At 35.8% G+C, this 269,749-nt stretch overlaps 17 protein-coding genes and 2 long non-coding RNA genes across 21 annotated transcripts; 15 read left to right on the top strand and 4 right to left on the bottom strand.

The window, feature by feature from the left end:
* Positions 1-7,865: 7,865 nt before the first annotated feature.
* Positions 7,866-20,491, top strand: LOC100366522 (uncharacterized). Its single transcript, XM_085493029.1, has 18 exons — positions 7,866-8,031; positions 10,268-10,298; positions 12,096-12,242; positions 12,470-12,643; positions 13,385-13,546; positions 14,326-14,493; positions 14,728-14,904; positions 15,033-15,196; positions 15,285-15,341; positions 15,472-15,576; positions 15,914-15,982; positions 16,486-16,584; positions 17,162-17,447; positions 17,726-17,892; positions 18,165-18,281; positions 18,960-19,065; positions 19,183-19,279; positions 19,512-20,491. Exons 1-18 carry the CDS (start codon positions 7,993-7,995, stop codon positions 19,663-19,665), a joined length of 2,319 nt encoding a protein of 772 aa, XP_085349155.1. The 5' UTR covers positions 7,866-7,992; the 3' UTR covers positions 19,666-20,491.
* Positions 20,492-21,307: 816 nt separating this feature from the next.
* LOC102803816 (ankyrin repeat domain-containing protein 61-like) lies at positions 21,308-23,942 on the top strand. The gene is made up of 3 exons (XM_006820161.1): positions 21,308-21,974; positions 22,781-22,905; positions 23,403-23,942. The coding sequence occupies exons 1-3, from the start codon at positions 21,308-21,310 to the stop codon at positions 23,940-23,942; spliced, it is 1,332 nt and encodes a 443-aa protein (XP_006820224.1).
* Positions 23,943-26,206: 2,264 nt separating this feature from the next.
* On the top strand, positions 26,207-44,762 carry LOC100366673 (regulator of MON1-CCZ1 complex-like). Its single transcript, XM_002737749.3, has 18 exons — positions 26,207-26,314; positions 26,976-27,052; positions 27,602-27,743; positions 28,279-28,365; positions 28,540-28,611; positions 29,159-29,227; positions 29,625-29,728; positions 31,111-31,200; positions 31,548-31,617; positions 32,182-32,217; positions 33,327-33,495; positions 34,408-34,520; positions 36,642-36,818; positions 37,000-37,104; positions 37,475-37,552; positions 38,913-39,086; positions 40,149-40,374; positions 41,631-44,762. The coding sequence occupies exons 1-18, from the start codon at positions 26,210-26,212 to the stop codon at positions 41,711-41,713; spliced, it is 1,977 nt and encodes a 658-aa protein (XP_002737795.1). The 5' UTR covers positions 26,207-26,209; the 3' UTR covers positions 41,714-44,762.
* A 2,594-nt stretch (positions 44,763-47,356) lies between these two features.
* LOC100366823 (brefeldin A-inhibited guanine nucleotide-exchange protein 1-like) lies at positions 47,357-117,676 on the top strand. Of its 3 annotated transcripts, none has more exons than XM_085492693.1 (36): positions 47,357-47,606; positions 57,742-57,772; positions 64,434-64,578; positions 65,824-65,970; positions 72,945-73,124; positions 74,312-74,459; positions 74,810-74,902; positions 76,826-77,042; positions 78,072-78,306; positions 79,382-79,481; positions 80,104-80,352; positions 81,211-81,521; positions 84,739-84,773; positions 85,030-85,285; positions 85,490-85,652; positions 91,453-91,604; positions 91,891-92,019; positions 92,663-92,821; positions 93,483-93,633; positions 94,541-94,675; positions 96,008-96,177; positions 97,124-97,275; positions 97,774-97,946; positions 98,239-98,399; positions 98,797-98,927; positions 99,607-99,736; positions 100,355-100,429; positions 102,068-102,203; positions 102,825-102,963; positions 103,210-103,279; positions 103,774-103,915; positions 104,538-104,680; positions 111,728-111,908; positions 112,779-112,917; positions 113,751-113,868; positions 114,220-117,676. In XM_085492693.1, the coding sequence occupies exons 1-36, from the start codon at positions 47,483-47,485 to the stop codon at positions 114,355-114,357; spliced, it is 5,358 nt and encodes a 1,785-aa protein (XP_085348819.1). In that variant the 5' UTR covers positions 47,357-47,482; the 3' UTR covers positions 114,358-117,676. The 3 variants fall into 3 exon arrangements, with proteins under 3 accessions (XP_085348819.1, XP_085348818.1, XP_085348820.1); XM_085492692.1 differs by having other exon boundaries at positions 103,210-103,318; XM_085492694.1 differs by lacking the exon at positions 100,355-100,429 and having other exon boundaries at positions 103,210-103,318.
* A 1,514-nt stretch (positions 117,677-119,190) lies between these two features.
* On the top strand, positions 119,191-121,777 carry LOC144357786 (uncharacterized). Its single transcript, XM_085493100.1, has 2 exons — positions 119,191-119,250; positions 120,378-121,777. Exons 1-2 carry the CDS (start codon positions 119,195-119,197, stop codon positions 121,189-121,191), a joined length of 870 nt encoding a protein of 289 aa, XP_085349226.1. The 5' UTR covers positions 119,191-119,194; the 3' UTR covers positions 121,192-121,777.
* Positions 121,778-127,603: 5,826 nt separating this feature from the next.
* Positions 127,604-132,198, top strand: LOC100366976 (neo-calmodulin-like). Its single transcript, XM_006820132.3, has 5 exons — positions 127,604-127,770; positions 129,562-129,592; positions 130,875-131,015; positions 131,198-131,455; positions 131,782-132,198. The coding sequence occupies exons 1-5, from the start codon at positions 127,738-127,740 to the stop codon at positions 131,802-131,804; spliced, it is 486 nt and encodes a 161-aa protein (XP_006820195.1). The 5' UTR covers positions 127,604-127,737; the 3' UTR covers positions 131,805-132,198.
* Positions 131,867-136,529, bottom strand: LOC102809843 (uncharacterized). The gene is made up of 4 exons (XM_085492776.1): positions 136,383-136,529; positions 134,593-134,678; positions 133,982-134,075; positions 131,867-133,650 (listed from the first exon to the last, which is right to left on the bottom strand). The coding sequence occupies exons 2-4, from the start codon at positions 134,606-134,608 to the stop codon at positions 132,975-132,977; spliced, it is 786 nt and encodes a 261-aa protein (XP_085348902.1). The 5' UTR covers positions 134,609-134,678; positions 136,383-136,529; the 3' UTR covers positions 131,867-132,974.
* A 9,148-nt stretch (positions 136,530-145,677) lies between these two features.
* LOC146731974 (uncharacterized) lies at positions 145,678-149,042 on the bottom strand. Its single transcript, XM_085492685.1, has 2 exons — positions 148,963-149,042; positions 145,678-148,224 (listed from the first exon to the last, which is right to left on the bottom strand). The coding sequence occupies exons 1-2, from the start codon at positions 148,983-148,985 to the stop codon at positions 147,492-147,494; spliced, it is 756 nt and encodes a 251-aa protein (XP_085348811.1). The 5' UTR covers positions 148,986-149,042; the 3' UTR covers positions 145,678-147,491.
* A 131-nt stretch (positions 149,043-149,173) lies between these two features.
* On the bottom strand, positions 149,174-152,127 carry LOC102804294 (uncharacterized). Its single transcript, XM_006820163.3, has 4 exons — positions 151,852-152,127; positions 150,631-150,912; positions 149,448-150,056; positions 149,174-149,289 (listed from the first exon to the last, which is right to left on the bottom strand). The coding sequence occupies exons 1-4, from the start codon at positions 151,916-151,918 to the stop codon at positions 149,174-149,176; spliced, it is 1,074 nt and encodes a 357-aa protein (XP_006820226.2). The 5' UTR covers positions 151,919-152,127.
* A 28,457-nt stretch (positions 152,128-180,584) lies between these two features.
* Positions 180,585-184,323, top strand: LOC102804419 (solute carrier family 35 member G1-like). Its single transcript, XM_006820164.2, has 2 exons — positions 180,585-180,631; positions 183,087-184,323. Exon 2 carries the CDS (start codon positions 183,128-183,130, stop codon positions 184,118-184,120), a length of 993 nt encoding a protein of 330 aa, XP_006820227.1. The 5' UTR covers positions 180,585-180,631; positions 183,087-183,127; the 3' UTR covers positions 184,121-184,323.
* Positions 184,324-187,217: 2,894 nt separating this feature from the next.
* Positions 187,218-189,564, top strand: LOC146731973 (uncharacterized). Its single transcript, XR_014927090.1, has 2 exons — positions 187,218-187,389; positions 189,423-189,564. It is a non-coding gene; the product is annotated as an uncharacterized LOC146731973 (long non-coding RNA).
* Positions 189,565-189,829: 265 nt separating this feature from the next.
* On the top strand, positions 189,830-190,474 carry LOC102804526 (solute carrier family 35 member G1-like). Its single transcript, XM_006820165.2, has one exon. It carries the CDS (start codon positions 189,830-189,832, stop codon positions 190,472-190,474), a length of 645 nt encoding a protein of 214 aa, XP_006820228.2.
* A 4,006-nt stretch (positions 190,475-194,480) lies between these two features.
* On the top strand, positions 194,481-194,960 carry LOC144357802 (uncharacterized). Its single transcript, XM_078011816.1, has one exon. The coding sequence runs from the start codon at positions 194,481-194,483 to the stop codon at positions 194,958-194,960; it is 480 nt and encodes a 159-aa protein (XP_077867942.1).
* A 4,104-nt stretch (positions 194,961-199,064) lies between these two features.
* On the top strand, positions 199,065-202,383 carry LOC102804635 (solute carrier family 35 member G1-like). The gene is made up of 2 exons (XM_006820166.2): positions 199,065-199,200; positions 201,169-202,383. Exon 2 carries the CDS (start codon positions 201,201-201,203, stop codon positions 202,212-202,214), a length of 1,014 nt encoding a protein of 337 aa, XP_006820229.2. The 5' UTR covers positions 199,065-199,200; positions 201,169-201,200; the 3' UTR covers positions 202,215-202,383.
* Positions 202,384-216,502: 14,119 nt separating this feature from the next.
* LOC146731972 (N-acetyltransferase 8F1-like) lies at positions 216,503-218,323 on the top strand. Its single transcript, XM_085493103.1, has 2 exons — positions 216,503-216,605; positions 217,490-218,323. The coding sequence occupies exon 2, from the start codon at positions 217,543-217,545 to the stop codon at positions 218,269-218,271; it is 729 nt and encodes a 242-aa protein (XP_085349229.1). The 5' UTR covers positions 216,503-216,605; positions 217,490-217,542; the 3' UTR covers positions 218,272-218,323.
* A 12,053-nt stretch (positions 218,324-230,376) lies between these two features.
* LOC146731971 (N-acetyltransferase 8-like) lies at positions 230,377-236,957 on the top strand. The gene is made up of 2 exons (XM_085492795.1): positions 230,377-230,455; positions 235,573-236,957. The coding sequence occupies exons 1-2, from the start codon at positions 230,377-230,379 to the stop codon at positions 236,352-236,354; spliced, it is 861 nt and encodes a 286-aa protein (XP_085348921.1). The 3' UTR covers positions 236,355-236,957.
* A 14,901-nt stretch (positions 236,958-251,858) lies between these two features.
* On the top strand, positions 251,859-256,734 carry LOC144356591 (uncharacterized). Its single transcript, XM_078011292.2, has 11 exons — positions 251,859-251,964; positions 252,345-252,497; positions 252,626-252,738; positions 253,347-253,440; positions 253,831-253,856; positions 254,038-254,129; positions 254,720-254,849; positions 255,037-255,114; positions 255,343-255,455; positions 256,027-256,274; positions 256,643-256,734. The coding sequence occupies exons 1-11, from the start codon at positions 251,859-251,861 to the stop codon at positions 256,732-256,734; spliced, it is 1,245 nt and encodes a 414-aa protein (XP_077867418.2).
* A 2,304-nt stretch (positions 256,735-259,038) lies between these two features.
* On the top strand, positions 259,039-260,163 carry LOC144356590 (uncharacterized). The gene is made up of 2 exons (XR_013421469.1): positions 259,039-259,155; positions 260,072-260,163. It is a non-coding gene; the product is annotated as an uncharacterized LOC144356590 (long non-coding RNA).
* Positions 260,164-265,771: 5,608 nt separating this feature from the next.
* LOC146731970 (uncharacterized) lies at positions 265,772-268,450 on the bottom strand. The gene is made up of 5 exons (XM_085493120.1): positions 268,358-268,450; positions 267,790-267,905; positions 266,570-266,765; positions 266,226-266,302; positions 265,772-266,077 (listed from the first exon to the last, which is right to left on the bottom strand). The coding sequence occupies exons 1-5, from the start codon at positions 268,448-268,450 to the stop codon at positions 266,017-266,019; spliced, it is 543 nt and encodes a 180-aa protein (XP_085349246.1). The 3' UTR covers positions 265,772-266,016.
* Between the last annotated feature and the right edge of the window lie 1,299 nt (positions 268,451-269,749).

The raw sequence follows: 269,749 nt of genomic DNA, 5'->3' as shown, positions 1-269,749 counted from the left end.
TTTTGCTGTCTCGTTTTCTTTTTTCCAATCCTTGGCGCCGTGTCGTTCTACGGGCTAAGTCTAAATATGGTAATTACGATATACACGCACATTTCTACATTCGCTTGGACTGTCTGGTTTCAATTTAACAGTCATTCAATTCGATGATTAACGAGCATCTTTGTACACAGTAATATAATTTATAATGTCTGTATATCCATATTTGCACCGTATTGCGTTCATATTATTTGCTCTTACCAATCCCATGATGGCATATTTTGTAATGTTAGGGGAACTGAAACCCATTTTGATTGAAGTAATGGTTAGATCATATTTTCACCAAATTATGGGGGCTAGAATCCCATTCGACACAACAGTGTATATCATCGCGTTTTGGGAACCAACCTATACTAAATTACCTTCTTTGTATTCATTATTCCGAAAATTGCGCACTTATCGTCTGTCGGGATTTCTGAAGTTGAGAAACAAAACGCGACAACTGTCAGTTTTCAGGCAGACCGGCACAGAAGACAAACATTGTATTCGTTTAGTTATCAGAAATGTCGGAAATATGTTGTACGCTACATGACAATATAATGTACTACTTATGTTACATAACGTTGACAGCGCTCTATTTACTTTCCAATTGTACGCAAAATACAGTGTACGGCTACATTCATAACTGAATTTAAAATTTCGATAAGAATATTGTTATCTTGTAGTTAGATTTGTCGTTAGCGCATTACAAAAACAATTACAAACGAACGAGAGTATGAAAAGAACACGTCTTTATTTTGAGTATAAATAGTATAAAAAGTCATAAAAGCTACTGACGTCTCAAATATATCTTTAAAGTAATTAGTCCCGTGTTATTTATATGTGGGTATGCGAGGCACTAACGTTTAATGAAAATCACGATCCGAAAGTCCAAATTCCTCAAAACCCCATCGCTTGAAACAAATTTTCTGGAAAACCCAATCCTTTATTACACATCATGATGGATTGGACCTATCTTTGCCGCATACCTCACATAATTTCAACATGGCAAAAAATGGAGACCTCTTGATCATTGAAAATGTCGAAAACGACTCCTTGCCCATTCTGAAACATAATTTATAGACTCCTTAGATGCCTTGCATACCCCGGCGCCGTTGGTAAGTTTCTACTAGTGAACCCCCGGGGTTACAAGTAAAGCTCGGTGACGTAAACTTAAGACGCCAATGGGGATCCGTGTTCAAATCTAATAACTAAATCTCGCTGCAAATACAACTTCTGAACTGCCCAATTCAATATACTGATCTTAGCGCACATTGTCGTCCACACTGAATGATTTGGTCAGTTTACCTTATTAGATAGCAATGCGTCAATTTTGTATGCAAGTCACGTATATACAACGTGTTGGTACCTCGTTAGATTTTACTGATAACACCACGCAATCATGTCATCTCCACAGATTGCCATGAGCTGATTACGTTACAGGTATACTGTCACTAGGTTCCATGATTTCGTTTTGGAGCGTCCACTTTTTCACACACCTTCCCCCATCCTCACTCTTCTTTCTACAGCGAAGGTTCGAAGCGTGCTCAAATTTTCTAATCGTTCATTTGTTTCCCAAAATCTTATCTGTTTACTTACCTGAAATATTTTTGTTAATACCCACATTGGCCCATAGCGGTGCTGGAGAGCGTCAAAGTCAAAATCTACTGTCAGTAAACTTGAAGTCACCTTCTCGTGCGGCATTATCAACAAACTTTTTTTTATGCGTTACTGTCGACTTTTACGAAAATTGTACATAATGGTACAATTATGTTTTAGTATGTTGTATGCAGGAAAACGTCAACGTTAAGATTCATTAATGGAAATCCACGTGAGTTGTCCGTTTCACGTCAACATATTACGGTTCACAGGGCTGAAGGCGCAAAATAGTCATGGCTACTCTGATCACCGCGATTGAGTCTTCGCTTGGTCTGATCGACTATAACACATGTACGGTTGATCTAAAATATAAATTTGACTAATGCATCAGTGCCCAGATGGGATTCCGAACTATAATTTACGATCGCATCATGTCAAAACAAAGAAATGGCGATTTACCTGGTGGGTGATCGCCGCGCCCGTCCTATTCGAATGATAACGATTCATATAACAACGCGTGTATAATATTTTGTTTTGTTTATATGAAATTGGAACACGAGCTGCACCCTTTAAAAACGGTGATTACTAGTAGTTTCTTCATTCATGGTAGACTAAATTGTCTTACCTGTAATATTTCAGCCACTTTCATTTCTAGTGTTTATCAAGTATCTTTTAAGTCGACAATGTCGGTTGACGCAGTGAGAAGAGCATAGTTGTCGTCGACTCGCCTGTCGAGTATGCATGTGCACGGTTTTGCGGATCCGTGGCGAACATCACACAAAGCCCTCAACGTTCAAAAGTATGCACTATTTGTGTTTAGGTGTTTTCAACTAAATAAAAAACATTAGTAACTAATTGTTCTAACAAATCCTATTGTCTTCATGCCATGAAACACGATGGGGATAACATTGTTATCGACACGTGCAATTTTATTATAATTCCCCGCATCCACAAGTGTAAGAGTTACATTTTAAAGCGCGGTAGTCGTCGCGCTACGCATGTGCGAGATATGTGGGTCTCATATAAACAAAGATGGCGACTTTGACTGTTGCGTAGATCAACGAGTACGAACTGACACGTTTCCAAGCTTTAATTAGGTAATTTTCATGTGATTGGAAGGTATCGAAGGAGTCACTGGCGGTAATCAGTGCAAGTCGCGCCCAGGTCAAACCTCATACTTGTGATTTTCATTTGAAGAGCGCATTGATTGTGAGAAAATCAATGTTTATCAACACAAATGTCGAACATGCGCAGCGCGACGACTACCGCGCTTTAAGCTAACGAGATCACCCAAGGCATGTACACTGTGACATGTGGATTAGATGAAGTTGCGTTTAAAAAGTTCCACGTTGTGTGTGCCAGATTGGTTTTCCGGTTCAACAACGGATTATCGTCAATGTTAAGTTTATACTCTGGTTATAAGTTGGGATGTTGTACGTTCTTTAGATGAATCTCATTGCGTCAGATTAGTAAATTTCCCAAATTATACAATTTTGTCATTTAGAGCGAACGTTAAAACACGTGGAACTGTGTTAAACGACTTGTTCCTGCCAACCAGTCACTGCACACGTCCACGAGCGCAAAACGTGAACAACTGCGACGGCATATTCTCAGAAATGACAGGCGCACTATACAGGGTTTTGCTCGCGGTTAAGATCGCTTGTGAGCTCGGTACGCCGGGCTGCTGTGAAACGCCAGTCGAAGAGCCGGCGAAAACAGCTAAAGTCGAGAAAATAAAACAAATTCAACTTTCAAGCAATCCTGAAAAAAAAACAAATTGATTTATGTTGTAGGGGTAGTTTTGTTCTGTCGAATCTCAACATCTAGTATAAAGTGCGGTTTTTGAGGGTTTTCTGCCGTTGTTTTCACCGGTGATGATTTTCAGGTGGTAAAAAAAGCCCGGATGTTTGCGTCCATGAATAGGAAACAATTAAAGCGCTCCCGATCGAACAATAACGATCGTTTTCCTGCGTATTATCTGTTGTAACTATAGCAACGAGCATCCATTGAAATATAACTTTCTGAACAAATCGTAACAAAACAGCATAGAAACTTGATTCATAAAATCGCTTTAACATTAATTTTATGTATTGTTACCACTGCCACACAGGGATTGACAATGGACTTTGAAGCGTAAAAATAGCGTTGAAGTTTATGAATTGATTCTGGTAAAAAAAACCCGGAAAGAATGGATTTTCAAAACTCAATTAAAGTGGAATGTATGGATAAATCAATGTAGTTTCAATTCTCATTCATTTCATGTGCTTCCTCGTTTTCTCACGTGATGCTGTGGGTGTATTTCGTAGCGGTATCAAGTTAGATTAAAATAAACAGTACAAACATTTGTTGGCGAGTTATTGGTTTATATTCCTTTGTTCTAAACAGGGCGGTTCTTACACGGACGTACTGTCACAGTGACAGATTATTTTGATGGTCATAGACATTACCTGTGTTGGCGTGAGTTGGTGACATTGTTTGCCTTCAGCATCTAACGCGATTAATTGAGTCGTACGGAACTAAACGAGTGTAACTATTTGTGCAACCGCCATTATTTTTATTTTCAATTTGAATTATGGTTATGAACATTTAATAAAACCTTTGAACATACAAATAAACATAGGTTTGTAATATGGTGTATATGACTAAATATGATAAGTATGTATATGAAAATGATAAACAATACAAAAATAAAAACATCCCCAAAAAGCAAAATGGCTTCCAGTCGGCCATTTTGATCCGACCATGAAAAATAATCATGAACATGTATCTCAACATAATATACGTGCCAAATTTGATTGAAAACCGACAAAGAATGATCGAGATACCACATTTTCAAAAAACAAAATGACTACTAGTCGGCCATCTTTGATCTGATTATGACAAACTAACATGTATTCCAACATGTATCATGTGTACGTGTGCCAAATATGAATGGAAATGGTTTATAATTCGTGGATATAAAGTAGTATGGTCAAAAGGCAAGATGACAACTAGTCGGCCATCTTTGATCTGATTGTAAAACATGTATAATATATGTATTAACTTAAAAATGACAAAGCATGGCATTATCCACTATGCTAAATTTTCAAAAAACAAAATCACTGCCAATGGCTGATCCGAACGTGAAACGAATCGTCATGGAAATGTATAACATGTATCATGTATGTACTAAATTTGAACAGAAACCAACGAAGCATGTCTAAGACATTTTCAAAAAAACTAAATGGCTTCCAGTCAGTCATCGGATACGGTTCAGAGTATTCTTAAATACGACTCCGAACGGGTGGACGTACAGACTTCGTTCGAACGGGGACTAATGAAGATGGAGTCGGTGACGTGACGTGTGTGATGGGAATTTCGGCTCCTATCTCTGCCCGGAGTAGAAACGGAACCTATTGAGTTGAGTGTAGTTACCCGAATAAGCTAACAGAAAAAACAAATTTAACGTCATGGTACCACGTGACGTATTTCGATTGTCCCACCACTACTACAAAAATCCCTATACCTCACTTACCCCCATCCACTACGGTATGAGTATTCGTTAAGCTGGCATCGGCGTACAGGATGTAACCAATGAGAAAGGTCAATAAGCGGTATTTAATCAGACATATTGCAAGATGCGCATTCCATAAAAAACAGCCCTATGACATATGATGTAACAGTTATAGCGTAACTTCTAAGAGGTTGCGTGATAGATAATCCTATTAGATAAGGCATGTGTAGCCTCGAAGCAAAATCACGAAATAGTAAGCTTATTCAGTAATCAATTGACATTATTTTACAAGTTTGCTGACTTTCGATAGTTGCACTTCAAAGCTTTGCGAGACCTAGGAACATAATTGCATCAAGTTTATCAACTTCTATGACTTCCGTTAAATGTTACAATTGTTTTGTGATTTGATAGCATTAATTGATAAATTGGTGAAGATGTAGACTACGAGTAAATTGATTATAGGTGGCAATGGACTAAATTTCTGCAGCAAAAAAAAAGTTCACCACACTCTGTGTAGATCGTTTGAATGGGATGTCGTGAGAGATTCAATTGGTTATTGTTTCAGGGTATTTGTGTAAATTGTCAAAAGTTTCCCTTTTCATTGTATAGCCCTGTACACACAGGCTTTCAACACGTGCTGAATTATGCAGGTAAAATAATTATGTAACCTGGACCAACTCGGCTCGAGCCGAAATTACGTTTTCAGTCGACGACCTTTTAATAATTATTATCTAAAATTCGTGTAAATAACTGCATTTTGTTCATTTAATTGAAATATGTCTTAGTTTTGAAATACAAATAGTATGCAGTTCCGGGAATCAATGTAAACTTTTTATGCTTCAAATTTACGTTCTGAAAAGAATCTTCCGAAATAATCCGCCCTAACGAGACGTACATTAACGGAAACCACAATGCATTCAATTTTATTGAATGTACATGAACACTAAATTATTGCGTAATAATATTTGTTGAAAGAATTACACAGAGATTTGTGGAAAAATTATACAGCATATCAAAACCGTTGCTGATGGTACGATATGGTATTTTGTGAAATTCAAGAAACAATACAAGAAAATATAGCATGTTCTCGCATAATTCGTCATTAAGGTAGAAGCCATGATTTTTGACAAAATTAAATGTCGCATGACAATGTTCGTTAGTTTATTATGTACAATCATGAAGCTAATGTCCCATTGTATAATGAAATAGCATTATTTTGTGTGTTTGAGAAACGTAACCAAATATTTTCTTGAAAATCGCTATTTTTAGAACAATTCCATAGAACACAATGTTAAAGAAAAATTGCATTTTTTGACACTTTTTAAAACACACAGATTTTTTTAAATATTTAAGAACAACAAAAAGTACTCCATCATTAACAATATATGATTTTTTTTCAGCCTATGTCATCAGGTTAGATTTTGAGATATTGCATAATATCTCTACCATAGGAACCTGTGGTAAAAGTGTTATAATAGTGTCAAAATGGCGACTTTCTACTAAAATACAAGAAAAAAAGGCTGGTGACCTTCAGCTTTCTTTAGGTCAATATTCTTATATTGCCTTGGAGTACAGTTTATCGCAAAATTAATAAATTCTGGGTATTTTTATTTCTATCTTAATCTATAAAATTAAAAGGTACAGACCGCCATGAAACACTACTCCGGTGTCCTCTGAATTTGGTAGACCAAGGGGTCACAAATAAAACTTGTTATCGTTTCAGCATGGCGGTCGATCGAAACTTTTAAATACAGTCAGAATTGTTGTCAAGTTTATATGCAATCTTCTATTACTGTCTGTGTATTATTTCCTCCAACAACCGACCCGAACGAGGCTGAGCGTTCAGGTGGACATAACTCAAAAGGGTCTCTGTAGGCACGCGCAAGAACGTCCAGACGAGGAGCATCAATCTAAACTTGGCATATCTACGTATGAACTCATTAGCGTGTTGGAATTCTGTGGCGCTGTTATCTTCCACATAATTACTTATCTCGTTTGACCTTGTTGATTGTGATGTATAATTACAACATTAATTGAAAGCGGGATTTCCGGTGACAAGTGTTATCCGACACGGTATTCGAATAATTATCCGGCGTTGTAATTTTTGTACTTGAAATTCGCGACTTGTTTGACATATCATAGTCCTTAAAAAACAAGGTCTATGGACACAGTAACGATGACACACATGTTGTTAATAGTATTTCAAATCAATAAAATATCATGTGAAATACAACTTATGTTTAATAGTGATGATATCAATTTCTACATTAGCTTTCCCCATTGTAAGTGACAATTTCACATATAAGTAGTAAACTGACACTCCTGTTTTTGTTTGGCTATATGTAATAACTTTAACAGAACGGGACATATTTCCAAAAAAAACTTTAATGTTCTGTATTTATACTAAAGAAAATTCGAGCAAATTACATTATATCGAATATCAATTATCTGTCATTTATAACAGAAATTCAAATTGATTAATGAATTATTTAACTGATTGATTGGTTTAATACAATACAATACAATACAATACAAAAGTTGCTATTTATATATCGACTTCGGGTATTTATATGTAATGAGAACTTATGAACGAGAGTGGCTGTGAAGACTCCGGGTGTTCATGGATCGATTTAATTTAGTCTGAATTAAGAAAAGTAAACTCCGACTTTTATATATATTTTCATTAACTTTTGTCAACGAGAATCAATAGTTGACAGAGTGAGTTACTGCTGAATACGAAGGTGCAAGTTCTGGATTTTCTGGATACGTGTAGGACGTAAAACGTACGCATTTGGTGTGTTGCCATACATCACGTATTACGCATGTGTTTGAAAAAAACAGTCTGGGTGCCTTTGAACTGAAGTGCCAGCGGTGTCATTGACGGTATGGTGAATACAGTGGAGTTGGTGGTCCTGTTCTTGCACGTGAGTAATTAACTCAACTTCACCACCCATGGCATTTCACCGGAAAACATTTCTTATTTATAGAAAGTTTATCTTTAATTATGCTATTAACAGTTCGGGATTTCTTCTTTTTAACTAATACAAATGTAGTTGCAATTTCGTAGTACTTATTAAGGTTTAGACAAAAACAACTTTCAAAGTTAATAGGTACAAACTAAGTGGAATAGGTCAAGGTGTGAAACAGCTAAAAACCTGAGCTGCGAACAGTAAACTACAATAAAGCGCGTACGAAATACCACATTTTCAAAAAACAACATCAGGCATGTCGGCATCACTTGAGTCGGCCATCTCAAGTGCTAGTTGCTCGTCTGTCACCAACACTATATCAAAATTCGGCTTTCGACGTTTTCGTTGTTTTGAAGACTATGACCCGAATAAAAATACAATAATTTCTCGATATGAAAAGAATGCAGAAAATGTTGTCTCGGTCTAATTTTGACCAAACTGCGATTTACAAAAAAATTTGACACTCGTGGGGGCAACATATATTCGAGAGTAACGTGGTTTTATGTGACAAATTCTGCGATTTGTTGATGAAATTAAAGTTAGGTTGAAATGTAGTAAAAAAACAGAACATACAAAAAATTCATGGGACATCATGGGTGCGCACATATTTCGAAAAGGGAATGTTTTGCATGACTTGTCATCCTACGTCACACAGCAGCATTTTGAGATATGAAAAAGTAATCGCACCATAGAAACCAATGTAAACATGTCAATTTTGACTATTTTCTATAACATTTTGATCACTTGTATTTTAAGAAATTGTCCGGTGACCCCATTGTTTCATGTTTGGTATCTTAGTGGCGTGAACCCATGATAATGAAAGTAGGATCTTGTATTGCTTCTTAAACCTTATTTGAAAAGCGTCATAAATAAAACAAAACAGGAAGTGAAATGGGCATATCATAGTGACGAGCAATTTATTCTACAATTTTATCTATTTATTTCGAGAATCACACGTATGCATTATCGACTTCAACACGATTTTTTTTTTTTGCTCAAAAGTACGAATTGTAAAATTGCGAACTCATTTTATTGATACATGTACTTTTATTGGTAAAGAATTGCATCGCAGTGGGATTAGTTTATCATAGCCATCAATATGTTGAAATGAGTTTAAACTGATCCGGCTTAGGCTGATCCTACTCGCACATGTATTGCAATCAGACAACCAGTTAATAAGCATACTGACATGGGCTTCTCTAGCTTCCCTTGTGCTATACTGCACTGGATGTAGATAGAAGAACACTTAAAACAATGTTTATAATTTGATTTATCTGATTTTATAATACTAGTATTTAAATATATATTGCAAATTGATGTTTGTGTCACAGTTACATGAATGTCAAATGTATGTCAAACATTTGGATCTGCTGAAATGAAACAATAACACATTTTTGAGTACCGTTAGCTTTCAATTTCCCCAAAATATTATTTTAATGGTGAATGCGTTATTGTCTTGACTTTCGCATTGTACGTGTGACTCGACTATTTTGATCACAATTCATGCCAAAGAGGGTATTTAAAAAATATATACCAGAATAAATGTTAGTACAACAAGATCTTGTATTACTATTGCGAGATGTCGGATTGTTATCGCGATATTGTATATTATCATGATGGGGGAGTTTAAAATTTCCAAATGTTTTAGCGTAATTCATAGTTAAAACAAATTCTTTCCATGAATGATAGGTTTGTTCGAGTTTTTCTTTGGTTAACACAAAGGTTGAATATTTTTTGGAAAGATAGGCAGTTCAGCAAAGTTGAAAATATGTCTTTGTGGAAACTTTCATGTGGCATCTAGAACGTGTACTCGTGACTATGGAAACACTGTGCACTTTTTAAGAGAAGAAATTAATGAATAAAACTCTCGATTAAATCCTAGGATTGACTTACGATTCGGATTAACATCTAACTACTGAGATGACGTTTGCCTGATAGTAAACAAAATCGAATGACTTTAAATGTCATTACGGATATATGGAATGAGTAAACGCAGAACAGAGTACAGAAATGACATCTACAGCGTGCATCCCGCATTTCACATTTACAGTATTACAGTCTCAAAATTCTCTAAGAGTACGCGTTATTTTCAATCGTATTAAATTCGAAGTCATTTTCTTTTTCTTTTATTTATTTATTTTTTGATGTGCCGCTCTTGATCAACTTTTTCTATCCTATCTATTGCCTGTAGGTCGTCATCGTCTATGAAGCTAAATCCCAAGGTAAGCTTTGGCAACACTGAGCATATTATTATTCAGTAGAAATCGATATTTGGAATAATAAAGACCGCGAAATTCTATGATAGAACGGGGTTTTGTTGAGTATAACCTAGCGTTGTAGTCAAAAGTGTATATGCTTAACATGTCTTATTGTATAAATATATGTGTCTGTTGTCGTGAGTGTTGTACATTCACGGGTTTCATCGTTGCGTTCAGTGAGTTACTGCAAGGACATTTAAATTTATTTATTTATGGTTTCCCATTTGCGTTATTTCGCACTAAATTAACGACATCAAACTTTTTTTTAGGTTTTCATTTAATGCGGTTAGATTTGACTGGATTAGATTTCCATAGCAGAGCGTGATTACTTTTTCAGTTTTATCCCATTCTCTTCTCTCTGAACAAGCACTGGAGTTAACAATTCGATATTTCATTGTGCTCACTGCGCATGTGTATCTATATTTGTCCTATGGTTACTTGGATGCGTCCAATTTTTAAGGTCATGTGCATTGCATATTATCATAGAAGGTATAATTACCGGGGAGTGTTCTAATGCCTGTGCGATTCAGGTTGGAAATTGGAAAAGTACAATCTAACCAAATCTGAAATTCAATTAAAAAACAAGCTTGAAAACTAAATTACTGTGGCAACTACTGAATATTTCGCTACAGTAACCATGGCAACGCATTGTAACTATTTCAAAAGTGGCTCCATGAATTTAATGAAATGTCAATAAAAGTAACGCTTGTGTGAAATGAAATCGAAAAGCTACACGTGACCATTTGCCATATTTAGTATAACCCCCCTCCCTCCCTTCCCAATCAACATCGCCACCACACTAACAGCTGCTGGGACCAGAAATACTAGAAATATCCTCGCACATATGTCTCTGCGAAGCCTATCAAAGTTAGCTGGAGAGCTGTTTTTCTTATCAGAAATGCGGTTTTTTTTTCTCATATATGTAATTTAGTCGTTTTCCTGTTTTTTTTTTATTTCAAATATTGGGACAAAAAAATATACTAGTATTTGTTTAATATTTTTGTTTGATGACCCAATTACATTATGATTAATCATAAACTAAAACTGTCGCTTTTGTAATACATTCTTGCAAATTTTTATATTATTCAATGGATGAAAACACTAATACAATCAATGCGCATGCGTATTAGGTGGCATCATTGTCTCGTTAACCATCAACGAATGGTGTAAGCATATTACATGTTCTCATTCGTATTGTACACTTACAATTTTTAGTGAAAACTTTGTTAGATCGAATAAAAAGCGTCGACAAATGAGACCTCTTTAATTTCTTTTATTGCGGCGTAACCCGGGCTCGTTATTCTTAATAGAACTTAAATAGGTAATCATGCAGTCGAACATTTGTGATATTCTGGTGCACGTGATACTCAGTTCGATCACTTCATCAGCAAGTAGCCTCGTTCACAGTTCCCTGTCAACGGCTCGCAGCACGCAACTACAATTATATTTTACAATATATAATTTCACGCCACCCAGAGTTAAATCATATTAAATAAAAATGCGATTAATACATATTTGAAGGGCTGTTTTAATTAGACTATAACACGATTATCTACAAATGGGATTGGGTATACAATGGCGGAATTGCCATACTAGAACATGTAATTCCTCGTGAAACTGAAACCTGCAAATTGTATACACCTGCCTCACCTCGTTTACCCCAGACCATTCGTCCGGGTGTTATCGCTATCGCCACGATAGCGATAACACCGGGACGAATGGTCTGGGGTAAACCTCGTTCAAATATACTTTATTTGTCAGAGTGGAACAGTTGGGGATTGTGGGAAACGTGCACTCATAGCTGTGACGGCGGTATAAAGGTGCGGTGGCGAAGCTGTGGTGACACGAGCAACTGCCCCGATGAAGAGAGAGTTGACTCAGAGCCATGTAATACGCATGCGTGTCCAGGTAACTCAACGCCATCTCTATTTTTCGGGTCAGATATGGATACTATATAATGGAACCCAGTTTCAGTCCTAAATTATACAAACTAAGAATATGTCGGTAATGTGACTTTTTCAACAATTTTAGTGACCGTTTAGTTATTCATATCTGGAGCGTATCCTGGAAACGGTCCTCGCCGCTACATATGTGGTTACATTCTTACGAATATCATTTGTTTTCTGTGTGTACAGTTAATGGGGGCTGGTCGGATTGGAGCTCGTGGTCAGACTGTTCAGCAACCTGTGGCGGCGAAGGAAACCAAACACGAAGTCGCAGGTGTAGTAATCCTGCACCAAGTGCAGGCGGTACCGAATGTCTGGGCGATGTTATAGAGAGTATGTCTTGTAATGAAGAACCATGTCCAGGTATTGCTATTTACTAGTATATTCAAAGTATTATCTCTTAAGTATCGTTCAGCCTTTTTTCAAGGTACATCCCGCCACAGTCGTGCTGCTGTGTCACGTTGGACATAGATTCCAAGCGACTCGTGTAATATACACTGTTCTTTTACAACACTTCACAACATCTATTTTGGGTTTTCATTTCATTTGTAGATTTCTCTTAGTTTAAACGCTTTCCAGTCCAATAACTTTGGCTGCAAAATGTTATTAATGAAAAAAATTGCTGTTATATGGTTTCTAAATTCCATTTAAAAGACAATATTTACCAATGTTAAGATTGCACAATGCCAAAAATAAATGCTTTGTCTTTTACAAGAATTCCAACGCGCGCTGCGTAACGACTGTAGCGTTTTAAAAGGCGCTGGTCGTCGCGCCACGCAATTTGTGTTGATAAACATTAATTTTCCCACAATCCAATTCGTTTTTGTTTATGTGGACGTAATGTGCATTAGATAACGACTTTGACTTTTGAAATTTAGCCAATACGTATCAGTCATTCCTGAAATTATGTATTTGAGCCTTACTCATGGATCTGTTTGGAATAATAGCAATTATTAGTAATAGTAACTCTCGAGACGCGTGACACTAGTAATTTAGATGATCCGGGTTCGAGTCAAATAGTTTGTGTCTACTGTCAAATGAAACAAGTCGAAGCTGAGATTCGATATAATACTTTCATGTTCTTTGGGGTATTTTCTATTTCAGTTAATGGCGATTGGTCAGTTTGGTCTGAATGGACACGCTGCAACACGGCTTGTCGCCAGTATCGTTACCGCACGTGTAATAACCCGGTACCTGCGCATGGGGGCGTCCTTTGCTTTGGTAAAGACACAGAAGAGCTCGAATGTCTGATAACTGAATGCCCAGGTGAGGTGCACATCAGTATTTAGATGTAGTATTCGGGGGAGTAGGTGTACAGGAGTATCTGAGCGTTAATATGTTCCCGTATACCGAAGTTTTGTTGTTGAAGTGTTGTCATTACACCGTACCCCTAATTAAAATAAATAAGAATAAATATTATTATTATACATCTGTCACCGTAACGCCATGAGTTACAGCGTGCCGTAATTTTGCGGTATTTTACGTGGGTATTTTCATCCTACCATATAAGGAAATGCGAATTCGAAATATGAAATGATTACGTGCGTAAAAGTCCTCTAATAATAAAAACAAACTTGGCTGCCACCAGGGTTTGACCGGACTCTACACAAAGTAGTTCGCTGATTCTGTTCTAAACTTTTTAGATTTCGGCATTCCCATGATGTATCCTTGGAAGGAAATATTGTATGTATGATAATAAGGTTATTACGAGGATACCTCAAAGTATGCACTCAGACAGTACGCCGTCGCATCGACCTTCACTGCGCGTCGGTCGATAATTCCGCTGTACTGTCTTCGTGCATACTTTGATGTATCCTCGTAATAACCTCATATTATCACAAGAGCTTGTATCATTATCGCAAGATGTCGTATTGTTATCGCGATATCTCGTATTATTATCACGAGATCTGGTGTTGCTTTTAACAATGGGAATTTAGTCCGGTCGCTCCTAAATTCAGCCCGTATTGCTAAATAATCATCCTAGTTGTTCAAAAAAATATCGGTTCACTGCTTTCAATAAGAGAAACTTGAGAGTTTTGTTTCAGTCGATGGCCAATGGGGAGCGTGGACCACACTGTCCTGTTCCACCGATTGCTTAGGCCATAAAATCAGAACGTGTGATCACCCTCAACCGCTCCGTGGTGGTGCAGATTGCGATGGCAACAACGAAGTTCTTGGGGCACCGTGCACTGGTTTTAACTGCGTTACCAACGGTAGGTAGTATCATTCGTGAAATTCAGCTTTGGGTGAGGGCGCTGTGCATGTATAAATCGGTACTTCATAGTTCCGATGCAATTAAACTATTACTAAAAGTGATGCGGGAATAACCAATCTCCATGTTTTTGAGTGAAAGTTTATTGTTAATCGATTGATTTTTTGAATGGCCGTCACGAACAAATCTGTAATTAGTGGTCAGTGGTCAGTTTGTCGTTTTCAATTATTCATAGGGGCTTGGTCTCACTGGACCGAGTGGACTTATTGTTCGCAGACTTGTGGACGTGGCACAGAGACCAGGAGCCGAACTTGCTCCAATCCATCCCCTGCCAATGGTGGGCACCTTTGCCCAAATGACGGCGCTGCGGACGAAGTTCGTGATTGCGTGTTAATGTCCTGTCCACATATTAGTACGTATTTATTTAACTAATAATACATAAGTCGTGTTGATACACACTGAAATTAACAATGATCCTAGAAACTGTTCCTAACTGGCATTTTAACGATATTGTCATTCTTTATTTCCGATATTATTAAGGCAATGTCGGTCCACAGGAAGAAAAGCAGGACAATACTGACTCACCGGACTTCGTAGCTATTCTTGCCGGTGTTTTTGGTACAGCTGGACTTATTACCTTCTCGTTATGTCTGGGACTTTACATAAGACGATATCAGTTACGAGGACAACGAGACAGAGCTGTTGTAAGTTATTTTTTGCTTAATAGTTTTATTGGTTTATTGTGTTCATGTAAGTGAGAAAATAATAAATCATTTTCGTCTTTATTTACAGGAAGAACGAGAACGATCAGTAGTATATCAGGAGGCGATTGAGCTCAGCGTCATACCAGTACGTATTTGTTTGTTAATCCGTTTATTTCTTTGTTTGCCTGTTTGTTTGTTTGTTTGTTTGTTTGTTTGTTTGTTTGCTTATTGTAGTTGTCATTTTTGGTTACAAAATACTTTTTATGTTCTCACAGACTGGCAAGGTTTCTGGAGTTTCTGCAGTTGAACTGAGAAAACAAAGAGAGTTGAAGGCAAAACTGAAGAGTAAGAAACGTTATGGCGAGAAAACACCGTTAATGGTACGTGTGTGGGGAGGCCTTTGATTGGTCTGAACGTACAGTGTCATGGCACTCATCCGGGTTCATCCGATGGGCTATAAAAAGTTGACTTAATTTTATAAAATGAATTTAATGACAGTATATGGATCAGATTGTTACTATTCAATTACCTTCGTGAACAATTTCCGTCAGGCTTTTACATCGAAATGTGTAAGCTTAGATGTAGATAACAGAGTATCCCGCCAACATTACAGCATACTACGGGAACCCGGTTATCCATATGTTTATTCTCAGATCACAAATGAATTATTAGTGGTCTGAGGTTTATCTAACGTCTTTGTATGCCATTACATTTCAGTTTTCTTCGCGTTCAAGTTCAGCTTCTAGTAGTTTTACGTGCACTGTATCGTTTACGGACTTGTCGGAGGTAATCATTGAACTAATACGTACTACGATTTTGGGTGGAGCTCTCATATATATACGTTTTATCTCTGGTCTTGTATTAAAGACGGGTGTACAAGCCTTCTTGTATATTTTAAGTCTCATTTGTAACACATACCAGTACCCACCTACCTACCATTCGGCAGTAAATTCATTATACGTATCAGTATATCAAAGGTGTATGAGATAAAGGTATGCAACTGGTGTAATATGCGTCAAAGCTCATTCGAAATCACGCGATTTGAGAGATGATCACAAAATTGTTACATCAGACTTATACAAACGTACATTTCTATAAATACTAAATACAAGTGAGCCTGAGAAAGAAATGCGGGGAAGTTTTGTCCGGGGAACGTTTCCCCAGGACAGCGTTATGTCATCCGATTATCCATATAAACTAGTGCGGAATGAATTCTACATCACAGTTGCATACCCTTATTGTCGTTAATCCTCTCTGCATTACTAGTACATGTACTATGATATCTTTAGGTTGGAACCATGGGGTCGGCAGACTTTGGTTCGAGTACCAGCAGTGCGGCTTCCTGGAAAGATTCACACCTCGTGGTGGGACAGTCGCATCAGGTAAAGGTCAGTTTATATGGACTGTATAGGGGTTTATATGGTTGTATACGTCACTTTGAGTTCACGACTGTAGTCTAACTTTAACTCAACCTCGTTTGTGTACAGAAACGGTGTCATGCCACGAACCGAGCACTAAACGTTCTACGTTGATAAGACCCGCACCACTGTACCGTGTATTTATATGGGCTTTGCGCAAGCTGTTGTGGAACGTCGGTCGACAACAGCTAAAGTCGAGAAAACACCGCTAACTCAACAAGTAATCCTGAGCAACCAAGACATTTGGTGTCTCAAATAACATAAATAAAAGACAGTGATTTACAACCAAGCAACGATCAAATCACTAGCACAAGAATATTCTTTTTTAATCATTTCAACCACTACTGTTTTTTATTAATACTCTTGGAACTATGTTGAAGTAACACATTTTCAGTAACTAGACTAGCATATTTGTTTTCTTGTTTGTTTTTTTACTGCAAAAACGGTAACGTTTCATTGCAATGCATTATTCGTATTATTGCGAATCAATGCATGGGTGGGTGCCAATTAAATGGCAAGTGGTAATTTTTTGGTTCCATTTTTCTAGACAGCTCCAGGAAGTGTATCCAGAAAACGAGGTGGCGCTTTTGAAGTTTCACGAGACCGAGTGGTCTTGGTAAAACCCCTGTCTGATGGAAAATATGGGCAAGTATGGACGGCCAAGGTATGGGGTATATATGGAAACGACGGAGAGACCATGGTCGCTGCAAGGGTACTGCGGAAGGATACGCCACAACATGTCATACACGGTTTACTTCATCAGCTGATGTTGCTGTCACAGATAGATACTCATCCTAATATTGCTACGATGATTGGATGCTGCACTACATCCGGTGAGAATTGTGGGTAGCGTATTTGTATTAGTCCGGTTTGTTTTGTGATATTAATATCACATGCGTTATATATTTCTAGCCACCATGCCGTCTTAAAATATCACCTGCTTTGCGTACTTGTCTATGTCCTTGTAAATTGTAGGCATTCCAAACCAAATTCTATTAGTTAATATTCATTTAGATGTGTGAAAACGAAGATTTATTCATGTACGCTGTGTAAAACACGCGGGAGGAACACGTTTCCCCAAAAATGAATGTATCTGCGTGTTCGTTTTCAGAACCATATTACTTTATGACGGAGTACGTCAAAAATGGTGATTTGCAGTCCTTTTTAGAGAACAATTATCCTGGTGATACAAGTAACCAGAAAACGCTCAAGTCGCGTGATCTCATTACTATGGCACTCCAGATTGCCAGGGGAATGGCGTATCTTGCAAACAAAAGGGTGAGTCAACTCGTAGCTTTTATATCATCCTTGTTGTATTATAGTCTGACATGTCGGCGTACACGTAGTAGCGCCCTCGCCGGCCAAACGGGTTTGGAGCACCGTGGAGGCAACTCACGCGACTCGTCAGGCTACCTTTGTATAGACTGCATCTGACAAGCCGGGTGAACGGAGGTTACGCCATGACGGCTAAATAATGTGCAGCTCCCTCATGCTTTCCGACTATCACAAATTATTTTATTCTTGGACTACTTTTTTTAAATATTTTTCAGGTGATTCATGGTAATCTTACCACTAGCAACGTTCTTCTTGATGATGACATGGTGTGTAAATTAACCAACATTGGAAGAGTTGAGAATCCCGTGACACAGGCGCCAATGAAAACAGACGTACGTACAAACCTGCGCAAAATTGGTTGATAGAGGGCATAGTTTTCGTTTCACCAGTGCTGGAGTAGGCAGTAACGCAATTAGGATATGGATACAGTCGTTTCTGTTATTACAATTAGACTACGGAGAGGGCCAGTGTATTTCCGGGTGATAGGGCTAACCAAATACTAAGAAAATAGTAAATGATATTCGTGGAAAAAGACAATATCTACACTCACGGGAAAAACATGTAACGCAGTCATAATATTATCCCCTTATACTTGAACATTCCAGAGAATGTGAAGATAGGAGACTTAAATCCAACCGTCTAAAATGCTAACATATAAAGTGTCATGACAACACATTTTATTAAAGTCATTAAAGAGGGGAGTCGTCACCTGCGCATGCGTCAGATGGTCACAGCGTGTCATTGTTTACAAACAAGCGTCTACCCATAAGCATTTGCGTTTTTAGCTTGTGTTGTTATTGTCGCTTGGGACTCAATTCCCGCGCGTGCGCAGGTGACGACCCTGCCGCTTTAATTATTGTTTAAATGTGTGGACTGGGACAATGATTTGAGATGTGTCTTAGATTGATAGAAACTGTCACGTAACAGCAATGGCGCCAATAACGAATGATCTAACTGCAGATTGACTTCGTTTAATGTCAGCGTGTTTTTGTTTGTTTTTATTCCCGCAGGACAACCTACGCTGGATGTCACCTGAAACGATTCGGACTGCTCGCTACACGACGTACAGTGATGTGTGGTCATTTGGTATCGTGCTATGGGAGATTGTTAACTTCGGTTCGTATAGTACCATACATTGCCAAGTGTTGCTTGGTTAGTTTCGATGTTTGCGTGCATTTTTCCTCTTGATACTAACACATTTTGTTGATGTGTTCTTTTTTGGTATTGTCTTAGGTGCCACGCCGTACCCAGGTGACTCGAACAGTAAAGTTATAGCACGAGTGGAAAGAGGAGAGGTAATGGTAAAACCAAAACATTGTTCACAAGAACTGTAAGTATCACCAAACACATTATTCATGTTCTAGCTGTTAAATTTGCATGAAAACGTCAGAATATATCATTTTCGTTATTAAAATAATGGATCTGTGCATCATTGGCGTCAAGTCTGATATTAAAACACCGACTGCAAATCTCATACAAGATTATTCCCAGCACTGAAACACAGCTCATACAGTGCCCTTTGCGATACATTTTAATAAAACGTTTGTTTTTCTAACTGTCAGATACTACGTCATGACTCGGTGTTGGAACGATAGCCCCACACGACGACCAACATTCAATGATTTAATGAGGACATTGGATGATATGACAAACGACATTGAAAATACAGTAAGTAAAATTGATAAAAAAACAGGTGTGTTTTTGAAGAAATCTTAGTGACTTTGAAAATAAACGAAATAATAAGTACATGGTTTTCTTTCAGAATTATATAACAGTAGAAGACTTCGTCAAAGACGAAAGTAGCGGTATTGACTCACAGTCAAAATGCATACCATCAGTTGACGTATAGGTGCACTTCCCTGAACGTCAGTCGAAAAGCCTTTACCAACATCACGTGACTTCACGCTTTGCATGCTATGATATTGCTTGTATTCGTTTATTTCACAATTTACAATATTGCTGTAAGACAAAAAACGACTAAATAGTTGTATATATATACTCGACGTGGAAATATGAAAGTTATATTATAGATAAAGCTGCACGTGACAATGACATTGGGGTTTAAAAGGTGCTGGTCGTCGCTATCACATGTGTTCGAGTGCTCAAGTTTAAGTTAATTAGCAATGAATTTGACTCACATACGCATGTGTACGAGTTTCATGTAAAACGCACGCATGTGGGTCCCATACGACGCATGTAACATACTAGTGCATTGTTTTTTACAAGAAATTCAAGCGACTATAGCGCTATAATGATTATGGCACGACATAAACAGCATGTGTATAACATGACGGGGATTAAACCTTGTATCAACATGTCATCGCTCGAGTAGTTTAGCAGGAGACGAGTAAGTATATGTACTCTCAAATTATTGAAGTTTGTTTTCAGACGATTTTTTGTTATTCTCTGTTTTTTTTTTTTTCATTTTATTTGTTTTAAATTTTGACTGAATGAAGCTGAATAAAATTACAAAAAATGTAGTGTGTCCAACAACTCATGTTGAACAATAACTTTAACCAATATGATTTTACTTGGTGAAAAGACTGTATTTTTCTGCATAAAAACGAAAGAATTTCACAATGTCAAAATTGTCCTTTTCGTAGTGTTGAGAGGAACGATTGAATCGTATTGCTTCATATAGCTACTTGTAATGCATGATCAGTTACGATACAAGCTGTAATAATAGTGTTGATATTATAATAAATTGTTTGATGCTCAATTTACCGTTGTGTGTGTTTTTGTTTTTGTTTTGAATAAAATAGACAACACATGTAGTACCAGTAAATATAATACCGGAATTGGTAGCTAATAAAAATTAAGATGCAGTACTAACAAAGAAATACCGTTTTTATCCGTTGACTATTTTGAATAATTAATAGCACCCTCAATTGTGATTGGTAGTCGAGTCCACTGATTAACGAAGTGGTTGGCCCGAAGTTTGGAGCGTGATCACTGACATCACGTGACCGAGGAAAATGTTCGTAAGCAACTCATCTTTGTGGATGGTGGTCTCGTGCGCTTCGTACTACACACTGCACGCACGGACACGACTGTAAGTTTATACAAAACCCCAGACCCAACACACCCGGCCCCGTGCCTGGCTGACGTATGGCAGCAGTTTTCATAATGAAAAAAAAAGCAAATATGCCGGGAGTACTGAGTTGACAATTGGAATATGGAACGTTGCTTATGCCGGGCGCTTATGACGTGCGCAGCACAATAGCGACGCGCGCGTACAGATGCACTGAGAACCGCATTTGCAAGATGCGTACACGTGCAAGTTAACTGTATATAATTGGATTGGGGTTGGTGATAATGGCACATTTATGTAATTGAGTGCTATAATTCAATATACAGCATGGGACACTCTTGGTCGGACTTCGCGGGCAGCAGTCCTAACACGGCGTCTTCAGGCGGTGCCGATGGAATAGACGAGACGTTAGATCTCTCTCTGAATAGCAATGTCTTAACAGAGATTTACAAGTATACGATGGAGGGTAAAAGCGACGAAGTGAACGATCTGTTGAAGAAATGCCCGTATGTGGATCTTAATCAGGTTGCGTATGTCCACACCTTTTCACTCCACCCACTTCCCTTCTCTGGCCGCGTGGGGAGGACCCCCGTCTTTGTACTTCATGCCGCCGCGGCACTGAAACGCCGAGACATCATGCACCTTCTCTTACAACACGGCGCGGACCCCAATGTGACTGACATCGCGGGACAAACGGCGCTTCATCTGAGCACAATGCCGTGCCCGGGAAGTCAGTATTGTCTTTTACCGGCTTCGAATGAAAGCAAAGATTTGGTGTCTCTACTCTGTAGTAATGGCGCCAATGTTCACTCCAAAGACATTATGTTGAGATCTGCCGTCCACAAGACAGCGATGTACGGGTTATTATCATGTATGCTATTCCTCATCAACGAAGGCTCGGACGCTGATGCCCGGGACTGTGATGACGTCACTCCATTAATGCTCGCTGCTGAAAGCGGACAACTAAAAACTATGAGAGCACTTCTGAAGCGCGGTAAGAAATCTCCAAACCCTAACTCCTGAACAAATATTTTAAAAATACTACGTGTGGCGGTGACGCAATACTGTGTATGAATGTCAGTGTTGATGATCGGACAGAAACTGCGCAAGCAGTCGTTTGTCATATTGCACATAAATACTCCGGTCACGTGATGAATAGAAGATAGGAGATACTGTATAGCAATCCGTGTAGTGTCGAGAAGAATAACAATCACTCTGACTTACTTGAATTTGTTATTTGTTATGGCTGTCAATTATCAGTCGCCAATAGACCATTTTCAGGGGCGGGTCTAGGATTCTGGAATAGGGGAGCCGATAAGTTGGCCTAAGGCCAAGTTCGCGAGCGCCGATGGCGCGAAGCCCTGTTAGTTGTTAAAAATAGCTGAAATAGGGGGGGCGGCCCCCTCCTAAATCCGCCAATGATTTTCCGTTCACTACAAGATCCCGCGTTATGCGTGAAAATCGAATGTAAAACAGAACAAAGGTCGCAGTGGCGTCAAAACATCGCCAAATGCGAAACTATACATATTGATGTTGGTCAATTTTGATAAAGTAATGGCATCATATACACCTCCGAAAGATCGACATTCCGACAGTGAATTATAAAAAATACAAGTGCAAAATTAAATAGTTTGACTTTTGTGGCAGACTGTTTCCCGCCTCAAGTGTCACGGCGAACCAAGCAACAAGGGACGTCGCGAACCAGCGAAACGTCCAGTCCGCACATTTCACGCATTACGCGAGATCTCGCTTTGAACAGAAAATCACCTGTTGACTAATGATTTATTTTATGTTATTCAGGCGCTAATGTGAGAGCGAGAACGAAATCAAACCAAACTGTGCTGCATCATGCTGCCATGTTGTCGACGGGGTTGCGAAGATATCGCAGTAAGTTGTCGGCTGTGTCAATTTTAATGGAACATGACGTAAGTAAATGTTGCATAAACACTGAGTTGGGTGTATAGACACTGAGTTTTTTTTTTGGGGGGGGGTCTTTTTCGGCAGATGGCGCACTTGACTAAACTAAACAGCATGGTTCTCTTACCTAACGCATGTTAACCACGTGTGCCATAAACATTACCCAAATTCCGGGCAACTCTTTGACTGTCACATCACCTGGTTTAAACCCTGCGATACGAGAAAACGGAACGGAAACACTCCCAATTTATTTCTATTTGCAACGTTTCACCAGAATGTTTTCCAGGATAACGTCCCAAAATATAACACTTTTCTTCGGAAATCATCATGAACACTCGTTTGGCCACGATCCGAAATGGGCTTTGGGCGTCCGAACATTTAAGATTCGGCGGATCTCGTATATGATTTAATATACAGAATATGTAAGTCATTGTTAATACTCCTTAACCACAGACTGTACAGTGCATGTCTTAACTAACATCGGTATTTTATGTCTATCCACCAGGTTGACGTCAACGCGCAGGACGATGCAGGACAGACACCACTTCACATCGCGGCAAAGCGACGTGATTACTCCGTCATTCGATACTTGATTAAATACGGGGCTGATCTGGGAATCAGAACCAGACAAGGACGTACCCCTTTCTACGAATTCTTAGACGGACTTAATCTGAAGCTAACCAGCAACGCTGTTGACGTACACATGGCGCTGATACTCTTTCTGCAGGATACCGCTCGTCCTGGTCCATTCACTGACAGTGAGGGCGTCACACCAAGTTGTTTCGCTGAAGATGCTATTGTGTCTGAGTTCCAACAGAAAGTGATAGACATTCTTCTTGAATCGGAGAAGAGTACGTTTTCGCTTCAGTTCTTATGTAGGTTGACAATAAGGCGTGCCCTAACACAGCATCGTATGGACAGGGTCAACGACCTGCCGTTGCCCACGTCATTGAGAGAATACATCAATTCAACCACGGCAAGTTGGGTTACTGGAGACTTATTGGAATTATTTTCCGAAGAAGTCAGACAACAATTAAGGCTTTAAGATCAAGAACGACATATAAAGACAAATATTTTTCTATATTTTGTATGTATATTTTTTTAATAAAAGTGGGCATGACTCGTGTGAATGAATCATGTGAAAGTTCACGAGATATATTTATAGTCGTATGTATTTTCTACGATAAAGACTTTCCGTTCTCGACATAGGTAAATTCTCTCGTCTTTATGGAGGAAAAACAATATTTTTACCAAGTAAAATCATATTTATTCAAGTTATTGTTCATACATGAGTTTGTGAACACACTACATATTTTATAACTTCATTCAGCTTCTTTCAGTCTTAATTCAAGACAAATGAAATAACAAAAATATCGAAATATACTAAATTATGTTTGGTCTCTAATTAATATTCCCGCAAAACCAGTAATTATTAAAATTAATATTGGTATGCATATGGAGTACACTTTTTATGAAATATTTAAACATATTTCTGAATTCACTTTTCAAAATCAATTATTTGGGGTTTTGGGCCAAAAAACGAAAGAATTTCACATGTTGAAAACGGAAAGTCTTTATCGTAGTGTATTTCTTTATATAATATATATCCGCACACACAATTGTTCCCATAATTACTAAAAGTGGGCAAGGTTGCAACACTGTTAATTAGTTTATATATCCGTTGAAATAGGAAATTCACATACTAAATGGTTCTGATATTATGGTATGTGTAATGATTTGAGGCTATAACGTTTAGTTTAGTTATTTGCATAATGATATTGTACATTGTATGGAACATCTCGTGAGTATTTAGACTCAGTTCCAGGCCTAGCAGTTGAGCAATAAACACCTTGGCTACAGGTGCTTCTCTCCAGTGTGTTATTCTCTTCTCGGATTTGGTGACCAATACTCACTTGGTTCACTCTACCTTGAGAAGTCTGTTCTCAGTTTACAGTATGATATGTTATCATATGTTTATCTAATTGTTGTGAACATCGTGTTGTGTTCGAAGATCTTTGTCTCACTTGGCTGATATCACTTACACGTAGAGAAACCAGATTCGACCCAAATTATTTTCGTACCACTAAGTCCATGTTCACTACTGACACGGTCACTTTGTACCACATGTACGTCCCTACTTGCATAGAAGTGCAATACGGGTATGTGCCGCCCGACTGGGGTGCCATTTCACGTTATTTTGTTTAGAAGCACTTATTTACTTTTTCACGGGTCCTTATATTCAAAGCCAAATACCGGAAAAGGCTGAATAAAATGCATTGCCGGGTGCGCTCACTGGTTGCAAAAGTTGTGGGCTGGGTGTTTTTTTTTTGTCGCTGAAAACACTTGTGTTTAGAAGTGGGTATATAAATACAAAACAAAAATGGTTTTGAAGTGAGTATGGTTTACGAGAGGTGGGCTTCACACCCTTATCCACTTAATGTGGAAGTAGCCCCCCCCCCCCGGATGTACGCTTTGATTGTGACTATTTTGTATGTAGGTAATTTACACTTCAAAATGGTTAATTAAGTTCAAGTAGCATTGGCTTATCAAGTGTATCAAGAATATTTGACAACGCCAACTAACAGTTTACATTTGAATCTTATTTGATTCACCGATAATGTTTTCACCATGACCTGCTATTATTATGTATGACACTGGTTTATCGTTATAATTTGTACATTTAAAGTCCGCATGCAAATACCGTTCACACCCAATCAAGCATAATGGTCTACTGTGAAACATTGATTACGGCCATCACATCGTTTTGAGATTAAACTGTGTCTAGTGACAGGTTATTATAATCGCATCCTGTAAATGCCATTTTGTATGTAGATTTGTTTTGATGGACATTCTCGCATCCTTTTGTTTTTACCCTGGCGGCGCTACAAAACACGTTTTAAAATGTCTATTTTAGTGATAGTAGTGTTTAGATATATGCGTCAACAACAAATCTTCATTGGAATTATGAATAATTATCGTCCTTTAGCAAAATATCTTCAAAAATACTTTATCTGCAACGTTTTCACAAGTTTGAATTCCCGACGAGCACATGTCACGGACGCACGTCGATGTTAACAGCGCCCTCACGGGTTATTTTCGTGTTAATTTGTAAACGTTATAACTATGTGCCCGTTTATGTTCATTTTCATGTTTACCCCACTGCTGGTTTATTCTCGACTATGTTAACCAATTATTCATTAATCGTCAATTATCGTTATGTCATTTAGACAGGTTTTTGGCAGTTTACTAATACGAGTATCTTGTCGGACATAGTCGCGTTCTTTACGAGATTTATCTAGTTCGTGATCCAACATGGCGGAAGATGAAGGATTCTACATCGAACTCAGTCCACATCCCACTCGTTTCGAGCCTGTTAGTAAAGCTACCAACGTATTTTTTGATGAAGTAAACAAACAAGTGAGTACCGACGTAGATATGATAGTTGACGAGATATGTGCATGCTAAGAATAGGTACAAAGTAGAATTATAGGTGCCAGTCCATTGCTGTGTGCTCTTCTTCGGGTAGAGCAGTAATGACAGCTCCCTGGGCAGAGGGTCTGCATCCAGGCAAAGACTACAGTCTTTGATCCAGGCCACTGCACGGTACAGTGTGGGTAGTCAGATTACTTACTTGTTTTTGTTCCAACTTAGATACTACTAGTAGTATGTAGTTATTATGCGTTTCAAAAATTATTTACTTCACTGCTGTATGCTAACTGGGTCCTCTGTGTTGAGCTGTTTCATTTTGGTACCCCATGTGAGTTGGCGTATGTTCATTCCAGAAATGTACACATTTAGTACACACGCTCTCACACAGTATACATGTTGGAGAACTTTTTCAACTTCCGGGTGATTAATTTCAGACACTCAGTTGTCATTTTGTCAGTTTACAATTGTCTTTTTTTTTACACATTTCTTTGATATGACTACAAACAATTATACTTTCAAATTGGTTCACTCATTTATGTGTCAATAAAGTAAAATGAATTATGAGAGAAACAGACAGACAGACAGACAGACAGACACTTACTGTTTGTTGACTGTTTCACAATAATAATACATCTTGTTCACACAACAGGTGTTTGCTGTCCGGTCATGTGGTGCTACTGGTGTAGTGGTCAAAGGACCAGATGAAAAATATTGTACTAATTTCAGGTAATGAAAAGAATTGTAATTACCCTGTTCTGATAGAGATAAAGATTTTCCAGTCAGTGTCAGGACAGCCCGGCCCTGGTCGCTTGCAGCCCTGGTATATAATATATAGTGAATAAGATAGTCAAACATTCGTTGAACATTAAATATGAACACATATTGAATATAATTTATACCCAGGCTGGAATGACCAACCTGTTTTGGGGTCGTAACGTCCAAACCAGGACCGTATTGTCTTTTATTTACCAGGGCCGCAAGTGACCAGATCATCTAGAAATCTCCCAGTCTAATTTCCAAGAGGGAATTTATCAATTTTTAATTATGCAATAAAATTTAAAAAAAAAAAAAACTTTGTCAGTTATGTATAAATAGATGTGGTCTATTATAATAGTTTCTCTGTTGTCATAAATACTAGAGTGGCTATCAGTTTCTTTGAATTGACCAAATTCAGTTTAGATTGTTTTCACTATGGCTATAAATGTCACATCATATGTAATGTATCAGTGGAACATGTCAGGTTCATCACATTTTGAGTTTATCTGTGTCTTGTAGAATGGAAGACAAAGGGGAGGTCATCTCAATCAAGTTTTCATATGACATGAAAGTATTAGCTGTACAAAGGTCACAAAAAACAGTGGAATTTATTAACTTTATTCCTGGACTCGATGTGGTGGAATATTCACAGAGTTGTAAGGTACGTGTTTGACATTTCTGTATTTTTTCTATTATGAACTTGTGTGTGATTCTACTGTGAATTTGCGTATTTGACTTCGGTAAATATTTAGATTTTATTGGACATGCCTATAAAACATGTGCCCTATCCGAGTAGGCATAGTCATATGGCAATGAAAAAGAAACAAAATGGCGGGGGATGTCAAATTTCCAGAGAGGGCATACTTTGCAACACCCTCACTGAACAGGATCTACTGAGGTATAGAGGTGAAACAATGGCTGAATAAACAGACAGTGGTTAGCAAAGAGGGGTTGTCTTTGTAGAATAGTAACTTCTTTAATGTTCATATGGCTGATTACATTTATTCATACACAATGATGAAACAAGACAAATATCAGTACCTGGCATTTCATGAATTACAGCAGGCATGTGCTTAGTACATAGAACTCTGAACTATTTGAGTTAAACATTGCATCATTGTGACAATCATTACTACCTTATTATTATCACCACTGTATGAGTAACAAGCTACTGCTTAAATATTTATTTCTTCCAGGGCAAGACAACCAGGATTATTGGTTTTAATTGGACCAATATAAATGAGATCGTGTTTATAACAGACCATGGCATTGAGTTCTATCAGGTGAGATATATAAATATCCTGCCATGTTTCTTGTACAGTGTAACAACTGTTATCTCCAATGTTTGACCTGTTGAGCTCACATGTATAATCATGTATACATGTATAACCAGGTGGACTTTATGGATAACTTGATATTGTATGTTGATATACACCGTTTTATTTTATATTTGTCAGGTTATCCCTGAGAAGAAAACACTGAAATTATTAAAAAGTTTTAATGTCACAGTGAACTGGTTTGTTTTTCTGGTAAGTGGTGATGTATTATTAGTCTTTCAATTCACAGGGTTTCATGAAGGCATAAATTTGTTTTATGAGTTTTTATAAATATTTATAAAACATCTATTCTAAAAGATTTGGTAATGCCCATTACCCATCAGTCGTTGCAGGGTTTCTTCTATCGTTGACTGATTTCTTGCCATGAACGCAAAAAATAGATTCCATCAGTAATTTTTTCACTGAAATCAATTTAAAAAATAGTACTATTATCATTTAGCACCAAATGTTAAATTGTGAAGGCAAGCCAGTGTCAACTGAAAAGTTAATGGTTAACTAACCACAGTGGAGCTCTATACTCGGTATTCACTCCCTATTAAAGTCTTGTGATTGATCAAGTTGTTTTCAATCATCCTTTGATATTTTTATAAATATGTTATATAAAACAAATTAATGCCTTCATAAAACCTGTTGCATGTCAGAAACTTCAGTTGGGAAATGTGTTGTAAAGCAGTGTTTATGCTTATATTCATGGAAAATAATATTAGTGTTTTTTTTCGTTTGTTTTTTGTTATTTCAGCCTGATAGTTCTTTATTGCTGCTTTCAGCCTCATCACTGGGAAATGTCCTGCATCCATTCTATTTTAAGGTAATTTCCAATATGTGAATCTCTAATTGTGTTTTATCAAAATATTTTAAGTTAAAATGAAAAATTTAGAGGGTAAAAATGGGGAAAAACATATATTATGCGACTTTGCATTTTTTATTTATTATTGGTAGAAAGTAGAAAAGATTTGATTTGCATACGGATTGCAGCTATTTCAAAAATCAACACCAATCCTCAGTCAATAGATTCATGGTCATCTTTTCTTGGCTGGAAATTCAGATAAACCACCTCAGAATATGCAAGTGGCAAATTCTTAGTAAAATGTACATTTGTATGTGTTCATGTGAATACATATCACAAACTAACGATGAAGCTGTAGATTATTTACCTGTTGCTTTAGCTGATAGATTTTTTCTGTATCTACTGTGTTGTATTCCAGGGTGGCACTGTATTGAAGCTTCCTAAATTTGAAGTTGATTTACCAGTAATTCCTAAACCACCTAAGCTGTCTTTGTTGGAGAGAGATGTCACTATGTCCAATATGTAAGTATCTGTAGTCTTTTCTACTGAACGTAACAACTAACACTTTTTCCCTTTTCACCACCAGTTCCCTCTTTTCATTACAAATTCACAAAGCAGTCACATTTATAGTCTGCACTTTTCTTCAGAAGATTAAGACAAAAATAGCCAAATTTTTTGAGTAAAAACTAAAAAATTGACTCAAATTATTCTGTTGGCTAGGGTTTATTTCCAGAAACATTGAAGAATATAAAAAAAAAAGGTACAAAATAATTTGGGCAAGAATGTCTGGAGGTGAAAAGGATAAATCAAACCGTTTTCCAGTTGTTTGGTTCTGACAGTGTTCACTGTACTTCTATCCATGTGTTGTGTTGTATTTTCCTCAACATTTTATTTGAACCCTTTGACATGTCATGCAATATGTTTTGTTAATAAATGCAACAGGTATTACATTATTTATATTTGCGAGATATTTGCATCAGAAGCTTTTTGGTCAATAGGCGAACATCTGCCAGCGTGTCAAGTCAACGATTCACACACAGGATTCTCTGTCTGTCTGATGATTGGAGATGGACTGTAACACAAAATCAATATTTGTTGTGAAACATTTTTCATTAAGATTAATCTGAGATGCACACCACACCTTAAGCTGTTTACTGTAACACCATTGGATCTCCTATTTGCATTTTTATATATTATTATTATTTAGAGGACTTATCATGCGCATATTCTTCTAAAATGTGCTCTATGCGCATTACATAACGTAAAATTCTATCAATAAAAATCACAAGGAAAAACAAATTAAAACTAATAAAATTGACTACAGTGATATGTTTTTAGTGCCCTCTTTACAACGCATCATGCCTATTGTGGGACTTATAGCGACATACACAATGCATGTAAAAGGCATTGTTTGTTTACATGAAATTCAAACACGTGACCTCTTTAACTCAGCAAACTTTGATTGAGCAAACATACTTCCTGGATTTGTTGTGTTTATCACACCTGAAGCAGAATTCAACCAGCAATGCATGATGGGATATATTGTAGTGAAGACAATTAATAACCTATTTGATAAATCACATAATATACATTGGCTTCCAATCAGTATAACTCGCAATTGCAGTAACTTTCAGATTTGAGTTTTTACCAAGTACAAAATTGAAATTTTGGCAACAACTATAACGCAGTGACAGCCACACTGATGTTTTTACAACATACGTCAATGGATATCATGTTATATGGAGACACAATCTGATGTCACTCCATGTGTTCATATTTTAAGTGCTGCACATGATTTGTTTTCTGCCAGACGATTGGTTCATTTCTGTCATGTGATCTGTAAATCTAGTCAGCTTGAACATTAATGAATTAAATACTTAATTAATTTAACTGTTTTTGTACAGATATGGTCAGGTGTATATTATTGTGCTGAGACATCAACAAAGAGGCCCTGGTAACTTGGGTGCTGAAGTTGTTCTCTACCAATTACAAAAGTAAGTACCTACATTAATGATGTTATCAAACTGGTAAATTTCATCCAAACTCAAAAGGTATTTTATGTAGAATCATACACACACCCACCAACCCCTCGTGCATGAAAGTGGGATATTTTATCAACTACCAAATTAAAAGTTGAAGTTTGTCACCTAGAAAAAATAATGTTTAATAATATTTTTTTGCTTTTTGGCAAACTTTGATACCGTAATTTGAGAACACCCCCTAAGAATTCGCTGGTATTGCTACCGGTAGTTCAGCTAAATTTGTGACTTAATTAAGCTGCCTTATAGTTTAATTTGCTGCATTTCTCATCTTACTTTTTTTTTAATTTACAAATCTACAGAGAATCTCCTGCCAAGAAGACTGACGTACTAAGGCTGAATATGAGTGGACGTTTTGCTTTAAATGTCGTTGTGAGTACACTGCTTTCATTTTGACCAATATCACACATCAGGAAAAATCATAAAAATTATGTGAGGTCTTGAAAACGTGAGGTTGGTTATTGAATTAATTTTACTAGATAAAAAAAACAAACATGGAACACAATAGGTTAATTGTTGAACATCAAGAACAATAGTATCCCATGATTCCATGGTCCAATCCTGGGAATTGAGGCGGCCCAGTTTTAAAATGGGAAAGTACATTGTATCTGGTCACTTTAGTATTCACAATGTCAGGGTTTTAAATGATTCCAACATATAAAAAGTTTTTGTCATGAGTAACGTAATATTAAAAAATGGTTGTCCATAGAGATAACCATGTAAATAAATTCAGAAAAATTACCTATATTGTATATATATTTTTTACTGCCAAGAACTGAATTGTCTTTTAATCGACTCTCTTCCCTTTTTCAATGGCTTGGTAGCTGAGTAACTAGGGAAACAGAAACCTGATCTTGTAATATTAAGTTAATAATGTGTATATATAAAAATTAATGAAAAGATATTACATTATTAATCATTTATATTTATATGCAGGATAATCTTATAATTGTACATCACCAGGCTTCTAAGGTAAGTTTGTATAAAAAAGGTAGATCATGTGAATTTATATATTTTAATCTTAATTTTATACACAATTACTTACAATCATTGCTGTTCTTGATGCATACCTATTCCCAACAGCAGTAAATTTCTGCTGAATGGTCTTTAGAAAGAACAAGTGGTAATGCTGAGAAGGTGCACATTTTTTTAGTTGATTTTCTGTCCACTGCGCAGAATTAACTTCTGCTGCAAAAATCCAATAATTTGATTTTATTAATTTTTATTTTGCTATTTTTGGCAAATTTAGTTACCCTTATAATTTTGATAATTCACGATGTCGCTAAGTAAAAATAAAGTAAATTATCATAATGAGATAATTGATACTTTATCTAAATTAGAATTCTTAATTCATACATTGAGTCAAATCTGCTAAAATGGAATGTTGCTTTTAAAATTCAATTATTATGTGACTAGAACAAATGATGTGACTTTTGCCATTATTTTTAGTCATAAGTATCAGGCCATCATCCTCAGAAAGAAGTTTTCAATAACTATGTGTTAAATGATGAGTGGCATATTTCAAAAATGTTGCATGAATTTGTATTACTGTAAAAATGATAAAATTTCATCTACTGTACTCACGAAAAACTGGCCAACTAAATAAATAATTGGGGGAAATTTTGTTTCCAGGCAACAAATGATGCACCATGTATGCAACCTAATGTTTTTGTAATCACTGATTTTTACTTTAAAAATACTACAGCTCGAAATGTCAACATAATTGTGTAATATAAAAACTGTTTTTTTTTTTTCAAAACTACCGTAAAATCTGTATTAGAAGCCGCATCCCTAATAGAATTCGCACCCATTCTTTTTGAATAATTGAGAACCAAAAATTCATCATTTCTCATATGTGTAGATGCTCTAATAGAAGTCGCATCCCCTCTGTTCCATTGTACCATTTTAATAGAAGCCGCGGTTTCTAAAACAGATTTTACAGTAATTATTTAAAAATATGTTGACTTGTTCCTGTTTGTCAAATGACTAAATAAGTTAGTTAATGACAACATAAAATATTATTGTACAAGACAAAGTGGTTGTTTTGTGTAATTCTTATGATTTTGCTTTCTTTTTTCTAGACGACAATGATGTTTGATATCAAATTAGGCGGTGACTTTGATGGTTACATCAACTCACATTACCCAGTTCTTTCACCCTTACCAATTAAGCCATTTAAACTTAAAGTCACTGGTATAACATCGATGTCACAACCTGGTCCTGAAATCACGCATATAACCTGTGAACTCTGTATCCTTGTGTTTATCACATATTTACACTTTGTTATGAGTAGAGTTTCAGCTTTTCTCAATTGAAATTCTTGTGTGGAAAATACAGTTTATATTTCATTTAATATGGATGGCCAGCTTCAATTAGTCAACTTCGTAATATGAAAAGCACCATCTGTGACCATATACCATTTTACATACTTCTCTGGATCACAGTGTTTTTGTAGATGTAGTTTATCTGGGGTTGATACCTTAATTATCAAATCACAATAATTCAAGCCAATGAATTTACTTAGGCACAAACTATGCCGGACACAAGATCTTGTCAGCACCAATCAGAATGCAGAAGCTGTTGACATATTATCTGACAATATGCTAAACCATTCCCCCACTATTTACTGATCATTTGAAAAAGAGAAAACAAAAAACTTTGCTTGAGAAAAATTGTTGAATCTGCAAGTAGCAAAGGAAGCAGGATCCAACTTTAACTATTAAACTAAATGTCAATATGGAAGTAATTTGGTTATTGGTGAACTCAAAACAAAGCCACGTTTGACTCCCATGAAGTCTATCAGTACCAGCAAAACAACTTTTTTTTACTCCCTGCATTGTAAACTATTGTAATTAGATTTTAACTTGAGTGTCTTGATTAGTTAAATTAATCCTTGATTGACAAAGTTGCTATGGTTACTAAAATCAATATTCATTCACAAATTCTATAAAAGAACAACGTGGACATGATGTATAAACTACAGCACCTATTGCTGATCATGTCAAGCTAGAAAATTCTTAGTAGAGAAAACTGTAAACTTGCAGTGCAATACAGATTTACATTCACTGTTATTTAGGGATGATTTTAATGGAAATCTAAATATTTTGGAACTTTCCCTAAGCAAAGCATATCTTTTAGATTTCTTAACAAATTGTGCTTTAGATTCCCCTAACTGGATTGTATTTCAACCTAACATAATAATTGATGCTAAGCTAGGGTGTCTATGGCATGTGATGTTGAAACTGGAGCCATTGGTGACTATGATACCTGACAAGGTAAGTCAACATTTCGTCAGATGAAAAATTTGTTAGTCCGAAAACAGGGACTTGTGTTTTGACCTCTGTGTGTCTGTGCGTGTGTGCGTGCGTGCGTGCGTCCGGACCTGTATCTAAGAAATACCTGGACCAATCACAATCAAACTTCATAAATACATCATACATGATATTATTCATATGCTCATCAATTTGTTTCTTGATCTGATTCAAGATGGCCAAAATCAAGCATTTCTCGGCTGTTTACAGATGGATTTTGTTCAAACTTGATATATACATTAGACATTATAGGACCTTGATGCACATCATTTTGTTTCACAATCTGATTTAAGATAGCCGAATAGTGGCCATTTTTGTGCTAAAAAATCCTAAAAATCAAGCATTTCTCGGCTGTTTACAGATGGATTTTGTTCAAACTTGGTATATACATTAGGCATTATGGGACCTTGATGCAAATAATTTTGTTTTTCAGATAAGATTAAAAATGGCCGACTGGCGGCTATTATGTTTTAATGAATGTGGTTCCTCGTGCCATATCTCTGACTTGCTTTCACTGATTATGTTCAAATTTTAAATATTCATTATACATCATGTCATAGACAGATATATTAGATGACGATCCTATTCAAAATGGCCAAATGGAGGCCATTTTTGTGCTAAAAAATCATCAAATATCAAGCATTTATAGATGGATTTCATTCAAACTTGGTACATATATTAGACATTACAGGTTTCTGATGCACATCATTTATTTTTCAGATCGGATTCAAAATGGCTGTCTGGCGGCCATTTTGTTTTAATGAATGGGCTTCTGGATTCATATCTCTGACTTGTTTTGACTGATTATATTCAAATTTTAAATATTCATTACCGTATACATCATGTCATAGATAAACAGATATATTGGTTTGACGTTCCTATTCAAAATGGCCGAATGGTGGTCATTTTTGTGGTAAAAGATCATCAAATATCAAGCATTTCTGGCATTTATAGATGGATTTCGTTCAAACTTGGTACATGCATTAGACATTACAAGTTCCTGATGCACATCATTTTATTTTTCAGATTGGATTCAAAATGGTTGATTGGTGGCCATTTTGCTTTAATGATTGGGCTTCTAGAGCCATACCTCTTGAATGCTTTGACTGATTATATTCAAATTTTATATATTTGTTATATATCATGTTATATGTATACATGTATTCAAAATGGCTGATTTTGAATGCTGTTCCAGAGCAATATCTCTCAATATGGACAAGTACTTTTTTGACGATCAGATACAAATGTCAATCATTTTAATGTTGAAAAAATCATATTCCTGACATGGTTATTTTCCAGCTATATTACTATAAACAAAACTATATATCTTAAATTTGATAACTAACATTGACTGTGCCATGCATGGCTTGTTGATCTTGTTTTGAATGTTTTTGATGTAGAAACTTATTATGATTTTCTTCTCTCAAAGACCACAATGTTAGTAAGACAACGATGACTCCCCATCCTTAGTAAGACAAAGAGCACCTGGTGACCTCATGACCTCATGAGTGGTATAGTTGTATCATGTGACTACTTGTGACAATACAGCCTTAGTTCAAAACTCTCATTTTATAGAAATAATTCAGAGATATTTAATGTCCTTGCACCTGATTATTGTGAACAAATTATAATCTGCAAAGAAATCAACAGTTGTAACTTTAGTGGGCAGCTTGCTTTGACTCGCAATCCCATCGATTGCACCAGTGAGTTATGGAAAATATAATTTTGAATGGCCTGTCCATCATTTACTATCTATAGAAGTATTACTGGATGTTTATATCATGGATTCTCATCAACTTTTAGATGAGAATTATGCTCGACTCGCGTCCAACTAGTAAAATAACATCATAATTCTACAAATATTCATAATTGTATGTAAAAATACAGTATTCCAATACATTCTGATTATCGAAAGAGTGAGTACATTGTATGTGTTGCCATGGAGTTAATTTGCATACTGAATCTGGCCGCCATCTTTTCTTTTATATGCCTAGAACTGCAGTTTCACTCACAGTTCATCGCAATCAATTCATCTGCTGTATTTTACAATTCTGAGTTTAACTTTTTATCACTACTCTGTTCTAGGGTCGTCTAATGGACTTTCTACTTTTGAGAACCGAGTGTAAAATGGTGATACTATCTGTCTGTAAACAAGCGTTAGTGCCAGGTCACCAGTGTAATCTGCCAACTATATCTCGCATATTTGACAAACTCAACCAGGGCTATAGGAATTATCTTGAACAGGAACAACAAGGCACCCAGGTGAGTCTTGTAATTATGTCTGTAATGATAATGTTGTCATCAGCTTGTTGTTGTTGTAGTTATCATGTTGCTTTGTACAGTATATGTACAGAAATACCAAAGTTAAAACACTCTTGAAAGTGATATCAGAAAGTTACGCAAGTTTCTCACTGCTTCACTATGTTATACCTCTTTTGTGCAGGGTGTTGAAATGGGAATGGTGAAGTCTAATAGAAAGCGAAGTCAAGCAGTGGTGGACCAATCTGATATGTACACACATGTCTTCTCAGTGTTTGTAGATAACAGGGTGAGTATAGACAACTAATCAGAGGAAAACATAATAAACCAATTATGCATGCAGAACCAATTACAGGGTGATTAGTCTTAAACATGCTGAAATAAAATTGATCATGTTTAGAAATATTTGAAAATTGACAGTGTTTTTGACAGTGTTTTTAATCTATCGAAATTTGCATATAGTCTAAAAAATGCGTCCATGTATTAAACAAGCACATACATATACTCAATTTTAAATTAAAAACTATGATTTAATAGATCCTAAATGTACATCAACCTCTTCTAGCATTTGTATCCTCCCAACTCCTTGTATATCCTACTTGAATTGATTGTACATTGTGTTATTTACCTCAATATAAGTCTCTGTTGTTGTGTTACAGGACGTAAAGCATAAATTTATTGTAGCTGTACTGATGGAGTACATCAGATCTTTAAATCAATTCCAAATACCTGTACAGGTTAGTGTATTTACAATTATAGATATATACATGTACATTGTAAATCCTAAGATAGAATATCCTGTGAAATGTGGCTTAATTCTGAGATTGGTACCATGTAGTGTAATGGTTGTCACCATGTTGCAATCCTACTTAGAGTATAACACCAAAACAGGGTCGACAAGATATGCCATAGACAATTTAGAGGTCAGGTTTACTGGCTGAGATTCATTCTATAATAAATGTGACTTGGGGGGGGGGGGGTTAAGGTACACAGGTACTTGTGTTCGATTGGATCTAGTTGAAGGTGGATTACTGTAGAATACTTTATTTTCACTTGGAATTTTTTTTCGCTATTTTCGCTGAAGGGATGATTCTGTGAAAATAAAACCCACCGAATATACATTTATTTTCTATATTTTACATTATTTCATCAAAAATCAGTGAAAATAAATTCCAAGCCAAGCAAAACGCCCAAAAAACCTTTTCAGCGAAAATTAATTCCAGCGAAAATAAAGTATTCCACAGTATATTACAGGCGTCAAGTCAAGGACAGTTAACAACGCTGTGCTGTTTGATATCACACTGCATTTCATTTGAGTGTTCTAGTTAACTATGTTTCGTGAATGTCATTTTGACACTTAAAAAAAGAAAGTGACATTTTCTGTACTAATTCATGTTTACAGTTGAACATTTCTAAACTTTTATTGTGGTCTTGGGACTATCTGGTGAAATATTTTATAGTAATAATGTTCAAATATTGTAGGATATGCTCTTCAGGGCCGGGTTGAGATTGCTTCAGTTTACCATATTAAGACTCATGAACAGCATTGAATTCTAATGTGTTTCACAACAGTAATTCAGAATTAGGGCAAATTCTCAAATATTTCCACAGTTCATGAATATTCATGCAATTAAATGTTTCATGTAATATTCTCATGATCCTAAATAATGATGTATAAATGATGTAATAAAGTTCAACTTTATGCCTTGCAAAAAAAATATGTTTAAATTTTTTTTTCCAAAATTTGGGCTGTGAGGCGATTTCCGTTTTTCTGCTAATGTTATTTGAGGCAGCTCAAATTTTACTGGTTTTACCAATTCATCAACAGAGGGCGCTGTGTAGTGATGAAACAGGCAAAATAAAACCTTAGGTTTAGGCCCTAAAGGCAGAATGACAAGCCAAATAGCCATATACCATATTTGTGATCGCTGCATATCTGGTTATAGTAGTGTTATTATAGTTTTGTTTTTAAATTATGGCCAAATGCTCAAAAACTTGATAATAAAACCTTTGGTACTGGTTATAATGCTGCCAACTTCCTGTCACTTGTAACACATGCAAGGTTTCTATAGTTTACCTATGTTTTCTTTATTGCAGCATTATCTATATGAGCTGGTCATTAATACTCTGGTACAGAATAACTGCTTTTATCAACTGCATCAATTTCTACAGTATCACGTACTGAGTGATTCAAAACCGCTAGCGTGCTTGATGTTGTCGTTAGAAAGTGTTTATCCACCAGCACATCAGTTAGCCCTAGATATGCTCAAGGTAAGTTTGTCATGACGACCGTAATCACAACAAAGTGTACTACAATATGGTCCTAGAATTAATGCAACTTTGATTTCATGGATACTGTAAAAATCCTAATTGAGGCAGCGGCTTCAATTTAAATTAATTTTTTAATGGGTGACTTCAGATGCGTGAAGTCTTGGAGCGGCTTTAAGGCATTAATTTTGGTAACAGTGGGAAAATTTTTTCAGAAAACGAAGGCCTGAAAGGATAATGATATGCTAATGAGATGCACGACATATGCTGAAATATGTGGTGGCCCTAAAAAGGGCTGTTTGGTTTGTGTGGAACACGCATATGTGAACGTTTGGGGTGTGGCTTATATTGCATGGTTTCCCTGGGATCAAAACTTGTAAATTTTAACAAGAAACAATGTCTCAAGTTAGAGGTGCAGCTTATATTTGAGCTGTGGCGTCAATTATGATTATACGGTACTACATGTAGTTGAAAAGTGGGGTCATTTTTAGTTGTGTTTCTAAGACCACCAGCTATGCATAGTCTTACATTGTTACAAAAGCCATGTTTATTATAAAGCCATGTTATCACAACAGATCATTACAGGCAATTATTATACTGTGCATTCGTGATTATGGAAATGACGCATTCTCATAAGTAGGTACCCTGTGCACTTGGGCTATCCAATGATAACTGGGCAGTGATTTAGGTCAATGCACAAATAGATGAACCAAATAATGTGTGAACAATATCCAATGTTTCCCTACATGTGTGCAGATTGAACAAATAAATCATAATTATTTCACATTTAATATTTACATATTTATTTTATCTGGAAAATTGCCTATACGAAAAATGTAAGCATGTTTTAGCATGTTGGTCACGCATGAGCATTTGGTATTTTTTTTATTCTAAATTTCTGTCAAAATGCTGATTATTCAAGTTATGTGTTCAACATGAATATTTTTTTTTTTTGCTGGGCTTTACATGAAATGAAAAAGCACAAATTACCCACAACGAAAAAGACAAGGCTTTTAAAAACATGCTTTGATATATCTCTCTTTTTTTCTGTTTACTTTGTCTTAGAGGTTATCCACAGCCAATGAGGAGATAGTTGAAGTTCTTCTCTCAAAACATCAAATTTTAACTGCACTGAGGTTTATACGTAGTGTTGGTCAAGTAGATACCGTGTCAGCCAGGAAGTTTCTAGAAGCTGCTCTGAATACGGAAGATAAAATGCTCTTCTACACTGTTTTCAAGTTCTTTGAAGAACGAAATGCTAGACTCCGGGGACATGCAAGATTTGTGCCAGGTAAACTAAAAAATTATGACTGTCACATGATTGTCATGTGACTGCCACATGACTGTCACATGATAATGCACAACTGTCTGCAAGGTTATGTTGCACAGAAGCGAATAGACTTGCTTGCAGTCTGTTGCGATTCCCATGAAAAATTTGTAAAAACATAAAATTTGCGTAAAAGACGAGTGAACACGAAAGTCCTGTAATGCGCTATGTTTACCCTATTGTTGATGCCAACAAAATTGAGTAAAACAACCATCGTTTCTCTGAGAACATCAACAACATGGTAACATAGTGCGAGACAAGTAAACACAAGCTTGTGCAATGTCCACTTTATTGTTATGGTCCGTGGCGAGGCTGCTCCACCCACCGAATGACGTATATGCAAATATACAAGCCAAGTACTATGAGGGCGCTTACGCTGACAGCAAATCTGTTGGGAGTTCGTGGTCACAGGACATTCGCGTTCACCCCTCGTTTGTGCAATTTATATTTATTTTTCAAGAATTTTTCATCGGAATTGCAACAGACTGCAAGCAAGTCTAAGAAGCGATCTGCCCAGTGTTGGTATTTAAGAAATAGGCCATCAAACTGGTCTGGAATAGCATAGAAACATGCTCAAAGGGATTTGGACTATTTGTATCCAATATTTACTACCACAGGCCAACAAAAGTTTTTATTTAATACTAGTATTTATGACATTTTTTGTGACCTTCGCAAAAAAAACAAATTTTTGTATGTCAGTCGTAATTGTGAAATTTAGTAGCAGTGATTATTTCACTTGGACCCCACAGACACAAGTGTGACAAAAACTCCGCTAAATCACAAATATTTCTATCAGTGAAAATTGAATGGTTTACTGCTTATCTCGAGTATACATGCATTCAATGTATAGCTCATAAGTTACTGTTGAATTCTGGGAATTTATGTTTTCTCTATTGTCACTGAGGTTTAGAAATAGAAAACAAAATTCTGAAAATCCCCTCCATGGTTAGTACTGTAATAGCATTTTTTTTCACTGGCATTCAATTTCTCTATTTTGATGTTTTAGCAATTTCACTGGGTTTTAAGTTCATGAACTTGGCAGTTAAACAATGAGTTCACATGAATTTAAATTAGCAAATTTGGCTAATCTGCGACAATTGCGTGATTTAAAACTAGTTAATAATTAATGTGTTTACAGTATGTAATTTATGACAAATCTGAAAATAAATTACGTCAAATCAATTCCAGCTAAAATAATGTAATTATTTATTTTTTTCCAGGCGAGCACTGTGAGGAATATGTGAAGCAGTTCGAAGACATCTTTGGTTCGGAAAGTTTCATGATCGTCACAGCAGCATCCTGAAAATTAGCCGGCTGGGAGGAATTTATACACATGTAGTCTGTAGAAATCTCATCATTTCAAATTACCATTTTTTACATTGTATCAATACACAGCAGTTTAATGGTTGTTTCTTTGTTGCATTGTACACGGTTTCATTGAAGCCAACTTAAATACAAATACCATATTTGCTTAAATAGTAGCGCATTCACTTATGTATTGAATTACAGAGATGTGTCAAGGTACAAAGTAAGTAATATTTTATTATAACAAATGTAATTTTGAAATTCGAGATGCGCTTCCAATGAAGCCAATACGGTATTCCGAAAATAATATTCAATTCAATTATATGGTACTTTTGCACCACCAATTATACTGTATATGCTCTATTTGTAGTACAAGCGATTTATGCTGAGAAGTACGCCAATGTATTAAAGCGGGGGAGTCGTCACCCACGCATGCGCCAGATGGCCATAGCGTGTCATTGTTTACAAACAAGCGTCTACCCATGAGCCTTTGCATTTTAGCGTGTGTTATCGTCGCTTGGGACTCAATTCCCATGCGTGTGCAGGTGACAACCCTCTCGCTTTAAGTAATAATCTAATATTACAATTTTTGGTTTATGTGTTCTTCCTCCAGAGTTGCATTTCTACTAGAGCAAATATGGTATACTGTAGAATACTTAATTTTCACTTGGAATTAATTTTCGTTATTTTCGCTGAAGGAATGATTCAGTTTAAATAAAATCTAGCGAACATAACATTTTTTCCTATATTTTACATTAAATTTGTCAAAAATCTGAGAAAATAAATTCCATACAAAATACCCAGAAGTCTTTTCAGCGAAAATTAATTCCAGCTAAAATAAAGTATTTTACAGTACAACATGAATGGTTATATCTTATCAAAAGTGATAATATTTTACTAAATATATCTTTTATTCACACACCTAACCATCATTTTTTTAATCTCTCTGAATGGTAAATTTACAAATAATGCCTAATCTGCCAAGGTATTAGAAATGTTGAATGTCCAAATATTGCTATGTTTACACTCATCGGATTACAGTTAACAATCAAGATAACTGCCTTAACAAAGCTTCTTCAAATTCCTCCTCTGGCCATCCAATTAAATATATGAATATGTAATATATGAATTGGGTTTTGGAGTTCCATGAATGGGAACATAATATAGTGTAAATGAAGTACACTATGCATGTACTAGTATTTTGAGTGATTTCAGATTAGTAATGGTTTGCTGTTATAGGAAGTATGGATTTCTGTTTCAGGTCACACTATGATTTATTGGAGAAATGTCGCTAAATTATTTATTAAGGTTAATTGACCATTTTCCGTTCACTGCGAGAATCGCGCGTTATGCGTGAAATCGAACGTAAAAACAGGACAAACAAAGGTCATAGCGTCGTTCTGTCGTCAAACATCGCGTGGGATTCAACAAACGCGAAAATATTTTGGGGACATTTCCATGCTTAGTAATGTGCTGTACACATTTGATGATAGGCAATTTCGATTAAGTAAGGGTATTCAAAAGCAATATTCCTCTGTCGAAGATCGGCTGGTCGATGTGAGCTACGAAACAAAGAAACTCGAATTTCAAAATCAAATCGTTCGATTTTTGCGGCAGACGTTTGACGCGCGTCTTACATGCATCTCGTGAGATCTCGCAATTGTACGGAAAATCATCTATTATTAAAGCTAATAGTTTGCTATTTGTTTTGTTAAAAGTACATCTCCAATACAAGTGTAGACAGACTTGTGTTAAAGTAGCACTGTAGTCACAACTGCACTTTAATTGATAGGTCTCCCACAGCATGATTGTTTGCGTATTGATAGTGGCCAGTTTTCAGATTTGCTTTAAAGGGCGGTGGTCGTCGAGCTGCGCATGTGCGACATTTTGTTGATAAACATTGATTTTCCCACAATTCAATGTGCTCTTCTATTGGAAATCACAAGTATGAAGTTTGACCTGGGCGGGACTATAATAATATAATAATAATGAATTTATTGCATCCTTAGAAATAGTTTCCATTGGTTGACAACAATAACATATTAGTAATAATGTACAATACAGGTGTACATATAAAACTACTTGCACTAATTACCACTGGTGATTCCTTCGATACTTTCCAATAATAAAAAAAAAATACCTAATTATGATAGCTTTGTACCGTTTCAGTTTGTACTTGTTGATCTGCGCAACAGTCAAAGTCGCAATCTTTGTTTACCGGTGTATGAGACCCATATAATCTCGCGCATGCGTGGCACGACGACTACTGCCCCTTAAAGAGAGTTTCATATTTACATGCTAGTTTCAAACAGTTGTCAGAATTATGAATGCAGTATATGTATTAACATATAATATTGTTATGTAAATTAGCTGCAACATAACGCTATGTCCCCAGAAGAACCCATTGTACGATTTGCCTTTTACAGTCCAAAATGTATTGCAAATTTGTTTTCAATTTTTGGTTTTCGATTATTTTGTGATTTCTGAATTGAGTGACTAATATATAATATGAATATCACATAACTGTGCAATATTTGTGTGAATTTATTTATAAATTATTGTTTAATTTTTTTTTTTATTTATATCCTTTTTTGCTTCAACATTCTTCTAATCCTTTGTGATACTTGAAAGTTGTGGCAAGTTGTTCACCAGCTATTTTTGAAAACACTTTAAATCTCTGCACTGAAGTTCAGCAATATTGTAGCTGTCACTGGTATGACTGTCAGGGACCCTACAAAATATTGGTACATGTATCACCAGCCACGGTATGCTGAAATTTACCAATCAATAGATTGCAACTTTTTGATTGCGTAGAACATAAAGGAGTTAATTCAGATAATTCTGAGATAAAAATATGAATCTCAAAATATGGGACTTTTATTTCTGAAATTAGTAAGGCAGTTATGGTGGATTGTCAGATTCAGATTTCATCAACCGATTGTTGACCTCCACTCTGACATTGTAAATACTATAGTGTTCAATTTTGATTATTGAAATGTACATATCACATTGATATTTGTAAATAAAGATTATACTTATTAACTGTCTTTTAGCATTAACTGTCTGATTGTTTTTCAATGAAATTGAATGATTCTTGTTCATGTGACCTTTTTTTGCCTAGGTGAGGACAATCTGCTGTATTGTATGTATGCAAACTCATTTAATTTCATGTGTTTTTATTTAGATTATGACATTTCTCAGTATCATAATTGTCTTATGGAAAACACTGGTCACCTGTATCTTGCATCTTCTATCAAGCAGTGACAGATGCGACAAATTGTGCATAAAAACACCAGTTGTGGAACAATGTTATAATACTTCAATAGTTGTGGGCAGTGTTAACACTGGTGTGCCGAGCACAATTCCCTCTGCCTGGGGTTGTAAATGTTCTACTGATATCATTGGAATCACTTGATGAGAATTTTTGTGAGATTTGGTATGTACATAGGTGGTTGTCGTAATCCACATACCCAATAAGGGTTCGGCTGAAAGTATGTTTTTTTATATACAATCCATTAAAACCAATAGAGGTGCATGTGGCCACAGTTATTAGAAGAAAATGTTTACTGCTAAATGTAAATACAGTGTTATGTTAAACAAAAAACTTTCAACAAATTTATTGAGAACAATTTTGAGAATGTTAATGAAGCAATTAATATTCTAGTCAATACTGCAGACGATAGACAAGTTTCAAGTTGTGGTGCCATCAGTTGGTTTCCATGCAAGAAATGGGGGTTGATTTCTAACTTCTGTAATTGTTTTGTTTCCTAGGTTCCTGGCATTCTGATGAGCTATCAAACATTTATGCTACAAAATCACCCCCTTCCCTACGCAGACGGAAATGATTACGCATATTTCTAAGGACATGGCTGAGCTCACAACTTGTCAATTGTCTGAAAAAAAATTCACAAAAAAAAAATTATAAAAAGGTTCAGATATTATTTTTATACTATCGAAAATATTATAAAATTGCATTCGCAATAAGAAAAGGAATTTTAAGAGTTTGTTGATTAATCGATTGGAGTTGTTTGGCAAGGTACTGGTCATTGCGTAACAAATTACAAGCAAACTATGTTTCTCAGAACACAAACAAGCTCCAGTCGCTGCCAAAGTTCTACTTGGCTGAGCACTTTGAAAATTTTTATAACCATGGCAACATCATTAACAAAAAAATTTAGAAAGAATTTACTAATTCTTTAATGTGAACTGTTTTTAAATCAGACTTAATGCAATTGAAGAAATTATTGATGCTATTAAAAATCTGAAAAACACAAAATCTTCTGGTGATAGAATCACAAATGAAATGATAAAAGTTAGTAATGCCTTTTTAAATTTAAACTTTTGGCTAGTAGTATGTTCTTATCACAATAAAATATTATTTCTACTGCCTTGTATAAATGGAGTGATAAATTGGACTCTAGTGATTATAATTGCAGTTTTTTAATTCCTTATTTTTTAATTATTAACCAGCATTTTAAATAAAATCGTGTATAATACATCAAATTCTAAAAATGATTTAAAAAAAAAATGAATTCCTTTTGTAGTAAATTGTACTCCCATCCTTAATATTGACTTAAAAAAAGTTGGGGGTCACCAGCTTAATTTTTGTGAAAATGGTGGATGTATGCTTTTACCATATGGTTCTATGTCAGAGATAATATGCCATATCTTTAATTGTAGTCTGGTGACATGGGCTGAAAGCATCTCTAGTTAACGGCTGCATGTCATTTTACATAAAAAAGTGATGTTTTACTTTTATTTTTTTTTGTAATACACCTACACTGTAAAATGAAGTACAAATAGGCTTTTTTTTAGGTCTGTTTCATGAAAATTGTAAAAAATCTAAAAAAACAAAAAAATTTTTATTTTGGGTTTCAACCCTGAACCCCCTTCCATTGTGTTGTGGGTATAACAGCACATCACATCTTCAGGGCAATGTAACTTGAAGAGAATGTCACCATGTTTCAAAGAGTTTCATTTGCTTGATGAGCCATCATTGTCTTGTTCTTTGCAGACATCATCCCTTGTTGTCAATATGTGTATGTAAAATTAACTTAAACTTGTCAATAAAACATATTAATTCTGTAATAAAAAAAATATTGGACAGATTTTAGAGAAAACAAAAAAGTCACAATATTGAAAACAAATTTAGTTAATTAGTTTGTTAAGTGATTACTTCACTGGGATGGAGCAACTTGAAAGAGTAATGGTAAAAATGGTGAAGGAAATTTACTTTGGACTTATGTATTTTTCAAAAGTGTAATAAAGATATTATTAATTTACACTGGTACACGAGTTTTATCTAGTACTTTGGAGGGAAAACAACTCTTTAACTCAATACTGAGGATGCATGTTTTGTCCATTTTTGGTGTTCCACAAAATTGTCATCAAATTATATTATAGTTTGTCAGTTTTCTTTTTTTGCTTAGCTTCCGTGCGTACCAATGAGTCAAGAACTAAACTATAGTTTTTCTTAAGTCAACGGATTTTCTGGAATTATTTCGGCCACTTTAAATCAAAATACAAACACTTGACGTTTTTTCCCAATGGTAAAACTAATCTCTCGACAAAGCGCCACCCGAAGGTAAAAATGGGAAAACCCCCCTCTTCCACATCACGACGGGTCACGTGATGAATCCAAAATGGCGGATGCCAGGTTGGTTTGATGACACGGATACCTTTCGTTTGATTCTGTGATTTTCCCTGGCTTGTGACTTCGTTTTGGGAGTTCCCGCACCCAGGGCTCCAGTAATGTGTTGAAGACATTATGCGCAATACACATACAACAAGCGACATGTTTTTGAGACGGGCGCTGGAGAAAATTCTCGCCGACAAGGAAACTAAGAAATCGTACAACTCACAGCTGAGAAAGGCTTGTGAAAATGCACTGGGTTAGTATTTTTTAATACAATTATAACAATTTAATACATGTATGTCCTGTTGGTGGTGGGTCTATCATGTAAATGTAATCGGTAGTGTCACTTCAAGTCATTGCCGTGAAGTAGGTGTTACTATTACTACCGCGTACTCTTTACGATCGCTCCAGATTACAGACAAGCGCGGCATACGTAAGGTAAATAGTGCGATCGTTCCATTCATTTCGTATGTATACCGGGTCATCAACTCGAAGACATCGTTGTACGTATTGTTCATTTCAATGGGAAGGCGTAACTCGCAATTATAAATCGCGAGTCACAGATGTCAACGTAGGTGTACTGTTAAATACATAATACATTGACCAAATTATTACATTTACAATCCCGTGTAAATGAAAGAGGACACACCCGGTATGTGGCATTTTGTAATTCGAAATTTACCAACAATAAATTGAATAATATTTTGCTATCGATTATTAAAATATATTGTCTCAATATTTACTTGATGCGACAACTTAACATTTACTTTTAATACTGTATTTTGAATTTGACCTCTGCGCACAGTATAGTCCCATTTTGTTCGTGAATCATACTACACACCCGATACCGGTGACACGTGTAAATACTGCCAGTGAGTTGAGATGCAATCTATGAACTTCAGTCGACTTTGTATATCAAAATAACTTGTTACTAAATGCCTGTTATTCATATCCATCTATAGATAGTTGTCAACATTTGAATTCTCGATCATAACATTTCCATTAAACTACTTTTAAAATTTATTTCAATGAATTAAATTAAGTGGCTAATTTTATTTATATGACGCAGACAAGTAGTAATAAATAAGTTGAAGGGATTTATGTACATGTATTCATAAAAAAATAATAGTGAATAGGACAGTAGAACACAATGAATACAGTTGACTTTGTTGTTTCCAGTTGACATGTCCATATGTCTATTGACCTTTTGACCTGCATTCACCTGTTAACAAATTTGTTCAGGATTCAAACAGATAATTAAAAAAAAAGCTATGAATTATCAGACAGTATCTACAGTACATGTATCTTAATTATTGATTAACAAATTGATTTGTCATTGTATTCTTGTATTTTTAGTCATTATCTCTGTGATCTAGACTGTGTTACCCCATTTTCAAATATTAGTATTTTTCTGAGAGGTGATATTGATTGTCCCTGTTGTGTCTCCTGACGTTTTTTTGTGTGTCAAAATTGCAAAATTTGGGCTTGTGTTGACTGGAGATTACAGATACCATGCATTTTTGCCACAGAAACCATATTCCTCATCGAATCTGTGACACACCCACCCAAGATAGGAGCTGGCTCCTTTTTGTTGTTCACTCTAAAGTAGTGTATAAAATCATGATAATGATTACCTGCACAACAACCATTACGGTCTTTATTTGCTATAGTTTTCACTTACCTCAAAGCCCTTGAATCTCAGAGACAAGATTTAATTTTACGTAATTTGACTGATTTACTCAAAATATGGTTAATTAATATTGCATAGTGCATTTCTAAGTATATGTACTGCATTCATGTACTGGTTCACTTAATGCATCACCACCAGAGATGCGCCTTATTCTTCATGGCACATGTAACAACACAGTTCATCTAAGGGTCAATGTACACTCCATTCGCTAGTACTGTATTTGCTCTATTTTAGCCAGTGCGGAAATAAACTGATTATGAAAACCATCAGTACAATTGTATTTAACCTAATCTCTCTACCCTCTAAAAATGTTTTTTGGAATCATAAAATTACAAGCTAACACTTCACTCAATAAATTTTTGTTCTTCTCTTTGTTAATTTACGACCAACGAAACATATTTTCCAATTAGCTTGACCAAATTTAAAAAAAAAGTAAGGAAAAAATTGTTTATTTTGTGAGACAAAAAGATATTAGTATGTGGTTGAAAGTTTTGGGGCCCAAATTTGCTTTTAAAATTGTTGAGCCTTGATTCTTCAAAGTAGCTACAACAATGAGATATTAGTTTGGTTTCTAATCTCTTCATTTGTAAAGTTAACTCAGGATAAATATAACAAATTTGTAGATGATAATGAAATCAAGTTATAAATTTTGAATTATTTACAGATTTAGAATTATGTAACTAAAAGTAATGCAACAATCTTGAGTAACAATGGTTTTTTTTTTTTTTTTGGTTTCTGTTGAAGGTCATTTAAACACAAGTTTGTATTTGAACATGCAGCCATGTTGTCTTAGTATTGTTTCATTTGGATTTGTAGTATAACATGTCGGTGGAGATCATTGGGGTAGAACAAAGTACATTCTAACCAATATATACAAATCTCTTGATTTCATAACTCATAGTCATTGAAATAGCACCAGTATTCCCAGGGGGTGTTTTTCATTTATGGGGTATGTTTTATGACAACAAATAGCTTGACACTCGAGATTTAATGCCCTCCATGTAGTACTACCAATCTTGAATAACTTTAGCAAAATGTTCCAAATAAGTAAACAAAATGTATTATCCAGGCGAGTCAGTTACGAGAGTGAGCCACATGCTTCTGTATTTTTGAAGTTAGAAATAAACTACTGGTAAGTAGCCAGGAAGTAGTTGAACAATACCAACATTTTAGTTAAAAGTTGTAGTTTAATAAAAACTTCATTTTCTAGGGTGCATGGGGCACCCTAGCCCACCTGTCATTGTTGAAGTGAGTTAACCTCCCTCCCCTTCCTCTAGGTTGGTATATTTCTACTGTTGATTTTAGTACAGTGTTCACACGAGGAATTAAATGTGGAACTATAGAGACTCTAATAATATTTTATTCCCCTTATAGTCAAGACTCAAATGTTTATTATTGTTTTTCTTGTATTTTTGTGAGACAATTTCGTCTCATGAGAGTCAAAAAACCTGGAACAAAAATAAATCATTTGGCAAGTGTTTCATGTCTCATGTCTAGTGAGAACACTGGATTTAATTTGATACTGACCACTAAGACTTTTTTATCTGGTATTTTATCAACTGCCGTGTTTTTATCAGGAAATAATGAAAAAAATAATGGCAGTGCGAGTCAGAATTGTTCCTCACTTTAAAAAAAAAATATGAGAAAATTTCCCATCAATATTGGATTTGAGGCAGAGACATGGGACTGAAAACAAATCCCATTGGTCTGAACTGTGACCCTAAACCAAATGTCTGCTGGATATAATCTCTGAGAAATTCTCAGAATTGATATTTCCTTGAACACAAGGAAGGAAATAATACCCAACATGTGCATGCACACTATACCTATTACTCAGAAATAAAAAATACCCAGAAATAATCCAAATATTTAAATATTTTGCTGGTTCACTTCTCACATTTTAGAAATGTTGACATACTATGTTATATTTCAATGAATTTATCCCAAATACCTTCAAAACGAAACCTTAGTGATATAATGATGGAGCAAGAATAACATTTTTATTTCAAATAATATGATTTTATTTATCTTGCTAGGGACAGGTTCATCATCAATTACAACTTGGAATTTTATTCTCTAACCAGTCCGATAACTTTAATTTTTATTTGCAACCTCCATACATCATAGTTATTGTTAGTTTCTATGGTAACGATATTCCTATTACATGTATGTTTCCAAATAATGAATTATTTATTTTGAAAAACATGTTTTTTCATGCTGTCAGTATTCATTTTTGAAATCTGGGGTTTTGAAAATGTGCCTGGAAAATAAAATAATGAATGTTTTATATTGCTTTCCCAATGTCGTTTTGGGGAGTGGGAAGGTGTTTATTAAGTCAGCTTCCAATATAATAAGAAGTCGACTTTAGTCATTTTTGGTGTCTTTCTTGTAGTATGTCTTGATGTGGAAGATAAGTTCTAATTAGTATTCTGTGTACCATATTTAGTAGTACATGCACTTTTGTGGATGTTAGAGATATGTCTCTGGTCAAATCTTATCCAGTATAGAAATAAATGTTATTTTTGATTTGAGCTGCACTTTCAAAAATGTTTGCACTATTTTTTCCTTCAAAAGTTTCACCTAATTTTTCAGATTTTTTTTCCTAAGTCCTGAAAATTTGAGGTACATGATGAGAAATTTGTTACAATGGTAAATGACTTAAAATTACAATTTTCATGGAATTTTGATCTGTGTTTTGTCATTTTGTATGAAAAGTAGTTTTGTGACCAATATATTTTGACTTGCACAACAGAATATAATAAACACCATAGTGTAAACTTCAAGAAAATCTGATTATCTTTTAATGGGAGCAAGCTACCTTAATAATCTATCGTTATCACAAATAGGACGCCTGTTTGTCCCCCAAATAGATATATCAGAATATTCGGTTAATGCAGTCTCTGGCCGCATGATGATTTATTTGCACAGTGATATAGACAGTGTGGTTTTATAGCTATACATATGTATGTGAAGTCAGATGAGTTATATCTGATTACTGTAGAATACTTTATTTTTGCTTTGAATTAATTTTCGATATTTTCGCTTCTCAGGAATAAAATCCAGTCAATATACCTTTTTTCCGATAGTTTAAATTTAACTTGTCAAAAATCAGTGAAAATAAATTCCATACAAAACACCCAAAAAGTCTTTCCAGTGAAAATTAATTCTAGCTAAAATAAATTATTCTACAGTACTTTGGCTTCTGTACATACATGTATACCGCTGCTTTGCTTACATATAAATACACATATTGTGCTATTAGTATTACACTGACTGTGTACATATATGTTCATGTATTATGGTGTAATGCAGCCCTGCAGTTCAGGACTACATGTATGTTTGCAGGGAACATGATATCTCCCCCATGCAGGTCGATACGTACTTATAATGTATTCCAGCTTAGGGGGTCCATACTAACCTGCCAACTGTAACACTTTATTCATTAGATTAAATTGTGTCTGAGAATCTAACTATACACATATAGTATGTGCACTGCTGTGTATAATATTGTAAGTGGTAGTCACACCTGTTGCTGTGTTAGTCGGTACTGTCACATGAAAATATCTGTCAATTTGACATTTGCCTTTACTGTCAAACAAAACAGGCTCATAATTCATAATTTTAAAATAAAAGTGATTCTCTTTAGTCCAATTATTTGATGTTTCTGTTGTTTATTTTGATATTTTAGTGTTTGATCAAATTATTTGTTTGTATCAGCTTGTTACATTGTTTGTTGGTCACATGATCATCCCTGATGTCACATGATCATCCCTGATGTCACTCACATACATCCACTTTCATCATTTAAATACCAACGTCAACGTTTGGCACCTTTTCCCATTTTTTTTTGTTAAAGACATGTAGTGAATGTGAAATCATATCCATCTGTTCCAAAAATCACCCCAAAAATTCCGGAAAAATAATCTATTGTAAAACATGTCTTTTTAGCTAGCATGTTATTTTAGATAATTTAGCTAATCTGTAATTTCACTAATTCAAGATTTCACTAATTTAAAATAAAGTATATTCTCACAATGAGATTGTTGACACTTTAGCTAAATTAAGATTCAGTTAATTTATGCATTGAGTCAAATTCGCTAAAATGACATGTAGCTATTTAAGCATGATTTACAGTAAATTGTGCTAATTCTGGAGGGAAAATTTTATCAAAAAGGCAAAAGTTTACCAGTAATTCGGTTTCACCAGAAGAGGGTAATGTTTTACAGTGCCAGAAAATGTTTGAAAATTGTTTATTTAAGCCTTTGTTTCCATTTGCATAGGGGATGCATAATTGATCATAAATTTATAATCTAAAAAGTAGTGGATGTCCTTATATTATTTGTTTATTCTAATATTGATAGCAACACATATGTATGTTGGTACATGGTTTATTTACACACACTGGACGCAGCCACAAAGGCGACCACCACCAATTAATTATTTGTTTAGTCTCTGCCGTACGTCCGGAGCTATATCTCAGACACCCATTGACTGATTTCATTCAAACTTTACATGAAGACAATACATAATGTCTTACATATGCGTGTCAAGTTACTTTATTATTAGAGCAAAAATGGCCGACTTGTGGCCATTTTGGATGTAAAATTTGCTATTTCTGATACCTAAACGTGTTCGCAGCAGTTTCTCAGATGACTGGGCCAATTTAGATCAAAGTTGATATGTTGATCATACATATTGGGTTATAGGTGCACATCATATTTTTTTCGTGATTCGAACAAATATGGCCGACTCGTGGCCATTTTGTTTTTCATAATGCCCATGCTACTTTCTCTTGAATGCAATGAACATTTCTGTTTAAATTTTGTACGAAGGTAGTATGCCAAGATATACATCTGCACCAACATTATTTTTGTGATTCAATTCAATATGGCTGGCTGACACCCAATTTTTATGTAAAAGCACTATAAATCATCATTTTTACATGTCTGGAGCTGTTTCTCAGAGATGACTAATCCAATTTGGATCAAAGTTGGTATGATGATCATACATATTGGGTTATAGTTGCATGTCGTATTTTTTCTGTGATTCAAACTACATGTAATATGGCTGACTGGTGGCCATTTTGTTTTTCATGATACTCATGCCTACTTTCTCCTGAATTGCAATAAACATTTCTGTTTAAATTTTGTACAAAGACAGTATACCAATAGATACGTCAACATGAACATTATTTTTGCAATTTGATTCAATATGACTGCCCAATGTCTAATTCTTGTGTAAAAGCACTAAATCATACTTTTTTACAAATCCAGATCTCCTATTAATGGTTTTAATCTAATCTCAATGGCTTCATCAGCATCAAATTGATATGTCAGATCACAAAATTTTGGACAGGGACTGTGTCATTAACAATGACTCGTTTATTCTAATATTGATAGCAACACATGTATGTAGGTACATGGTATATTTTCACACACTGGACGTAGCCACAAAGGCGACTACCACCAATTAATTATTTGCTTCATACATGTAACTTTCTGAAAGCTGATTCAAGACTGTTGCAGTGTTTTTAGTCTGAGAAGTATTGTTCTACACCATTATCGAATAACCGCCATAAACAGTGCAAATGTCAGTAAAAACTGGACATCTACGCTAAATTGAATTTGTATGGCAGCTTCTGTGTATATGCTTTCAAAAAATTACCATAGTAATTTGTGATATCCTTCGTGTAGTCTTCTTATGTATTGTACTCCATATAGCGACCGAATATTATGTTTTACATTAAATTTACAATGAAGTGGATGAATGTATTACTTCCCCCAATTGATGGCTTTTACAGCATTGCATAGTTTAATTCAAATTTATTAAAAGGTATTTTTCTTATTTCAATGTTTACCTACATGTACTGTCTATTGTTGCCATGATTGTACCTGATCATAGATATTTACATGTATTGCTTGAATATCTAATTACTGCATTTACATAAATCTACATACAGTCATGTATTCTGTCAGTTGGAGGTAATATATGGTGATAAAGTATTCAACTTAATTTATTTTCTCCAAATGAGCCTAAAATTATGTATTTTTATGCAAATTAGCTATGGTCATTTCTCCAATGTTGTATATTTTGATATCATATTTTTTCTTTCCAGCATAAGTGTGCTGAATGTATTTAAAGGAAATCTGTTGCAAAAACATTTGTTCTCAGTTATCACATTTTCAGGCAAAAAAAACACGTTCTTGCATGTGGAAAAGTGAAAACATTGTCTATCTACATGTACCAAGTACTTTTTTTTTTGTCTGTTTACCCTCAAACACCAAATTTGTTTGGTTTTACCACAATCCCTCTCGTAGGACTGTGGTTTTACTTTATTTATTTTACATATTTTTTCTTTCACTGATCTCTATCGTACTCAGTTTTCCTGACTATATTATATCACGGACAGGTACTAATTTGCCTCGTGTATCTCAATGCACGCATTTTATTGGAGGCCAACTGATTGAGCCAAAATGACCGTGTAAACGCATTCAACTTGTTCCGAGTTAGGCTCCAATAAACTCTTGGGTAGAACTCTAATTGGACTGAAGCAAATTTCACAAAGCATTTTGTTTTTGCAATTTTTGCTGCAAGGTTAAAATGTGTGAAATTCCAAATAAAAAATGTTGATAAGATATTACTGGCTATGTTTACATGAAACTTGCATATATACATATATCAAAGCTGTCAGCATGACATGTAAATACACTCTGTAAACTTTACAATTCATTATAAATTCATAAACAACGATTAAACTCAGCTAATTTCTACTTCAGGTTACTCATCCACCTACTATTAATAAACTTGAAGAAATCCTCATTAACAATCACAGCACCAATATAACACAGCAACAACGTTCAGCCAGGTGGCTGTTTTTGTTTTTTTGGATTCCGTCTTAGTCTACATACATGTACATGTATTATAGGTATACCGTACATAGGTATTGTCAGTTATCCATAGGTCATCCCTCTGGCTATTGCAATTAACATCAGCACCCCCTGTTAAAGAGTAAATGTTCATATACAAATGTACTTCAGTGTATATTGTTACTGCTTTAATTCTGAGAGAAACAAAAGTTAGTAAAATGACAATTTTGTAACAATGAACATTTTTCTGGGGTCCTACACCACAGGCTTTCAGAAACAAATTAATCAGTTTACAGTATCTCCTGCTTGTTCAATGTTATAGTCTCATACATGTACTATGGTTAAAATTGAAGCTAAGATCTCTCTATTCAATGTCTACTTTACCTACACATGTATACCAATGTGCTATTTGAAATTTAGATTTTCAGTTTTCATCTTGTGGTGTAACAAATACTCCATACCACCATATGCTTTCCATAATGTATGGAGTTGAGTTCATGTGGGCAGCATTGCATTAAAACTAGATGTTGTAGATTAAGTGGTATAGCCTATTTTGCAGTCCATCTGTCATTGATTTTGTCAGGTCCAGCAGCACCTTAGCCCCTCAGATGCCAATAGTTTGTAGATACTGTGAGTACATGTAGGTATGGTCATTGTTGTGCTGTTGTATTAACACTGGTAGCGTTGCATTTCAGCTGGATTAAAAACATGCATGTACAGACATATGTGTAACTGTAGTAATTTATAGTTTAGTTTGCTGTTACAGATCAAACAATTAAACCTTGATTACGATGTATACTGTTACACATCGTGCCACCTTTTCACTTTATGCTTCCTACAGAAAAATATTTTTAATAAGAATTTAAATAATAATAAAAATTTATGAAGTATAGTTGTACTGTGGGTAAGATTTTGATTGTAACTCTTGACATGTCAAGTAATACATGTATGTGTCCTGTTATTAACTTTTTCGCCCAAATTTTTCTGCACTTTTTTGTTATATTCTGCAATATTTCTGGAAATGAACCCTAATTTTTTAGTCAACAGATAAATTTTGATTCAATTTTCAGTTTTTACTCAACAAATTTGGCTAGTTTTGTCCCAATCTTCTGAAGGAAAGTGCAGAATATGAATGGGACTATTTTGTGAATTTGTTATGAAAGGAGGGAACTGGTTGTGGCCGAGTTTTCAATATTTAGGGTGTCACTGAATAAAGTCTTTGTTTGATGATTGAAAAAGAAGTATTACAAAATCAATACTGAAAAATAATCCATTTTCACTATTTTGATGTTTTGAGCAACTTCACTCATTTCAGCGAATTTCACTTATCAACGAAAACAGGGAATTTAAAAACTAGTGAATAATTAATGCCTTTACAGTAAGTGATGTGAGGCATTTTCCATTACATGTTGTTAGATTAGTCCGAGATGCAAACCAGACTCTTGAGTTGTATAATCATGAGGTCCATCAATGATCTTTAGTAAATTTATAAGATACATGTAACTATTTTAATCATGTTACCACATGTTAATAGGTGGGAGGAGCAGTAGTTCAGCTTCGATAAAATGTAATCGTATAAACCTAATAAAAATAATGTTATGTTTATTTTATTTTTAGCTGAGCTTCAATATACCCCTGGTACAAATGTACTTAAAATAGTTTTTTTTTGTGTCTGGTGTATATTTTCTGATTAAAAACTAGGTCAGGGACCTGATTTGTTCAGTCTTGGACAGTGTGCTAAATTTGTGTGAAACATTTTCTTGGTCATGTCCTTCCTTTTCTGCAGCAATCTTGTCACTGTTTAATTTCTTTTTTTTTTTTTTTTTTTTTTGCAGATGAAATCAAGAAAGCAACCGAAACACAACAGTAAGTGATAATTTTTGGTTACTCTGGTGGGTTAATAAAGTATGTGTGAAATCATTATTTGCGTTCTCCCACAGCTCTTTAGCACAGGCTAAGAAGTCAAAAACGTTAACCTGTTTTAAAAAAATGTGTGTGAACGGCTAAGAAACGCTAAGCACAGGTTAAAGCGGATTCGTTTTTAAGACTTTGTGATATGACTGTGTGGTACAGGCATACCCTGTTGCGCGACTCGTACGTTTCAAAAACGTCTTGAACATTGACACGCATACATTTCTTTTTATATTCACTACACGGATATATTTCAGAGAACATTTTTTTGTGTGAAATTATAGCAATTCATTTATATCAAGACATATTTGTACTTCAATAGACCATTTTTTGCTCACTGCGAGAATCACGCGTTATGCGTGAAATCAAACGTAAAAACAGGACAAACAAAGGTCATAGCGTCGTAGTCGCGTCAAACATCGCGTGTGATTCGACAAACGCGAAAGTATTTCGGGGACATTTTCATGCTTAATAATGTGCTGTCCACATTTGATGATAGGCAATTTCGATTAAGTAAGGGTATTCGGAAGCAATATTCCTCTGTTGAAGTTCGGCCGGCCAATGTAAGCTACGAAATAAAGAAATTCTAGTTCAAAATCAAATCGTTTGATTTTTGCGGCAGACGTTCGACGCGCGTCTTTCATGCATCCCGCAAGATCTCGCAATTGTACGGAAAATCATCTATTGTTGGGAACTTCATATATTAAATTCGAGAAGTATACTTGACTTACTCTCAGGGACATATTTTTTGTCAGACAACTGGTCCCTTGAACTAACCCCACTGTTACCATGTTATCATGACCACCCAATGTCAACCAGGCCCATCACATCTGCCAATAAACTAATCTAGGCCAGTACCCACAGCTTTGTTGTTTTTCAACAACAATATGGTGAAAACTATCTCATTTTCCCTTCTCGTAACTTAATTTACAGTCTGGCCTCTCAGAACCTAGTTCACCTCTATAGTCTGGAAAAATAAGAATCGAGCAAGTTTATAAGCCTTGTATTAAACCGTGAATGTCTTTCTTTGGGTACATACTCTATGGAAGTTATTGGAATGTTTCCGTAATATAAGTATAGAGAGATAAAAGGCAGTCTTTCGTGTAGCATCAGCGCATATAACTTTTATAACTATTACTATTATTGTTCATTGAGACCAAGTTGTCTCTATTTCAACATTTCTCATTAATTGTCATTAATTGTCACTAAGTGCAGGGCCGGACTACTTTTTCAGCCAAACATTCCCCCTTAAGCAAACCCAGCTTGTGCCATTTGCACTCGCTCAGACCGGACCATAAACCCATGATTTTGGTGCAGTCAAAATGACTTTTTGAATCATACTTTCCTATTACTTGTATTCAATAATCACATTAACATCACTCTGAACTTATAAATTAATGTTATATTCATGGTTGTGTGCAACATGAAAATAACGCACCACGGGCGTTAAGATTGTTTGAAAAAGTGATTTTGCAGAGCACCCCAAAGTGATATTTCATGCTCGAGTGCATTTGCATACTGAAAACTGGCGGCTATCTTTCTTTTTATACACGATTTAAATCATAGCCTTGGTATAGTCTGAACACAACAATTATATACACCTATATTCCTAATGCATGGGCTAATCAAGTATCCATGCAATCTGGAGTGTGCATAAATCAACCATTGGTCATCGGGTGATATTTTACAAAATGAGCTATCATCGTAATTTAATAATGAGTATATTTTCATGATTGGATTGTTAGCACTTTAGTTAAATGCATTGAGCTAAATTTTGCTGAAAGGGGAATGTGCGTGCAGTTATATCAAAGTGGTTGACAGTAAAAGCAATCTGAACACGTTCTGCAAATTACTATAACTTTACTAATGCATGTTACATGTATTATGTTTGTGACTTTTTTTTTGCAATTACTTGTAGGCAACAAATTATTGAAATGTATAAATGGCTAAAATTTCACGCAAGACAAACTTACACAAATTTCTCTGTTTAGGGAAAGTCATGTAATTTTTATAGTAGTGTAAATTGTTTTTTACTCATTTGGAGTTTTCATAACTTGCTTGAAATAAACTGAAATGATCAATACAGGAACATTCGTAGTGAACAGCAATATTGTTATGGTCAATTCACTACTTCCTGTATTGAGTGCCAATTTTTTCCCGCTCAAAATGAGGTAATTTTTTTCACATTTTTTGTAATTTTCACTGAATTCGATCTTAATTTTGGACCAGACAGTTAAAATTTGACGTTGTTTCCAGTTTTTCATCAAAAAATTTGAAATTGCTGAGAACATTTTCAACAGAAAAAAAGCAGACTACAAATGTGACTATTTTGTGGCTGGTGCCTGAAGTTGACGTTGGTGTTTAGAGGGTTAAGGGATACATGTGTTACCTATTGTAACACAATGCTGTCTACACACATGCACAATACTGTAAAGGGGTGTAATTATTTACTGGGTTTTAATTTTGCTTATTTCGCTGACTGGAAAATGCGCTAAATTAAAACCCAGTGAATATGTAAAATTTAGCTTAGAACACATTATCTAAATGATAAAACCGTGAATTTAAAACCCACTGAATTTGCCTGAAATGGTAAATCAGGGAAATTTAAACCCAGCGAAAATTAGTCATTTTACAGTATTTAGGTGCATTGTTGTCCATGTTAGCGTTTCATCATAACTCCTGTGCAATGTATTGAACAAAATGTTTCCTTATTGTTTTGTTTGAAGTGTACTTTTAATACAAAAATACAAAAATAACAACATCTGGTCACAACAGATGCTTTAAAATGCTAACAATATGTTTAACAATTCAATGAAAAAATTTTGTGTCCATGCTTGAAAAATTTGTGATAAATCTTAATACAGTGTATACTAACATGTAGAATTGAAAAGATTAACTCAAAATTACCCATGTTGTCTGCTTAAGCATTCCGTTTCACTGTTCATATATCTTGAAAACTCGCGTAAAGTAAATTGCGTTGAATTTTTAATGGCTTTATTTGATATGCAATGTGCATCTGTTGCCTGTCGGTTGTGATTAGAAGATTTATTTCCGTAAATTTTAAAAACATATAATTTTGGTGCATCATTTTGCGTGTTTTTAAGTGTTTTTTTATAATTTCTTCATTAATTTTCAATCTAATGATCATAATTTCTCATCAGGTAAAATTCGTTATCAACATTTTTCAATTAATCTGGAATTTTCAATTCCAGTTTTGATTTGTGAAAAATGTTGTCTTTGGCGCTCAAAAGTGTACTGTGAAATGTAAATGGGGGGGGGGGGGGGGGTGGTGTACTGTACCATTTGAAAGGAACTGTTTATAAATCACATGGACAGTTCTAAGAAAGTTGAAATTAAATAACGGCACAGATGGTGCCTTGTTTCATATGTACATGTAATAAATCTGTAAAACATACTTCGAATCGTTTTCACTTTTAGAAGACAAAATTTCGTGAAAGTCTGACTCAGAAAATTCATGAAAACTTGCGTAATTGAAGTGTCTTACATACAGTATTATTGTAAATTGCTTTCCCCGGATTATGTCGCTTCGCTCGTGAAAGTACGGTCGCAGGATACACCGCATCACTCGTGAAAATAACTTCCATACGCAACGAAAGCCACGGGGAGGGTGTGGGGTTCTGTTATTATTACATATGTTTCATACTTGATTATTTCGTATTAAAGAAAGAACGTGCAAACCGGGATCGAATTTAGGTCGGAGAACCCCCATTGCCCATTAATATGTTCCAATATAAGTGTTACGCCCTAGCAGCGCGTGTCAGTGTAGAACGCGCCCGGAGAACGCGTGTCACTGTTTGTTTGAAATTAAAATAATCTGAGTCACTGTCCGAATAAATAACTCGTTGAGGTTTAGTTGGGACCACAGCAGAACCAGATCTTGAACTGGATGACTATGATGCAAAGTTTATGTTGAAGTTAAAAGTTCCGCCACAGAATTTTGCATTGGCAAACATGCCGTGCAACTGTGGTACTCCACAGACAGGATGACTTTCGTCGACAGCGGTTGTCGCTTAGCTGCACGCTACAACTTCGTGTGTGATGTTGCTTGCTGGTCGTGGATTGACTGAGTCTTGATTACCGGTTAAAATGTTGCTCTTTTGGCGTTGGTAATTTTTATTTGGAACTGAGTAACGCCGCAACGTCGCCAGCAGAAACCTGGTATCTCGATGCTGATGGTTGCGGCTGCATAGTAATCGCTGATTTTACTGCTGGTGGATCTTCTGATAGCCCTTCAAGGTTTATAAAACTCAGTTTCCAGGTGGTCAACATACATTAAGTTCTCCCAATCGTAGTATTCCATGTGATGTACACCTGACATGCCAAAAATGTTGTTGAACGATTTGAACTGGATAAAAATAGCAGACGAAAATGTGTTTACAAAATAAAAATAGTTCGGTAGCCAATGAAACTACCATGTTCATTTGCATATCGACCGTGAAAATACCGAAAACATTATTGCATGGGTGATATGCAAATTAGTTTGGGCCAAAATAAGTGACTGCCTAAAAGTACCATTACTGTTGTTCAAATTTCATTTCACTCGGCAAGTATATTCATGTACCCCAAGGGGAAAATATCGTACTTCTAAATATTGTTTATTCCGATAAACTGTACTCCTGAAGGGACTACTTTGCTTGCTCTCAGACCTCATTTGCATATGGGTTGTGGAAATACCGATTTTGATTTCAGGGATGAATCAAAATAAACTGCAGTACATATGTAATAATGTGCATTAAAGGCCTTAGGCCCTGGGAAGACAACTGTCTCGCTGGCGTCAAGCTTGATACATACGTCAGATGAGTATCTCCTTATACAGTACAGCTCAAAAATTGTTAACCTAAACGCTAGCCTTGTATTGAGACACGTTAGCACGATGATAGCTTTACATGTGAGAATAAAATATTTAGCAACAATTGCCTGAAGTTGATTCTATTGTTTTTATTCAAATAGTGTTTGTATTAAAATGGAAACATGTAGATGTAATCAAAATAAAAAAAACTTATGTTTTGAGGTTATTATTTGTTTTTTGTCTTGTTTCGATGATGTTGGTTACTCAAATAATTGTTACACTTACGAAATACATGTAACTTTAACTGGAGTGTCACTGTTTGTCTCTCCTGACCTGTTTATTTGATACATACTAACCATACCATATACATGTACATACATGTACAGTTGATTTTAAAGATTTGGTAGACTTCTTTTGGCACATGTTATTCAAATAAACATTTTTTCATAGCTATGACTTTGGTACATGTCATTCACAGTAGTGACATTTAGTTTCAAATATTCATAACTGATATTTTATGCTAAATATGTCGGTATGTGCACGATAAAAGTCCATGCTCAAGCAGTAAGTAGGCAAAACCAAATCATGCGATGGTAACTTTTTCATCACCGTGATATGAGAATTGACTAGGTAACAATTACTTGCAGGGTGAAATGACATAAACTGAACAGTAATGATGATTGGAAGTTTCCTTTTTGAAAAATATATTTCTAAAGTGGGTAATATTTATGCCGATTTTGAAAACCAATAACTGCAATTACATGTCCACTTACGCATGTGACGTCATGCTTAATTAGCAACAATTAGCATATAATTTACATAGAATCATGATTTCTCTGTCATTTTGACAGTGGGGGTGGTCATGTGACATCACTTATAGTAGCTGGTTGATACTATCCAGAGATTTTTTTAAACAAGGGAACAGGGGCGCAGCGCCCTCATGCCATGGCCATGCGCTCTTACCCTGGGGAGCAGATTCTCTGGCAACCATAAAATCCTGATTTACCAGGGATCACATGTGGCCACAGTCTTCAACTGTGACCTGTCTGATAGTAATTTTGGTCCTAAGGAAGCCATGGAATGCTTCATTTTAACTTAGAAATATCACAGCTCTACACCCTGGTAGAGAGAACCCTATCTCCCCCACTTGGTGGCTCTGCTGAATTGCAGTGCTCCCTTTTGCAGTTTTTTTCAAGAAAAAAACCTGCTATCATGGTGTCATGAACTGTGTTATCGACTCATCTTTGGTTTGTGGATAATATTAGCCAATGACATCGCTGAACAATTTATATCAGGTGATAAAGTCATAGAAGTGCACACATACTAGCGTTTTCCTAAACTGTGTTTTTATGATAGATATTATGCACAATCAGTGTTTGCCGATAATGTTAAAAGGTTGTTGGCCGTCAGGGCCTGCAAGCTGGAGACTTGTTGGCCCTGTTTTGAATGTTGTTGGCCTTAAAAGAAAATACAAAATGTACATGAACACAAAGTAAAAACGGTAAAATGCACACAGAGGTCATGTTTTAATGACCCACTGAGAAATTTGTCGCCATAAATGTTTGTCATATTGAACAGTTTTAGCTTTTATCTTTTTTACAGTCATCAACAAACTCAAGGTGCAGGATAGCAGGGCCAGCATGCTCTTAATCTTGTCTGTCCTACTGTAAAGCTTCAGGTCTTGCACCCAGAGATTTGCCTTAATTGCGAACATTGTACACTGAGCAAGATAAAATATCAAAGAGAATTATTTATTATAAATGTTGCCTCTTTCAATAAATATTTTATGTCATTTCTTATTTCTAGAATTGAGGAAGGATCTTCCTCAGCACTGCCATTGCCTAAAAGTAAAGTGAACTTTATAGAAGCTGATCGTTATTTTCTACCATTTGAGTTAGCATGCCAGTCCAAATCTGCCAGAATTGTCAACACGGCATTGGACTGTTTGCAGGTAAGTTGGTTGCTTTAAGGAATTCATACTCGATTTCTCTTTGCTCCAATTTCTTATTTCACAATGTACATGTAGATGCAACAGTCAGATGTTAACAGTGATTTGCGTTTTAGCCCCTGACTGAACATAGTCTGGGGTCTTATAGATTGGGTATCATCTGTTCGTCGCATTATCTCAGAAGTTCATGGACCATATATTTAAGTAAGTTTGGTACATGGTTGATACATGGATAGTATACATGTATGCCCAAGATTTTTTTTTCTGTTTAGATACAAAATGAGTGACTGGCAACCGTATTTAACTCAAAAATAGCCTAACAACCTAAATTTTATATGTTGGCCATAAATTGGCCAACTGGCACCCATTTTGTATTTCAAACATAGTGTTGTTCATTTTTGCTTATAACTTGAGAATACAATTACTATTTAAAGTTTATTCAGGTTTGGTACAGAGGCAGTATACCACTTCACAAAGATGCAGTTTATTTTTGTCGCAATATGGCAGCCATTTTCGTTTGATGAAAATCTGCAATTTTTGCCCAATTCTGCTTATATTTCAAATTTACACTATTCAATTAAGTTCAAACTTGATTCACATTGCAACTGTGCTGGGGCAAAAAAAGTCAACAAAAGTTGATTTGTGTTACAATCCAATCCAAAATGGTTGACTGGCAGCCATTTTTTTGCATATTTCTGCTTAAATCTGCTTAAATTGACTGATTATGGCAAAACTTGGTTCACATACAATCCAATCCAAGACTGGTAGCCATAGACCATGCACATGTATCGCAATTACTAATCATAGTGTATTGTGGGATAGTTATGGCTGAATCAAACACAACTCTGCCAATCAGAAAGCAATCTGACATAACTGTCCCATAATGCACTATAATTTGGATTTTCAGTAAATGTTTTACCTTTTGCTAACATAGACAGTACCTTCACAGTGAAATTTGATCCAATTTTGTACCCAAGTGTAGATTGGAAATACTGGTGTATGCAGGCTTAATAAGTTTTAAGCCATGGTCATGTCATCTTCTCTTGACAGTTATGGAGTTTGATTTCCTAGATATACTTTTTATAAAACACATATTGCTTGTATTCTGTATCAAAACGGGAGCTCTGAAGATTTTAACTTTGATATAAATGATCAGATCAGTGCGTCTTATCGTAGATTTCTCCCTGTATGATATTGACGTATAATGCAGGAAAGACTGTAAGCAATTCCTGTTTTTATTTCCTGTAGAAACTGATAGCATATGGCCACCTGACTGGGAGCTCCCCGGACTCGAACGCTCCTGGTAAGAAAGTGATTGACAGAATTATAGAAACAGTATGTGGATGTTTTGTTGGTACATCCACGGATGAAGGTGTACAATTACAAATTATTAAGGTTAGTTCAAATGTACCATGTTATTGATACCTACTACATGTACTAAGATTTGTTGTACAGGTGTAATAGAGTACTGTAAGATATGTTATTTTAGCTGGAATTAATTTTGGCTGAGAGGCACTTAAGCTGTTTTGTATCAAGTTCATTTTCACTGATTATTGATGAGTTGAATTTAATATATAGGAAAAAATGTATTTTGCCCAGATTTTATTTTTCGCTGATTTCAGCAAAATAGCGAAAATAAATAAAAATGTATTTTGCCCAGATTTTATTTTTCGCTGATTTCAGCAAAATAGCGAAAATAAATAAAAATGTATTTTGCCCAGATTTTATTTTTGCTGATTTCAGCAAAATAGCGAATATAAATAAAAATAAGTAAAAATAAAGTATTTTACAGAATGTTTTTGTGACATGAATGAAGAGATTAGTTTACTTCTCGAATTACATGCGTTGGTACATGAAGGAATGTGTTTCTAAAATTATTCAAAATTATTAGACATCTACTACTGTAAACTACTGTAAAATACTTTATTTTAGCTGGAATTAATTTTCGCTGAAAAGACTTTTTGGGTGTTTTGTGTGGAATTTATTTTCACTGATTTCTGACGAGTTGTATGTATAATATAGGAAAAAAGGTATAATCGCTGGATTTTATTTTAACCAAATCATTCCTTGAGCGAAAATAGCGAAAATTAATTATCCTTCTGACCTTATCAGTAGATTAATGTAAACACAACAAATTTATTTTCTTGATTAATTAAAAATTAATTAATAAAACTCAGTGGATATGCGATGTTAACTGCAGAATTTATTGTTTCCTTCATCAACCAGTGGATTTAAAACACTAAGAATATTCCTGTAGTATCAAATCTACTGCTCTTTAAGTTGAACGTCTCTTGCTGTCTCTACTATGATGTACATGTACCTTTCAATAATCTTTTGGGATGGTTCAAAGTCAAATTCAAAATTATTTCATTTTCATCATTATGATTTGTTAATTCATATTATCAGTATACCCCCAAAAAATTGGATCCACGAAATGATTTTTCAAGATAAAAGAGTCTTAAATGTCAAGGAAATTTTTCTCACTGGTTTCTGTGGTGGAATTATTTCGGTATCTTATAATTATGCTCGGTGACCTGAGATGAAAAAGTCGTATATTACTATTGGAATGAATCCTTATACATAAATTTACATATAATTTAGTAAGTTTCCAGGGCGATAATAGCTTTTCATTATGTAGAATAATAGGTTCTCCCCCATAATGCATTGCATACATGTGCAGTAAAATGCTTAGTAAAGCAAAATTTGAATTTGGTTTCAACTGCCTTAAAGGTGACTGCACAAATACATGTACATTTACCCAGACAGTCGTCTAGCATTTATGAAAATGTAAGTGAGCGAGTATGCTTTCGTTTTCTGGCTCCAATTTACTGTGAAATAAATGCTTTGGATGAATTGATGTCAGTCGAGTGCTTGCTTGTAATTTATAATACACCAGTGACAGCGTATGGCGGCAAACCCTAAATAATTCAGCTGAACTTTTCTGCACAACATCTGTTGTAATGTTATTGGCAAAATAACCAGACTTTGTATCATTGTATGCTTCAGCACTGTGCGTCTCAGACAATACTTTCACTGTATCATGTACTCAGATGTAAATTTTCCTATTTTGTTAATAACCTTATATTATTACAGGAGCCAGTGTTTTTTTAGCTCCGCTGTCGACTTTGTCGAGCGGAGCTTATCATATGAGTGATTGTCCGTCGTTGTCGTCCGTCGTCGTCGTCGTCGTCCGTGTCAATGTTTTACTTTTTCGACTTCTTCTTGAAAACTACAAGCCTGAATGCTTCGATACTTGGTGTATATGTATGTACCTTGGGTAGACCTCTCTCAGATTTGTTCATTTCATGATGATATCTTCAATTCTCTAATTTTGGTGAATATTTTTGTCATTTTTAGTAAAAAGTGATATTTTCGACTTCTTGTTGAAAACCGCAAGTGCAATTGCTTTGATATTACATATATAGGTACTACATGTGGACCTCTCTCAGATTTGTTCATTTTGTAATGATATCTTTAATTCTCTAATTTTGGTGAATATTTTTGTAATTTTTGGTAAAAAGTGATATTTTCGACTTCTTGTTGAAAACCGCAAGTCCAATTGCTTTGATATTTACATATATAGGTACTACATGTCGACCTCTCTCAGATTTGTTCATTTTGTAATGATATCTTTAATTCTCTAATTTTGGTGAATATTTTTGTAATTTTTGGTAAAAAGTGATATTTTCGACTTCTTGTTGAAAACCGCAAGTCCAATTGCTTTGATATTACATATATAGGTACTACATGTGGACCTCTCTCAGATTTGTTCATTTTGTAATGATATCTTTAATTCTCTAATTTTGGTGAATATTTTTGTAATTTTTGGTAAAAAGTGATATTTTCGACTTCTTGTTGAAAACCGCAAGTCCAATTGCTTTGATATTTACATATATAGGTACTACATGTCGACCTCTCTCAGATTTGTTCATTTTGTAATGATATCTTCAATTCTCTAATTTTGGTGAATATTTTTGTAATTTTTGGTAAAAAGTGATATTTTCGACCTCTTGTTGAAAACCGCAAGTCCAATTGCTTTGATATTACATATATAGGTACTACATGTGGACCTCTCTCAGATTTGTTCATTTTGTAATGATATCTTTAATTCTCTAATTTCAGTGAATATTTTTGTAATTTTTGGTAAAAAGTGATATTTTCGACTTCTTGTTGAAAACCGCAAGTCCAATTGCTTTGATATTACATATATAGGTACTACATGTGGACCTCTCTCAGATTTGTTCATTTCATGATGATATCTTTAATTCTCTAATTTTGATGAATATTTTTGTAATTTTTGGTAAAAAGTGATATTTTCGACTTCTTGTTGAAAACCGCAAGTCCAATTGCTTTGATATATTATACATATAGGTACTACATGTGGACCTCTCTCAGATTTGTTCATTTTCTAATGATATCTTCTGTTCTTTAATTGCCATGTGCATTGCTAACAGCGGAGCTATCTCAGCCAACAGGCTGCTTGTTTATCAACTCTTCACCTTTGTGAAGCTTTTTGTACATTATTGTGTATTTTTAGTTCCTATATGGATGTAGTTTTAAAAACAAGGACTTATGTGAGTGTCTCGTACATGTACATGTCTGGAAGATCACATTCAAACTTCAGACATACATGTACAAATGCATTCAAGATGGCTGAATGGCGGCCATTTATATGCTGGCAAATCAAAGCATTTTTGCCATTCCAGAACTAGATCTCGGCCACATGTAGGTGGATTTTAATGAATGCAGTTTTGAAGCCACGTCATGTTAGGACCGTTCATGTTCAAACTTTATATATTTTTTAAACATGATGATGCATGGAGACTATATAATGCTCGTTTTTGATCATTTTCTTTATACATTTATGACTAAATGGATATTATTTTCTTAATAATTTTTGAAAAAATTATTTAGACTCTGTGGCCAAACAAATACAATTTGATTTCTAAAAAAAATATGGATAATTAAAAATAGAATATTTCTTAACTGTTATCACATTCAGAATGATCATTGTACGTTGACCAATCACAGAACTGCTTGAAACTGTACAGTGTAGTGGTTACTTTAGCAAACAAGTAAAGAAATCTAAAACAGCACACTACTAGTGTGTCATGTCAAATATTATTTGCTCTTTATATCCTGTATGGCATATGCGAATTTATAAAATTACAATGATTATAGTTCTAAATACAGAATCAGTTTAAATTATTCTAAATTATTCCCCTTTAACAAAATATGAACATCATAATTTTGTTTTCATTTTTTCCAAAATCAGGAGCTGTAGCCAATGGGAAATCATTTGGTTAAAAGTCTATTTGGTTAAAAAAAACATTAAATCGGCAAAATGTTGCTATAAAATTTTGACTGGAAATTAAATGGCAATCAAAGGGTTTAAGGCATTATTGGCGTAGTTTGTCATTAAAGATATGAGATTCTGATTGTGATGTCATTGACTTACTGTAAAAGGGTTAATTATTCACTGGGTTTTAATTTTGTTTATTTCGCTGACTTGAAAATGAGCTAAATTAAAACCCAGTGAATATGTAAAATTTAGCATAGAACACATTATCTAAATGATAAAACCGTGAATTTAAAACCCTCTAAATATGCCTGAAATGCGAAATTAGTGAAATTTAAACCCAGTGAAAATTAATCATTTTACAGTATATCATTTATCTAAGAACACATGCAACAATATATTTGAATGACGTAGAGCAGGGTTCAGCAAAGCCATTATCACTGATGTTTTCATCTAATTGTATCTTCCATTTTCTATTTGAAAACCTGATCTTCATAGAAAATAAAAATTATTTATGACTGTAAATCTATAGCATTCAAGAGTCACCAAATACTGAAAGAAGCTCACAACAGGATGAAAAAAAGGTTTTCTGAAAATATTCTACTATATAGGACTTATTTGCTGGGTTTTATTTTTGCTTATTTCACCGATTATAAGCACTGAATTAAAATCCTTTGATTATTCAGATTTTAAACACAGAGAGCATTGTTTCCTTCACAAACCAGTAAATTTGAAGCCTAGTCTACATGTATATCCTGGCAACATATAATCCTCTGAAATTAAACCCAGTGAATATTTGCTTCTCTACTGTAAATTCCCATGGCAATTCAATTTTAATCTGTCTTTATAAAAAAAATGAAAACTGTTCATACATGTAGTCGATATTAATAATATATGAATCACTATCAATAAAAATGACTGCGAACCTCATTAATTGGTCTGTGTAATCAGAATTAGGACTTCCTGTTTTCAGCTTTCATGTATGTTGATTGGTTCGTTATTTCATGGTATGGTATGGTTTCATTGTGTGTAGTTTTTTTGCCAAGCAAATGAATTTCTTCGTCATTTATGATAATATAAGGTTGTCATGAGAATATCTTAAAGTGTGCACAAGGGCAGTACGGCATAGCAGAGGTCAATGCGACCTCATACTGCCTGAGTGCATACTTTGCAGTATTCTCATGATAATCTTATTATTATTAATATACAGATTAAGACAAAGTATGCACATGATTTGTTGTGGAGGTTGATGGATTCCTGTACTGCCTGAATACATACTTTGCAGTATTCTCATGATAACCTTATTAATATACAGAATACGACAAAGTACATTTTTTTATGTATGCACATGATTTGTAGTGGAGGTTGATGGATTCCAGTACTGCCTGAGTAAATACTTTGCAGTATTCTCATGATAACCTCTTTATTATACAGAATAAGACAAAGTATGCACATGATTTGTAGTGAAGGTTGATGGATTCCAGTACTGCCTGAGTGAATACTTTGCAGTATTCTCATGATAACCTCTTTATTATACAGAATAAGACAAAGTATGCACATGATTTGTAGTGGAGGTTGATGGATTCCTGTACTGCCTGAATACATACTTTGCAGTATTCTCATGATAACCTTATTATTATACAGAATAAGACAAAGTACCGGTATGCACATGATTTGTAGTGGAGGTTGATGGATTCCTGTACTGCCTGAATACATACTTTGCAGTATTCTCATGATAACCTTATTATTATACAGAATAAGACAAAGTATGCACATGATTTGTAGTGGAGGTTGATGGATTCCTGTACTGCCTGAGTGCATACTTTGCAGTATTCTCATAATAACCTTATTATTATACAGAATAAGACAAAGTATGCACATGATTTGTAGTGGAGGTTGATGGATTCCAGTACTGCCTGAGTGCATACTTTTCAGTATTCTCATAATAACCTTATTATTATTCAGAATAAGACAAAGTATGCACATGATTTGTAGTGGAGGTTGATGTGATCCAGTACTGCCTGAGTGCATACTTTGCGGTATTCTCATAACCTTTTATTATTATAATACATTTTTTCCTGCTTGTAGTAATAATTCAATAAAAGATTATAGCCTGAAATAGCAACGAAAAATAGTTTCTGCTGTGCATGCGTATGCGTTCAGTGACTGGATTCTGTTCTGCCACACACTATAACACTTCTGCATCCAATGTAGACAAAAGAAAGTGTTTGAATGCAGCGTAAATAACCTTAGTATGAATATCAAATAGTGCCATAGTAAGGATACAGCTGAATAAAAAATTGTATTATTTTTGGTTTAGATTATTAATAATAATCAACAGGCAAGATATTCAGCTATTCTTTAATAATAACTGAGTATCAGTATGGTTTTACAGGTGTATGTAACACTGTGTGTTAAAATAAATAAAGACATTTAAAAAAATGCTGAGGTTCTAGCCACTGATCAAAACTTACTAACAGATGCAACATACAAACTAAGAAACACAGGAGAACAAAAATTATCACAATGTTTGGTTTCAAAGATCACATAATTTATTTATGTCGAAATTTTTTCCGTTTTTGACACAGTCAAGGTTATTTGTTCGAAAAAAATATGACCAAACAACTTCTATGGGATTTCATGTCAAAGCATTAATTCATTAAAAATTAGGTAATTTTCAGAATTTTCTATTAATTCATGATGACTGCTATCGCCCAATTTATAACTACATAGTACACTGTTACAGTATGATTATATTCACTCTGTAACTGAGACTAAACAATATTTTGAGATATGAGTGAGACTGTTCCTACTGTAGACACCAATGGTATTTGGGCTAAAAAATCATACATGTACATACATGTATGTGACTCCTGCTCTGATAAAAAAATGGTACATAGTGATCCAATAGTTTTATCTGGCTTTTCTGAACAGCAGCAAGTAAAACTGTAATAAACATGGCATTTTGGTTTGTTCTTACATTTGTACTTCTCCCAGGCGACCTTGACAATAAACATTCTATGATAGCTCAGAAATAGTAAAATAAATGTTTTTTTTGTTTTTTTTTCAGGCGTTGTTGACAGCAGTAACATCCACTGTATGTGAAGTACATGAAGGTTCTTTATTACAAGCTGTGAGGACCTGTTACAATATTTACCTTGCTAGCAGGAATCTTATCAACCAGACAACGGCTAAAGCCACCCTCACTCAGATGCTTAATGTTATATTTGCCAGAATGGAACAGCAAGCTGTAAGTATCGTTATATTGTAAAATTACTTTCATTTTACCAAGACAAATTTTCCTGAATTTTGTGAGTCAATGATATAAGGAAATTTTCTGGCAGTAAAAATTTCTATTTGGTTCTATGACATAGAGGTCATTGACTTATGCCAAATTCTGTTCCGAAAATGCTATAACTTCTTGAAACGGTGAAAAATTCCAGCAATGAAAATTAGGGTAGAAAGTCCTTTTGAGAAAATTGATCATAAATCGCATGACAATGTTCATTGGTTTATTATGGAAAATCATGGAGCTATTGTTCCATGGCACTATCAATAGCATTCTTTTGTGTGTTACAGTGACAGATTTTGAGAAACTTGTCCTAAAATCTTCCAAAAATCAATAATTTTAGAACAATTTCATAGAACATAATGATTTTTGAAATAATTTAGGAAAACAAAAAGTACCCCTGTCACCAATAACAATACATTATTCCTTCATTATTCCTTCATTATGTCACCAGCCTACAACTTGAGATATGACATAATATCTGTCAGAAGAACCTATGTTAAAAACACTATAATACTGCAAAAATGGCCAGTAAATTACAATTATAAATTTCTCAAAACTTTTTTTAAGTCAATATCATCATTATGTTGCCCGGAAGTAAAATTTATTGAAAATGAATAAATTCTGGGTATTTGAGTACCGTAGGCTTCTACCATAACCTTTTTACCCCCAGTTCCCTCTTTTCATCACAAATTCACAAAATAGTGCCGTTTATAGTCTGCACTTTCTTTCAGGAAATTGGGAAAAAAATAGCCAAATTTTTTGAGTAAAAACTGTAAAGTGGCTCTTATTTTGTCTGTTGGCTCCAAAATTAGGATTCATTACTGAAAATATTAAAGAATATAAGAAAAAAAGTGAAGACAAATTTTTGTTGAGAATGTCTGGTGGTGAAAAGGTTTAAATGGTTTACAGTATTGTATACTGATATACAGTCTTGTCCTGTAAAATAATAGGCAAAGCTTATTTTACCAATTGAAGTAATTTATTTGTTAACTTAGGAACACTAAATGTGGTTTTCAGTGCACGTATTACTAGACATGTTACAGGAAACAAACATAATGATGCCAAACATACTACTTTTGCAGGTGGGGGTATTCTAATGTTCATTTCTGTTTTTAATACATTTTAATGTTATTTATTATCTACAGGTACATGAAGCCATGGAGAAGGAGAAAAATGAGATGAAAAGTGCAGAGTCACAGACTGAGGACAGCCAGAAAGATGAAACTGACAGTGAACCTAGTGAACAACCTGAAAGCGAACTATCTGAACCTCCTGTGAATGGTGATGTTTCAGGTAAAAATAGCTTTTATACCAACAATTTTTTTCTCCTGGACTCGTAATACTATAACCATCTTGGAATGCTTGGCCATTTGTCTTCAACTTTATAGTAGTTGTTGAACGTGGTGGTTTTACCTTGAACTTCAGATCATACTGCTGTAAAAAAATGGTTGAATTATTGCCTGTCATAAAAGATCACTTCTTTGAAACGCCCAAAATTATTGGTCATATTTTAAGAGCTGCCTACTATAGTATTGGTTGGTAGAACTTGCCAAATTATTCTTGTATGAATATATGTTCTATATTTGGGCTACATACTTAACAATGGTTTCATGAAGTATGTTGTATGTTTAATTATTCTGTAGAAGAAAAAGAAGCCACAGTATCGGATGAAGAAAATGTGGAAGACATTGTGAATTCAATAATCACTGAGTTGGTGGATTCTGTAGCTAAAAATGGTGAGCAGATTGCTTATTAACCAACTCTCAGCCAAATCCCCACTGATCAATATTTACCTACTTCTAAAAGATCAATGATTGAGTACTATATTATATCATAGACCTTAGAAAACATATCGAATAGACTAGGAGGCACTAGTTTACACTTGTTAATACTAGTTGATACTGAATGATGTTAATTTACGGTGGTTGAATGCTAATTGATAGTGGTTGGTTCTAGTTTATAGTAATGATTACGTGTTGAAAGTGGTTGATCTTGTTTACATTGAGTGATGCTTGTTGACATTAATTTTTACTTGTTGACATTAATTTTTACTTGTTGACATTAATTTTTACTTGTTGACATTAATTTTTACTTGTTGACATTAATTTTTACTTGTTGACATTAATTTTTACTTGTTGACATTAATTTTTACTTGTTGACATTAATTTTTACTTGTTGACATTAATTTTTACTTGTTGACATTAATTTTTACTTGTTGACATTAATTTTTACTTGTTGGCATTAATTTTTACTTGTTGACATTAATTTTTACTTGTTGGCATTAATTTTTACTTGTTGACATTAATTTTTACTTGTTGACATTAATTTTTACTTGTTGACATTAATTTTTACTTGTTGACATTAATTTTTACTTGTTGACATTAATTTTTACTTGTTGACATTAATTTTTACTTGTTGACATTAATTTTTACTTGTTGACATTAATTTTTACTTGTTGACATTAATTTTTACTTGTTGACATTAATTTTTACTTGTTGGCATTAATTTTTACTTGTTGACATTAATTTTTACTTGTTGACATTAATTTTTACTTGTTGACATTAATTTTTACTTGTTGACATTAATTTTTACTTGTTGACATTAATTTTTACTTGTTGGCATTAATTTTTACTTGTTGACATTAATTTTTACTTGTTGGCATTAATTTTTACTTGTTGACATTAATTTTTACTTGTTGACATTAATTTTTACTTGTTGACATTAATTTTTACTTGTTGACATTAATTTTTACTTGTTGACATTAATTTTTACTTGTTGACATTAATTTTTACTTGTTGGCATTAATTTTTACTTGTTGACATTAATTTTTACTTGTTGACATTAATTTTTACTTGTTGACATTAATTTTTACTTGTTGACATTAATTTTTACTTGTTGACATTAATTTTTACTTGTTGGCATTAATTTTTACTTGTTGACATTAATTTTTACTTGTTGACATTAATTTTTACTTGTTGACATTAATTTTTACTTGTTGACATTAATTTTTACTTGTTGACATTAATTTTTACTTGTTGACATTAATTTTTACTTGTTGACATTAATTTTTACTTGTTGACATTAATTTTTACTTGTTGACATTAATTTTTACTTGTTGACATTAATTTTTACTTGTTGGCGTTGATTAATGTTAGTTGGTATTTGTTGATGCTAGTTTACATTGATTGATGCTAGTTTACATTGATTGATGCTGGTTGACACTGAAATAATTTTTGTCATGCTACCTTTACATTTGGAATGACATGCAACTCTACTCTAATAATGAGGTTCAATTTGGAAATCCCATTGCTATTCTTTGATGTATTCAAGTTTTCTAGGTGGCATGTATCTTGTTTTACTGGGGAGGGCTTACAAATATGTGAGAAATATAACAATTTGCCATGATAGGATGTGTCTGTATTTGTCTGTAAATGTTCCAAATTTGATCATGTTTTCAAGTTACTTAGAATTTGCTAGACGAATTATATTCTTAATTAACAAAATAATGTTATGCAGATTTTTAATAAGATAAAGCTCTTGGTAGACCTTCTTTTTGTGTGGTAAGAACTTCTATATATGGTTATCAGTATCATGTGCCTATATTCAGCTGTAACTACCATTGCATTCTCATTTATAATGCTGTTATTCTTCATCCATAGATGTAGCAGAAAACAATGCAATGCCCACAGAAAACTCTCATTCTAATCTACCAAATCAGACTACAGTTGATGAGATGGATGAAACGGCTGGCTCATTGGCTGAGAATGCCATACCGTTCTCCTATACGTGTATTCTACAGAAGGATGCATTCTTGGTTTTCCGCTCACTCTGTAAACTTTCCATGAAACCTTTACCAGAAGGACCAGCTGATCCCAAGTATGTACAAATCTCACCATTTCTTCATTGGAGTTGATTTAGACGGCATAATGAGAAATTCTATACGCTGTGATAATAATTGATATACATGTGCATTTGTGCATCCAATTTAAGCTCGACTTGCATGTTTTGATTTCATTTAAAACGTAGTACATTTATAGAAAGTTTATGGGACTTTGATGCATAGTATTTCAGTGTTTTTTCTAGAAAAAAACTGCAAGAGGAAGCAATGCAATACAGCTGTGCCACCTATTGGGGGAAATAGGGTTCTCCCTACCAGGGTGTGGAGTTTTTGATAATTCTAAGTTAAAATGGAGCATTCTATGGCTTCCTTGGGGCCAAAATTACTATCGGACAGGTCACAGTTGAAGACCACATGGCCACATGTGATCCCTGGTCAATCAGAATTTTATGATTGCCAGACGATCTGCTCCCCAGGGTAAGAGGGCGCATGGCCATGGCATGAGGGCGCTGCGCCCCTGTTCCCTTGTTTAAAAAAATCCCTGGTATTTCATTTTATGGATCCAATCAAAAATAGATTATTGGCTGCCTTATATTGTATTAAAAAAATTATGTTTCATCGCCATGTCTCTGACATGAATTACCCGATCATGTTCATATTTTGTGCCTACAATAGGACACATGCAAATACTTTGTTCTTTGTGATTTAGACCACACTACCTAATTGTTTAGTTTGAGATGGGAGTGAAATATACTTTTCTGTTACAAAAATAAAATGATGATAGTGGCACTTAATGCCTCCCACATGCACATGTACATTTACAAAGATACTGAAAAACATGTTGAAAATGACATAATAGCGAAATGTTGATTTAGCGAATCTCTCTTGTCATTGTTGATTCCCTGTTTTCGCAATACTTGTCTGTTTCGTGCCAAAACAAATGCGCAGTCATTAGCGACATCTTGAATTAGCGAATCAGTTCTCTCGCTAAAAAGACCTTGCTTGCGAAAAAAACATGTTTTACAGTAGTCTTACTTTAATTGTTTCTAATGTCATTACCATTTCAGATCCCACGACCTGAGGTCTAAAGTGTTATCTCTGCAATTGTTGCTGTCCGTTCTACAAAACGCTGGTCCAATCTTCAGAACCAACGAGATGTTTATTAACGCCATCAAGCAGTACTTGTGTGTAGCGTTATCTAAAAATGGTGTGTCTTCAGTTCCTGAAGTCTTCGAGTTATCACTAGCAATATTCCTAACCCTACTTAGTAACTTCAAGACGCATCTGAAGATGCAGATTGAGGTAAGATAATTCATTCGGGTGATTGGTTACAATCTTTATTAACATAGGCTCCAATTTTTTTATTGTGTATTTTTCATATTTTTGTATGTACTATATAATAAAAACTTAATAATAGCAAGTAAAACCAAAAAATAGTCATAAATAAACAAGTATGAAAAAAAAAAAAAAATTGAGTCTATAATTAGACTGATTTTTTCAGAAATACAAATTTGTGATTCAATGAGTTAACCTTCTATAGGTTTCACTCCACAATTGTGATCTCCTGTATTTTGACAACATTTGCAAAAAATAGTATGCTTGAAATTGCAGTAGGAAGTACTCACCTGGATCAACTTTATGACTTTTTCACCACCAGCTCCCTCTTTTCATCACAAATTCACAAAGTAGACCCCTTTATAGTTTGAACTTTCCTTCAGAAGATGAGGACAAAAAAAGTTTTTTTAATAATACCTGAAAATTGACTCAAATTTTGTCTGTCTGCTCCAAAATTAAGGCTCATTTCCAAAAATGTGAAGAAACAAGTGCGAGAAAGTCTGGTGGTAAATAGGTTAAATATTGCCAGTATACTCCAGGGCTGTTTATCTCAGTTTTGGGAGTTCAACTTCTGTGAGAATAATGTTTGATTTTAAAATCTAGACACATCACAATATTTTAAGCACTTGACTCACTCGCTGTGTGTAAAATAGTCCCTCTATTTCAGAATCTTCAAATTAATACAAAAACTAAACACCCAATACTTTTGTCACCTTGTCCAAAAGTACCTGGATCATTTCTTTCGAAAGTCATCAAGACTTGTTGCTAAGTCAAAATTACATCCATTTGGTCCAAATATATCGTAACCCCCAAAATATGAAAATTGTTTTGGCAGAAAAAATGATGGCATTCAGAGGATGTAAGGACAAAGTCATTATAGCTCTTAATATCTTGAGGACTGAATGGTTTCCTTCTCTGCTGCTCCATGACAGTTTTGATGTGAACACTACCACTTTGAATACAATTACCGGTATACAAAATGCATTCCACTAACCTAGACAAAGTATTATTTATTATAACTCCACTACTTACTATTTGGCAGGTATTTTTCAAAGAAATCTTTTTGAATATTCTGGAAACTGGTACAAGTTCATTTGAACACAAATGGATGGTGATCCAAGCCTTGACAAGAATATGTGCAGGTATGATCTTTACTACATTCTATTCACCTTTGTGAATTTCTGTTGTGAGTTAATTTTGTTCACTCACGTCATCTTCTCTAAAATGGTTGTACAATCATCAAGTTTTGTTCTACATAATTTTGGGATTTCCCTCAACATTTCAATTTGTCTTGAACAAATTAATAGTAGTTAATGTTGACATTTTTTTTTGCTGAATGAAAAACTAAATCAAATAAATGGCAGGCAAATCAAAATTTAAGAAGTACCTTAAAGTTTATTAACTTGTTTCCATGGAAACAATGACTTACGATTTTCCTATAGCATTGAACTCTTCTTTGGTGGTCAGTTTGGATTTGAAAATTAGAAAAATACATACAATTGAGGTTGAAGTTTATTCACACATAAAAAAAAATTTAGCATAATTTCACGACTCCAAAATTATTTTCTTAGATCAACATTTTCTATCTGAGAACACAAATATAACTTCATTTGTTATTTGATGCTTAACACATCATCTGTGGAGTTTTTTATACAATATGCAATCTGTGACTATTGGAAGTGTCTGTGTGTTAAAACCAAGAACTTGACTAGAGACTAAAAAACTGTCTGGCTTATATATGCATCTTGTACATATTTATTTCAGATGCTCAATGTGTTGTTGATATTTATCTGAACTATGACTGTGCACTGGCATTGGCCAATATCTTTGAGAGATTAGTTGGTGATTTGTCTAAGATAGCCCAAGGTAGACAGGCTATAGAGTTGGGGGCTACACCACAGCAAGAAAAACGTATGCGGATCAAAGGGCTGGAGTGTTTGGTGTCTATTTTAAAATGTATGGTCGAATGGAGTAAAGAATTGTATGTTAATCCAGCAATGCAGACAAATCTAGGTAAGTCATTTATAGGAAATAATTGGCGTATTGGGGGGGAAAAAGTGATTCATTTGTAAACCCGTGTTGGTTTGTGGACTGCAGCTGAGGCAAATATTAGTATGTTAATATGGATTGGTGGTCAAAGCATCATACAAACTATATGTACAAATCAGAATATAATTGATAACAAAGTGGGCAATTAATATGCGTTTCCTAAATGCTGCTGCACATCAAACATTATTCTGGATAACACAGGTTTGGTGTGTCGTCAACAGATCTCAGTCTTGGCTGGGTAGACCCCTGCATTACCATAGGAAAGTATGGTGCACGGTACAAGTTTATATGACCTAAATATATTAGTAATTTGCAATATAAACTTACTGAATGTGTTGATTCATTTTGTGTTACACCAACTGTGCACTACTTTACACTATTCCTGCATCAATATGTAGTGATCAGGCATATGACCCCCATCACTAAAATATGCTTTCTGATGCATCAAATAAAATAGTTCCTGTACCATATATATGTGTATTGTATCATTTTTGACCATTTACTTTGTGTGGTCGCTGTATTTTTAATAACTATTTAATAAAAAATTATTTTTAATGGTTCAATAATTTTCTATTCACTGTTTCTAGTAGTGCCCTATTACAACAAAGTATTTCTGTGTTAATGTTTATAAGGGACACCATGTTAATATATTCGTTTGATCTGTGATTGTCCATACACAAATTTGCTTTATTGTAAATTAAGAATCACTGCACATCCAAATACAGTTGTCAGTTTGATGTTAATTTACAACATCATAGTATTGTGTAAAATGTGAATATTATAAATTTTCTGATGTCTAACTCAATATGTAACATCTGGTAGGTCAAGAAAGAACCAGAGACACGTCAGACATGGATGCAGACAGTGGAAAAGGTACCATGACAAGCTATGGCAGCGTCAACTCGCTCAGTTCCAATCATTCGACGAGTACAACCTCAACACCGGTCATATCCACTGATAATCCCGAACAATTTGAATCTTTAAAGCAGAAAAAAGAGATTGTGGAACAGGGTATTGATATGTTTAACAAAAAACCTCACAAGGGATTGCATTACCTACAGGAGCAAGGAATGCTGGGAAAATCTGCTGAAGAGGTCGCTGCTTTCTTTCATGATGAGGAGAGGATAGATCGGGTATGCTAATTTGCCATTAGTTGTCAGGTGATGTGTCACACTGAATACTTGACCTCTGACCTCAAATCACAGGTCCTTAAAGTAGAGATGCAGTTTATTTGTGAATTTCAATCAAAAATAGTTTTTTCCGTTTTTTATATAGATTTTTATCTAAAGAACATTCTGTGAAAATTTGACCAATGAATTCTTATTGGAACACCGTTAAAATTGCTGTTTATTTATTTATGATAAACACTCACACGTGGCAATGTTTATGTCCAATTGCCTAATTTGCATGAGTAACCAAATAACAGGACCTTTGATTGACAATATGCAAATGGAGATTGTACGGGTCATAGTTCATTCAATTCATGCGCATGTGCAATTATTCTCAAATCATTTCTCGCTCGCTATCAAACCAAACATTATATTTCCTCAGCGTTTTTTCCTAATTTTTATCATTACATTATGCGTGGTGTGAAAAGAAAGAGAGGTAGAAAGAAGATTCAAATGATTTCTATGTCGGAAGAGGCAAAAGCTACACTGAAGGCATCAGCCCACCGAACGAAAAACAAAATCGATGTGAGCGTCCAAACATGACTTTCCCTGAAGGCATGAATCCGAGTTTCTGATTGACTGAGAGATTTTATTTTTAAATAATTGTTCTCAAAAAATAAACTGAGCATGTGAAGAATAATTTAACATTGTTTACAGTGATAACTGCTCATTGTCGAAACGAAGCTTACCCATTCACGCTAGTCACAATTAAAAACCTCATACTCTTGAATAAGCGTCAATGACTACGGTAAAACTTAGAAAATGACGCCAAAATACACCTTAAAAGTCCCATTTTATTTTTTTCCTAAATCCCATTCCGAATTTACGGCAGAATCTGGTCCCTCAAATAAGGGGCACGTGAGCTTTGATTCTAACCGAATATATTGCACTGGGTCGGGGAGATACAAACTTTTGTGTATCTTTTGTCCAATGGGTACCTGTACTTCGATCATTCGCAAGTTTTGCTAGGTGGTGTGAGACAGCTTTGTTTGCAACCGGTCGAACTCCGTTTAATTCAATGAAGCAAACAACTGACAATGCTAAAATAAATTGCAGAGGTACGCTAAAATTAATTGAAAACAACCAAATAATTTCAATGATAAATAAATCACAGAGAGAGGGAACTTGATACATTACGGTAACAACTCTTTTGACGCGCTGACCGCTTCTCCGCGTTTGATGTTTTGTTTTCCTTGTCATAATACTGTAAAGGGGGTAATTATTCACTGGGTTTTAATTTAGCTTATTTCGCTGACTGGAAAAATGCGCTAAATTAAAACACAGTGAATATGTAAAATTTAGCATAGAACACATTATCTAAATGACGAAACCGTGAATTTAAAACCCACTGAATATGCCCGAAATGGTAAATCAGTGAAATTTAAACCCAGTGAAAATTAGTCATTTTACAGTACTTACTGATTGATGATTTTGTTTTGATTTTTGAGTTTTTTAGCCTGCAACTCGGCCACGACCTTTGCTTTTTCCGTGAAAAATGAGGAAGTTTACGTCAATTTGACGGACATTCCATTTTTTTAAACTAACGAAGCACACTGTTTAGCACTCCTATTTTTTTCATTTGCCGATTTCTATTCAGAAAAATTCGACCGCTCGAAAATGCACCTTAATTTTGCACTCTTAAAACATGTCAGATTTCCAACACTAATTATTTAAAACCGGTCGAAATTTTAAAACTTTTACGTTAGGAGCTGGAGCTCTCTTCTTGCAGGCGACCGTCGCCGGTAGTACAACAGCATGTTTTGTACGTACATCCGTGCGCTGATTGTCTGCGACTGTCTTAGAAAATCCCTGAATAAGGCGTTGCCAAAATCGGAAAAAATATAAAAATGCCTCCTTAAAAAACGAACAGAACTCAAATATTTCTTTTAACAAAATATGTTGCAGTGGGAAAAATGGGATTGGAAACGATGAACAAAACTTCTGTGCCTCGCGTTTTGATTCTAGGATTACGCGATTATTCATTATTGTGCGTTCGCTTCCTACTACATAAAAATCATCAAGGATAAATAATTTAAAATCCCACTTTGTACTCTTCACGGTAAACCATAGGCTCTGAAATACTCATAGATTTTTTATTGAAAATACATGGAAGAGAAGCCATGATGTTTTGATCGTGATAAAAGGTCACTTTCCTAGGACCGCCCCCTGTTTAATAATTCATGAGATGACGTCATATTTACTGGGCATTGCCACATGTTTTTACCGACCCCATCAAAACACTGGTATGAATGACGTGTTTCTGATTTATATATTCAAGAGCAGCTGTTCTGGTCCAACGATTTTACATAAAATGTCTATGTCTATATGTTAACTTTCAATTTCAATAGTCTAGAAAGTATGACAAAGCAATATTTCCCGGTTTAACGCGCAAATATGCAAATTAGCCTTTTTCTCGTCTTCTATTTTTGGTGAATTCTTGGGTTTTAAATTAAAATAGCTTTGGCCATTTGCCTCGAAATTTTCACACATTATTGACAAGGTGTTCCCCCTTCAAAATGCGTCCGGACAGTTTATTACGGCGAGTGGAACAAAAATAACAAGTCCGCAATTAACATGGATATATAAATTATGCAAAAATAGAAAAGAGTGAACTTTGAGGTCATGCTGTGCGACTTTGAAAGCCGTTAGAGAGATGAGTGGACGCATTTGAATTAGTAATATACCAAGGTATCCAGTGATGTAATTTTACCCACAAACAGACTGGAAGTTTTTAAGCTAATTTTTTTTAAACCACTTTTGTCCAAAAAAGCATATTTTTGACCCAAAATCAAAAACGCATTCTGTATATTTAAAATAAAGACAAGTTTTACAAAGGTTGTATAATAAGCTTTCAGAAAATATATAACATGTTGGATATATAATACCATCTTCATTGTCTAACTACTCAATTAAAAAGCAAGCCAAATAAACTGCATCTCTACCTTAAATCATTACTGTTGCTTAAATCATTATTGTATTGGGTGATATAACCATAACAGGTGCTTTACTCTTGAAAAGTTAAGTGAATACGAAGCTACTTACAAGATAGTGTCTGATTGGATCCTCAACCCTAACACCTAACAGCCAGACCAATCAGAGAGCATCTTGTTTGTTGACTGGGGTTTTTCACATATATGCTGTAACTGGTCAAACTGACATAATTTCTCTCTTTTTTTTTCAGACCGTTCTTGGAGATTTCCTTGGTGATTCTGACAAGTAAGCATAAACTTACTTATTTATAAACTTCATTTACATCAAATGCCATCAACTTTCTCACCAAAATTTTGGTCAAACATTTTGCATATTCTGTATTTTTTTACAATTTAATGTTTTGCACAAATTGAAAATAATTTGGCAGAATTTTTGAAAAAAACAATATTGAAAATTTAGCTTCTGCAATCCTGTAGTGCTGTCTTGACCATTGAGTGACAGACATTATGTTCACAGTTAACTATCATAAATATTTTTGCAGATTCAACAAGGAAGTCATGTATGCGTACGTAGATCAGATGAATTTCTCTGGCCGAACTATTGTTCCAGCTCTCAGGATGTTCCTAGATGATTTCCGGTTGCCTGGAGAAGCTCAAAAAATTGATAGACTGATGGAAAAGTTTGCTCAGAGATATTTTGAGACGACTGCCTACCAGGGTCTCTTTGCCAGTGCTGACACTGCCTATGTCTTGGCTTATTCTATTATTATGTTAACAACGGATTTACATAGTTCACAGGTCAGTCCTAACTGAACAAGCAATCAATTTTACAAATGTTGCATATGACACTATGATTTCCATATCGAATATATCGCAGCGCGCGACCACTGTAAAAAGTAATGTATGTCTTAATATATGTACTAATTAATCTATGAGTAACATCTAAACTTTTGAAGGGTGGGAAATAATATACTAAAATAATAATTTTTTCATCTACTGCAGGTGAAACACAAAATGACCAAAGAGCAATATATTAAAATGAATAGGGGTATCAATGATAGCAAAGATTTGCCTGAAGATTTCCTCTCTGCAATTTACGATGAGATTGCAGACAATGAAATTAGGATGAAACAAACTGCAAACAAACCAACGGCCAAGACAACAGGTATGTTATGTGTTTTAGTTGTTGATCTACTATGTTCTTTTTCTATTTGATGGAGGTTGTTGCGATAACAGCGCCCTCTGTTGGTGGTTGCCATGCTATCATGGCAGCCATCTTGTTCGAACTATTACTGAGTAGTACTATCTAATATATCTCAATTATATTTGTTGAATGAGTGCATATTAATGCTCAAAAGATTTGTAATTTTTTTTCTGAATGAATATTAACTAATGTGTTAGCTAAAGACATGTTTTACATTAGTTCTAAGAAACAGTAGTCGAATAAAATAAAATTTTCCTTTTCTCATAGAATAATGAGCATTAAAGTTATTTCCACAACAACATGTTCTCCACACTGTACTATGGTATATTGTTGGGGGGGTGCATGACAGGATTGGCTGCAAAAATCATCTCATTTACATAAATTATTATTCATAAGCAATGAAAATAGTTTTTTTTTTCGGTAAAACTGTGCAAAATGCTTTACCATAGCAAACGTGGTAGTTATAAATTGACTGATTGTATCAAAAAACTGATGTAAAAGGGAGTTTTTCCAGCAAACTGTTTTATGGTGATCATAGCAAGTATATATTTCACACTATTACTGTTCCTCAAAAGTTTTGTTAAAGAATATTTTGTAAAGAAGTCGTTGAAATGATTTTATCTATTTGTAAAAGAAATGTTGCTTTGACAGTGGCCTACAAGCGACTGACTTCAAAACAATCCTTCAAGATCGGATGGCACCCACCCTGCTTTGACAGTGGCCTACAAGCGACTGACTTCAAAACAATCCTTTAAGATCGGATGGCACCCCCCCTGCTTTGACAGTGGCCTACAAGCGACTGACTTCAAAACAATCCTTCAAGATCGGATGGCACCCACCCTGCTTTGACAGTGGCCTACAAGCGACTGACTTCAAAACAATCCTTCAAGATCGGATGGCACCCACCCTGCTTTGACAGTGGCCTACAAGCGACTGACTTCAAAACAATCCTTCAAGATCGGATGGCACCCCCCCTGCTTTGACAGTGGCCTACAAGCGACTGACTTCAAAACAATCCTTCAAGATCGGATGGCACCCCCCCTGCTTTGACAGTGGCCTACAAGCGACTGACTTCAAAACAATCCTTCAAGATCGGATGGCACCCACCCTGCTTTGACAGTGGCCTACAAGCGACTGACTTCAAAACAATCCTTCAAGATCGGATGGCACCCCCCCTGCTTTGACAGTGGCCTACAAGCGACTGACTTCAAAACAATCCTTCAAGATCGGATGGCACCCCCCCTGCTTTGACAGTGGCCTACAAGCGACTGACTTCAAAACAATCCTTCAAGATCGGATGGCACCCACCCTGCTTTGACAGTGGCCTACAAGCGACTGACTTCAAAACAATCCTTCAAGATCGGATGGCACCCCCCCTGCTTTGACAGTGGCCTACAAGCGACTGACTTCAAAACAATCCTTTAAGATCGGATGGCACCCACCCTGCTTTGACAGTGGCCTACAAGCGACTGACTTCAAAACAATCCTTTAAGATCGGATGGCACCCACCCTGCTTTGACAGTGGCCTACAAGCGACTGACTTCAAAACAATCCTTCAAGATCGGATGGCACCCCCCCTGCTTTGACAGTGGCCTACAAGCGACTGACTTCAAAACAATCCTTCAAGATCGGATGGCACCCACCCTGCTTTGACAGTGGCCTACAAGCGACTGACTTCAAAACATTCCTTCAAGATCGGATGGCACCCACCCTGCTTTGACAGTGGCCTACAAGCGACTGACTTCAAAACAATCCTTCAAGATCGGATGGCACCCCCCCTGCTTTGACAGTGGCCTACAAGCGACTGACTTCAAAACAATCCTTCAAGATCGGATGGCACCCCCCCTGCTTTGACAGTGGCCTACAAGCGACTGACTTCAAAACAATCCTTCAAGATCGGATGGCACCCACCCTGCTTTGACAGTGGCCTACAAGCGACTGACTTCAAAACAATCCTTCAAGATCGGATGGCACCCACCCTGCTTTGACAGTGGCCTACAAGCGACTGACTTCAAAACAATCCTTCAAGATCGGATGGCACCCACCCTGCTTTGACAGTGGCCTACAAGCGACTGACTTCAAAACAATCCTTCAAGATCGGATGGCACCCACCCTGCTTTGACAGTGGCCTACAAGCGACTGACTTCAAAACAATCCTTCAAGATCGGATGGCACCCACCCTGCTTTGACAGTGGCCTACAAGCGACTGACTTCAAAACAATCCTTCAAGATCGGATGGCACCCCCCCTGCTTTGACAGTGGCCTACAAGCGACTGACTTCAAAACAATCCTTCAAGATCGGATGGCACCCCCCCTGCTTTGACAGTGGCCTACAAGCGACTGACTTCAAAACAATCCTTCAAGATCGGATGGCACCCCCCCTGCTTTGACAGTGGCCTACAAGCGACTGACTTCAAAACAATCCTTCAAGATCGGATGGCACCCCCCCTGCTTTGACAGTGGCCTACAAGCGACTGACTTCAAAACAATCCTTCAAGATCGGATGGCACCCCCCCTGCTTTGACAGTGGCCTACAAGCGACTGACTTCAAAACAATCCTTCAAGATCGGATGGCACCCCCCCTGCTTTGACAGTGGCCTACAAGCGACTGACTTCAAAACAATCCTTCAAGATCGGATGGCACCCCCCCTGCTTTGACAGTGGCCTACAAGCGACTGACTTCAAAACAATCCTTCAAGATCGGATGGCACCCCCCCTGCTTTGACAGTGGCCTACAAGCGACTGACTTCAAAACAATCCTTCAAGATCGGATGGCACCCCCCCTGCTTTGACAGTGGCCTACAAGCGACTGACTTCAAAACAATCCTTCAAGATCGGATGGCACCCCCCCTGCTTTGACAGTGGCCTACAAGCGACTGACTTCAAAACAATCCTTCAAGATCGGATGGCACCCACCCTGCTTTGACAGTGGCCTACAAGCGACTGACTTCAAAACATTCCTTTAAGATCGGATGGCACCCCCCCTGCTTTGACAGTGGCCTACAAGCGACTGACTTCAAAACAATCCTTCAAGATCGGATGGCACCCACCCTGCTTTGACAGTGGCCTACAAGGGACTGACTTCAAAACAATCCTTCAAGATCGGATGGCACCCCCCCTGCTTTGACAGTGGCCTACAAGCGACTGACTTCAAAACAATCCTTCAAGATCGGATGGCACCCACCCTGCTTTGACAGTGGCCTACAAGGGACTGACTTCAAAACAATCCTTCAAGATCGGATGGCACCCACCCTGCTTTGACAGTGGCCTACAAGCGACTGACTTCAAAACAATCCTTCAAGATCGGATGGCACCCACCCTGCTTTGACAGTGGCCTACAAGCGACTGACTTCAAAACATTCCTTCAAGATCGGATGGCACCCACCCTGCTTTGACAGTGGCCTACAAGCGACTGACTTCAAAACATTCCTTCAAGATCGGATGGCACCCCCCCTGCTTTGACAGTGGCCTACAAGCGACTGACTTCAAAACATTCCTTCAAGATCGGATGGCACCCCCCCCCCCCCCCCCGTATATTGTTTGTTTGCTTTGCATTGTATAGTTCATCTGACCACTTACACACAGACGCACACGTAGACGCACACACACACGCAGACGCACACGCAGACGCACATGCAGACGCACATGCAGACGCACACGCAGACGCACACACAGACGCACACACAGACGCACACGCAGACGCACACGCAGACGCACACGCAGACGCACACGCAGACGCACACGCAGACGCACACACAGACGCACACACAGACGCACACAACGAACAGAAACTGTGTGTAACTCAGAACCCTCCTAAAGTTTGTAGGTTTGCTTTACTGTAAAAATTCCTTATGTGTGTTGTTTAATTTCTCATTCTTTCTTCATTTCTATGTGTTGTTACCACCCCTCCTGCTCTTTTTTTAATTTCTGCATGTTAGTTGGAATTTCCCAAGAGAGACGAAAACCAGCTGGTAAGACTGGAATGTTACAGTTTGTATGGTTTATGAGTGTAATTGCAACCACGACTGAATCATTGTAATTTTAATTAATTTTCTAAATGTATAGCAGCCATTTGGATAACCAAGTATTTTTGAGCCTGTTTAGGGTATTTTCTTTGATATTGCAACTTGATAAAAAATAAGCGTATGATTTTATCGTAAAATCAAAAAATATACTTCTGTACAGTACAGGTGACAATATTCTTTGGATAGAAAAATGGAAATGCAACTATCCAGGCACTTCACATTTGAAAAACCTGTGATAGTGACCATTTTTAGGCAGCTCCAAGGCATGTATGAACAATCTGTGTATAAAGACCACCTGTCTTGTATCACCTTTTAATCAATCTTTTTGGCAGATTCATTAGTTTAGATACAAAAATAATAATAAGCATTCTATTTATAAAAAAAATTTAAATAAATATGTTTTGGTTGCAATAGTACTACCGGATTATCATTATTTTTCAAATAAATATGTCAAATGTAAGACTTGGCGATCCATAAAAAATATTCCATCCATCATATAAATACCATTTTAATGAAGTCCCTTGGGTGGTTACTTTTGCATTTCTCATTATTTCAAATCAATCTGTCATGTTTGTGTATGTGTATGTAAAAAATGTTTTCTTTCTCAATAAAAATCATGCTATATACTGGGGGTAATTTTTCTGACCAAGATGCAACAGAATTATTTACATGTTTCCATTACATTTAGCACGATGACTACGGCGCTAAGTAATACTGTGGATTACTTTTTTTTTTATCTGGAATAAATTTGTGTTGACATAAATGACAGACCATGGGGAAAAGTACTGTAAAATCATTTATTTTCACTGACATTTAATATCACTGTTTTGATGTTTTGAGTATTCACTATGTTTTAAAGCGGGGTGTCGTCACCTATGCATGCGTCAGGTGGCCTTAGCGTGTCATTGTTTACAAACAAGTGTCTACCCATGAGCCTTTGCATTCTTAGCGTGTGTTGTTATCATCGCTTGGGACTCAATTCTCATACATGCGCAGGTGACGCCCCTCTCACTTTAATATCACCAATTTGTCATTTTACATGTTCACTTAGATTTAATTTAGCGGATTTTACTAATCAGCGAAAATTGTGAAATTAGAACCCAGTGAATCATTAATGCATTTACAGTATTTTCACTGGATTGTAATTGGCTGATTTACCCCTTCAGGAAGTATGAATTCCATGTAAAAATTAAGTCATCTACCATACTTTCAACTGTACCGAACAATGCATGTACCCAGTACTGTATTTTCACTTGGAATTTATTTTTGTTAAAGGGATGATTCAATGAAAATAAAATACAGTCAATATACTATTTTTACATTCAAATCAGTGAAAACACCCAATAAATTTTTTTTAGCAAAAATTAATTCCAGCTAAAATATAGTATTTTACAGTAATTTGTTTTCTAGCTGATAATCTGTTGTGATGGAATAGAAAAAAAGTATGTCTACTTGTACATGTGTGTGTACATATGATATAATATATTATTATACATCTGTTACCGTAACACCGTAAGTTAGTGTGGCGTAATTTTGCGGTATTGCACAGGGTATTTGCATCCTACTATATTAGGAAATGTGAATTCCAAATATGGAATGATTATGCACATATAACCGTCCTCTAATAATAAAAACAAACATAGCAGCCCCCAGAGTTTGATCTGACCCCACACAGAAATCTACCAGTATCTCGGTATCCTTGTGATAACCTCCTAATATTCTATTCGGTCATACAGGTGTCGCAAGTGAGAAACAGAGGAAATTACTCTATAACTTGGAGATGGAGAATATAGCACTTACAGCCAAGGCACTTATGGAGAGTGTTAGTCACGTACAATCTAACTTCACCATGGCAACACATCATGAACATGTCAGGCCTATGTTTAAGGTATAATAGTTATTGTATAAACACCCACCCTCTGATTGTCTTCGATGAACACCATAAATACCATCCTAAACCCATTCCAGTATTATATTGTCGTTGATTTAAAACTAGTGTACAAAGCTTTATAAACCTTATGAAATCCAGTTAACTAATAGAAAATTTAGTTGAATTTTGCCAAAATTTTTGTTTCAAAAATATCATAATTGGGCTGTTTTTGTGTCTGACAAATTGATGAAGTACCTGGTATTACACGGTGTAACTAATGTTGACCAATAATTTCTGTTTTCAGATTGCTTGGACACCTTTCTTGGCGGCATTCAGCGTCGGTTTACAAGACTGTGATGATACTGAAGTGGCTAGTTTGTGTCTTGATGGTATCCGATGTGCTATTAGAATTGCATGTCTTTTTAGAATGGAGGTAAGTTTTCTCTTGAATTCTGAAGTGGTTAGGTTGTGTCTGGACTGTACCTGTTGTGCTATTAGAATTGCATGTCATTTTAGAATAGTTTTCTATTCTGAAATACATGTACTTTTAAATTAATTTTAAAGTTGACACATTCATGCTCTATCATTTAAAGATATTAGGTAGGGGCTTGATTTGTTAGTTCTGGTCACTGGTGTTCTGAAGGCACAAATGAAACTGTTTTGCCGCTTGATTTCTTTTGATTTTACACTTTATTTTGTTTATAAAATGTGAATTAACAAATTACAAATTCTGTAACGATAGTAAGATTGTTTTTTCAGATTTCAGAGTGCTGTATCTAAGTAGGAATTTCATGTCAGCCAGAGAAAAGGCATAACCTGTTGTGTCACATGCGACAGTTACATGTACATGTCATATCGGGTTTGATGGCACACTGGTTCAGAGTTTCCTAAGCACTGTGTATATTTATTCAACAGCAAATTTATATCATCACATATTATGCTGGTTGTATAAACTAGCCTCATGTAGACTTTGTATTTATGATGTAGCGTTCCATCATCGCCATCTAAAATACAATAACTTTATGTACAACCTGTTTTAGTATACGTGAAATGCATTTTATGTTGATTTGTTTTAGATTGAACGTGATGCGTACGTACAAGCCTTGGCTAGATTCACGTTACTGACGGCTACTGCCAGTATCACTGAGATGAAATCCAAGAACATTGACACAATTAAAACACTGATTACTGTGGCACATACAGATGGTAATTACCTCGGTAAATCCTGGCATGAGGTAGGTCCCGGAGACTTTATATGGTTACATTTTTATTACCAGTATTTCGATTTCACTGAACTTTGTTTGTTGAGAAATGTAATTAATATTTTTCTCAGACTTACCATAATTTATGATTCAGTAAGTTTCATTGTTGTTAGTGTTCTGGGTTACCAGCAGTGATGTCCCAGATTTCCTTCCCATAGTAAATTTGTCATTTTCAATCCAGCCCGATTGTAAAAGCAAAGAATAAAAAAATCATGAATCAGATTGAAATCACATGAGATGTGTAGAACTCGCATAGAAAGGCCTAAAATCACACATAATAGCCTAAAATCACACATAATGGGTTCAAATCGCAAATAATTGGTTCAAATCATGGAATTGGTTGAAATCACATAAAATGGGTTGAAATCACGTAGAATGGGTTGAAATCACATAGAATGGTTTGTAGAATGAGTTATTGTGTCAATAGTATTTTTCTTAGTTTGTTGTTAATTTTGTATAAAAATTGAAATTTCCCATGGCTACAGACAAAAGACAAAGAATCCAGCAAATTGGGATATTTTCCACTGCATTCACCTACTTTACATGTACTTGTCCAACCGTATTTTATGATGTTTGTGTTGTTGAGAAAAACCAAGTACGGTACATGTATTCATTGATAAATCTCTCTTGACAGATATTAAAATGCATCTCTCAGTTGGAATTGGCACAGCTGATAGGAACCGGTGTCAAAGCCAGATATATATCAACAGGGTCCACTACCGTTATACCATCTTCATCACTAATAGGAGGGCACCATAATGATCTGTTGGAAGGGGGTGACACTAGTAAGTATGGGTCGATGTGTCCTTTTTTCTATCATAGTATGCAATCCTGGCATCAAACTAGTTCAACACATGTGCTTTCTAACTTACACTCCCCAAAAGGTTTATCACTAGTGATTGAATCTCGGCCATTAACTTGAGTCTTTTCCATTTCCCATGTTTAACTCTATGCCTTGTCTTTTGAATACGGATAATGAACTGAAAATGTCTCTCCTTAACATGGTACTATGAGTAATTAGGGATACTATTACAGTATTTTTAAAAAAGGCTTTAATTGACATGATGATGTGGGTGAGTCATAGGCAGGTGTAGATATCACTCTTCTTAGAAAGTAAGGTTTGTAACTCAGGTAAAGACTTAATAGTCTGGCTATTTCATTCACTGTTTTATCACTGTGGTTGGGTACTGATGGTCAAAACTTAAGAAATCAATCAGTTTTCATTAGGATATAACACTTGTTAGTTTAAATATTGGTGAAATAGAGTATTGTGAGTATGATTGTGTTATTAAAGCTGTTTTCCATCTTGGAAACAAAATTTTAATAACAAAAGGTGCATTATACTTAAAGCAGGGTAGTCGTCACCTGTGCACGCGTGGGAATTGAGTCCCAATCGACGATAACAACACATGCTAAAAACGCAAAGACTCATGGGTAGATGCTTGTTTGTAAACAATGACACGCTATGGCCATCTGACGCATGTACAGGTGACGACTCCCTCGCTTTAAAGCAGGGGAGTTGTCTCCTGTGCAGACAGCCATAGCGTGTCATTAACAGACAAGCATCTACCCATGAGTCTTTGTGATTTAAGCAATAGTTGTTATCAGCGCTGGTGACGACCCCTCCACTTTAATAGGCTACAAAATCATATTGTAATGTAATTTATTTATTTACTTTTTTTTCCCTATTAGCTACATATCATAAGTTTGATCATAAGCGTATGGCAAGTATACAGGAGTCCATGGGAGAGACAAGTTCACAGAGTGTTGTGGTAGCTGTAGATCGTATATTCACTGGTTCTACTAGGCTGGATGGTGACGCTATTGGTAAGTGTTGTTTATATCATCTTATCTGAACTAAACTCCAAACTCGTATTGTCATACAATGTGGACATGCATAAATCAACAATTTTAATGTGTAAATTACCAGGATATTGATTTGTAAGGGAACACTGGTAAGACTGAATTTATCACATGTAACTAGCAGAGCTCTATAAACACCATAAAAGGATCACTACAAACTGCAGTTAATTACTTCATATACCTTGGCAGTGAAATCACCGCCACAGAAAAAGACATCGTCTGCCTGCATGGTGTTGTTCTGTTCGGACATTGCTCCCTCTACAACCCTGTGCGGTAACTCCATTCATAACCGTGTATGTCACATGGTTGCACGATGGAAAGTTTACCAACCAATAGAAAGCTTTGTTTCAATGACTGCCAAAACGCGCTTGGAGCTTTGCATTTTTGATGCCTTCATCTTTGGCATCATTTCTGCCAATATATGTTGCAGTGACATGAGCTTTGAGGTATAACATCTTATATAGTATTCAACAGTGGCGACAACACTATTACCACGCTCGATGATCGCAAGGCCAGTAAAGCATAATAACATAATGATTTACCCATTCCCAGTGCGACTAAAAACAAACACATCAGACTAACTAACTAAGTAGCTTAAATAGCTTTGGTCTGAATATCAGTGAGTTGTATGATGTATGGATATCGTCACTGTATTGTCTCAACATCCAAGCCAACACAGCTTCCACTGTGCGCAGCGAAATTTATTCTTGGGCAGGCATTTTCCGCCTGGCAACCATCACGGTGAAAACAAAAGCCAAAAACTCCCAGAAAATGGTACTTTGGGATGGTTGTTGACACTCCCTGAACAGTGTAACAAGATTACTCCTACTTATGCAACATATTTAAATTTGGTTGTTAAGGATTACTTCATAGTTAAGTTTGAGCTGTTTTCTTGAATTTAGCTGTTTTCATCGGCTTGTCGGCTTGTGTTCTACAGCAGCTTGGGCAGAGCCCATAGATTACATGGTAGAGTGGTGCGCGTCTTGTGACTTTTTCTTGAGAATTTTGATAGCTTGGCAAAACGCGTTGATGAAAGAAGCAATATGATTGGCTTTTGATTCTAAACTGTGAGGGCATTGTCACATACACATGGTCCTAATGAAATACTTCAAGGTGATAGTGGATTGCTTCACTGGAACATTTACCTTGAAAAATATAAGCAGAGAAAAAGATGTCAAATAGAAATTTAAGGCATCAGCTGCTCTATACAAGTTGGATGTCTATTAATAATTTGGATAAATATCATGTCATCAGAGTTCCTGGGTGCTAATATAAATTCTATTTAATGTTTTCCAGTTGATTTTGTGAAGTATTTATGTGCGGTATCTATGGATGAGCTGCAGTCAGCAGGCGGAGCTAGAATGTTCAGTTTGCAGAAAATAGTAGAAATATCATACTATAATATGGGGCGTGTCCGTGTGCAGTGGTCCAGGATATGGGCCATACTTGGTGAACATTTTAATAAGGTATGATGCATTTAAAAGAATGTGCATTTATTCATTTGAAAAGGAATACTGTGGAATACTTTATTTTCGCTGGAATTAATTTTCGCTGTAAAGGTTTTTTGGGCGTTTTGTATGGAATTTATTTTCACTGATTTTTGATGAGTTTAATGTGAAATATAGGAAAAAAAGTATATTCACTAGATTTTATTTTCACGGAATCATCCCTTCTGCGAAAACAGCGAAAATAAATTCCATGTGAAGATAAAGTATACTACAGTACTTACTTTATTTGACCACTTCTTGTAATTTCCAACAAACATTAGTGATAAAGCTGTACTTTTTTGCAAGTTTGTTTATTTCTTATGTAAATTACAGTGGTATTTCTATTGTCGAAATAAACAAAATTTTAATAATTCAGTATACATGTACAACAGAAGTGATTTGGGGTTTATTTGCTCTTTAATTGAAGATGCACTTCTAATAGAGCAAGTACAGTAATACTGAGTTGAATTGAGCTTTGTAGCACCAAATGAAAAAACATACATGTACATAGTATGTGAAATAACATGTGCATCCTAATATTTTATCTCCTGCATGTATATTAATTTGATATTATGAAGATTATTTTGGGCTTATTGTATTTCACATTCCAAAACAGAAAAACGGGCCAAAAAAATGCTACTCATGTGGTTTTAATGTTTTTCATGCATGTCTTCTGATCCATATTTGTGTCCAAGTTTGATGTCAAGTTTCTCAAGAACTACTTAGTTTGTCAGTGACCCCATATTCCATATACCGGTAATATGTCTCCAACCTATCTAAAGAGGGCAGTATTCACACATGCATGTTAGACTCTGATAGATAAAACATGATTTTTTTTATCAAAATCTTGTCAAATTAGTATTTGGTTACAATCCTGTTGTAAACCAATTAATTGTCGTAAATAATATTTGGATTTGGTTACTAGGTTGGTTGCCATCCAAATGAAGATGTAGCATTTTTTGCTGTGGATTCTCTCAGACAGCTGTCTATGAAATTCTTGGAAAGAGGAGAATTGACAGGTTTCAGATTCCAGAAAGATTTCCTTCGACCATTTGAATATATCATGAAGAAAAACAGGTATTTAGATAGTTTTTTCACATTTCAACAGAGTACTAGGTGCATCATTTCAACAGCATTCTGGCTGTTGGCTTTGCAGCAGCTGATCTCATAATATCTTCTTTTAGCCAGCAGCTAAAGTATCAATATGCATTCTATGAGTTAAATGAACAAATCAGAAAAAAAAATTAAGAATGTCAGATATTTTTTTTTATAACTTGACAAGTTAAAACAGTGTGCAAAATATGTATAAATCAGACAACAGCATGCAGACCAGCACTCATTAGGAATGCAGCTAACTGTATTCTAAATGAAAAAAAAAATGTTTCATTTTATAAAACTTAGTAGAAATTTTATATTAATTCTGATATTGTGTAGTTGATATAGTAGACAAAAATTAACGAGTAAATCCATATTATGTACCGGATGATTTCTCAAGGTATTTTTGTTTTATGTAAAGAAATAAAAATTCAGTGTTTGCATAAAAGAAACTAAATGTCTTCAATGATACTGTTTCAGATCGCCAACTATTCGAGATATGGTGGTACGATGTGTAGCTCAGATGGTCAACTCACAGGCAGCTAATATCAAGTCTGGATGGAAGAATATATTTTCCGTGTTTCACCTTGCAGCCTCCGACCAGGATGAGGGCATTGTAGAGTTGGCATTCCAGACGACTGGAAAGATCATATGTAAGTTGAAGAAGTGTATTTGTGTCTTTTGTGTCAGTTAAAATTATTTTAATTTTGTCAAAATACCTGTTATTTTGTTTGGGAAGACTAAAAGAAAACACTTTTTCTGAAATTGACCGGTAACAGCGTTTGGGAAAAAAAAGCAAATTGGACAATAGAGGGCGCTATGCTAGAAGTTGTTTAGGGTATGCATTGAAAATCAACAAGTTACCTACTGAGTACTTGCTAATTAATCTTGTTTTTTTGGATCTGTTTTATTTATTAATTTATTGGTTGTTCTTACAATCTCCAGCATCTATATTTGAGAGGTACTTTACAGCCACTATAGACTCATTCCAAGACGCTGTCAAGTGCTTGTCAGAGTTCGCCTGTAACGCAGCATTCCCTGATACCAGTATGGAAGCCATCAGACTCATACGCAACTGTGCCAGATATGTCATGGAAAAACCACAGGTAGATAATAATAAGTATTTGCTCTATTACAAGTGTGTCAAATATGCCAGGATGAAGTTCATTCATATTGATAGTGATGCCATGCATGCTGGGTAACTGATATCCATCTTGATTCGTGATTTGATTAAAAATAACCAACTGGCAGCCATTTTGTTTTTTTCGTCTGTCTTTATTTCTCTGATACCCTTTGACCAATTTAATTAAATTAAGTAAAAAAAAAAAAAGTGAAATATATGGTTTGTCTAATTTAATATCATTTGTTAAGATGTTTCTGTAAATTTAACTACCTGATGGCCATTTTTGTTATAAAATTGCAAAAGCTATTTTTTTTTTCCCTTCGCCATCCTAACATGGAATGATTTATTGTCTCTTTTTGTTGTGTTTTTTTTGTTTTCAGCTGTTCAGAGATCACAGTGGGGAAGATACAACAGTACCGGAAGATGACCGAGTCTGGGTTCGGGGATGGTTTCCTGTCATGTTTGAGTTATCATGTATAATCAGTAGATGTAAATTAGATGTCAGAACAAGGTATGATGCTAACATAACTTATTTTTACCAAAATATTAAAACCGTACAATGCTGGATTGATGTATTGTCATTCGAAGGTCACTCTGATTTAAACAGCAGATGAAAGTGAACAGTTGTGTGTCGCAAACAATTGATATTTTACACTAACAAAATAAAATAATTATTGATATTTCCATGTCATAAAAAAATTATACTTGTGATTTTAATGTAATATGCATTGATTACAATTTTTCTGGCATTGAAAAGTTTAGAATAAGTGAAACAGGAATGCATTAGTTGTAAACCATCGTCAGTGGTACACTCAGGTCATGCTGTTTGACAGTTGAAAACTTACTTGTTTCATTGTTATGAAATGCAAGTAAAATTCAACTTAGTTTCATCATAAGTAATTGTTTCCAATCGCATGAAAACGCTTGACATGAAATGGTATTTGCCATATTTTCATTTACAAGTTGACCTGAATCTATTACCTTTGAACCAAGCAGGCATAATGTAATTTTTGTGACATATTTTGTTGAATATTTTATGGAGGTGTAGAACAAAATTGAGTACATGTACTACTGTCATCTTGAAATTTCCATGCAACTGAAAATGCAATCGTCATGGAAAGTATTTGACTTCCTTTCCATCATTTAAAAAAATGTTGCATTCAAATTAAAACTCGCACTTTTATTTTCAGGGGTCTGACTGTAATGTTTGAAATAATGAAAACTTACGGACACACATTCCAACAACATTGGTGGAAGGACCTCTTCAGAATTGTATTCCGAATATTTGACAATATGAAGTTACCAGAACAGCAGATGGAGGTAAGACTACAACTACATGACTTAAAGTATGTTGTCTTCTAAATTTGATTATTCCATTGCTCCAGCTACCAACTATAGAGGGCAGTTTTTTGAACTGCAGAGGATGGCCATCTATAAGCGTGCTGTCTTTTGAATTTAAGATGGCCGACTTTTGAACTATAGAGGGCTGTCATTTTCAAACTAAAAATGGCAGTTTTGTGAACTCTTGAGGGCAGACTTTTATACTATTGAGAGCAGTCTTTTGAACTATCGAGGGTAGTTTGAACTAAAGATGGCAGTTGTTTAAACCAAAAATGTCAACCTTATAAACTATTTAAGGCAGACTATTGAAGGCATTTTTTTGAAATCTTCATCTGAATTTTGAACTTTTAAGCACACTTTAAGATTGATGTTCACAAAAAAATGAAATTTTCATGGTTTTATCTTGATAATATGTAAATTTGTTATTAATAATTCACTGATTCGTAGAGTCAGAATAAGTGAGTGATAGATCTTTCAGTAGAAGTTAGGATATTAAGAAATTGTATTTGTAATTTCCTTTTTTTTCTTTGCTGCTTCGCTTTCTTCTGTTTCAACATTTTGTTTATTTTTTTTATAATTTTATGACCCTCTTTGCAGGCTTTGACTCGGAGCAACACTGATCCGCATGTCCTTGGTGAAAAAGCTGCCTTATTCATGTACACCAAATCCCAGGTCCTGGAATTTTCCTATAAATCGCTTCTTTCCATCCATAGTTCTCAGCCGCGGCTGTGTAATTTTGTAGTTTCACTCACCCTCTTCCCTCATCATGCATGTAACTATGGGGATAAGGAGATGTGATTATTATGGGATAGTCTTGCTATGATCTGAAGCATGTAGTTGTGTGTTTTTACATGGTGAAAGACTATTTGCTATTGATTGCTATTAATCAAGTTGCAATAGTCACAGTTTTAATACTGCAGTGATTTATACCAAATAAAAGTGAAATCCTGGCAACCAACATAATGATCCCAGGTCCTCAAATGTAGGTGAATTTGATTTACATTTTTTTCAATATCACTTTTCGTTCTCTTAAAATTCAAGTTTTCACCTCTATTATCTAGTCCACCATCTTGGTTCTCCAAGGGTTAAGTATAAATTTTTCATAACAGTGACTGTGATGTCATACCCATAATTCTTTGCTGGAGAACCAAGATGGTGGACTACATAATACTGATAAAAAATTATCTGAAAAATGAAAAATGTAAATTGCATTCTTCTACATTTGTGGAGCTCATTTACCTGGAAGCATTGTTTGCCCAGACTTCCCCCATCAAATTAATATATCGTAACCGCAAAATGTTGACTTATGATTTGATAAATTTATGGCATTCTCAAAAACTATGTTTCACAAAATTTGATACGACTCAAAGAATTTAAACAGCGTCAAAATATGCGTGTTTGGTTGTCATGCAGCGTGCATTTTGTCATCAAGCAGTGTGTGGACACATCATGATGAACACGATGACCAACTCACATTGTTAAACTGGACTAATGCTTTGAAAAACTATATTTCCTGGTTTTCTATGGTTTATAGTGTAATACTTTATCAGGATTGCTCAACTATTGGCAGTTTGTACTGCAGTAAATTTTATGATTTAATGAAAACTTAGTATGAGAGTTCTAATTTACCATAGTTTCAGAAAAATATAAAAACATGTGAACTAATGTTTGGATGCGAAAATGATGATGAAGAAAAAACTGAATCATACTAACCCTATATAATAGGTTCTTTATGAGGATACCGCAAGGTATGGCTGATACGTAGTGGAGTTCAATGCAACCACATTCTGTGCGAGTACATACCTAGTGGCATTCTCATAACCTTATTACAACTTCCTGATACAACTAATTCATGCTTGAAGCCCTCAAGTGGGTAAGATATTGACAAATAATGGAATTTATTTGTTATACCGTATTTATTCTATTTAGGGCATGTCTTTAATGGAAGCATATACAAACCAATAGTTACATATATTTTATGCTAAATCATTAAAATTAGACTTAAAGTGACCATAGACATTGGCGTATGCACTACTAATAGAGCAAATACTGTATTTCAAAACTCTCCTGCTCCCTTTGCTGTATTGTATAATCATACCGTATTTGGAAGTCCTTTTTACCTTTCCCGAACCATCAAAGATGGAAGAAAAAGGCATATTAAGGGAAAAATTTCTGTTCGACGCCATTGTCGTTAATAATTGTTATTGTATGCACAATAACTTTATCCTAATAAGGTATGATACAAATACCCCAAACTTATGGAGCTACACTGACTGATGTTTATTATTATTTGTTTATGGTCAACCACAGAAAGCTGAATGGATGACAACAACGTGTAACCATGCGCTGTATGCCATAGTTGATGTGTTTTCACAGTATTATGACATCTTATCGGATTTACTCATGGCTAATTTACTGACACAGTTACATTGGTGTGTTAAACAAGGTAATTGGTTTATTAATAAATTCATAGATTTGAGATGCAAGTGGCCATTGAAATCTCATTGAGAGTTTCCTCTCTCGTCATCGTGTCTCATACACCAGTATTCTTTCATACCAGTATTTCCACATATTAGTATACCCATTTGAGATGCAAGTGGCCATTGAAATCTCATTGAGAGTTTCCTCTCTCGTCATCGTGTCTCATACACCAGTATTCTTTCATACCAGTATTTCCACATATTAGTATACCCATTTGAGATGCAAGTGGCCATTGAAATCTCATTGAGAGTTTCCTCTCTCGTCATCATGTCTCATACACCAGTATTCTTTCATACCAGTATTTCCACATAATAGTATACCCACTTCCCATTATTTCCACATTCTAATATTCCCACATTAATGTCTTTCCACATATCAGTATTCCCACATACCAGTATTCCCACACTCCTGCATTCCCACATACTAGTATTCCCAAACTCCAATATTCCCTCATTCCACTATTCCCACAAGCTAGCATTTTGTCATACCAGTATTCCCACATTCCAGTATTCCCACATTCCAGTATTCCCACATACCAGTATTTCTACATTCCAGTTTTCCCAAATGTGTTTTTACTTGTTTCCAGATAATGAACAGCTTGCCAGGTCTGGTACTAATTGTCTTGAAAACCTAGTTATTTCCAATGGTACCAAGTTTCAGCCATTTATCTGGGACAAAGTGTGTCAGTGTATGCTGGATATCTTCAGAACTACTATACCACACATGTAAGTCGAATAATAAGCATTCAAACTTTCAGCCTTGTAAAGTAAACACAAGATTTTCTCCACTAATGTGTTTTAATTGTAAGCTACCAATAATTGGAAATAATGACATTTACAACTATTTAATTATGGGAAAAATGAACATCACATGTGGTTATGTACAGTACACTTTGAACCTGTGCCTATTTGCCGAACATTCAATGTAACTGGGCAGTATATAATACTGATTGGATTTTGTTGATCACATAGGTTGTTATCATGGAAACCTGATAGTCGTGATTCTGCACCACCAACACCCACGACTGTTGAACCAGATAGAGTGAGTAGAGACTCCCTGCCTCAAATTGAGCATGCCCAGGTAGGCAACCAATTATGCAACCAATCAGCATGTCTGATTATGCAACCAATCAGCTTGTCTGATTATGCAACCAATCAGCTTGTCTGATTATGCAACCAATCAGCTTGTCTGATTATGCAACCAATCAGCATATCTGATTATGCAACCAATCAGCATGCCTGATTATGCAACCAATCAGCATTCATGATTAGACAACCAATCAGGTCTTTAATACATATTTTCATCATAAAAGAAAATTGCAGTTTATATATATTTCTCTGTGGATTTGTTATATTTAAAAATGAACTAATTTGGCCTAAATGCTGTGTAAATTTACTTAGGAGAAGAAAGCCCTATGTCTTCATGCTGCTTACATGTACTTTGTCCGAATGCAGAATTTACACAAGACTGAAAAAGTAAACCTTTTGACTTTGTTGCTTACAATTTGGTTATTGTACTTGTGTTTGCTATTACAGGAAGCTCTTCCGCACAGCCCAACTAAAATCTCACCCTCTGTGAGTCCGGAGAAGAAAACCAACCTAACACGACAGGGAAGTAAAGAAAGTGTTGCTAGTGTAGCTAGCATGGATAGCAGGGGACTGCCTAAGAAAATACCAAGTAAGCAAATACCATATGTGTTTCATCAGCAGAACCATCGTGTCATGTGGATATTGCAAATATTAAATTTCCATATAACCTTGTTTATTTTTAACATGGTAGTGTAAATTGCATCATCTAGCTATTCTTTAATCTTTTCACCACCAGACTTTCTCGTCCTAATTTTTCAATATTTCTGGAAATGAACCATCATTTCGGAGCCAGCAGACAAAATTTGAGTCAATTTCCAATTTACTCAAAAAATTTGACTATTTTTGTCTCAATCTTTTGAAGGAAAGTACAGACTATAAATGTGTCTATTTTATGAATTTGTGATGAAAAGATGGAACTGGTGGTGAAAAGGTTAATGCCTTTCAAGTTGAAAACAATTTAAAAAAAATTTCTACATTTCTACAGAAGAATTAATGATATAATAGTCAAAAAAATAAAGTGGAAAAACCTAAATGATGTAAATGATAGAACGCTTTTACATGTACTTTTTCCACTTGCAAGAAGACCTTAGCTTTTACATTGGTTCTAGATTGGTGATCATGATCGTAGTCCTATTTTTGTTTCAAAATGGAAATAAGTAAGTCATTGTTCCAATGATATGTTAATCAATGAATACAACTTTTTATTTCAGAAACTGCTGCAGATCAGAGACTCTTTTCAGCTCTTCTTATAAAATGTGTTGTTCAGCTGGAGCTTATCCAAACTATCGACAATATAGTGTTTTTCCCTGCCACCAGTAGACATGAAGATGCTGAGAACATCAGAGCAGCACAGGTGAGTCCAGTCCAGTCCAGTCCAGTCCAGTCGTAATATACATTTCAAGGTGTGGTGGATAAGTTTATATCGCAAAACTAGGCGTTGGGGTGTTCTTTTCGTCACATAAAACGAACTGACTAATCATGCGGAATTGTTATTGAAACGGACATCGATTGCGTTGTGTTTTCTTGAGTTGAACAGACGTGAGATATAATTCAAATTGGTTTATTTGTACTCAACATGAACATCAATATGTTGTACAGCAAATACTTCTTGGTATAAAATATAGATCGCTAAATAATAGCTCCATGAGGAGTTGGCATCGTAGAGAGCATAGAAAGGAGGGTGTGCATAACGAGCATCAAGTTGCGAAGCTACCATAGAAGGAATTACAGCGACGGCCTGAATCGGACTTCTCACGACAGCGCTTTGCCTGGTTAATGTAATTGTCAACGTTAGCGCGGCATTTGTCTCGGTGACAGCTAATCGGAGAAGTGCCAAACACGTGTTTGTACTCTAGAATATATCATGTCAAAACGTTCCGAAAATAAAACAACGCTAATGATTGGCGCATACAAACGAAACATAACGCTGTCATTCCATATTAGGTGTGACACGCGACTAACACGAGGCAGAACTTTGGTGGGAATTTTGGGCGGTAAACAGACAAGTACCGCGAGAACGCAATGGGAAACAATGTAGCGAACGTTTGGATATAGCGTCACGGTTGCTACAGAAACCGATCTAGTCTCTCAGGACTCAACTCGTGGTTATCAAAACAATGTCTGAAATTACAAACTAGCTTGGAGAACATCATACAGAAAGTAAAATTTGTTCATGTTAGATAACTGCGCGCGACATACTCCGGGGCGCAAAAATCACGAGAAGATCTCGGGATAACCTGAATCGAACATGATAAATTTTAAAATTAACTTGAATAAATCTCTGAAATTTAAATGACAGACTCTCAACAATAAACACATGTCAATCACATTGAACATCAGATATGAATTGTGAGTTTCAATCTTAGCTAAAACAGCAAATAACACGGTATATCAAAACAATACAGTATATCATGAACACATTGCAGATTTTGCTTCACTGCACGGAACAAATGATTCTCATTGAAAACTTGAAATAAAGTTACAGTGCGATACAAAGTTCAAAATTCTACAAAGTTATACAACACCATCACGGCACATTTGCCGTGTACTTTCGCTCGCTTTGAGCGCTGAAGCCCTTGGTTCGGGCCGACTAGAAAAGTCGTGGATTTGACTAGAAAATTCATTTTCAACGGACGGACTACCAATAACTTCCTCGGGAATTGAGAGTGTATTCTCTGGTGTTTCTGCATTTAGTTCGAGTGGATAAAGATGGTGTATAGAACGATTTGTTGAGCCGTTTTTGGTCTGTATTTCTACTACTCGGACGATACCGTCCTTGCCTGGAAGCAATTTAGTTACACGACCTAGTAACCAATGACATAGTTTTTTGATGTCCTGGTGTAATTGGACAATATCCCCCACCTTTATACAATTATTGGTTGTCCCTTTGATTTGATTCAAGTGACGCTCAGTTAGTGACGTCAAATATTCTCTTTGCCATCTCTTACTAAAAGCATTGTGAAGGGAGGATAAATACATAGCTCTTTTATTTGCAGTAATATTATCAATCTCAAAATTGGGTTCAGAAACACTAGGAATAGCTGGGGGTAACATTCTAATCTGACGTCCATTTAACAAGTGGGATGGAGTCAGTGGAGCTAAATCTTCGACACTTGCGGAGAGATGAGTTAATGGGCGGTCATTTATTGACGACTCGACTTCGACTAAAATTGTGGATAGTTCGGTAAAAGTCACGTTGGCACGACCTAGAATTTTCTTCAAGCAATTTTTTGTTATGGCTATCATTCTCTCGAATAGGCCTCCGGCCCACGCCATTCGTTTAGGATTAAAACGCCACGATATACGATTTTTGGTAAGATAGTTTTGTACCTCAGGACTGGACTCGAGTCCTTTCAAAATCTTAGCGGCGGCTATAAATGTGGAACCGTTATCTGAGATCATTTTCCGGGGCGTTGACCGTCGAGCAGTGAAACGTCGCATAGCCAAAATGAATGATGCGGCGGTCAAATCTTGAGTTAATTCTAAGTGAATACATCGAGTTGAGGCGCACGTAAAAATTAGTACATAAACTTTACTAGAAAGACCAGTGTGTTGGTCCCTAACGAACAAATGTCCCGTGTAATCTGTTCCGCAGAATTCGAATGGGACTGCTTCCTTCACTCGAAAATCAGGAAGTGGAGCTTGAGTAGGAAGGGGAAATGGAGTTCCATCGACCTTCTTACAAACGACACAAGATCTCAATGTAGAATTCACATGTCTGCGAATCGCGGTGATCCAATATTTTTCCCGAATTTTGTTAACTGTGGTTAACGGCCCACCGTGGTTTAATAAATGATGAGCATCAAGAATTATGAGCGTAGTAAACCGATGTTTACCAGGAAGGAGTATTGGATGCATGGTTTCGAAAGGAAAGTCGGTATTCTGAAGCCGACCACCAATTCGCAGTATTGACTTATCGTCAAGAAATAGTTTAAGTTGTTTTTGAAGTACGCCATGTCTAAATTGTTGTCTCCGAATAGAACTGACAACGTCTTCGAAATGTGTTGACTGAATCGATGTCAACCAAGCGTGTTCCGCGTCGTATATCTCCTGTGTTGAGAGAGCAAGTCTACTTGACAAATTACTCGGAGTGTGGTTCAATTTGGATTTGAGTTTCGAAATGAAACGAAATATATAAGCAGTTGCTTTCAACAGACGATGTAGATCGTTGAAACGGCGAATATCGATAATCTTTTTAAGACTAGGTTCTGAGTTTGATTCAGTTGCGTGAATAATCTCCTTCGGTGCGATGTTTGGCTCATTGTGAAGTTCAAAATGGTGGCCGAGTAAATTGTCAGATTCAGAGGCGACATGTAACGAAACGATCTGATCATTAATTTTGGAGTTTTGTAGCTCAGGAGGTTCGCGGTTTGTATCGATGATATCTCCTGACACTGTTTCAGCAGTTTTTATGAAATCTTCTGCTGATTTATGGAAATGAGGACTAATTTCGTTCTCCGAATTGACATGTCCTCTGGATTGACTTGGGGGCGTACAAAGTAGCGGTCGATCGCTAACGGTGTCACTCGTACCAGTGGTCGGACACTGGGCACATTTCTCGGACACTTTTGGGGTCGAAATATTATTTTCAATTTTGGATTTTTCGGTATATTCTTTGTATTGTTGTTCATGTGTAATGTTGAGTGCCTGCTGTCTTGTAATCGTATCTTTAACACCCACTGACTCCAGGTCCCAGTAACTAGCAATCATTTTATCCATTACACTGTCATGTGCTCGGATAGAAGCAATGGTGAATGAATTTGTTTTGTTTGTCCTGTTGTGCGTAGTGAAAGGCCCTGACAGTAGGTACCCAAAGACAGTCGGTATAGCGTTTGGTTTGCCCCTAACTATGCGTGAGTTGTGTATAACAAAATCCCAATAATGATCGGCGCCTATCAAAATATCGATGTTTAATGTGGATCGATTTGACGGCGGATAGGCCAACGATAGACCTCTCAAATGTGGCAAACGTGCAATATCGTAAGTTACAGTGTTCTCCAATCCCTCAGAAATACAGTCGACCATCAGTACATCGATCGTGGATTTAATGCCATCTTTGCTTTGTAGTGACAGCGTGGTTCTCGGTATGGACTGCACACCGGAACGCGGATTGGAGAACGAATTCAGACTCAATAATTCGTTATAATTTGGGATTACACCTAGTTTACGTGCGAAAGAGTTTGTGACAAAGCTTCTATCACTGCCATTGTCAAATAGGAGGGTAGCAACACAGTTAGTACCTCGAAAATGCGTACTAACTCGTGCGGTTTGAAGCATTGCGCGTCGCGGACTGTCAGAGTTAATTTTTGAGTCACTCCCGGTAAAACGCGATTGTTCACCAGTATTTGCTGAATGTGAAAAATGCGAGTTTGCCGTGCTAGAATTCGTTGAATTTGTTTGCGCAGTTCCAGATTTATCAAAATGAATTGACGTATGATGTTTACTCTTACAAACACGGCAAGTGAAATGAGACTTACATTGAGACAACATGTGCTTTCCCAAACAATTAAAGCATCGTTTGTTTTGGGTAATAAATTCGACTCGATTCTTCCTAGTTGAAATATTTGTACAATTTGTGGTGTAATGCTTGCCTTTGCAATATATGCAATGTGGGGTTCTGTCACCAATTTGTGTTCTACCATGAGTGTGATCAGTTTGTGTGACATGGTTTTGTTTCTGTTGATCAGAATATGTGGTACCACTGTAAGATTTGTCAGTATTATTGTAATTACGACGCCCATATCGTTTGGACTTGAACTGTGTTGAGTCATGTGTACTCCGGGTGAAAGCATGTATTGCTGAAGGGTTTGTGTCGTAATCTACCTGACCTATGGCGAGGATTTTAACCTCGTGTAACATGTGCTGACTGAGTGTGACTAATGTCCATTCCCCGCTTGGGTTGGATCGCGCTAAACTTTGTTGAAATTGAACTGGGAATGTATCCAGTATCATGGGTATGAGGAGTTTCTCATAGCCCGCCTCTGGTACACCTAATAAACGAAGTGCCCTGATGTGCTTTTTCAGGGTATCATGATATTTCCGTAAAGAATTGGCATCATAATTGGGTGCGTCTGCTGTGCGTAATGCACGCATGTGAGCAGCGATAATTTGATGTGGCTGGCCGAATCGTTCGGTCAAAAGCTGGAGTGCCAAACTGTAATTTACTATAGTAAGATCTAAGCCGGTTATTACTTCTAAAGCCTCCCCCTCTAACGACCTTTTCAAATAAGCAAATTTGATTATAGGACTAAGTTGTGGATTTAAACCTACAGCAGCATTGAACATATCCCAAAATTCAGCCCACCCCGTATACTCGCCTGAATAGACGGGCAAATCAATACGTGGCAATTGAACAGAATTAAATTGAGTGTATTGTGGATTCATACCTGAAATATGAGCTGTTGGAATTGAATTGTTCAAAAAGTTATTTTGTGTAACTTCTACTTGAGGCACTGGTGCATTAGCGGGTTGATCGAACTGTTGTACAGGTGGTTGAAACGCGACTTGAAACGTCGGTACTGGGGGCGCGACTTGAGGTGTCGGCGGCAGCACGATTTGAGGTGTCGGCGGCGGTACGACTTGAGGTGTCGGCGGCGGTACGACGTGAGGTGTCGGCGGCGGTACGACTTGAGGTGTCGGCGGCAGTGCGACTTGAGGTGTCGGCGGCGGTACGACTTGAGGTGTCGGCGGCGGTACGACTTGAGATGTCGGCGGCGGTACGACTTGAGGTGTCGGCGGCGGTACGACTTGAGGTGTCGGCGGTGGTACGACTTGAAGTGTCGGCGGCAGTGCGACTTGAGGTGTCGGCGGCGGTACGACTTGAGGTGTCGGCGGCGGTACGACTTGAGATGTCGGCGGCGGTACGACTTGAGGTGTCGGCGGCGGTACGACTTGAGGTGTCGGCGGTGGTACGACTTGAGGTGTCGGCGGCAGTGCGACTTGAGGTGTCGGCGGCGGTACGAGCTGTTGGACCGGTGCTTGTTGATCATCTGGAGGGATTGGTTGTTGATTTACTTCGTGTTGACCAAGTTGTGGGACTGGATGTAATTCTTGCTTCGCTGGCTTGTTTTCTGTCAGGAATAAATTGATCGAACTAAACCTCTCTAGTAATTTGAGTTCGATTTCTTCAGTTTCCGTAAACTCTGCGTCCAGAACATCGGCATAATTTCTGACTTCGTCGCAGGCCTTTTGTAAGTTTGAGATACGATTGTCAAGTGCTAGTATGCTTACTTTGATCAGCCGATATACTTCAGATTTGTTGTCAGTGACTTCAAAGTCTTGGATTCTATCCTCAGCAAGTGTCAACGCGATATTTAATTGAGTCACAACTTTGTTCAGTCTATCTATTGCTTTGTTTAGGATTCTTCGAGGCATGATGAATCAGTATTGGATATCCTGGTCTCGGCACCAAATTTATGTGGTGGATAAGTTTATATCGCAAAACTAGGCGTTGGGATGTTCTTTTCGTCACATAAAACGAACTGACTAATCATGCGGAATTGTTATTGAAACGGACATCGATTGCGTTGTGTTTTCTTGAGTTGAACAGACGTGAGATATAATTCAAATTGGTTTATTTGTACTCAACATGAACATCAATATGTTGTACAGCAAATACTTCTTGGTATAAAATATAGATCGCTAAATAATAGCTCCATGAGGAGTTGGCATCGTAGAGAGCATAGAAAGGAGGGTGTGCATAACGAGCATCAAGTTGCGAAGCTACCATAGAAGGAATTACAGCGACGGCCTGAATCGGACTTCTCACGACAGCGCTTTGCCTGGTTAATGTAATTGTCAACGTTAGCGCGGCATTTGTCTCGGTGACAGCTAATCGGAGAAGTGCCAAACACGTGTTTGTACTCTAGAATATATCATGTCAAAACGTTCCGAAAATAAAACAACGCTAATGATTGGCGCATACAAACGAAACATAACGCTGTCATTCCATATTAGGTGTGACACGCGACTAACACGAGGCAGAACTTTGGTGGGAATTTTGGGCGGTAAACAGACAAGTACCGCGAGAACGCAATGGGAAACAATGTAGCGAACGTTTGGATATAGCGTCACGGTTGCTACAGAAACCGATCTAGTCTCTCAGGACTCAACTCGTGGTTATCAAAACAATGTCTGAAATTACAAACTAGCTTGGAGAACATCATACAGAAAGTAAAATTTGTTCATGTTAGATAACTGCGCGCGACACAAGGCTTCTGATGTGTTTGTTCTATGTAAACCCTGGTATCCGATAAGAACTAACCTTTCTGTGTTTTTCTTTGTAATCCTAAATTCGAAATTAAGTAATAGATAAATAAATAGCATTTATTTAAAATTAGCCCTCAATGTCCACTGACTCAAAGTCACAATTTGATTTTGTTCTTGTCCATTTCTCATACAGGAAGATACGATAGACACAGCTGCTGTAGCGAGTGAGCAGGCCGATGAGCAGGAACACGGAATGTATAAATATCTATCTACAGAACAATTATTTTTATTATTAGACTGTCTTAAAGAATCTCATAAATTTGCCAGAGATTTTAATTCTAATCATGTACAGAGGGAGATACTGAGGGGAGCAGGTAAGTGTCTTGTGATATTGTTATATTGCTTGAGTGGTTTGCTGGTTGAAATGAGACACTGTGTGCATTCTATTTCCATTGAACCCAGATGTCAGTTGAATACACAACACATGACGCTTATTCTCCTGGGCGGAGCTACGTCACGGAATGTTCTACGTTGCTAAGACGCGCACCACTGTACTATGTATTTCTATGGATTCTGTGTGAGCTGCTTTGGAACGGCGGTCAAAGAGCTGATGAAAATAGCTAAATTCAAGAAAACAGCATAAACTTAATCTTGTTACACTGTTCAGGAGAGTCTCTAACCCAAAGTACCGTTTTTAAAGTTTTCAACAATCTTTTTCACTGGTTGTGGTTGTTAGGTGGTACAAATGTCTGGATGTTCGCTCCCGAGAATAGTCAAAAGTACTACAATAACTGTAAAATCTCTATTAGAAACCGCGGCTTCTATTAAAATTGTAGAATGCAAGAAGGGGATGAGGCTTCTAATAGAGCATCTACACATATGAGAAATGGTGAAATTTTGATTCTTAATTATTCAAAAATAATGGGTGCGACTTCTATTAGGGATGCGGCTTCTAATACAGATTTTACGGTAACTAGTCGGGATTAATACATTATGCGCGTAATTGTTATCATCCAGACTGAATGATAATGCTAATGTAAACTACAGAGGTATTTCTGTGGTCATAATAAGTGATATTTCAAAATACAATTTAGTTCATATGCACTTTTAATAAAGAAAATTATTGACAGTAACAATTTCCTGTTCACAGTGAGATCCTGTGTTATGTGTGAAATCAAACATAAAAACAAGACAAACAAATTATTATCAGTGTTGTATTTTAATGTATACTGTTTATATTTTAGGATTCAAAGGGAAATCAAAGCCAAACTTATTAAAACAGGAGACAAATAGTTTAGCCTGTCTTTTGAGGATACTGTTTAGAATGTATATGGATACCGATCGGCAAGATAAGTGGCCGGATATTGAGGACAGATTAATAAGGTACGTTGTAGCAAAGATTTATAATTGAGATTATGTATGTGGTGTGACATGCAATGAATATCTCACATGATTTCAAAAAGTGACAAGGGATTACAATATTGCAAGATAGGTGTTAATTTCTATCAGTGCTAATGCAAATGAGTGAAAGAACTGGTTTTGATCGTCTTGGTCTGTTTCTGCTAGTGAATTTCCGTACGTGTATCACATGTGTTTGAATGCTGTGATGAACGCACTCATTTCTACATATGTTCAGTCAAATGAAAATTGATAATCTGAGAAATTGTCACAATCAATCTTAAGATTCAAAAATTTTTGAGACCAATCGGTCATATTTTGCAAATCTATGCTTGACTCAAAAATGAAGCGATAAGGGTAATATGATTTTGTTAATTTTTTTTGAATTTATCTTTCTTCAAGAGGAAGTATTCCCTTCTAAGCATTATTTGCTCATGCACTTGCCCAGTGACATCACCATGCTACTTAGTAAAACTTCTTTATCACAGCAACTTTCCACTAAATATTTTCCTCTGCTAAATTCATCTTTTGTCACATTTCAGAAAATAAAAACACAACATTTATTTTTCCAGTTTTTCCCAAAAATTGATCAAGTGCATCTTGTCGAAAATTAAAAAAAGAAATCATAGAAAAATGCATATAATGTTCAAAATGTTGGCGAAAAAAATCATTTACAACATTTACAACATTTTATTATCTCAAACACTCCTTTGATGGCTAACTGTATGCGACACCAAAAAAAAGTTATTTTCTAAGTAATGATCTGTTCTTCTTTTCATATTTAATGAGTGAGTCTTCATTTTATATTAAATTTTCAGTGTCTGTAAAGAAGCTCTGGAATACTTCTTGAAATTAGAATCTGAAAGTCATCGGGAAGCCTGGAGATCAATCTTGTTACTGTTTCTTACAAAAGTTATAAAACTTAGCGACCAGAGGGTGAGTGTTCTTTTATTATTGTGCAATATATTTCTATTGTCCATCAAAAAAATATGATGCACATTGCTATGATTATTTACAGTAAATTATAGGTAGTGCATGATGTGCCTGCCAAGTAAACCATGCACAGCTGGATTTTGGCATCACTATGTACGCAAGTTACTATTTTTAACTGCGCAACTGGCAATAATTACTCTATTAGTAGATAATGTTACCATTACAAGCGATAGTTATATCAATCAACTTCTGCTTTGGTGCTTGGGCAGAACTCGTTCGGTTTGATCTTTCATGATTAAAAAATAAATCAACTTATTGTTATTCATTCCTGATTTCTTCTACTTTGCCCTACAGTTCAAATCGCATGCTGCAACATACTACCCGCTTCTCTGCGAAGCCATGGTTTTTGACTTGAAGACAGAATTACGGCACATACTTCGAAAGTTTTTCCTCCGGACAGGAAAGGTCTTTGACGTTACTGCCTTGCATTAACAACTAATTTTCACAAATAATTTATTTTGCAATTCTCGTCTTGGTGTGTAAATATTGTCTGAATATTGATCCAATTTTGAAGAAAACAGGTTTGTGGTGTTTTGTAGTTGATTATATGATATACCTCAGTCACAATAAATGCAGGCATTGTTTTTTACACACAAAATAAATAAGCGTACATTTTGTCTATGGTCATGCTGTCAACTGTTGTTCCATTTCACATTTAGACGTGATCCAAAATGTCACTTATGAACTAAATCCCTACAAATGTAACAATACATGTTGTCACTCTCAAAGTCATCACTTTCTTGTTCGATTCTGTGCTAATCAAATCTAATTTTGTCTCTGAACGATTATCACAGCGCCAAAATATTTTGCTGATATGTTTTGATTGCATCATATATCCGACAAAGTCAAATCAGTTGTGATGACCCCTTTAAAGTCACAATAAGTATGAAATTGTCAAATTTGTCTAAATTAGAAAGAAATTATTTTTGATGATGACTTGAGAGATTGTTGTGAGAAAGAATTAAAACACTGACTGTGAACTTAATTGTCATCACTATCCATTTTACTTGATTTGACGATTTAATGGCTTTCATGAGAATGATATTTTGTGACCCCTGGTTTTAACTTTGAACACCAACATTTGTATGTAACATCTTGAGTGTAATTTTCAACAATTTCTTTTTTTTATTTTTCGGACCAAATCAACATTTGACCTTGGCATTCAGAGTAAAATCTTCACCGCTATGACGTATTGGGATTTTTTTTTCTGACTCGCATAATTTGTCTCTTTCGAAATCACAGTTGACAGTAAATTCCATACTGCTGATTGGTCAGAATTATGAGCAGGCTAATTATAAGCAAATAAAGAGACAAGCTATTTATAGCCAAGAATAATCACACCATACAGATTTCTCGCTACACAAATGAGCTATGTAGTGCACGCCCTGTTTTACAGATTGGAGAACAAGTATTGTACTTCAAGGTATAGGTTATAAGAGGCCTTATGTATTGTAAACTACTGTGAATGTCTTTGAGTTTATAGAAAGAATTATCTGGTGCTCTAGTGAATATAAAACTAGCACGAAGACAATTTTACATGTAGTGAATTTCTCATGAAAAACTTGCTTGACACAAAATTGGTTTTGTGAAAATTGTGATATTTTCTGTACGAGTTGAAAATGTATATTAATCTTTCATTTCATGTGGTGAGGCACTTGTGAAGAATGGGCTTATAATTGTGAATTTTTGTTTCAGTCAAGGACAAAAAGATTAAATTGATCCCTTCAAAATAGTTTCATGTCGACATTCTTAATACATAAGAAGACAGCAACCTCATGAACCAAAACTGTACACCATTAAAGCTTTTAGTTTCCTGGAAAAACAAAGCAGTACACCTTTAAATCTTATCTGATAAAGTCAATTTAAAGTACTGTAAAATGGTTAATTATTCACTGGGTTTTAATTTGGCTTATTTCGCTGACTGGAAAATGCGCTAAATTAAAACCCAGTGAATATGTAAAATTTAGCATAAAACATATTATCTAAATGATAAAACCGTGAATTTAAAACCCACTGAATATGCCTGAAATGGTAAATCAGCGAAATTTAAACCTAGTGAAAATTAGTCATTTTACAGTATATGGGGCTGGCAGGATAAGGGTTAAAGTGCCCACTCTTGTGATAATTCAAATCAGTACTCCATTGCACCTTTTAAAGTTATGTATTCCATTCTTCACAAATGTCTATAAACTGTGAGATATGTATTTAATTAAAAATATTATGTTGGTGTGTATTTATATATCAATTAATTATAATAATTATCACCCTATTATTGTACTAGATTATAGATTTATTTAATTTCTGATATTTGTTAATGAAGATTTAATGCAAATTTTTACTTGTGCTGTTATTACTACTGGAATATGAGTTTAAAGCTTTCGATATTTCACCCAAAACATGCAGCAGATAGTTTTAATATAAGAAAAGTGGTTGTAGTTTTATACAAACAATAGAAATGTAAATTCCTGCATGGTTGCCATATTTGTAGTCAAATTAAATCTTTAGTTGGGGCATTGTGTGTATTCAATGTAACGACCCACCCCTACCCAATCAGAATACTTAGTGAGTTTCCTTTGGTGGGGCCTGTGTTGTCTAATTTGTCTGTCAATTGCTTTTATTCTAAGACATAGCAGCAATATAAATAAACTAATTGTGTATTCAATCATTGTGAACATCCCTCCCTCCCTCCACCCCCCTCCCCCACCCCCTATTCACTGGGAAGTCATCTGGTCTGCACTAGGTATTCATCTGTTGAAGTGTATGTAGAATTTGTACTTCATTTATGATGTCATAAAGAAGTACAAGAAATGGAAATATTTCAAGGAAGTTCTCTGACTAATCATTTGTAATGTTGTGGCACTTGTGTTTTGAATTACAGACACTCGTGGGGTATTTGTGCAATGCTTTATATTTTCAAGGTGTGTCCCTTCCATGCAATTGATGGTAGACATGATTACATGTACATTTGGATATGTAATATTTGTGGTGTGCATGAGCCCACCTCATCTGTAGGTTCTTTTTCAATATGTGCAAAATGGTTTATTGTGCATTTTCACAATAATGGAAACATGTATGGTATTTTGTTTACATAATGGAGGAGTGTCTTAAACCATTATCCATTGAAAACCATAAATTGGGTGTAACGTTTTTATTTAATTTCTGTTAATTTTGGACCAAATGAACTTAATACTGTTCTGAATCAAAATCGTTTGAAAAATATCAAAAAACTGTATTTAGATGAACTGCGACAACTTTGATTAGGGAATATTCCTGCAAACATCAAATTAAACCCAGGGAAAATTTCTCTTCCACAACCTTACCCAAGAATCCCAATAATGTTTTCACTGCTACAAACATTTGTGGTTATTGCTGATTCTCAAAGATTGGTCTCTGAAACTTAAAACAGTTTGTGGTATACCATACTTATCTTGTATTTTACTACATCGTTATGCCAACCACTCAATGTACCTTGCATACAGATACACACAATAGATTATAATATTGCTGTGTTGTCCATGCCAACCTATTGAGCCAAGTTCACTAAATAACTGGATGTTTTTCAATACACCATAAAACTAGTTTAGATAGTTCCATTTTTGAATGAAATGTAAATAAATTTTTCGATAATTCCAGGGGGGTGTCCAAATGTGTCAGCTTTGTAGGTATACTGCTGTATATGTAATCTCTCTGGTGTTAATTACTAATTACATGTAATTAAGCAATTTCAAGGGAAATAAAAATATACAAGAAATTGTGTGTGTTTTTTTTGTGTGTACAGACACTCGAGTCTTGTGCAGTTTGTATTTATGTATATTTATTCATTCCATTCAATAGATTTCCATGAAATTTGATACAAATATGCTCTGGAATATTCGCACTTAATTTTGTCTTGAGTGGCACCCTTATTACAAAGAAGTTTAGTAAATTCCACACATACTACAATGAAGTTTTGTAAAGACCACACTTAGTTCAAGGAAATCTTGTAAACAATATACTTAGTACAAAAGAATCTTGTAAACACAGCACTTAGTTCAAGGAATCTTGTAAACACCACACTTAGTACAAAGGAATCTTGTAAACACCATACTTAGTACAAAGGAATCTTGTAAACACCATACTTAGTACCAAGGAATCTTGTAAACACCATACTTAGTACAAAGGAATCTTGTAAACACCATACTTAGTACCAAGGAATCTTGTAAACACCACACTCAGTACAAAGGAATCTTGTAAACACCACACTTAGCACAAGGGAATCTTGTAAACACAAGACGTATTACACATGAATCTTGTAAACACCATACTTAGTACAAGTGAATCTTGTAAACATCACACTTAGTACAAATGAGTCTTGTAAACACCATACTTAGTACAACGGAGTCTTGTTAACATCACACTTAGTACAAAGGAATCTTGTAAACACCACACATAGTACAAAGAAATCTTGTAAACACCATACTTAGCACAAAGGAATCTTGTAAACACCACACTTAGTCAAAAAGGAATCTTGTAAACACAGCACTTAGTACAAAGGAGACTTGTAAACATCACACTTAGTACAAATGAATCTTGTAAACACCACACTTAGCACAAAGGAATATTGTAAACACCACACTTAGTATAAAGGAATCTTGTAAACACCACACTTAGTACAAAGGAATCTTGTAAACACCACACTTAGTACAAAGGAATCTTATAAACATCACACTTAGTACAAAGGAATCTTGTAAACACTGCACTTGGTACAAAGGAAACTTGTAAATTAAGTTTGCCAAACTGATTTATTCTGTACATATTAATATATGTTCTTCACATATTTCCATCATGAATGTGAAGGATCATCACAAAATAATGGAAAATGAATAAATAAAACACCGGGGTAAAACTCGGAATCATGATTACAGGTGTACATGTATGAACAATAAAGTGGACATGTCCAATATTCGATGACGTAATCACACTGTAAAGTCACGTGATATAGCATATTACATGATGTAAAAATTACAATTTCTTGAAATGTATCAAGCGTATAACCGGCCCCAAAGATATGAATTTTTAGTAGTGGGCAATGAAAGTGTCACCCACAAAGTCCCTCTATAAAAGGACAGCGGTCAGCACATGTTTTAAAATCACTTTAAAAAGCCTCTTTTATAATCATTACATTGTTCTCAATTACTCATTCCCATTTCTTTGTTACTCAAAATGCCAGGATGTAACAGGTGAGAAATTGGTCCGGGATTCCCCAGGCGCATGCGCATTCAAAACACACATGCGGAAACGAAACAGACATTGGCTGATTGGGATTGGCATAATCACTTTCTCATTGTAAGTACGTGGCATAATACATCTGTAGTTTAAGATTAGGCAGGATTTTGAAATAATGCGGTTTCCATGACAGTTGAACCACAAACTCTTCAGTGTAAAGTACTAGTACGCTCCGAATGGTATGGTGTGTTTATTTCCGTTTTAAAGCGGATACTTGTGTTAGTTTGACTAATCTCCGTGACATCACTGAAGCTTTAATAGAATTTGATCCGTTAGAATTTGGTCCGTTTAATTGGCGAAGTTCGAATGCGACAAATATGTTATAACGTCTTGGGCACGTAACACGTGCAGTGATTACATTCGGCAAGCTAAAAATATAAATTAGTCAGTCGTCGTAGTCACTCACATCATAGGGAGTCAGTAAAAGTCGCCACTCACCTAGGGCGTCAGTGTGTGCTCGCTAGTCTGAGTCAGACAACGTAGTCATTCACGCAGAGGAATCAGTGATCGTAGCCCCTCACAGAGAGAGACAGTGACCGTAGTCATTCACATAGGGCTGCCAGTAATCGCAGCCTCTCACAGAGTCACTCACTCACTCAGTGACCGTGGTCATTCGCATAGGGTTGTCAGTGATCGTTATCATTTACATTGGGACTGAAATCGGTCATAGTAGTTACACACCTAAAAAGTCGGTCATCGTAGTCTTGCACCATGTGCCTACGTGTTAGTAGGTCCAAGCTTGCACCTAGGGTGTCAGTTATTGTAGTCACTCACCTAGGGAGTCATCACAGCAGGCGCAAGATATTTACATACACCTAACTATTATCGAGGAACTTTGCAACATGCCGAGACACTTCCCTAGACACTCCAATGACCGTTGTAGACGAAATAAAGTTACTGTAAAACATGTTGAAAAAGCGGCATGCAATTTTAGCGAATTGTGGTAAAATGAAGTGATAGCGAAATGTTGATTTAGCGAATCTCTCTTGTCATTGTTGATTTCTTTGTTTGGCGGCTATTTTGAATTTATAAAAAATCCATTAGCGGCATCTTTAATTAGCGAATCAGTACTCTCGCTAAATTTGCGAAAAAGACATGTTCGCGAAAAAGTCATGTTTTACAGTATATACGCGCCTATAGTTTTTGATTGAATCAATATCATGAGAAAGGTGCTGTTTTTGCTTTAGCAGGAATATAACAGAACTTTGGAAACACGCGAACAAGAGAACAATGGGGATGAAAGATAAGACAAACAGATGCCAACATAGCGAAGAATCTATTAGCTATTTTGGACTGGAAAATAACTTCTGTATTCGGATGGAGAATAATACTTTCTTCGTCGATAAGGACATACTAACAAAACACTTTGAATATTTCGAAGTTATGTTTTCCCGGAATTACCTGGAAACAACGAATAACGAAATTGTGATGAAAGGTTTTCCTACCGTCACCGCCCTGCGGACACTAATGGAGTTTGTACACAGTGGAATATTGCACGTTACCCCGGGTAATATCATAGAGACATTGCACGGCGCAGAGTTTATGCAGATGAAATCATGGGTCATTGATGCATTTGTGTATGTTATGTATTTAAACATAAACAGCGACACCTGGTTGAAATACCTAGCAGTATGCACGAGAAAAGCCAGTGTTCCATTCGATTTGAAAACAAAGTTGCAAGAGGTGATCGTAAAGTGGTGGCTAATGACTCATTATGATGTCGATGATATCTGTTTTATCCACACAAACATAAATAATATTCGATTACGTGATTCATTACAAATATATCTCGTATTAGGGATAATTTACGTGTCTGATTTGCGTAATGTATCGATGCACAATATTGTAACCAAATGTGAGGCACGCACGTTAGCGCATGTTACCGTGAGCAGAGTTGGTACATTTCTAAGACGCCATTACAGACCAGTGAACGGCGTAAGCTCAACGGCTGGAAAGAGAAATCGACAAAACTATTTCCACGGCAAATCCTACACTCTTTAAGGCATTTGAAGTTTGTGCTATTGAGCATGTCATTGCACGTATGTGAAACAAAGTCATATCATAGCGTATTTACCGAATGTAGCGCAAACAGACATGTATATCAAAATTACACTAATAATTAACATTTTCACCTGATATTGCGAAAACCTGCATATTGAGAAGGTTCGAATTGAATTTGAGATTTATTTATGTCATCTTCTTCATTCGTTCATTATAAAATAATATGGATTATACCGAAACTTAAAACAATACGAGTCAAAGATGAGTCAAATATGTCATTTGTTACCATGGTGAAATTATTTTTTTGTATCTTCAAAATTTGCTCAAGGACATGAGATAAATGTTTTGTTTAGTTATTTTTCTACTAGTGTATCTTTTTGTCTTTATTCTAAATGTTTCTAACATGGAATGACAAACCAAGCTTTGTTGTACTTAGTTAGATCTATGTCAATTTTTAGGATACGACTTCAAAAAAGACTATTATTATTATTATTATTATTATTATTATTATTATTATTATTATTATTATTACATAAATAAAAAAGTTGGATTATGCTGAATTGCATTGTTTTGAAGATGTTAATAATTGTTTGTATTAAATGTCTATATGTATTATTCACCACATGTATATTCCCAATATTAAAATTAACAATAACATTCAGTACATACTTATAGCGATTTTGGGCTTGTGTTAGATATTATGTCGGCCACAGACTTAAATAAATACACTTTTTACAGGCAAGCTTATTAGATAATAGCAGTAGATTTGGCGAGGGTACGTAAATACAATACCTCCCTGAGTTAGTATCAATTGCTTTAAAAACTGTATACCAGCATTGTGTCTTTTTATTCTATAACACAATATGTTTCAATCTAAAATTAAATGCTTCGATAACGCTAAGTTATAAAACAAACTAAAAACTTGAAATTAGTCGTTATATGCTTTATATGCCATATCACTACTGTACAGTATTCCAAGAGGGGGGGCAAGGGTTATTTTCGTTCAACGTAATTGCAATATTTTTTTGTTCGTACAACGTAAATAGAAAAATATATTCCGTAATTCTGTAATCACAGGCTGGACGTACAACGTAATCAATCAAATATTTTTTTCGTACACTGTAAAAATGTGTCATTTTTCTCGTACGTACAAAAATTTACATCCAAATAAAAAAATCGTGAAGAATAATCCAGGGAAATTACATTTTAGAAACTGTAAAACGACTAGATGACACAATTCACTACAAAATTGAATGTCAAGACGTAAAAGGCCCTTCAATTGTCTGAATCCTCGGGGACAGAACCACGTGCACGCCACAAGACGTTCTACGTTTCTAAGATTGTACCACGTATTTCATCCTGCATAACAATGATCACGCGCCATCCTGTTGCCAGGGACTGGTGGTAGAGAATGCACGTATCATTGACGCTGCAGGTCGGCGTCTTATGTCTGTGCTGGCACAGCGCTTCCTGTGACGACACAACGTGTACTATTTCTAAGGGCTCTGCGCGCGCTGCTGAGAAACGCGGAACGCCGAGCGAAGAGCCGGTGAAAATTCGAGAAAACAACAGAAACTCAACTTTGAAGTAATCCTGAACAATTAAATTTATATGCGTTACGTACGCAGGGGTAATCTTGTTACACTGTTCAGGGGAGTCTCAACAACCATCCCAATGTACCGTTTTCTGAGAGATTTTCGGCGTTTGTTTTCACCGTGATGGTTGCAATGCGGTGAAAATGGCCGGATGTTCTCCCCGAAGAATACGTTCTCATTCTGGTGAAATATACGACATACCACAGTTTCCGTATCTTAAGGTAAACCCAATGCGTGAATAGCACTCAGAAGGGTTAAATACTTCAACGGAAATCGACAAAAAAAAATATTTAGTGCCACGGACGTAACATGTATTAAATAAAGAAAAATCCGACTTTTGGGTACTTTTGGTTTAAAAGCATGAAAAACAAATCAGAAATACTCAAACGACGTCAAAAAAGGTTGCCATCTGCAGTGCCGTTTGAAGAGTTTGAAAAATAGCCGCCATATAAGTTATCCAGATAGATTTAAGACACACATGGGGATGAAACGCCAAATAGATCACCTACAAAAAGAAAACCTTTCAAATCGTAAAACGTATTAGTGTCTAAATATTATCCTGATAGTTTTTGTAGTTTTTGTATTCCCACCTCCAGTCGGATACGTTTTATTGCCAGACTGAGTACTTTTTTGGCCGCTCCATTAATATTTTGTTGCATTAATAGGCGATGGTCGTCACGCATGCGCGAGATATGGGTCTCATATAAACAAACATTGCGATTTTGACTGTTGCACAGACCAACGAGTACAAACTGAGACGTTACCTAACTTTAACAACGTAATTTCTTTGGTGATTGGAAGGTACCGGTATCGAAGGAGTCATAGACAGTAATTAGTGCACGTCGCGTCTGATCAAAACTCGTACTCGTGATTTCCATTAGAAGAGCGCACTTGATTGTTGGAATAGCAATGTTTCACACAAATATCACACATGCGCAGCGCGACGACCACCGCCCTTTAATTCAACTCCACTTCAGACACTTATCACCACTGACAACCGGGTATTGTACTACGCCCTCTAGCGGTGTACTGGTGAAATCAAGACCAGCAACTCCGTGAATCGTCCGCCTGCACGGTGTTGCTTCGTTCGTACATTCCTCCCTCTCCAGTGCTTTGCCGGAACATTCGCCTTGAAAATTCACGGTAGCCTGGAATCCATTCATTCTTGAGTTCCCTGGAGAGAGCACTCAAGAATAGTCTGGTGAATCGCTATGTAAATGGTTGCAACCATGCCCATGCATAGACTACTAGTACGCGGCATACGACGTTATACTGAAACCTGGCAGGCTGTCAGGCTGACATACATTAAACTCGCGTTCACCTGTGAACATTCGAACTGAACGACGGAACCTAATATAGAGTGAAGGGAAAGGTATTGTTAATTTTTCTTTTTGTAATCATAAGCTGAATATGTATATATATCGTCGCAGCTTGCATAGTTGTTGACGATTTAATATTTACCTCCGTCGATAAAGCCCTGGGACAGATTAAAGGTTGCGTGTGTGAGTGTGACACACCCATGTGTCTACACACCCGGCCAAAAGTCCAGGTTACGAGCAGTGTAAAATAAAAAAAATCGCTATCTTGCATAAAGTTTATTTTCACTGACTGTTGGCTAGTTGATTTGTAACACAAATGAAAAAGGGATATTTTCACTGTATTTTATTCGTGCCTTCCTTCAGCAAAAAATCCAAGTGAAAATAAAATATTTGACAGTCATGATATACCACATTTGGCACTATGCCAAAATTAGAAGTGCGGTTCATGCTTTTGGGAGTATAAGGATAACAATCTTTACGAGTTTATGGATAGTTTGACGGATTGAAATTGTCACATTATTATATTGACGTTTAATTATCGAACGTTTCAGCAACAGGTGGCGTGATGTACTGTACTGGAACTCGCAGCTCCGATTTTTGAAAGGCTCGTGACGTCGCACCACGCATGCGCGAGATATAGTCTCATATGAACAAAAATGGCGAATTTGACTGTTAACGAACACAAACTGAAACGTTACTAAGCTTTAACTAGGTATTTTTTTGGCGGCTGGAAGGCATAGAAAGTAGTACACGTCGCGTCGTGATTTACATTTAGATTTACAATAGAAGAGAGCATTGGATTGTAGGAAAATCAACACGAATGTAGCACATGCGCGGCGCGACGACCACCGCCCTTCAATCATATATTGTCCGTTATTTCTGTAAATTATAGTCATGGCGATTATTTTTATTCAGTCCCACAGGATCGAGTCAGCATAAACAGGAATCAAAGCCAAAGCTTGTGACAAGTAACACGAGTAATACAGAACACGTCCAAACAATTAGGCTGAAAAAGGATTTTCGTGTTCGAATGAAAAACAACACCTTCCTCGTTGACAAAGAAGTCATTAACAATATAATTTTGAAGTGATGTTTTCTCACAACTATGTGATAAGGTAAACAAAGGACACACACTTAATATCTATGACACCATTGAATCAATTTTGTGTGCAAGGCTAGGTGTTATTTTTGCCTTACCGGGAGTATAACAGAACATTAGAAACACGTGGACAAGAGGAAAATGGGAAAGAAGGGCAAGACAAACAGACGCCAACATAGTGCAGAATCTATTAGCTATTTTGGACTGAAAAATAACTTCTGTATTCGGATGGAGAATAATACTTTCTTCGTCGATAAGGACATACTAACAAAACACTTTGAATATTTCGAAGTGATGTTTTCCAGGAATTACCTGGAAACAAGGAATAACGAAATTGTGATGAAAGATGTTCCTACCGTCACCGCCATGCGGACACTAATGGAGTTTGTACACAGTGGAATATTATACGTTACCCCGGGTAATATCATAGAGACATTGGAAGGCGCAGAGTTTATGCAGATGAAATCATGGGTCATTGATGCATTTGTGTATGTTATGTATTTGAATATATGTCAAGACAAATGTGTGAAGTTTTTACGGGTTTTCTCAATGAAAGATATCCTTTTTAACTTGCAACCTAATTTGAAAAGTATTATATTTAAATGGATGTCGCTACATATCGAGTTGTTTTTAAATGCCGCCGCCAGAGAAAAACTTTATCTGAAATTTGCTAAATATTACGAATGCTGCACATGTGTAATGTCTGTAAATTTTAAATGTTTTTGGAACGATCTCTTAAAATATGGTACTAATCTGCAATATGATGTCATGAAGTACTCGACAAAGTATCGTCATCTGCGTGTTGCTTGTGTCATTTATGGCAGGGAACAGACACCGTGCTACTCTAGAAAACCAACTGAAACCTACTTGATCAAACCATTACAGAACTCATTGTGCGATGCTTCTACACCGGAGCCGTACGTTATGGTTATCATCCTGTGTCCCAGATTCATTCCATACAGTGCTACCGTACCCCCAAACCGGAGACTGTGTCCAAACCACAACCATGAATACTATATTCGAAGACTTTTAAAATGCACCGATCGCTATTCAAAGTTCACCAGAGCAGTAAGGCGCCCTCAATGGTGAACTATAAGAATTTGCTGATGTCACGTATGGATGTGTATCTGCAGCCAACGAGTACGTGTGAACACGTGACTACGATGTAAAGTTAGCTGAGTCTACCGCTCGATTGCATATAACATATATTCAGTCTCACTATACGATTGATTGATATATCTGACTTTATTCCAAGAGACTGATTAGACTGGTAAACTATCCACCTCGAACAACAATAGTTAATGACAAAAATAGAACTTCAAGGCATTTACATATTTTAAAATTAATAATTTCAGAGTTAAAATTCTTACATTTTGAAAGCTTATCATAACCAGTAATGATTCAAGTACGTGTGATTATTAAAAATCACTTGACTACCTGTTTGTGTGGTAAACGTAGAAACTTAATTTATGAGTGAAACATATTTTATTATGTGTTTTTCCATTATATCAGGTTTGTCTGGAGCTGATTGACAAGATTTACATTTGTTTATATTTAATACATTATATCAGAGGTACATTACTTGGGGTTTGCAAGGCGCTTGGGACTGTATGGTGACATATGTTACGATTCCATTCAAGTCTCTTCTCGTGGATAGCGAGACTGAGGCTACGACCTTCTGACATGACATATATCAATGTTCAAGGGTTCTAATAAAAAAATAAAATATGTCTTGCCACTATCATAGTGAAAAAATATAATACATATAATATATAGTTCTCGTAATCCGTCATATCGTGGGCAGCTATTTTGATCCACCTGAACCACACAGAAACCTAGTTACCTTGGGCATGTGCATTCACATTGTTCTGAGCGGGGAACGCTTATGTGAGAGCGAGATTGATCGGGATCTTGGTATGTCACCGTAGTTGCAAATCCCAAGTAATATACCTCTGCATATATATATATATATATATATATATATATATATATATATATATATATATATATATATATATATATATATATATATATATATATATATATATATATATATATATATATATATATATATATATATATATATATATATATATATTCATAACTAATATACTATCCATATTCAAGTTGGTAGTAAATTGTTTGTCTCGGTACAATATACTTTTTTTTCTGGCGTCACTCGGCGATGTTTTTTACATTTTAGTTTGTGAAATATAAATTCAGAGTACACACATACATACAAAGTGAAATAGACATCGACACGTGTGTCGAATGAAGTTGGATATAGTCTTTGAAAATGCTTTCGTCTACCTAAATAAACATTCATCCCTATTTAATAATGGTATGTGCCACACAATGGCCAGGGAAATAGTTTCTATTTTTAGAATTTAAATAATTATGGTAATGACACGTTCAGTTACGTCCTGCAACATTCACTGGAGGTCCATACGGTATACGGTGAATACGACAGAGTGCGGGTAGTAATTAGACTGACTTCAGAAAGTGACGCTCCCCCACCTGTAAACGTCACATAATGGACATCTATGGGCCCGTCTCTCCGTCAAAGGTACGTAACATGACGCAAGTTTTGAAGCGATCGGAAAAGCCAGGTTGTTTGTCAGAGTTGATTCGTTTAAGAATTCTGGACATGCCTGCTCACAGCCACGGACTCATCAAAAACACCTGTGCTGCTCGATAATCGACGAGTTTGTCAGTATTCCAATCTTTATTTTAACGATTCTGACTGGCCAATAATAGGTCAAATAAATGTGAATAGTTCAGATATAATTTATTATAATTAATATAACTTTTCATGTCCCCATTGGCTTGTTATTAATTTGTTAATTAATTGCAATTACCCTGCCGTTAGAAAGACCAGTTTTGAGAGCGTCAGTCAGAACGCCACGTTTGCATAATCATCTTTGAGTGTTGTTTTCGGAGGGAAACTATTTATGAAAACGTTCAGTTAATACAGGATGTTTACGAATTGACGTCATGAATGTGTCGCGCATACGTTGCAATGTTTGCAAAAAAAGCGGAATATTGTTATGTAAACAAAACATGGTTGTTTAATTTATGATTTGCAATGTAAAGAACATTGTTGCATTCATGCTAGAGGGCGTTCTAGCTAAAACAATTAGATGAAAACGCTGTAAACGAGATAGACTTGCGTACTGTCTCAGTGTTTTTTTTTCAATACCCGGATTTCGCCATTCATCAAATAATGTTTTATTGAAAAAAAAATGAGACTTAAACTAATCTATAAACGAGAATGGCGGGCAGATTATATGGCAGCTATGAATTTCCTTTGATGTATAATAATTGCCATCGTGCATTTTGTTTCAAATGTTATCGTTGTTGATACTCCCCACAAGCCTTGTATCCAATTCGATGTATCGAAATTATACGAGTGCAATGTGCACTCTATGTCGTGTTTTCATGTTCTTTGACTTGATGAAATACTAGCAGCGCATTTTACTGTGCACACGTATGGTATTTCAAGACAAACGCCCTTTTCGTTGTACTACAACACGACGACCAGGGTCGTGTGGGATGCACTAACTCTATCGCCTTCTACATGGTCACCGAAATAATCCATGTACAAATACCTCAAGAACAAACACGCAATACACCAGAGCGCAGACCCTAGACAAAAAGTAACATACATGAGTGAAGTGTCCCCTGACGTTAATTGCTTCAGTAACCTCCAGCCATGTAAAATAAAACAAACCACCACACGATCGTAGGAAGGACACCACTCCCATGAATGCTGTTCCAAAATTGAATTTTACACGAATATACACCGTTATTAGTTTTTTTGTGTTTCCAAAAATGTTTTTGTTAAAGAATTCAAATACTGCATCCCAGCACTGAAATAATTGTACTGTGTATGTCGCCCTCAACGGATAAGTTAGTTTTACTTTGTACCTCAATGAAGATTGTATATTTATTGTACTCGCGTGAACTGTACATAAATATTGGAGGTCAAAGTTCATCAAAATACATGATATGCTCGTCTTTTGAATGCCATATGGAAGCACGAATATTTGTAGGACTCGTATCTCTGTAAATAAAATGGAACCAACCCGAAAGGTTTGTACAACCCCATGATCGCCGACCTGACTAAGAGCTGAGAACTGGTTACTAATATTTCATATTTGTGTGCACGATTCTCTTGCGTTTGCATTTACCTGTATTTATTAAAACCAGGCAAATGAAACATTACAGTTCACGTATCACTAGATGTGTTGGTTATATAAATGGACCCACCCTATCAAGTTGATATGAATAGCAGATGAACTTTTGACTTCATGACTTCAAGTTCATAACGTTATTCTAATTTTTGTACATTTTACAGACTGGAGACTTGACGGAAAAGCAAATATCTAGTAAGTATGCAAATTGAGTGATGATACTGGGGGTGTGGAGTGTCGGGTTATGTTAGGATATGCCCTGTGGGGAATGGCCAAGGAAGCGGCCTCAAATGCAAATGTGCAGTTATAAAGATGTTTGTATGAACGAACTTCGATAGTTCTGAGAAAGTGCTTCCTTCTAAGCAGGTGAAGTTAGGTGCCCGTTCTATGGTGTGGGGTGCCATGTCAGAATCCGGGCTGTCTGAGCCTCACATAGTGCCACAGGGTACCACAGTAAACGATCAATACTATCTACAGGAGATACTGGAACAGACACCGGTGTCAATCATTAGCAGAAAGAAGAGGAGTGGTCCTGTCACTGGCTGGAGGATGTACAAACTACGCTCGTGCATGGTGTTAATGCAGGATGGTGCACCTGCTCATACCGCCCATGTGAGCCAGGAGTGGTGTTCCAGGAAACTTCCTGACTTTCCCCGTAAAGAGGAATGACCCCCAACTCACCAGACTTGAATCCAATTAAGAACTGCTGGGCATACTGAATGACAGAATTGTCATCAGCCCCCTAATGTCCATGAAGCAGCTAAATGCAAGGGCAGTAAAGGAAAGGAAGAACAGTGAGCCCTCGGTTCTCAAAGACTTGCTGCCTGAGCGACCCAAATCTGTTAAGATGAAAGACGGATACAGTGGATATTAAATTATGAGATTCTATCAGCATGTGTTCGTTCACGTTGATTAGCAATCAATAAAACAAACACGGTGGGACACGGTGTACATACAAGTATAGCATTGGGTTAAATCGAAGAAATGCATTGTATACTCAGCCTGTCGTGTTGGCGGTTTGCACGTTCTCAGCAAGAATTTAATAAGTTCGGTTATTAATCACTCTGTTGTGGGATGCCCGGTGGTAGAATGGAAATCTGGCTTGGGCATGTAATTTCTCTCAATATAAAATTATTTTTATTTATTATTATTATTATTATTATTATTATTATTATTAGAAGTAGTAATAGTAGTAGTAGTAGTGGATACAATTATAGGTATTCTATTAATAGTAGATAGAATCCCGTATATACTTAAATAACGATGTCAATGTATGATTGCTGGGTTTGACGTGACACGTTATGTGTTATTTCACGTTTAATTTAATTTCCATTCGTAAACAAGGACTCCGTAGCCATGTTTTTAAAAATTTTAGAACGTAAATGTTGTAGGGCCTCAAATAAAAACTAGACAAAGATTAGAACACAGTACTACAAATGAGATGAGATGGTAAGCAGTTGATTTGTGTTAATTGCAGGGCTTAAAGAGACGTTCACACTTTTTGATAAGGACGGTGATGGCGCCATCACAGTAGGAGAATTGAAAACAATCTTGAGAACCACAGGTCCTCTGATCACAGAAGCGGAACTGAATAACATTATTGAAAACCGGAAAGATGGTGAGTTTAAACATGTTACTCATGCATCAATATTTCATGCTACGTAAAACTACCCTAAACAAATTTGCCTTGGTATCTCTACTTGGGTCCACCTCTCTACGCGCCGTTTCACTATAAAGCGTCTGTACTCGCCGATTGAGGGCGCAGTAGATTGACGTACGTTTTGTTCAATTTGTTTACAGTTGCATTTCCTAAATCGGACACAGTTCAGTTTGTCGAATTCCTCACCATAATGGCAACTCGAATGACGGACCGCGAATACAGCGATAAAGAAATTGTCAAATCATTCCGAGTGTTTAGAAAACTCGAATCAAAATATATAAAGACTTCGGAAATAAAGCACGTATTAACGACAGTTGGTGAAACATTGTCACACGAAGAAATTGATGAACTGATCAAAGATTTGGACAAGGACAACGAAGGGGTCATTAAATATGAAGGTGTGTGTTTTAAGTATCTCCAGATTTTAACAAGCGGGAGTCAGGCCGAGGCTTCTAAATCTATTCATATTTTAACTCATCCTTATTACTATGGGTCTCGCATGTGACGCATACAACTCGTGTAAAATATAATGTACAAGATGCAAATACAAGATGCAGTTCGAACACTCGTTGCGCAACGACACCTTTAATGTCTCAGCTGAGAGGATCATCTTTCTGTGGCATTACAATCTATGTGTCACTCGTCACATAGAGTGATTGATAGCGATTTCAAACTACAACTGAAACGCTTGTATAAACTTGTTTACTATTTGCTTTATTTCCAGACTTTGTCAGTGCTCTTACTTGAACTCCAACAGCGTCTATATGCGGCTGTTATCTTCCAAGATTCAAGGAATATATGCAAGTGAATTTGAATTTTGAAATAATAAATTCTTTATTGTAAATGCGAACACATTTTAACGATAACACTATTATGAATTTATATTCTCTTGTATTTGACGAAAAATGTTTTCTGGATGAGTGATATATTCAAGCAACTTGAAAAATGTATTCAAATAATCTACATCACTTTCTGCCCAGTGTTGCATTGGCAGGAGTTCGGCTGCATTGAAACACATTTTTGCATGCACATTGCTTTTTCAATCCAAACTCTTCCACACATTTCACTTATACGTTGACTTTCTAACGATAGGCTCAGTAAGAGTTGTACAATAAAAGAAACTGCGTTATAATATATCACACATACTCGTATTTGTCCCGATGCATTTACAAATCAGTGTATTCTAATAGGCGTTTTGTTGAACGCAGCTTGGCAACTTTCCGTGGGTATTGTCCTCAATCAGCATGCACGCATTAAGGTTCAATTTTCAATAGCATGCCTCAATTGTTAAACGTATTGAACTTTTTTTTGTGTGGGAAAATAACAGTATAGAGTAACTCTTATTAACAGTGAATTTGTAACGCACAAAATACACTGTAACCTCAATATAATGAACACTTTTATAAAGAATTTTCTGATATAATGAACACATAGCTTGTCTCCCCGCTCACAACAAACCCAATGTATTATGTGCTTCATTATAGTGAATATTTCACTATAACAAACTAATTGTATGTCTCCCAAAGTGTTTGTTACAACGAGGCTACAGTGTACCAGGATCCATATCTAACTTTAGGCTGTAGACTAGTTCGTCGCGTCAAATGTCTGGAATTGTGTAGCGCATCTTGATATACAAACAACTGGATATACGAGGATGATGAATATTATGTATTTTTTTCAGTAAATATTAGCACGATTGTTAAAAGCAAGATTTTACGAAATCCATATTTCGTTTTTACATTGTACTCGCCGATTACTAGAAAGCCACGTGTTATAAATCATCAAACACGAGGATACACGGTGACTTTGGTTATTTGCATACCTGGCCCCATTAGCATAAACACGAAATATCCATAGACATTATTATAAACTATCATAATGGAATGCAATTCGTGTAATGCTCTCCATCACGAGTAGTCAGACCATCACTACTACGCCATCTCCTTGCTTGACGTCATTTTGCCAGTCTAAATGTTGCATGGCATACTCCAAGGCTTTGAGTTGTAATCCTTCCCCAGTGGCAGTTGCAGTCACGTGATTATTGGCAGAAATGTCATATTCGTCATCACTTGTAGACGAGTGGCTTATGCTTCCAGCGCCCTTTACGTCGGGTGACGTCCTTAAAGTTTCGGATTCACGTTCCGTCTTCTCGAGAGAGTTGGTGATTCTCGGAGCTCGTGTGTGGGCTCTTCTTTTTTTGTTTGGGTTCATTGCAGGTACTTTATTTGTATCCGAGTCAGTGTCTGAAGTGCTCACTTGTGATGATACTGGTCGTCGCGACGGAGGCTGCATTTTATAATGCATGGGCTGAGATGTATTTTCTTCGTTCTCCGCTACTACGTGGTTCTGAGCATGCGCATCTCCCACTGTTCTAATGACCACTGTCTGTGCTGCATCGTTATCGTCCTCGCTTTTGAAATAAAGCACATCAGAAATCGGCAGCGTATTTGTGCTGCCATGTGAATACTGTCTATTAGGTGGCGCCATCTGCGTCGACATTTTATCATACAGCTTTCTTTTTTCGGCCTGCATCATGGCTTGCACGGACCTTTGGTGACTGCGCATGCGTACATCTTCGTCAAGTTCTCGAAGTCTAATGAGGTGTAGAAAAAGAGTTGGCGAATAAGTAGAGGATAACGTTTAGTCACAACGACGTGTTTTGACGCAAACATTGCTTCATTTTTTAAATTTATTTTCCCCTTTTTTTCAATACCGAATAATATATTACGAAACTACATCTATCCTAACATAGATCTAGGTAGGTACATTGTCGTGTCTTTTATAGGATATACGCAGTACAGAGATCACCATGTAATTGTAAAATACACTATGTTCAACGAAACATTATATGAACACAACTGCCATTATAAAATAGCTGATTATAACACATCAGCCTACCAATTATTTGAGAAGAAGATACTCACTTTTGCTTGGCACGTATTACCATTAGGATTAGAGCAATAATTAGAAGTATTATTAACAAGACAGCCACCCCCATTCCAATGTAAATCAGTATCACTGTGATTGAGGTAATATAAAGTACGCAAATGTAAGTCAGAACTGTTTTGATTTGAAGAAGAATAATAATTAACTTTTTCATCACCAGACATTCTCGCCCAAATTTGTCTGCACCTTTTCTATAATATTTATGCAAGTAAACCTAAATTTTGGAGCTAGCCGTACAAAGTTTGAGTCAATTTTCAGTTTTTATTCAAACAATTTGACTATTTTTGTCCAAATCTTCTGAAGGAAAGTGCAGACTATAAACGGGACTATTTTGTGATGAAAAGAAGGAATTGGTGGTAAAAAGGTTAATGTGAGAAACGAGATAAATTTTGGATAGGCTGTCTTCTTCGCGATTGTCTTTTTACTCGTATGATTTGTCATAACGCCGCCTTTTGATTAGCGTTGTAAAATTCAGAATGTGTAGTATATGGGTGAACATGAGCAGACGTTTTCTCCTCTGTTAGCGGCAGGTACAGTGGAAACAAACACGTGATACTAGAGGGCAGCACAACAGAAATGTCATACTCACGTTTAGGTTCAGTCATGTTGATACGTTTTACTGAGTAGCTTTCAGAATAAAGCTAATGATGCCCAACAAATAACTCTGCCTTTATTCTGTGAAACGAGAAAAATAATATTTTCATTTCCCCCACAATTCAATTTGAATCCAACATGTTCCTATTTGTATAAGCTGTGATGTTGATGTATGCTTTATAATAACCATTTCATTAACGCTCCCAGGTATAAGTTATTAGATCTCGATCTGAGAATCTTCACTCTGGCAAATTAACGGATGTTTAATATTGAGTAATTTATTCTATAGCACTGACAATAAATATGCAAAACACAATCACCACGTGACTTGGATCTTGTCTGGAATAAATTATTCTGTTAAAGTCGCCTTGTTGGACCACAACGAATTGTTTTAACCGACATGTATGTAATAAGGCAAGAGCATGATTTTTTTAATTCAGTGAGCGTCAACGGAAGTCATTCGCTTCAAGTTCATTGTGAATAGTCTTACCTATATTTGTTTTTGCTAATAAAAAATGATTTGATGCATTTGGCCACGACCATCAAGTACAATTTACTATGTGTCGTCCAAAATTCCATATCTGGGATTTTTTTCAACTTCAAAGTTATAGGAACGCAATAGGAACATCGTGTCATTGTCGTACAAATACATTATATATATATATATATATATATATATATATATATATATATATATATATATATATATATATATATATATATATATATATATCGTATGTATGATAAATGTATGCATCTGTAATAATAATAATATATATATATATATAATTACAGATACATACATTTATCATACATACGATTGTTGAATGCAAAGTTAGCAAGGATGCCAAACAGCATGGCTGACTGTAGACTACATGTTTATTGCTTCACCGTACCTATATTGATGATGAATGTAGGAACATTGCTTGTATGTCGTGTACTCTGGGTAATAGGTATGACAAGTTCCGAACATGTTGTATACTGGTAATACAATTATGTATCTATTTTTTTTTTAATCTTGTGCAATAAGCATATTTTTTTTGTACATTCGGTAGTATACGTGCCCGCGGCGGCGACCAACATTTTCCATGACAGGAAACAAAAGCAAAACTATTAAATACCATTAATCATTCCGGGAAAAACATCAACTACGACGAGTTTGCGAAATAATATGCGTCTTTACAGCGCTATGGTCTTTATTGTTGTGGTTACGTATGCATATGCAAATGAGAATAACCATGTTTACACCATGGAGCTAGTCTTTTTTACCACCATGTTTACACCACGATCCCAGGTAGTGAGTTGCCTTCATTATACACATTGAGAAAGATCTTACTATTTGAGGCTAACTCGTCTCAATAAAACTGGATTATAGTACGTTGATATGCTTGCACCGAGGAAATCGAGACATGTGCGTGTATGTAATCCGTGTTGTTAAACTTTAAGTGGTACACATGGGGTCACAACAAAAGGTCATTACAATCAATGGCGAACGGCCTCCAAACACACAAAAAAACAGTACGGCTGAACAATATTGTATAAATCAGATTCACATTCTGGTTATGAATTGGTAACATTCACAGTGCAAGCCCCAAAAAGTTGTTTGTTGAGCAACTCGCACGGAGTTCAACTAAATAGTTGCCCATTCGCGATTAAAGCATGTCAATTACCTTAACGCAGAACACTACAGTACAACCATTAATATCCTCGTACTGCGTAGGGGGTCACATCGCGAATCTGCGAGTATTTTGCTCTCAAGAAAACGCAAACAGCGACCACACTTACCTGAACTGTACAATTGTCGTAGATGGTCAAAAAATGGCCGATTTTTGCATCGCGGAAAAAACACCCGAGGAAGAGCGTACACATAACGGGTCAAGCACCAGCAACACCCATTCTCTTGCTGGGTGGGACTATCGCTCAACAAAAGATCGTTCCACTTGGCTGTCTTCTCGGCGACTTATCACGCACAAAAGAATAGTGAATGTGGTGGTATTGATACGCAAATCTAAGAATGTTAGGTATGTCCCCGAAATACTGAGACGTACCGTTGAGCGCCAAAAACACCTGTTGAACCACACACGATCGCTGATGATGACGGGGTGGGGGTTGTGTCGGGGTAGGGGGTAGAGTTGTTATGAGAAACATTACATTTTTACTTACTCACTTCACGTGATCTGTATTGTGCAGTGAAATGACAATGGGTAAAGTACTTATTATCATAAAACGTGCATTTAATAGTGATTTTTCAGAGCGTGGGAAACAAATGAACACCACCAGCGTTACACGAGAAAATAAAATGAGGAACTTTTATTAGCACTCCAAAATATGTATCTGAATTATTAGGCCAGGAAAAAAAATTCTCTGTTTCTCGTTTCATGTAAATTTCAAAACGAGGCAATTTTTTTTGAATACTGAGCTAAAATGGGAGAAATTTGAGTCAAGTGCGAGTACAAGCGCATTTTGAAATGCTTTAGAAGGGAAAAAAACGTCCGAGGCGCATAGTTCAAAATGATGAGCGCGGAAACGAGAAACAGATATTTTTTCTCAGCCTAAGTACTTTTATTTTAGTAGCGTAGATTTTTTTCATATTCCGGCCGCCAGTTACAGAAGCTCTTATCGGTTGTTAATTCAGTGGAAATGATTGCGATCTTGCATATGAAGTTGATCAAACCACTGTTGATAGGCGGTGGTAAGTCGACCGTCACGGTTCTTTGAAAATTCGCATACATGTATCACTAACCTTAGTGCACCATAATGTAGTGACAATTAAAATAAAACGATGTATTTTGAAACATATTTAATAATAATCAAATCAAACAAGCGAAATCACGTCTTTATACAAACCACATTAACCGATATTCGTATCGTAATACTTTGAAAGAGAAATTCAAACTGTAAGAGAGTAAATTGTGTAAGACAACTGATATTGGTTGCCAGGCTGAAGGGGACACATTGACCTAAGTCACAGTTTAGAAAATATTTATATATACTCCTGGAAGAGTCGCAGAAGAACGTCGTAGCAGCGATAACAATGTTTATTTATAAGTTTACGTAGTATGAATAAACCAGAAGGGGTCTACAAATCAAGAGACGCCTCCGTCGAGCTTCGTGACGTTTGGTGGTTAAGTATACGGGACATGTCGAAAAACTCTCAGGAGAGTAGTCAAATACCTCTATACTGATATATTCCATGCCTCTATTGTATGTTGTGCTTACAATCTGTAGTTACTGTAAAATACTTTATTTTCGCTTGAAATTAATTTTCGCTATTTTCTCTGAAGGAAAGATTCAGTGAAAATAAAATCAAGCGATATTTTACACTCAACTCGTCAAAATCACTGAAAATAAATTTCATACAAAACACCCCAAAAGTTTGTTCAGCGAAAATTAATTCTAGCTAAAATAAAGTATTTCACAGTATATGTCGACCTGACCGTCTATGTTCGACGAGAGACAGTCAAAGTGTGGTAAAAAAATGATCTATTTTAATATGTCATATTTTGGGGAGCTTAAAGAAACATCAATTGAACATATTTTATGGTTTTAGCTTGTTCTGAGAGTGATGTTTTAAAAATTTGAAAAGTGGGAATGCAAATCTAATAAATGTTTACTACAACTATGAACCTACTGCATAAAGGGATAGACGTCACGTATGTACATGGTCCATGCTTGTTTTCACATGATCTTTCCACCATCCCAACATAACCTCAGTACTTTATTTTACTGCCAAAGTCGTCATTGAGACACTGTTGTCTGGATGTAGACAATAGAAGCTTAGTTTTCAGGTAGATTTATTTGTTCAATGACGCACCGTTACCGATCAATTCATTTTCATACCGCTTGTAAGCGTTAAACTAAAGTTGCACAGTTTCCTCGTGCGTGGCGTTTTTTTCTTCTAAACTTGAGTTCCGGCTTTGTCGTAGATGGCGTTATCTACTATTCCCTCGCCATCAGAACTGGACTCGCTACTCGACGAATCTGGCGGCGATTCATCGTGAACTGATGTTCGGTTAATGGGCTTAGTTTCCTCAACATTCCGGGGTTTTTCTATAGCTGATCTTTCCTTGTTAACTTCAACAGGAAACGAATCGGAATTCTGAGGCGCATCACTCGCATGTATTGATAACATTTGTTGCGACTCCAACGGTCTTTGATCCACCTCGTCCGGTGAATTGTATGACGGTATTTGTGTGAGTGTATCGTCATTAGAACTTGGCCGTGCGCGAGATCTCTGTTCAACCACTCGATATGTAATATCAACGTCCGCGGGCGGCTCCTCCGCTATACTCTCCCGCAACCGCCTCTTCTTGTTCTTGTTCATCGACCTGATAAAATGTAAATAATTTCAATTTATCATATTTGAAAGCAATTAGTTTTCAACCATTGTAGTCATGCAAGATTTTCACGTTATTTTACTTTACAGAGTCACTGTGATTTGTTGATTCTGGTATTATGAAGTAATTAACCCCCGCAAACCCCGCTCTGCAAAAACACGCGGGATAACCAGCCAACAAACAAGTTGCTTTCCGATTGGCTGAAAAGTTAGAGTTGTGTTGCCAATCAGGCACAATCATGCAAGTCGCTTCGACTTGACTCGATTTTCTTCCACCGAAATCACAAATTTTCAAAGACTGTTGTTATGGTTATTCCAATATCGTGAATCAATAATAGTTCACAGTATAATGAGAACATACTGCCATGGAAACGTCTGAGAAAGTTTGGTACAATGGCGATTGAAGGTTAACTCACAAAAAGTCATAATTTTTCGTATAAATATATAGTTACATACCTGAATGTACCAATAAAAATAATAGCTACGACTATAAGAGTGATACCCAGAAATACAGCACCAACTACGAATCCTTTCAAAAAACCTATAAAGATAGACACACGTAGGGACGTTAACTCGCTATAGTTGTCTGCTTATTCGTATTCGTAGATATGTAGAACACGATTCGTGTTTTATTATTCAGAAGATTCCAAAGGAGAATGAGTTTGCATCCATGGCAACCTAATATATGTATATTCGTCTCACTACGTCGTTTTCGAGATGGGACCCATGCGACGTAACTTTGCGTTAACCATAATTCCATGCGACTTAAGGTTGCACTGCGTACCATCATGTAATTGTGTATAATTCTGTATGAAATGTGTTAGATAAAGAAACCAATTTACCCTTATTGTCCTCGGGTACGTTTTCGTCTCCTTCTGTACCGATTTCTATGTCGATCAGAACAGAAAAAAACGAAATATATTATATATACAGATATTTCTGAACTAATGTATGACATGTTTGGTGACGTCATATAGTATAATATCGGAGATTTGTCCAGATTTCACCTGGGAGAACATTTGACGGCACACGAAAGCGTGAATGCCATCATACAATGCAATAGTGCCAGTTGACACTCCGTCGAGTTGCATCATGTCGATTGCAATAGATACAAACTCTTTTCATTTCAACAAGTTGCTGGTTGTTGACAGTTTATCAACTAGCAACATTGTATGATACACATATATAATCTTTACAGATTTATGTAATTGGTCCCTGAACATTATGAAAATTGAATTCGAATACAAAATAAAAATGTGAAGCCGAAACAACGACGCGGCAAATCGTTGAGATGTTTGTGTTTGCGATTTGTGCAATGTGATTCATATGATACCAGTAGTTCAACAACTCGAGTACTCTCAAAATTAAAGAGCGGTGGCCGTCGTGCCGCGTCCTGTTCGACTTGGGACTCATAGCGACGCATACAACGCGTTGAAAATACATTATTTACATCGAATGCGTGCATAATACCATAATACAAGTATTTTACATGTGGCAGAAATCGTGATTGGTAATCATAACAATCACGCTCGGGGTCGTGATAGGAGATGGCAAACGCCCTCGGGTAATTGCAAATATGTTCCTGCCGATAGAGGGCGCACAGATAACAATGTAATGAACAACATTTAAGATGTTACCTATATATTCTAAAACAAATCCCCTATCCTCGTCGGCTCGGTCGGATTTAAACGTCACTAACACTTCCGATGAAGTCGATGTTATCGTATCTGGTAGAGTACCCGAACCGTAGTCCACACCAGTAAAACTGCCGAGAAGTGGTGAAGACTCAGCCGGACCGTCTCTCAGCTCAACCCAATCATTCTGATCGAAATGCATCTCAAACATAATGAATGTCATGTTAATCGTTTTCTTGGCACCGACTTTCAAAATCCATTGGCAGTCCGACCCGGCTGGGTAGTCACCCGGGAATCCAGGTGAAACCAGGGTTCCAGAAGTCGTGGCCTGCAGTGTAATGGGGTTCTCTCCACAACTTCCATATTTAGCTGTCCAAATTACAAAAAAATAAACAAACATATAAATAAAACGTATCGAATGAAATGAAATAAAATCTTATTTATCACGGAGTTTATAAAGGGTTAATCTTCAGATTTCCAAATGCGTTTTAGAACAGGTAAATGAAGAAATTGAAATTAGTTCGTCAATCACTACGAGTTAAAATCACTCTTACTTTCATACACACTCAGGTGTTGGTAACCACCGCATATATAACTCGAACCACCACATGTAAAGTCGCATAGTTTATTCGCTCGCTTCCACTGGTAGAGTTCAGTGATGTTGTCACGACAACGACATTCCAGACCACGAACCAGCGATCCGTATCGAAATCCTTCATCTCGGCAAAAGGTGGTACATCTGGCCACAGTCATGTCTTGGCTGATATACTTGCGTGTATTGTCCGACGAAGAACTTTGGTTGTCCGTGTTATCAAAATAACATCCCAGATATCCAGGAACTTGAAAGAGAGGGGAAACCAATTCGTCACTAATCATCGACTCAGAAACTTAAAGCGGGGGAGTCTGCTCACAAGCCTTTGCGTTTTTAGCGTGTGTTGTTATCGTCGCTTGGGACTCAATTCCTGCGCGTGTGCAGGTGACGACCCCCCCCCCCCGCTTTAACACATACTAGAGCGTTATCTATGTCTTATATTCTCGGGATTACTAAAACGTCAATAAACGTCAGAGAACACATCTATTTCTTAAATGTCTAAACATAGTGGTAGATCATTCTGGACAACACACAATTCTAGGTTGATCCTGCAAGTTGGGTTTTATCCTCTCCCCAAGTTGCACAATATTACGTGTGCAGCACAGAGAACCAACGACACGTGTTGTACTTACTATTACACGTAACACTGGCTTCCCTATAAGGAGAGCGGCAGTCACCGCTCGGTATTATTGATCTTTCGCAGTCCATCAGATTGCTTTCAGTCCCTTCACATCCCACGTTGCTAATGTAGAAGCCCATGCTGGTATAATCATCCCACGACTTCCTGGTCGCCTCGTCTAACATTGCTCCCAAGTAACCTATTTAATAGGCGAACACGTAGACAATATTAATATCGTCCGGACACATTTACATGACCTAGGCAACGATCAGTGTACTGGTACCCCGCCAATTTCAGTGGAGAATTAATGGTTTGAACGAGAATTATTTATTCAAAAATACCATCACACTCTTCCCATCCTATGTTGTCACTGTCCTCGGCAAAACACGGCGGGAGTATACTAGTAGTGTATAAGTGATCAGTGTTTGCAGTTGACTCGAAGTATATATACAACGCATGCGCAGAGTTTTGTACAAACAAGCTATTTTCCGATTGGCAACCCAACCCTAGCAATCAGGCATACCGGTAATCTAGTGGTTCGCTTTGCACTCACTAGACGTGTTCATTCTAACGGGAGTGAAACGATTGACGAATGATGCAATACCACTGGAATGTTATGGTATGATATACTCACCCAATTCTCTGCACGTGACGGTAGCATCTTCCATGCCCCATCCTTTATTGCAAATCAAACCCCACTCCCCTCTATAAGATATTTCGACTCGTCCCTCGTAAGGTAAATCGGCTCCAGACAGACGTATCGTACCTATAACAAATATTCCTTCAGTTTCGAATATTACTGTACCCTGTACTAATACCTCGTAGTCAGGGTTACGGTAATGTTATCTTGCCATGGAAGTACGTGTCACGAGTGTTTTACTTACAAGTCGCATTTCGAAGTAGTTTTGGTCACAGTATTTTATAAATATCCAATTTTTGAATATAAATGTTCATTTTTTGATTGCGATATTCACTCTTTTTAGAATACAGAATATATATCTACTTTTTGAAATGAGGGTATACAATATTATCAATAAATGTTATTTAACATTTCGAACACCATAGTTGGGTGTGCAATCTAAGAAACACGTAATATAATGCAGAAATCAGGGAATAACCGTGCTAATCCAAGCCCCCACATGCCAGTGACACTCCTACGCATATGAAGTATTTACTGTGTGCATAACTATAAAATGAAACATGTTTAAGAGGTTCAAACTGCCAAACTATTTTTCTGTGGAATCGGTTATAAGCGTACATGTGGGCCTCGACCCCGACGACCATATACCCCTTTATGAGTTTAGATAACTCAGGAGGGATACAACATGGGTATTATTATTATTGCGATCGATCATGAGTATGCAGTAACACCAAGTTATCAGATTTTAAAGTGTTTGCGTGAAATACCGAACTATGCTCCGTTATCAGTTGCTTAAACACGCATGCGTGGATACCAAGCGCCGGTTCACAAGTTCAGAATGCTTGTTTGTCTTTCGCATTTCATTCAAACAAAGTAAGTTTCAAAACAACCTGAGATAACCAGGCTATAGTATGGGTGGTATCATAGCACGAAAAATGTGTCATCAGTGACCTCGACTGTGTTTTGTGCTGCGATACTAGTATATTGTGTTATACCTCGAGCCGGTTTTTCCCATTTGTCTACAAACAATAACGCAATTCGATCGAAGCTAGTAGAACGTTTGTAACGACGCCGGAATTGTTGTTTTTAATTAATCATATACTCGCCCGCCAGCCTTCAAAGTTATGCGTGGAATCTGAAGGTGTAATCATCTGATGTTTGAGCCTAGTTCGATTAACGAGAGAAAGCAAAGTACGAAGTGGGTTTTATGTGGCCAAAGTCCACGATGACGAGGTTACGTTTGACGAAAATGGGATACCAGAAGCACTACGTCATGGATCAATAATTTGCCCCGCGATTGACTCCTCGTCGGGGAAGAAGCGAGTAAAACAGCTCAACGGATGTTATTTTTAATAATTCAAATATCAACTTCTTTATTATTGTTTTTCTTCTACAAAAAAGTACACTCCATTGCCGCTTTTCCACCCAAATATTCAACTTTTTAATTGTGCGACAATTTGCTTTCATACCTGGAAACTATTCCGTAGTTTCGATGACACGTTGAACAAAAATCGCTACGACACAAATAAACCATGGTGCGTGGTATTTTCATGTACGTACGATAGGGTAGATGGAGGGGGTAGGGTTAGATACCTCTACAGGTCGTGACTACACAGTGCTATATGCTAACATTACAGCATACATCTGCTTTTCAAGCGACAGGGCGTGTCCGTATAACTCTTACCTGTGGGGTTTTGTGAGTGAGTCTCCCAACATAGAAACAAAATAACCCCGGAAATTCTTGTGAAGTTCGCATAGTCCCGACGCCTCAATTTCAGTCTCAGGTTGACGGCTGCTAACATGGTATACGCTGGGTTTATCCTGCTTTGTGTCAGTCACCGTTGTATCGATAATACGGATTGGCTCTTTGCTCGTCGACGAGTTTTTCAGTCATAAATGGATAATTAAATCGGCATTGCACGGAAACTCTTGTTACTATATCCAAATCAACGAACTAGTTTGATCTTACTTATATACTGAACATTTAGGGTTGTTTGGACCATTTCACGAACAGGACTACGGGCACGTTTGATTTGTGTTGATGGCAGTAGAATTCCAGGACGCTGGTGCCACCAACTGACACGTGTTGCTGTGACCGTAGACGTTCTATGAATTCTACTCGCCGAGTTCTCCTAGCCTGAGAACCAAATGAGCTCACGGTGTATTAAAGTCGTTTTTGAGGCGAAACCCTAGCCTTCACGTGGTAACTATTGCCGTTGGTAAGGCGAGTGGTCCGGAAGCGATTCGATCACAGTCTCTCCAGCGTTTGCGTATAACGGCGACTTCGACGTTATTGTTATTCCGAATATTGGACGTAATAAATAACAAGGTTGTTATATCCACACTATGTATAGCACAGTTCAGATTCTGGTTTGCAATATATGACTCCCGGGCCGTTTTATACTGAAGTAATCTGCCCCGAGGCTGAACGTGGTGCTGTGGTTCCGTCGCTTGACATCCCTCTTTTGTTAAATATTAACCGAATGTAAGCAAACAGCTCCACTGTACCCACTGGACGTGACCCACTGCAATAAAATTATTATTGAATAACGTCGCTTGACATCCCTCTTTTGTTAAATATTAACCGAATGTAAGCAAACAGCTCCACTGTACTCAGTAACTGGACGTGTCCCACTGCAATAAAATTATTATTGAATAACGTGCTTGGATTTATATATGCTATCCTTAGACGTTGATTTACTGGATACATCAGAGTTCATAACTTTGTGCCTAGTGGGGCGATTTATTTCTTTTTAAAATTTAAATTAAATTGAAATATAGCGAAATTGAGCGGGTGTTAACGCGAAACCCGCTGTAGCCGCGAAATCACCCCAAATTTCGCAAAACTACTTTTTACAAGTTTTGTATTATTATAATTTAACTGAAAAAAAGGTGACCACTGCTGGGCAAATCTAGCTCGATTGAGGTCATACTTTTTAAATAATTATTTGTCTTGCCGGTTGTTCCATTGATCGATCGATATCATCTTGATAGGTATCATTGTTACCAGGGTTATACACTTCCCTCCACCTATAAGGATTCTGCTTCTTCGAAAACCCGACATAGAAATGTGAAAATTGCTTCCATAAGCCCCAAAATAAGGTTTGTTGGTGTTATCAGGGGGAAATCTCTCTTACTCTCGGGTTCTCCACACGCGTCAGGGGGAAATCTCGTCTCGTCTCTCTATCTCGTCCCCTTGAGGTACGGGATCTGGAAAGTCACTTTAACTTTACAGTCAAATAAGGCACACACAACGAAATACGTTTCAACTCTCGTCTTAGTCGATCTTTTGGAGCACTCTATAAGACACAGCGCCCTGGAGGAAAGTCCCCAAGACTCTCACAAGGCTGAACCAAGACTCGCCCCTGGACTGCACTCTCGACTGCCCAGGACTCTACTCTCTCTCTACTGCGTCTATCGTGCTGTGCTCCCCAAGACCAACTCAAACTCTCTTTATTCATTTTCAAAACTCTAACCAATTACAAAACAGTAAAAGACTCTAGGGCGTAATACGTCATATCTTTTGATTAATCATTCACTACATTAATAACTATGGATACCAACTGTCAGAATCGCGACGGTTATCTGGTAATTAGTTCCAAATCACTGAGCCAAGTTCCGTCCAAAACTTCAAATAGGCCTGAACGATGACAGACATAACACAGCAATTCAGCTAATAATCAACTAATTAAGTCGGTTAACAGATACGCAAAAACAAATTCATGACAGTGTCTCCGATGAGGACTTTATTTTCAGAATTCATTATTAACCATACATTGCTAAAAATGCCAGTACACTAAAATTATTGTTCAAGTCTTAAAATTCCAATTTTTGTCGAGTGGAAAATCCACCCATAAACAAAATAACCAATGACACCAAAGACCCATACTATGTGATATGATATACATTTTGGCATACGTTGGCGACACACTCCTTTCAATGTTTTCCATTGAATAACCCTCAGATCATAACAGGTCGTTGACAAGGGCGCCCTCATACACGAATTTAAGTGCTTCATATTTTACCAGTAACCACAAAATTTGATAGTGTGATACTAGTAAATCACCAAGAAATGGTCCACCTTCTATGTCGAGCTTTTATGTCGAAATTTTATTTACAAATGAGAACAGAGAATAGGACGCGTGAAAAGGTACACTTCTCTGGTCTCGAACCCAATATAAATCTGACGAAATCAAGTCATCAGGCATTAATTTGACGAATATAATAAAAACTAGAGACCCAATGAAAACAAATCCATTGGGTACACCGGACGCCATGCTCCCAATAAATTAAAAAAAAAAAACTCATTGACTAGGATTGCTCAGAATACCAGGGAAGATGAATAACGGACCATTCAACGAGACCGTGACGCATGAAAGGTATGCGCAGTACTTATATCATTAACAATTCAATTATCTTCGCTTGTCATCCGAAAAAAACGATGTTTCTTCAAAAACGAACTTAATTTAAACTTTGAAAATAGCATATAAACAACAAAAATCAGAAATAATAAATGAAGTTCTCCGAATTGTGTCACGTTGTACACTGAATCAGTATAAGCACGCACGATGGCGGGAAAAATCAGGGGTCATCAACCCATTTTTAGAGAAAATGTTACTATATATACTGGTTACCATATATAAAGCCATGGTGACCACTAAGACATATTTTGGAACCTTTTCATCATTGTTCATATGGTGAAGATATTTCTTCATAACTACACATAATCGTGACTGGAATAAATAATGCTTTATAATCACTGTGCTCTACGGAAATTGTCTTTGACACATTTTGTTCACAATATATTTGTTTCACTCTGCAACGGTACATTGTTCTCAGTTGAATAAAGCTCCGGTATACAAATTTAAACATTACATTACAAATTTCTCGTGGTCTTAGACTTGAAGAGAGTAGTAGATTATTAGAGAAGACATCGTATTCTCCATTTCGGTACATAAACTTTCTTGTTGACCACGGCCACACCTCGAATCATAGCGCCACGTACTCTACACTATATATATGTAACGTTTCACCTCTCCCCCAATCGCTACCTGTATGTACATGCGCACTGTGCTACACATCTTCGTTACTTTCATACAAAATGTTGTCAACAAACCCTTCTGTCTTGTTGTTATCGTCCCTGTTGCGTGTTGGAACCAGTTCATTGCTACTTGACTGCCCCACTCTGACAATCTCGTCATCTTGGTTGCCATGGTTACTGCAGATTTCATCACCTCTTTCGTACACAATGTTGTCAATAAACCCTTCTGTATTATCCCCATCCTCCCCGTCGCGTGTTGACTGATCCATCACAATATTCTCATCATCTTGACTACCATGGTTACTGTCGATTTCTGCATAAATATCTTCAGTACCATCAATCTCATTATCTTCCGTCTTTGAATTTATGACGTCGCTGTCAACAGACTGAGTGACGTCAGGAGCAGTCACAGTATTACTAATATGGGTATCACTTACTTTCACCGTTGCTAACGGCAACCTGGATCCGAACTCCAGACTTGTGTTACTTTCACAAGCAGGATTATCAACGCCTGTACGGTGCCCTGTGCCATGCATCGATTCACCGGTCCGATAAATCCCCACGTTTGCATCAATGCCGTTACCATGGTTATTAGAGATTTCGGTATATATCTCCCCCTCGTCCACAGAGGAGTAATACGCTGCTTCTTGATGGCGCCCTTTTGGATCTGGTTCGATTTGCTTCATCTCAGTTGCTGCGTCATAACTCAAGTTTTCAATCTCAGTCACCACACTGTCACGACGTCCGTGTTTGGCAGAATTTAACCTAGAACACACACATATATTAATATCTATCAACACGATAGCGGTAGAAATCTTAGTGTGATTTCAGGGTTTTAGTTTGCATATTCCATTTCCATTTTTCTAAAATCTATCTAGCACTAGTTATTTCACAATCATATCAAGGCATTTGCCGTCGTCATGCCAACAAGGCCATCAAGTTCGCTACGGAATTACATTTACTCATTAAACACAACTGGCCGTCAAGATCTCGTTGAAAGCGAGAGTGCCACGAGACTTGTTTTTTGTCTCTCAAAAAGTCTTCCATTCTCTTCCGCCATCGCGTCTACTCTTCCACTGATCTACGTAACCATGGTAACCATGACGGGAGAGAATATAACATTATTTGAGGTGCAATACAACTCTCGTGGCTTTCGATATCAACGAGATCTCGACGGCCATTTGTGCTAAGGTACAATTTTAATCTGTTGGACTGAAATCATTTATGATTAAGTTACTCGAGCTATTTTTTTATCCTTGGCAAAATTCACGAATTGTTGAACACAATAACAACAAAATATATACATTGAAAAGATTTGAAAAAAATTGAACTAGTGTATGAATGTTCATAGTTAGTCGGACATAATGTATACTTAACGAAATACTGGTAACAGGTAACCAACATGCATATTATTTATTCAAAATGTTAGGAATTCTATTATGGTATTGTGTCACGTGTTAATAATATGAGGATCCCTAAGCGCAAATATAAAGTTATACATACCGTCTTTTGGCAAATAACACCATGATAGCAGCTGTGACTGCCACGGATACAACGACGATGGCAATTATTCCAGCTACGATAGCAACTGTAGATGAAATTATTTATGAAATATATGTAATATCAGGATGTAACTGCGTAGAATGGTTATATTTAGAATTTATTGTTCTTATTCGTCGCTATTGTGGTTTTATGCAATTTCGATTTCATGTAATTATAACATGGGCTCACCATTTGCCGAATCCGTTCTTTGTTTGCCTTGACCCATGTCCCACGATGGCGTGGTTTTAAAATACTGAGTCGTAACTTCGTTTCTCACAGTCGCAGTATCTGTGAATTACAAACAAATGTGTACAGGATGAGTATCAAATCAGGTTAGATCGAATCAAGTTGCATCGCATTCCATCTCAACACGCTACATATTGTATTATGTCCCATCATATTACATCACTTGGCTACATTACATTACATTACATTACATTACACACCTGTTACAGTTTTAATTTTCTCGGTAACCAAGTTATTGTAGTGAATGAATGTACTCTTGTCAGTATGAGTTGTAGTTGCGGGAAAGCGGTTGTTTCCACAATCATTGCAAACCTTCTCGTCACATCGAACACCCTGCCAACCTTCGTTACACAGACACGCGTAGAAGTTTTCAGATCTCACGACCTGGCACTCTCCATTCTGACAAGGATTACTACTGCAAGCATGATCATCTAAACCGACCTCACAGTGTTCTCCATTATACATGGAAGGGCACACACAGCGGTAGGAACCGCGACTATCTTCGCAGGTACCGCCATTTTGACAAATATCTTGCGTTCGACATTCGTCTATGTTTGTTTCACATTCTTCCCCAGTCCATCCTGTTTGGCACGTACAGGTGTACGACATATGTCCGTCTACACAGATCCCGCCGTTGTGACAGGAATCAAGTTCACAGTCATCGATGCTTACGTGACAATCTCGACCTCTCCAACCATCTTGACAAATACACACATAATCGAAACTGTCCGTGGCAGGGTGGATACAGATTGCCCCGTTAAAACATGCATCCTGACGTGCACAATAATCCGGTGTCGGTACAATGGTTTCTGAAAAAAGAAAAAAAATGTAGATTATTGATATTAAATAATGCGTTCGTAAAAGAAATAACGATTTGAATTCACAGTCAATGCACTGTGTATTTCAACATACACTATCGAATAAAATAAGATTATTAAAAGTTTCAATATTTTCACTTTACTAGTACGTAAAAATTCACTATACGATCAAACCAATATTTTGTGTGTGCCATATAAGCACTGTTTAAGTTTTGCAAGAACTCAGAATCAAGCAGCTCATAAACCCAAAAATACACCAATCGACTACAAAATTTTTTTGAATTCCGCTATATTTTAAATCTACTTTTAGCCTAAATAATGTGATCGATATACAATTTTATACGGCGTAATATAATCCTTTATAACCATTTTAACACGACTAGTTACCAACTAAGATGAACAAAGTGGCAAAATTGATGACTTACTCTGCCGTAAATACCACATGGCACTGAAACTCGCCGGTAAACTGTATATCATTGAGATAACAAGATATTTCAGTTCATGTCTTAATAATTTATTGAATATTATACTTGTGCGCATAAAATGATGCATATTTTAAACTTACGACAGTTCTCGTTAGGATTTCCAATGTCACACAATTCAATCGTGTGCTCTACGCCAGACGAGAAGCAAAACACGGCATCATACACTGACGGATTTGGATTACGGCAATGGTTGTGGTCACCAAGTCCAGAATTTGGGAAATACGTGGGATTGAATGGATAACTGGCGAGGGAATCATTCATCCAATTGAGACAAGTATTTCCACTGACTGTGACTGACACCGTTCCTCTATAGTCCTCTCCATTCGCATTACGGTAACATTCATCGTAATCTTCACATATTGCTAAATGAATGAATGAATGAATGAAGAAAAGAAAATGGTAAAACTGTTCACAATGTATACTTAACATTATTACAGTATTCAATATTAATTTTCCGATATACTCCAATCTTTAATCACAAATACCCCAGAACTTGAAATAAATGATTTGAAATCACAGTTACACGTGACGAACAAAATGCTAGTTATAGTAAATTACGTTGTGTAATATTTGAACTATTGCGTTCCTATGATTACACAAATAATATTACCAACAAAATATCCTCATTAGTTTGAATATATCCAGTTGACTAAATGACCTGACAGTTTGCTTTACAAATATTCTGTGATTGTATAATAATAAATTAATAATGACTGTAAGTTATGTACTACTGGAATTCCAAACGAGTAGGTTGGGGGGGGGGGGGCTGCCAAATGGCTAAATACAATGAAACCTCTCTAAACTGAATACCAAAGGCACTGAAAATATTGTTCGGTTTACAGAGGCGTTCAGGATATAGAGCTTCTTTATATAAGCATGACTGGGAAGGGACACTGGTTTACACACACATATAATCGCGGCTGTATACTGTACATATACCACCACGGACGAAAAATTCAACTCTAGTAAACAAATACATCGTGAATTGACCGCACGCAATAGCAACACATTCCATTGAAAGTGGACAATAACATTTAGCGGCACTAACTTCAATATATAAGAATACGGTTCTTTGTGTGGAGCTTTCATAATGCAACACAGTACATGGGAACGAGTAGACAACTATCTTTTACATTGAAACGAAAAGTTGTTTGACAACCCCATTCAGCCCAGTAATCTTCTGTATACACATTGTATTTCAGGTATATATACCTATCATATTACATGGACGAACGTCATTACTATATGACTATTCCCAAACGCAGTATTTGTGTTAGAGTGTCCTAAACGATATTACAAACCTGTTTGTAAGATAAATCCAGTGACAAGACATATTATACACCTAAATAACACGTAAGTGTCGTCCATATTTTGGTCTTATATGCTCTCACACGTGAAGACTGATTACATATGTTCTCAGGTCATTTAGCTTGTACGTCACTACGTTCATATCCTACCAGTGCTTCACTATCACGGTGAGTTCCTGCTGAGAAGATTTCCTACTCGAGCTCTGCTTTCACGCTGAATTCTCAAATAAAGCTTCCCAACGTAGTCTCCTATTTGGACTCTGCTTTCATGTCGACTTTTCAAATAAAGCTTCCTTATATAGTCTTTAGTCGAAGCCACATTATTTGTATAGCAGTAGAAAGGTTAACTTTGAAAGGCGTGACCATTGTGTCAATGTGTGTCATAGAAAGCATTGAAACATCAGATGACCTTTGATATGCAGCGTCCGCGTCCTCGGGTGGTGAGCAACTCACAATATGGTTGTTTTTTTAATGTCTAGTATACAGGTACTACTATACTTCACAACTGTCTTAAGTTGACATACTTTAGATTATAATTACGTTATGATGTAATATCAGGGACCTGTACAACTTCCTGGTAATATGTACTTTATATATACAGGTGCACTTCAAAGTAGTTCTCGTTGCTCATGAAAACTCTCTCCTCTCCCGAAAGCAAAGAAATACCTCAAAACATATCTCGAATATGACACGAGATGTTGTGTTGTAACACATACTATCAGCATTTAGTGATAGACCGAGACTGGACGTTATGTTAACGGCTACCGACAGCAATTCACGATGTATCCTTCAACGAGGCGAAGAGAAAGCAAAGAATGCAGTCTGAGTGATATTCTGCTACCGAGCTGATATTAATTTGCACAAATATCGAACGCTATGTTGTCTGTTGTCTAATATGTTTATTTCAAGACAAGAACCAAAACGTTATCATCATCAGCAAACGTTTTTTTTTTTTTTTTTACAAACGACAAGTAACTATTAAAAGCATCATGGTGAGTACTCCTTTTGACCGTGTGTGTTTTACCTAACCACACACTGAGAAAGCGAACATCATAAAGTTATGTTACAATTTACCACATTTTATTCTTATAATTTTCCATCTTTTTAAAAAATATTTCGTTAGCTTTTCTGGAAATCTCGCCGAGGCACATGGTTATGACGCCGCGAGACTGTAGGTCGTGTCTTATAATGACTAAAACAACAAAACATAAATGACATAATTGAATGTTCATATATATTGAGATTATTTGTATTCTCAACTCGCAATACACTTTTTTACCAAGACTTTTTCTCTAGCGACGAAACTCTGAAATAACATACTAGTAGAAGATCACTACACATGCGTATCAGTGAACTTTGAATTGTTACCTAACAAACACTATTGTGTTTAGTTTATGATACACCATCGTCCGGTTTCGTCTCAAGAATTGAGCGTTGAACAACAATATTAATAGATATACGTTTTTGTCCATATAGATGCGATGACGTCAGCGAATAAATGATAGTAGTTATTCGTCAACAAAATATGAACGCCGCTCATCGTGCACATCTCCTGTAATTGAATTCATGATGCCATTGTCATCGGATGGAATGATGACAGAGGCAAAGCCAATTTTGCCAGCATGGTTATCCGTCGTTAATTTGAACTTTATCGGCAACTTTGCACTGATTTTCATACTTTTTTTTCCAACGCCAACACGAAGCTACAACTACAACTAGAGTGCAGGGAAGGAATATACCGGTAACGAATACAATAAACCCAAACCACACAATATATAAGGTTGCCTTCACTAAATAAATAGACGGGATGCTAGTTACTGGAACCAGCAAGGAATGGGAATATGCAGTAAACAAATAAAACTTAGGACATGATCGATGCTGCAGGGAATACTCCCTTCTTCGGTGAACAGCAATGTACAATGTTGCGTTCCTTCGTATCTGGCACACTGTCGAAGCAGCTGCGCTACAATTTAAACTCGTGCTCTGTGTCCAGGGAGTATCGGCAACTGTACTGCTATCTGCTGCTACTGGTAGCACTGGTACAACGGGAGTAGTTCAGGTAGTGAGCTTCAGTGGTTCCTGTTGATCAGCAGGGATTACTGCACAGCACGTCTGCATATGTGTACCCTTGTATAGGGTACAGCTCACTCGAGTCTGGAATCAGCATCGTAGGATGTCACCTTCCTGACTATAGGTTTTCACATATGTCTCAACTTTAATAATACATGGAACTATAAACCACATAGTCCCATGAATAATACAACTAAATTATGGCCATGTAAACAATAAAATGTATCCAACGAAATGGTTGGTTATCTCGAAATAGCGGACAAATCAGTGGGGAGTGGATGACAATTTTGTTAGTGGAATAAACCACTTTTCATACAAGCTTTACCAATTTAAATATTTTCATTGCTAACAACGCTGGGCTCAGCACATTCCAAGCTATTTCACAATCACCATGACACTGTATGAGACATACTAGTACTATTATGGCTCAGGGAGAGACAGGATGTTTGTATCTCAAATTCTGCTGACAACACAATCCAGTGACTGTATCACAGTCTAGAAATAAACATGTGCAATTGGTTGCTGCAAAGTATCCAAACATGTGTGTTTTTCATTCACACATCAAGGGCTCTGTTTTCCAAAAAGTACTTTTCACTTACAATTTATGTCACAATGTATTAGTTCACTGCGTGCATTTCTACTTGATAAAATTGCATTTATATCTCAATAAATTTCAATTATAAGTATATATATCTCGCACAACGACTAGGTAACAGTTAGAGAACCTTTCTATTTCCACCAGTCACAAATGTCAAACCTGATTGCAGGAAAACATTAAATACATTTGTGACACAACCAGTTGATAGTCGGTAGGATATGAATATTATTGAAATAAAAAACGATTCTGTCAAAATCAAAAACAATGTGTAAAACAGTTTCCCGGCAAGTTAAAGTGATCTAACCTTAATGCCCCACTTTGATCGTGAGAGTTTTGTGAGAAAGTTATGAATTAAAAATATTTCATAACAAAAAATTGTTGAAAGAAACTAAGTAATACTTGGAAAATAGTAAATAGCGCCATCATCGGCGAATCATAAATGATTGAAAACCAGCTGTAGCCTAAAAAGTCGCCTCGTCTTACAAGTCACTATCACGGACACTATGGTCGTCATAGTTACAGTTACATCCAACTAATTCAATCACTGGCTCCTATCGGAGATACTATCTATTAAATCCTCCCGATTTTGGGCCGCAAGACTACAATGAAATATGAACAAATTATAATAAATAACACAGATCTAATTATTTGGACTTTCAGCCCGAAGTGACTGTGTGTACATTGGTACCATTCATCTTTTGTGTACCGGCTGGACTTTAACCATATTACCTTTTGCCCTCACCCGCACACTTTTCACGCATGCGCGAAGATAACGCCAGGGTTGTTGTTTTACCGTTGACCAGTAGGTGGAACACACGTGGAGCCGCTTTTCGGTGCGCTTTTTATGCGTAATATACTGATCAACTAGAGGTAAGGTATATTGTATGTCTGACCAGTATATATTTTGCTTTTTTGTTAACGCGTCCGATTCGTGACGGCGCATAACTTTGGCTGCAGCGCCGAGATCGAACATGGTGGCCAAAACGATGACGCCACTGGAATAACTATAAATGGTATTATTTATTTACTCAGTGTTTACCAACGTATGTCATAATGACTATGGCCAACGCCCAACGTGTATAAGGGACTGTCCCATTTTAAAAGATGAAGTATTGTTTCGACGTGCACCGAATGTCTAGTGCCTGACTGTCACGTCTATCATGGCACGCCATGACAAGCGCCCGGGGCCATGACGAGACACCGTGCGTTGTTGATGAGCAGTCGTCAACTGAAGACCATAATGTTTGAAGCCATAGTCTAATGTCACTGTGATGTACACATCCACATCACACATCCAGAAAGAATTCTGTAAACGACTTGATGTTTTTATGTGACTTGACTTTATAACGAGGAAACGACCATTATGTGTGGAGGTGGGCGGGGCTGCACGGATGTGTTTAAACCGAAGAACGAAGACAGAATATTCATACTGTTTAATCATAACATATATATTCTTCGTTCTTCAGTTAAAAGAAACTCCCCACCCTAATCTTTAAAACGAAGAACAAATAACACACATTAATATTCAAATAAATACATTTACATGCAATCATCGTTCATACTTTTTAATCATAACATATATATTCTTTGTTCTTCAGTTTAAAGAAACCCCCACCCTAATCTTTAAAACGAAGAACAAATAACACACATTAATATTCAAATAAATACATTTACATGCAATCATCGTTCATACTTTTTAATCATAACATATATATTCTTCGTTCTTCGGTTTAAAGAAACCCCCACCCTAATCTTTAAAACGAAGAACATAGAACACATTAATATTCAAATAAATACATTTACATGCAGTTATCGTTCATACTTTTTAATCATAACATATATATTCTTTGTTCTTCGGTTTAAAGAAACCCCCACCCTAATCTTTAAAACGAAGAACAAATAACACACATTCAAATTCAAATAAATACATTTACATGCAGTTATCGTTCATACTGTTTAATCATAACATATATATTCTTCATTTTTCAGTTTAAAGAAAACCCCACTCCAACCATTTCACAGTTACTGTACATGTGTATATTGTCAACACAATGAACATCAAAATTGTAAATTGTGTTCGTACCTATAAGTGCCTTCTTTAACAATTTCCATTCTTGGATCACTATTCAGTATCGGCTTATTATCTGAGATTAAGAAATGTATTTACTTTTGTTAGATTTATTTAAAGTTATTAATACATTGGCAACATTTTAACTAAATTTTGATGTCAAGCCAATTACGGGCCTTCACATTTCTAATGAGTAATCTGCAAGTGTTAGAGCCGAAAAATCAAATTGCAAGCTGTTGTTTGAAAAGCAAAATCATACATGTAAAATGACTTGGATTATGTAGCTCTCAAAAACAAATGGTAGTTCAGCTAAATTTTGTAAAGTAACACATCAAATAGTTGAACACAAATCAATTGTATGAATATGTCATTCTGATTGGTCGAGAGATTGTTTTCACAATTTATGCCATCTGTAGTAAATTACACTGTATACCATGGTTTTTCATGTTTAGATGTAGGCCCCGAATGTGAATAACTCACATTAGGAATAACCCTGGCTGTCAATTGAAATCAGCATAGGGCATAATGAAGAACATTGCAACCATTGGATATTTTGGGTTCAAAAGTATTGCATGAAAAAAAAATATTTTTATTAGAATCACGCAACAATGGCAAGCAAAATATTGCCGTCTTCACTTGTAAACCTGGAGGTTTTGTCATGAAATGCCATTGAGATGATTTTACATAATGTAAACAAATTCAATTTTCATTAGTTTTTTAATTTTGCAATTTTCTTCAATAAAAATCTGAGTGTTTTCATGGTTTCCCTGGCCAATTCGTTATCTTAAAACCCAGTGAATATGCTCACATCATCAAAATAGTGAAATTACATGTTAGTGAAAATAAATGGTTTTACAGTATGTTAATGTTAACGTTAACAAAAAATTACTTGAATAAATGCCAAACACCAATGCAATGTTATAATACAGTTGCTTGACGTATTGATTTTCCACTCCATTTACCTACTGATGCTTGTGGGTATACATGTATGTCATGTGACATCTCATGGTATACCCATTTTCAGCCGCGGTTTATTGCTTTACTAAATATATAGAAGACTTAAAATTATACATTGAATAAGTTACAAATATTTTACTGCAGTGGAGGGTTTCACAATTTATAAAAGAAAATTCACGTTTTATAAACAAAATAAGTGAAAATGAAATGAGGTGGGAGGTGGGGGTATCAACAAATTGTTTGTGCCTTTAAAAGTCACCTAAAGCCACATTAAATTTTGATAATTTTCCCAGCAGTCAATAAGCTGACCCTACTTAAGGTAGAAGCCTACTCATAAATTATAAAACCCAGAATTTATTCATTTTGCAATAAATTGTAGTCCAAGGCAATATAAGAATGTTGACCTAAAAAAAGTTTGGGGTCACCAGCCTTTTTTTCGATAATTGATGGTTGTATTTTATTTTATTTCTCAAAAAAGCATAACTGTAACACACAAAATAATGCTAATTCATTATACCATGAGACATTAGCTTCATGATTGTACATAATAAACTAATGAACATTGTCATGCGATTTATGACCAATTTTGTCAACAATTATGACTAGGCTTCTGCCTTAATTTTGCAATTCTTTTCTGACTCAAGATCAGTTCTATTAGATGTCACAATTTTCATTTCAATAAAAGTATGCCCTCTATGGTGAGAATGTTAGAGTAGTTATAAAATGTAATGTATATAAGAACAACAATTTTTGATTTCAGTAAATAAATAAATATAGTTTGTCGCAATAAATGTGATGACCGGATACCAAATTTGCTCTGTTAGGCCTTAAAAAAAGTTAATGTCTGCTTAGTGTGCATTAATGTACCATCGAAAAAGTATGTGCTGATTTGTTTTCAGTCAACTAACAACTGCTCAGCGCCCTCTGTTGATGAACTGAGGAAACCTGCGAAATTTGTGTCAGTCAAATAGTTCACCACCATTTTTTAAAAAACAATTTGCAGACACAGAAATAAGTTGCATTTTTCTATTTTTTTTGTGCGTCGCTTTTGGAGGTACACTTTTAATAGACCACATATAGTATTACACTGTAGTTGTTTAGGTGGTATACTTATGGTATACATCATGGGTCTAACCATAATAGTATTTTCTACTGGATATGTTGGCACAGGGGCATTGAATGTGTATTTGGTGATTATTGTGGTATAATACAGTTTAGTTTAATATTCTTTAGTTGTAATTGGGAAAATGAATAAAAACGAAAATTATTTATGATATTATTTGCACTCAATAGGGCAATGCTCCAGTTATCCTGTAACTGGTGTGTAAAATGTTTTTGTGAACTCAATAACACTGGGTTTAGCATTTCAGGCATATTGAGTGGGTTTTAAATTCACAGTTTTGTCATTTAGATAATGTGTTCTATGCTAAATTTTACATTTTCACTGGGTTTTAATTTAGCGCATTTTCATGTCAGCAAAATAAACAAAATTAAAATCCAGTGAATAATTAATTAATTATCTCTGTGTTTATAAAACAATTTTATTTTCTGAAGTAAAACTTATTTAATTTAGATCAACTCAAATAAATATTTTTGTTGTAGCTGTACCATCTTATTATTTTCTGAACATATATTATTTCAAATGTATGAGTTTGCAGACCATAAACCTAACAATCAAACCAAATAGCTGCCTGGTCATAAAGACCATTTTAAAGAGATTTGGGTTGTTGCTATAAATAGGTTTACTTTTGTATGATTAATTTATATGCATAAGTGACCTGTTTATTTTTTGGAATTTTATTTTATATTCAAATATCTGATACAATGCTGTGTGTACTGATCAAAAAGAGTGGAAAATGTAGAAAAAGATGTTCAAAATAAAATTATTGCATCCAAAATTTCCGGAAAAATGTATTTTTACACAAGTTTCTATATTATATAATTATAACTCACAATTTTACAATATTGACATGAATCCTAATACTGTGAAACCATTTAAAACATTCCATTGACGTGTAATTTATTTTATTTTGTAATAATATAGTTACCATAGTAATAACACTAGTCCGATATTTATAATGCCATAATAATGCATTGCGTATATGTGCAGTAACATGCTCAGTAGTCTAAAATTTGAAGTTATCTCCCATAATGCATTGCATAGATGTGTAGTAACATGGTCAGTAGTCTAAAATTTGAAGTTATTTCCCATAATGCACTGTATATATGTGCAGTAACCTGCTTAGTAGTCTAAAATTTGAAGTTATCTCCCATAATGCATTGCATAGATGTGTAGTAACATGGTCAGTAGTCTAAAATTTGAAGTTATCTCCCATAATGCACTGTATATATGTGCAGTAACATGCTTAGTAGTCTAAAATTTGAAGTTATTTCCCATAATGCACTGTATATATGTGCAGTAACATGCTTAATAGTCTAATATTTGAAGTTATCTCCCATAATGCATTGCATAGATGTGTAGTAACATGCTCAGTAGTCTAAAATTTGAAGTTATTTCCTATAATGCACTGTATATATGTGCTGTAACCTGCTTAGTAGCCTAAAATTTGAAGTTATCTCCCATAATGCATTGCATAGATCTGTAGTAACATGGTCAGTAGTCTAAAATTTGAAGTTATCTCCCATAATGCACTGTATATATGTGCAGTAACATGCTTAGTAGTCTAAAATTTGAAGTTATTTCCCATAATGCATTGCACATATGTGTAGTAACATGGTCAGTAGTCTAAAATTTGAAGTTATCTCCCATAATGCACTGTATATATGTGCAGTAACATGCTTAGTAGTCTAAAATTTGAAGTTATCTCCCATAATGCATTGCATATATGTGCAGTAACATGCTCAGTAGACTAAAATTTGAAGTTATCTCCCATAATGCACTGTATATATGTGCAGCACATGCTCAGTAGTCTAAAATTTGAAGTTATCTCCCATAATGCATTGCATAGATGTGTAGTAACATGGTCAGTAGTCTAAAATTTGAAGTTATTTCCCATAATGCACTGTATATATGTGCAGTAACATGCTTAGTAGTCTAAAATTTGAAGTTATCTCCCATAATGCATTGCATATATGTGTAACATGCTTAGTAGTCTAAAATTTGAAGTTATCTCCCATAATGCATTGCATAGATGTATAGTAACATGGTCAGTAGTAAAGTTTGAAGTTATCTCCCATAATGCACTGTATATATGTGCAGTAACATGCTCAGTAGTCTAAAATTTGAAGTTATCTCCCATAATGCATTGCATAGATGTATAGTAACCTGCTCAGTAGTCTAAAATTTGAAGTTATCTCCCATAATGCATTGCATTTATGTGTAGTAACATGCTCAGTAGTCTAAAATTTGAAGTTATCTCCCATAATGCACTGTATATATGTGCAGTAACATGCTTAGTAGTCTAAAATTTGAAGTTATCTCCCATAATGCATTGCATATATGTGCAGTAACATGCTCAGTAGTCTAAAATTTGAAGTTATCTCCCATAATGCACTGTATATATGTGCAGTAACATGCTTAGTAGTCTAAAATTTGAAGTTATCTCCCATAATGCATTGCATATATGTGCAGTAACATGCTCAGTAGTCTAAAATTTGAAGTTATCTCCCATAATGCACTGTATATATGTGCATTAACATGCTTAGTAGTCTAAAATTTGAAGTTATCTCCCATAATGCATTGCATATATGTGCAGTAACATGCTTAGCAGTCTAAAATTTGAAGTTATCTCCCATAATGCATTACATATATGTGCAGTAACGTGCTCAGTAGTCTAAAGGTTGAATTTCGCTCAAACTGCCTTGAGTAGAAGTATTAAATCAACCTTATCAAGGTCATCCTTTTGAACATTTATCAATATCTAGTCAGGTCATGTTTATTCTTACTGATTTATCATAAAGATAATGCAACAGAGACGCTGCTGAAAACCAAGTTCTGATATCTGATTTCAATAACACTGTGCACAGTACACATGTGAGCTCAAAAGTATTCACAAATTATTTACCATGATGAACTATTATGTTTTATATCTATTACTCCTACCCCTCATTTGAAACCAAAAAATATTGTTTCAACCTTTCCTGTTTCCTCCCTACCTCCCTACATAATTTTTTCTTTTAGATCTTTGTCATAGAATCTTGGCTACAATTACGGTTTTTGACTCCTGTGAGCGAAACACAATGGGAGTCTTTGCAGTTAGTTTGTCTGTATGTATGTATGTGTGTGTGTATGTGTGTCCGTCTGTTCCACTGATCTCTCAAGAACCATACATCGGTTTTTGATGATACTTGGTGCATAGATGCTCTTGGTGAATGCGCAGATTTGATTAGGTTTTGGTAAAAACCATGCATATTAATTACCTAATTTGTTTGATAATTAGCTAATTTTAGGTGTTCCATGACTTTTCCACTGATATCTAAAGAACCACTCATTGGATTTTGATGAAACTTGGTACATATATGCTCTAAACTTATGCGCAGAATTGATTAGTTTTGGGTAAAAATCTGTGCATAATAATTACCTAATGTACATAATGATTAATCAATTTTTGGCTTTTCCACTGATATCTCAAGTACTAATCATCACTTTTTAATGAAACCTTGTACATGGATGTCATAGCACACTGCACAGACATGATAGTTTTTAGGATAATATAAGTACATATTAATTACCTAATTTGCATAATTAATAGATTTTTCTGCTTTTTAGCTCCGCTGTCGACTTTGTCGAGCGGAGCTTATCATATGAGTGGTTGTCCGCCGCCGTCCATCGTCCGTCGCCGTCCGTGTCAATGTTTTACTTTTTCGACTTCTTCTTGAAAACTACAAGCCTGAATGCTTTGATACTTGGTGTGTATGTACCTGGTGTAGACCTCTCTTAGATTTGCTCATTTCGTGATGATATCTTCAATTATCTAATTCTGGTGAATATTTTTGTAATTTTTGGTAAAAAGTGATATTTTTGAATTCTTGTTGAAAACAGCAAGTCCGATTGCTATAAATACTATACATATTGTTCATTTTCAAATGATATCTTCTGTTCTTTAATTGAAATGTGCATTGCTAACAGCGGAGCTATCTCAGTCGGCTGGTTATATTTCAAGTAGTAATGAAATTTGGTACATACTCAAGGACTATACTGATATCAATTGTTTTGGGGTAAATATTTGTGCATATTAATTACCTAATTTGCATAATTAGTTAATTTTCAATGAAACTTAGTACATAGAATCAAATAGGACAATAGACAGATCTGATTAATTTTGGGTTAAAATCTGTACATATTAATTACCTAATTTGCATAATTAACCAATTTTAAGCTTTTACACTGATATCTGATGTGCTGATTATTCTATTTCAAGGAAACTTGGTACACAGAAGGTCTGTAACATTGTGCATACCTTATTAGTTTTACACTTAAATCTGTTGATATTAATTTCCTGATTTGCATAATTAGTTCCCAGTTTTCCCATCAATATCTCAAGTACAAGTAAATTTGAATTAATTTTTAATGTGTTTCCAATAGTCTCAGCACACGAGAGTTCTTTCTAAACTTTCTTTGTTTACAATTATTATTACTAACTGCAGGCAGACCCATTAAATTGAAATTTGAAGTTACCATTATTTCCATGGTCTACCAAAAACTGCATCGCAATTACACAATTTGTTTTTGCAGTGTCTAACCATAGAGTAATATTAGTAATTAGCCTGCACATCCACTGTGCAAGGTCATTAATATTCAAAATGTTGGTATGTATAGCAAACTGTTGATGAAAAATGGATTGGTGTGCAATACATTAATATCAACTGAATCTCTGGTTAAAACATTTTGTTGGGAAAGTCAATGCAAGAGAAACTAAAATCCTGCACAACCAATCTGCCATGACTCCCTTGAGTGTCTAATGGTTCGTCTCAAACACCCCCTCGAGTGTCTAATGGTTCGTCTCAAACACCCCCTCGAGTGTCTAATGGTTCGTCTCAAACACCCCCTCGAGTGTCTAATGGTTCATCCCAAAGACCCCCTTGAGTGTCTAATGGTTTGTGCCCAAGCTGCTATATATAAATACGATCTGCACATAATCCTCTTTGATATTCAAAGTCTTTACATGTACTATCTTGTTTATATTTGTACAGCAAATACAACCTGTCTACAATTCATCCGTTCTGTAGTTTTGTTGAGATATCATTTGATTATATCAAATTTGTATAGTACATAACGATAATGCATTTTTTCTGTGCATGTCTATTCCCCGTTGAGATAAAGTACAAAAAATAGAGACTTATGAATTGACCTTTGACCTTTGCCTCCATCTATCCATGTATCGTTAACATGCCTGGGCTGTACAACTTTCAAATACTCATACATATTAGGGTATATCGGTAGTACAGGTTTTATGCATGAATAATTTTTGGATTTAGTATTAAAAATTCATAACAATCAGACATTTCTGTCATTCTGTCGATTGTGAATGAATGAATGAATAAATGTTCTTCAAACTTGGTACATACACGTACATGTGTTTTGAGTTCCATCCATTCATGTGTCTAAGGAATGACGTCAAAACATCGATGAAGAAAAAAAAATTATTTGCTTTAGTTTGGGTGGGGTGGGGTGGGGGGGGGGGGTTGATTAATCCAAAAAAATTCCATCCTACAAAAACGATTTTATTTTTCAAAAAAATCTTAAAGTATTTGTAGTTCGTTTTTTTTTTCCATCCAATCATGAACAAAAATAACTGAAAATGAAAAAAAAAGGACATCCAAGACGAGAAAATGGTTTGGTTCGAGTGTAAATATGTTCATCAAATGAGGTCAATTTCAGGGTGTGGACCTAGAGAAAAAGTTATGCTGATGCAATTTGGATTTGCAATGAAAAATAAGAAAGGGGTGACATTTACTACATGAGAACATGCATACAATGTGTAATGACAATTTCATTGTACTACCTACCTTTGTAAATTAAATGTACTTCTTAAGAGAATGGTACAAATAAAGCTTGTTTTTCTTTGTTATTGGTGCATGTGTAAAGTCTTTTTACACCCACCCGACAACCAACTGCTGTGCCATACTACTGTCCAGTTATCAATTTGTATTTAATGGTGAATTTAAAAAAACTAAAGGAATTAAGTTTTTATCCTACATCGATCTTTTGACGTCGTCCCTAACTGAGGTCATTTTCTGAACATATCTGAACCATTTGATTTGGGTTAAAATTTGTACCTATATGTACATCAATTTTCTCTCATTTCATAGATCTGTGGCCCACTGCTGACAAGTTATGCCACATAGAAAACCAAGAATTAGTCATGAACCAATTCTCAGAGATACTGATGCCAAATTTACACTAGACATTACTTATCCTGGGTTACAAATGCACTTCCATTTTTAATGCCATTTGATTCAAAATGATTGACTGGTTACTCAGAAACACTTTCACATGACATAATGGGTTGCATGAACTTCTCAGGTATTTTCATCAAAAATAACTACAATCAAAAACATGTTATCAAACTTTTCTTAGGTAAGCCTGAGTAGGTTTTAATTTAGATTTGCCATGAATGACGTCAAATATGATGGGTCGACACAAGGGAGCTTTTGATATTACTGATTGTCCGTCTAAGTCTGTCGGTGTCCGTCTTCCGTCTGCATCGTCAACTTTACAATTTCGACTTCTTGTTAAAAACCGCAATTCTGATTGCTTTGATATTACATATCTAGGTACATATCAATGTACTACATGTGGACCTCTCTCAGATTTGTTCATTTTGTGATGATATCCCTCAATTCTCTTATTTTGGTGAATATTTTTGTAATCTTTGCTAAAAAGTGATATTTTTGAAAACAGCAAGTCTGATTGCTTTGATACAATACATATATAAGTACTACAGGTATACCTCTCTCAGATTTGTTCATTTCATGATGATATCTCTAATTTTAATGAATGTTTTTGTCTTTTATGGTAAAAAGTAATTTTTTGACTTCTTGTTTAAAAACAACAGGTCTGATTGCTTTGATACTATACATATAGGTACCTCAGGTAGACTTTTTTCAGATTTCGTGATGATTTCATTCTTCAATTATCTAATTTTGAATTATCTTTTTGAAAACATCAAGTCCGATAGCTTTAATACAATACATATTGTTTACATTTTCTAATGACATCTGTGGTTCTTTAATTGAAATGTGCATTGCTAACAGGGGAGCTATCTCAGCTGACAGGCTGCTTGTATATAAAGGTACTACAGGTAGACCTCTCTCTCTCTCGATTTGTTCATTTTGTGATGGTATATTCAATTCTTTAATTTTGACGAATGTTTTTGTCTTTTTTGGTAAAAAATGATATTTTTCTACTTCTTGTTAAAAACCACAAGTCTGATTGCTTTGATATTACATATATAGGTACTACATGCGGACCTCTCTCAGATTTGTTCATTTCGTGATGATATCTTCAATTCTCCAATTTTGATAAATATTTTTGTAATATTTGGTGAAAAGTGATATTTTCGACTTCTTGTTGAAAATCCACAAGTCTGATTGCTTTGCTACTACCGGATTCTGCCGTAAATTCGCCCAGGGTTTTTAAAAAAATAAAATGGGACCAAATAACCGCCCAGGGCGATTTTTCGGCAGTTTTTTTATGTTGTTATTTTAGTCTTTTCTGGTGCCTAAAAGTTTCGCTGTAGTCATTGACGCCTATTCAAGAGTATTATCGTTTCGACAATGAGCTGTTATCGCTGTAAATAATGTTAAATTATTCTTCAAATGCTCAGTTTATCTTTTGAAAACAATTTTTTTTTATTTAAAAACAAATCATGCCGCTTTCCCATCAAAATCCAAGCCAAAAGATCGTACAACAACATCGGCAAATCTCTTCCGCACGTACTGCGTTCAATAACATTAACATCGAAGCTATGGTATTTTGATCACGTTGGCATCATCCATCGTTTTCATTGGTTAATTATCGATTTGACCTGTCAGGTCAAAGAACACCGTCTCAGGTCAAACATGGCGGATGTTCATTTCTACAGCATCGAGCGCTGAAAATGCGATCGGAATTATTCGCTTACGATGAAATAATTTGAAATTTATTTCAATTTCATAACAATTCAACGAATTTATTTTTTGCACGTTATTATAATCATTACTAGGTAATAATCAACAATTGTAAAACGCAGCATGGCCAAATTGCGATACCGCGATCATTTGCTACTAAGCGATGCAGTCCCCGGGCAGTAATTAGTAGGACTGATGCAGTTGGGTTCGTTTTTATTTGAAACTTCTTTTAGAGTATACTTTCGTTATTAATAAAATGAAATAAAATAATTGTATTTGACGCACAAGGTTTGTTAATGTTACTTTTTTTGGTGAATATTGCGCTGTCTAATTTTTAATCCAGCAAGAAAAAAAATGTATAAAATTTTAGATTAGCTTCTTGAATAGTTTCTTTCGTTTTGGGTGACCCAACTGCCAGCGTTGAAAATCGGCGTAGGTGGATATTTCAATAAAATTATAAGCCTCCCTAAAAATATTTGATGATAATTTTTTGAAAATTTGAACCCCAAATAAGGGCCCACCAGCCGTGAAACCGCCCAGGGCGATTTTTCGGATGGGCGAATTTACATGTATGTAGCTCAGGTAGACCTTTCTCAGCTTTCGTGATGATTTCGTTCTTCAATTATCTAATTTTGATGAATATGTTTGACACCTGGTACATAGATGTCATAAGACACTGCATAGACCTGATAGTTTTCAGGGTAATATCAGTCCATATTAATTACCTAATTTGCATAATTAATTAATTTTCAGGTTTTGATATTTCAAGTAGTAATCATCACATTTCAATGACACTTGGTACATAGATGTCATAGGACACTGCACAGACCTGATAGTTTTTAGGGTAATATCAGTGCATATTAATTACCTATTTTGCATAATTAATTAAATTTTAGCTTTTGATATTTCAAGTAGTAATCATCACATTTCAATGACACTTGGTACATAGTTACTTAACGACTGTTCAGACCCCTGATTAGTTTTTGGGTAATTATTTGTGCATATAAATTACCTTAGCATAATTAGGTAATGCAGATACCTGATTAGTTTTAATTGGATATTAATTACCTAATTTGCATAATGTTTCACTGATATATAAAGAACCACGAATTGGATTTTAATGAAACTTTTAAAGAGAACTATGCAGAGACCCAATTGGTTTTTGGTAAATATTTATGCTTATTAATCACCTAATTAACATAATTAATTAACACTGATATATCTCAATTACTGATCATCACATTTGAATAAAATTTTGTATATAAATGCTCTAGGACAATAGACAGGCCTGATTAATTTTGGGTTAAAATTTGTTCATATTAATTCTCTAATTAGCATAATAATTCATAATTTGTTGGTTCTGTTCATATTAGTTACGTGATTTACATAATTAGTTTTCAGCTTTTCAATACTCTTAGCACAAGGGAGTTCTTTCTAAGCTTTTTTTGATCTAATGATATCTTCAGTTCTTTATAATTGAAATGTGCATTGCTAACAGCAGAGCTAACTTAGTCGACAGGCTGCTTGTTTTCATGTGTATTTAATCATTATTCGTCCCCGTTCGGACGTAGTCCGAAAACAGGGACTTATGGTTTGCCCTGTGTGCGTCCATGCGTCCGTCCATGATCACCTGTATCTCGAACATGCATGGACCGATTAAGTTCAAACTTCACTCATACATCACACATTATATGGGACATATGCACATGCATTTTTTTTATGATCTGATTAACGATTGCCGAATAGCGGCCATTTTAAGGCCGAAAATGCATCAAAATCGCACATTTTCACCATTCTGGACCCGGATCTCAGTTATGCATGGACGGATTTTGTTCAAATTTGGTACATACATTAAACATAATAGGACCTTGATGCACGTCATTTTTTTTTTGGATCGGGTTTGAAATGCCTGACTGGCGGCCATTTTGTTTTAAAGAATTCAGTTCTGGATCCGTATCTGAGACATGCCTGGATTGATCGAGTTCAAACTTCTCACACACAAGGTACATCATGTTACCAATATGTATGTGCATTTGTTTTATGATCTGATTAACGATTGCCGAATAGCGGCCATTTTAAGGCCGAAAATGCATCAAAATCGCACATTTTCACCATTCTGGACCCGGATCTCAGTTATGCATGGACGGATTTTGTTCAAATTTGGTACATACATTAAACATAATAGGACCTTGATGCACGTCATTTTTTTTTTGGATCGGGTTTGAAATGCCTGACTGGCGGCCATTTTGTTTTAAAGAATTCAGTTCTGGATCCGTATCTGAGACATGCCTGGATTGATCGAGTTCAAACTTCTCACACACAAGGTACATCATGTTACCAATATGTATGTGCATTTGTTTCATGATCTCATTAACGATAGCCAAATGGCAGCCGCTTTAAGGCCGAAAATGCATTGAAATCGCACATTTTCACCATTCCGGACCCCGATCTCAGTTATGCATGGACGGATTTTGTTCAAATTTGGTACATACATTAAACATAATAGGACCTTGATGCACGTCATTTTTTTTTTGGATCGGGTTTGAAATGGCCGACTGGCGGCCATTTTGTTTTAAAGAATTCAGTTCTGGATCCGTATCTGAGACATGCCTGGATTGATCGAGTTCAAACTTCACACACACAAGGTACATCATGTTACCAATATGTATGTGCATTTGTTTCATGATCTCATTAACGATAGCCAAATGGCAGCCGCTTTAAGGCCGAAAATGCATTGAAATCGCACATTTTCACCATTCCGGACCCCGATCTCAGTTATGCATGGACGGATTTTGTTCAAATTTGGTACATACATTAAACATAATAGGACCTTAATGCACGTCATTTTTTTTTGGATCGGGTTTGAAATGCCTGACTGGCGGCCATTTTGTTTTAAAGAATTCAGTTCTGGATCCGTATCTGAGACATGTCTGGATTGATCAAGTTCAAACTTCACACACACAAGGTACATCATGTCACAAATATGTATGTGCATTTGTTTCATGATCTCATTAACGATAGCCAAATGGCGGCCGCTTTAAGGCCAAAATGCATTGAAATCGCACATTTTCACTATTCTGAATCCGGATCTCAGTTATGCATGGACGGATTTTGTTCGAATTTGGTACATACATTAAACATAATAGGACCTTGATGCACGTCTTTTTTTTTCGGATCAAGTTCGAAATGGCTGACTGGCGGCCATTTTGTTAAAGAATTCAGTTCTGGATCCGTATCCAAGACATGTTTGGATTGATCAAGTTCAAACTTCACACACACATGGTACATTATGTCACAAATAGATATGTACATTTGTTTCATGATCCGCTTAACAATAGCTGAATGATCATGATCTGCTTTGAATGTATATGTCACTCAAATTGACAATGACTTGTTTATACATGCTTTGATCAATTTTGTTTAAGGTCTTGAACGGCTTGTCTCACTGACCAATTCTATGAAGTATAGCAATACAGTTAGCATAGCGTTAGTTCTTTGTCTGCCATTATTGCTGGGAAAAGATTGACCAGCTTTGTTGTTAGTCCAAGAAAATTGTTCAGCTTGGAATGTGTCTGAATCCCCCTTTAGTATGCAAGAATGTAGGAATGTACCAAGAAAATTGTTTTTCTGGAGTAAATTGTAGTGTATTGTACTTATGAAAGGTCAAAAAGTGCATGGAGATTTTATGAAAATGTGTGGATGTTAACAGAATTGTGGACTATTTTGGGCGTAGCAATAAAATGGGTCACCGAAGTACTCACACGTGTGCATGGATTCCAATAGTTTGTGCTGCAAAGAAACTCCAATAGAAAATAAGTATTGTGTAATTTGTAGTGAGAATGTATTTAAATAAATTTATGTTTATAAATCTTGTTTCTTTTCAAAGTGTATTTATATAATTAAAAATTGTTTATAAAAATGTTCTTTATACTTTTTCGATGGATTGAATTTACAAATGATGAGCTATTTTGTTATATCATCATTCAAATTATGTGTTACGAATTTCTGAAAGTTTAGGCTTTGTGTTCTTGCGAACGGGAAGACATTAAACTGTTGAACAGTAGACATCGATAAAAGCGAACGTATTTCGAAAGTTGTGAAATCATGGTACTGTTTTGGCATTATACGACTTGCAGCTCCCTTTTGATGGATTTTATGTGACTGGCCTGTCGCATACAACTTAATTACCACTTCCGTGTCACTGAGAATGTTCTAGAACCGTACTTTGTCTGGGTGGAATATTCTAGATTTTTTTTAGAAACTGGTTGAATAGGTAATAAAACATTGTAGGAGGCAATAGAAGGTAATGGAACATTCTAGAAATTTATAGTAAATTCCAGACTCATTATGTATGCTGATGTAATGGTCTATTTATAGACAGTGTGGGTATATATAGGGGAGTTTTTCAGCACTGAGTTCAGATCGGAGATCTCGTTGAATTGCATTGGAGTTTAAGTATCTAGTTATTGGAGTAGTGGAGTTTTATCGCGTTATTGTACTTGATGTTTGCAGAGTATAATCATACCAGTACCAGTTGAAACCTCATCTGTTGGCTCTGTGTTCGTATTTTATCATCGCCGCCAGGGAAGTCTTTCTGTTACTGTTGCCATTTTGGTATTTGAACCATCACACCTGTACTATACCAATTACGGTAATATTACGTTGCGTGTGACATGGCCAAGTTATCGAACTGTAGTATTATGGAAATCCGCCCCGGAAAGTTTAAATTGCCATTTTCACGCTGCCTTTAGCGTGGAGTCGTTGTCTAAGTATGCACAATTGTTCGTCTCGTGTTGCCCGCTGCATTTAAAAATCCCTTTTAAATTTGGGGGACTTTGTGTAACTGACCGTGGTGTTTGTAAACTTTAGTCGAACTGTAGTAGTGTGTATTAAATCTGCCACAACGTGGAGTTGCCATCGTCTCTCATTTAAATACGTTTGTGCCTCAACAAGAACTGAAAAGTGATTTCCATTTACTTTGTCTGTTATAAATCAACTGTGTTAGCTTCCTTCGAACTTCCTATTTACACCGCCGAATGTCTACTACATTCGATGGTGTAGTTCGTATCGATCTTCTTGTATAAAACTCACCGGAAATTGGGATGGTCTCGTCACGTAATTTCTTACCTTGTTCTTGACCGCAGTACGCTTGGCTATGAACTTCCACATACTCACGCTTATGGGAATAGTGCATCGTGGGTAATACTGTATTGATTGAGGTGAAACAAACATGGTTGCCGTAACGCCTGTTTGACTACATCGCTCGTATTTCTCTTTCTGTCTTAGAGTTCTCTGTTTTCTTTGATTTTTGTTATTTCAATTAAACAGCGATTTGGGTGTGACCATGCATTTAGTCATTGTCAACTGTTTTTTCTCGAATTGGTTGATTGTCAACATATGCTAAGTACAATTATACAAGTTATACAATTATAGGAGTTGAACAGTAGTCATGATTATTTAATTTAGTTTAATTCCTTCAGTTAAAAATTGAGTTTCCAAAATAAATAAATAAATAATACGTACCCTCATGTATACTTCAAGTTTTCATTAAAACAAATTCAAAGTCTTTGAAATTGCCTTTCTGTCTGTTCGCCAATCCATTGCTCCAAAACACACCTTTAAAACTCTTATTTTCCCAGCATCGAGATGGCTCTGCCAACTCTTGTTCGCCTTGTCTTGTTTTCCAACAAGTTTTTACGCAGCCTTGTTAGTTATAAACATTTTAGAAGTAGTTGTATAAATATGAAGTGTAGTTCTCATGGGAAGTACTGTTTATTAGCTTCAGTGTTGACTTTGCCAAGCAGAGCTTATCATATGTGGGATTGTCTGCTGTCATCACCCGTCATCCATGTCAACTTTTTAGCTCTGCTGTTGACTTTGCGAATCAGAGCTTATCATACGAGTGATTGTCTGTCACTGTCTGTTGTCGTCTGTCTTTTGCATCAACTTTTTAGCTTAGCTCATGGGTTGACCACACCTGTCATGGTCCGTTCGCTGTACGTCGTCCGTCAATTTTTTTCATTCAAACAACTTCTTCTCCAAAACTGTCAACTGGATTGCCTTGCTATTCATACTATACCTACCTGGGATGATCCTCTGTCAGATTTGTTCATTTCATGACGTCACATGTAAACCTCTATTTTTTGGGAATATTTTTGTTATTTATGGTTAAAAATGATTTTGTCCACAACTGCCTGTCAGATTCCTTTAAAATTTGGCATGAATGTTGTTGACATGGATTACACTTATCAAACTTATTATTTTCATGGCACCAAATAATGCAAGTTTCTATTTTGAGTGTTTTTTTTTAAATTTTCAACTTCTTCTCATTTGGTGAAGATATATCCATTTTTGTGAAATTTATGTTTTTTTTGTTATTATTTTTTGGAGTTTTTTCACTTTCCCATACATTATATATGGGCTATGTATAATGCATGGACTCTAGTAGACAACTATATCAGTTGGAAGCTAGGCTTTCTCAGTACACATTGTCTTGGAAAATGAACTGGATGGCCAATGTTTTCCGGAAGTGCTCAAGTTCAGGTCAAGGTCATTTTAAGGTTTATACATTTGCTGCTATTATATGGGTGATACTGAACAGTGAGGGTAGCAGGGACTAAAACACCTCCCCAAAATCTTCAAGGCCAGCTCAGGGTCATCTCAAGGTCACATGTTGATTGCATGAGTATTGTGGGTGAGGACGTCACCCCTCTGTCATGATCTTTCATGGAAAGGTCAATTTCTTCTCATCTCGTGTCACATTTTGGAGATATCTGAAGAATGTGATTATTGCTGCCACTGCACTTGTCAATTACATTTCACAATTCATTTTTGGTACAAAGTGATATTTTTGACTTCTCAATAAAAAACACAAGTCTGATTACTTTGATACTATACAAATACACGTAGAAAGACATACACTTGGCTTGAGTTTGAATACAAAAATTGCATAAATATGAGAAATACATGGAACAAATACTAATGTAAGTGTGTGGGACCATATACTAGATTGCAAATTTAAAATTGTTGTTTATACTAGGCTAGATTAGTCTATTATTCGCTCACAATTGATGACCATACACTACACATTCATTCAGAAACAACCAACCTGTACACATGATCACTGTATATTCAATTCGATTCCATATATTATGCCCATAGCAATACATGTCCATAACAATTCAATTTATGCTCATATAAAAAAACAACTGACTTGCAGCTATCTTGTTTTTTGGCTATGTTACTTGTATCTTAGACATGAATAACATTTCTCCTAATTGCAACAGAGAATGTGTCATAACAATGACTTTTTATAGGTGTAAATTATCTGTTTACCCATGGCTTCATTCATAATGGCTGCTTCATTTGTATCATGATTTACACATAATACTTAATACATGTTTGTTTTACAGAATGGCTGTTCCATTTCTGAGCCTTATCAATTTTATGCTTGGACTGCTTACATTTACAATTCCAACAACATTTTTCATGTTTCATTTCAAATATCTGATTAAATTTTGTTTAAAAAAACCACTGGACTGCTTACACATTTCTAATGTAGTATGTATGATTTGTTAATTTCAGAATTCATTCAAGGTATGTAGACGAAGTGAGTTTTGAATATGGAGTATTCAACAATTCAAGGCAATGATGATCCACAGGCATGTACTAATAGTTCAACAGGACAGGACAGAACAGGAGAAAAATTAAAAGAACATCATACAGTGAAAGACAATAAATATAATTGTGATAACTGTGAGCTTGGTTTTGAACTGGTTAAAAAACTAAAGCAACATTTAAAGATATGTAAGCCTGTAATGAAAGGTATTAAAAAGCGACCAAGGGGTAGACCGCAGAAAGTAGAGCCAGAGCCAGAGCCAGAGCCAGAGCCAGCGCCAGCATTTGATACAGATATTGTCAACAGTATTCAGCAGCCAACAGGAAGACCACTAAACATACAAAAGGAATTGGAGTCAACATCTGAAACACAAATTGCTAGTGGTATCAAACGAAAACGTGGAAGACCACGAAAAGTACAGAAGGAACAAGAGCCAACATTTGAAACAGAAACAATTGGCAGTGTTAAGCGTTTGCGTGGGAGCATGCAGGGAGTGTTGAAAGAACCAAAAATGACATGCGTATGGGATAGAGTTGACAGTATTCATCAACAGAAAAAAACACAAAAGATGCGGAAGGATCAGACAAAATCAACACAATCTATTGGCAGTGTTATTAAGAAAGAATTATCTGCAGATTTCAAAATAAAAAAATTGTACCTGAAACCTTTAGTAAGGAACAACATACAATGTAGCATATGTCCTTTTACTTCAGATTCGATAACCCTTGTTACAACACATTTTTTAGATAAGCATGTGCAGTTGGGCAGTGGTTACAATGCTTCTACAACAGTTCCTATTGAAAATAACAATAAAAGATGGAAGGGACTGTTCAACACAAAGCCACATGCTAAAACGAGCAAACCATCTATAATGGGCAACCTTTCTTTGATGGAGTCAGATATCGAAAGTGACATGGATGACAGTGATGATTATTGTGCTGACCCTGACTTTGCTCCAACGAAAAGTAAAAGTCAATCTAAGTCTAAGATTGTTAAGAAAAAGTCAGCAAAATTTAGTGACAAAGGTGATAATTGTCGTAATTTCAGTAGAGTGGATGATACTTTGAGTCAAACCTCCAACATGAAGTGTGGAGCAATCATACATAAACGTCTTCCAGCTGTTGCCGCGGGAAACCCCAACTCTAATTTGATGAAGACTATAACAAATATAAAGTACAAGTATGATTGTTTTGACCATCGCCGCTACTTATTAATAGCCAAGAATCGTAAAAGGCCTGTATCCACTGATCGACACAAAGCCTGTCCCATTACCCAGATGATTAATAGTGGTAATGACAAGAACATTACAGAACACTCTGAGAAAAATCATGTTAATGGCAAAATTGGGAAAAGCAAGCCACATAATGAAAAGGCAAAAACAAGTATGCTTACTAACTTGAAGAGTGTCCTGGATGAAGTTATCGCAAAAGGAAAAGTAAATACAATAAATACTCGTGCAAATAGTGCTGACAATATAAGTTCGAGGCGTGGTTATGAGGGAAATGAGAATGCCAATAAGACTCATGAGAATACTAACAATACAAATGACCAGCCAGATAAAAATGTTGACATATCTGTGTCCAGTGGCATTCCTAAATCGGGTTTGAACAATATAAACAGTCAGATAGCAAGCATTGAAAATGGAGATTCAGAACTTATCCATGCAAAATCAAGTCTACCCACGATGTCTAATGAAGGCTCTAAAGAGCAAGCATCTACTGCAGCAACAAGTGGCACGTCGATGGAACAGGAGAATGCACAAGAAAGCCGCCCATTGCACTGTGGTAAATGTTCTATTACTTTTCCAAATATTACCGTATACGTGATACACAGAGGATTTCATTCACCTGGTGCAATGTTTAAGTGCAGTTTATGCATGACTGATCTGGCTGATAAGGAAGAATTTGGTGAACACATTAGCAAACACAAGCTTGGTTGAGCATAAATATTTGGTTTATTGAGAACATTCAATGTACGATATGTGTGAGAAGTTTATTGTTAGAAGCTAGACTTTAGACTTAAGGTAGTTCAAGCCAAATTTAAATTTCGCAATGTATTATGGGATTTAAATTAACTTTCTATATAATGGACAAATATTATCACTCTGGAAACGCACTAAATTATGTGAAAATCTTTGTGGTTTTGAAATGTTTCCACAATATTAGGATTCCTATCAACAATATATGATATTTTCATCCCAGCGAAATGTTGATGTATGAAGAAATAATCTCACTATGGTAACCAGTTTAACATTTCCAGATTTGATTTCCGATTTGATTATCTCGAAATTGTTTTTCATTTACTGTATTCTGATGACATAAACCTGTAAAAAGGAAATTATGATGATCGTACATGTATCATCTTTGGCTCGAACCTCCTTAAAGGCTAACTTGGCCGTTTTATTAGCATCACCCCAACCAATCACTGTTCTGCAAACTATTTTACATGTAATATTTTATACTTTATTGTTTTTTTCTTATTTTGATATTGAACAAATTAATTAACTATTAACTAGTTATTGTTAGTTTTGTATCAATCCTTTTACTATTTTAACATTTTAACCGTTTTAACATTTGTAAATTGTACAACAATATCACTTCTTGATGGTACTTTTGTGCGTCACTTGTACTTTACTTAACTGAGTAATATTTTTCAGTTGTAACCTCTTTCATGTTGTAGCTAATAATAATAAATCATTAGTGCTGCCAATGTAGGGCTGGCAATTATCATAACCACGTACATATCCATACATTTGGTCTCGCAGTCAGTAACATGGATATTCTTGTCTATTATAGCCATATATCTTCATTGAATTTATTATATTATATATCCTATTTGATATTGCCACTAATAATTCTGTATCACTTTAACATACTCATTCTGTTATGATGTACTTTCTATACATCTGTCAAGGAGGTCGAATTGAAAAAAACCCATTGATCTTTACCTCTACTTTTGTTTTATTATCTTTCATGATGATATGTCACAATATATTGAGGTGAAATACAATATTGAATTATTCTTTGTTGGTATTTTAGATACGTAGTGGTATTGGGCATGGGATGGGGACGGAGATTCAATTTGATCAATGGACTTCAATCTTTTATCAAGGCAGTAGAATTAAATCATGTTATACTAGAACACTTGAAATATGCAATACAGTGATCGTATCTTATTCTCGTAATAACCTTATTATTACACACTTTTTCCTGTGTGTTGTGATAACTTAATAAATAATTCTAGTGAAAAGTATTAGTATCTGCACTATTGTTTGTTTTCAGTAACATGATTTTATCTCAGTCACGTACAAAATTGTAAACAATGGAAAGTGGTGTTCAAAAGTTATGCAAACATGACGAACATTTTTCAAATAAGGAAAATATTTGAATGTGTTCTGACAATTTAATGAACGAATTTCAATGTTTTGGATGTCAGATGTGTAATAATGTTATATATCTTTAGTACAGATTTTATAGTATTTGTAAAATAAAAGCTTATTTTCTGGATTTGATCTTTTCTTGTAATTGTGTTGTATTCAGTTAGCCACACTATTTATAGCCCGGATGTAACTTGTTTATGTGAGCAAGGCTCTCCAAGACATTTACATTATGGCTGAACGTTTTGTAATACTGATCCAAGAGAGCACCCCCGACAAGGAAAGGCCAGGTTCTTAGTTTGAATGATTTCAAAATCTGAATCACTTTCAACCTTATGAAGTTAGCATCTGGCTCTTTTGCTTTTTCTGCCTGGTCTTCTAAAGCAATAATGCTATGTGCGTTTTTCTACTATCATCAAACGCAATAGATAGTTATGGTTTTGAATGGCAACTGGTGTTCTCCTGATTCTAATGCGAATGAGCAACCAACTATAAGTGGCCGTTGGAGTATGTGTCGTTCTCGATGCCTCGAGAAAAGGGAAGTCCTGCTTCAAAGTCACAACATAGGCCTTTCAGCTCTTGAGGTCAAGCAGGATGCTAGTTGTGTATCATGTGTGCCTCTTCCCATCCTAATTAGAAGAGCCTTACAGTTTAGTCATATGTTATTGTTAGACCAATTAAATGAGTTTTTATTTATCTCAGCAAACAATCGCTTCATCGTGCATAACTAGATGTTTTGAGACAATTCAAAATCCTACGAGGGGCCCCTGACGCATTTCCCATAGCAGGATATTAATGAAACTTGACACAGCTATTAGTCTTTCTCTACATAGGAACCACCCAGAGTTATGCATTTCTCCCATCGTTTGATGCAGCTCTGGGCGCCGTTTTTGTACAACACCCCAGGTTGGTCCTCCAGCCAAGTCGTAACTTCAGAAATCAAGGCTGCATCATCTGGGCAATGCTTTCCTTTCAAAAACGACTTCATGGCTGGGGAGAGATGACAGGTGACATGCGAGTTGTGGACCGGAGTGTTTTCCTGAAAGAGGAGGATACCTTTGCTGATTTTGCCTCACCTCTTAATTTTTTATAACTTCTCCTAATTTCATCAAAAGTGACGCGTAATGGACTCCTGTAATCGTGGTACCCTTTGCCAGTAAATCTGTCATCACTGCTCCGTGCTGGTCCCAGAAGACTGTGAGCATGACCTTGCCAGCGGAGTGCTGCACCCTTGCCTTCTTTGGAGGTGGCGAGTCCAAGTGCTTCCACTGCATTGACTGGGCCTTGGTATCTGTTTCATCCTGTGTAATCAGTCTTTTGAAAAACATTGACTCATCTTCTTGGCACAAATTCATCCTCGAGCTCTTGACGCGTTCTTGCTTCTGGAAAGGTGTGAGCAACTTGGGAATCCATCTGACAGACACCTTGTCATGAATGATAGTTTCCACAGACCCTGTACTAATCTTGACCTCTTGGACTAACAGTAATGCGTCAATCTTCCAAAATGGCTGCCTCAACTTGACAGATGCCTCATCAATGGCAGATGAGGGACGACCTGCACTAGGAGCTGTTTCCACAGACTTCCGGTCATGTTTGAATTCACGATGCCAGCGTTTTACAAGGTCGTATGATGGGGCATTTCATTTCATCAAAAGCCCCCTTTGGTGTGCGTCCTTTCAAATACAAAAAAAGAACCACTGCGCGCGACACCCAACAGGCTCCATTTCACACCTGACTCAGTTCAAATACCCGTAAATCAGTTTTTTGCAACATAACCCATAGAGATGTAAATCATTACACATGCAACATTTCATCTAGATCAGACAACTGGATGTGGGTCAGGGGCATTACTTATTGAACGCCCCTCGTATTAATAGGCATAACTGTAACTATTCCCAATAGATTATAGCGTCCAAGAACAATTTTAATTAATCATGTAGTATGGTAGTATAAAGGCAAAAGGTTTGATAGCAGAAATATTAGAAAGAGATCATGCGTTTTGGTTGAGCACTTAGACGAACCTGATACAAATCTGTATTGTGCAGCTTAGACATCTACTATAAGCTGGAACAGTCATTGGCTTTCTCCGGATTGGAAATCCTTAATATTGGCATGAATGACTTGTAGTTAGCAAGAAGGTTGTCCTTGTAGAATGTAGATAGGCAGAAATTATTATATGAATCAGAGAAACCAAATTCCCTGATTAAACATTCATACAAATGTTTCTTACATACAAATACAATATTGTTGGCTGTCGAGATAACTACATATTTGTCATGGAAAGATGTAAACACTTGCATGCATGCTTTGAGATCACATAGTATAAATTTTGTCTGCTCTGGAAGCATTATTGAAATTTGTGAATGTGGAGCATACATGTTTTATTCCTTTTAACAGTGTGTCAGGTTCAAACGCCTCTCTAAATCTCGGTATAAATATATATATAACTTTCAATCATTACTTTGAATACAATTAGTCGTTTTATGTTAAATAAAACATATTTACATGTAGTACATCGACTTTATGTTATATTGTATTATAATGTATATTCGTTTAAAAACAAATAAATTGTAATATTATTTTGTCATTTTCTATATGAGTTGACCATTAACAGTATCATTTTGAAAATTGCAACTCCATGTTTTGATTCATTCTAACAGTATGTCAGGCGTATGTCGTTTTATGTTATTCAAATCATATTTGGATGTAGTACTTCGAATTTATATTATATTGTACAATGTATATTCGTTTAAAAACAAATTGTAATATTATTTTATCCTGTATACCATTTTTTTGTATGAGCGGACCAAATCAATTGCCAGCATTAGTTACTATGGCAAACGCCTTTGCACTATTGCAAATATAATTTTTAAATGTAGGAATTAGTGTAGATCACACAGTAATCCTGTGCACACGTTAACAATGGATGCTATATTTAGAAAACTTTGACGCATACGAGTTATATTCTCCTGTGTATAGCCGTTGGTATATAAATGCATATATATCCGTGCCAATGTAAGTATGGTGAATTGACAAGAAATCCCGACACTGATACAGGTCTGGTACATTAATTATTGGTTGATTAGTGTTTATTACTTTCTAATATTTATCAGGAATGGCATTTTTGACATTATTCTAAATGCATATATTGCTCGCCATCTCGACATGCTGGTATTAAGACTTAGAACTACGTCAGATCCATATTTTGAAACAATAACAGACACGCTACAAGTTCTTCACTCGTAAACGTTGTATTTCTCTTTCATCATCAATATTTAGTTTTAAAATGTTCAAGAAAGCGACAGGGGACAACATATTAATAATATAATATTACCTTGTATGAAAATCCTCAGAAGCTTCACGGCATGGGTTGATTTAGTGTTAACCATTGCCACTGTTGCTCTATACGCTTTGCATCATACTATCAATTATTCGTACTTCGTAGCCCAAATTTATTGGTCAAAGACCTTATTTCTCGGAGTTATATTTGAACCGCGATGTTTGAGGGCGTAATTCATTCACGTCAGCTCTTAAGACTCATGTGAAGCCTCTTCTATTGACAAGAATCATCAGTGACCTGTGGATCTGGCAACTCCCGATTAAAGACTAGATAACTGACTGCTTTTCGGACCATACTGAAGGTAGAAAGTGTGGAAAATCTGTGTCTTTTGTTTACATTTTTTTGTAGGAGTTTGAGTTGAGTTTTCTGTCTATAATTCAATTACGTATGTGATCTCATAAAATGTAAACAATGAGTTAATCTTTTAAATCTATTTTTCCGATGATATTTTTTTTTTCAAATCATCCAAACGCTAACATTGTCTTCTATGGAAATGTAATAAGTTATATGCAGACTTAAAACTAGTTCACTATCTTGTTTTTAACCATGATTTAATAGATGGTCAAAGGTTATTTGGTACGAAGTTGAACACTGCCGTTCTTCCGTTTGCGTTGTGTCGAGTGCATTATTTGTAGTTTTTAAAGAAAAGGTGGAGATGTATGCTATATATCCACATATCTATACATATTCTGTTCTAACTGGCATACAAACAGTTGCCTTAACTGTTATGAAATTGAGTATACTTAATATTTTGGCTGTATAGTACACATTTTCTGCAGAATTTCTCATATTGAACATTAAATAGGCCGTTGCACTGTGACGTCATATGTTTACAGTTTTGCCAATCAGCACGTAAATGTCTAATAAACAAAATGTGGCTAACTGATCAGCAATAGCTTGCGTAACAACGTTTTTCATGGATATATATTTAATATCAACAACAACGAACAACGTCGTTATTTTATCTTCAGATGCGAACGACTGATTCTTGCCAACAAGTCACTGTGCACGAGCATGCGCAAAACAACTGCCAGGCATATACAAAGAGAATAAGGGATACTGTAACTACATCTCATATGAAGTTTCTTACCTGATCGTTTTGTATCGATGTTCTTCTCACTGCTTGAATGAATTTCTTGGTTTACTTCCAATTAACTTAAATTAACTTACAAATCCAAATGACAATTGTGGTTATCTTGTGTATGTATTACCTACTAGTTGAAAAAATATTGTATTAAAGTATATGGAAAAAATCGTTCATGTTTTAGTTTTAGTGTGTTTTTCAATTATGCTTAAGTTGATGCTTTCGTTGACATTTTCCGAAGGGGAAAGCGCAACATACCCTTTCATATTCTGCAAATCCATTGATTTGGTTATGTCTTAGATGCGATTTTTTTTGGTTTTGTTAAAATTCCGTTATTTGTCGGCCCTGGATATGGTATATTTATTTTCAAATACAATTTGTTTGCATAAAATTATTCTTAAAAATTAACATTATATGTGGCAAATTAGGAAAACTGGTTAAATGCATACAAATAAATAGATTATGTTTAGTTCAAAAACAATTGAACTTGAATATTCATTTCCAGTAAAAACAAAAATATAAGATTACATTTTCTGCTAAGTTGGAGGTGGGGAACAGACGCACGGAACACGAATGAATGAATGAATGAATGAATGAATGAATGAATGAATGAATGAATGACCTCAGCCAGTCTCACAAGTCATCTTTTAATTTCTTGTCTGACATATTTTGGCTATTGTTTTAGTGTTATTTATTTTCTCTATTAAAACACGGTAACTAAATTAGTAACCGTGATTAAAACAACTGAAAAGTAGTCTATTTCAAAAAGCCTGTATTTTTATATTAAAATGTCAAAAAATCCCAGTTTCAGTTTGAACAGAATCGTATATGTGTAAATCTATGGTGAGCAAATATAACACAACGACGACAATGTACCACCTTTAACGTCCCATTGCGTCATGGGTGAAAAGGAAATGGCAGCCTAACAGTGAATCGGCGTATTGGAAACAAACCTGAAGCAAACATAGCTGAATTAAATAGTATGTTCATTGCAAATATGAGCAGTGGACAAGCCACATTCAATTTGTGTCTTATATTTTTTTCAGATTCATGCAGTTATCGAGTATTTTAAGAATATTTTAAAACGATGGCGACAGAAGAGATTGGAGGCACAGTCCCTTTACTGGACGTTACAAATGGTAAAGGGGAATGTCTTGCACATACTAATCAGAGGAAAGATCATGCTCATTCTCACACTGGCGTAATACTAGCATTTACTGCCAGTGGGTTAGTTTCTGTCAGTTTCGTTGTATCTAAGCTAGTACCCACAGTTCATCCATTCGAGGTAGTAGGAATCCGCATGTTACTTATGTCGATTTGTGTTATGCCATTGATGCTTTACAAGAACGTGGCTTTTCTTGGATCTAAGGGAATCACCTACCCATGGTTGATCGTGTCAAGTCTCGCCGGTAGTTTGCTGGTTATCTCTACTTTTGTTGCCATTAACCTATTACCTGCTGGGAACGCTGTCGTAATTTTTTCTATTCACCCAATCTCCACGGCGTTTTTGAGCTGGTGTATTCTAACAGACTCCGTTAAATGGAGCGACTTTGTATTTGGTTTGGTTAGCATAGTAGGCATTGTTGCAATAACAAAACCAGATTTTCTCTTTGGCCATTCATCATACAATAACACTGGGCGCTCCCTGGTTGGAACATGCGTCGCTCTAACTGCGGCGCTGCTCACATCTTTACTGTGTGTAGGTATTCGAAAATTGGAAAACAGAATGCACACATTGGCAGTGTTATTTTATATTTCAGTTAGTGGAATTGTTATTACTGTAACTCCATTGTATTTTATGGATGCATTTTCACTGCCGGCATCGCTCAATGAGTGGATGTACGTAGGAGTAGTCGTAATTTGTGGTATGTTAGGACAGGTGTGCATGATAACATCTCTGCAGCTTGAGAAGGCTATATATGTAGCGATTATACGAACAATGGACATCGTGTTTGCCTACATTTTGGAATATATATGGCTGGGAAATCAACCGGAGTGGACTGGTATTGGGGGCGCTGTACTTGTCATAATATCCACTATGAGTATCATGGGTCAAAAAATATATGCTGAAAAAACATGATATGTTGTATTTTCAAAGCAAAGCGAACAATCTAGAATTGTAGTGAAATCATCGCCTTGTTAAGTTACTCTTTACTGACGAAGCACTAGGAAGGCGGTTTAAAAAATCATAACTAATAATAATGGTCGGCAATGTATAATTATCAAATATTGAATACTCTTTCTAATTATGCTTGTGAAATAAATACTCAAATATAACACACATTGTTTTATTTACGTAGTTATTCCTGATACATCTTAATCAGATAAGTACACAGTAGTATGTAAACTTCAAAAATAGTCGAGAACATATGCCACTACGTAATATACTAGTTCTAATGAAGTTATTTATTGATAAACATGTTAATCTATTAACTGCCTCTCTCCACATAAGATATCTTTATTTTCTGTTATCTCATTGTAAAATGTTTGTGGGTGACTTTCACAGAATAAAATACAAGGTAGTTTGGCACTTCACATGCGAATCTCGTTGATACAGATTGTTCACATGAACAGCGAATCAGATTGAAGATTTACGTAGAAGCAAGCGCCCGCCATCATTTGATTAATATTTTTAATAAAGGCCTGGTAATTTAATGTTGTTCAAAAGACAGTTTAGTACCTTTAAACAGGAATATATCAGCCATAGAAATTTTCCAGCTGTTCCAGGCACAGCTTGTTGCACCAATGCTTCAGCTATGTGTTTTGGCCTCATCTCTTTCATGCGTCATAGGCCATGCTCCCGATTTCAGATACAAGTTTTCTTTGCTATACAAGTACCGAACTTTCCATCCCAGTCTAATTTCTCCTGTTGTAAGTCATGTCCTCTCTGTTCCAGGTATTAGTTGCGTCCACACCGTTATGACTAAAATTTATATCGTCATCCTTCCAATGAATTTGTTGATTCATTCTTGCTTATGGCATTGACGCTTATATGGATAGTGCTAGGTCGGTTTTAAATTGTTATATTGTTCTTGCTCAATGCTGAATATTATTATATACTTATGCTATTGGGTACGTGCAGCAGTACTCACTCCTCCCGAGACATTTCTTAAACTGTGTACTCACCTCCTCCCGAGACACTTCTTAAACTGTTTTTTTCTATCAGAAACAAGCCAGCCAAGTCCAATTTGCATAACTTCCCATCTCCACATTCACTGGTTACGATATCATCTAGGGAGACGACTAGGCTTACGTAATATGGTTTTAAAAAAAACTTTCAAACGTAGAAGGCGAATTGCATAACCAGAATTACACCACATTTCAATGCTATAGCCCACTTCTGGTCATCAACGCAAACTTCGACTATGCATCTTAGTCCAGCCCACAATCATACGCAATATCACAGGTTGAGAATCATTCAGTGCACGACAGACTGTCCCAAGAACACATCAACAATAATTTAATAATATTCACATCAATTATGCATGTGCGTGATCTACTAAATTCATATATTTATGGAGCTGAAATATATATTGACATATTAGATACTTTGTGATTATGCAAGTATATTTAATAAATTTTAAACCGCCTTTAAAACATACATTCAGATCTTGGTTACCTTATATGCATACGTTTGCAAGTGGCTTGATACTCGTGTTTATTTCCAGAGGGGTATTCTATAAGTTACATTGTTGCCAGGCTAGTTACACTAAGATGGCGTAGCTGCGCATGTTCACTCTGTCATTTTGCGTTATCTAAATAATAGCGGCTGTACCAGCTTTGAGCTTCGTTTTGGTGTTGTTTTAGTTGTTTGTACGATGTGTATTGTATGTCAGAAACGCTGATATGTTATGTACTAACTGCCTGTATACGATATAGCTATATTTCCTGGGGGAAATGGGAAGTTGGGCGATAAGTGAAGTAATGACCGCCTTGATATAGAGCCACTTTGTAAGTCATGGCGACCATATAGGTATCGGATGACATCTAGCTAGTCACAAAATATTAAAATAGATAAAAGGGAGGTACAATAAAATGCATACAGTGTAAATTTGTTCATATCACGTTAAAAGCATAAATATATTTAACGTCAAGTATTTAACGTCAGTTGCCAAGCAGGTCTTTCAGTTGTTAACCACTTTGTTCCAAAAGTGATCATGGGTGACGAAATCTGAAAGCATTTAAAGCAGTTATAATAGTGAGTTCGCAACTTGATATAAGTTGTTAACAGAAGGTAAACATGAAATTGCGTGTAATTGAATGTATGGACCATTCTACGGTAAGACAAAAAATAGGGTTGACATAATTCGCATCCTCTGTAGGACCAATTGTTGTTAGGTAAACGTAGTTTTGCGATCAGTGACATCATTGTTCAGTGGTGCGCCCTTTTTTGGCTTGAGTTGGCGTGTCATTTCTAATGTTTGTATAGTCTTACGGACGAAAGCAGAAGTTTTGAGTGACGTATTACCTCGAATAGAACAGCGAGCAATTGTTATTTTGAATGAAAAACATGTCTTAGGACCACATTAAAAATAAATGTGGGAATCAATATTTGTAGCACGGTAATATGGGAGAGAAATATTCCTATATTTAAAGAAGTAGCTTTTGTTGAGCTGTTAAGCCTTAAAAAACAATTACTGCAATATGCAAATAACGTATGTAATTGAGGAAATACGACTCAATAGAGCTGAACGTTTATTCAATAATATTTCTCAGTGCTGTAATTAGATTCGCTAAAGACTATTGACACATGTCACCAACTTTAATTCTCTATCGCAGACCAACACCACATAATATGTGAATATTATACCTTTTAAAAACATATCACAACATTTTCTCTGACAAAGCTTCATGAGCATTGTAAATGCATTTAGTTGCGTGTTATCTACTGTGCTTCTAATTGATCTAGCAAGCGTTTGATAATGATCTAATATAGAACGTATTCAACCAATGTACCGTACCATTTTAATGTCCCCTACGTCCATCCTACAATAATGATGTGTGATATATTAATTTATTTAGTTCAATATGTTTCATAAGTTATTACACCTGCTATCATGCAGTTCCCGTGTGCCCATTAATTTGCATATCTGTAAATATTCATGAAATAAACTTACTGTTATTGTAAACGTTTGCAGCATACTACTATTTATAGCAGGATATAATACGCATGCGTTTTTTATATTAATATTTATTTAACAGGAAAGTACGGGCTCGCTTGCATATTGTTCAATGTGTTCTGCTCGATTTATGTGACATCAAAGTGTCCATATTATTCAATGTGTACAACTACCACCATATTCCTGTATGGACTGTATATATGGTACATATACACATATGGTTTTTGAGGTAAGAATATTGTAATATATTCCACAAATCCCCACGCATCACGGAGCTACTAGGATTTTGAGGGTAATATGCATATACAATCCATTCATATCATACTGAGCGGTAGAATTATTGGTAATAATATAGAGGCATTTGAAAGACTGATTGAGTTTCGAATAATACTTTTCAGTTTTTTTTTTTTTTAAATATTGTTTGTCCCAGTGAATACAATGTATGTTGAAGCAGAAATTAAATTCTATAATTAGGACTGCATGGCAAGCCGTGTAGTATTGCATAGCAGTTACCAGCAGTCGCTTTCGTTAGGACTGTGTGGAACATTCATATAGATTCATATTTTGTGTACGTATCTGTTACTTTTAACAACAATAATGTAGCAATTATTTTGGCAGCCCAAAACGCAAAACTGAAAAAAACAATAATCACGATGACATCATTCAAGCGATGTTTGTGATGATGGTCATCACGACATGTGGGTTCATCAGTACAATACTTCTTTAAGACCAAACCCTTTATGATGTAATACACCTATACTTTTGTTAACAATAATAGTAGTACGAAAAGTGAAAATAAAACAATCAACACAATAATAAAAACACTAACAGGATCTGATTGTATGACATGTTTATATCGAAGCTACAATTCAAACAAATGTGACAATCCTGTGACAATTATGATTTTTTTCAAAATATTGTGACATAACATATGAGCTGAATTCGTTAGTCGACAGTGACAACTAGCCTCAGGTCACAGTTGAAAGTGATCACCATATGGACTTATACAAGGGTGGTCAAAATACTTACTCTGATGCTTTGATCCTGGCAATATAATTCTGCACACGTAACATTGAGTGACTATTATTGGTGTCAGCTACTATAGAGACATGATCAGTTTCCAAGATCCCTGTTTTCATGATAAAATCGTGTTTTCAATATTTTATTACAATGCGAAAAACACAACAGGGAAATTGGAAACATGCACTGAATCTAAGTTTTCAGGAGATGTAATGCTTGTAATAGTAGCATGCTATGTCTCACTTAGAGAATCACTTGTCTGAATCACTTGACTTCACTGTTGCTATCTTGGTGATATAACATTAAATATTGTGTGCACGTGCTGTTAATGATCAAATGTAATGGAGGTATAATCATATATAGGTAGTGCCCGTGAAAATATGTTAACACAAATATGTTCACGCTAGTCTTTAGTGAAGCTAATTACTGAACTGAGAGAAATATTATTTAGACAATCACCATTCTACTACGAGGTGATGCTCACAATTAGCCGGGATATGTTTCCAGGACAGAACACGTCACCCAAAAGCTAAAAATAAAAACAATCAAAGGTGAAACCATATTCAAAATGGTTGACTGACAACGCGCGGCTTACCAGAAATGATGTTACTGATCGCACAACTACATTAGTATATCATCAGTTTTCTTTGTGTCTAAACGTAATATGTTCCACACTTTCAAAATTCGTCAATTACAAGATAATTGTATGGATACTATTGTGACGGTGGCTCATGAAATTCGTAAATGATAAAGGAACATTATATATATATATATATATATATATATATATATATATATATATATATATATATATATATATATATATATATATATATATATATATATATATATATGCATACATGCAAAAATCCAATTCAAATCTATTTATGGAAATAATAAAAATGTGACTAAATTAGATGAAGTAGTATTCACGGAATTATTGTGAATCAATCTGTTTACCTACGTATCGTATCGATGACTGTGATATAACCGATAACCAATTAGCGCATAGCGTTCACACAAACTAAGCCACTGAATCCCGTCATTCCTGCTAACTTTTTGAACGAAAACAGGGATCAACAATTTAAATTGTCATAATTGATTGGCAACTGACGTTAAACACATAAACATATCAACAGTATATCAAGGACTTACCGATTAAACATCCAGTACAAAATTGCGGCATATCCAACAATTTGAGGGATTACTGATTACTAAAATTGTGTTATGTTTTTTTTGCAGATAACAAAGAATCACTCACGCTCAGTTTAAGTTTTTCAATGATGGCGATAGAAGGAAGTCAACACGCGGTTTCTTCATTCGATACAGAAAATGAGAATACGGAATGCCCCTTACAAATAAAACAGAAGAAACACCCATCATACTTGTGCTCGCACAGTGGACTGATACTCGCATTTTTTGCTAGCGGCTTATTCTCTGTGAGTAACGTATGTGTCAAGCTAGTTACCACAGTTCATCCCTTCGAGGTGGTGTTAATCCGCTTGTTATTTGCATTGGCGTATGTTATCCCAGTGATGCTATACAAGAACGTAGACTTTTGCGAATTCAGAGACATTCAATACATATGGTTTATTGTATCATGTGTATCTCTTAGTGCTGGGTTTGTGTGTTTATTTATTGCCATTAGTATGATACCTGTTGGGAATGTTGTTGTCCTTTACTCTATTCGCCCCATTATCACAGCGTTTATGAGTTGTTGTTGTTTATCTGAATCTGTTACATGGCTTGACTTTGTACTGGGATTTGTCAGCATAGTAGGCATAGCTGCAATAACAAAACCAGAGTTTATATTTGGGAATTTATCGTTTAATGAGTCCATGACTAGTGGACATTATGTACTCGGAAATTGTATGGCCATTGTAGTCGCATTGTTTTCGTCACTGGCATTCGTTTCTATGCGAAAATTGGGAAAGAAAGTTAGTGTATTAGCAATTATATTTTACACCTCTTTGTGCGGTGTTGTTATCACTTCGATTCCCTTGTATATTATGAACAGATTTTCACTACCATCGTCGCTCAGTGAGTGGCAATACGTGGTTGTCACCGTTCTCTCTAGTCTTCTGGCAGAATTGGTATTCCTGAAATCTCTGCAAAATGAGAAGGCTACTTTTGTAGCGATTATACGAACAATGGATATTGTATTTTCGTGCATTTTAGAATATATATGTTTGGGACATCAACCTGATTGGACAGATATTGGGGGCGCTGTGCTTATTATAATATCGTCTATTGGTATTATGATACAGAAAATGTACGTTGGAAAACCAGATTGATTGCCATGTTCGTCAGTTTTACAGGAAACTCGACCATTTTCCATCACAAGCATAATTATTCATTATAGATAAACAGAAACGGCAACAAAACAACTTTAGTAGTGGAAACAAGACAATGCCTCTTTAACAAGTTTTCAAATGCACAAAATGCCGGAGAGTGAGCTGGAAAATGCATAACAATATGTAAAAGAGAATGAGATATTTCTGTTAAGTTAACCATGTTAAATTACAATTAATCTGCTTACAATGGTTTACTTTCTTTCTGCAATTATTTTGTCATCTATGTGTGACCAGCTAGATGTCATCCGATATCTCTATGGTCGTCATGACTGCCAAAGTGGTTCTTTTATAAATCGGTCATTATTTCATTTTTTATATCGTAAATTTTTTATATCGGATGTTACTATTATAAACCTTCACGTGAAAGTGAAAACGTATATGCATATTGGAATATGACAATACTGTAAAATATATTTTAATAAAAGAACAGCATTTTGATAAGAAAATGAAAACGTTAGATAAAAACGTGTAAACGCACTTTACAGCTGTTGTCGTAGCGCCACTTATGCGCGATATACGAATCTCATATGGGCACAAATGGCAACTTTGAATGTTGCGCAGACTAACGTGTACAAACTGAGAGGTTACCAAAATTTAATTTTATTGGTGATTAGAAAAGCGCATCGAACTGTGAGAAAATTCATATTTATCAAATGCCATGAATGTGCAGCACGATGACAACTGCCCTTTAAATGAATATGACAATATAGAAAAACATATTTATTAAAGAAACTGCATTTTGGTAAAGATGTCGTAAGACTATAACGTGTTAACTTGGGTGCCAGTATTGCGTTTGTGAAAATTACCTGACAGTTGACACTGATCGTGTTTATTAGTTCTGTGTGATATGTTGTGAGCAAAGTGTTGGCTGATAACAGGTTCAACCCAAAAGACGTGTTCGTTAGTTCATCACAGATAGTCAAGTTTTATTCATTCAAACGCTCACCTGAGATAAATCCACGCTGCTTTATACTCTTCTTCGCTCTTTCTCTTTACAAACTCTCTACATAAATCGAATCAGCCAATCGCTGCTGTCATTGACACGATCACGTGATTACCAGGAATGTGTTTTCCGATTAATGTATTGCGAAATTGCCACTACAGAATAAATTAGTGTATAAAATGCCTAACCGTGAGACACATCGCTGCACTGTCCCACAGTAGTTGAATATAGCAGTGATGCTAGTACTCTCGTCCACACGGTTATGAAGATAACACCGATCCAAAAAAATGTATTGCAGTGTCATAAACAATAAAGCGGTTGCACATTCTCTGTTGTGGTAACAATCAGTTGATATTAATTGCTTCATATCATAATGTATTTCAGAAATCCCATTAACTGCAAAAACAAAAACATTCTAGATTATTATGTCAATACAATATACAAATATTAGATTCAGTTCTAAGAATCATTCGGACAGTCAGATTGAATGATGGCTTGCAAATTTGCTTAACACTACTCGAAAAATTGTTTGTCTCTTATACAAGTCATATATAGAGTACCAGCAACTCCTACCTCCCTCATCTAGAAGTGTAGTAGAATCTGAGTATGATGAAGAAGTTAAGAGAAAGGAACATTTGATAAAAGATTTCATGATTACATGTTTCTAAGTGTGGATGGTGGAGCTTATGATTTTCCACAATACACTAAGGTGCCAATGGTGCAAGCTGACGAACCCACTAAAGTTCTTCCTTTCATGGTCTCTCAACATTTACATTCCCTCAAGAGAAATCTGAGTGAAATTGGTGAATTAATGGTAAGCAAGGCTGGTAGTTAAGTGTTTGGTAGTCGCGAGTGCTCAGAGGAAAGAAACAAATCAAGTACTTACAAGTTCAGTTCAGCATCCAGAAAAGCAAAACTGAAACTTGCGAAAGCTCAGTGTGATTTGGAACTTGAACAAAAGGAACAACAAATTAAAGTTCAACAGCAGAAAAACGAGGCTGAGCTGACAAATATTTGAAGCCCAAAGAAAGGTATATGAGGCAGCATTTGTAGTGCGGAATATTGAAGGAGATTCAAATACAATTTCAGATGTCCTTTCTGCTTTACAACAACAAACTAAATGAGAGGCAATTGATAAATATTTCCAGTCATGCTAAGAATATGTACAACCGGTAGCACTTGAAAAACATGTTAAAGCAGCCAGAAAATTACATTTTCACGCTTCTGTCAATGTGCAACATAAGTCTTCGCAAGAACATTTATCCAATGTCGGAGAAATTGCTTCACAAAATGATTCAAATGGTACTCCAGTTGATGAAGGTACAATCCATTCATCAAGTCAGATGCAACAAATAAAGCGCATGATGCAGCATTCGTGTGAAACTATGAAAGCAGTAACAACTAATTTGAGCATGCCCAAGCGTGAATTCCTCTGCTTTGATGAGATCCTGTATCATATACTGTCTCCATAAAAACACTTTGAAGTTAATGTGGAAGAAAGAATTAACGCATTGTACTGGAATAGCAAAGCAAGTTATTCGAAATTGAGTCATACTTCCATCTGACCAGGGTTACCAAGAGGCTTACAATCTTACAAAGAAACTTTGGACAAAAACACAACATTGCACATGCAACAATATACAAGGTCGTGAGGGGTCAGCAGATAAAGGCTTAAAAATTGATAAGCTTTTACAATTGACACAAGATATGAAGAATTGCTATTTGTTTTCTGAACAAATGAATTGCAAAGCAGATATTAACTCGATGGACACACTCGAGGAAGTCATTAAACTTTTACCAGTATTTATGCAAGCCGACTTGGTCAAGGAAGCTGGTAAACTAGTTCTGGAGTTGAACCTGAATTCGTACACTTGACAGAATTCCTGGAAATGAAGTCAACCATTGCCAATACAAGGTTTGGAAAATTGGTTGGATCTTAAGCCAGATGGGGTCAAGAACACCAAACTCAAGGTAAATGATAAAATTGTTCATTTGACTGCAAACGTCACTACATTAAATGTGAGAGTAAGCCTGAATGCATATATTGCAAGGGTAATCACAAGTTGAAATGATGCCAAAGATTTTCCTACAAAACATTCCAACATATATTATTTCTATTGAGTTAAGATGTTGTTGTGATACGATTGTTTTGAGCCACAATCGAGTGCAGGTATATCACAATAGATGCAATTGTGTGCTGTTTCTGAAGCCAGTGTGTACATATACAACATTAAATGATGATATAAAGAAGAATGGACGTGAAGTGCAGCTATATGTGAAATCTCTACATTCAAGCCAAGGTGTTTACTCAAACAAAGTATGGAAAACTGATAATTTGCCTATCCTCGGGGGCGGAGCTACGTCACAGACGTTCCACGTTGCTAAGACGCGCACCACTGTACCACGTATTTCTATGGGCTCTGTGCGCGCTGCTGTGGAATGCCGGTGGAGCCAATGAAAACTCGAGAAAACAACACAAACTCAACTTTGAAGTAATCCTGAACAACCAAATTCATATATGTTACACACATAGGGCTAATCTTGTTACACTGTTCAGAGAACTCTCAACAACCATCGCAAAGTACCGTTTTCTGCGAGTTTTGGGTCTTTGTTTTTACCGCGAGGGTTGCCAGGCGGTAAAAAATGCCCGGATGTCCGCCCCCGAGGATAGCTGAGAAAAGCATTCCAACAACGAAAGATGTCGCGAGATGGTCTTATTTGCATAACATTGACTTGTTAGAGATATAATTCAAGTCGTATTACAGAGTCCAGTATAAATTTTATTCATGTAGATAAAATGTGATTCCCCAGTTGGCACCGCCATGGCGGTATGATGGCCCATGATTACCATACAATAAGCTAGCTGCTGAGAAAAGACGAAACTTCGACTACAAAGAGATCCCATATTACATCACAAATATAAATCTGCATTAGATGATTATATCGCTCGAAGCCATTCCAGGAAAATACCTCACGTTTAATTATTAAACACTACAAATAAACATGCATGGTACTTATCTCATCCCGTATTCCATCGACAAAAAACCTGATAAAGTAAGAGTAGTGTTTGATTGTGCGGCAAAATATAAAGGCACTTCCCTAAATGATCAACTCTTTCAAGGTCCCGGTCTGAATAACTCGCTGGTAGCATTCTTGCTTCAGTTTCGGAAAGAACTAATATCAATGGTAGCAGATATCAAGCAAATGTTCCATCAAGTGAGAGTGGCTAAAAGAGATTGTGATGCATTGAGATTTCTTTGGTGGGATGATACCGTTTCGTTAAGTAAGCCAGTTGAATATAAGATGTTGGTGCATCCCTTTGGTGCAACATCTTCTCCCAGTTGTGCTGCATATGCTTTAAGACGAACTGCAGATGACAACATAGCTGAATTTGACCCAGTTGTTGATCAAAGCTTTTATGATGATTGTTTAAAGCTAGTCAATCAATTACCTTCTATGTTAGCGAAGGTGGACTCCTCTTGACAAAATGGATCTTTAACTCGCGTGAAATATTGGCTAGGATATGTACTACCGAACGAGCCCCATCAGCTGTAAAATTGAATCTTGAAAACCTTCCTATTGATAGAGCTTTTGGAATTCAGTTGAATGTGAAAAAAACGCATTTAGTTTTTGAATTAGTGACGAGCCTAATACAGAAACGCGAAGAGGAATCTTGTCTTATGTAGCTTCTGTTTATGATCCACTTGGGTTTGCTGCTCCCATTGTTATGCCAGCAAAGAAACTTCTACAAGAATTGTGTACAATTAGACATGTTTGGGATGATCCCATACCAGATGAACAATTAACCGTATGGAGAAAGTAGAAATATAATCTTTTGTCCTATAAGAAGTTGGAAATACCTAGATGTTATAAACCAACTTTGTTTGATAAACTACAGACAGCCGAACTTCACAATTTCTCTGATGAATCATTAGCAGGATATGGAGTAGTCTCATATCTCCGCCTTATAAATGCAAATGGTGAAAATCACTTCTTGAAACAGTGACTGTTCCTGGATTGGAATTAACAGTGGACAACTTCTGGAAAAGATGGATTAATGAGTATTTACCAACACTACATGAAAGACACTGTTGGAGATATGGTCTTGATGGTTGGTGAAAATTTACCCAGAGGACAATGGCCAAAAGCAATTGTTGACAGAACATTTCCAGATAATTATGGTATGGTTCGCCACGCTGATAAGCAAGCAGTGGTAAATGTTTGTCTCGGTGTGTATTGTAACTCGTGTATAAAGAATAAATGGAAGTCGTGTGTTCCTTGATGGTGTCATTATACTCGTAAACCTCCGTTTTTTTATCCTACAAATGTAATAATCGGTAATTACTGTGAACTTATTAGTAACTGTGCTAACAAATTATTTATCAAGTTCTAGCTTTTGAACAAAATAAGTTTCATTATCTTCCTTAAAACAGGGTCTGTCAACACCACTCTCAAACACCTTTTAACTAATTTTGTAAGTCAGGACTACCATTTAGGTATTATATGGTATCTAGTTGGTCACATATTAAAATAGATTAAAGGGAGGTACAATAAAATGTTACGGCAGAGTTTGAATCGAAAGTTGGACGACTGACAGACACGAATCTTTCCGTTGACCCCAACTCAAACAAGGGAATTCCAACAAGAAACGACACAAAAACAAGTTGTTATCAAGATCAAATATTCTATTCGTATAAATGTATATAATGCGCTCACGAGGTATCACTGGATTGTACAATATATGCAAAGTTACATATAATAAATTACTATAATTTCAATATTGGTCAAATGCAACATCCCATGAATATATATTATCCTAACATCAGACTACAGCTGGATTTCACAACAACAAACTCCAATTCAACTAATTAAACATTGTCAGCAGAAACACCACAAAACCGCAATAATCACTACAACAAATAGTACTATATTTAAACAGTGGCTTTAGAAACACCACAATAATCACTACAACAAATAGTACTATATTTGAACATTGGCTTCAGAAACACCACAGTAATCACTACAACAAATAGTACTATATTTACACAGTGGCTTCAGAAACACAACAGTAATCACTACAACAAATAGTACTATATTTACACACTGGCGTCAGAAACACCACAGTAATCACTACAACAAATAGTACTATATGTGCACACTGGCTTCAGAAACAGCACACAATTGCATCTATTGTGATATACCTACACTCGATTGTGGCTCAAAACAATCGTATCACAACAACATCTTAATTCAATAGAAATAATATACAATTATTCGGAATGCTTGCCCCTCAAAACGATTGCTCAATTACAATATACTGTCATACAAATACAAATCATAGGGACGCAATATAATTACAAATATGTACTCAAACACTTTAGTTCAGTTTGTGAACACAGTCAGTTCCATAAGAAATATCTTCGGCTACGGTAACGTGGAAATGCACTAATGCTGGAACGGCGACGTAGAAACACGTACTCGAGACGGAGACGATGACGTCCACGCACGTTGGAATTCTCTGCCATAGGGTTGAGGTAATCAGTCGGCGATATTCTCGCACCTTTCTGTTCTTTGGCTGTACGGTTGCAGTAGTCAGTCGACGAACATGCACTTAAATTAATTGCTGAACTCAGCGGAGAGTAGCAGACTTTCAATCTTGAAAGCGTACGACCAGACGTAACAGCGTCGAAACCCATACAGTTAACCGGGACCCAATTGTCACCCAATCACGCCACGTGATGACACCAGAACCTTGGCACACCTGCTGACCACGCGAAATAGTGTAATGAATGACCACGAGTTCAAGTCTTACGAACCTTTTATAGACAACGCATGGGCATCTCCCTAGCTCAATCGCAAAAGCGTTCGTCTTCACAAAAACACAGCCAAAGAATACTAAACAAAACACAGAAATACGTAACAACCTGCATACAGTGTAAATTTGTTCATATCATGTTAAAATCATAAATATATTTAACGTCAAGTATTTAACGTCAGTTGTCAAGCAGGTCTTTCAGTTTTTAACCACTCTGTTTCAAAAGTGATCAGGGTGACGAAATCTGAAAGCATTTAAAGCAGTTATAATAGTGAGTTCGCAACTTGATAGTAGTTGTTGATAGAGGGTAAACAAGAAATTGTGTGTAATTGAACTTTCATGTATGGACCACTCTACGCTAAGAAACAAAAATTAAAAAAAAAGTTGACATAATTTGCATTTTCTTTAGGACCAACTGTTGTTTGGGAAAGGTAGTTTTACGACCAGAGACATAATTTTTCAATAGTGCGCCCTCACACAATTTTTTAAAATTTAGAATTCGTTTTAACCTAGAATGTTTTAATTTTTTTTCTTGAGATGGCATGTCATTTCAATGTTTGTTTAGTCTTACGGAGGAAGGCAGAAGTTTTGAGTGACGTATCACTTCGAAGTTAACAGCGGACATTTGATATTTTGAATACAGAATACAATCTTTGTAGTACGGTGATGTGGGAGAAATATATTCCTATATTTACACAAGTAGCTTTGTTGAGATTTAAAAAACAATTACTGCAATATGCAAATAACGCAGTTAGTTGAGGAAATACGACTCAGCAGGGCCGACCGTTTATCTGAATGATATTTGTCAATAAGATTCATTAAAGACTATTGACACATGTCACCATCTTTAATTCTCTATCGCAGACAAATAACACTTAATATGTAAATAATATACCTTTTAAAAATAGATCACAAACGTTTCTCCGACAACGCTTCATGAGCAGTGTAAATACATTTAGTTGCGTGTTGCCTACTGTGCTCAAAGGAGCTCTGGCAGGATATTTTCACTTTACTTTCTTATGTAAAAAGTATTTTATGTGGTGTGGTGTGCTCAGTTCAGTGTGACTCGAGCCCCCTGCAGTACTGTGTCATTATGTTAGATCAGTATTTTATTGTCTGAATGATTAAATTGAACATTTCATTTGTTGTATAATTTACTAAACTGTGACATATGCACCACTCATTCCATGTACGCATAATTTGTATGCATACAGTCATCCACGATGCTTTATGTATGTGCATGTCCATTGTGCCTTTTTGAGTTGAAATTGCTTTTGCTTGGAACTACTACATTTGCTGTGCAGTTGTACATACCAGATACAATTTGACAAACACGCCCCGGTTGTACAAATTTATCACGTAGTAATACTCCTAAACCATCCAATGTGTGGCCGCAAGCTTTTTGATAATGTTCTAATGTAGAATGCATCCAACCAGCACGCCGTATCATTTAATGTCCTCTATAGTACACAACACATCCTGCAATACTTATGTGTGATATCGAATTCATTTGCATGTACATGGTTTGTCGTATATAAACTCATGGCAAATACATTAACACTAGTATTAATATATGTTGTTCAATATATTTTATAAGTTATTACACCTGTTATAATGCAATTCGTATGTGCCCAATTAATTTGCATATCTGTGAATATTCATGCAATAAATTTACTGTTATGATAAACGTTTGCAGCATGCTACTATTTATAGCAGGATATAATATGCATGCGCTTATTTATATTTATATTTATAAAAAAGGAAAGTACGGGCTCGCTTGCATATTGTTCAATGTGTTCTGCTCGATTTATGTGATATCGAAGTGTCCATATTATTCAATGTGTACAACTAACACCATATTCCTGTATGGACTGTATATATGGTACATATACACATATGGTTATTGAGGTAAGAATATTGTAATATATTCCACAAATCCCCACGCATCATGGGGATACTAGGATTTCGAGGGTCATATGCATATACAATCCTTTCATATCATACTGAGCGGTAGAAATATTGGTAATAATGTAAAGGCATTTGAAAGACTGTTTGAATTTCGAATAATACTTTTCAGTTTTTATTTTTTTAAATATTGTTTGTCCCAGTGAATACAATGCATGTTGAAGCAGAAATTAAATTCTATAATTAGGACTGCATGGCAAGCCGTGTAGTAATAAATGGACTGTGTGGCACATTCATATAGATTTATATTTTGTGTACGTATCTGTTACTTTCAACAACAATAATGTAACAATTATTTTTGCAGCCCAAAACGCAAAACTGAAAAAACAATAATCAAGATGACATCATTCAAGCGATGTTTGTGATGATGGTCATCACGACATGTGGGTTCATCAGTACAATACTTCTTTACGACCAAACTCTTTATGATGTAATACACCTATACTTTTGTTAACAATAATAGTAGTACGAAAAGTGAAAATAAAACAATCAACATGATAAAAAAACACTGGCAGAATCTGGTTGTATGACATGTTTGTATCTAAGCTACAATTCAAACAAATGTGACGATCCTGTGACAATTATTTTTTTTCTCAAAATATTGTGACATAACATATGAGCTGAATTCGTTAATCCACAGCGAAAAAGGAACTAGCCTCAGGTCACAGTTGAAAGTGATCACCATATGGACTTATACAAGGGTGGTCAAAATACTTACTCTGATGCTTTGATCCTGGCAATATAATTCTGCACACGTAACATTAAGTGACTATTATTGGTGTCAGCTACTATAGAGACATGACCAGTTTCCAAGATTAATATTTTCATGATAAAATCGTGTGTTCAATATTTTATTACAATGCGAAAAACAAAACATGCACTGAATCTAAGTTTTCAGGAGATGCAAGTCTTGTAATAGTAGCATGCTATGTCTCACTTAGAGAAACACTTGTCTGAATCACTTGACTTCACTGTTGCTATCTTGGTGATATAACATTAAATATTGTGTGCACGTGCTGTTAATGATCAAATGTGATGGAGGTATAATCATATGTAGGTGGTGCCTATGACAATCTTTTGACAAAAATATTTCGCGCTAGTCTTTAGTGAAGCTAATTACTGAACTGAGAGAAATATTATTTAAACAATTCCCATTCATTCTACTACGGGATGATTCTCACGATTTTCCGGGATATGTCCCCAGGACAGAATACGTCACGCTAGAGCTAAAAATAAGGATAATCAAAGGTTAAAACATATTTAAATTGGTTGACTGACAATGCGCATTACTGATGTTACTGGTTGAACAACTAAGTTAGTGAATCAACAGATGGAGACCCTGAAAATGCAGAGTTGTTTGCTTTTTTTGCGTCTAAACGTAATATGTTCCATACTTTCAAAACTCGTCAATTACAAGATAATTGTATGGTTACTATTGTGCCGGTGGCTCATGAAAATCGTAAATGATATGCTGAAAGAACATAATACATATATATATTTGACTAAATTAGATGCAGGAGTATTCACGGAATTATTGTAAATAGTATCAATCTGTTTACCTACGTATCGTATCGATGACTGTGAAATAATGGATAACCAATTAGGGCATATGAGTCTAAGAGCTAACTGAATCTCGCCATTCCTGCTCTCGTTTTCAACGAAAACAGTGATCAACAATTTGAATTGGCTTAACAGATTGGCAACTGACAATAAAACATAAACATATCAACAGTATATCAAGGACTTAGCGATTAAGCACCGAGTACAAAAACAGTACGTAATCACTGTTCTTAGAAATGAGTATAGAAAATATCGACACTACCAACAATTTGAGGGATCACTGAAATTAAGAAAAATGTAGTAACGTAGATCTAAATGAATACCTAAAAATGTTGTTATGTTTTTTCGCAGATAACAAAGAATCACTCACGCTCAGTTTTTGAATGATGGCGATAGGAGGACGTCAACACACGGTTTCGTCATTTGATACAGAAAATGAGAATACGGAATGCCCCTCACAAATAATACAGAAGAAACACCCATCATACTTGTGCACGCACAGTGGAATGTTACTCGCATTTACTGCCAGCGGTTTATTCTCTATGAGTTACGTATGTGCCAAGCTAGTTACCACAGTTCATCCCTTCGAGGTGCCGTTAATCCGCTTTACATTTGCATTGGCGTATGTTATCCCGTTGATGCTATACAAGAACGTAGACTTTTGCGAATTCAGAGACATTCAATACATATGGTTTATTTTATCATGTGTATCGATTAGTGCTGGGTTTGTGTGTTCATTTATTGCCATTAGTATGATACCTGTTGGGAATGTTGTTGTCCTTAACTCTATTCGCCCCATTACCACAGCGTTTATGAGCTGTTGTTGTTTATCAGAATCTGTCACATGGCTTGACTTTGTACTGGGATTTGTCAGCATATTAGGCATCGCTGCAATAACAAAACCAGAGTTTATATTTGGTAATTTATTGTATAATGAGTCCAGAACTAGTGGACATTATGTACTCGGTAATTGTACGGCCATTGCAGTCGCATTGTTTTCGTCACTGGCATTCGTTTCTATGCGAAAATTGGGAAAGAAAGTTAATGTATTAACAATTATATTTTACTCCTCTTTGTGCGGTGTTGTTATCACCTCAATTCCTTTGTACATTATGAACAGATTTTCACTACCATCATCGCTCATTGAGTTGCAATACGTGGTTGTTACCGTTCTCTGTAGTCTTCTGGCACAATTGGTATTCCTGAAATCTCTGCAAAATGAGAAGGCTACTGTTGTAGCGATTATACGAACAATGGACATTGTATTTTCGTGCATTTTAGAATATATATGTTTAGGACATCAACCTGATTGGACTGATATTGGGGGCGCTGTGCTTATTATAATATCGTCTATTGGTGTTATGATACAAAAAATGTACGTTGGAAAACCACATTGATTGTCATGCTCGTCAGTTTTACAGGAAACTCGACCATTTTCAACCACAAGCATAATTATTCATTATAGATGAACAGACACGGCAACAAAACAACTTTAGTTGTATGTAAAAGAGAGTGAGATATTTCTGTGAAATTAACCATGTTAAATTAAAATTAATTTGCTTACAATGGTTTACTTTCTTAATGCAATTATTTTGTCATCCATGTGTGACCGACCAGCTAGATGTCATCCGATATATCATGACTTCCAAAGTGTTTTTTTATATCGTATATAGGCAGTTAGTAAGATGATGTTTGGAATATTTGCGAAATGATGTGAGAGTGGTGTTGCAAGTCGCTGTAGGTAGTGTACCAAAATGTTCTGTTTTTATACAAGTACTGCTGCATCCAAACAATGCTCATCAACTAACTTGTATAGTAGATAAAAAAATTATTACGTTATTTATAAAACTTCCTTCGCAGAAAATTACTATTTTTGTTGAGATATGCCGTATATTAGTATATTGCCGTTTTTGGTGTTTGTGCTCATTGAAGTAAGTAACAAATAAAAATGTTCAGGGAATATATAAATACATGAAGCAATAATCGTCAATTCTAAAAGCTGAAACAATGTTTATTTCAGACGCAGAGCTGAATGTACCCCATTGAAAGTAACATTGTATGTAAACCATATATTATCATAGATTAATTAGATAGAGGTGTATTGTTCCACGTTAAAGATAGTAGCCTGAAGAATGTTATGCACGTAGAGCTTCAAAAATACCAATCTGTCAGCAGTGATTGGTATGATAGCTTCATCTTTTCTATTTATGAGAGTTCTAAAGAAGAAGAAAGATAAAATGCCTTTGAGATTAGATATATTTTCTTTTTTTAAAATGACCACTTATATCAAATACATATATACAAAGTCAAGCAAAATGTTCGTATGCGTAAGCATTTCAAACAATTGTTTTACTTGTTTCATTGGACCGTGAAATTTCCCGGATGTTACTATTCTAAACCTTCATGTGAAAGTGAAAACATGTATGCATATTGGAATATGACAATACTGTAAAACATATTTTAATAAAAGAACAGCATTTTGATAAGAAAAATGAAAACGTTAGATAAAAACGTGTAAACGCACTTTACAGTCATCGTCGTAGCGCCACTTATGCGAATCTCATATGGGCAAAAATGGCGATTTTATATGTTGCGCAAATTAACGTGTACAATCTGAGAGGTTACCAAAATTTAATTTTATTGGTGATTAAAAAACCGTATAGAACTGTGAGAAAATCCATGTTTATCAAATGCTATGAATGTGCAGCACGATGACAACCGCCCTTTAAATGAATATGACAATATAGAAAAACATATTTATTAAAGAAACTGCATTTTGGTAAAGGTGACGTAAGACTATAATGTGTTAACTTGGGTGCCAGTATTGTGTTTGTGAAAATTAAATTACTTGACAGTTGACACTGATGGTGTGTATTTGTTCTGTGTAATATATTGTGAACAAAATGTTGGCTGATAACAGGTTCAACCAAAAAGACGTGTTCGTTAGTTCATCACAGATAGTCAAGTTTTATTCATTCGAACGCTCACCTGAGATAAATCCACGCTGTCTTATACTCTTATTCGCTCTTTCTCTTTACAAATTCTACAATAAAACCAATCAGCCAACCGCTGCTGTCATTGACACAATCACGTGATTACCAGGAATATGTCTTCCGATTAATGAATTGAGAAATTCCCACTACAGAATAAATTAGTGTATAAAATGCTTAACCGTGAGACACATCGCTGCACTGTCCCACAGTAGTTGAATATAGCAGTGATGCTAGTGCTCTTGTCCACACGGTTATGAAGATAACACCGATCCAAAAGAAATGTATTGCAGTGTCATAAACAATAAAGCGGTTGCTCTCTGTTGTGGTAACAATAGGTTGATATTAATTGCCTCATATCATAATGTATTTCTGAAATCACATTAACTGCAAAAAAAATTCTAGATTATTATGGCAATACAATATACAAATATTAGATTCAGTTCTAAGAATCATTCGGACAGTCAGATTGAATGATGGCTTGCAAATTTGCTTAACACTACTCGAGAAATTGTTTGTCTCTTATACAAGTCATATATAGAGTACCAGCAACTCCTACCGCCCTCATCTAGAAGTGTAGTAGAATCTGAGTATGATGAAGAAGTTAAGAGAAAGGAACATTTGATAAAAGATTTCATGATTACATGTTTCTAAGTGTGGATGGTGGAGCTTATGGTTTTCCACAATACACTAAGGTGCCAATGGTGCAAGCTGGCGAACCCACTAAAGTTCTTCCTTTCATGGTCTCTCAACATTTACATTCCCTCAAGAGAAATCTGAGTGAAATTGGTGAATTAATGGGAAGTAAGGCTGGTATTCAAGTGTTTGGTAGTCGCGAGTGCTCAAAGGAAAGAAACAAATCAAGTACTTACAAGTTTAGTTCAGCATCCAGAAAAGCAAAACTGAAACTTGCGAAAGCTCAGTGTGATTTGGAACTTTAACAAAAGGAACAACAAATTAAAGTTCAACAGCAGAAAAACGAGGCTGCGCTGACAAATATTTGAAGCCCAAAGAAAGGTATATGAGGCAGCATTTGTAGTGCGGAATATTGAAGGAGATTCAAATGCAATTTCAGATGTCCTTTCTGCTTTACAACAACAAACTAAATCAGAGGCAATTGATAAATATTTCCAGTCATGCAAAGAATATGTACAACCGGTAGCACTTGAAAAACATGTTAAAGCAGCAAGAAAAGTTACTTTTTCACGCTTCTGTCAATGTGCAACATAAGTCTTCGCAAGAACATTTATCCAATGTCGGAGAAATTGCTTCACAAAATGATTCATATAGTACTCCAGTTGATAAAGGTACAATCCATTCACAAGTCAGATGCAACAAATAGAGCGCATGATGCAGCATTCGTGTGAAACTATGAAAGTAGTAACAATTAATTTGAGCATGCCCAAATACGTGCAAAAATAATCGTCAATTCTAAAAGCTGAACAATGTTTTCGTACCAGACGCAGAGCTGAATGTACCCCATTGAAAGTTACATTGCATGTAATCCATATATTGTCATATATTAATTAGATACAGGTACATTGTTACACGTTAGTACCAATCTGTCAGCAGTCATTGGTATAGTAGCGAACAAAGGAACACCATCTTCTCTATTTATGAGAGTTTGTAAATGCTTGTATATATCTAAAGAAGAAGAAAGATACCATGCCAAAATGTCACATCCCACAGAGAATAGATGGATTTTCTTTTATTAAAACGACCACTTAAATCACTGGTTAGCAAAGTTATGTATATTGTTCGTATGCGTAAGCATCTCAAACAATCGTTCTCTGTGTGGGCAATACATGTTTAATTGGACCGCGAAATTCCCCGGATGTTACTATTCTAAACCTGCGCGTGAAAGTGAAAACGTGTATGCATATTGAAATATGGAACAATTCGGCAAAATATATTTTAATAAAAAGAACAGCATTTTCATAAAAAATTAAGAAGTTAGATAAAAACGTGTAAACGCACTTAAACAGCAGTCAGCAGAGATTGGGATCTCATATGGGCAAAAAATGGCGACTTTGACTGAAGCGCAGACTAACGTGTACAAAATGAAATTTCATTTTATTGGTGATTAGAAGAGCGCATAAAACTGTGAGAAAATCCATATACAAATACAAATGCTACAAATGCGCAGCACGAAGACAACCGTTCTTTAAATAAATATGACAATGCAGAACAAATATTAAAGAAACTGCACTTTGGCAAAGATGATATAAGACAAAAACGTGTTAACTTGGGTAGCAGTATTGTGTTTGTGAAAATTGTTTGTTCTAGACACCATTTGACAACTGGATAATAGTTGACACTGAACGTGTATATTTGTTCTGTGTGATATTTTGTGAACTAAGTGTGTTAACAGGTTCAACTCAAAACACGTGTTCATTAGTCCATGACAGATAGTCCAGGTTTATTCATTCAAACGCTCAGCTGAGGTAAACCCTCGCTGTCTCTTACTCTTCTTCTCTTTTTTGCAAACTCTACAATAAAACCAATTAGCGAATCGGTGCTTTCACTGACACGATCACGTGATTAATGCATTGCGAAATTACCACTACATAATACACTTAGTGTATAAAATGCTTTAACCTTGAGACTCATTGCTGCAATATCTCACAGTAGTTGAATATAGCAGTGATGATAGTGCTCGAGACGATTATGGAGATAATACCGATCCCAAAGAAATGTATTGCAGTGTCATAAACAAAAAAGTGGTTGCACATTCTTGATAATTATTGCCTCATAATATCATAATATATATAAAAAATTGACTGATATATTATTATGTCAATACAATATACAAGTATTAGATTCAGTTCTGCGAATCAATCGGACAGTCAGATTGAAATATGGCTTGAAAATTTGCTTTACACTATTTTTATCCTATCATGATGTCAGCATCCTTTATTTCATGTTTTTGTCATATTACTTCAAACCCTGCAAATGAAAATGTGCATGGAATCATGGGAAGAAACGGTGTGCATTGTGATAACTGTCATAAAGGTGATTGACATGTCATACTTGTTTTCAACTCTGGAAGGACAGTGGGTTCTACCAGGTGTGCTTGTAATTTACATGCCAAAGGGTGTTTACAACTTTGGAAAGAGAATTGGAATCTACCAGGTGTGCTGTTATTTGCATAATAAAGGATCTTTATGATCCACTGAGTTGCCTACATGACACAGCTGCTAGCAAGATCACATTCTGATTGGTGTCCCTGAATCTGGGCCATTTACGCCTATAAATATAGACTGGGGACAGTTTGGGTCCATAATTTCAAGTTAGTATCCTGTGCGTTGCTGCTACGATATTGAGACAAGTGATGCATCATTCTGTAAGACTAGTATGAACTGCTCTGGATTTCCTGCTTTCAGCGATGCCCTCCAGAATACCAGCATTCCTCTGCAAGCAAGACACCTGTAATTCTTCGTTGTTGTGTTGCAGAAGCCATTGACTGTCATCCATGTTTACATCCTGGAACTGTGAGTTATCACCAATGCACACTTCCCTAGGCAATCCCCTATTTTAGTGAATTTATTAATTGTATTTTTCTGTGCTTTGTTTTGTGTAACTATTTTGAGAGGTATTAAAGCTAGGAGCTATGACTTGATATTTTGGTGTCTGTGTATTTCATTTCCAGTACTACTGTATTGTCTACCCCATACTAGCGGTATCATTTGCGATAAGCAGGCCTTGCACTGTGACAGTAACAATACCAAACAATTATATGTTCTTATTTCATATTACATCGTAAGTGAAATATCACCTATTATTTTCTGGCAGGACAAGGCTTTTTTACTGTCAGAAACAATGTTCATATATATAGTCTTGTAGGCATGATCATGTACTAACCTGAGGTTCACCCTCGTTCTTAACTATGGTGCAAAATATACATGAACATGTATAATACCTAATTTTATATTTGAAAAAAGTCATTTTGAGCTTGCTTAGTTGTCATGTGTTTGTCTTTGACTTGCCTTTTTGCAGCGACACTGGTAGTTTGTTTCGGACAATACCTGACACTGAATATGTTTATTCATTCTATGTGATGCATTGCTCTTTTCATATGCCACAACTCCACCTTTAGCATTATGAAATATTGCAGCTTGAAAAAATTCAGGTGTTATAGCTCTGCATTAACCACCCCTTGATTTACAACACATATATCACTGATCGAAACAGTTTAAACAGTTCTGGTAGTGATTTTGTATTAAGAATTATTGGCACTGGCTTCAGAAGTGGCATTTCATAACCCAAAAAGCCCAACGACCATGTCGCATCCTGATGTATAAAATAAATAAATATTATCTTCATTTTTAATGCAACAAATTTAATTATTTTTTTCATACACTGTTAATTATTTTTCCTAAGCCATTTGCAAACTGTCACAGTGTATGTCCTGCTTATTGATGTTGAGCGGTACACCCACGGAACTCACACGGGACAATTTTTTTTTCACTACTAGCATGGGGTAGATAAGGCAATAGTACTGGAAATTAAACACATACACACCAAAATATCTAAGTTAAAGGTCCTGGCTTTACTATTATTCAAATTAACAAAACACAGAATAATACAATGCAGAAATTCACTAAAATAGGTGATTGTCTAGGGAACTGTGCATTGGTGATAACTCACAGTCCGAGAATGTAGAGGGCCGCTGTTATTCTGGAGTGCACCGCTGATAGCAGAAGATTGCAGAGGAGTTCATACAAGCCTCACAGAATGATGACTAAAACCTGTATCTCTTGTCTCACAATTTAGCAGCAGCAACACAGAGTACTCAATTGAAATGGTGGTCCCCAACTGTCCTCAATCTAGCCTATTAAAGGGAATACATGGCCCAGGTTCAGGTACATCACATGGGCTTCCACAGGAGCCAATCCAAATGTGCTAGTAATAGCAGCTATCTCACGATGACATGCAGACACTCACGACAAGTTAGTAGATTGTAAAATCCTCTGTTATGTAAATCACAAGCACACCTGGTAGATTCAAGAGTTGTGATTTACATAGCAGAGGATTTTACAATCTACTAACCACGTATGACCTGTCAATCACCTTTATGACAGTTATCACACGGCAATGCTCACCGTTTCTTCCCATGATTCCATACACACTTCTATCAGCAGAGTTTTAGGTAATATAAAAAAAACACAAATAAAGGATGCTGAAACACACTCAACTGATGTAATGCAAGTATGGTCATGTTTAGTGAATGGTTGCACAACCAGTCTTTCCATCTACCATCGTTTTTTAGGGTTTAAGATACTATTTTTGCCCAAATTTGGTGATTGCCGAAAAAATGAAGTATATTCTGTTAAAAGCATAATTTCTTCATTCACTTTAATTTACAGGCAATAGCCGCTCACTTCGCAACAGCTTTACGATTTTCATTTGGGGGTTCTTGTCAATAATTCCCCAATTACTGGCATCTTAGTTTCATTGATTTACAGTCTATAGTCTGGATGTTTGTATTCCTGTTCTTGATGGATAGCCATTATATTGTCAATGAACAGTTATAAGTTTGTAAATGTACAGATACTTTTTGAACACTGGTTACACGTATTAGCAGAAGATAACCGTGCCTTCCATTGACATGGATTACTGCTTTCCCAAGATACATAAAAACAAAAATAAACGTGGGATTGTCATTTGTTCTTGTCACCCGTTTATTTTCATTCAATATATATTGAACTCCTAAAACTAAAAAAATATGCGTTACTTGTCAGCTACTTAGTAAACAAATGTCAGGAATGTTCAAACAATTCGCTAAATTATTTTTTTCTGTAGAAACTTGTCATTTTCCTGCAACTGCTCCGGTAAAACCGTTCACACCGTTCAGAATTCATAAATAGGACCAATCTGTTTAGTTTTTGTGTACGTTGTTCTACTAATATAAGTAAAGTAATAGCAAGGCATTGGCGAAATTTGAAATAGCAAATCAAATTGAATTATGACTTTTCTGTCGTCTGTTTTCAATAGTAAAAATAATAGATAGCTGAAGCTTTTATTTCTTGTCTATTTTTATACTCTAGTTACCAGCTTATTCCCCATCATACACGTTAGGAGTAGAGTTTGTGAACTCCCTGTGGTCACGTGGTTGAACAATTACATAAAATAATTTATCGCCAAATCATGATTCTTGAAAAAAGAATATTGGTGCCGTCCTGACCACATCTAATGCTTATTTTTTTCGCTTAACACCACAACCCGAGCTGATAATTCTCTCCCTGATGTACGCTACCAAGCGGCCATTTTGCCACTTTATACACCACTGTATATATGCAAACTATTTGCGACCTTTAACCGGACTTGGCACACATGTTCCCGGACAGAAAGAAGTGGATTGCTAATCATAGACGTGTTTAGTTCAATTCAGGTAAACCATTATATGAAACTTTATAAACCATGATATAAATTTAATATGAAACGTGACATTTGCACTCGCAACATGACATGTATTCAAATTTTCAGTGCGTTTGCAGCGATTGTCTGCTTCATAGTGTATTATGTATTGTAGATTATAGATTGTATAATAGATTGTGTCATAACGTTTTGACCAGACATACTGTTAAACATTGTACCGCGGATAAATGTCATAATAACGCAATGTCACTCGCATGTAACGAAATATACTATTGGGAAAATAATAGCTTCAATTATGATAAACATGTCATTTAAGTATATGCATATCTGATTCACACATTTCACTGTCACGCAATCTAATGCGATCCACGTGTACAGTGCGCGTATGTGCATGCATCGATGTACACATGTATTATCGCGCACGCATCGATGCACACATGAATTATCGCACACCCAGGCTGTGAGATGACGATTTTGTGCGTCCAAAGTTCAGTGAGTTTTTGTTGAAATAGGGCATGTTTGTGTTCTCAGTACATTAGTTTTCCAATTTTGGCGTAATAAACCTTTCCATTTATTTAAAGTGGTATAATTTTGCATTGTCAACCAAGGCGATCATAGCCTCTTTCATTGGGTCAACAAAACTGAATAGTCACCTCTATTGCAGTAACCATTATTTTGTATATCCAATTTGTTTCTGTAATACAGAGGATATTTTTTTAGGATTCACACTACCTATTAATCCACAGGCACACAACAAGTCTGGTGCTGGTTGTGATAAAATCAGGTAATATAGATATATATAGATTGGATTGTATAACCAAATTAGTAACATTTATACCAAATTGCATGGTATTTCAAAGCAATATTTTTTTTTCTGTCTTCAGAGTTTGATGTGGTGTAAAACATATAGTAATTGGTGGTGGTGCTTGTGAACTAAACAATCTTAGCTAGTATAGAACAATAGTGTAGTGGTAGACAAACATGCCTAAATCAAGTAAGCGTAAGAGATATAATGGTAGTGTGTCTAAAGATGTACACAAGCGTTCTCATGTAGGATGCATTTTGCATTTCATCATGGATATTTCACACCATTTAGTAAAATTAAAGGACATACAAGCTAGTTCAGCTGCATGATATTCGTGACAAACGACTTTGTGAACCCAGAGATTCAGGAAATAGAATGGATGGTATATGCAGTAACATTCCAAGAAATCTTGTTGGTGTTAATTTAGACCAAATTGGCTATCACGGAGGCGGCTACCAAAACTTCACTAAAAACAAAGATCGTCTGAAGAGTTCTAATATGCCATCTAATGAGGCGTCAACATCACGTTCTCCCCGAAAACTATCATCTGTCATGTACATGTTCCCTCCAGAATGTATCTTTTGTGGAAAGCATGAAGTTAAAGTATCAGGAAAAACTGAGGGGTGTAGTAAATTCCCTGTATTTAAGGACAAGAGTGGAAACCTCTATGAACCAACCTAGAAACAGATAGAGTCTAGAGCACTAGAAGTGGGGGAATATCCGTCTCCATCTCATGGTGCAAGGTGAAGACTTGTTTGCACGAGAGGCGAATTCCCACCAGTGACATATGCATATAAGCTTGGATCAAAAGACAAGTACCATGAAGTGGCCGAGCTTCTTCGTACTAAAATCAATCCTACAGCAGATGATCTTGAGTTGCACTCACCAGACGCACTTCTTCCCGCTGAGCCAGTCAAGTTTCTTAATATCATGATCTCTGGTGATGCTGACATGGGTATATGTGAGAAGACTAGACGTATAGTGCTTTCAATTGGCCAGGTATGTAATATTAAGTCTGACACGTCTTAGTAATAATGTTCTCCATAACAGTTTTGTGTCATTCCAGTTTCTCTTATTTTTGTTTTCCTTTTGCAGGATATCTACTATTCTCAACAGACTAGGTCACTGTGAGACATATGACTTCAGCTTGGAACTTGAGACTGCACTAACTCATGCTATTGATGAGGTTTCCACTTCGCTCACTCCAAAAATAATCACTGGTGAAGGGAATGATATGGTTCATCTTGAGTGGAACAACATCAACAAAATAACAACAAACATTCATGGCCCTAATTTCGTAAACAGTGCTGGTGGAATCATGATACAGGAGGTGAAACCAGGATTAGATGTAACCAGCCAAGATCGAATACTTTCTCTACTTCAATGAAGCAAGATACGTTCACTGAAGGTTGACACTCCTGAAACACTGGTACCAATCCACATCTATAGTTGAGTGAGACCAAAATTCCCTGATGGAGCTGTGTTTACTCAACCTGTGGTAAATAAAGAAGTGTACTTGAAGTGTATTCAAGAGTATCGAACCTGGTTATTTGCACCGGTGGTTGGAAGCAGTCGAGAAAAACAACTCATTCCAGGATTTGGTGGTTTTATATCAGCACTGGTGTCAAGCCTTCCAAAAGGTCAACAATCGATTACTTCACCCCAATTAATCAACCCTTCACCGAGTACTCTGTCATTAAGGAACTGCTACAGAGGTCTGAGGAGGCTACCATGGAGATGGGACAGGAGTATGTCCTCAACACATTCGACCTTGGAGATTGCATGAAGGCACTACCACTAATTTGGAAGTTCCCAGATGAATACAAGAAACACATTGTCACAATAGGGCTGTTCCACACTGGGATGAATTACATGGGCATGGTAACTGGTCGCAAGTGTAGAGGCTCAGGATACTCTGAAATACAAATTGAGGCTGAACTCATCACAAGTTGCTGCCTAGTTAGTGTGTTGAAAGGGAAGGCATACGCTAAAGCTCTCTTTTGTCTGAAAACTGTCAATGAAGTCATGGAATGATTGTTGATTGAGAAATTCATTGAAGAAGAAGAAATTGAGATAACCAATCCTGCAGCTCTACTCAATCTTGTCCAATCATGTAGTCGTGAGACCCTCAACCTTGCTTTGCAGGACCCCTCTACTCTCACCGTCTTTGAGAAGTATGTTGCCTATGAAGACAAAGTACGTACAGGCCACCTTGGCAAGACAGCAATCTTTTGGCTTAGTGTTATAGACCATGCACGTCTTATTCTAATGCTGCAGTATTCTGTGAAAACTAACAACTTGGCTCTCTCTGGTAGGGGAGGGTGAAAATGAAGGATGAAAAGCTGACAAATAAATCAAAAGTGGATCTTTCCAGTAGGGACAATCTTGTTCCACATGTTGCATGTGTAAATTATCGGCTTGCCATCTTCAAGTGAGCTGACAAGTCTTTCTACTGGTCCCCCAAACCATATGATCCAGGACAGGGCTGGGCGAAGAATGAGAAAGATATCTTGGAGCCATTGTGGTCATGTGGTCCGATCCTCCTTTCTTCTCTAATTGACTTGCTGGTGAAAACTGTGGATGACGATCAGGAAGAAGAAGGAGAGGAGCAAGAGATTGATTATGAAGATTATTTAAGTGATGACGACTAAATGATGACATTACCAAAACCTGTAGCGAAAAAAAATATATCATTTTTCTGTCAACTTTCATGTCAACTGAACTACGCCTTTGTGCTTTTCACTAACTTTAGTTTACAGATATATTGGTGAATAAATATTGTTTTATATGCATAATATTGTGTACTTATTTTTACTACTTATGCTAATTGACCAAAAAAGATATTTTGGCTTTCGGGCATTTATACTGCTTCAATATTAAAAATAACGTTCTCATTGAACTCCCCATGTTCAAATTATATGGATACATGCATTTGTTTGTTTCTCTGGGATGTTTGGTCAAAAGTTCTATCGATCATTGATTTCTGTAAAAACAATCCAAGATGGCTGCCAAAATGGCCGCCTAATGACGTCATGGGACAAAATTTCGCAATGGGAATTTCAAAATTCGTGTACTAGACAACCTGACGATTCCAAAAATATAAGTTAAAAAATATATCATTGGGTGCATGGGGACCCATATTTCCTACTCGACTAATTGGCCTGCAAACAGTATGACCAGAATCATTTCATCTTATAAAACAAATACTGGAAGTCAAATTCACTGGTTGAATTAATTGTCTGCTTGATTTCCACGAATAATCGTGTGTAGAATTCTATTTAGACATTTTGTTGTATACAAGAAAGCAAACTTACAAAGACAATACATAATGGTATACTTATTTGTTTCAACATGTATTCAAACATTGCCATCTAGTGTGCTTTGTCCAGTATCATTCAAACTGTCATATTCTACACTCATGGACACATTTATTTTGATTATTTTTGAATATGCACTTGTACCTTACAACCACATGTCATTCACACCATTGCACAATATGTAACTAGAGAAATCACCAGTGCTTTAACCATTTCATCACAAGTTGTTTTTGTCAAGCAAATTTTGAATTATCAGAAAGTTTCCAAGACGTCTCGTTATCATTGATACGCGATCTAAGACGTTAATATGTACCAAATACCATTGATTTTCTTTTGTCCACATTTAAAATTAATCAATTTATATATATTTATTCGCCAATTCGTGAATAGTCACTAACTAATTAAGGACCTTTCAATTTGATTAACATCATCTCCTGTATAAAACAAAGCAGTACCATCAGTATTGGAAACAAATTTGCTTAATTTGGCAACAGATTCAAAGTTTATGAAGAACAAATAATCTAATGTCCGACCATATGGTACTCCAATTTAGGCATGGAATGAGGTGGACATACTGACAATTATACTTGTACATTTGGTATGATCTGTCAAATATTCTAGTATATGCTTTGACAGTTTTTGTACAAGGTAGGTGGGAAGGAAATACATAATGGTACAATATTTATATACTCATGGACACATTTATTTTGGTTAAGAATTGGCGCGTCGCACATGTTTTGACATGTAGGACTTGACAGCGTATGTTCCATGTCAAAAGCCTTGATAAGGTCAATAAAGATTGCACCTTTCTTTTCCCCGTTATCCTGTAAAACCCGACCTATTTTCACATATGAGGTCATTTATGAAATTATATTTTATACATTTGTACATACACAGCACGTTCTAAGATCTTATTTACATAATGAAGTGAGTATTTTGAATTCAGGACCGGTACACGTAGAGCCGTCTTAGATATATATGTCGCCCAAAATGTGTGTGGTTTCTTTATGATTGGTAAGATTCATTTGAAGGGCGTGAGTTGCAACGTACTAACATTATTACTACGTATACATTTAGTATAAGGGATCGAAAGAGTGATAATTAGTTTTACAGAACAATCCGAACAACCTTATACCTTATAAACCAATAGTCACGAATTCGTATTTTTGACCTAAACAAGGACAAAACGATGACTCTAAAAGTGCAAATAATTAATATTAATTTCCATAAATTCTAAAGGTTTATTGTACAATGCTTACCACATGACATTGAAAAAAAAACATTGAAAATACACTATGAACATAATTACAAAGAACATGCAAGTAAACATAGGAATTAAACATGTGTGATACAATCACAAATAAACGTCCGGCCACAAAAGTAGTTCACATGACCAAGAGTGTTGTAAACAAATTACATGAAGCACTTTGTCATTGAAATAACGCATATTAGTTTAACTTGTATTTGAATATAAAAAACCTACACGTCATTTCAAAGGGAGGCGAGGAACTATAATGATCTTCACGCCCAGCCAATATGAAAGGAATTATATTGGATGGTATAGTGTATAAATAAACAATGAAGGCTCCAACAAATCCACATTTAATTAAATCTTTCATAAAAATTATCATTTCCGAGAATATTAATTGACCTTTCAAATTTCGCTTACGCCTACGAACCAGATAGCAAAGGTAACTGAATCGTGATCACGCTCTCGTTTCTATCAAGTCTTCTGATTGGTGCATGACACATTTTAAATAGGCCATGCTCGGAATTCAAGAATGGGGTCAGTCAATTTGTTTAGTTTTATTGATTTATTCTACTAACATCAGTGAAGTAATTGCATGGCGTTGACGAAAGTAAAACTAATATTCTCTAAACTGGTAGTTTTCCGAAATACGATTGACACTTCTTTCGCTTGTTTTTTTATATGCGGGATCGTCGAACCTCGGACCTTTTATATTTTTATATATTAGATAACAGTCGATCAAGATATGCGGACAGTATATTTTATAGTATATGGGCTTCCTGTGGTCACGTGATTGAGAAATTATATCAAATATTGTTTTCGAAATAGTCACAATAGACGGAAGAACATCCTGATCATTTCAAATGCTTACATTTTGTCGCATACCACAGGAACAATACCGATTAATGTTCTCTCTGATGCACGCCACCAAGCGGTAACCTTGCGACTGTATATGTGAACTTTTTATTATCTTTCCCGGAAGAGGCACACGCGTCCAGGACAGGAAAGAAGAGGATACGATGCGTATAGGCGAACGGGGTTCAATTTAGGTAATCCATTAAATATTTTTCACGCGCGTCATGCCGTATATTCTAATTTTAGTTTGTTTGGAGCGTTTCGTTCACTTCATAATGTGCTGCATGTTATAGCGAAAGGTAACCTTTGGCCCAGTTATAATGTTGAACACAAATGAAAGGATTCACTTTACAGCTCCACTTCTAGCCCTAACTCTTATCCCATCCCCAAACCTAAATCTCACCTTCAGCGCTCCCATATAGTTATGTAGAGGGGTGTATACAGATGAATTGGTGGCTTTGTGTGAGCATTAGCATGAGTGTTTAGGGTAGGCGTACAAAAGAATTGTTTTACAGATATAATCAAAACTACGCATACTGCCTCTTTGATCTGTGAAATTCCATGATATTATCTAACGTTAACAGACTAACTATGAACTTTCGGCCAATATAGACATTTCATTGATCCTATAAACAAGTAATTGCGTGAAAGGGTCGTGAAATATTGTAAATTCTATTGATATGAATTGTAATTCAAGTAATTCAAGTAATTCAATTCGCATGAAAAAAAATTAATTAATAACATAATAACATAACTTAAATGCTCTGTGCTATAACAGGAGACTAGATATTAGACAATGTTATAGTTCATGTTGTAATATTTATACAGTTATTATTGTTAAATCATTTGAACTGCAATTCAATGTAACTGGGTGGTACGAGTTTCAGGGTTAACGCCCCTGTATTTTCTGTAGTTTCCAACGTATACTATTAGTCTTTTTGCAGCCAGAAACATTACAAACTAGTCTGGACCTTCATTATTCTCCAAAAAAAAGATCCCAATAATGAATGCTTCTTCTGGTATTATTATGTTAATTCTGTAGATAGTAAGGACACTATTTCGTATTGTTTCTCTCCAGGAGAATATTATGGATATAATAAGAATATTGGCTTTAAAAAATATTTAACAAGCATGGAAAGGAGAAGCACAGTTGCAATTCGACAATATGAAGAAAAAGATCAGCAGAATGTGATATATGTATTTAAAGACAGTTATTTGGATCTATTGAAACCAACATTTCAACGACATATGAGTTATACAAGATTTACTAATGTATTTCTGCTAGCACTGTTTTTTTACTTGTCGTTCTTTGTGTACAATTCAGTTCTGTTGTTCGTTGTGCTAGTTGCAATGGTACCAATTGCATACATCATAATAATCTATAAGATGCGCAAAGAACGTATTTGCGAAAGACTTACTTCAGATTTGAAAGATATTAAGACTACTTACATTGACAGTGAGAGCGGTAACTTTTGGGTGGCTGTTTATGATGGTCAAATCGTAGGTACAGTCGCTTTAGTTTTTAAGGAATTTGAAGGATGTGGCATTCAGCCACAACTCACAACATTGTATGTACTCAAGAAATATCGACGTCTTGGGATCGGGGCTAAACTAATGAACAAAGCGGTACAGTATGCAAACGAACATCAATTTAGTTGTATATTTCTTAGAACAGGTGAAGATCATCAAGAAGCCCGGAAACTGTACAGAAAAACTGGTTTTGTTAAAATTAGAGAGTATGTTGTTAATTACAATGTCTTAATATCGAGAACAATTACTACATACGTTTTAAATTTGAAACCAAATGTTGATGATGTCGTGACAGTGGTTCAAGATACATCTAGCATAAAACGAAAGTGATACATTTTTTTAATATTATCTCTAATGATTTCCCTATGGTCCCATCTGTTAATCGTTGAATATTTGCATTTAAAGATAAATACATGTAGTAAAGGCAACCTGGGAAATGTTTAGAAATAATTACACATTCAAGAGATATTTCTAGTGTGTTATGACCAAATTGTAGATTTATTGATTGTAATGTATGTTTCTTATAGAGATTGTGTTTAATTGCCAACAAATAGGGAGTACAACTATTCATGTTATTTCACCTGACGAGCGATTAGTACCTTTTGTGGCATCATTGGCTAAGCCAAGGTCAGGGGTCAGTGAATGTTTCCTTAATTTAATTTTTTGCTGTGTTTATGTCAGCTTTTCTCTGCATGAATGTTTATTGTATGAACATCTGTTGAGTATAAATCGTCTTCAATAACCCTCAATATCCATATATAGTTTACTGTATACTTTATTTTACTGTATGGATTGTTATGTACAACAATTTGCTTCTTGACTGTTTATGTTAATTTGCAGTTGGAATAAATGAGGTTCGAGTAGTACTTTTGTACATTGATTTTCTTCATCCATTACCAATGAACGCATGGGTGAGGCACCCCATGCTGACTGAATAAGGGGAGACGTAATCTGTCTCTATTTATATATTATATTGCTTAACAGTGATAATTTGTTCATGTCTTAGACGCTTTGAGGGTTAATTTTGCGAGTAATTCTTTAATTAGTGTTGCAGCTAGTATACTACATCTTACTGGTTAATTGTCCTTTTACTGACTTGCTTCACGCAATTCAGATGGTTTCCATAATCGGCCGAATGAAGCTCCCTTGATCAGTCTGCATATGGTATAACGAGAATCTTTCCATAACTCAGAAAAGGAGAAAACATGACCATAACCTGCTTACACATCGTCTGTTCTTCATGTACGTTTAATTCAACTATGTTTTCTCCAGGAAAGGAGCAGGAGTATGGCCAAAGGTTATGTCTCAGGAAGCAGTCACGTTGATGAATTACAATCATGATTATATATCAACAAAAACAGAATACAGTCATGATAGATTTTATGACGAATTCCATCTATCATACACTAGTTGGTATATCTCTATTTAGGGATTTGGATTTCAGGGATTTGGATGGACTAAAAATGATCAAGTCAAAGGAAGTATACAACTGCAGACAAACTAATTTGCAGCTTGAATTCCACGAATATACATAGAGGCAACTGTATTAAATGTAAGAGTAATGGGATAACAATTTCAATCTATCATCTTTGTCCATTCACATTTTCATTCAACTAAAATTAATTAATCTAAAAATGTACGCATGATCATTTAATCAACAAATTTTCGTTCAAACTTTTTATCGACTTATATTTGGTCAGTTTTGTTTCAAGATTTTGATTAGGAATGACGTCCATTTTGTACAAGTCTACTACATATTCTGATATATTTATGTTTACATATATTATCTTAAACATAAGTGTTGTAGGGACAAAACGCAAAGTAATGCAAAATTCACTCTTGTATTTTACTGGGAAAAAAACGTTTCTCGGGTTTGTCTGGGCAGATTTATTGAAATGTGATGGGAACGTCACACATGTCTGCCGGCCATGCTGGTCTTAATTTATTTCCTGATTGGTTGCCTGGTATTTCTGTTATTGGCGTGACAGGAGGCAGGAGTAAATATGTATTAATTTACATAATTTCAAAAGGTATATTTTACGCAGTTCCAGCGATCGAACATTTTTAAACTGTAAAAAAGCAGATGAAGAAAAAGTCAAATTTAATTTATAAAATAATTCTGTTTGAAGTATATTGTGACCCCGCCCTTGTTCGTAACCAGATTTGTGATTGGTAAATGACAAATTCAAAATAGGCCACGCATCCAACTGTGCACACCGCTCAGAATTCATCAATAAGGCAAAAATGTTTTTGGCCAAAAAAAGCAACTGGTATTTTTATAAATTAAATATGACATTTCTGTCGTATATTTTTACTAGTTAAAATGTTGGATTGCTGGAACCTTTATCCCTTGTCTATTTTATACATTAAATACCAGCCTATTTCCCATCATACATACTAGAAGTACAGTTACTGTAGCCATGTGGTCATGTTGTTGAGAAATGTCATCAAATAATATATCGTACAATCATGATTTTCGACAAAAAAGATTGGTGCAAGAACAAAATCTAGACCATATCTGGTGCTTTAATTTTTCGCATACAACTGCAATCCGAACAGATAATTCCCTCTCTGATGTACGCCACCAAGCGGACACTTTGCTACTATATATATCACTGTACGTATATATACGAACTATTTCTGAACGTTAACCGGAACAGGCATACATGTTCCAGGACAAGAAAAAAGTGGATTGCTACGTATAGGCGTGATTAGTTCAATTCAGGTAAACCATTATATAAAACATTATACACCATGAATATTAATCCAATATGAAACTATTTAAATTTTGTTTTCATTCATTTGACATGCAGGTGTGCGCTGCGCTTTTTGTCTTAGCGTGACTACCGTTAATACGTATGTGAAATGCAGCAACAATAACAAAAATTGCACTCAAAAATAACAGCCCAAGAATTCTGTTGTGAAGGTATTGTGACGAAAACTGGAAAGCATATGTAGGTCGTTTTGTTTGTGGCTCCAGACTCGCGCAGTCAGAATACAAAATCATGTTCGATAATAATTAAGTACAGATAGACTCGATTATTCATGGTAACGTGGTAACTTTTGGATGGCTGTTTTATGATGGCCAAATCGTTGGTACAGTCGCTTTAATTTGCCGTTGTTTAGTTCATAAACCAATATATACGAGTTTGTCTTTCTGATCTAAACCAAGACGAACACTATGAAATGTAAGCATCTGCTGGGAATTATTTCGCACATAGCAAATATGTAAATATGTATTAATTTACATGATTTCAAAAGCTCCAGTGATCACACATTTTTAAACTGTAAAAATGCAGATGAAGAAAAGTCAAATTTAATGTAATTTTATTTATGAAATAATTCTGTTTGGAGAATATTAGTTGATATTTCAAATCAGTGCGCGATGCTAACTCGTGACCCCGCTTTGTTCGTAACCAGATTTGTGATAGGTGCCTGACAAATTCCAAATAGGCCACACATCCAACTGTGCACACCGTCCAGAATTCATAAATAGGGCAAAAATGTTTAGTTTTCCTATGTTATTCTACTAATATCATCAAAGTTATTGCAAGACATTGGAAAATTTGGAAGAGCAACTGGTATTTTTTATAAATTATATATGACTTTTCTGTCGTATATTTTTACTAGTTAAAATGTTGGATTGCTGGAGCCTTTATCCCTTGTCTATTTTATACATTAAATACCAGCTTATTTCCCACCATACATACTAGAAGTACAGTTACTGTAGCCATTTGGTCATGTGGCCGAGAAATGTCATCAAATGATATATACAATCATGATTAAAAAAAAGATTGGTGCAAGAGCAAAACATATCTGATGGAGCTGCATAATATGTAGTTGTCGTGTATGTTTTCAGGTTCCAATACACAGATCCCAATCATGTCTCCAGGCTGTTAGGCACAGTCAGACCGTTCAGAATCAACCGCAGTATATCGATTGGCTAGTTTTAGCCAACACATATCCATACACACCGCTCGAAATTCTTGTCAATCTGTTTAGTTTACTTGTGAAGTAAAAGCAAACGGCAGTAGGAATTGGAATATCCAAACTGATATGTTATACAAATTTCTTTTTTACTTATCTTTCATCTTTTTTTAACATCGTAAAAATGTTGGAACGCTGAAGCTTTTATTGTCTATTTTTATACACCACATACGAGCCGATGAAATAGTGAACTATTTTAAGCTCATTGGCGTGTATTTGACATGAAGGTTAAGCTCTACAAGGTTACATGGTTCAATCGCGGTCGGTTAGAAAATCCATGTAACCATCAGCAACGAAGATTTAGTTACATGAGCATATCGTGACTAATTAATTTAGAACTAGCTTCGTCAGCAATTGCAAATACCTGTTTTACAGCTTTTCTTAAAACACAGTTCAGTGACTAGTGCAGAGTTCGCCATTGCCTAATTTACACAAGCCCTTCCTAAGGATGTCATTATTAGCTGATCAATGCAGTCAGAATAGACAATCATGTGGTCTGAACCTGAATTCTCCAAAAAAGTTCAAATAATATTTGAGTACTAATAAGCTCTATTATTCCTCTGAGTACTACCTCGTTTGTTTTGATTTATTCGTTGGCAGTAATGGAACTTATTTTATTTTGTTTTATTTAAGGAGAATACTTCGAATGTATTAGGAGTATTTGCTTTACCAAACCTAATCAGCATGGAAATAAAAGGCACAGTTACAGTTCGACAATATGAAGAAAACGATAAGCGAAAAGTGATGTATGTAATCAAAGACAGTATAATGGGTCATTTGAAACCAACATGTCAACGACATCTTAGTTTTACACGAGTTAATACCTTCCTGTTAGCCATGTGTTTTTATTTATCGTTGTATGTTTACAATTCAGTCCTGTTGTTTATTGTGCTATTTGCACTAATATTAACCGCATACATCATATCAATCTATATAATGTGCAAACAATATATTTGGTATAGACTTACTTCAGATTTGAAAGATATTAAGACTACTTACATTGACAGTGGGCGCGATAACTTTTGGGTGGCTGTTTATGATGATCAAATCGTTGGTACAGTCGCTTTAGTTCTTAATGAATTTGAAGGACGTGGCATCCAGCCAGAACTCACAACATTTTATGTATTCAAGAAATATCGACGTCTTGGGATCGGAGCTAAACTACTGAACAAAGCTGTACAATATGCAAAAGAACATCAATTTGAGTGCATATTCCTAACAACGGGTGAATGTCAACAAGAAGCCCGAAAACTGTACATAAAAACTGGGTTTGCAAAAATTAGAGATCATGTATTTGTTTACAATGTCTTAATATCAATAACAATAATTACATACGTTTTAAATTTAAAATCAATGGTCGATGCTGTAACATATACTGATAAATCTAGTATAAAACAGTGAACCATTGAATTTGCTTATACATAGTAAAATGAAAAGTATTTAATCAGTCAGTTGATTGTGTGCTCGGGAAAAGGGGTACTGACTTTCAATAAATCACATATCCAGAAAGAGATCATACTTTACAATAATTTCGCACTTATTACTTGACAAATAAACTATTGTTGTAAATGGTGAATGTGGATTAACATTTCAGATTCTTACGTGTTTGTATCACATTTCTATTTAAATGTTTTCCTTGCATATTTAGAACCAATATTTTCTACGTTCCTCATTGTATCAAGGAAGGTTGATCTGTTTACATTCATAGTGCGAATAGATGAATTTTGTGGAGGAAGGATATAGATTGTAAGCTCATATCTCATATATTTGTTTTTCATTTTAATTTTGTTGTTTTTTCATTCGGAATCAATATTATTTTGTCTTGCGTTTGGTATTACACAGACGAATAAAGGAAAACTTGATCTCCCTCTATTTATATTAGCTTGATTAACAATAATAATTCTGTAACATACTTGAATTGTTATCTTCAACGAATTATGTTTTCCAGGATTTGAAATGAGAAATGTCATAATTTGTGTACTGATATTTCGAATGATGTTTCTTTGAAATTATTTTTTATTTACTCTCTATTGTAACAAAAATGGCCCATGGTGCCTGGCAATGAAATCTGTATAGCATATTATTGATAATTGCGACAAAATGTAATTTACTCCATATCCGTGTATTAATGATATTCAAAATATTTATTCACTCGTTATTAACATTGCCAAACATAGTATTCAATAGAATGCTAAGCAGTAATAATTCAAGTGTTATACTAACATGTGTATGTGAGTATGTGAGACGCGTTATTGTCATGTAAGAACGTCCGATGCAATGAGACGTACATGATTGTTAACAAAATAAAGAACTGTCCATCACCATGTGTTGGTAACGAGCACACTTTGTTGACTAGAAATACCCGTATTCATTGATCTCCTATTGTAAGAAAAGTCAAATTAAAAATCTAATGTCGTCAAGCTATAGCTAATTCATGTAGTCGTAATTTGAAATACTGTCTTGCTTAATTTAATTGTTATTGGTAATTATTTTTCCACGTCTCCAGCAAAAAACGTTTTGAGTGTCAATTTCGCGAGTATCATATTTTTTTAATTAGTTTTGTCCTGACGTCTTACTCGTAAATCGGCATATGAACAACATGCTTGCCGAGCCAAGTATACAACATGAACTTGAGCTGCGAATGTTACTTAAATTACATCATTCCGCCATTATATATATTTATCGTACTGTGGATAAATGCCATATTAAGGTAGGTGATGCTGAAGTCAGGGTCACTTGCATGTAATTAAAAAGTCACTTTGGAGAAAAATAGTTTTAATGAATAAGTAAGTGTCAAATAATATAACAATGTAAATAAATAATACAAGCGCCTCAGATAGTCCCTGTGTTAATGTGGGTGTGTGTGTTTTAGTAATATTACCAGTAACAAATGCTATGGTATATGTAATCAGACCAAAATCCAAAACCTACTTACACATCGAAACAATTTAATTTATAAACTGATATCACTATGTCTGTCTGGCCTACACCAAGACGAGCACCATGAAATGAAAGATTCTGCAATAAATTATTTTGCACACTGCAAATATATAGATAAGTATTAAATTACAATAATTAAAAGGTATATTTTACGCATCTCCAGCGATCGCAAATTTTTTAACTGGAAAAAACAGACGAAGAAAATGTCAAATTTAAATCATAACATAATTCAGTTTTTGGAGAATATTAGTTAATATTTCAAATTTATTCAATACTTACAAATCAGTGTGCGAGGCTAACTGCCTCGTGACACCGCTCTGGCTCGTGACTGTTGCATGACAAATTCTAAATAGGTCACGCCTCCATCTTAAAAAAAGAAAAGACCATGACTAAGACCTGCTTACGTTAAAACAAATATAGGAAGTCAACTGAAGAATACGTAAACACGGAATTTTCTAACTCATTTTCAGCTTGATTTCCACGAATAAGAGTTAGAAGTTTGTGTTTTTAGAAATGTTGTGGTATACATTCATGGGCGCAATCTTATAATTATTATTGGTATTCCGTTAGGGGTTTCGGGATTTTGATCAAATTTAACCAACTGGCAAAATTTGAGCGTGTCATCAGCCGTTCCTCAAAGATGCCTGGGGTGATTGTAATCAAACCTGACATAAACATCACACAGGACGGGTGGGCATGTTGGTTTTATTTTACTTTAACTATTTATAGGAAATGCTCTGACAGTTTTTGAACGTAGGTACAAAAGTAATACAGAATGGTATACATATTTGTTTCAACAATGCAATCAATTATCTAGTGTGCCTTGTTCAGTTTCATTCAAACTGTTGTAGTCTGTACTCATGAACACATTCATTTTGATTAATAATCGGCGTATCATGTTATAAAAAGGCAAGACTTGATGGATTGAATATTTATTTTAATTATATTCCATGGAGTTTAAAGGAGGTTCAATATAGTGTGCATGTCAGTACTAGCGACCATGAATCTGCCAGCATACGTTCGATGTGGATTTAAATATTTATTTATGTTTCGCATTATATTCAACCATTTTTCTCCTAAAGAAGGTTTAATGTTTCTAACGGGGTACGGAACAGAAAAACAAGGCAAATGTAAGCACACAAAATTACACTCAAAATGTCCTGTATTGAATTAAAAAATAAACGTACTGCTGCCCTTATAAAAACATAAATCAAAGAAAGCTTGGGAAGAACTGTCGTGTGTCAAGTGTATTGTGAAAACATTAAACTTAATTCAAAATTTACAATTTTACCTTTCAAACAAGATGTTTGGCAACTAATGAGTGTCTTTTATTTGAAAAGTACACCATAAAAACTACGTGATCCACTTTATCAAATTATTATTTGTAAATGTAATTATGTCTATATTTTTAGAAGTATTCTATAATGAATTATTAGACAGAAACTTCCATGTACATATGAATTATCGAAACAATCATGCAAATCGTATATAAACAACTAGAATAGGTGAAACAGAGATTTTTTTCTTAACAATTTGTTCACAGTGATATAAATTATTACGTATATATTTTGTAAAAGGAAATGAATGAGTGATCATTGGTTTACAGGACAATCCAAACAACCTTATACCTCATAAACGAATTGTCACAAATATGCATTTTTGATCTAAATCACGACGAACACTTTGAAAGTGCATGTAAGTAAGATTAATTTCCATAAATTCAAAAGATTTATTTTACGATGTCCTTTACGAGGCGCGGAATGTAAATTTATTATTTTGTGTATACTAGAAGAAAACGTACTAATATTTCAAAATTACGTACGCGTTGGAGGCCGTGGCGTGTGTGTTTTAAAATGATGTGTGCATTTAAAAAAAACGGCGTGACTGTGAGTTTTAATGGTATGTGCTTTAGAAAATCATGTGTGTATATTAAATGGCGTGGGTGTTTTAAAAAACGTGTGTTTTAAAAATGACGTGTAAAGTAAAAATGATGTGTGTCTTAAAATGACGCGTGTGTTTACAATTATGTGTATTTTAAAAAAACGTGTGTGTTTAAAAGGACATGTGTATTTTAAAAATAATGTGTGTTTAAAAACATAACGTGTGTTTAAAAACGACGTGTGTGTTTTTAAAAATGGCGTGTGTTTAAAAACGACGTGCGTGTTAAAAAATGACGTGTGTTTAAAAATGACGTGTGTGTTTAAAAATGACGTGTGGGTTTAAAAACGACGTGTGTGTTTTTAAAAATGGCGTGTGTTTAAAAACCACGTGAGTGTTAAAAATGACGTGTGTGTTTAAAAATGACATGTGTGTTTTTAAAAATGACGTGTGTGTTAAAAAATGACGTGTGTGTTTTTAAAAATGGCGTGTGTGAGGTCGAATGAAAATTTCGTGTGTGTAAAAAGAAAACAACGCGTGCATTAACTTATTTACGCCTGTGGGGGCGCTGTTTCGAATGATTTTTTTTTCGTGTGTGTTTGTGCAAAAAAACGCGTGCGTTAACCTTTTTACTCCTGTGGGGGCGTTATTTGAGAGATTTATTTCATGTGTGTGTTAAAAAAATCGCGTGCATTAACCTATTCACGCCTGTGGAGGCGTCGTCTCAACTGGTAGCCATTTTCGTTTGTGGAGTTCTATAACGTTAACAAGATACGTAAAAAGAAACTTGTCCAGCACGAACGTTTTATTCATTTTGCCCTATAAATTTACCGACACTGTATACCTCAGAGACCTGGTGATTTATTCGTGTGGTTGGTTGCTGAAGACAATGCGTCGACGTCTGGTACAATGGGGCAGAACAAAGTACTCATACTGGTCTCACAGGCGCTCGGAACGTTTCTTGGATAATAAAAAATGACCTAAAGTAGGGTCGGCATACTTAATCAATCACCGGTACATTCGCCTACCACTCATATAATAACAGTCAATCGAATGTTTCTATCGATATCATGCTTGAGTTGTGTGAAGTGGATCGAAATACAATTTTGAAAATCGTGTTATTTTCGGACAATTTCGGTGTCATGGTGTGAACGCTTTCCTACCTTGTGATATTATACTTGTTTTTTTGCACAAACACACACGAAAAAAAATCATTCAAAACAGCGCCCCCACAGGCGTAAATAAGTTAATGCACGCGTTTTTTTTATACACACACGAAATTTTCATTCGACCTCACACACGCCATTTTTAAAAACACACACGTCATTTTTTAACACACACGTCATTTTTAAAAACACACACGTCATTTTTAAACACACACGTCATTTTTAAACACACACATCATTTTTAAACACACACGCCATTTTTAAAAACACACACGTCATTTTTTAACACGCACGTCGTTTTTAAACACACGCCATTTTTAAAAACACACACGTCGTTTTTAAACACACATGTCATTTTTAAACACACACGTCATTTTTAAACACACGCCATTTTTAAAAACACACACGTCATTTTTTAAAACGCACGTCGTTTTTAAACACACGCCATTTTTAAAAACACACACGTCGTTTTTAAACACACGCCATTTTTAAAAACACACACGTCGTTTTTAAACACACGCATAGTTTTTACACACACGTTATGTTTTTAAACACACATTATTTTTAAAATACACATGTCCTTTTAAACACACACGTTTTTTTTAAATACACATAATTGTAAACACACACGTCATTTTAAGACACACATCATTTTTACTTTACACGTCATTTTTAAAACACACGTTTTTAATAACACCCACGCCATTTAATATACACACATGATTTTTTAAAGCACATACCATTAAAACGCACAGTCACGCCGTTTTTTTAAATGCACACATCATTTTAAAACACACACGCCACGGCCTCCAATACGTACGTAATTTTGAATTATTAGTACGTTTTCTTCTAGTATACACAAAATAATAAATTTACATTCCGCGCCTCGTATCCTTTGCTCAATAATAATACAATGCTTACATGACATTGAAAAGACTACTGTAGAAAGAAATCGTCAACTTTAGACATTACACGTTAAAACTACTTCAGAGTCTTGGCCAAAGTTCAAGGTAAAATTTTCATTAGATGTTTACAATTGAAGTACAGTTAATTCCAGCAAATACACTATGCAAACAAATACAACTATAGTGACTTATACTCAGATTATGCAAACAACAATTATAGCGTGCCGTAATTTTGCGGTATTTTACGGGGTATTTTCATCCTACCATATACGGAAATGCGAATTCAAATAATTACGCGTGTAAGCGTCGTCTAATAATAAAAAACAAACTTGGCTGCCACCAGGGTTGGACCGGGCTCCACACAAACACGTTCGAATTCGCTGATTCTATTTTTTTCTGGATTTCAGCATTCTCATGATGTGTCATTGGGAGGAAAAAAATGTATAATAATAATGTTATTGCGAGGATACCGCTAAGTGTACACTCTGACAGCACGCCGTCGCATCGACTTCAGATACGCATCGTGCGATACTTTTCCGTATGCTCGTAATAATTTTTTTATAGACGAAAGTCTAAAATTAAATTTGTCATAAAAATTAACTGTCTCGGAAATATTAGATGATCTTTCAAATTTTGCGAACGTTATAGCAAAGGCAACTGATTCGTGACCACGCTCTCGTTCCTAACAAGTTTTCTGATTGGTGCATCATACATTTTGAATGCTCACAATTCAATAATGTAGTCAATCTGTTTCGTTTTATTGATTTATTATACTAATATCAGTAAAGTAATTGCAAACTGAATTTGAAAGAGAAACTAATTATCTCCAAACTGGTATTTTTTTCTGAATTAAGTTTGACACTTCGTTTGTTTTTAAAATGCGGGATCGTTGGACCTCATTACTTGTGTATTTTTATATACTAGATATCAGCTTTCCAGGGTAGGCTAACAGTGTATTTTATAGTATCTGGATTTCTTGTTTCACATGGTTAATAAATTATATCAAATAACTCGAAATAGTCACAGTATACAGAAGAACATTCTGATCATATATAAGGCTTACATTTTGTTGCATACCACGGCAACAAGACCGTTTAATGCCATCTTTGATGCACGCCACCAAGTGATCACTTCGCGACTGTATATGTGAACTCTTCATCACCTTTATCCGGAAGCGGCACACGCGTTTCAGGACACTACGATGATACGATACGTATAGATTCCTTTCAGGTAAGTACAGTTCTTTTATTTGTTTTTAAAATGTGGGATCGCCGGACCTCATTATTTGTGTATTTTTCACATACTAGATAAAAACCGACTCCCTCGTGATAGGCGAATAGAATTTTTTATAGTATATGGGCTTCCCGCGGCCACGTGGTTAAACAATTATCTCAAAATAATTTATCGTGAAACCATGGTTCTCGAAATAGTCACACTATACGGGACAAAATCTTGATCATATCTAATTTTGATGCATACCACGACAACAAGACCGTTCAATGTCCTATCTGATGCACGCCACCAAGTGGTCACCTTGCTACTGTATATGTGAACTCTCCATGACCTTTAACCGGAAAAGGCACACGCGTTTCAGAACAGGAAGTAGATGTAGATACGACACTTATGGGTTCAATTCAGGTAAACTATTATTATTATTACGCGACATGCCGTATATTTCAATTTTAGTTCGTTTAAAGCGTTTTGTCTGTTTCATAATGTGCTTAATGTCATAGCGTAAGGTAACCTTCAGACCAGACATAATGCTAAACTCAAAGGAAAGGATTCCATTTGCACCCACACCCGTAACCCTAACTCCAACCCATCCCAAACCGAAGTCCAACCTCAAGCGCTCCCCGATTTTAATTGTAAATGCCCCTACTCAGAATCTATAGTTATCTAAAGGGGCATATTATGATATACTGTTAATTGGGGGCTTGGCTTGAGGGCTATAATAAGGGTTTGGTTGGGCGTACAAACGGAACTATTTCCTACAAATATAATCAAAACTAGGCATACTGGCTCTTTATTCTGTGAAATTAGATGATATTAGCTAACGTTAACACATACTAAAGGCGACCTTTCAACCAATATAAACATTTCATCGATCCCATAAACAAGTGAATGTGTCAGGCGTGTGGAAAATTTAATTAAATACTGATGTGAATTGTATCAAACAAAAATAGTCGCAGGTAAAATTTAATACAGTAGTGATGTAGTCAGTAGTCAGATCCTAGAAATAAGTGTATTGTTTCAGGTTTCAGCTTTGCTGTTTTTGAAAATTAATGTTTATTATTTAAGCAATAACCCCCCCCCCCCTCCCCCGCCAAATGCAGGTATACCACGAAATAGTACACAATTCACGACAGGGGTTTATTGCTATTATATTATAGTAATATATTGACAATTTGATAAAACTAGTAAAAAAGAGACTATTACCCGTAAGTATGAATATTATATAAATATATAAACAGTATGTATTTGTACACTGAATGCACACAAAATACACAAGTTCAAATTAAATACAAATTCCTTTTATTTCGGGTGAAAACGAAACATATCCACAGTGACTGAAACAGCGAAAATACAAAAATTAGCATAACAAATAATGACCCTCTTGAACTTTCACTGGCTACGTCGACGCCATTTGAAATACACGATTGTGTACAATTTCGATCATTAAAACAACGGATTTTCTACGTTTTCATCCTGTTTTTTGTACAATTTGGACATTAATTGGCCCATTGAAAGTACAGGTGTGAAATAAATAGGTAGAAATACCATGCATATTAATTACTTAATTTGCATAATGATTTGTCAATTTATGACTTTCCTACTGAAATCTCAAATACTAATCATAACATTACAATGAAACTTGGTACATTTATGTCATAAAACAGCGGCAGATCTGATACGTTTTGGGTTATTATCCCTGCATAATAATTACATAATGTGCATAGTTAGTACATTTTGTGGCTTTCCGCTGATATTTTAAGTACTAATCATTACCTCGGATAACGAGCAAGCCTGATTAATTTGGACTTGCAATCATTTTGAGATGATTACTGTTGCTGACGGGAACATGCAACAAGTAATATGGCCAAAAATATCAGGTAATCGTATATGGTCATTATTTCATTTAATATTTATAATTGTTATACCATAGCTACTTGGAACCCCCAGATCATTGCTTGCTGTTATATTTTTGACTCCCATGTGCGAAGCACAAAATGGGAGTCTTTGCAGTTAGTGTGTCTGTATGTGTGTGTGTGTGTGTGTGTGTGTGTGTGTGTGTGTGGTGGGTGGGTGTGTGTGTATGTGTGTATGTGTGTCCGACTGTTCCACTGCTATCTCAAGAACCATACATCGGTTTTTGATGAAACTTGGTGCATAGATGCTCTGGGCCAATGCGCAGATTTGATTAGGTTTTGGTAAAAATCCATGCTCGTTAATTACCTAATTTGCATGATAATTAGCTATTTTTTAGCTGTTCTATGACTGTTCCACTGATATCTAAAGAACCACTCATTGGATTTTGATGAAACTTGGTACATAGATGCTCTGAACTAATGCTAGATTTTGATTAGGTTTTGGTTAAAATCCATGCTCGTTAATTACCTAATTTGCATGATAATTAGCTAATTTTTAGCTGTTCTATGACTGTTCCACTGATATCTAAAGAACCACTCATTGGATTTTGATGAAACTTGGTACATAGATGCTCTGAACATATGCGCAGATTTGATTAGTTTTTGGTAAAAATCCGTGCATATTAATTACCTAATTTGCATGATAATTAGCTATTTTTTAGTGGTTCCATGACTGTTCCACTGATATCTAAACAACCACTCATTGGATTTTGATGAAACTTGGTACATAGATGCTCTGAACAAATGCTAGGTTTTGATTAGTTTTTGGTAATAATCCGTGGATACTAATTACCTAATTTGCATAATGATTAGTCAATTTTCGGTTTTTCATTGTGAAATAGGGAAGGGGATAGGCAAACACACACAACCAAAACAGACAAGTAATTATTAATGATGTATCATTGCAATTAATTTATTCTGTAAAAATACTGTTATGGGAATAACAAATGTCAAATAAATACGACGATTCGACGTTTCATCAACAATGTGTAGCAATGCCTGAAGTCACGTTTCACTGACAATGCGTAGCGATGCCTGAAGTCGGATTTGGTAGCACTCTCAGTGTCTGACCCAACACTCGAATCACTTGTACAATTGTTTACCAAGTTTGGTACGGCAAACTTTTTTCTTGAAAACTGGGAATAACTTGCGTGGCTGTGGCTGGCGTGGTGGTTGATTTGGTGACAATATAAAATAGTTTCGGATAGAATTGATCTGACCAGCAGCGACAGGAGAGGACATACTTGCAAAGGAAGCATGGAACGAATGATAAAAATGATGCCCAATCACTTGTATTTATGGCAAAAACAATAAATAAAAACACGTTTTTCTATAGATTTGTACAGCTTGGGTACTTGGGCATTGTTTTAATTGCGCTAGACGTCTGACAGTACAGCTTTGGTTTACATTTCCTGTTTCATAATCAAGCCAGCTTATAATGATATTCACGTACTTCACAGTCCACGCAAACAGGGTCAAACTATAGCCCCACCCCTATATAACCAAATACGAAACGATACCGAGAAAGTAACAATTACATGTATTAAAAATAATTTCCTGTGACCAATCGGAGAGACGAAATCATTCACGAAAGCCCAGGCCTGTTACAAGGCATTTTCTGATTGGTACAAGTTCAGATTATTTTCAATTCTCACAAATAGCTAATTTAAATATTTGGGTCAGGCGGGTCACGTAGACTTCACTTTGCTGTAAGACAAGTTGATCGCACAAGTTTGTGGAACTAATCCATTCGACTTCAATTTTGATTATTTTCGGCAAGAGAGTCCTCTCCAAACTAATGCCAGTTATTTTGTTACTTCCCTGAACATTTTGTCTCGAATCATCCAAAAACGAACGTCTCAAATAAAATGCAAAAAATAACCCAAAATCACGATCAGCAAGAGTGGGCTGCGTAATCATTACATTCTCACAGTCGGAGCTACGTCACGATCCCTCAAACGTTGCCATGACCGGATTAACACCTCTGTTTTCCCCCACGCTAACCAAATTCCCCCCACGCTAAGGAAAAAATCTTTGGTTTTCTGCTGACTTCCTGTTCCGGTCCGTCTGTGAGAATGTATTTTCGATACCTCCGATTTTCCGATAAAGGCGTTCTAAAATCGTGACGTTCTTTACTTGGTTATAAAGACAACATTGACAATGAATATCTCAACGTGTCCTTCGGTGTTTCGGCAAAAAACATACTAGTAGTTACTATGAATAGTTTGTGAATTAGTCGATTGTGTGTCAGAAATATAAAATGGACAAGTTGACAGTCACATTCACGCTCTCAGTGCATTTCTTTCGTCTATCATTCTTCCGTTCTCAATTACACAGGACATCAGGCAAGTTATGGGGATAATCTTTATTCGTCTCACTCCTTCTATGGGGCAATACACAATGCAGGTGGAAGTGAGGCACGATAAGCTCGGTGTCTGCCTGATTGTAAACAACCGGGTGGCTGGCACTTATTTCTGGGTTCTTATTGACAAAACCACTCAACTCTTGGTGGCTCTTAATGGAGGGTCAAATGTAACAAATTTTCACTGAGTGGCTCTTAATTGAGGGTGGCGCTTATTTGCGGGTTTTTACGGTAATCATCACATATCAATGAATGTTTATACATGGATGCTGTAGGACAATAGACAGACCTGGATAATTGTGGGTTAAAATCTGTACATATTAATTACCCAATTTGCATAATTAACCAATTTTAAGCTTTCACACTGATATCTAAAGTACTAATTTCCATTTTAATGAAACTTAGTACAAAGATGCTCTAGGACAATGTACAAACCTAATTAGTTTGGGGTCAAACTCTGTTCATATTATTTCCCCAATTAGCATAATAATTCATAATTTTTTGGTTCTAATCACATTTCAATTAAACTTGGTACATAGAGTTTTTGTTACATTGCGCAGACCTCATTAGTTTTACAATCAAATCTGTTCATGTTAATTTTCTGATTTGCATAATTAGTTTTCAGCTAAGTAATTTCAAATTATATTTAATGTGTCTCCAATACTCTCAGCACATGGGAGTTCTTTCTAAGCTTTCTTTGATTAAATGTTGTATTTGCTCTAATATTAGCACATTTGCTAACTTCATGCCTCCAATACCTTCGGCACACGGGAGTGTGCGTTCTTTGATTGCAACAGGGCACGTACATATGCCTTGTCTCAACGCAGCCCGAATCAAGGACTGTGCACGCCGTCACTATAATACTTTGTTTAGCATAACTGAGCATTATCAGCCAACATACCCTTAATTCATATGCAAATGTTGTGTGTGGACCAATCAAATCGATGGATTAACACCATCAATATACTGGTATAATATAATGGTTGTTATTATCAGCATTGACATTTTGAATTGTCATTCAATTTAACTGTGTTGTAACAGTTTCTGAGATATAGTCCAAGTATTCACTCTAGTTTCCAACTTATATTATTCGTCTTTTGCAGTCAGTGATGGACACGTATATTAAATAACTAGTCTGAATCTACATTTTTCTCCAAAAAAAAGGGTCCCAATAACTAATAATTTTTGGTATTATTATGTTAATTCCATAGATAGTGAGGATACTATTTCATATTGTTTCTCTCCAGGAGAATACTGTGGATGTAATGAGAATATTTGCTTTACAAAATATTTAACCAGCATGGAAAGGAGAAGCACTGTTACACTTCGACAGTTTGAAGAAAACGATCAACGAAGGGTGATATATGTATTTAAGGACAGTATAATGGGTTTATTCAAGCCAACCTACCAACGACATCTGAGTTATCGAAGATTTATTAACGTCTTCCTGCTAACCCTGTGTCTTTATTTATCGTTGTATGTATACAATTCAGTTCAATTGTGTGTTGTAATAGTTGCAATAATACCAACCGCATACATCATATCAATGTATATAATATTCAAACAATATATTCGCTATAGACTTGCCTCAGATTTGAAAGATATTAAGACTACTTACATTGACAGTGGGGGTGGTAACTTTTGGGTGGCTGTTTATGATGGTCAAATCGTTGGTACAGTCGCTTTAGTTCTTAAGGAATTTGAAGGACGTGGAATGCAGCCAGAACTCACAACGATGTATGTACACAAGAAATATCGACGTCTCGGGATCGGGGCTAAACTACTGAACAAAGCGATACAGTTTGCAAACGACCATCAATTTAGTTGTGTATTCCTTGAAACAGGTGAAGATCAACCAGAAGCCCGAAAACTGTACATAAAAACTGGTTTTGTTAAAATTAGAGATTATGTAAATAAATTCAATGTTTTAATATCGATAGTAATGACTACATACGTTTTAAATTTGAAACCAGTTGTTGATGATGCCGTAACAGCAACTCCAGATACATCTAGCATAAAACAAAAGTGATACATTTTTTACATTTACATTTACATTATCCTTAATAATTACCCCATGGTCCCATATGTACATCATCAAATATTTGCATTTAAAGATAAAAACATGTAGCAAAGGCAGCCTGGGAAATGTTTAAAATAATTACAAATTTAGGATATATGTCTTCTGTATCATGACAAAATTGTAGATTTATTCGTTGTAACTTATGTTTCTTATAGATATTGTGTTTAATTGCCACAAAATAGTGTGTACAATTATGCATGTTATTTCGCAGGACGAGCGAATAGTGCCTTTTGTGGCAGCCTTGGGCAAGCCAAAGTTAGGGGTCAGTGAATATTTCCTAAATTCAGTTTTTTCTATGTTTATTTCAGATTTCCTCTGTATAAATTTTTACTGTATGAATATCTTTTAAGTGTAAATCTTGTTTATTTTCCCTTTTAGGGCACACTCTCAAAAGGCAAGTACTTAAAATTATTGTAAACTGTATTTTACTGAGCGGATTGTTATGTACAGTAATTTGCTTCTTGACTGTTTGTGTTAATTTCCATTGCTTCGTTACTTGACATGTCATGTTGCGATTGGAATAAATCAGGTGCAAGTCATGCTTGGGTACAATTATTTGTTTCATTCGTTGCCAATGAACGCATGGGTAAGAAACAACACTTAGCTGACCGAATTTTTGGTTAAAAATTGATGCGTCTCACATATTTTAAAGAGACATGACTGTTACCCATAATGCATTTTGATAATGTTGTATAATTATGCGGACTTTATAGCAGGTAGTAGCTAAACTTTACTGTTTCTGTTTACACTCTAAGCACACTTTATGCTAACGTCATGCATGTATATGTTAAACAAAATGTGTTTTGTTTCCCTATTGGTTGCCTAGTATTTCTATTATTTATGAGATTAATTGAACACAAAAGAAATATCGACGTCTTTGGGTAAAGGCGACAAAGGACACAAGGACGAACATTTTATATAAAAACGATTTAGATGAAAAATAAGACGTTATTTTTTCAATTAAAATATCAATTATTACGTATATTTGGTATAGGGAATTAAACTAATTATCAATGATTTACAGGACAAACACAAGGTATACCTTATAAACCAATAGTTACGAGTTTTCTATTTCTGACCTAAACTACGATGAATACTATAACGTTGAAAAAGCTTCTGCAAAAAAATTATTTGCACACTGCATAGAGTAAATATGTATTAATTTTTATAATTTCAAAAGTTATATTTTACGCAACCCCAGCGATCGCACATTTTTAAACTGTAAAAACGCAGATAAAGAAAAAGTCAAATTTAATTTAATTTATAAAATAATTCTGTTTGGAGAATATTAGTTGATATTTCAAATCAGTGCGCGATGCTAACTGACACGTGACCCCGCTTTTGTTTGTAATCAGATTTGTGCATGACAAATTCCAAATAGGCCACGCATCCAACTGTACACATCGCTCGGAATTCATAAATAGGACCAAAATGTTCAATTTTCTTATGTTATTCTACTAATATCATCAAAGTAATGGCAAGGCATTGGCAAAATTTGAAAGAGCAACTGGTATATTTTATAAATTAAATTACTTTTTCTGAAAACTATTTTTACTAGCTAAAATGTTGGATCGCTGGAGCCTTTATCCATTTTCTGTTTTATACATTAAATACCAGCTTATTTCCTACAATACATACTAGAAATGCAGTTACTGTAGCCATGAGGTCACGTGGTTTAGAAATATCATCAAATAATTTATCGTACAATCAAGATTTTCGAAAAAAGAATATTGTTGCCAGGACAACATCTAGACCATATTTGATGCTTTAATTTTTAACATACCACTGCAATCTGAACGGATAATTCTCTATCTGGTGTACGCCACCAAGCGTTCACTTTGCCGCTTTATTCCTCAGCTCCTGAGAGCGAGGTTATTTGTATATATGTTGGCGATCACCACTGTGTCTGCGGAAGTACCATGGGAGATTGCATGATGAGAGTGAAAAGTCTTTGGATCTGTAAAATAATTTTAGAAAAGTGGAAACTAAAGTGACTGTGAAATAAAGGTTGGTTTTAAATATTAAATATCACGAAATTTGGATGTAATAATTAAAGGAAATTGAACTGGCATGAAAGGACAGTAAATTTAGCCGAAATGCAAGGTCAGAATCCGGGGTCAAAATACATCCATCAAGGCGGTTGCAAAGTGTCAACAACTGGAAAGGTGAAAAACTTCGTTTGCAGTTTGTGTGAATGGCCGGGGAGAAAAAATCATGCAAATTTTGTGCTTCAGTGACAATATTTGCTACTTGTTTGTGCAATGGAAATTAATACAAGAAATTCTGCCAAAAGACATGTCCTTCTAGTAAACAAAGCAACCTTGGGACGTTTATCTTGAGAAATTGAAAAAGACGAAAATCCCTTGGGACAGTCGATGTGAAACAATGGACATGCTTCCCCAGGGTATCAATGTTGTTTTGATTATTTGAAGATAGAAACTGCTGCTTTATGGAAGAGCAAAGCTCAATGTCATTGGCACAGTAATGACGTTTTTAGAGGGGTGAATCGCTAGAAGTATTCGCCGTGACTCCAGACTTCTCATTCGGGTTTATACAACCAATGCACATCTGTTTCATGTGTTAAAAGAACGTTGCGATATTCTCATGGAATTGTTAAAGGGCGGCAGTCGTCGTGCCGCGTCCTGTTTGATATGGGACATATAGCGACGTATATACATAAAATACATTGTTTAGTTACATGAAATTCGAACACGCGCTGCGCGACGACCACCGCGCTTTAAATCTTGGTATCATTTCCAACTGTCACCAAACTGTACGTTTTGACGACTCGTATGTACTTCTGGGACTTGTAATAATTTTCTGGGAACTGTACAGCAAATCGCATATTTTCCTTATTAGTAGTTCATAGTTTTTCTAAATTTCAGTTTTTATTGTTCATAATTATTTACAGTAATAACAGTTTTTTTCCGATTGTGTGCATGACAGCTTTGCCCACACACAATAAGACAGGATGATATGTACGGATATGTGTGAGTATGTTTCATGGATTAATAGGCCACTCCTTTGCTTCAATTCCAACTACATCTCTGGAAATATCACTTGCTGTTTATCATCATCATTTATCATCATATTTTGATATCCCACAATGTGTCGATTGCGTATCTGGAAATTCTAACTACTATTTCGCAAAATTTGACCAGCCTTGCTTCTACCAGTCATTTAAGTCAACTCCCATATTGTCCTTCACAGTGAAGGTTAATGCAGATATATTGTAAATTACACAGAGGTAACATTACAATACATTTCCCTTCACATTCCCTTGTATTACATAACAATCTTTGAGCTGAGGCAGTTATGGTTCCAAAACCATCACCAGTTCTCTTGTACATCACTGTATATATGCGAACTATTTCTGAACTTTAACCGGAATAGGCATACATGTTTCAGGACAAGAAAGAAGTGGATTGCTAAGTATAGGCGTGATTAGTTCAATTCAGATAAACCGTTACATAAAACATTATACACCATGTTATATATCTAACAAGAACTGTGGCATTTTCAAGTGCTAAATGACGTACATTATAATTGTCAGTGCTTTAGCAACATTTCATGTACTACATGGTCTACCACATACATCATAACGTTCATAACAGACATAATATTAAACATATATAATTCAAATAAGGCGTACTGCCTCTTTAATCTGTAATGTCGAAGATATAGCGTCTTTACTAGGGACACCCTAAAGTGCGTTCCTGCGTTCTTGTACATATTTTTACCTAAATAAAAAAAAAATATTGTATACATGGTGTACGATTCAATGGCAATTATGTTTTGACCACTGACCTGCGAGACGACAAAGCGACGGAACATTTGGAAGCCTGTATTCTTTTCTTTTCAGTTTTTCTGGGCATTTCTATTTTAGATGTGAGCAAGTGTGCATATTTACATGTTTTCATTATATATTCAGCAATCATGACAATCTTTATAAGTGAGTTTCTAACACGTTTGTCAAGAAAATCTATATTTGCATAGTGTCAGGCACAGTCAGTTCGCATCGGTATAGCTGGGTGTATATGATCGATAGAGGGAAGTTGTGCAACCAAATTTGCCAAGTTCGCAGTTTTTCGCCGATAAAAAAAATAACCAAGGCTTTCAGCATTTTTGTAATAAGGACAATATTCTCTATCAATAATCTGCCCGAAACAGGAACGTTTCTACCAATTCTTGTGTTTTTTCGACACTACGTAGGCAGGTACGGGGACAAAATGACTAAATATTAAAACAGCGTAAAAACGTTAAAAAAAACGATAAAATAAAATAAAATAAAATAAAATGAAAAAAATAAAAATAAAATAAAATAAAAAAAAAACATAGCCCGTACACTACATCTGATTTTAATCAGATTGGGGGACCAAAGACCTTTATTTTAATTTATTAATAATTGTAACGTAATAAATCAAGTCTGAACATACATGTATTTGGATAAACTGACGTCTTTCGTCAACAGTGAAATCCTATCGCGATGCAATAATAGTGAATGAATGAATGTTAAAGTTACATTTAGTTTTTGACTTTGTTATATTATAAAGTTAACGTTTGGAAATTTGTCTGGATAACGAGAAATTAAAATTTTTACTGAGAAATGAATGTCTTTCTGCAAAGCCGAATGTTCTCGAACATTCTCAGGTCTTTACAAAGACACGAATGCGCATATGAATAAATAACTAATAGAATGCGTGTCAGACTCTATTCGACATGCTTCGTGCGGCACACTGAAAACACATACCCATACATGCATTTTCAGTTTCATATACTTTTATAGCACTTCTCGTGCAATATTCTACCATCTAAATTCAAATCCACTCATCCTTGTTCTTTTAGCAATGCAACTTTAACGAACATAAAATCGCCCTGTATTTAACTACACTTTTTCGTTTATGCAATTTATTACGGTGAAAATAATTACTGTTAATTTAGTGCTCTTTACATCTTGAGAATCCACTGCTTCTACTATTTGTTATCACAGATGATGATGGAAATTCTGCACTTTTTAGTGGCAGGTTTTCACAATGCGCAAATAATCCTGTAAAATTACGTAGTTATTTAATTACTTTACAAATTAAAAAAACAGGAAGGCTGGAAAACCGGGTCTTCGGTGAAAGCTTGTCAGAATATACGGCATATTGAAGTAGTATAGCTACAATCAGTGAGTATTCATCTAAGTATGCAACACTGTCACAAAGCACAATACTAGTGATAGAAAAGATTTATTAATTTATCATGAAATGAAAGATGTTTATGAAAAAAACATGCATGCGTAACTGAACATGTAATATAACGAGAAGTATTTATCAAATCATGTTTGTCCATTCCATAAACATGCAGACAGTTGCATAATTAAAATCCAATATAAAACCTAATTTGTGATTAAGTTCTTAACAATAATCAAGTAGAAATTGAATTTAATTTTTAGTATAATTTGTCAGGCATGCGAAAACAAACCAGCTATAATAATACTTGGAAGCTTCTAGATCTCAATAATCGCACACGTGCTGTTTAGTATACGTAAATACAATATTATACCGTTATTTAATTGTATTCATTTATTTTATTAATTTAGGCAAATATGGGCAAGAACGCAGGAACGCACTTTAGGGTCTCCCTTTTTACTAGCATTATTCGGTCTTTAGAAATCACACAAACGTAAAATTAATTAGCCGGGTAGTGAACCATTTAACATATTTTGGCGTTAATTTGACGTGCAGGTTTGCGCTTGTGCTTTATTCCTTGGTGTAACTACGTTTAATACTAGTGTGAAATGTAGCAACAATAACAACAATTGCGCTCAAAAGAAATCATTTTCAAAACTTCTGTTGTGAAGGTATTGTGTGGTTTCAGGTTCTAATACACAGAATCAACCACAGTATATCGGTTGGCTAGTTTTAGCCATCAAATATCCACGCACTGTATTGACGCGTCCGAGCTTTATGGTTAATGCGTCCGCACTCTATTGTTTCCTCGGCTACCTTTGTGCTTTTCTAAATAGGAAGATGAGAAAAAATAGATTTCTCTGCTAAATAAACATTGACAATTATTATAAAACGCCAAGTACGATATAGAACTCCACTCTATGTTAGAGAACGCATCATATGTTAGTGAAAACTGAAAAAGCCATAATTGTGCGTACCTTGGTACACAAGTCGGAAACGAAGTGATCCGATTGAAGGTATAAACAAGAACGCTGCATATTTAAAGGTGTTGACTGAACACCGTCGAAAACATCTGTATTTCATAGATACAATGAAAAAATGGACACTAATAGCGTTTAACTACACCACAAACTAAACAACAATTCATCGGTTTCATTGATTCATTGCTGCAAAGCAAATACTAGTATGCCAATCGGTTTTACCGTTAGCAAATTGGCTTATACACTGAACAGGGGACATGGAACTCATTTGTACCAGTTCATAATATCACAGACGTCATTTCGTCACTGTCAGCTTCCCTACCCGACTGGAATAGTCTCTCCCCCATCGAGGACTTTATAAATATTGGTCTGCCAGTAACATACGACCCCCGAACTTGTTATTTATTACCAACACACACGATAAAACTCGAACATGATGTGTTTACACATTGTGTATGCAACTGCTTGTATATTAATGTTCTAGCATGTGTCCCATTGTCAACGCAGAACGAGCACTCAAGAGAAATTTGCGGAAAAAAATAGGAAAGTGCAAAATAACTAAAAAACAAAACAAAACATACTGTATAATGCCATTCCATCTACCGTACATACAAACAAGATGTGTGATCTGTGGTGATCGACAGGTTTTGAGTATATTGCGGGTCTCTTCATCAACTATGAAGTGTTCCACCAACTCCTGACCGAGATTTGGCCATTAGTACCTAAAAAGCTTTGCTCATTAAACTATCAAGACCACTCATAAATAAATGCAGTCCGATATCACGGAGATTACCGTGTTATAACCTCTCGGTATTTTAATGGTGTATTATCATCTAATAAGACCTTAGATGATAACCTTGCTGGGAGATCCTGTTTCTCTTTGGCAGTACTCCGCATACTCCGCATGCCATTTTGATTGATAGGAGACATCCAGTCACGACTCCCTTCATTCGAATCGACGGGTGACATTTTATATGGATAACCCTCCATCAACAAGACATGCGTATTTATAATCTCTTTTGACCTTATATGATAACCTTGTATAAACTGTAAGAAATGTTAGCTTGATAATTCGTAATGTGGTATAGAAAGGTAGAAAAGTTTATTTTATTGAGAAACATTTACATAAAAAATGGGAACACTGGAATTTAATTTAAATTGATTTTTTGACGGCGCTGTCGGATAAAGTGGAGAAAGACAGTAATCAGGTAGACTGGCGCAGTCGGGGCGATTAATTTGTTTTTGTAGTTTAAATAAAATAAAAATTTTCGCGAAATGGAGGTGTTAGCGCGAAATCCCCTGTAACTGCGAAATCACCCCGACTGGTTTATTCTGCATGGCCCTCTATCGACACTGCAGGAACCCGTCGATTTTTCAACGGGTAATTATGTTAATGAGTGTTCTAATTGACAATCATCTAATCGAATCACAACGTCTCTTCAACTGACCTCTGACCGAGAAGACGTCGGCTGATTGTAGCAGCCGATTTTTTTTTTCAATTCTACGACAGTACGAGTTACATTTTTACACATTGTGATGAATAAGAAACGACGACTACGACAAACTCGAATTTCAACGTGCCGACATGTTGGGTCTGCAGTGTGACCTTTACCAAGTTGACCTCATTATGCACGTATTTCCGCGCCCACTTCATTATAATATGTGCTCATGAATATTTAATAGCCATGAATTTCCTGCAGAATAAACCAGTCGGGGTGATTTCGCGCTAACACCTCCATTTGGCGATTTTTTTTAATTTATTTAAACTACAAAAAAAAAAAAAAATTATCGCCCTGACTGCGCCAGTCTAGTAATCAGGCAGTAAATTCATTTTGTGATCGATCTATATCGAATTAATGAATATGCGGAAATGTGTTACTTTTGTTTAACTTACAAAATTCGTATTCTATGAAATATATTTACTGAACCTTGTACTTAATCATTGTGTTGATTGAGTGTATCACGATTCTCGTCATGAACTACGAAGTGCCCACGTGCATGTCAGGGTGCCTGTCATATGTCAGCCGCGTTAATATCCAAATACTTCGATGGCCGCACTAATCGCATACGACGTTAAACGGGTAAACTCATACGCTTTATTTTACATATGCGCTCTTAAATGTAGAGCATATCAATGAATTTGCAAACTATACAGAACGTCGATAATAGGATTATGAACGAAGGGAGAAAGTAAAATCACACTGTCCAATACAAAGAATACACGTTCGAAATAAACATTCTCAAGTTTAACGAAACAAAATCTGGCTTTGGACAATACTTTCAACATAGAAGCCCTTGGCAATTTACTTGACATAATAGACTTCAAGCTTGACACTTTTCATTTGAGTGGTACGAAAAATTCTAGTGTCTTTTTATTGAGCAGGCACATATATCTTGAATGTTGTCTCAATGTTCGGTATATGGCATAACAAATGGAAACAGTTGAATTTTATATAAGAAACGTTGCAAAAACGCGGTAAAAATACTTAATTTATGTATGAACAAATAATTTAACGTGACGGTATTTAATTTAAAGTGTTAAACATTCATTTTAATGCAACAAATAAGCATACAATGTCTGAAAATTGACAGTTCTGAAAGAAAAGTCATCAAAGTTGAATAAATGGAATGTAATTTTATTTAAAAACGACAAGATTTAGAGGGAAGTAAAGGTTGTCCAAAACTCTACAGACACCATACAATGGTGGACCATTTAAATGTTCAACCTAGAAGTTGTCAACAATATTAAAATTTTAGTAGTGGTATATATTATATGTGAATATTAAAAAAAAACATCCAAAGTACTTCCAACTTTAAATGTCATATCAATTAACAATTAATTTATTTTACCTTATACTACTTTTCCACATGATATATTATTTTAAAGTTACGCATTAACGATATTATCTATCAAGTATTTTCAATAGAACCGTACAAATACATAGAGGTTTGGCATGATTATACTTATTGTGTTATTAAATGGTTCTACACTGAAGATGACATAAGGATGCTGGGGCAAAGCTTTTATCTAGTTTGAAAAATTCAGTTATTAACATTGTGCCGGCATCGAAGTGGGAACAAATTGTGTCCCCTTGCTGACAGAATTTCTACACAAATTAGTTGAAAACAAAAGGTACAAACAAGCCAAATCCTTTTATTTTAAACTCCGATATATTGATAATGAACAATGCATCAAGAATCCTAGATTTAGTGATTATATTCTAATGATCTAGTTGAACTTGAGGAGACTACAGAATCTGCGTCATAAGTAGATCTGTGCTTTGAATTTGACTCCAAGGACCAGCTCTGTATTAGACTATATGACGAGAAAGGTGATTTTAATTCTATTAATATTTTCATGAATTGTCCATACCTTTACTAATATCCCACTCTCTTCTACTAACTTGCTACGCCCTGGCCTGTGGTAGATATCCAGAGTTTTTTTTTCAAACAGACAATTTTTATTCTTCCACATTATTAGATCAGGGATTTTGTAGACTAACCTTAACTTCAACAGATTAAATATGAGGTACCGCTTTGGGAAGATAATCCTATATTTATATAAGAGGATTATACAAGTTATTTTGGTACATCAACGTGCTGCACACCGTTGTATACTAGATGAAATATTATTTGTATGCGAGCCTCAAATCATGGGATTAAAATTTGCAGTCACAAAAAATACGAGAATTGTATTTTTTCACATGAGCAATTAGCAGATCGTATGAGCGAGTCAGGAGGTGGAATCGAATCGAACCGTATGACATGTGGCTTGCACGTGTCCATGTCTGAAATCATGTAGTCACTATAGCAAACATAAACAAAGTATCATACCATAGGTGAATAAGTTGACCCCTGAACATTGACTTGGGTACATTTATTACTGGCATGATCGCACAAATACAGTATTAAAAGCGACGGAGTAAGCTGGTTTGGTGATCGAGTGGACTAACAATGTGTGGATGTACAAAGCCTTATGAGCAATGTTTCATATTTGAAGATGGTAATATTGACCGTTCCTCCCAAATCGAAAGCAGTATACAATGAATCGTTTGAATAGACAAAAATGAGATTTACTACTCCCACGGGCATAGTTTCGTCACCACAAGCCTCCCATATCATATATAATTAAGGCAGTTATAAACACTTTGTTTATAAGCTTGTATGATCCATATTCTCCCAGCTATTCCATGTGTCCAGTTATATCTAAACCAGAATCAACTACAATGAATTGTGGTGATCGACTAATTTGCATCTTTTGTTTGAGTGCATTACGGTTCTCTACATCAACTATGAGGTGTTCCACCAACCTCCGTCCAAGCGTGTGCCATTAATGCCTGCACGCCTTGCTCATCAAAATATCACCACTCATCAATAAATACGGTCCGATATCACAGAGATCATCGTGTGTCAACCACTTGGTATGTTGATGGCTGTATCATTATCCAAAAAGATCTTAAATGATAACGCTGCTGGGAGATCCTGTTTCTCTTTACTGAACTCCATTGTAGATTCATTACACTTTGTACCAGGTAGACGATCATGTGACCTGCACGTCAGTAAAATATAACACCATCATGTAAATTCCATTTTGTACGTCTAAAAGTAGAGAATCATGTCGTTACTATGACATCCATTAGACCAAATATAAGTTCAAAATTCGCTCAGTGTTATCTCAGCCTAATTAAACATATTGGCAATTTGATTCATGTGTTCAGTCATGAGTAATAACAGTGATGCATTAGTATGCTTATTACTGATATGACTGAAGTGCAGTTTTAAAAACAATGTGATGAGCTGGTTTGGTGACCGAATGAACTCAGATTGTGTGGAATTCCGTTGCTTCAAGTCCCGCTTTATGAAGAATCGTTTCCATTTGAAGATGGTAATAATGGTTGTTTATCTCAAATCAGTGAAATTACAATGAAACAGTCTCAATAACGTGTGTTGTAGGTGTAAACAAATACGGAGGACATATACAAAGTGCGGAGCAAACTTTTAGAAAAGGTCAGAAGGCGGATGGGAAAACAATACGGACAAAAAGTTCAGATGGTGACAAAATGCCATGACAGACCTCATGACCTAAAAAAAAGTCATGGCAATTTTTAGACAGAATAAAATCAGGAGCTGGTGGACTTGAAAAGTAACCGTTTAAAACACCTACTTTGAGTCGAGAACAAAATTAATAGCAGAAGCCGACTTTCCTTAAAGTCTCTACTAAATGACCTAAAAATAACCAACTGCAAAGTCGAACCTTAGACTGTGGAGCGTTCTTGTGAACTCCCCTCAATGTCATTGTTTCCATTACATTTGCCGACCATTTTCTCTGAAGATAATACCCGACGTGAATATTCAACTTTTTATTCATTACAACCAAGTCTAAACAACAACAGAAAATTAAGATTAAAGTCAGTTCAGTATTAGAAACAAGGAGTCCACGGCATGATTCACTATGTACCCCGGACCACCCGTCTTGAAGATCATCGAAAATGAAAAAGATTAATGAGAAATTGTTTAGGTACAGTGGAAAAATCACGGTGAATGGAAGACATTGTTTGTAAAGTCGGTAATGCTGCATGGGTAGGCGGGCAATTGAATAAAAAGTCAAAAACAGTGACCGAGAAAGTTTGGACTATTGCCTGAAAAAAATGTAAAGCCAGAAACATCTGTAATTTGGTAGATCCAATGACAAAATGGACACTAATATAATGGTATTTATGAAAAAAAAAAACACAAAAAACAAACAAATTAATTGAATCCATGCAGCAAGAAATCAAAATGCCACTCGGCGTTACCTTCAGCAAAATGATACATGCCAATTTGAGTGACATGCGTTCATGCAATCATTCGTACGAGTTCATGGTGTCACGCGAAGTAATTGCTTCTCTGCCAGCGTCCCTAACCGACACTTATATATACGATATATATATATATATATATACAACCATCCAACCGAATATCGTAGACGTTCTGGGTATGATTGCACAGAAGATTGAAGAATGAAAAAAATATCAATGAGCGTAGATTTGTGTCCAAAACGGAATTGAGCACATTTTTGTAATTTGAGGCCAATTTAAATCTTTTTCAAATACATTACTTAACAATTCACTGAATGTTATGATCAGTCATGATAAACACATTTGCATGAGGAGTGCTACCACCGTTTGCCTATGAACAGTGCCTGTATGCGTACGGAGTCTTGCTAAACAAAACATCACAATCTCTCGTAAATACGTCATCATGTGATACTAATCTTAAAGTGCCCCGATGGACGTATAGTGGTCTCAATAGTTATTTTTTCTTTGATTAGACTCATATGCAATATCACTGTACTTTGCTCTGCATATAAGACAGGTTATACCATTAACAATAGGTATGGCAGATACTCTAGAATGCCTAAGTGCATACGACTACAAAATGCGACACATTTGTTATTCATACTTGATAAAGGACATTTGCTACTTAAAATGTGCTTGAAGCACGACACATCATTACACTTCGATTGGCAAATTACATCTCATGAACACCCATCATATCATTAGGTTAAATCCGCACGTAACGTATTGGAATTTTTCGTTATCAATTAGATATGAATTGTTTACCTTTAAATGACATTAAATGATAACCTTGTTGGAAGATCCTGTTTCTCTTTGAGTAAATTTGTATACAGATTCGTTTTATTCAGAGTAAGAATCAAATGCTTGTCATTGGAATAAGTCGAGTTAGATACGCATAACAGACCCAAGTTGCATTTTCGTTAGAGTATCATGATCAAAGTACCGAAGTCTCGCGCAGATGAGAAACAAGGTTATACATAGAATAACATTTTATTTCATTTCTTCTCTCCGATCAATGATCCCACTTACAATTCTTTGAGAATCATACAAATCTAAAGGAAAAAAAAATAATTTTATTTCTTTCTGCCTCATAAAAACTCGAGAAACAGTCTGGCCCTACTATTATTCGGCTATTTGCGACGATGATTTTCATAGTATTGTACAATAAACGGATAGACAAGAGCATACGATTTCTACAGGACGCTTAACTTTCTAACTAGGAATGGTGCTAACATGGCACCTGATCAGAATATAAAATAATATAAAATCATACCTCATATGTGCTTTTGTACAGTCCTATTTTACTGTGATGTCACTGTTCTTTCTTGCACTAATCGACTGCATTCAACTGTGTAATCGAGTGCAAATATCATACGATTTTCGATAATACGGGAAGTGATATAGGTATTGCTATGGCAACAAACTGAAGTTTGGATGAATAAATGAATATGCATGTACACTGTCTATCTTTGAAGCTTGAGATAGGACGGCGCATTCACAATACACGTCCTATTATATTAGGTCAATAAACTATGGTTCGTATGTGTTTATATTCCATAATCCCTTCCAAAAGTCACATTTTACGAGCTACGCGTGACTGTTTGACTGACTGCGCACTGCATTCAGACACTCGACCTACATAAAACAAAATATAACCACAAATTCCTGGTTAAATGAACAATTTAATGAAACCGTGATACACAACAAGTAATACAATTACTTTGATGAAAAAAATAGAAGCACTTTACGTCGGTATGCGACCGTCAACAAATCATGGTATATCGTGCGAAATACAATTTATTGGCCTTTGTTTCGTACAAGGTGTACCTGACCCACGTAGTCGTGTAGTTTGATGATTACCCCCCCTCTCTGGTTAAAAGTATTCACATAGAACATAACTCATTCCATTATTTTATTATATGCTCAATAATTACAGGCGATATCGATCTTGAAGAGCAGAAAAATGTTGCGTTTCAGTTGTTTGATCTGGTCTGCTGTGGTAGGTTGGTGGAACCTCAGATGCATAATATGAATTATCACTTGTTTACATCACACGCATATATAATAACTCGTACCTTAGTATGCTCTTGAAACCAATCAGGAAGTATGATAGCGATCACTATGACAACAGAATAACATGTCTATCTAAACACACTTGTCTGTGCCATAGTACAGCTGCCACATCATAGTACAACTAGTTAAATTTCCACTGAACATTATGCACCTCACGAAGTTATACTCGTATAGAACCAGAATAGTCGCCAACTGATTTACAGACAGTTTGTCGGGTGGGTAGAATTGACTGCACATAATATTATTAGTATGAGGACAATTTATGACTTACGATTTAGAATCATTGTGTTAAAAACATCAGTGAGTACATTTGCTGTGGTTTGGTCATTGCTACGTATTGTAACATTCCGAGTATAAACGATCTAGAAATGTTCATGTGTTTTAACCTCGCATCGTCCCGGTAGTAAATCAAAAGTATGTGTGTGTTTCACCCAGAAACAGATCTGCCTGTTTAACACTTCAAGCTACAACTCTATCAACGTTGCGTCGAAAGCGCAAGCAATGAACTGTGATGTTATATAATTAATTTTAGAACTTGTAAAATGAAAAATGTTAGCAAATAGTTTGCACCTAGTCAACCTTGTTGCTGTAAATGTCAGACATTAACATAAGTGTGTTTACTCAACTCACAATAACAGAGTCAGTCAATCCGGTTTAGTACTGTGTTCCCTTATCATTACTAATATACCTATCTTCCATATCAATATAACAGATCATGGAGGTCAATGTGTAACAAGGTCACACGATTTTTTTCTAACTTCTTTTCACCAACCTGCGTTTTGAGGCACGCATGGCAACCTCTCGTAATAGCAGTCGACATTCCTATTCAGCAAGGTTCTTTGGTATTTATAGAACTATTCATCTGTTCTGTGAACGTAAAGTTCAATTTTGCATTGCAATTGGAATTCCCCCTTATGTTTTGATATTTAACGTCGCGTCTTGAACAATATCTTCGCTGTACGATCTTCTCGGCCACAAATTCAGCCTTATATTATACATTATTAAAACATTTTTTGGAGGTCAACATTGATTATGTGACGAGGTTTATGGGTTCACCCATCAACAATGACAATATAGACAGTAGCCATCCAGAAGTAAGTAATTGTACAGACCATACACATAGTTTAGGTCATACTAAGTTTAACGAGTATCGAGTACCACTGCATCCATATTAACTAGTCAAGAAGCATATATTAAGGTTCATACAATATAAATTATACATATATTCATTGGGAGTTCTTATCAACTAATATTTTCCAGTTACGTCACAAGGGCGCGACTTATCAAATGGTTTATTTTATTTTTTAATGAGATTGATGAATACTAATACAATCAAGTACAATATATGCACAAATAAAATGTTTATTTGCTAGATTCATTGCAAACAACATGGGAAATCGTCTGCCCACCGGCACATGTAAACGGTCTGGAAATAAGCCAACTACAGAAAATGAAACTCAATTACCAGATGAAGAAATCGCTGATGCTGATCTGGGTGAGTACTATGCTATCCTAATATATGTTATAGAATGTTGAACATCTGCATTTGAACAGTATTACAAAAGGTACCACGCTAAAACACGGAGGCATAACCGGGACATTTTCTAGTACGAGATCGCCTACGCACAACGTGTATATCCCAATTTATTATTTATTGCGATAATTAGAAAATTTGGCAATTGAATCAAATCACTGTTTAGCAGTCATTCAAAAATTATATTGTGCTATTAACATAAAGTATAATTCGAAAGTTTAGGATCCTTCACTCATTTTGTTCCAATTTAAATTTCCACCATCTATAACAAGTTGATCTTAATATAGCCCATGTAACAGTTGAAACTGTAGTAATTCTCCACTCCCTCCGTTGATACATAGTAACACGTAGAGGTCCAGAATCAGAAACGACGCAACTTCATTATGCAGCATTTAATGGTGACTGCGACGAAATAAAAAGATCGTTGGCAACCGAAAATATCGATGGAAAAGATGCAGATGGTAGAACGCCGTTGATGCTTGCAGCTCTTAACAGTATGTAGACGTTTAGAATCCAATATATCTCGTAACTGTGATTCAACTTATTTACTTATTTATCAAATAGTTTCAAAAACAACGGATACTGTTCTAATATACCACATAAGTCGTACTATATTTTTTAGAACAGAATAAGGCTTGTATGCTGCTTCTACGTGAAGGTGCACAAGTAACAGTTACAGAAAAACACGGCGAGTCTTGTTTTATTTTTATGTTGGACGCAAAAATGACAAATGTGGTAAGGATTATAATATTAATATTAATATTATGAGGTTATTAAGAGGATATCGAAAAGTATGCACGAAGACAGTACAGCGATGGTATCGACCGACGCGCAGCGGAGGGCAATGCGACGGCGTGATGTCTGAGTGCACACTTTGCGGTATCCTCGTGATAACCTTCCTTCCATGATACTTCATGGAAATGCCGACATCTAAAAGGTTTAGAACAGATTTAGCGAACTTCTGTGTGTGTAGTTCAGTCAAGCCTGGGCGCTGCCATATTTGGTTGTACTAATAAAGAACGCTCACACGCGTAATTGCTCCATAATTGGAAGTTCCTAATATGATAGAAAGAAAAAAACAGTACAATACCACAACAATTCGGCACACTGTAACATTTGGCCTTACGGTGAAAGAAATTAGCCTTTTCTGTTCGTATTTTAACAAACAATATATCAATCACATTATAAGTGATCGATATTGTTTGCAGATTGAACTACATTGTGTATACGTTATGTGTTCGCATTTGTTTGTCACGTGAATCCTTAGTTTCATATCCCAACTGATAGGACATTACCTAGTCGCGTACTATGTATTTCTAAGAATTTCCATACTTTGTATGCAGGCAAGTCTAGCATTAGATCGACTGCATGAAAAAGATTCTCTTGAAGGAAAGCAGACATATGATTTGAAAATATTGGAAAAAGGAGAAACCAATGGTAGGTGATTATGTAGAGAAACACATTCGATTTCTGTCAAATACATTTTCTATACAGCATGATTAGCATTTGCATTGTTAAATTGTTTATATATTAAATACTAAACACACCATCAAGCTAAACTTATCAAGGAGATGAATATAGCTGCAAGCAGCAATGATCGACTAGGGCGAATATGCTATTGTACCCACGTTGATGGGTACGGGTTGATTAGTATGTCAGTGGTTGCTATGGATATACCAATTAACAAACAAAAAAATGAATGTATTATCCAAGCAGAAACTGTAATTGTCAGGCACTCATGACTATATATATCATTTTAAAGTAAAGCATTTTACTATGAAATGTATTGTTATCAGTGTGTTTATGTAGAATAACATTTATTTTCAGCTGAGACGCCATATACAAGAAGCCCGGTAAGATTTCGTTTACATATTAGTTTCCACTCATTAAATTTAATGTGAATTACGTATGACACATTAGAGGCAATTGGCAACTACATGTGTTGTCAAATCTAGATTTGTAGCTATATTCATAGAATATTTAAATCAGTGGTTTATGCTATTATTATGTTTATGCAGTGTATTATTTTTGCAGTTGCAAGCTGTTGTTGATAATACCCTTTTAGAAGTCATTGATCATCCCGTTTTTCGAAAATCTATTGAAATCAAGTGGCAAAAGTTTGCAAGGTAATACTATAATTTGAATTCAAATTTTCAACATATATATATTAAAATTTAAATTGAAATTGTATTTCACCAGTAAAATAAGGAAATTAAATAATTACTAATGTGCAGAAAAGCATATATTTGTGTGATAAATAAAATAATGTTTTGTAGATAAATTTTAGATAATTTTTAGACCATAGAGTTTGTTTGCTATACATTATGGAATTCTACAATAATTAAAGATGTTCTTCGTGTATTGGATGTATATTTGGTACAAATTTCAATAGGTTTCTCGGATAAAATCACCAATGAAACCGCTGCTTTATTACACAAGAAACAGTTTCTGATTTTGCATTTTGTTGTCAATCAATTTATCGATTTATTGTTTACTGTTGAGCAATTGAACTGGGAGGTCTGAACCGATTTTCGGTGAAGACATATAATCACAGTATACACACAGAGTAGTCACCTGCAAACATTTGACGATGAAAATTATGTTGTTCTGCCATGGTAGTTTTTACATGTCTTTTTTGGGGGGGGTTAAATGAATAGATCATTTTCCGTTTAGAACAGAAGAATTATTAGAATATTTATTGTATTATTTTTTTAAGATGGGCTGCAAAAAAAGATTTACTATGGAACTTATTATTTGTTGTGCTGTGGTCGATGCTAGCTGTGGTGAAGCCTCATGCCCGTGGATGTTATGAGTTTCCGCTCGACTTGTTGCGTGTGCTTCTATGGGTAGGAAACTAGCTATATTAATAACAATGTCAAATGTAACATAGCCGTAAATGCACTTTGACTGTATAATATATCGACTGTATTGCTGGATGAAAAAATACAACAATATCGTTTCTATTGGCTTTGTTTATCCGATTTTATAAAAATGAATTCATCTTTTACATCTTTTATTGTAATTCTAGTTTAGGTCATGGCTATTTTGTGCACAATTTGGTTCATTGTTCAAGAATACCGGGAATATAAGGAATCAAGGGAAAAAAGAAAGGTGATTTTATGATGGATCTAAATAACTATTGGCAGTGGAAGTGGTTCCTTGTCATTATGGCGATTAACTGTATGCTGATTAGGCCAATTATCCAGTATATCATTGTATTACATACATCTCGCTCAGAAACAAAAAAAAACAATTGGCAGCTCTCCAATGTTTCAAAATTGCCATGTATGTTATTTTGTTATTCTTTTTGTTATAATTTGTGTTTTGATTCAATTACAGAATTTGACCGAATTGCTAAAGTGTATAAGGAAGAGTGCTGAAAAGTATGAGGAAAAAGTAGAGTGCAAACGCAATTCCTGGGAAGGGCGACCATCAAACTTTTATGGCTATTGGTAGGTTGAACTTTTATGGCTATTAGTAGGTTGAACTTTTATGATTATTGGTAGGTTGACCATATATTAAAATGTTATGGATAACACCTTCCTGTCACATCAATTCACATTTTTAAACATTTACATTTTTGATCATAGTAATAATTAACAGCATATTTGGGAATAATTTGGGGTGAAAATAGACATTAAACTGCTTACATTGGCGAGGGGCATTTGCCTTATCTCAAGTTCTTAATGTGCATGTATTATAACTTTCATCAAAGAATTGTTTCCTGCTGTTTGGCATGAACTCCAGGTTATTTATTTGCTATTATTTAGACAGTGTGCTATAGCGTAGCAAGATATGCCTCTGAAACGTATTGTTTATCAATAACAGTATATAAGTTTATACAAAAATATTAGAAATTATTATTCATTGTTGCGCGTGTCGACTATTCAGCTTCCTACCTATTAAAGAATAACGTGATTAATATTGGCAATGGCGAAGTTCATTTTTTGTTCATGCCAAATAATTCGAAACAGAATCACCAAAGTCAAACTTAATCATTATTATTATTCATCTTTTTTCCAGGAATTACTACGACTGGTTTGTGTATTTTCTCCTGACGGTGGTGGTTTTAACTCATTTGATAGATATCGGTATTGCATCGAATGAACTATGTCATCCACGATCAAATGATACAACTCAATACGAAGATGATGCAGACCACTGGGAGAATGAAAGCTTGGCAGGGAAGATACATTTAGGATGGTTTGCATTCACAATTATTTTTGTCTGGTTTCGATTGTACAAATCAATCAGAGCATTCACGCATTTGGGTAAGTTTCAAACTATATATTCGAAACTATTTTCACATTCATTCAAATACTATCACTTTGGTAAGTTTGGGTATATATACGCAGTTACATGACACGGTGTGTACGTGTCATCTTACCTCTAATGATGGAATAGTTATCATCTTCAGTACTTTTTTTCGTGATTGCAGAAATGACGTATCGATTGTTTTGGGATTAGCTCTTTCAACTCTTCCAGAATCAATGATTAATCGGAGCAGAATAATATGTGAATGTGTCATTTTGTGGGTACCTTATAACATCCTTATAGTAAGCACTTATACTGGATACTTTTATTTTGAAACAATATGTGCTTTAACCTTTGAAATTCAACACTCTGCTTCCAATTGCAGGTCCTTTTATTCTTGTGGTTTATATTGTACTTGGAGATGTGGGAAAATTCCTAATCTTGGCTTTAATGTTTTATTTACCATTCAGTAAGTAGTTCAGTAGCACTCGTAATTATTTTTTAATTGAATAACGCAGAACAAGTCTTACTAGTTTTTAGAAATTCTAAATACGATGTCTTTAGAAAAAATGAGTGTATATTTAGTGTCATCGATTAACACCATTATAAGGCAACAATAAAAAGAATTTAAATGCGTCCATTCAAACTATTGGTATTCATTATTTTTCAATGAAATTCGACTAAAACTGAATCTGGGAATTCTACTTTTACTACTAACTACTAAACTACTAAGCAACATTTTTACAAAACTTGTAATATTTTATGTTTTATTTCGCCATGTGAGGTAAAACGTAGATACATAAACGGAAAACACATTTTTGATAAACTTGAAATCTGTATACTATCCACTTTTTGTAGCCATTTCACCACAATCAGACGCAGGAAATAAATATGCAAATAGTATTCTAGATTCTTTAAATTGCCTTCTACAATTAAATATTATAAATTGTTAAATCCACTTTCCGAGCGTGTGCGTTTTGGATGATATTTGGTGGTATCCCATTTTACGAGTCAGTTATTGCTACAATGTTCACTCTATTCCGTATGGCACTAGTGGATGACTATAATTATGAGGTACGATATTTATTTTGTCTACAATCATCATTAGTAGAATTATTAATCTTATATTTGTGTACCACATACTGCACTAGGAAAAAACTCATCTAGCAGTAGTGTGTTATTTGTATAGAACCTATGGTTAGTATGTTATTTCCATTTTATAGCTGACTCCATTCTCTGATAGTTGGACACCATATCGACTTGATATTTATGCCATTGTATATTACTTCTGATTTATAAATGCTGAAATCGAATGTCTAATAACGCTAGCTACTTAGAATTGCCTATTTTTTAAAGTAATATTGATCATTTAATCACAGGGACTGAGAGATGCGAACCGTGTTATGGCGGATATCATGGTTGGATTATACCTTTTAATTGCAGCGGTAATATATCTGAGTATATTCATTGCAATGTTGAGTTACATATTTTCCAGGTAAGAAAGCGCCATGATTGGAAAGGACAGTACTAATCTGAATACATTTAAATGTAGATTATTTGGTAGGGCTATGTAATTACGTGTTTGAGTGTAGTGCATAAACAGGAATTATATTATATCGTCCTGCTGTATCGAAATTCGGTCAATTTGGTCTAGTACTTATGGGATACATAAGCAACAACCATGCTGGAAGAACTTTACTTTTTTTAAATTAAATGATCAAAAGTTCATAGGCATAGAGATGTAATTGGAATGGATGACACATAGGAGTATCTAGCCTGATGACTTGGAAATGAATCAGTGCTGATATAGTGTGGATATCGTTGTTTGTATACGATTTACTGATATATGAGTGATTCCAGAGTACTATGATGGCTTAATTGTCGTGTTATTAAACCTACGCCAGGTACCAGTGAACGTTACGTTCAGAACCTTTTCGACTGAACAAAGACACACACACAGATCGAGATCGTGTCAACTTCTCTAGACTTAGTCGCCCGTCTAGAACTCTCCAAGACAGAATGCCTCGGGGAAAAGTTCCCCAAGACTCTCTCGCTCGTGGAGCACTCTCAAGACTCGTCTCGTCTCGTGCAGATCTCTCTCAGACTGACCCAGACTCTATTTATTTACTTCCCAAACTTTAACCTATCACAAGGAAATTTAAAAGCTTAAGGCGTAGCTTTAAAAAATTCAACTCGCATGTAGCCAATCACACGAAGTACTTAACATGTCATATATACTTGATTAATTGTCCGCTATATCAAAAGACTACACATACCAAACTGTCAGAAATAACGGTCGGTTAGCAAAGTTCATATCGTAATTAGTTCCATTCACTGACTCAAGTTCCGTCCAGGACCTCGTATACACCAAAATGATGACAGGTTATGGGGAAAGTGTTGAAAGATATAAACCAGCACTTCACATGAAACCAGTCATCAAATCGGATAAGTGACGGATCTCTAAACACATGGAAATAAATCATGACAGTACCCTAACAATAATCGTGTTTGCTATTGAAATCAGGTATAAATCCCGAATATATTCAAACGCACAGCAACACCAATGTACGAGACTGCGTAAAGTATAACTGATATAGAATAGTTTTATTTTAATAGATATCAGTTAAGGTGATCAGGCATTGGTGATTTCAACAAACAATTCATATGTTATGCCCAGTTTTTATTTGAGCGACCATATACGTTATTTTGTTTTCCAGCATGTATGACAATGGTAAATCCAATGCAATGATACAACGATCCAAAATTATTCTTGTCTTCGAGGAGAAATTAACTGATAAAGAAAGAAAACACCTTCGTAAAGAATGTGCTCATGCCGAAGACTATAGCGTCAACGGGGATGGAAAAGAAGATATGATACAGATTACATACAAAGAAGAGGTAGTTTGTATATGGTTTATACTGACATTTGAGTAACACAAATGTTAGAAATTAGCAAAAAAGCAATTTCCCGCGAGTCACTTAATGTCAATAAAATAATTCAATTAAGTTGGTGAATCACTTATATTCAATCTTAACATGGTGAATGTTAACTAAACAATATTGACAGTGAAAATCCCTTTTCTGTTCAAATAGCACTATTAAAAATACTATTTTAAATGTTTCATTTCAATGTCACTTGTGTGCAATGCGCATTGCTGAGCCATAAACTACCCAGTTGCAATTTACAACGCAAAGACATACATATTTACTTCAGAAATGTAGATTAACATATAATAGTATATGGCAACGATTGATTGGGAAATTATACAAATTCAATTCTAAGAGATTATAAACTGTTCCGCCTCTTGCCAAACAATTGCTTTTCGTAACTATGGGTTCATCAAGTGCCCTGCAATGTGCGCAAAGTTATATTTTAAGACTGCAATGAAGGTTACAAATTGCAAATGTCTTTAAATTTATCCTTGAAAGACACAAATGTGAAGCTACCAATGAGCTTTACATCTGTTGATACAGACAGGTAGCTGGAGACTGTAAATGGTTTTCATTCATTCATGTACCAACATCCGCTATGTCCTTCAATATATTAAAACAAAACATGTAAAATAGCATGACCATTTAAGCTTCTGCCTGAAATAGCTAGACCGAATGGATAATAAAAGGTAGTCAATCAAATGACAGACAGTGGAAATCCAAATAAGAACACTACTTGATTAACACGTGCCCCAAGTGTAGAGAAATAAATTATTCGTTTGGATACTTTAAAAGCAAATTATGCAAAAATAATATTTTTTAATGGAATACTTCACTGTATCCAAATATTGCACCTGAATCTTTACATTTCCTTCCATTCAAGGGACAAGAAAAGAAATGGTATCTTCTGAAATCGTCGACAACGAGAAATACCTGTCTGGAAGTACTGAATAGTCTAAGTCAATAACGAAGAAATTGAATGGGTGCAGAGAATAACAAACGATCTTTGGAGAAGAGAAGACAGTCAAGAAACTATTACGTGTCAGATAATACAATGTCCTTTATAAAAACTGGATTATATTGTTCAACATAGTTAATTCAATTATCTTTGGCCCTAGCTTTACGTTTGTATGCCATGTGTTTATGTTTAAATTTAGTCGAAAGCCACAATGCACAATGTAATAAGTATTAAGATATACGAGGTGGAAAAATCTACGCTTGTTGTAATGATACAAAAATTGTCATTTAATTGCAGTTGTTAAGAATTGTTGCCCACAATAGCTCGCTGTTAGCTTTGCTTGTTATATTATCACATTATTTAGTGAGTTCAGTCAAATCTAACCATTTAAAATATAAGTATTTAGTATCATCAAATTTGACGTATTTTTCACCATCTACTATATATAGCTGATATAATAGAAGTGGTTTTGCTTAAATATTATAATTACTGGGAACATTTAAACAATTTGTTGTATCTGTATAATTATGTTCTGTTTTATTGCAAAATCTTTCATAAATCTTTTAGCACAACATCGAATTCGTAGTGAATTTGTACGATCTGTATTTGTACATTGTTGTTTGGTCTTTAATAAAATAGTAACTGATTTAAGGTGTTATTTATGTAGTTGTCGTTACTTTTACTCATTTCCCCTATAATGTAGAAATTGAATAACTTATATAACTTTTGCAACTTGTACCTGGTATTTCTTTTAAAAACATAGTACGTGGATACCACAATATATTGATATGTAATGTAATATACAGGGAAGAATCTCTTTGTAGAAAGGGCAAAAGTGGATGTTTGTTAACTGAAAATAGGTGATACTAGTGTATGTAGTACTTATTACAGCCGCGGATATCGCATCATCTTCAAAAGTGTTTTTTTGGTATTGTGATTAATCAAAATTCCATGGTCATGTTGATTTCCTGGTTAATATGCACATGTGCTGTTGGTCGTGGAGTTTATGGATTGCTTCGTAGATTATTGGGAAATTTTAATCTAGACATACATACCTGTATGACAGGTTATGTGTTTAAAAAAAATGTTAAATTGGTCTCAAACTAAATAAATCTGCACAGTCACCAATACGCAATTTGGATATACTAGTTGAAATTAAACAATGCTGTGATCAAGTTGTTGAGGTGCGTAGTGATCACTTATAAATAGGCCACATAGTGAAATGTTTTGCGTAACAGATGAGTCATCAAATATAGGATCATATTTTACCGAGGATATTGATTCGATTTTGCGAGTCACCCCTAGCATTTGTACGCATTCGTTGTCACGAATCACAGGCTTCGATTATAGTCAAATTTGACTACAGTTACTCACAATATGTTATCCGTGCTTGTAATTCAATTCAAAATTGCCGACTGTTGGTCATTTCAGATTTATTTGTACGTGAATATGCCTTTTGTTCGGCATTTTTTTGGTGTGTATTTTCTAGTTTATTTCAAATGTGATGTTGTCTGTAGTCGTAGTTACTAAGGCACATTCTTTAATTGGCGCATGCATCCTATTTTAGGAAACAAGACATGATGGTGTCACTATTACAAATGTTCAGATTTGATGTCTTTGTGGGTTTCTTATCTCATATTTTAATACATTCACAATAATGCCTAAATTTGAACTGAGTTGTTATATATATATGAATAAATCAAATATGTTCAATTTGTTTAGTGATAACTAAGGAATATGTTCTTTTCGAAATATTGTGTTAATATATTTTTATTATATTAGCATAACATACTTGAAGGTCAGTTATTGTTAGTTTGTCTTATTAAATGTGTTGTCCAGAAGTTGTGTGTGCCCAAAATGTAGGTATTATTCAGTAATTGAGTGTAGCTGAGTTGGCATTTACACACATTTTTTATTACATATTATCCAGTGGACATGGACCTGAAAAGAGAAGAGAAGCGGGAGTTGGCTTTGCAGTCAAGACGACTTTGGATGGCAAGTTGGCTGGACCCCCAAAGGGTGAGAATTATCGCCTTATGACGATGAGACTCCCCCTTTCTCGTGGACAGAAGTACGTCACGTGCCTATTCCCCACCATGACCAACCCAGATGAGACCAAGGACAGGTTTTATGAAGACCTGAACACTGTCATCACTGCTGTTCCCCGTGCAGACAAACTCAACATTCTTGGTGATTTTAATGCGAGAGTTTGTCGTGATAGTGGCTCCTGGGAAGGAGTGGTCGGGAAGCATGCAACAGCAACGGTCTACTACTCTTCCAGACCTACGTTGAGCATGGCCTTCTGATCACCAACACAGTCTTCAACCTCTCTACCCGCAACAGGACTTCATAGATGCTTCCCCGCTCAAAGCACTGGCATCTCATTGACTATGTCATTGTAAGGAAGAGGGACAGGCAAGACGTATGAGTCATGAATACCATGTGTTTGACAGACCACCGCCTTGTTGTCTCCAAGCTCAACCTTTGCATCCAGCTCAGGTCCGCAGGGAGTGAACATCGAGCAGGCTTTTGCCTAAACCTTGGAGCAACGCTTAGACTCCACAGTACTGGAAGGCCAGGATGTTGTCACAGCGTGGGCCGCGCTCCGTGAGATGGTGTACACCACAGCCATGAGTGCCTTGCGCCAGCTACAAAGAAATACAAGGACTGGTATGATGAGAACTGCAAAGAGATCCAACAGCTGCTAGAGGAAAAGCGTTGTGCCTACAAAGCTCATCTTCATGATCCAAAGTCAGTATCAAAGAAAGACATGCTGAGCAATGTACGGAGCAACATTCGAGTGAAATTGCGCCAGGTGCAGGATGAGATTCAGGGCTTTGCAGACAGGAATGACATGAAGCGCTTCTACGACAGCTTGAAGGAAGTCTATGGCCCCACCACCTCAGGATGACTGTCTCCTCTCCTCAGTGCTGATGTTCAACCCTTATCACCGACAAGGAGAAGGTTTTGGAGAGATGTGCGGAACACTTCGACAGCGTCCTGAATAGGCCTTCCACCATCAACGATGATGCTATCGGCTATCGGCTTCCCAATGTCAATGGTGGAGAAACCATGGACGCCCTGCCCACCTTGGATGAGATTACAGAAAGAAGTCCGACTACTTTCCAGTGGCAAAGCACCTGGTTTGGTTCCATCCCAGTTGAAATCTATAATGAGGGAGGCACGGCCTTGGTTGAGAAACTCCACCAACTGTTTCAGCCTATCTGACAGCACGAGACAGTGACACATGACTTCAAAAACGCCTCCATCATCCGCCTCTACAAGCACAAAGGAAACTGCCAAAATCAAGTCTACAACAATCATCACTGAATTTTACTGCTGTCCATTGCTAGCAAGATCCTGCCTAGAGTTCTGCTCAACTGCCTCTTCATGCACTTGTAGAAAGGTCTCCTACATGACAGCCAGTGTGGTTTACGGAAAGAGCATGGGACTATGATGTTTGCTGCCCGACAGCTACAGGAGAAGTGTCAAGAACAGAACGCCGAAACTCCACCTATGTCGATCTGACCAAGGCCTTCGAGAGAGGGTCTTTGTAGAATAATGGTGAAGTACGGATGCCCCAGAAAGTTCATCACCATCGTGCAACAGCTACACGACGGCATTCTGGCAAGAGACCAGGACAACGGAGAGATGACTCCTCCATTCCCTGTCTCCAACAGAGTGAAACAAGACTGCATCCTTGCTCCCACCTTGTTCCGCCTCATGTTCTCAGCCATGCTGACAGATGCATTCAGAGACACTGACATGGGCATCGTCATCAACTACAAGATGGATGGTTCAATGTTCAACCTCAGGAGGCTTCAAGCAAAAATCAAGGTTACAACTGACACCATCAATGACCTCCTGTTTTCCGATAACTGTGCCCTCAACTCTGCCACTGAATCGGACATGCAACACATTTCTATGGGTTATCTTGCAAAAAAACAGTTGTGGTTTCTTATTTACAGGTGTTTGAACTGAGTCAGATGTGCTGTTGTTTGTATTTGAAAAGTCGCACACCAAAGGAGACTTTTGATGAAATGCAGGAAACTTATGGTGATAATGCCCCATTCCATGACCTTGTAAAACGCTGGCATCGTGTATAAAAACATGGCCGGAAGTATGTGGAAACTGCTTCCAGACCTGGTCGTCCCTCTTCTCCCATTGATGAGGCATCTGTCCGTCAAGTTGAGGCAGCCATTTTTGAAGATCGACGCATTACTGTTCGCCAAATAGCCCAATGGGTCAAGATTAGTACAGGGTATGTGGTATCATTCATGAAAATTTGCATATGCATAAGGTGTCTGCCAGATGGATTTTTCACACCTTTCCAGATGCAAGAACACGTCCAATGCTCGAGGATAAATTTGGAGATGTGCCAAGAAGACTGATTACACAGGATGAAACTTGGGTCCATCACTATGAGATCAAAGCCCAGTCAATGCGGTGGACGCACTTGGAATTACCATTTCCAAAGTAGGCAAGGGTGCAGCCCTCCGTGGGCAAGGACATGCTCACAGTCTTCTAGGACCAGGACAGTGTAGTGATGACAGATTTCCTGGCAAAGGGTACTACAATTACAGGAGCCTCTTACGTTTCACTTTTGATAAAATTAAGAGAAGCTATCAAAATCAAGAGGCGGGGCAAGATCAGCAAAGGTATCCTCCTCCTTCAGGACAACACTCCGGTTCACAACTCGCATGTCACCAGATCAGAAGCATGGGCGTGTGGCTATGAAATCCACCCCCATTCCTCTTACTTTCCTGACCTTGCACCCGCTGACTTTCATCTTTGAAAGGAAAGCGTTTCCCAGATGATGCAGCCTTGACTTCTGACATGGTTGGAGGACCAACCTGGGGGTGTTCTACAAAAACGGTGTCCAGAGCTGCATTAAACAATGGGAGAAATGAATAACACTGGGGGGTTCCTATGTAGAGAATAACTAATAACTGTGCCTAGTTTTATTAATCTCCTGCTATGTGAAATGGGTCAGGGACATTACTTATTGAACACGGCTCGTATTTAACATGAATATCGATGTACCTAAAGGACACCGGCTTCCTAACTGGCCAACTTTTCTTGCATAGAATGGGTAATTATAAGTGTATATCACATATTTGCTATTCCTGTGCCAAACGCCAAATACACACATTGACTAACATTTAGTGAGATACTTCACTTGTTCTAACAATATGTGGGTGTAACGATTTGAACTTACACCTCGTATAACATATAGTTAAATAGCTTTATTATAATCAAATTATAACTACTGAAGACAGGTGATTAGTTCAGGTGAAATGTTATTAATACATCGACCTATACCTTTGGACATAAAACGATAACTTGACGTTGACATAGTAGAGGTCGGCGTACACATAATGCTTCTTCAATTGACAAGTGAGATTAAATGTGTGGTAGTTAATTAATACCAAATCCAAATAAAATACTTATTAACAGACGGCAACAGCAAATAGCAATGTCAACGACATTGGCGGAATCGATCATATGATTGAGCTATGTATAATTATCGAAAAAGCTCTATTGCAAAACAACTGTAATTTTACAAGAAAGAAACAATGTCTAACTTGAGTATTAAACATCACATTTATTTAAACATTTAAGTATTTTTTTTACAATGTTCAGAATTGATATAGCTCACTTGTTTATTCTGACAAATATGTGAGTATTCACACAGTAAAACATTACTTTTCAAACATACACGAAAACACTATTGCTATTTTTAGACGCCAAATTGATTAGAATGCATTAATTGTTATAGACGTAATACCCCTCGATGTACGTGGAAAATTAGATTCCCGGAAAGGTCTTTTCACCAGCTTCTCTTTCGTGCAGATGTTCTATTATACTTTTCAACTAGATCTTTGATTCTCATCGTCCGATGTTCCAGAAGATTCAGCATCGTGGTTTTCACTTGAGAGAAATATCGTATAATTATTGATATGATGACCAAATGGTTTTTTTGCCTTTATATTGTTATGATCATTTGTTCACAGCAAACAAATTTAGTATAATCTAAATACTACAATTCCATGTATAATAATAGCTGTTATATACCCACCATGTACACTTGACTGTTCGTTTCAATTTATTTTTCAAGTCATTCAAGTCCAATAAATAGAGTGTCTTCTTTCTCCCCTTGAAAGAGAAATATCGTGTCTTTAGTATATAACCGAGAATATAACTTTGATATAGCATAAACGGTGCTTACCCAATCTGTAAGGTGTGTTCTAGAATTGGTTTTCCAGTTACTATTGGTCGTTCCAGTCATTAACTGTTGTGGTATCCATTCAATATAGCTATACCAGGAAAAGAATAAATGAGCACACTCTCTGACATATTTTTGAATATATTTTAAAGGTTGTTGGTAAAAAATATTTAAATATCTTTCCAATTTCACCATACCTTTTCTTTGAATGTAACCTCTATTACATCTTCTCTCTCTATCTCGTCGACGCTATATTCTTCTGCATAGGGATTTTCGTATTCACGAATATCTTTGCTGAATTCCTCTCGTTTTTCGTCAGATAAGTTGTCCTCCATGATTAGAATAATCTTCGATCTTTGCATCATTGCATTTGAACTAGCTTTGTCATATATGCTGTGAACAAATGTTATAATATATGTTACAATTGGAGGAATTAATTGTATGTAGTAATCAAGTAGAACATATATCGGATATACCTTTATCAGTTCATTACATCATAGCAGCTGATCGTCATCAGCCAATCTACAAGCAGTGCAATGAAATCTTAATCAAATTGATGACACAAACAGTGAACATAACGCCATTTTATTGTTAACAGCACGTCTGTTGTCTTTCCCATACAAATGCGTCAATATCAAGTAATTTAACCATATTTTGTTGGTATGGCAAACCCTCAGAAATGTGACATGATAAAAGTAACAGGATTAACGACACTTCAGTAGTGTATATCTACGTATTAATTGTGTTTTATATAATACCTTGCATTCTAATATTAATTTCAGCTAAGGTAGAGGGAAATTCATTTTTTTAATTAAAGGAAGTAACATTTCAGAGGCTGTGGTGGACCAGAGAGAGGCTGTTTGGTTTGGTTAATTTATTCAGTAGTTGTATAACGCTTTATCCACCAAAACAACAAAGTATCAATGCGTAAACGACTTCCGAAGTCAGAAGTGGCACCCCTGGTTTCTTTGAGACTAGTATTACGCTTAACGTCATCACGGCGCGTAACGCTGCAGATAGCAGGCTCGGTGAATATAGATGTATCTTCTCCACTTGCATGTATTTTTAAAGTGTAAAGCTAGCATGCTAATTAAGAAATCGTAATACATTTCGTTGTAAGTTTTCTTGTGGTCAAAGATAGACAACTAACTAGCTCAGTAAGTTTAGCATCGGTGCATCTTTTCAACATAGCATGCGATCGTAAATCCAAAAGGAAAGCGCGGGTCACGGTAAAACTATTCCTCGTTAATTCATGTCACCACCGTGGTTAATATTTCGTAGAAGACTAATTCCAAAACAAAATTATTAGGAAAGGTTTGGCTAAAGTTGACCAACTCAGTCATTTCAATTTTCATAGAGATTATGCCACTAAAGTGTACAAATTAGTAAACTACTCTTCCTTTCTGACGTATCTTACCTGGAAAACCTGTAAGACAGCATGGCAATGAGCAGATTCAGGTATATTATAGCTGCTATAGCCAGATAGGTCCCAACCAAAAGATCTGCCATAACACGATGTATATCCCGCAATTCCTGCAGTGGGACATTGATTTTATATTAATGGGCGAGGAGATATAGTATCATGTGTAAACGTGGCGACGATCGATTGATTTTCAGAAGGTATGCATCTGCCGCATATAGTAAACTTGTCTAATAATACAACTCATCTTTGATATTGACATTCTAAATTTAATTCTCAAAAGAAACTGTTCAAAATCAAAATATAATCAGAGATTTTGAATGACAAATACTGCGAGAGTTTTTTCTTGAATGCCGTGCAAGGTCACAAAAAAGACTTAATTGATGTTCCTATTTATATCGACTATTATGATAATTATTAATATAATAGACGATGTATATATCAACATAAATTCAGTACCAAGTTTCCGATGTTAAGTCATTTGTTGCAGACATACACAAGTCACGGTATTATGAAAATTCCAAAATTAAATTAATGAATTCGAGTTGGATTTTAAAAAACTCACCCTATAATTATAGTCATCCACTAGTGCCATGCGGAACAGAGTGGATATAGTTGCACTAACTGACTCGTAAAATTCAGTACCCCCAAATATCATCCAAAATGAGCACGCTGAGAAGGTATAAAAAGCAACATTATTATTATTGCGATTAGATAATTAAAACTCACTACAAAATATGGATATTCTACAGTTTGAATGTTTCATCAAACAAAAAGTAGACAAACTATTACGTTTCCGACACTCAAAGACACAAAAAAGATTCATGATTTGAAAACCAGATCAATTACCCCAACGTTATTTCCTCAAACAAAAGTGTCTTAGACGCGCCCATCCCATTTATTCTGCGTTATCAACACATCGTTAATTCAAAATAATATCCATTTTCTATTTAATATTTAGGTAGGATGAAATAATAATAAGCGACTTACTATACGGTAAAAAAAACACTAAGGCAAGCCCTATAAATTTAATAATATCTATGATAATACCATAGATTACAGCGATGAAAGGACCTTGAATAAAAATAGTATATTAATATTATTGTAGCAGACCGTTATAACCAGTGGTGAAACAAATAGTATTGTCAACATTTGATTTTAGATTGAATCGTACCATTCCTAATATCAAATTTGGACAAGGGTATGCCCTTTTTGTATTAGACACGTGAATACGAGCGAATTAGGCGTCCGTCCGAAAAGAGATATTTGGTGTTCCGAAAAGTATGGGATCATTTTCTTTCATTATTGTCCTAGTCAAGATTGACATAGTCACTCATACATTACGACAACGCAGTCACATGCAGTTGTCAATTGGAACGTATTTGCCTTCAGCCATTAACGTCAGTTTGATATTAAGAAGGCGATATAAGATGATGTGAATAATGGAATGGCGTATTGTAGCGTCGATGTTATTCATGATTGTATCCAGAATGGTAAAGTAATGCATAACATGTTATATTAGTACCACGTGTTTTGTATATTCTTGAACTCATCATTGTCGATATGATATGAAGAGAATAACTCAGTCGAGTTATTTAGTTTAAATCTTACCCAAGGGTGTGAAAGGTCTGATTGGCTTGAATAATCGAAACCAAACAAAAAGAATTGTGAATGCAAACCATCCCAAATGCATCTTCCCTGCCACGCTTTCATTTTCCCAGTGGTCGGCGTCATCTTCATCTTCATTCGTGTCATTGTGCTGAGGGTGACATAGTTCATCTGATGCAATGCCAATATCTACCAAATGAGTTAAAACTACCACCATCAGGAGAAAATACACAAACCAATCGAAGTAATTCCTGAAAACAATATGTTGAATAATTGTTCATTTGTATATAGTAGAATTCGGTAATTAGGTGTATGTGACACATGGAAATATATTCTATCGTGAAACACG

The sequence above is a fragment of the Saccoglossus kowalevskii genome, chromosome 18, assembly GCF_978046115.1.
Source record: "Saccoglossus kowalevskii chromosome 18, keSacKowa6.1, whole genome shotgun sequence".
Lineage (NCBI taxonomy): Eukaryota > Metazoa > Hemichordata > Enteropneusta > Harrimaniidae > Saccoglossus > Saccoglossus kowalevskii.
The sequence above is the reverse complement of the archived record's forward strand: the minus strand, read 5'-3'. Positions and strand labels throughout refer to the sequence as shown.

Coding starts and splice junctions, on each gene's coding strand:
- LOC100366522 (XM_085493029.1), top strand. CDS start 7,993: ATGGTGAATACAGTGGAGTTGGTGGTCCTGTTCTTGCAC. Junction 14,494..14,727: donor TTTTAACTGCGTTACCAACG/GTAGGTAGTATC, acceptor AATTATTCATAG/GGGCTTGGTCTCACTGGACC. Junction 19,066..19,182: donor ATGGGAGATTGTTAACTTCG/GTTCGTATAGTA, acceptor GTATTGTCTTAG/GTGCCACGCCGTACCCAGGT.
- LOC102803816 (XM_006820161.1), top strand. CDS start 21,308: ATGGGACACTCTTGGTCGGACTTCGCGGGCAGCAGTCCTAACACGGCG. Junction 21,975..22,780: donor GAGAGCACTTCTGAAGCGCG/GTAAGAAATCTC, acceptor TATGTTATTCAG/GCGCTAATGTGAGAGCGAGA. Junction 22,906..23,402: donor CAATTTTAATGGAACATGAC/GTAAGTAAATGT, acceptor TCTATCCACCAG/GTTGACGTCAACGCGCAGGA.
- LOC100366673 (XM_002737749.3), top strand. CDS start 26,210: ATGGCGGAAGATGAAGGATTCTACATCGAACTCAGTCCACATCCCACT. Junction 36,819..36,999: donor AGGAACAACAAGGCACCCAG/GTGAGTCTTGTA, acceptor TCTTTTGTGCAG/GGTGTTGAAATGGGAATGGT. Junction 39,087..40,148: donor TAGCCCTAGATATGCTCAAG/GTAAGTTTGTCA, acceptor ACTTTGTCTTAG/AGGTTATCCACAGCCAATGA.
- LOC100366823 (XM_085492692.1), top strand. CDS start 47,483: ATGCGCAATACACATACAACAAGCGACATGTTTTTGAGACGGGCGCTG. Junction 97,947..98,238: donor GACGACTGGAAAGATCATAT/GTAAGTTGAAGA, acceptor TACAATCTCCAG/CATCTATATTTGAGAGGTAC. Junction 100,430..102,067: donor TCATGTACACCAAATCCCAG/GTCCTGGAATTT, acceptor GGTCAACCACAG/AAAGCTGAATGGATGACAAC.
- LOC144357786 (XM_085493100.1), top strand. CDS start 119,195: ATGCGGAAACGAAACAGACATTGGCTGATTGGGATTGGCATAATCACT. Junction 119,251..120,377: donor GGCATAATCACTTTCTCATT/GTAAGTACGTGG, acceptor TTTTTGCTTTAG/CAGGAATATAACAGAACTTT.
- LOC100366976 (XM_006820132.3), top strand. CDS start 127,738: ATGGACATCTATGGGCCCGTCTCTCCGTCAAAG. Junction 131,016..131,197: donor TATTGAAAACCGGAAAGATG/GTGAGTTTAAAC, acceptor ATTTGTTTACAG/TTGCATTTCCTAAATCGGAC. Junction 131,456..131,781: donor AGGGGTCATTAAATATGAAG/GTGTGTGTTTTA, acceptor CTTTATTTCCAG/ACTTTGTCAGTGCTCTTACT.
- LOC102809843 (XM_085492776.1), bottom strand. Junction 133,651..133,981: donor GTAATACGTGCCAAGCAAAA/GTGAGTATCTTC, acceptor ACACCTCATTAG/ACTTCGAGAACTTGACGAAG.
- LOC146731974 (XM_085492685.1), bottom strand. CDS start 148,985: ATGGTGTTATTTGCCAAAAGACG. Junction 148,225..148,962: donor GTGTTATTTGCCAAAAGACG/GTATGTATAACT, acceptor TGTGTGTTCTAG/GTTAAATTCTGCCAAACACG.
- LOC102804294 (XM_006820163.3), bottom strand. CDS start 151,918: ATGGACGACACTTACGTGTTATTTAGGTGTATAATATGTCTTGTCACT. Junction 150,913..151,851: donor TGGATTTATCTTACAAACAG/GTTTGTAATATC, acceptor TCATTCATTTAG/CAATATGTGAAGATTACGAT. Junction 150,057..150,630: donor AAATCCTAACGAGAACTGTC/GTAAGTTTAAAA, acceptor TTCTTTTTTCAG/AAACCATTGTACCGACACCG.
- LOC102804419 (XM_006820164.2), top strand. CDS start 183,128: ATGGCGACAGAAGAGATTGGAGGCACAGTCCCTTTACTGGACGTTACA.
- LOC102804526 (XM_006820165.2), top strand. CDS start 189,830: ATGATACCTGTTGGGAATGTTGTTGTCCTTTACTCTATTCGCCCCATT.
- LOC144357802 (XM_078011816.1), top strand. CDS start 194,481: ATGCATGGTACTTATCTCATCCCGTATTCCATCGACAAAAAACCTGAT.
- LOC102804635 (XM_006820166.2), top strand. CDS start 201,201: ATGATGGCGATAGGAGGACGTCAACACACGGTTTCGTCATTTGATACA.
- LOC146731972 (XM_085493103.1), top strand. CDS start 217,543: ATGGAAAGGAGAAGCACAGTTGCAATTCGACAATATGAAGAAAAAGAT.
- LOC146731971 (XM_085492795.1), top strand. CDS start 230,377: ATGACCTTTAACCGGAAAAGGCACACGCGTTTCAGAACAGGAAGTAGA. Junction 230,456..235,572: donor CACTTATGGGTTCAATTCAG/GTAAACTATTAT, acceptor GTTTCTCTCCAG/GAGAATACTGTGGATGTAAT.
- LOC144356591 (XM_078011292.2), top strand. CDS start 251,859: ATGGGAAATCGTCTGCCCACCGGCACATGTAAACGGTCTGGAAATAAG. Junction 255,115..255,342: donor AATCAAGGGAAAAAAGAAAG/GTGATTTTATGA, acceptor ATTCAATTACAG/AATTTGACCGAATTGCTAAA. Junction 256,275..256,642: donor CAGAGCATTCACGCATTTGG/GTAAGTTTCAAA, acceptor TTCCAATTGCAG/GTCCTTTTATTCTTGTGGTT.
- LOC146731970 (XM_085493120.1), bottom strand. CDS start 268,450: ATGATATTTGGGGGTACTGAATTTTACGAGTCAGTTAGTGCAACTATA. Junction 266,766..267,789: donor CTGTCTTACAGGTTTTCCAG/GTAAGATACGTC, acceptor ATTTGTTCACAG/CATATATGACAAAGCTAGTT. Junction 266,078..266,225: donor CGAACAGTCAAGTGTACATG/GTGGGTATATAA, acceptor ATTTCTCTCAAG/TGAAAACCACGATGCTGAAT.